The 265,906-nt window shown below is 40.2% G+C and overlaps 1 protein-coding gene, 1 long non-coding RNA gene and 1 pseudogene across 6 annotated transcripts; 2 read left to right on the top strand and 1 right to left on the bottom strand.

The window, feature by feature from the left end:
- Positions 1–48,920: 48,920 nt before the first annotated feature.
- SLC35F5 (solute carrier family 35 member F5) lies at positions 48,921–184,410 on the top strand. 4 transcript variants are annotated; one of them, XM_060016921.1, is made up of 16 exons: positions 48,921–49,426; positions 143,397–143,487; positions 143,644–143,785; positions 152,068–152,211; positions 154,977–155,039; positions 156,888–156,969; positions 157,734–157,924; positions 162,850–162,931; positions 163,680–163,767; positions 165,698–165,762; positions 168,198–168,302; positions 171,486–171,645; positions 176,209–176,299; positions 179,632–179,786; positions 180,305–180,391; positions 183,548–184,410. In XM_060016921.1, exons 1-15 carry the CDS (start codon positions 49,408–49,410, stop codon positions 180,378–180,380), a joined length of 1,554 nt encoding a protein of 517 aa, XP_059872904.1. In that variant the 5' UTR covers positions 48,921–49,407; the 3' UTR covers positions 180,381–180,391; positions 183,548–184,410. The 4 variants fall into 4 exon arrangements, 3 of the variants coding, with proteins under 3 accessions (XP_059872904.1, XP_059872903.1, XP_059872905.1); XM_060016920.1 differs by lacking the exon at positions 48,921–49,426 and adding an exon at positions 142,356–142,607; XM_060016922.1 differs by lacking the exons at positions 48,921–49,426; positions 143,397–143,487; positions 143,644–143,785 and adding an exon at positions 142,356–142,607.
- A 2,818-nt stretch (positions 184,411–187,228) lies between these two features.
- LOC138414128 (uncharacterized) lies at positions 187,229–217,147 on the top strand. 2 transcript variants are annotated; one of them, XR_011246531.1, is made up of 4 exons: positions 187,229–187,540; positions 193,077–193,199; positions 214,464–214,594; positions 217,064–217,147. It is a non-coding gene; the product is annotated as an uncharacterized lncRNA (long non-coding RNA). The 2 variants fall into 2 exon arrangements; XR_011246532.1 differs by lacking the exon at positions 193,077–193,199.
- Positions 200,983–203,310, bottom strand: LOC132427893 (nudC domain-containing protein 1-like; annotated as a pseudogene).
- Positions 217,148–265,906: the final 48,759 nt, after the last annotated feature.

Genomic DNA, 265,906 nt, shown 5'->3' with positions numbered 1-265,906 from the left:
CACCAGAGAAGCCCCACAAATACACCTTTGACGGCTTTGGACGATGACAAAGATTTCCCTCTGGAGTAGTTTAAGATTCTACTGTTCTACTTTTGCAGGATGAAACCAAAGGTTAAGGACCAAAATTTTTAATTAAAAAAAAAAAAAAGCTAAAAACTGGAAAGCCTGGAACAGTGGTTTTCAGACTTCTCAAAGTGTGCATGAGAATTACGTGGAAGGCTTGTTAAAGCACAGAATGCTGGGCCGTGAATTCTCTTGATGATTTGGTGTGGAGGGGGCCCTGGTAATGTGCATTTCTACCGAGTTCCCAGGGGATGGTCTGGGACCCGCCCGCCCCCCAACCTGGGAAAACTATAAAGTGAATAGATTTTTTCTCCACCAGGCTTACCTTCTGATAAACCATGTGGATGTGCTTATATGTGACTGAAATAGAAATATTTTTCCTCAGAAAGGATGTCTAATTACTCCAGAAGTTTAGACCAGCCTGGGGGATGGGGTATAGGTTTTTCATTCATCTGGCAGATGAGGATTGCTCACCCACTCGATTATGACAGGGACTCTGCTGACCCTAAATATTCCGTAGGCATAAAATAGATAAGGTCTCTGTGCTGTAGAGCTTATGGTTTAGTGGGTAAACATACAAATTGTGTTAAGAGCAATAGAAGTCAGAAAGCAGGGGGCTCTGAGAAATGGAGGGGAGTGGGAGAATGGGAGGGAGGTAGCAGGTAGGGGAGGCTTCTCTGACAAAGTGGCATTTAAAAGCTGAGCCCTGGAGGATAGTAGGAAATAGAGGAGAGGGTGAGGAAGAAGGGGAGCCCTCCAGGAAGTGGGAACAGCAGGAGTCAAGGCCCTGAGATGAGAAAGAGCTTGGCTTCTTCCACAAATTGAAAGAAGACGCAAGTGATCAAAGTGAAGTGAGCCGGGGAAGACAGAATGGGAGATGAAACCTGAGAGAGAAGGAAGAATCAAATGATGCAAGGATTTGTGGACTTATCTAAGTGTCTTAAAATTTAGCCTGAAAGCTATTTGGAAGCCATCAAAGAGACTTAAGCAAGGAAGTGTTCTGGCTGCTTTGCAGGGAATGGATCCCACAGAGTAAAGAGTGCAGTGAATGGTCATATATCATACGTGATGCTGGCATTCAGGGATAGAAATGTGTGAGGAGTAGCATCCAGATGGGATTGGATACGTGCAAAGGAGACTTACTAAGGGGCGTCATCATCATTACCATCAACTGGTGCCCAGCACATCCCCAGCTACTCACAGAAAATAAACAAATAATCCTCAGGGGAGGCTTTCCTCAGAGATTGTCTTACAAGAAGACAGACAGAGGTGATTCTTCGTTCAGATGCGTTGTTTTGTTTTTCCCTACATGTAGAAGATGCTATATGAGGATTCATTGCTGCCTTTTCCACCACCAGGTGTTTAAGGTCATTTGGGAGACCAGATGCCTAAAGATTGGCTCTGACAGAGGAGGGAGATGTGGCTTGGTTGCAGTAGAGCAAATGGTTGTTTTCAGCATCACAGATGGTCAGTCAGGACTAAAGGGATCTTACCTAAGGGGTCCCGAGGACAGAGGTTAGGAACTTGAACTCAGGGAAGTTCTCACGCTCAGGGAAACCCATAGTGGTAGATCCTCACAAGGACTGTCCAAATGCTGGCCTTGGGTGGGTTGTCATGGAAGTAGTTACATCAGTGTTCAGAGACTAGAATGCTCCCACAGCCCAGGCAGGCAACATTATAAGTGAAGAGGGCTATGAGGAGGGTATGGCAACGCGGAGAGCCCACAGAAGACAGTAGAAAACTGTTGCTATGCGGGAATGTAGGCCTGGTGTTGCCAAAGCCTCCCTTTATTCAAGAAAAGTCAGAAATCTGTATTTGTATCTGTTGGTAACATTCTTTGAAGGCTGTATCTGACCTGTAGTCTGTCAGTTTTCAACGTTTGATTTGAGAGGCTGTTTAATGTTTACTTGTGTATTACATTCAAATAGGAAGTTCATGTCAGTGCTAGGTGCTGTATCTCATTTCGTAGGCGTGAGGAACCCTGCCACAGTTTCTTTCACGTAGTCAGGACTGTCCTTCGTCTATAAGGCTGTGACTGTTAGAAGCGTTTGGAAGCTTGCAGCACTTATGAGAAGTGTCATTTGTGGAGGTTCCTCATAACGTCTGCCCCAGCGCTTTGCTTGCTCAACACCCCTTCTACTTCCTCCTTCCTACGTGCCACGTTGTCAGCGTCTGTACTTTGGAGGCACATCTGTCCAAAGCATTTCTGACCACCGTGTTTGCATATGCACCCCCTGCTTCCTGCCCATCCTTCTCCAAATACAGAGAAGCAGAATATGTCTGAACTAGAAGCCCTCTTGGAGATGATCTTGTAAGATGTGGAAAGGAAAGCAGTGGTGGATGGGTGGGGTTTGTTTCACTGCCCTAAATCCATTACTCCCTGGTAGCACCCTAATTTCCCTTTTAGTTCAGGTCAACCAGGTGCTTTCTTCTTGTTAGTTTCCAAGCCCAGTTCCCAGCCTTTCAAGCATTTGTGTTTCTTACAGTATCCTTCCAATAAATCCCCTTCTGCCTAAGTTAGCAGCAATCAGTTCCCATTACTTGCATCAAATTTAAGAACCCTAAGTGATACAGAAGACCAGAAAGTTTAAGTGATTTTCCCATTATCTTAGGCAAACTAGGGAACGGAGTCCAGACCAAAACCCAGTTCTGACCCCTTTTCAGGGCGCTTTAGTTATAATGCCACGAGCATTGTTTAATTTTGACTGATACACTGGTTACCAGTTACCATGAGATTTCCTAGGTCATTCCTGTGTCTTAAGGCCAGTTTAGCACATGTGTCTGAATCTTAAAATGTCCAAGAAATTCACATGTCACTCAATCTCCATTATTTTAAAGTGGGAAACATTATTATTTTTTTAAACATTATTATGTTTTTAAACATTATTATCTCAGCTTAGGTACTTGCTGCACGGGTGACTATTTGCAGGTTGGCAGACCAGTCAAATCTACAGAGAGCATTGATTAAAGCAGATAGATAAATGGTCAAGATAGATAAATGGTCAAGATGTCCATGCAGCCTAGTGGTCAGAGGGAATGATGGCTGTGAACTGTGGATTCTCCTTTCTCATGTTGTGTAATCTTAGATAACTTCGTATGTTGAGAGATCACTGAACTTGGAATCAAGAAACTTGAGTATGAGCTTTTTAAATTAATCTGTTTCTTCATCTATAAAAATGGCAGGAATACCTAACCCACAGGGTTGTTGTAAAGCTTAAATTTTTAAAAAAGCATATTACAAATTATAAAATGATTTTATGAACAGATCAAGAGGAATATGGTTGAATTATAAAGTAATGACTCTTTTACTTATTACTTATACAGATCTAAACATCCAAAAGTTGGTCCTCCTTTTCACAGAATTTATCTTGGGGCCTGTGTGCTTACTCTTTTAACGCTATCATCATGCAAAATATTTTTGGAAGGTTTCCTTTGAACTTGCCTTCAGAGCCTGTTGCACATTCCTTTAAATATCTTAATTGGTAACAAATCTTGGCCCTTTGTGGGTAGGTTTTATTTTTACAATTGGCTCAAAATTATTTTTTCAGAGCCAAGTCTAATGCATAAAATGGCCAATCAACTAGGGCTATGGTGGGTTGCTTTTTAAATTAATTGGTTTGTTTATTTGTTTTTATTTTTGGCTGCATTGGGTCTTCGTTGCTGCGCACTGGCTTTCTCTAGTTGCGGCGAGCGAGGGCTACGCTTCGTTGCGGTGTGCGGGCTTCTTATTGCGGTGGCTTCTCTTGCTGTGGAGCACGGGCTCCAGGTCCATGGGCTTCAGTAGTTGTGGCTCGCGGGCTCTAGAGCGCAGGCTCAGTAGTTGTGGTGCACGGGCTCAGTTGCTCCACGGCATGTGGGAACTTCCCAGACTAGGGACTGAACCCGTGTCCCCTGCATTGGCAGGTGGATTCTTTTTTTTTTTTTTCACATCTTTATTGGAGTATAATTGCTTTACAATGGTGTGTTAGTTTCTGCTTTATAACAAAGTATATCAGTTATACATATACATATGTTCCCATATCTCTTCCCTCTTGCGTCTCCCTCACTCCCAGCCTCCCTATCCCAGCCATCCAGGTGATCACAAAGCACCAAGCTGATCTCCCTGTGCTATACGGCTGCTTCCCACTAGCTATCTGTTTTACGTTTGGTAGTGTATATATGTCCATGACACTCTCTCACTTTGTCACAGCTTATCTTTCCCCTCCCCATGTCCTCAAATCCATTCTCTAGTAGGTCTGTGTCTTTATTCCCGTCTTACCCCTAGGTTCTTCATGACATTTTTTTTTCTTATGTTCCATTGATCTATATTTCTGTTTTTGTGCCAGTATCATACTGTCTGGATTACTGTAGCTTTGTAGTATAGTCTGAAGTCAGGGAGCCTGATTCCTCCAGCTCCGGTTTTCTTTCTCAAGATTGCTTTGGCTACTCGGGGTCTTTTGTGTTTCCATACAAATTGTGAAATTTTTTGTTCTAGTTCTGTGAAAAATGCCAGTGGTAGTTTGATAGGGATTGCATTGGATCTGTAGATTGCTTTGGGTAGTAGAGTCATTTTTACAATGTTGATTCTCCCAATCCAAGAACATGGTATATCTCTCCATCTATTTGTATCATCTTTAATTCCTTTCATCAATGTCTTATAATTTTCTCCATACAGGTCTTTTGTCTCCTTAGGTAGGTTTATTCCTAGGTGTTTTATTCTTTTTGTTGCAGTGGTAAATGGGAGTGTTTTCTTGATTTCACTTTCAGGTTTTTCATCATTAGTGTATAGGAATGCCAGAGATTTCTGTGCATTAATTTTGTCTCCTGCTACTTTACCAAATTCATTGATTAGCTCTAGTAGTTTTCTGGTAGCATCTTTAGGATTCTCTATGTATAGTATCATGTCATCTGCAAACAGTGACAGCTTTACTTCTTTTCCAATTTGGATTCTTTTTATTTCCTTTCCTTCTCTGATTGCTGTGGCTAAAACTTCCAAAACTATGTTGAATAAGAGTGGTGAGAGTGGGCAACCTTGTCTTGTTCCTGATCTTAGTGGAAATGCTTTCAGTTTTTCACCATTGAGGATGATGTTGGCTGTGGGTTTGTCATATATGGCCTTTATTATGTTGAGGAAAGTTCCCTCTGTGCCTACTTTCTGCAAGGTTTTTATCATAAATGGGTGTTGAGTTTTGTCAAAAGCTTTCTCTGCATCTATTGAGATGATCATATGGTTTTTCTCCTTCAATTTCTTAATATGGTGTATCACATTGATTGATTTGTGTATATTGAAGAATCCTTGCATTCCAGGAATAAACCCTACTTGATCATGGTTTATGATCCTTTTAATGTGCTGTTGGATTCTGTTTTGTACTATTTTGTTGAGGATTTTTGCATCTGTATTCATCAGTGACATTGGCCTGTAGTTTTCTTTCTTTGTGACATCCTTGTCTCGTTTTGGTATCAGGATGATGGTGTCCTCGTAGAATGAGTTTCAGCGTGTTCCTCCCTCTGCTATACTTTGGAAGAGTTTGAGAAGGATAGGCGTTAGCTCTTCTCTAAATGTTTGATAGAATTCGCCTGTGAAGCCATCTGGTCCTGGGCTTTTGTTTGTTGGAAGATTTTTAATCACAGTTTCAATTTCACTGCTTTTGATTGGTCTGTTCATATTTTCTATTTCTTTCTGATTCAGTCTTGGCATGTTGTGCATTTCTAAGAATTTGTCCATTTCTTCCAGGTTGTCCATTTTATCAGCATACAGTTGCTTGTAGTCATCTCTCATGATCCTTTGTATTTCTGCACTGTCAGTTGTTACTTCTCCGTTTTAATTTCTAATTCTATATATTTCAGTCTTCTCCCTTCTTTTCTCGATGAGTCTGGCTAATGGTTTATCAATTTTGTTTATCTTCTCAAAGGACCAGCTTTTGGTTTTATTGATCTTTGCTATCGTTTCCTTCATTTCTTTTTCATTTATTTCTGATCTGATTTTTATGATTTCTTTCCTTCTGCTATCTTTGGGGTGTTTTTGTTCTTCTTTCTCTAATTGCTTTAGGTGCAAGGTTAGGTTGTTTATTCGAGATGTTTCCTGTTTCTTAAGGTAGGATTGTATTGCTGTAAACTTCCCTCTTAGAACTGCTTTTGCTGCATCCCATAGGCTTAGGGTTGTCATGTCTCCATTGTCATTTGTTTCTAGGTATTTTTTTATTTCCTCTTTGATTTCTTCCGTGATCACTTCGTTATTGAGTAGTGTATTGTTTAGCCTCCATGTGTTTGTATTTTTTACAGATCTTTCTTGTAATTGACATCTAGTCTCATAGTGTTGTGGTCAGAAAAGATACTTGATACGATTTCAATTTTCTTAAATTTACCAAGACTTGATTTGTGACCCAAAATATGATCTATCCTGGAGAATGTTCCATGAGCACTTGAGAAAAATGTGTATTTTGTTGTTTTTCGATGGACTGTCCTATAAATATCAATTAAGTCCATCTTGTTGAATGTATCATTTAAAGCTTGTGTTTCCTTATTTATTTTCATTTTGGATGATCTGTCCATTGGTGAAAGTGGGGTGTTAAAGTCCCCAACTATGAATGTGTTACTATTTCCCATTTTATGGCTGTTAGTATTTGCCTGATGTATTGAGGTGCTCCTACATTGGGTGCATAAATATTTACAATTGTTATATCATCTTCTTGGATCGATCCCTTGATCATTATGTTCTGTCCTTCTTTGTCTCTTCTAATAGTCTTTATTTTAAAGTCTGTTTTGTCTGATATGAGAATTGCTACTCCAGCTTTCTTTTGGTTTCCATTTGCATGGAATATCCTTTTCCATCCCCTTACTTTCAGTCTGTATGTGTCTCGAGGTCTGAAGTGGGTCTCTTGTAGACAGCATATATATGGGTATTGTTTTTGTATCCATTCAGCCAGTCTGTGTCTTTTGGTGGGAGCATTTACTTCTATTGAGATGATCATATGGTTTTTCTCCTTCAATTTGTTAATGTGGTTTATCACATGGATTGATTTGCGTATATTGAAGAATCCTTGCATTCCTGGAATAAACCCCACTTGATCATGCTGCATGATCCTTTTAATGTGCTGTTGGATTCTGTTTGCTACTATTTTGTTGAGGATTTTTGCATCTATGTTCATCAGTGATATTGGCCTGTAGTTTTCTTTCTTTGTGACATCCTTGTCTGGTTTTGATATCATGGTGTTGGTGGCCTCATAGAATGAGTTTGGGAGTGTTCCTCCCTCTGCTATATTTTGGAAGAGTTTGAGAAGGATAGGTGTTAGCTCTTCTCTAAATGTTTGATAGAATTCGCCTGTGAAGCCATCTGGTCCTGGGCTTTTGTTTGTTGGAAGATTTTTTTTTTTTTTTTAACATCTTTATTGGAGTATAATTGCTTTACAATGGTATGTTAGTTTCAGCTTCACAACAAAATGAATCAGTTATATATATACATATGTTCCCATATCTCTTCCCGCTTGCGTCTCCCTCCCTCCCACCCTCCCTATCCCACCCCTCCAGGCGGTCACAAAGCACCGAGCTGATCTCCCTGTGCTATGCGGCTGCTTCCCACTAGCTATCTACCTTACGTTTGGTAGTGTATATATGTCCATGCCTCTTTATCGCTTTGTCACCGTTTACCCTTCCCCCTCCCTATAGCCTCAAGTCCATTCTCTAGTAAGTCTGTGTCTTTATTCCTGTTTCACCCCTAGGTTTTTCATGACATTTTTTTTTTCTTAGATTCCATATATATGTGTTAGCATACGGTATTTGTCTCTCTCTTTCTGACTTACTTCACTCTGTATGACAGACTCTAGGTCTATCCACCTCATTACAAATAGCTCAATTTCGTCTCTTTTTATGGCTGAGTAATATTCCATTGTATATATGTGCCACATCTTCTTTATCCATTCATCCGATGATGGACACTTAGGTTGTTTCCATCTCTGGGCTATTGTAAATAGAGCTGCAATGAACATTTTGGTACATGACTCTTTTTGAATTATGGTTTTCTCAGGGTATATGCCCAGTAGTGGGATTGCTGGGTCATATGGTAGTTCTATTTGTAGCTTTTTAAGGAACCTCCATACTGTTCTCCACAGTGGCTGTATCAATTTACATTCCCACCAACAGTGTAAGAGGGTTCCCTTTTCTCCACACCCTCTCCAGCATTTATTGTTTCTAGATTTTTTGATGATGGCCATTCTGACTGGTGTGAGATGATATCTCATTGTAGTTTTGATTTGCATTTCTCTCATGATTAGTGATGTTGAGCATTCTTTCATGTGTTTGTTGGCACTCTGTATATCTTCTTTGGAGAAATGTCTATGTAGGTCTTCTGCCCATTTTTGGATTGGGTTGTTTGTTTTTTTGTTATTAAGCTGCATGAGCTGCTTATAAATTTTGGAGATCAATCCTTTGTCAGTTGCTTCATTTGCAAATATTTTCTCCCATTCTGAGGGTTGTCTTTTGGTCTTCTTTATGGTTTCCTTTGCTGCGCAAAAGCTTTTAAGTTTCATTAGGTCCCATTTGTTTACTCTTGTTTTTATTTCCATTTCTCTAGGAGGTGGGTCAAAAAGGACCTTGCTGTGATTTATGTCATAGAGTGTTCTGCCTATGTTTTCCTCTAAGAGTTTGATAGTTTCTGGCCTTACATTTAGGTCTTTAATCCATTTTGAGCTTATTTTTGTGTATGGTGTTAGGGAGTGATCTAATTTCATACTTTTAAATGTAGCTGTCCAGTTTTCCCAGCACCACTTATTGAATAGGCTGTCCTTTCTCCACTGTACATTTCTGCCTCCTTTGTCAAAGATAAGGTGAACATATGTGCGTGGGTTTATCTCTGGGCTTTCTATCCTGTTCCATTGATCTATCTTTCTGTTTTTGTGCCAGTACCATACCGTCTTGATAACTGTAGCTTTGTAGTATAGTCTGAAGTCAGGGAGCCTGATTCCTCCAGTTCCTTCTTTCGTTCTCAAGATTGCTTTGGCTACTCGGGGTCTTTTGTGTTTCCATACAAATTGTGAAATTTTTTGTTCTAGTTCTGTGAAAAATGCCAGTGGTAGTTTGATAGGGATTGCATTGAATCTATAGATTGCTTTCGGTAGTAGAGTCATTTTCACAATGTTGATTCTTCCAATCCAAGAACATGGTATATCTCTCCATCTATTTGTATCATCTTTAATTTCTTTCATCAGTGTCTTATAATTTTCTGCATACAGATCTTTTGTCTCCTTAGGTAGGTTTATTCCTAGATATTTTATTCTTTTTGTTGCAATGGTAAATGGGAGTGTTTTCTTGATTTCACTTTCAGATTTTTCATCATTAGTATATAGGAATGCCAGAGATTTCTGTGCATTAATTTTGTATCCTGCCACTTTACCAAATTCATTGATTAGCTCTAGTAGTTTTCTGGTAGCATCTTTAGGGTTCTCTATGTATAGGATCATGTCATCTGCAAACAGTGACAGCTTTACTTCTTCTTTTCCGATTTGGATTCCTTTTATTTCCTTTCCTTCTCTGATTGCTGTGGCTAAAACTTCCAAAACTATGTTGAATAAGAGTGGTGAGAGTGGGCAACCTTGTCTTGTTCCTGATCTTAGTGGAAATGCTTTCAGTTTTTCACCATTGAGGATGATGTTTGCTGTGGGCTTGTCATATATGGCCTTTATTATGTTGAGGAAAGTTCCCTCTGTGCCTACTTTCTGCAGGGTTTTTATCATAAATGGGTGCTGAATTTTGTCAAAAGCTTTCTCTGCATCTATTGAGATGATCATATGGTTTTTCTCCTTCAGTTTGTTAATATGGTTTATCACATTGATAGATTTGCGTATATTGAAGAATCCTTGCATTCCTGGAATAAACCCCACTTGATCATGGTGTATGATCCTTTTAATGTGCTGTTGGATTCTGTTTGCTAGTATTTTGTTGAGGATTTTTGCATCTATGTTCATCAGTGATATTGGCCTGTAGTTTTCTTTCTTTGTGACATCCTTGTCTGGTTTTGGTATCAAGGTGATGGTGGCCTCGTAGAATGAGTTTCAGCGTGTTCCTCCCTCTGCTATACTTTGGAAGAGTTTGAGAAGGATAGGCGTTAGCTCTTCTCTAAATGTTTGATAGAATTCGCCTGTGAAGCCATCTGGTCCTGGGCTTTTGTTTGTTGGAAGATTTTTAATCACAGTTTCAATTTCAGTGCTTTTGATTGGTCTGTTCATATTTTCTATTTCTTCCTGATTCAGTCTTGGCAGGTTGTGCATTTCTAAGAATTTGTCCATTTCTTCCAGATTGTCCATTTTATTGGCATAGAGTTGCTTGTAGTAATCTCTCATGATCTCTTTTATTTCTGCAGTGTCAGTTGTTACCTCTCCTTTTTCATTTCTAATTCTATTGATTTGAGTCTTCTCCCTTTTTTTCTTGATGAGTCTGGCTAGTGGTTTATCTATTTTGTTTATCTTCTCAAAGAACCAGCTTTTAGTTTTATTGATCTTTGCTATTGTTTCCTTCATTTCTTTTTCATTTATTTCTGATCTGATTTTTATGATTTCTTTCCTTCTTCTAGCTTTGGGGTTTTTTTGTTCTTCTTTCTCTAATTGCTTGAGGTGCAAGGTTAGGTTGTTTATTCGAGATGTTTCCTGCTTCTTAAGGTGGGCTTGTATTGCTATAAACTTCCCCCTTAGAAATGCTTTTGCTGCATCCCACAGGTTTTGGGTCGTTGTGTCTCCATTGTCATTTGTCTCTAGGTATTTTTTGATTTCCTCTTTGATTTCTTCAGTGATCACTTCATTATTAAGTAGTGTATTGTTTAGCCTCCATGTGTTTGTATTTTTTACAGATCTTTTACTGTAATTGATATCTAGTCTCATGGCGTTGTGGTCAGAAAAGATACTTGATACGATTTCAATTTTCTTAAATTTACCAAGGCTTGATTTGTGACCCAAAATATGATCTATCCTGGAGAATGTTCCATGAGCACTTGAGAAAAATGTGTATTCTGTTGTTTTTGGATGGACTGTCCTGTAAATATCAATTAAAGCTTGTATCATTTAAAGCTTGTGTTTCCTTATTTATTTTCATTTTGGATGATCTGTCCATTGGTGAAAGTGGGGTGTTAAAGTCCCCAACTATGAATGTGTTACTATTTCCCATTTTATGGCTGTTAGTATTTGCCTGATGTATTGAGGTGCTCCTACATTGGGTGCATAAATATTTACAATTGTTATATCATCTTCTTGGATCAATCCCTTGATCATTATGTTCTGTCCTTCTTTGTCTCTTCTAATAGTCTTTATTTTAAAGTCTGTTTTGTCTGATATGAGAATTGCTACTCCAGCTTTCTTTTGGTTTCCATTTGCATGGAATATCCTTTTCCATCCCCTTACTTTCAGTCTGTGTGGGTCTCTTGTAGACAGCATATATATGGGTCTTATTTTTGTATCCATTCAGCCAATCTGTGTCTTTTGGTGGGAGCATTTAGTCCATTTACATTTAAGGTAATTATTGATATGTATGTTTCCTTTTCCCATTTTCTTAATTGTTTTGGGTTCGTTATTGTAGGTCTTTTCCTTCTCTTGTGTTTCTTGCCTAGAGAAGTTCCTTTAGCATTTGTTGTTAAGCTGGTTTGGTGGTGCTGAACTCTCTCAGCTTTTGCTTTTCTGTAAAGGTTTTAATTTCTCCATCAAATCTGAATGAGATCCTTGCTGGCTAGAGTAATCTTGGTTGCAGGTTTTTCTCCTTCATCACGTTAAATACGTCCTGCCACTCCCTTCTGGCTTGCAGAATTTCTGCTGAAAGATCAGCTGTTAACTTTATGGGGATTCCCTTGTGTGTTATTTGTTGTTTTTCCCTTGCTGCTTTTAATATGTTTTCTTTGTATTTAATTTTTGATAGTTTGATTAATGTGTTTCTCCTTGGATTTATCCTGTATGGGAGTCTCTGTGCTTCCCGGACTTGGTTAACTATTTCCTTTCCCATGTTAGGAAAGTTTTCAACTATAATCTCTTCAAATATGTTCTCAGTCCCTTTCTTTTTCTCTTCTTCTTCTGGAACCCCTATAATTTGAGTGTTGGTGCATTTAATATTGTCCCAGAGGTATCTGACACTGTCCTCAGTTCTTTTCATTCTTTTTTCTTTATTCTGCTCTGCAGTAGTTATTTCCACTATTTTATCTTCCAGGTCACTTTTCCGTTCTTCTGCCTCAGTTATTCTGCTATTGATCCCATCTAGAGTATTTTTCATTTCACTTATTGTGTTGTTCATCGTTGCTTGTTTCATCTTTAGTTCTTCTAGTTCCTTTTTAAATGTTTCTTGCATTTTGTCTATTCTATTTCTAAGATTTTGGATCATCTTTACTATCATTATTCTGAATCCTTTTTCAGGCAGACTGCCTATTTCTTCTTCATTTGTCACGTCTGGTGGGTTTTTATCTTGCTCCTTCATCTGCTGTGTGGTTTTCTGTCTTCTCATTTTGCTTATCGTACTGTGTTTGAGGTCTCCTTTTTGCAGGCTGCTGGTTCGTAGTTCCCGTTGTTTTTGGTGTCTGTCCCCAGTGGCTAAAGTTGGTTCAGTGGGTTGTGTAGGCTTCCTGGTGAAGGGGACTAGTGCCTGTGTTCTGGTGGATGAGGCTGGATCTTGTCTTTCTGGTGGGCAGGTCCATGTCTGGTGGTGTGTTTTGGGGTGTCTGTGGACTTATTATGATTTTAGGCAGCCTCTCTGCTAATGGATGGGGCTGTGTTCCTGACTTGCTAGTTGTTTGGCATAGGGTGTTCAGCACTATAGCTTGCTGGTCGTTGAGTGAAGTTGCGTATTGGTGTTGAGATGGAGATCTCTGGGTGATTTTCGCCGTTTGATATTATGTGCAGCTGGGAGGTCTCTTGTGGACCAGTGTCCTGAAGTTGGCTCTCCCACCTCAAGGGGACAGCACTGACTCCTGGCTGGAGCACCAAGAGCCTTTCATCCACACGGCTCAGAATAAAAGGGAGGAAAAGTAGAAAGAAAGAGAGAGAGAGAGAGAGGGAGGGAGGGAGGGAGGGAAGGGGAGAGAGAGAGAGAGAGACAGAGACAGAGAGACAGAGAGACAGAGAGGGAGAGAGAGAGAAAGAAAAAGAAAGAAAGAAAGAACGAAAGAAAAGAAGGAAGAAAGAAAGGGAGAAAGAAAGGGGATAAAATGAAATAAAGTAAAATAAAGTTATTAAATAAAAAATAATTATTAAGAAAAAGAATGTTTTTAAAGAAGAAAAAAAAAAACGGACAGATAGAACCCTAGGACACATGGTGAAAGCAAAGCTATACAGACAAGATCTCACACAGAAGCATACACATACACACTCACAAAAAAGAGGAAAAGGGGAAAAAATCATAAATCTTGCTCTCAAAGTCTGCCTCCTCAATTTGGGATAATTCATTGTCTATTCAGGTATTCCACAGATGCAGGGTACATCAAGTTGATTGTGGAGCTTTAATCCGCTGCTCCTGAGGCTGCTGGGAGAGATTTCCCTTTCTCTTCTTTGTTCTCACAGCTCCCAGGGGCTCAGCGTTGGATTTGGCCCCGCCTCTGCGTGTAGGTCGCCGGAGGGCGTCTGTTCTTCGCTCAGACAGGACGGGGTTGAAGGAGCAGCTGTCTCGGGGGCTCCGGCTCACTCAGGCCCGGGGGAGGGAGGGGTGCGGAAGCAGGGGGAGCCTGCGGCTGCAGAAGCCGGCGGGACGTTGCACCAGCCTGAGGCGCGCCGTGCATTCTCCGGGGGAAGTTGTCCCTGGATCCCGGAACCCTGGCAGTGGCGGGCTGCCCAGGCTCCCCAGAAGGGGTATGTGGAGAGTGACCTGTGCTCGCACACAGGCTTCTTGGTGGCGGCAGCAGCAGCCTTAGCGTCTCATGCCCGTCTCTGGGATCCGTGCTTTTAGCCGGGGCTCGCGCCCGTCTCTGGAGCTCCTTTAAGCAGCGCTCTTAATGCCCTCTCCTCGTGCACCAGGAAACAAAAGAGGGAAGAAGAAGTCTCTTGTGTCTTCGGCAGCTCCAGTCCATTTCCCGGACTCCCTCCCCGCTAGTCGTGGTGCACTAACCCCCTGCAGGCTGTGTTCACGCCGCCAACCCCAGTCCTCTCCCGGCGCTCTGACCGAAGCCCGAGCTTCAGCTCCCAGCCCCGCCTGCCCTGGCGGGTGAGCAGACTAGCCTCTCGGGCTGGTGAGTGCCGGTCGGCCCTGATCCTCTGTGAGGGAATCTCTCCGCTTTGCCCTCCGCACCCCTGTTGCTGTGCCTTCCTCTGCGGCTCCGAAGCTCCCCACCTCCGCCACCCGCAGTCTCCGCCCGCGAAGGGGCTCCTAGTGTGTGGAAACCTTTCCTCCTTCACAGCTCCCTCCCACTGGTGCAGGTCCCGTCCCTATTCTTTTGTCTTTGTTTATTGTTTTTTCTTTTGCCCTACCCAGGTACGTGGTGGTGGTGGTGGTGGTGGTGGTGGGGGGGGGGGGGGAGGGTTCTTGCCTTTTGGGAGGTCTGAGGTCTTCTGCCAGCGTTCAGTAGGTGCTCTGTAGGAGTTGTTCCACGTGTAGATGTATTTCTGGTGTATCTGTGGGGAGGAAGGTGAGCTCCGCGTCTTACTCTTCTGCCATCTTCCCCCTCCTCGGCAGGTGGATTCTTAACCACTGCGCCACCAGGGAAGCCCAGGGCTATGGTTTTTGATCAAAAGTTTTGTGTGACTATAAAGTATTAAAACTGGGTTTTGAGATGACTTCCTGACCATGTTTCTAAAAAGTAGTTCTAGAAGGATTTTATTGAATGGTCACATCCCTGGGATAAAAATATTATACTCATGGGGACTTCCCTGGTGGTCCAGTGGTTAAGACTCTGTGCTTCCACTGCAGGGGGCATGGGTTGGATCCCTGGTCAGGGAACTAGGACCCCACATGCCTTGCTGCGTGGCCAGAACAAAACAAAAACAAAAAAAATTAGATTCAGTATGTGTTTAATTTCAATTGAATGTATATTTCATATAATGATGATATTCGTACAGTGTTTGAAATGAGGTGAGGGTCTGTGGGATATCACCCTAGTCCCCCCCCACCACCTGAAAATGATGAATAGTTTATTTAAAATATAACTCTCAGTGTGAAAGAAAATAAAAGTTAGACTCCCCACACACATACCCTATTACATATAAAAACAAAGTCCAGATGGACTACAAGTCCTCAGTGTAGAATAAAATGCAAACTCCTCGTTGGCCTGCCAAGCCTGCCAGTACCTGCCTCCCTCTCCAGCATGTCTCCTCAACCTGAGGCATGAGCCACATCAGCCTTCCTGCCCTTCACACATCCCAAGGGCATTCCCACCTGCCTCTTCTCCCTGGACTTCTCCCCAGAGCAATAGTTATTCCTGAGTCAGTTTGAATCCCATCTCCTCAGAGAAGCTTTTCCTGACCACTCATTCTGAAATAGCCCACCTCACTCTACCGTGTCACCATGTTTTAATTCTCTGGTGAAATGCCTCGCTTTTTTATTGGTTCATTGTATTATTGTCTGTCTTTCCTAACTGGAAGGCATCCCCACTAGAATTTGAAGAAGACCTGGCACATAATAAGCGGTCAACAAATAGTTGACTGAATGAGTCGAATAATAAAAACAAAACTATAACAAACAATAAATGCTGGAGAGGGTGTGGAGAAAGGCGAACCCTCATACACTGTTGGTGGGAATGTAAGTTGATACAGCCACTATGGAGAACAGTATGGAGGTTCCTTAAAAAGCTAAAAATAGAACTACCATACGACCCAGCAATCCCACTACTGGGCATATACCCTGAGAAAACCATAATTCAAACAGAGTCATGTACCAAAATGTTCATTGCAGCTCTATTTACAATAGCCCGGAGATGGAAACAACCTAAGTGTCCATCATCGGATGAATGGATAAAGAAGTTGTGGCACATATATACAATGGAATATTACTGAGCAGAAAAAGAAACAAAATTGAGCTATTTGTAATGAGGTGGATGGACCTAGAGTCTGTCATACAGAGTGAAGTAAGTCAGAAAGAGAAAGACAAATACCGTATGCTAACATGTATATATGGACTCTAAAACAAAAAATGGTCATGAAGAACCTAGGGGTAAGACAGGAATAAAGACACAGACCTACTAGAGAATGGACTTGGGGATATGGGGAGGGGGAAGGGTAAACTGTGACAAAGTGAGAGTGACATGGACATATATACACTACCAAACGTAAAATAGATAGCTAGTGGGAAGCAGCGCATAACACAGGGAGATCAGCTCCGTGCTTTGTGACCACCTAAAGGGGTGGGAGAGAGGGAGACGCAAGAGATATGGGAACATATGTATATGTATAACTGATTCACTTTGTTATAAAGCAAAAACTAACACACCATTGTAAAGCAATTATATTCCAATAAAGATGTAAAAAAATAAAATAAAATAAAGGGAATAATTAGATGGCAGAAAAAAAAGATGTGGCACATATATACAATGGAATATTACTCAGCCATAGAAAGAAACAAAATTGAGTTATTTGTAGTGAGGTGGATGGACCTAGAGTCTGTCATACAGAGTGAAGTAAGTCAGAAAGAGAAAAACAAATACCGTATGCTAACACATATATGTGGACTCTAAAACAAAAAATGGTCATGAAGAACCTAGGGGCAAGATGGGAATAAGATGCAGACCTACTACAGAATGGACTTGAGGACACGGGGAGGGGGAAGAGTAAGCTGGGACAAAGTAAGAGAGTGGTAGTGTATATATGGACATATAAACTAGCTATGTAAAATAGATAGCTAGTGGCAAGCAGCCGGAGATCAGCTCAGTGCTTGGTGACCAGATAGAAGGGTGGGATAGAGAGGGTGGGAGGGAGGGAGACACTAGAGGGAAGAGATATGAGGATATTTGTATATGTGTAACTTTGTTATAAAGCAGGAACTAACACAGCATTGTAAAGCAATTAAACTCCAATAAAAATGTTTAAAAAAAAACCCAACACAGCCAAAATAAATAAATTTATTTTTTTAAAAAAACTATAAGTATATTAGAAAATAAGAAAAAAATTCAGGAAAATATTTGTATTAGCTCAAGGTGGGAGAGACTTAAGTAAAAGTAGAAACCCATCGCCATTCATGGAAAGATTTGGTTACATAAACAAATTTCCAATGGCTAGAGATTTTTTTAGAATTTAGAGATTAGAAGAAAATGGTTACATCACATATGACAGAGATTAACATCTCTCATAGTTAAAATGATAAGAAAAAGGCAAACAGTCCAACAGAAACATTGGCAAAGGGTATTAACACAAACTCCCTACAGAAGAAATTTAAGTGGGCAATTAACATAGGAAAAGAGGCTTTTCATTCCTGGTAGTAAGGGAACCACAAATTAAACAATGACAGATATCATTTTTCACCCATGATTCATAACATTTAAAAGGAGAAAAAAATATCCAGCGCTGAGAAGTGTATAGGAAAATGGATATGCGACTGAACGCTGTTCCTGAGAATGAATTGTCACAGCCTCCTACAAAGTTAACCATCAGCATCTATTAAAACTTAAAATTTGTTGACATTAGTCCTAGGAATCCCATTTGGTGAATCCTAAAAAAATAAAAGTACCGATGTTGGAGGGAGAGAAGATTATGATCGTGAAGAAATATTCTAAAATGTGAAGATTTAGAAACATAGCCTTCAGTTCAGGTGCCTCTGTGACCAGGTTAAATCTGAGGTTTCTTTTAAGTCAGAAGAGCCTGGATATTGAGGGCCTTCACAGTCTCTTCCATGTGTCCGTCTTAACCTGCAGGAACGTGGAGCAGAGACTGATATTTGTATCTTCTCCTTAATAACAGTACCTGGATTTTACTCTGGTGCCTGTGTGCCAAAAGACTACATTTCTCCACCTCCTGTGAAGCTAGGTGTGGCTGTATGACAAAGTTATGGCCAATGAGATCTAAGTGGAAGTATCTGAGTGGGAATTCCGGGAAATATCTTTAAAGAAGGGCTGACTTACGAGAGGCTGACCATTTTGTTTTTGCCCTCCACTTTTTTTACTGCCTGAAACACAGATCAAGTGACTAGAGCTCCTTAGCCATTAGGGATGATTAACTGACCTTGAAACTAGAATCCACGTCCCAAGGAAGGTGGAGGAGAAAAATAGGGGGAGCTCAGGTCCCTTGTGACTCCGAAGTACCATGTAAGCTGTGGACCACACACTTCCAGACTTAATTTACATGTGAGAAAAAGAAACCCTTAGGGTTTAAGCCACTGTAATTTGGCATTTTCGGTTATATGCAGCTGAAGTTAATTCTAATTGATAATACCATGACATAATGTTAAATGCAAAAAGTTGCTAAGTAATATCAGGAGGATATAAACTCAAATGCTTATAGATGTTAGGCCAGTAATATCAAAAGGTGGATTAGTGGAGGTATGAATAATAGGGAATGGAAAGGACCATGTTAAATTGGAAGGCCTGTGCAACATCAATAATATTCTTACTGTATAGGTATGTGAGTCCAGGTCATTCATGTTAAATTTCCTTAACGTTTTGCCAACAAAATGTTTTCCCCAACTGTGGGCCGTCGATTTGTGTGACCTTTGATTTGTAGTGTGATCTAGTATTTGGAAAACTATGGGAAAAAAAAGTAGTAGTAAGGGAGGTGGAAAGGATGGAAGGGTGAGCCCTATATACATATATGTTTCTATGTGGTATAAACATAGAAGCTACATGGAAGGTTGCACACGAAGCAATGGAGACCTAAGAGAGATGAGACTGAAGGAAAGAGATTAATTTTTTCATTATAACTTTTGTTGTAACTCTGTATTTTCTGTCTCATTACAATGAATATACATTAATTTTGTAATTAAAAAAAAATCGAATAAGGTAGGAGGAAAATTGCTGAGAAGTTACCCAGATTGGAAATCCAATGCAAATGTCACAACATAGTCATAGAAAACTTTTAGGATGATTCAGTCTGAGCAAATTCAGTGTGTCTTAGGAGCAGGTCATTAAGTATTAACACCTAAAATTAGAAAATACAAATTTGAGAGAGAAAACACAAACACATTGTAGGTAGCAGTGACTTTTGTTAGGTGTCAATGAACAGGAAGTCATGTAAACATATGCGTCAGTTGGAGAAAAAAGTGTTTCAGGAAATGGAACCATGATTATTTTTTAAGTAAAAGATAAAAAGAAATGCATTCTGAGTTCTTTGAAGTTACAGTGTGACCCAGTGTGTAATTACATTTAGTTTAACATATCATGTTGGTTTTTATTAAAACTGGTTTTGGTTTTAAAGCAGCCCAGATTTTTTTTTTTTTTTTTTTTTTTTTGCGGTACGCTGGTCTCTCATTGTTGTGGCCTCTCCCGTTGCAGAGCACAGGCTCCGGACGCGCAGGCTCAGCGGCCATAGCTCACGGGCCCAGCCGCTCCGCGGCATGTGGGATCTTCCTGGACCGGGGCACGAACCCGTGTCCCTTGCATCGGCAGGCGAACTCTCAACCACTGCACCACCAGGGAAGCCCCAGATTTTTAAATAGTCATTACTTTTTCCTACTTCTGTCTCAGGCATTGCCATCTCTTTAAACCACATATCTGACGAATGTTTAGGCTTCTCCTCTCCATCTAAAACTGTGCATTTGTTTCCAATTTGATGAGAAGAAAGTGAATTATGAATACATTTTTTTTTCTGACACATCTGTTTCCATCCTTTGGTAAATCTGACAACCTGTGACAGTTCTCACATTTCTGGAACTTATCTCCCAATTACAGAAGAAGCTAATAATGATAATATGATAAATAATAATGAGTAGGCCAACCCAATAAATTATTTGGCTGTTTGGGGTTTATCCAAAATGAAGTTTATCAAACTTTCTCCTCCTGCTTTTCCACCCTACCCCCTACCCCCAGCCCCTGACACTTACTATATGCCATAACAGCATTTGTGGTTGGGGAATTATGATCCTTAAATAGCAGTCAATTGCTCTAAAGTGTCAGTGTGTTTTCCACAGAATAATAATTCTGAAGAAGGGACTTAGTATTAACTCCCCAGTTTAGCAAATGAGGAAACTGGGGTACAGAGAATTAAATGACTTATTTAAGATGTCACAACAAACTAGTAAATTACTTCTACTTAAGTATATCTCTAGAGATTCATAGAAGAGAAGAGCTTTATTGAAAATTCACACAATTCTTCTGTAATACAACAAATTCAGTGATGCTATAAAATTAGACATAATGTCTTATGGTCAAGACACTTATGGTAGTAAATGAGAGAACGCAAACTCAAATCAGCTTAAGAATAAAAAGGAATTTTTTTCTTTAGAGTGAGTGGAGCTCAAATAAGTATAAATCCCAAGGGGTAAACTGTCTACAGTCCTTTACAGCTGGATGCAAAGGCTCAAAATATCATCAGAAATTGCCTCTCTTTCTCTTTTGGCTTTGCTTCTCACTGTGTTGGCTTCATTCTTGGGCAGCTTTACTCACTCCACGGCAAAAATGGCTGATGTTCTAATACTTTATCAATCCCAGTGCAGAGAGTACATCTTCCCCTGTGGTCCCGACAAAGGAACTGGCACGAACTCTCATTGGCTGCCTTGGATTAGGTGTCTTCCCTGAGCACTTCACCGTGACTCCAGTTGGGCAAGCCTGGGTCACATGCCTCCCTCCCCCGAGCAGTCCCACCGAAAAGAACCACATGGACAGAAAGTGGAGGAGTCACAAAGGGAAAAATAAGTGTATAGTACCCAAAGAGAGGTAATGAATCTAAGCAAAAACAAACCAAGTCCATTAAAAATTCCATTTACATTAAATTATAAACTGATACAACTATGTTAATTTCTTGCTTAGTGGTTGGAGGTTTATGATACATTCATTGAAACAAAAATACTACCAACACTAAAAGAATAAATAGAAATACACTGAAAAATATTTTTCACTTTGCAAAAAAAAAAGATGCATTGCATGTGTGTGTGTATCTTGCCAGCCCATAAATGAACACAAAGGCAAATGAAAAATAAAAACATTGGCCATCTGCCAAACAATACATTAATCTAAATGTTTAATGATTCCCTCAATCCTGCACTGGGAAAGCAATTATATTTTTGCAGTAGCATTTATTTTGGTTTCCATTTCATCTCAAATGCTGAAGAACTTCTGCTAGCTTCACTTAATAGTATTCTGTTGGAAGATATATAATTATTTAGTTCATAAAGAATAATGGTTTATACACAGCCAGTTTCTACCATAGTGTGACTAGAACTCTGTTCATTCATTTATCCATCCATTCATTTATTTATGTTATGTGCCAGTTATGAATCAGGAGCAAGGCTGGGCACTAAGATTAAAGAGATGAGTAATTTGCAGCCCCACCCCTTGAAGAAGTCCAAGTACAGGAAGGGAAACAGACAAGTGAAAATTAAAGTACACTATGAGGGCTTCCCTGGTGGCGCGGTGGTTAAGAATCCACCTGCCAATGCAGGGGATACGGGTTCGATCCCTGGTCGGGGAAGATCCCACAGGCCGCGGAGCAACTAAGCCTGTGTGGCACGACTACTGAGCCTGCGCTCTAGAGCCCACAAGCCACAACTACTGAGCCCACATGCCACAACTACTGAAGCCCACGCACCTAGAGCCCATGCTCTGCAACAAGAGAAGCCACCGCAGTGAGAAGCAAGTGCACACTGCAACGAAGAGTAGCCCCCGCTCGCCACAACTAGAGAAAGCCCACGCACAGCAACGAAGACCCAACGCAGCCAAAAATAAATAAATGTTTATTTAAAAAAACAATAAAGTACACCATGAGCAGTGATTTGCACAGGGCTTTTAAAAGCAGAGGAGGACCCTTAGCTCACTCAGCTGAGAGATCAGGGAAAGCTTTAAAGAAGAAGGCTTAGGGAATGCTTTCCAGGGTAGAAAAGGAGTGAAAAGCAATTCTGGAGAGAACAGCATGTGCAGTGACAGAGGCTTAGGAGAACCCTGAGAGTTTCAGAAGTGGATTACAGCTGTGGCCGTGGTATGGGGTGTGTACCGGGGAAGAGTCAATGTGAATGACTTTGTGTGCTAGGTTTGGACTTCATCTTGCAGTTCCAAAACCCTGGTCCCCCGACTAGAACCAGGCTGACAGTAAAGAGCCATCTGAAAAACTTGTTAAAAATACAGATTGCCCAGGCTGCACTTCCGGAAATTTTGGTTCAAGAGGAATCTGTTGGAAAAAAAGTTCCCTAACGTGATAATGGGGCACATCCAAGTCTGAGAGCCACTGTGTGTGGACAGCAGGGATCTATCAGGAGGTACTGGCAAAGAAAATAGCATGTTTTAGAAAGATAGCTCTTTGCCAGTGGAAAGTTGCAGTAGAGCAGATCAAAACAGGAGATGGAGAGACCCGATGGGAGACCATTGTGAAAGAACGAATTAAGAAATGGCAGGTACCTGCACAACGTAATGGGCAGCACTAGACAGTCTGTTTGATGTGGGACGTGAAGTGGGGGGGAGGGGGAGGGGGAGGGGGCATTAAGTTTGTAAAGGGTGCCCTTGGGAGCGAGAGGTAGGCAGGAGGCGTGGCTGTGTGTACAGCAGTGTGATGTTAGCTCAAGGTGGAGGCCAGGCTGGAGCTTGCCATGGGCAGGAGGCCAAGGCTTGGGACTGGGCTATCCAAGATCCAGAGCCTCAGCTTTGCAAACCTTGAAGTTGAAAACTGGTGGATGACTCCTCGCCTAAGGACACCTCCCTGCTTTGTGCCACCTGTGGTCCCCGGCAAGAGTCACCTCTCATAGCTTCTATAGCAGCCTCTTAGACTCTCTCTCTAGCTTATAAACTTTCTGAAGCTAGGAATTATGTGTATCTACATGTTCTCAGAGCCTAGCCTTGTGCCTGCACACGTTTGATGCCTCCATTTCTGGGTGAATGAATTTTATTAATTATCTAGATTACAGCTACAACAGACTCATTGTATAGACTTTGGGCCTCACGTGTGTGTGTGTGTGTGTGTGTGTGTGTGTGTGTGTGTGATCATATAAACTAGTATTTCTAAAATTGTACATGCTTCCTTTATTGTTTTCCAAAATGCACATTTTTTGATGAATAAGAGTATGCAAAATACACTGCTTTCTTCCAGATATTAATTATTGCAAGGTGCCTGTGTAATCAGTGAACCAGGCATCGCCTATGGATATTAATTTAGATTCCACCAAAAAGAGCTTGGTTAATAAAAACAATATTTTTAAAACTTTCAATCTAATTAATTAAAGACAAGGAACAATTTTCATTTCAGTTATCCAAATAAGCATTTGTGGATCCAGAGAGATTATTTTTAAGTAGAGTAGTATGATCACTTTAAAGTATCTATTTATCTTTTTCTCATATGGTACCATAAATAAGAAAAGCTTTACTCAAGCCCATGAAAGATAAATAATACAGGGACAGAAAACGCAAGACTTAACTTGTTGGTTACATTACTCTTTATGTTTAAGCTTTCATTCTGTTCATTGATTGGATGATTCCTTTTTTGTTTATCCCCCATTATCTTGGCCTTCCTCACTGCAGATAAGTGCCTTCTGAGTGCCTAACAGGAATATCCTACTTATAGAGTTTGAAATCAACAGAAAACTCAAATAGGTGCAACTTTTCTTTATAATTTGCTCTCATGAGAAAGCAATGGCAAGTAGTCAAGCTAATATCAATGATTTCAAAGTGCAGTTTCCAAGCAGATGTAGGAATTAACTTCAGACAACCAGAAAATATAAAATGGCAAAGATATTGACAAAAAGAAAAGTCCGTTTGGAATTCTAGTGTCTACCTTTCAGACTGGTTATTTGGAATGGATTCCTACATACAGATAATGAACTGCAACTCTCTAAGCCTGTTTGACCCCTTGTTACTACCCTGTGTGTGCTGATGTTCTATCCCCGTAATATGGCCTAATTATCATGAAAATCTATGACTGTGTTTCCTCTGATCTCCAGGAGATTATTTTATACGTCTCTACTGATAGTTTATGATGTATTGTGCTATAGTCCCCTCTGTTGGCGCAACTCCTCTTTATGACCCTGTATTCTGTATGCAATATCAGTCATACCTCACTAGCTTTGCCCAATCTCTGGTTTGGGCTTCTCTGACCTGCTTTGACCATTTGCTACCCAAAGCCCAACATAACATACTGCACTAGGGGCTTAATGTGCTGCTCATTTGCCTACTTGCTCTCAAATCCATTCATTCCTTGCCATTCTCTTATTTTGTCTGTCTGGAAGGAAGCTGATTCCTGCCAACTGCATTTCCTAGACTCACTTGACCATGCCAAAAAGGAATTAGGACAATGAAAGATAAAAAGATAAATTAGGAACACTTGCAGAAGAAGAAGAGAAGCCAAGGTTATTTTCCTCCTTTTCTGATTCAGGGGGCTTCTCCCACAGTGACTGCCTCTCTGTGATTCTCATTCTAGGTCCATCTGGGGACGGTGGCTCTAGGCCTCTGTTAATCCAGCCAGTCTGTTGGTCTCTCCAACCCTAGGGATGGAGGGCAGAGGCTTCCTGCTATTGCTTCTCACTGAGGTTCCCTTCCTTCCCCAGTTTGGCTTTCTGGCCTGTCCAACACCTTTGTAACCAGCTCCTCGTGTTAAGTTCCCTCAACCAAACTACCTCACTTGGGCTCTGGTTTCTGCCTGGTCTCCAGAGACAATACTTGGGGAATTGTTAGGCAAAGAACCAAATGATGGTCATCATCACAGAAGAACTCAGGTATTTTGAGGCTCACATCCCAAAATGCACAGCAGAGATACAAAATAGCTAATGAACATGCTGTTGGAAATATATAAATGGAAACAAGGTCATTTAATTTTTTTTAAAGGAACATTCATTTCGTTCTTATCTTCATTAATAATCTCCCATCAATAAAGTAACCATGGGGAATGGAACAGAGTGAACGAAGGACCATGCCCACACTGACTCCAAACTTAATTCCAAGCAAATTTGCCTGCACAAAAGAAAGCAAGATGTAATCAGCACCCAGTATAGGTAACAAAATACATTTAGCACTGTTAATGGCAAATGGCAATGGAGACTTCTGCTGCTCTCCCCGCAGAAACTCTCTCTCATTAATTTAATCTTTCCATGACACAAAAGCAGTCACACTTGTGTGGAAGAAAGAGTCCAGGACAGTTGTCAGTGGCCCAAATGGCCTTGGAGTGACCCATCCTTCAAGGCAGGTTTCAAAATCAGAGTTTTGTGCTTTGGGAAAGGTGGAAGCTGTGGTTTCATGACCTTGGGTAGGATTCAGTTCATTGTGTCTCACTTCTAAGTAAATTCTTTTCTGGTTTTGTTGAAATGGAGCAGAACTAGAAGCTACAGGGGGTGGGGGGAGGGCTAGTTTTATTCTTCAAACAGTGATGGGCTGTATGTTAGCTTCCTGGCACCGCTGTAACAAAGGACCACAAACTAGGGGGCTTAAACAACAGAAATGTCTCACAGTTCTGGTGACCAGAAGTCTGAGATCAAGGTGTTGGCAAGGTTGCTTCCTTCTGAGGGCTCTGAGGGAAGGATCCATTCCAGCCCTCTCTCCTAGTTTCTGGTGACTTGCTGGCAATTTTCAGTGTTCTTGGGCTGGCAGAAGCATCATCCGATCTCTGTTTTTGTTTTTACAGTCAAATCTCTACCATTTGGTGGCATTTAAGGTCACACATATATAAAGAAAGTTAAACATTTCTTGTACGTTTACTTTTGTGGCCTGAAATGTATACGTGCTACTCGGTGGGAACAGGAGATCTGGGTTCAGATCAGGAGTCTCTCTGCAAGCTGTGTGTGCCACTGGACAGTTACTCAGTGTTTGTGAACCTTGGGTTACTCATCATTAAAATGGGGATGTTAACATTAGGTTGAACATATGAAACTGACATTTTTGTAAGTCAAAAATCATTGAGTATTGACAATTTCATATGATTCAACTTAATACCTACTTCACAGACATAAGGAAAAAATTAAATAGAATAATATTCTAGCACTGTCCCTGGTGTTCAGTAAATGCCTAATAAGCACATGATTTATTAAAATATATGTAAATAAAACCCTGTGGCCTAATGGTCATAGTATAATCTGAGCTTGTAATATCTACCCCTTGCCATACAGAACATGAAATGCCTATCAGGAGTTCTCTTTTCTCCCTACATCCCTCCTTCCTTCTTTCTTTTCTCCTCCTTCTTTCTTCTTAAAGTTTAATTCTTATTCTCTTTCTTCGTCTTCAATTTTATTGCTTAATGTTTTAAATAGCTAGTATGTTTTCATGGTTCAAAAACCGAAAGGCATAAAAAGAAAACATCTATAACATCCCTGTCCTCCATCTGTCCAGAACACTATTTTTTATACATCTTCCTGATGTTAAGCACATTTAAATATGTGTTCTTCTGTGTGAGTTCTAAAAATAGCTTTAAAATATCTGTATTTCTATGAATACAAATATATATACGTATATATATGTGTATATATGTATATATATATGTATATATACGTAGATATATATATATACGTATATATATCTGTAGTCCAAGACTATCAGTTTGTGAACAAGAAGCTGAGGCCCACAGAAATCCAGCATGCCCCAGGTCACTCTCACAATCAGTAGAAAGGCTCGGACATTAATTACACTTAGCCAGCACTCTACGAGGCCTCACATTACAAATATCAACTTTAAATGTAAATAACCTATTTTGTTAGGCAAATAGGACCTTATTTATTTATTTGGTTTATGGGCAATGGAAGCCAGGTCAGAGTACCTCATTATTCATGGCTTTGTACTTGTGAATTCTCCTACCTGCTAAAAACTTACCTACAGCCCCAAAATCAATATCCATGGCATTTTCATCGTCATTCCCAGAGATGAGCAGAGGGGCCAAAAATTTGAGTTGCTGATTATACACATTCCCAGGTGAGGTCAGACAAGGTGCCACTTGGCCTTCTTGTTTCAGGTCTCATACTATAAACAAGTGTCCTCTTTGTGGTCTATCTGATGCTATGTTTTTCACATTTTTGTGCTTTTTGTGGAGATTTTGGTATTTAAAATGGCCCCCAAGGAGAGTGCTGCAGTGCTGTCTCCCACTCCTAAGCATAAGACGGCTATGATGTGCCTTACGGAGAAAATAAAGTGTTAGATAAGCTTCTTTCAGGCACGAATTATAGTGTTGTTGGCCGTGAATTCAATGTTAATCAACAATATACATTGAATAATGTGTCTTTAAACAGAAACACACATGGAACAAGATATGGGTTCAGTTGACAAAAACGTTGTGACCAGAGGCTCACAGGAACCTCACCCTGTATTCCCCATAGGAACAGTGATTCAGTATTTGCTAATTCAGTGTTCACAGCAACTTTATAGAATTTAACTACTGCGAATAATGAGAATCGACTGTATTTTAGAGTACAACATATAAAGTCAAGTTTTCCTATCTTACTTTTTAGTTCCTAGTGTCAGTTTGGTTTAAGTGCTTTTTAAATATGATAGCTGTGCTATCATAGCCCACATTCTTGAGTTAAAAAAAATTAAAGCTTTTATTGGCTGCAAAAATGGCGCCTAAGTGCAATTTTGGAAGGGATGGACTTAAAGCCATTGTTGGTTTGAGCGGTTCAAATATCTTGCTAATTTCATAGCCTTTGAACCACTTATGAAATAGCAGTAGCTACCAAGTTTGCGGTTCCTTTAGGAGTGTTTATATTTCTTATTAGCATTAAAGAAGAAATCTACAATAATCTTCACTTGGCAATTATGAGTACGTGTCATTGTATCAACAACGTGGCATTCAACCTTATTTTGCCATTAATAGAAAATGCAGTTTTTATGTGAATTATAATAAAAACCAAGTATTGCTTAGCAAGTTTTTACTCATTATCCCAAGCACTGCTACGATTTATGTTCCAGTATATAACATATATGTTATATGTTGTGTTATAGAGGAATGAGTATAATTCCTTGTGATTTGTTAAAATGTAGATATTTCCAGGAGGGACAACATACTAAACTTTATCGATTTCTTTTTGTTGCTTTATATCATTTTGGACCATTGTACTTTATAGACAAAGACAATTTTGGCCAGTCATGCCTCAGTATAAATGAGATTACCAGATGTTTTCCTGACTACAGATTCTTCCAGAAGGCTTTGGTGGAGAGAAATGGGTCGGTGGGAGTGGAAAAAAGAGTTCAGCAAGAGATAGTGAGCTAATCTGTGTAAGTGGTCTGTTATGGGTTGAATTATGTCCTTTTCAAAAAGATACGTTAGCATCCTAACCCCCCAGTACCTCAGAATGTGACTGTATTTGGAGATAAGGTCTTTACAAAGGTAATTAAACTAAAATGAGACCATCAGGATGGGCACTAATCCAATATGACTGGTGTTCTTATTAAAAGGGGAAGTCTGGGGACTTCCCTGGTGGCCCAGTGGCTAAAACTCTGCACTCCCAATGCAGGGGGCCCAGGTTCAATCCCTAGTCAGGGAACTAGATCCCACATGCCACAACTAAAGATCCTGCATGCTGCAACTAAAAGACCCCACATGCCACAACTAAAGACCCCGCATACCGCAGTTCAAGATCCCACATGCTACAACTAAAAGATCCCACATGTCACAACTAAAGATCCTGCACGTGGCAATGAACATCCCGCAGGCCACAACGAAGATCCTGCATGCTGCAGCTAAGACTTGGTGTAGCTAAATAAATAAATATTTTTTAAAAAATAAAAATAGAGGGCTTCCCTGGTGGCGCAGTGGTTGAGAGTCCGCCTGCCAATGCAGGGGACACGAGTTTGTGCCCCAGTCCGGGAAGATCCCACATGCCACGGAGCGGCTGAACCCGTGAGCCATGGCCGCTGAGCCTGTGCGTCCGGAGCCTGTGCTCCGCAGCGGGAGAGGCCACAACAGTGAGAGGCCCGCGTACATCAAGAAAAATAAATAAAATAAATTAAAAAAATAATGAAAGGGGAAATCTGGATACAGAGACCAGGTGCGCGCGCACACACACACACACACACACACACACACACACACACACACACACACACACACACACACACACACACACACGGAAGATTTTCTTTTCTCACCACTTCCCTAGAATTGTGCCTGGGAGGTGCCTCAGGCCCAGCTGCCCCGGTTCTCCCCAGTCATTCCTTCCTTGCTGGCAGGGGATGGGAACTCTGGAATCTCACTGCTTTTACCTCAGCTTGTGGGGCTCATGTCCCTCTCTGCTCTCTGGCAGGATGTATACCTCACAGACCACTTTCTCTGAAACCCCTAAGTCTACTCACCACTAGCTTCCTCACTGGCTCCCCTGGATCCAGACCCCTGCTAGTCTCAAGAAACAGAAAAGTCTGACTCTGACACACTGTACACAAAGTCTCGAATCCTTTCAAGGCATTGGCTTTGATATTTCAAAAGCTTAATCTTTTGCTTTCAGTAGACTCTTAAACTCTTCCCTACTTATGATTTTGAAGTCTATTTTGAAATGCAAAAATATCAGGAATCAGCTCTCTGTTTCCTTTCATTCTTTTCTTAAGGCAATAAAGGCAAAATAATTAGTAGCCTGAAGGTTGAGGGTGCAGGGAGGGGTAGAGATAACAGGAAAGAACAGATAGGAAAGAGGGGAACATCAGTTAATGTTCAAAATACTGTCCTCCCACAAATATTTGTTGTTCTTTTCTTACCACAGCTTCTCAGGTAGTTCTCAAACTTGAGGATGAAGCAATTATACTCCAATAAAGATGTTAAAAAAAAACACAAAAAACTCAAGCATGTCCAAGAACTATCCAGTAGAGTTGCACAGACCCCATTCTCTTCAAAGAAGACTACTTTGGACCAATGGAAGCAGTTAAGCCATTATATTACTTTTCACCTGTGGGCACATGCAGATTGAAATAGGAACTTGCAATCTTATAAATAAAAGAAAATTTTTTAGGTAAATAAGACTGAAATTTATTTTTCAGCCAAGAGTTGAAGAGCAACCTGGCACTGGCTGAACAGCAAAGCCTCTTGAGACTGCAGCTCTGTGGCCCTATGGCTTTGCCTGTGAAGCAGTTCTTTTAGACACAGCTGGGGTGCTGGGCCCTTATTGAGGCAAGACTCACATAAGACAGAAATCCTTCAAAATGACCTGACAGATCAGAGAGGAGTCAGGCAGCCTGTTCTGCTGTGCTGCATCTAAATTGCAAAGGAGAAGAGAGACAGGGGAAATGGTGTAATTAGAGGCATTTTAAGCTCCCTCGTAGGAGGAACAGCAAAATATTCTATATTTGAAATCGTAGTGGGAACTTGAAGTTCTAAGGTAGTGGGGAGAGGGATAGGGAACAAGGAGAAAGGAAGAATTAAAGGAAGAAGGCGCCATGTGCTCTCAGACTCGGAGAGAAAGTGTTTGATCAGACACTTCGAAGAATCTGAAGGCACAGTTCTGGGAGAAAGGAGTAGTAAAATCCCATTTCTCCAAAGTACAATGAGAGACGTAAGGCTAGAGAAGAAAGAAAAAGAGATTGAGGGGCAGGGGTCGAGGGCGGGGTTGACAGGGCAGAAAGGACTAAAATGAAAGGTTGAATATTTACAAGGCATCAAATAAAAATTGATTTTTTTTAGTAAAATTATTTCACTGTACAGAGTCTCTAGGCATGCCATTAATGTTTAATTTATTGTAGATTATACTGCTTTATCACACTATGTATTTTTTTTCTAAAAATGCTTTACAAAATGCTAACCAATCTTCTTGGCCACAGTTCAGAGTACAATTGTGGAGCCTTATATAGACTTAGAGAGTTTCTCCTCCTGAAGGCTAATATTGATCTCTACCTGATCCTGCCAAGCTGGGGCAATAAGCATGAGTTGTTTCTTCAATGAAGAGCAACTCTCAAAACTGCTCTGGTTCTTAGAGGAGAGGCAAAAACACCAATGTTGCAAGTTTCTCCTGTAAAAGCTTTCTTGGACAAGTAATCCCTCACAGTTGTATAGCACTTTATGCTTTTAAAGCACTTTCAGATGCATTGTCTCATTTGAATTTTAGTGAATTGTATCATAAAGGGCATTTTCTATATCATGTGTTTTTACATACTGCTTTTTCCACCATCAAAACCAATAAAAGGGCTTCCCTGGTGGTGCAGTGCTTGGGAGTCCGCCTGCCGATGTGGGTGACACGGGTTTGTGCCCCGGTCCGGGAGGATCCCACATGCCACGGAGCAGCTGGGCCTGTGAGCCACGGCCGCTGAGCCTGTGCGTCCGGAGCCTGTGCTCCACAACGGGGGAGGCCACAGCAGTGAGAGGCCCACGTACCGCAAAAAAAAAAAAAAAAAAAAATCAATGAAACATTAGACATGGTTAATTAGATTCTTATACCCTAAATACTCAGCCTTTCACTGTTTTCATTTAGTTTTTGTTTTTGTTTTCTCTTTCCTTCTAACTAGAGAGCATTTTATGCTGTGGCCAGTTCTCTCGACGGTCCAAATTTCTAGTCTTTCACTTAGCAAAGTAACACAAGGCCTCTAAGACCTAGAAACTAAAGTCCAGGTTGGGGTGGATCTCTGGGGCTCTGTGTCATAGCCAGCTGCCCAGGTCATTCACTGGTAGTGTGAGAGTCACTGTGTCCTGTTAATGCTGTTGAAGGCCATCAGAGGCTATCGACCAAAGTTTTAGAGCCAGACTAGACCAGGCTTTGAACTCTGGATTTACCACTTAATAGCTGTGTGGCATCCTCTTTCAAGTGGTGATATCCATTTCATGTCATTTGTAAAGTTTCTAAGTATAGTAGAGTTCCTGCCATACAGTAGGCATTGAATGAATGTTCATTCTACCCTTTACTTCAGAGAAGAAAGACTGTTGAAAAGTGGAGTCACCCACAGTTTACGTGACAAGGACTGGGGTTTGATCTTCTTGACAGAAGTAGAGATGGGAAGGCCACCCTCAATCCCCAGGGTAATTTTGTGCATTGCTAAACTCTGACCAGTCCACCAAGCCTGCTGAAAGCAGGGCATCTGCTGACACCCCAGTGGATGCCATAGTCCCCATCAGGCAGGTCATGAGGTATCTACACACCATAATCCCAAAATGGCCCCAATGCATACCGTATTCCCAAAGAAGACTAGGCCAGCCAACCCCATAATTACACAACAGCAGACGCAGATATCACCAGCCAACCAGCATCTCTCAAGACATTTTGCTTTCCTAATATGGGGCAGAAACAGTTTGAGTGATTTTGCTTTAAAAGATCTACTTCCTTTCCCTATTCCTAAACCTCATCCCTGAGGAGCTCCTAGACCTGTTCCTCTGTCTGGGTCAAGTTCCCTGCTTTACCGCTCAGCACGCAGTCTTAAGTCTCCAACAGTTTTGTTTTGTTTTGTTTTGTTTCGTTTTTCCTTTAACAGCATATAGGAAGAACTAGTGTCTTAGCCTCTGGGGAAAAGTCTTGGTCTTTATCCCCCTTCGGAAGAAAGCAAACAGAAGCTCTCCACGAACTTAACTTGATAGATGCTGTTTCTTTGCCTCAAGGAGAGAACCAAGCTGGGAGAACTGGACTGGAAGGTCAGAAGAATTTGCTTCCGCAAGACAAATGATCTCTCTGTGACAGACAGTGGCTCAGGTTCAACAAGCATGCATAGAGTACATACATTGGCCCAACACTGCACTGGACGCCAGGATATAAAGGTGAGTAGAAAACGGTCCTTATCCTGGCCTTCAAAGCCTACTTGAAGAATAAATGAAACCTATGATACAACCTGTCATGATTGTGACTGATGCTAAAAAAGGCTCAAAATGAAAAGTGTTCTGAGTCATAGAGGGGAAGTCATCAGCTCTAATGGGAGGAAAGGGAGCTAAGAGAAGGCTTCACACAAGGAGTAATACTGATGCTAATTGGAATCTCCATGTTGGTTCTAGCCAGCAGTTATTTTGTGAAAATGAAATAAATTATGGAGGTTATTGACATTTCTGGTCCGTACTAATTCTTTTTTTTTTTCTTAACAATCTTTTCAATTTATTCATAAATTTCTATTTCACAAATGTGTATGTGCATATGCGCATACGTGCGTGCATGTCTATGTGTATATATGTATGGACATGAATATATTATAAATACTGTGCTTTCTTTTGTGACTTTTGGTCCTGCCTCTCTTGTGAATTTCAAGCATTAAAATATGCTTGAAGCTGTGCTTCTTCTACACAGATGATTTCTTTTAAATAAGCTGAAACTGGGTTCAGTAGGCATTATATGCATACCTCTTGTGACATTAATCCCCCCAATACCTTCCTTTTTTCCTTTTGAAGGCTTCCATCTTTATTTCTGCTCCATAATTTCTTCACCATGCTTGTCATATAGTTTGCCAGCATCCTGCAGCCTGTAACCCAGCAACGTGCCCCAGGATCCCTTACAAGAAATACCTGGAGAGGCCCAGTATTGTGTGGTCTTATTATGCAGCCCTGGTTGTTCCTTTCAAAGCTCCATGCGGGTCTGCAACTTCCCAACAGGTTTGTACTTTGGAGCTTGTTGCCGTCTTGATTGTGAGGAGATGCTCTATGCCCTGCACTCCTCTCTTGATTGCCCTTAAGAGTATTTTCTGTTAATAGAATATTTGCTGGAGTTTTCCGTTTCAACCTGTCTACAGCTGCCTGTCCTTGAGCTGTCGCTGAGTCACACTGATCCGAGGAGAAGGGATTGTTCCCGCTCACGTTTTCATAGGAAGAGAGCTTGAAGTAATGTAACCTGGTCAAGATTCCTTAACTGAACCCAAAACTCTACTTACTGTGCAGTTCCTGTAAGCGTCCTCCCTAGCTACTGCTACTTCATCATTTTATGTCCATTCTGGGGGAGTAGGGCAGCCTTGGTTGAAGCTCACCTCACATCCCTCTATTATGTAGGCCACAAAAGCACTTTACAAACTATAATGCATTATACAAACATGGAGTCTTATTGTAATTATGCTAGAAACAGCCACCCGTTAAAGAGTAGTCTGTCTGCATAGATCACACCCATCTCTCCGTCCTTCATCACCGTTTACGTGAACTGCTTTGGGACTAAGTTGCTTTACTGTTCCTTGCAGTCAAGAGGCTACCCGTGTGACAGCACAAGAGTCCAAAAGAGACTTCAACTTTTTAGGAATATCCCTGTAATTAAAATATATATATATATATAATGAACATTGATTAATTCTGGGTACCTATATATTTTTAGTATCATCTATGGTTTTTTCTGCATTTGTAAATTTAAAAAATTAAAAATCCTCCCTGAGCAGAACTGTATACCTGCTAAAACATACGTAATTAATGTACAAGAACAGGAACCCAATTCTGCTGAATCGACTGGCTCCTAAAGGTAACTTCTAAATCTTCCACATTTACCTTTTTTCTTTAAAAAAAATGTTCATTTTCTAGTTTTTCTCAGCATCCCCTCCCTGTTTATGCTGAGAATACCCACTGTGCTTGTCAGAGCATATTTATAATAGTAGGCAACTGGAAACAATAGGAAGCAGATGCAGACACAAGTCTAATGACTGATGGTGTGTTGATGAAAACATGTTAATTTTTTTAAATTAATTAATTTATTTATTTATTTTTGGCTGTGTTGGGTCTTCGTTTCTGTGCGAGGGCTTTCTCTAGCTGCGGCGAGCGGAGGCCACTCTTCATCGCGGTGCGCGGGGCGTCTCACTTTCGCGGCCTCTCTTGTTGCGGAGCACAGGCTCCAGACGCGGAGGCTCAGCGGCCATGGCTCACGGGCCTAGTTGCTACGCAGCATGTGGGATCTTCCCAGACCAGGACTCGAACCCGTGTGCCCTGCATTGGCAGGCAGATTCTCAACCACTGCGCCACCAGGGGAGCCCCCATGCTAAATTTTGAAAGTGGCATTTTGAATTGTGTATTATACAACGATTAAAATGAGTTAAGCATTGTATATATACTGTGCATGTATGGGGGGGATAAAATTGGGAAGGAATATGAAGAAACAAAAATTACCATACAGTAGGGAAATTATGGGTGACTTTAAAAAATTGCTTGTAAAAATTTAAAGTCTATTAGCTATAAAGAAAAATGAATGTCCTTCCATTCATGTCTTCATGCCATTGAGCCTTGTACTTTCTTTTGTGACTCTTGCTTCTGCTTTTCTGGCATGTGTTCAAGTGTTTAAGTGTTATTTACGCTCCTTCTGTTATAGTACATTCTAGCTATAAATGGTGATTTTTTTCCATAGAGGCTGAAAATGGGTCAGTGTGCAGATCCCCATTCCTTCCTCCTTAATTTTCATTTCTGTGAAGTGTGAGCTGTACTGTTAAGCACCTTAAGAATCAGCCTTGCCTCACATTCCCTGTTACTCTCCTTCCTACAGCCCTGGGAGTGTAGTGAGGAGACCTGCCAGGAAACGTCCTCTTGAACTTTAGCGCTTCATTTCTTTGCATGGATGGCCCAGTCTTGGTGCAAAATTAAAAATCACCTTCCTGATTCTCGCTTTGGTGTATCCCGTCGTTCCTCTTAAGCCGCCAAGCTATTATTTTTTACCCTTTTATGGTATACTGTGTGCCTTGTGAGTCATGCTCCTGGAACATTTTGCTTGCTTTGCAGTACGAGTTACCCCCAAATCTGAGAATTTCAAAATGCTAGTGTTTCCCAGTTCCCAGCAGTTTTTTGTTTTTAGTTTATTTTATTTATTTATTTTTGGCTGTGTTGGGTCTTCGTTGCTGTGCGGGCTTTCTCTAGTTGCGGCGAGCGGGGGCTACTCTTTGTGGTGCACAGGCGTCTCACTGCGGTGGCTTCTCTTGTTGCAGAGCACGGGCTCTAGGTACGTGGGCTTCAGTAGTTGTGGCGCATGGGCTCAGTAGTTGTGGCTCACGGGCTCTAGAGCGCAGGCTCAGTAGTTGTGCTGCATGGGCTTAGTTGCTCCGCGGCATGTGGGATCTTCCCGGACCAGGGATCGAACCTGTGTCCCCTGCACTGGAAGGTGGTTTCTTAACCACTGTGCCACCAGGGAAGCCCCCCCAGCAGTTTTTTTGCTTTAAAAATGTCATCACTGACATATAATACATGGATATATAATATATATGAATATATGTAAATATGTTTATATTATATGTATAGGGATGCCAATGTATGCATCAAAAATATAAAATCATGTATTAGAATGGTAAACACTGAATTAAGGAGAGATGTTTTGTTGTAATGATAAACACTGACAAAGAGAAATAGAGTCAGTCCTTAGTATACAGGCCCTTAATGGATTGGCAATGCTTTTTTTTAAGGGGAGCAAATATGTTATAATGTTAAGATTTGATAAAACCAAGTGGTGGATGTATATGTGTTCCTATACTAGTCTCTATTACTGTCTGTGTGCACAAACTATTTCACAATTTTTTTTATGTTGTTTGAACTTCTTCTTCTTTTTTTTTTTTTTTTTTTGGCCACTCGGCTTGTGGGATCTTAGTTCCCCAACCAGGGGATTGAACCTGGGCGCATGGCAGTGAAGTCACCAAGTCTTAACCACTGGACCACCAGGGAAGTTACTGCTGAACTCCTTATTCCGTTGTGCTGGTACCTTTGCATTGAAATCTTACAGAAGACAGCAGTGAGAGCGTTTTGGAAGTGGAAGGGGAGGGGACCCTATACAAAGTGGGGAGTTGAGAGATACAGGTCATAGTTAATGGAACAAGAAAGAAAAGGGCATATAGTAAGAAAATTACAAAGAGGAACTAAAGTGCATTACCTAAAATTACAATAGAGGACTTAAAAATAGTGAGACATTCATACTGAGAGGGGGGAGGGTCTAAGTGAACTAAGTACTCATGTATCAGAATGGGAAGGAAGTCCACAGAAAGTCTGTCTGATAAACAAAGAAGTGGCAATATGACTGTATTATTTGAGGGGTAGGGAAGTAACCACCCAAAAGAATTAAAGAACTGTAGCTGTTGAAAAGTTAAACTTGGTGGCTTCCCAAGTTGGGTGGAAGGCAAAGGGTGGGGTAGGGCCGGGATGTCGCAGCGGGGCATCCTTACCTTTTGCAATAAGCTCTTCAGCACCATTGATTTTTTTTTTAATATATAAATGTGCACACATACTGCTTTGATTTAAAAAAAAAAGTTTTAAAGATTAACACAATAGGGACTTCCCTGGTGGGCCAGTGGCTAAGACTCCACGCTCCCAATGCAAGGGGCCTGGGTTTGATCCCTGGTCGGGGAACTACATCCCACATGCCGCACACTAAGAGTTTGCATGCCGCAACTAAAAAGATTCCACATGCTGCAACGAAGATTCGCGTGTGGGCTTCCCTGGTGGCGCAGTGGTTGGGAGTCCGCCTGCCGATGCGGGGGACGTGGGTCTGTGCCCCGGTCCGGGAGGATCCCACATGCCGCGGAGCGGCTGGGCCCATGAGCCATGGCCGCTGAGCCTGCGCGTCCGGAGCCTGTGCTCCGCAACGGGAGAGGCCACAGCAGTGAGAGGCCCGCGTACCGCAAAAAAAAGAAGATTCGCCTGCCACAGCTAAGACCCAACACAGCCAAATTAATAAATAAATAAATATTAGGGGAGAAAAAAAAGATTAACACAATAGTAAGACCATCAGACCCAAGAAAATATCCCCCTCTTCAATAACCTGATCAAGTTACTATTCACATCTTAAGCTATGTTGTCTGCTTGCAAATAAATTGTTTTCCTCCTCAATTTTCAGTTGTTATCCTAGAATTATTCTTTGTTTTTCTTTCTCTGTTTCTTTTCCTTCTTTTAATTTTTACTCTCTGCAAACATTTTAGAAATAATTTCTCTATACAGAAATTTGAAAGCTACTTATCCATTTATGGAAAGTTTGTTTCTGATGGACTATTCAGTGAAACAAGGAGGAAAATTCAACTGACTTAAAACATGCCTTTTGTAAGGATATAGAAATAGAAGGTAGAGCCAGGGGGCTGGAGAGATAGGGAATAGAGTAGATGCTAATGGGATTTTTGGGGGGTGATGAAAGCATTTTAGACCTAGAGAGTGGTGATAGTTGCACATCTTTGGGAATTTACTAAAATGACTGAACTGGGGACGTCCCTGGTGGCGCAGTGGTTAAAAATCCGCCTGCCACTGCAGGGGACATGGGTTCGAGCCCTGGTCCGGGAAGATCCCACATGCTGTGGAGCAACTAAAACCTGTGCACCACAACTACTGAAGCCTATGCACCTAGAGCCCACGAGACACAACTACTGAAGCCTGCGCGCCTAGAGCCCGTGCTCTGCAACAAGAGAAGCCACTGCAATGAGAAGCCCGTGCACCGCAAAGAAGAGTAGCCCCCGCTCACCACAACTAGAGGACAGCCCACGCGCAACAACAAAGACCCAACGCAGCCATAAATAAATAAATAAATAAATAAATTTAAAATGACTGAATCGTACACTTTAAAGTAGTGAATTTTATGTACGTGAAATGTATCTCAGGTTTTTTTTGTTTGTTTTTTGGTTTTTTTTGTGGTACGCGGGCCTCTCACTGTTGTGGCCTCTCCCGTTGCGGAGCACAGGCTCCGGACGCGCAGGCTCAGCGACCATGGCTCACGGGCCCAGCCGCTCTGTGGCATGTGGGATCTTCCCGGACCGGGGCATGAACCTGTGTCCCCTGCATCGGCAGGCGGACTCTCAACCACTGCGCCACCAGGGAAGCCCTATCTCAGTTTTTTTAAAAGTTAATGAAAAATACTACAAGGGAATAAATTAAAATGATAATCATATTATACTTGGGGAGTATTTTTTTCTATCACATACTTCCCTAAAGTTTTGGTAATGTGATACTACTTACATAATTTCAGAAATATTTTAAAGTAACATCATTTTCCTCAGTGTGTGGTACTATCTTCATGTGTCTAATTTTTCCTCCTAATGTCATAACATTTTTAATTTTCTCCTGTACTCAAAAGTGCATAATTATTCACGTCTTGATCAGTTTTATTTATAGTTTTGGGTTTGGTGTTACTCTCATTCTTGTTTGGCTTTTTCTTTTCATCATTTTGATGCTGCCAGATTTGTACTTGTGGTTTGTTCTTTCTTCAGTTTTCCTCACTCACTAGAACACTTACTGCTTTCCTTGAGAGCTTTCCCTGAAACACCTATAAATGCCTTAACTAAATTGTGACTTCGTGAAAAAGGAGCTGGATTTTTCTGCCTTGAATCGTTCCTCAGTCTAATCAAAGCTGGCAGGAAATCTGGAGGAAGGGGAAAAGAAGCACAGGGAGAGTATTAGGAGGAAAAACTGATATTTATTGAGCTCTTTTATGTTCCAGGCTCTGCCCATGCATTTTCTCAATACTCCCTCTAGCCTGAGAGTATTACCTCTTCATTTCAATGTAGTGTCCAGGGCTCAGAGAGGTTAAGCAACTTGCTCCAGGTCACACAGCTGGTAAATAGTAACGGCAAGTATCAGACCCAGTTCTGTCTAACTTCAAAGCCAGTGGTCTCTCCTCTACACCTTCATTTTTAGTTAGCTCAATTCTATTGAGACACATTGCCAAGATGGCCTCCAAAAGTTTATATCAACTTATAACAATAATTAGTGGATTTTCATGTTTATTGGTCATTTATATATTTGCCATTAGTAGATTCTCTTATGTGTATTAGCTATTTATATAATTTCTTCTCTGAATTTCCTGCTTATTCCTTTTTCCTGTTCTCCTACTGTGTTATATGTTGTTTATGATTCTTATTGACTTGCGGCACCCTCTCTATATCATGGCTAATGTTTTTTTTTTCTGTTATGATTTCTTAGATTGCCATTCATTTCCTTTGTTTATTGTACTTTTACATGTAAAACGATTATACTTGTTCACATCTTAATCTGTGTTCTATATGGTTGCGGGGTTACTGTTCCTCTAAGAAATTATTTTACCACCCTGAGGTTATAAAAACATTTCTGTGAATTTTGTTCTTAGTAGTTTTCGCATTTACTTTTTTATTAAAAAACATTCAGGTCTTTGATCTACCTGAAATTGAGCTTAGTATGTAGTATGAGAGGGAATTAACATTATTCTTTCTTTTAACAATAACCAGTTTATCTTTCTCTTAAACAATAACCAGTTGTCCCAAACCAACTCATTTTACTTTATATACTGATTTTGTATGCAACCTTTGTGGAATACTAAATATACACACACACACGTATATATACTAAATTGAGATACACACATATACAAGAACCCGTCTTTACAGATGGCCAACAGGCACGTGAAAAGATGCTCAGCATCGCTGATTATTAGAAAAATGCAAATTAAAACTACAATGAGGGCTTCCCTGGTGGCGCAGTGGTTGAGAGTCCACCTGCTGATGCAGGGGACACAGGTTCGTGCCCCGGTCCGGGAAGATCCCACATGCTGTAGAGCGGCTGGGCCCGTGAGCCATGGCCGCTGAGCCTGCGTGTCCAGAGCCTGTGCTCCGCAACGGGAGAGGCCACAACAGCGAGAGGCCTGCGTACAGCAAAAAAAAAAAAACAAAAAAACCCAAAAAAACTACAATGAGGTATCACCTCACACCAGTTAGAATGGCCATTATCAAAAAGTCTACACATAATAAAACCTGAAGAGGGTATGGAAAAAATGGAACCCTCCTACACTGTTGGTGGGAATGTAAACTGGTGCAGCCACTATGGAGAACAGTATGGAGTTTCCTTTAAAAAACTAAAAATAAATCTACCATACGACCCAGCAGTCCCACTCCTGGGCAGATATCCAGAAAGACAAAAACTCTAATTCAAAATTTATATGCACCCCAATGTTCATAGTAGCACTATTTACAATAGCCAAGACATGGAAACAACCTAAATGTCCATCAACAGATGAATGGATAAAGAAGATGTGGTGCATATATACAATGGAATATTACTGAGCCATAAGAAGGAATGAAATAATGCCATTTTCAGCAACATGGATAGACCTAGGGATTATCATGCTAAGTGAAGTAAGTCAGACAGAGCAAGACAAATATCATATGATATCACTTATGTATGGAATCTGAAGATATGATACAGGGACTTACCTGGTGGTCCAGTGGTTAAGAATCTGCCTTCCCATGCAGGGGAAGCTGGTTCGATCCCTGGTCGGAGAACTAAGATCCCACATGCTGCAGGGCAACTAAACCCACGTGCCGCAACTACTGAGCCGGCGTGCTCTGGAGCCCGTGTGCCACAACTAGAGAGCCCACGTGCCTCAACTACTGAGTCCACGTGCTCTGGAGCCCATACACCACAACTACTGAGCCCACATGCCACAACTAGAGAGAAGCCCACACGCCACAAAGAAAAGCCCATACACCGCAACAAAAGATCCTGCATGCCACAACGAAGATCCCATGTGCCGCAACTAAGGCCCAACGCAGCCAAATAAATATTAAAAAATAAAAATATGATACAAATGAACTTGTTTACAGAACAGAAATAGACTCAGACATAGAAACAAACTTATGGTTACCAAAGGGGAAAGGGGTGGGGAAGGAGGGATAAATGAGTTTGGGATTAATAGATACACACTAATATATTTAAAATAGATTAAAAATAAGGACCTACTCTATAGCACAGGGAACTCTACTCAATATCTTGTAATAACCTATCACAGAAAATAATCTGAAATAAATATATAGATATGAATCACTTTGCTGTGTACCTGAAACTAATACAACATTGTAAATCAATTTAACAAAAAAGAATCTAAATTTTCTAGTCTGTTCCGTTCATTTTTTTGCTTATTCTTAAACGAGTACTACACTGTTAATTTTGATATTTGATAGGACAAATCTCATCTTCTTGCAATATCTATTAAATAAACAAATGTCACAAATAAATAAATAAATTTTCTACCCAACGATGCTAAAGGACTTGCTCAAATTCATGTATAATTTAGAGATAGAATCCAGAGAATAATCTCACTATCTTGAGTTTGGGTCATGTATTCATTTTCTTTAACAGACTTTTATTGAGTGCCTACTGTATGCCAGAAGCTGTTGTAGCTTCTGAGAATCCAGCAGTGAAGGAAACAAAAAAATTATGCCCTCGTGGGGGTAATACATATTATTTTTATAGATAATATATATATAGGTAATATTATAGGTAATACAAATAGGTATGTTCTCTATATACCTCTGCTAAATTTCCTAATTTTTGAGAAATCTTAGTTATTCCTTCAGCATAATTGGAAGAGCTGGAATCGTGCACTTTATATTTCACGGAGCACAGGCTCCAGATGCACAGGCTCAGCGGCCATGGCTCACGGGCCCAGCCGCTCCGCAGCATGTGGGATCTTCCTGGACCGGGGCGCGAACCCGTGTCCCCTGCGTCGGCAAGTGGACTCTCAACCATGCGCCACCAGGGAAGTCCCATTTCTCTTTTTTTAATGCAAAGTAGTTTCTCTTCTATATCCAAGTTTGGTTTCTAAAAACCTCTTTGTAGAGAATTCATTGTTGAGGAGCTTAAAACTTTGTGAGGAAAATAAAGGTCACAGTTAAACTAGAAAAATACATATTTTCCTTAAACAGTGCTGTAATTAAAATAAAATAATACATCTAGCACACATAATGCATCTGAAATTAGTAATTTTCCTTCACCATGCCTTGCTCAGGGGGAATTTTTCAGAACTTCTCTTCAATGAAGTTTCCAAAGTTTCAGAAGATGCATGATTATATTATTTAAGAGCACATAATATTCATGATGAGTCTTTTTTCCTCCATAAGTTCTGATCATTACATTTCAAATTTTATGACTTGGAATAATTGAATCCCAATATCTAGTATCAACATGACCCCAAAGAAAGTGACTTGACAGGAGTTAAATGTAATTATATGTTTGGGCTCTGAAGTTGTACCAATCTGGATTCAGAACCAGCTTTGCCACAGAATCACTGTGTGACCTTGGGCAGGTGAGGTCGCCTCTCTAAATTAGGATCTCCACCTATAATTTGGTAAGAATAATAATAGTGCTTCATAGATTGTTGAGAACATTAAATAAGCAAGAACATGTAAAGTTAACAGCTTAGTGCTTGTTACGTGATATATGTTAAATAAATGTTAGCCAGTACTATTGTTACTGAGGTGTTTGGCAATATCCTTTCACTACAAAGAACAATCGTTCGTTTGGGTGGTGGAAGTAGGGGTACTGTGAGGATATTTGGGGAAGTAAAGCCTTTAAGAATCTTTCTGGAATTCAGGAAAAATGATGGCGTCAGTCCTCGTGGACACTGGCAGTCATTCAGCAACTAGAGGCATCCAGTGAAGAGTTGCCAATCTGAGTCACCTTTTTGCCTTGGCAAGTTCAGGGATCCCGTAATTGCAGTGACTCAGCCTCCCTCCACCTGCCCTGCCACTATTCCTATTTCTACCCACCAATTTCTCAACTCTCCTATGAATACCTTGTGATTTTAGTTTGTCTTTTCTGATAACTTAAAGCTTCAACTTATTCACAACTTGTCAGTTCAGTGTCAAATTTCTAGGAGATAGTGGTGTCTGCTTGACCGAAAATATCCCTATTTGGACAGAGGTTCTATGCCAAACCTCCTCATAGGCCATAAACCCATAAAATTGGTTGCTTTGGGATTACGTGCTCCTTCCTGGTTCCAGTCAGCTGAGGTAGGAGAACTGAGAACTAAGGGATTAGGGAAGGGTGGGAGAGGTCACATGGTGTGGAACATGACTCTTCTCTCAGTAGGAGCCACAGGTTTTGTGTTTTCTCCAAACAGGGCCATGTGATGACTGGCTTGCCCATAACCTATACCTTGGATAAATTATGTCTAATCTATTCAACATAGCAAAAAAAGAAATGTATCACTTCTTCCCTCCATTCATAGTTATTTTATTATTTTGGTTGGTTTCAAACTTGGCACAAAATGGGGAAATTATTGGCTCAGAGGCTACAGGAAAAATGAAAGTGTAGATGGCCAAACCCAGTCTTTCTTCCCATATTACTTTGCTTCTTGTTTTAAAATTATACCCTATTTCTTTGCTCTCTGATCCCCATAAACTGTGACTCTAACCTTGAGTGATCTAATGCTCTCTCAGTGACCTGTTTCCAGTTTATAAAACACTTGGCCCATATATATGTTTTATTTTTAGCTCCCCTAGCCTTCCTCTGAACTCCTTTTACTTCCTTAAAGTCTTAATGTTTTAATTCCTTTACTCTCAGGACTCATGTTACTTCCTTCTCCTAAAATAGTTCGGTACCTGCCATGATGCTTCTCATTTACTTTGTGCTTTACCTCCATGTTTTCCCTGGAAGTCTTTCCTCTCACTTTTTCCTTGCCTCTTTGTCATTGAGCTCATGAAGCTGCTAGAGTAAGTAATCTTGGTACTGTTTCCTCAACAAAGGTTTATTTTGGCAATCGTCCACTTTTTCTTTTTTGGCCCACACTGCATGGTAGGTGGGATCTTAGTTCCCCAACCAGGAATCACTCCGGTACCCCCTGCATTGGAATCGTGGAGCCTTAATCACTGGACCACCAGGGAAGTCCCCATTTTTATTCATTTTTTTAAAATAAATTTATTTTTTCATTTATTTATTTTTGGCTGTGTTGGGTCTTTGTTGCTGCGTGCGGGCTTTCTCTAGTTGCAGCGAGCAGGGGCTACTCTTCGTTGCGGTGCTCGGGCTTCTCATTGCAGTGGCTTCTCTTGTTGCAGAGCACGGGCTCTAGGCACACAGGCTTCAGTAGCTGTGGCACACAGGCTCAGTAGTTGTGGCTTGCGCGCTCTAGAGCTCAGGCTCAGTAGTTGTGGCGCACGGGCTTAGTTGCTCTGCGGCATGTGGGATCTTCTCGGACCAGGGATCGAACCCGTGTCCCCTGCATGGGCAGGCAGATTCTTAACCACTGTGCCACCAGGGAAGTCCCATTATTCATTTATTTTTATCTTCACCATTTCCTGAAATTGAAATTGATGAAAGTGAAATTCATCTTCTTGTTTTTATTCTATTGCCCCCTTTATCTCATTCTTCTCTTACAGAATCAATTAATTCTTCTGCATTCAAATGGCAAATAATACCAGATACTGCCTGTGTTAATTTGCTAGGGCTACTATGACAAAGTACCATGACTGAGTGGCTTAAACAACAGAAATTAATCTTCTCACAATTCTGGAGGTTGGAAGTTTGAGATCAGGATATTAGCAGGACAGGTTTCTTCTGAGACCTCTCTTTGGCTTGTAGATGGCCATCTTCTCTCTGTTGCCTCACGTGGTCTTCCCTCTCTGTGTGTTTGTCCTAATTTGCTCTTCTTATGGGGACACCAGTTGTATTAGATTAGGGCTCATAAGTAGTAGGGAGAGCGACAGGAATCTGTGATTCCCAGGCACTTTCAGGTTTGGAATTCACTAGCCCTGAGAATCTTGATCAACTTGAATGTTTACTAGTTGTCCCTAAAGCTGCTTAACAACAGACTTGGGGCTTTGAGGTATCAGGCCGTAAAAAATTTCATCTAGTCCTCTTGATAGGAACAAATTTATTTTTACAGGTAGGCCACTGAATGAACCCAAGTGCTGCCACTTTTATCTTTTTCCTGCATTGAGCTGTGATGTGATAAAGTTATTCTGTTTGCATTAAAAACAGTTTAAAAGACTATTGCTTTTAAAACAGTTTGAAAACAGTTGAGTGGTAGTGGAAGAAAGAGGGTCAGTCTTTGAAGACATACAGGCCAGGATTCGGAACCCCAGTATTACCGCTTATCTCACGGCAACCTTGGGTGAGTTGCTTAATCTCTCGGAGTCTTGCTTTCTTTATCAGTATATGGTGGAAAGGACACCAGGCTAGGAGGTGACTGCAAATTCTTTGAGGTCATTGTTGTATTCCTAGTCCTTGGCATTTAGTTGCTCACAGAACATTTGCTGAATGAGCTAATAATTTATATGTAAACTATCTAGCATAGCACCTGCTTAATAAGAGGGAGTTAGTGTTACTATTACTGCAAGCTTTTTCTCCTTTCTTTTTTTTTTTTTCATCATGCTCAAATACCACATGTGCTTGCACTTCAAATTTCAGAAAAGGATCATTTGAGGAGGTGTAGGGATTTGGGCAGGATTCAGTTGAGAGATAGCCAAAAGGGACTTTATTTTGACCTGTAACTTTTAAAATTTTACAAGGAAAGTATATTCATGTATTATTTGTTCTATTAGAGAAAAAAATAGAAAAATTTAAAAAGTAAATTAAAAACTTCTTTTACATCACCCATGAATGGTCTACCAGCCAGCTTAGGAGTTTTTCTTGGATTTTTCGTTTATAATTCTGCACACACACACATACACACACACACACACACACACACCAGACACAACTTTCCATCTAATATATTTTCTTTTCCATTAAACAAGCTGCCTTGAACTGCCTTTTCTGATGGAGAAATATGTAGATCTCTTCTTAGTCAGCAGCTGCCTCACCCTCTGTCATCTAAACCGCTTATTTTATCATGTTCAGAACAAGTCCACTTAATTTACTTAAGGTTTTTATCTTATCTCGTGAAGGACTCTGGTTACCATATCTCTTTTTCTCCATGGTGAACACACAGAGTGTGGTGCTGTGTGCAGCCTGGGCAGAGAGTGGCCTCTTAACCCTTGAATCCTAAGTGACAGCCATCTGTCCAACATTCTCAGCCTGGCTGGCAGGACCCTCCAGCTTGGGCCTCACTTACCTTAATGTTCTTTTCCAGCCACGTGTCAGTAGACTTCTCAGCATCTCTAGTGTATGGTAAAGCCCTTGGGTGTGGAACCGAAGCCTTCAAGCTGTTTATGTCCCTTCAGCCCAATGGCGCCTTTCTCATGAAGGAAATGTTCCTGTTGGATGACTGAAACTGGAATTTTGATCTTATATTTAAAAAAAAAAAATTGGTTGTCACTACTTTTTATCTGTAATAAATAGAAGTTGTGGCCAAGAAGCAACTACCCATTTTTGTAACAAGTAATTTCCAGTTGTCTACTGTTTTTCAAGGTTTCAGCTTCCCTTAGTCATGTACTTATCCTGAGCTCTACATTGAATGTCCTGTGTTTTTCCCCATCTATTAATTGGCTAAAGACATGTTTAACTTCTGCTCCTGCAGAATATGCTGATTTTTAGAATTTATTTTCAGTGACAACCACGTCACTGGATGAGAATATTTTACTGGAGAAATTTCAGCATCTCATTTTCTCACCCAGAGTGTTGGTTGGTTTGTTCGTTGTTGGTATTGCTTAGTAAAGACCACTGGCTTTTGGAAGCCCTGGGTTTGAATCCTGGATCTGCCGTTTAGTAGTATGTGGCTCTGGACTACTTATTTCACTTTTCTAAGGCTTATTTTATTTTTTTATAGTATTAAAACCAAAAACTGGCCGTATGTAATGATTGTGAAGATTAAATGAGAGAATGATGTTAAGGACTTAGCTCAGTGGCCAGTCCACAGATAATGCTTAATCAACAGTATCTATGATTATGATCAAGGTGGATATTATAAACTTTATTCATTCATTTATCCATCCATTCATCCAGTTATTATATCAAAGCCCTATATATTTAACTATGCAAACCATGGTGATATAAGTTATAAGCACTGGCAGTATCCATGGGTTTTTTTTATGTTAATCACTTAACCAACAAGCCTTTATTAAATATCCTTAATACTTGATACTCTGAGGAACTCAGGAGTACTATACACTCAGTAGTCCTTACAAGAGGTTTCTATGGAGATATAGCTACATATATAACAAAGAAGGACTGTATATAATTGAGAAATTGCAGACTACAGAACAGTGGTTCTCAGCCTGCTCTCAGCCGGCACGCATCCCAGCAACTGTGATTCACAGGGACACACCTTCAGTTAATCATGGTTGTGCCAGCACCTGCTCTGCCCCCATTACTCAGCAGATTGCAAGAGTAAGTGTAGTGTAAAAACAGGGATAGCTCTGAGCTCGGTATTTTTGTTTTGTTTTAAGTTGATTATTAGTGAATTTCAGCGCTTTCACTATCAGATAAAAATGATTTGGCTGAGATTGAGAAACAGTCAGAAAAGGGTCATAAAGTAAAATGCCTGCAGGGAGTGAGGTGAGCTGAATCTGAAAACCTACAGGAAGCCAACAGGGAAAAAAACCTCAATGTGCGGGGATCCACTTGCCTTTTAAATGGGTCTGTGCCCACATCGCCCGAGGGAATCAAAGGACCCGTATTGCCAGCAACTCTGGTTTCTCAAACAACCCAGATGTCTGGGATTTTATGTGAAATCTCTGGATTTTGATGTTGATTCAAACAATTTTAAAACGGTATGAGACACATCAAACACATCTGCTTTATCTCAAACCTACAGACCAAACTTTTAAGTTTTATACCCTAGTCAATGAAAATATGTTGAACATGCAATTCAGAATATAATTTATAAATTATATACATGTACTCAAAATGTATGAATTGAATGTTAATAATGCCTTCTTTCTTTTAGGAAAAAAGTATATCTAAACGGATGTTCTCACATTTTCCTTCTTCACCCTAGAGCACCACCTTGGTGTGCTGTCTGGACCCTGGGTGCTGGAGGAGTTAAAGGTCATGGGTAAGTGAAAAGACCTTCTCTCTTGTTCTCTCACCGCTGACACCCAAGATCCCAGTTCCCTTCCTCAAAGCAGCCACTATAAATAGTTGGGGGGGGGGGTTCTCCTGTATTTTTCATTGTATATTAATTTATTCAAAGGAGATGTATTAATAGCTACTATGGACCAGGCGCTGTTTTGAGTACTCGAGGTCTTTCCTCCTGGGACTGTACCTGCTGCTAGGGGAGAGAGCTAATAAACAACTAAACATTCAATACACAATTAAATGTCAGGGGGTGATCAGTGCTATGAAGACAAGTAAGTCAGGGTGAGGTGAGAGACAAGGACAGGTAGGTGATGACAGGGGAGGGAGAGTACAGAGACAGGGACCAGGAAAGGTCCCTCTGAGGAGCTGACATCTGAGCAGAGATCTGGGTGACAGGCCAGCCTCAGCATCTGTGAAAAGCACTCTAGGCAGAGGGACCATGAGTTGTAGTAAGAATGAGCTAGAACAGGACGAGCATGAGGTCAGAACAGGATCACAGGAAGTTGTGGAGACCTGGTGAGGAGTCTGGTTTTATTTGACCTGATGAAGAAAACTTTAAAGGTTTTGAACGGGGCGGGGAGGGTGAGGGGGATGATGTCATTTAATTTCTCTTTTAACCGGATGCCTTGGGCTGCTGTGTGGTGACTAGACCGAAGCAACGAGAAGGCTGCTGACCTAGTGTAGGCAAGAGGTGATGGCTTTCCTAGGATTAGAGCAACAGAGGGGTGAGATACGGATGGAATCAGGATTTTTTTTTTTTTTTTTTTTTTTTTTGCCCCTCTGCCCACAGGATCTCAGTTCCCCGACAAGGGATTGAACCCGCACCCGCTGCAGCATGGAGTCCTAACCGCTGGACCACCAGGGAATTCCCAGAATGGGGATTTATTTTGAAGGTAAACTCAACAGAGCTTTCTGATGAATTATTCTGTGCAGATACAAGCCTATATTTATATTTGCCGCTCCCTCCATTTTTAAAATGCAAATAATAGCTTAGTATACAAACTATTCTGCATTTTGCTTTTTGTCACTTGATGTTAGACAGAGATTATTGTGTATCAGTCTGGATTAAATACACCGATCACTTTCTTCTCTGCCTTTTTTCTTTCGGTTGTGACTTGTACTTAAGTTAACATGCACATAATTTTAAAGACAAATATTTCTCTGTGGCCTTTTGTGAAACACAGCAGGTCCCCGTCCCCTCACATACCATTTACTCCTTCCCAGAGGCACCAGTTTCACCTCTTTCACCTGATTATTTTGGTATTTGCCTCCATTTTGCTAGATAACATTTTTGCACTGCTACTTCTTGACTTTCTAGTTTTAGATAAGATATCTTGATTTTCCATTCAGGAAGAGGATTGGAAGAGTAGGACTCAGCTCTCTTTTATCCTTCCTGCCCCACTACCTGTCCTCACTTTTTGTACTCTTTTTTCTCATAATTCGGTCAAATTGTAATTTTCATTAGTTCAATATTCAGTGTTAACTGGCTGATTTACGACTAATTAAACACTAATGACCACTAAATCTGTTGTAAATTATGGTTAGTTTTATTTGCTAACAACATTGTTATCCTCAGAGTTAATAATGGCCTATTTTTTTTCCTTTGCTTAGTTATCTTTATATTTGTCATGAAGTCAACACCAAAATCTTTAACAATTGTCTAAATCTTCTCTCAACATGTTCAGACACATCAGTGACATTTTACAAATTTCATTTTCTTAAAGAATTTTCTCCTAGAAACTTCTGCTAAGCTCTGTGGTAGATTGCTATCAGAAATGTCCAACAATTCCCTTTCTTGTAGCCATGTTCCTTTGCTCTGCAACTTTAAGTATACTCTCCACTTTAATTCTGAACTTGACCATGTGATTTGCTTTGGCCAATGAAATGTTAACAAGCACGGCACAGTAGTTGGAAAAATCCTTGTGCTTTGGGCTCTTGGAGTCTTGCTGCCACGTGAAGAGTAAGGTTTACCTGCTGGATAAGGAGAGAAATATAGCCCAGTCACCACAGTGGCTCCAACCACCACCACCACTTGTCAGACATGTGAGTGTGGCCATCTGGAACCAGTCAACCTCAGCTAACCTGCCAACAGACCACAGATGCATGAATGACCCTAGCTAGGATCAGCCAGAAGAAATGCCAGGAATGTGTGAGCTTAATGGTTTGTTTTAAGCCACTGCATTTTGGATTGATTTGTTATGCAGCACTAGGTAGCTGTTACAAGCTGCAACATTGGTTGGTTTGTTGTGGGGTATAAATACTATCCTGGGACTCTCTTGACCACTGTCCTTGGACTGTCTTTTGCTTTTTTCCTATATTGGATCTCCTGTTTACCGTAACCCACATCTTCCTCTTGCTTGGTTTCATCCAGTGACTTCCCAAGAAAGGGTATATGATAAGTAAATTTTTTAAGACCTTGCATGTCTAAAAATGTATTTTTAAAGAAATTTTCATACGTAAATGATAGTTTGGTTGTGTATAGACTCTAAGCTGTTAACTATTTTCCTTCAGAATTTTGAAAGCCTTTCTCCATTGCTTTGTAGCTTCCAGTGCTCCTGTTCAGAAATTAAAATTCTATGTCAAATGTTGATAAGACCACCACTCAATATCTGAAATAAAAGAACAAAGCTGAATTTAGTGCTTGCTATAGTAAAGGAGAGCTGTGCTGCTCAGGCACAGTCTCTCCAAGCAAGGCAGACTGTTAAGCTTGTCTGGGGCTTTGGGGAAGCACAGAGTTCAGGGACTGGTGGACTCTCACAGGCTTCAGTGGGTTGCCATCTGCAGAATCACAGTTCCTTGGGTGTTTTTATTGGAGCGAGTCCATCCCTAATGGGCCAGTGGTCAGAAGTGAGCAACTCATGCTGATTGGTTGGTTTGCAAAGGCATGTTCATCTGTGGGTGTTGCTTTTGATTGAGTAAGTGAGTTTAAAACCGTTTAAATGGCCATTTGTTAACAGAAATGTGACCATAGAACAATCGCCTTTACCACGTTTGGGGGAACATTTTTGTTCTCACTAATTACTGATCCTATGTGTACGATCTGGATTTTTTTTTTCCTCTTTACAATCTTGCAGGATCTTCTCCTTGCCCTAAATGTTTGAAATTTCACAATGTTGTACCATTGTGAATCTGTTTTCACTTGGTAAATCTTTTGGTCTGGAAATTCAGATTATTAAGTATCTCCTCCTCTCCATCTTCTCTATCTTTTCCTCTTTTTTAATGCTAATTTTCCATGATCAGTTTCCTAATTTTTTTATCTCCTATTTTCCGTCTTCTTTTCTTTTTGCTGATAAAATTCCTCCACTTTATATTTTCACCTTTCTATAAAGATTTTTATTTCTGCTATTGTATTTAATTTTCAAGACCTTCTTTATGTTTTTGGAACATTCCATTTATTTACTTGTTTGTTCATTTATTTGGGGGTAGAATTCTGTTCTTATTTCATAGTTACAGTCACTTCTCTGTGTGATGTTTTTGACATTTATTTGATCTTTATCTCTTCAACATTACTTTTTTCTCTTTATTTTATTTTCTATCTTCCAGGTTAGCTTTCCGCAGATACCTCATACATTGTCTTCATATTTGACAACACTTAAGAGTGTGATACTAAAATACTGACTGGAAGCTCTGAGGATGTGAGAGATGGGCTGGTCTGATGTGAATTTTCCTATATGAGCATCAGACTGGGCCGTTTAATGGGGAGATTTCTGATGTCAGTATTTTTCTAATGTCATGTCTTTCTTCATGGGCTAGTCATATATCCCAGAGAAGACTCTTTCAGTCTCCTGCCAGGAGGGCGAAGGTCTAGCTTTCAGTGTCCTGGACTCAGAACTGAGAAAGATGGATTTGGCATGTTATGTCTCCAAAGCAAAGACACATACATTCATTTATTCCCCTGTTGTTAGCACAGCTCCCTCGCCTTCAACTGCACTGGTATTCTTCCATGCAGACCATCTATTTTACTTCATTATGAAAATAAACCATCATTCTTTGCCAGTGAAGGAAAGGTCAGTTTCTGGGATGCTGCTTGGATCTGGGAATCCAATTCCTTCTAAAACAGACTTCCCAACATTGCTCCTTATTAAATCTATACCTCTTTTATTTTCACTTCCACGAAGACCTGCTGCCATTAGTTTCTAAGTCTTTGGTTTTCTGTAAATCAGATTAATTCCTAGTTTTCTCTACTGCTTGATTGAATTCAACTTTCTCAGCGCTGCTTATTCTATCACTATGTATTCATCTGCTTTCCAGCTTCCAAAACGATCCCTTCTGCAGCTCTCTCCATGTTTTGGGTTTAAGCCTGAAAACATCCCTTCACTTGTTGTGTTAGTGGGGTCTCAGGAAGGTGAGAAGGTAGAAGTACATGTTAAATCTCCTATCTTCACACAGAACCTGCTTTTTATTTTCTGTTTATGTGAAGTGTGTTAATGGCTTCATAATTGAATCTAGCTTATAATTTATGTGAGATCAATCTAAAACTGGTTTATGAAAGATGGCTTCAATTACAATAAGCATAAAGCAATGCTTTCCTCCTTAACACTACAGACAAGAAAAAATAATTTGGCACTAACCCAGTGAAGGGGGACCCATAATTATAAATCAAGATTAATATGCCTGGGAATATTCTTTACATTCATTTGTATGCCCTTGCTAAAATGCATATTGTATAACAAGCTTAATAAGAAAATTCCTAAGCCTGTGCAGACTTGTGGGAGAGGTGTGGTCATGCATAATCTCACACGAAAATCTGCCGAGGCAGTGCATCCTACAGAATTCATAATTTCCATTTTCATTCCACACAGTAGCTCAAAGCCGGAAACATACGTGTTCATGAACCTTTGCCGTGTTAATCACTTTTTCCTGTTGCACCACAAGTTTAATACAGGCTTCTCGGCAACCTGTCACTAGAGTAATGTGTTTACGAATCTTATGATAAATCACACACAAGGTAAGTTAAGATTGCTCTGTTAATTGCAGTCATTTTTTCCAGAGTTCTGCTCTTCTGCAGCCTTTTGGGGATGACTGGCTTCCTTCCCTAAAACCAAGCCAGACAACAACACACTGAAACACTGGAAAACAAAAATAAACAGAATGTACATGTAGGCAGTTGTTCGGTTATTCCGTCTCCCCCTGAAGTAACTCCTTATTCTCTCCTGAAACCACTATCCACTCTCTCTTCCTAAAGGCAACCTTCTCTTGATCCTGCCGCCTCTCGTAGGTTGCCTTGGACCTTCCAGTGGTCTTTTCGCACTTCCATCCTCTTTCATCCCTAAGCAGTGTTTACTGAGATCATTCACACCCTATTTATTGAAAGATAAATTCCAGAACAACTCAAACATAATGAGCCTCAGTAGGAAATCTTGATTTCCCACCTCAAACCCAAACCCTCACCTCTTTAACCATATGCTAGTTGGTAATAATAAAAGTTTATATAGAAGAGTTATTTAGCTATGGTGCTAAGTACTCTACATATATTAACTCTTTTCATTGTCACAATAACCCTATGAAATACAATCGATTATTATACCCATTTTTATAAAGCAGAAAACTGAGGCCAGAGAATTTGTGTAATTTGCTCAAGGAAAAATCCCTGGTCAGTGGTCGTCCATATATGTGAACCGTACCCCCATTCATCCAGTTACCCAAGCCAGAAACCTAGGAATCAGCATTAATTTCTCTCTTTCCTTTTTTCTCTACATTCTTACCATCTTAGGCGAGGCTACTGTCATTTCTCACCTGAACCAGTGTACCAGCCTTCCAACTATTTCCATTCATGTTCCTTATAGACTATTTTTCATATAGCCGGCCCCTGAATTTGATAAATCCATAAACATAATGAGAGATTTTTAACAAACTTCTTTCAAAAACTGACTTCATGTCATCAACATAGTATGGATAAAGATGTATCTTTATTGTGTGGACAACACGACTAACGAACAAAGTCTGATGGACATTTGTGGGACACTGCCCACACACAAGATAAGAGAATACACATTCTTTTCAACAACGCTTGGAACATTTACAAAACCTGACTATGTCCTAGGCCATAAGATGAGTTTCAGTAAATACCAAGTAAGGATTATCAAATAGACTACAATCTTTGATCACAATGTAATAAACTTCAAATTAGTAACAAAAAGATAATCAACTTCTCTGCACTGTTTTCCCCTGTGCTCTAGGGAACTACAATTCCCAGGCTCCCTTGGGCTCTGACAATGGGAGACACTGGCAGCACTGACCTTAGGTTAGGAGGCAGAAAGGGGAAAGGCAGGATGTTTCCTGCTTCCTATGGATTGCCTCTCTTGGCTCCCAGCTTCTGTTGGGCAGTCCCCACTTTGGCTCTGACTCACTTCAGATGAAGTGAGTTTAAGCTTGGGTAAAGCCACCTCCTTCTGTTGTCCCTGCAGACCTAGAAGTGGTAATGACTTTCTGCTGTTGATAATCTCTGGATTGCGTCGGTGTCCCCGGTTGGCTTCTCAATCCATGGCCACCACAAAATCAATTCTCTGTATTAAATTCCTCTCCAGTCAAATCTATATATCTATATCTGTATCCACCCCTCTATCTGTCATGACCAATATAACCCCATATATTTAGAAATCACATCTAAATAATTCATGAGTTAATATTTAGAAATGAGCAATTACACAGGGACTTCCCTGGTGGCGCAATGATTAAGAATCCACCTGCCAATGCAGGGGACACGGGTTCAATCCCCGGCCTGGGAAGATCCCACATGCTGCGGAGCAACTAAGCCCACGCGCCAGAACTACTGAAACCCGTGCGCCCTAGAGCCTGCGTGCTGCAACTACTGAGCCCACGCACCACAACTACTGAAGCCCGCCTGCTCTAGGGCCCGCGTGCTGCAACTACTGAAGCCTGCCCGCCTAGAGCCCATGCTCCGGCAACAAGAGAAGCCACCACAATGAGAAGCCCATGCACCACAACAAAGAGCAGCCCCCCGCCCCAACGCTCGCCGCAATTAGAGAGAGGCTGCGTGCAGCAACGAAGACCCAACACAGCCAAAAATAATAAATAAATTTTTTTTAAAAAGTGAGCAATTAAACTACATACCAACATTTTGGGATGTCGGTAAAGTATTACTTACAGGGAAATTTATATCTCAAAAAGCAAGATCTGATGTTGACCCTTCTGCAAGTTTGGCTGACTTGTTTGTGCTATATTCACCACTCTATTTGTTTTAACACTTTTCCTTTCTTTTACCAATTCTGTATAATTCTTTGATTATTGAAGCATCCATAGCTCTGTTAAAAACTTCCACTGATACTGTCCTACTGGCCTTGGAAACAATACTTTCATCATCCATGCCTGCCCCAGGCATTAACTCTATGCTGGTTTCTGTATCCTAAAATTTGTATCTCTTGCCTTGGCTTCTCTTCTGAACACCATTCCCACGTTTACAGTTGTGTATTGGACACACTACACGTTTTTCAGAACACCAAATTTGACACGGCTAAACCTAAATTCGTCATCCTGCTCCCCAGCCTCTAGAATCTGCTGTTCTTCATCCTCTGTGTGACCCTGTCACCTTCCCAAATACCCATCCTAGACACCTACAAGGCAGAGACCGCATCTCTTTCATAGTAATGGCTTTTGTTCCAAGCACAGAGCCTGACGTGTAACGAGTATGCAATCAATACATTTTGAATCATCAAAAGACTCCACCCTCTCTCTAATTCCATATCCCTATTTTCTATAGCTCTGTAATGCCCTCTCAAATGCATACTCTGCTTTCTATTTTCATGTGACTAGTCTTCTTGACTGCTTACCTAGAGAAACTCTGAGAGTTAAATTATAGCTAATCTCATAACGGTGTTCAACAAACACCACCTTAAAAACAAAATGCTTCTTAGCTAGAAAAGCAGGACCTGACTGCGGGGTTCTTAATGAGGTTAACGTAATTGAGAAAGAATGTGTTGACCCAATGGGGAGTTGGTATGCGGAAAAGACTGCAAAGGCTAATTATGCCAGCAGAGCCTAGTCAAGCTCTGCTCAGGATATCTTTCTGTCCCAGGACGCAGCTCCCTCTGGGGATGCACAAAGCCCAGTTGTTTCAACTTTTTGTTGTTGTTGGATTTAACTTCTCTAGAACCAAACCTAACCAACCCCTATATTTCTGGCAGTCCCACAGCTATTCCTTCAATTAGGCAGGCTCAGAATATAAAAATTATCTCTGATTCCCCTCTAGTCCTCACATCTATTAATACTGGACTGATGCTTTTTCATTCTTACTCTTTTTCTTTGTCTTATTTTACTCCTCTCTCCTCTCTGCCACCCATAATTTATAAGGCACTCATTAAAACATACCCAGACCAGTCCTTCAATTAGATCTCTTTGCCTCTTTCCACCCCTCCTGAGGGTCCTGCCCACAGCACCAGATTCCTCATCCTCTTGATGCCTTTTACTGCATAATGACTTAACGACTGAGGAACAAAGATTCCCAGCATCCTTTCCATCCTGGTTTTTCAAATAGGCACTGCCTTCCTCAGCGAACCCCGTGGTTCCCCTCTGGGCAGCATCACTGTGGGTTTCGGGCAGGTGGCTTTCTCCACCCTCTCCTGAACAGACTGTGCTCACACTGGCCCCCCTGCTGTTACACTCGGGGTGCCCAGTCACAGCCACACTTCAAAGTCCCATTTCCTCCTAAAAACCCCTCTTGATATCCCTGGTGACACTGAATCCTTCCTGAAGCTCTGGCCTTCTTTAGGTCCAAGGACATTTAGGTGAGATGGATTTTCCATGAAGCTAATGAGGCTTACACTTGAAGGCCCCCTTCCTTGGACAGCCCCCTCCAAGACTGTATACCTAATTTTTATTTATACTTTAGTATTTTTTCCTGAAAGAAGATCTTCCAAGTTGGAAAAGCCTGAGGTCCTACATAATCTGGATCTGTCCCTGAATTTAGGCAGTTAATTCTATTCTTTCCTTGAAGTATTTTCTGATTGGTTAGTGTACGACAAACTTGTTTTCCCAGCTTGGTATGAGCTTCTTGCTACATAATGTTGTATAGTGTATAATGTGGTAGTTAAAAGGGTCAAAAGGGTCATCAGTGGAGTCCCCCAGACCTATATCCAAAATTACCTCTGCCATTTCCTAGCTCTGCGGCATGTTTTATTTCTCAACTTGATTGAGCCTCAGTTTCTTTATCTGTTAAGTGGGAATGATTATAGCGAGGGCTGCAGTATAAAGACTAATAATATCCAGGGAAGATTATATTCCTTTATTTTCCCTTCTGATTCTAAAAGAAACTAAAACATTTTCATGGACCTCTAAAAGTATTGTGGACCCTAGGCATAGTACCTAGTGAGCATAATGGATAAGTTGGTCCTGACTGCAGTCTCCACACAGTAGAAGTCTGGTAAATAATAAAAGAGACAATGCATGTAAAGCATTTAATAAAGTGCCTGACACACATTAGGTGCTCAATAGATACTAGCCATTATTATTTTTGTTATTGTTACATTCCTCTTTTGTATCCTTCACAACGAACAAAAGAAAATAAAAGTTTACTAAATTAATTTACTAGAGCATATTTTACACTAAGCTATTTGTAGTGTTAAAAGATAAACTGAGACACACTAAAAATTTAAAAAGTTTATTTGAGCAAAAATCCACTGGAATCGGGCAGCACCAAACCGGAAGTGGTTAAGAACCACTTCACACACAGGAGCTAAGGGAAAGACGTTTATAGAGAAAAGGCGGAAAGAAAGCAAGGAAACAATTTGACTGGCTATAGCTTTAAGCAGTTGCCTTGTTTGGGAAAGCCTAGTTGGCTTTTTTTTTTTTTTTTTTTTTTTACGGTAAGCGGGCCTGTCACTGCTGTGGCCTCTCATGCTGCGGAGCACAGGCTCCGGACGCGCAGGCTCAGCGGCCATGGCTCACGGGCCCAGCCGCTCCGCGGCATGTGGGATCTTCCCGGACCGGGGCGCGAACCCGCGTCCCCTGCATTGGCAGGCGGACTCTCAACCACTGTGCCACCTGGGAAGCCCCTAGTTGGCTATTTGTGATAGGTTGTCCTTAGGTTTTGATTTATTCACCTGGATGCATTTCAGGCTTAGGTTTTGGTTTGCTTACATAGGCTACTAAGGTATTAAAGCCACATCAGTCTAATGGCCTTCTTGTTTAATTAATTTAACAGTAGCAATAGGCGTTGGGAAACAGAAATATCACTTTATTGTGTATCGTACTATACAATATCAATTAAAGCAGGGTATTATGTGTTTGCTTAAGTTTCCAGATTTGATGCACACCCTGTATTTGCAAGAAGTGACTGCCTGCCGAGAAGGCGCTCAGGTACCTTCAACTTGAATTTCCCAGCAGAGACTCTTAAATATTAGATTCTCAGCCTCCACTCAGGAGATTCTAGCTCTGTGGCTCTGGAGTGGGATCTGAAATCATGGCAGTTTTGAAGAGCAGCTAGCTTTGTTGGAAATCGTCATCATAGGCAGAGCAGCAGAGGACAGTGGTGGCTGAAAGGATGGCATGTGAGGCTATAGCTAACCCCTTCCCAAACTCTGTAACACCCACCTCCCAAGAAAATGAAAATAGTGTGCCTGCTATGAAAATTCAGGTTCAGGTCAAGTTCCCTAGGCACTCTCTTCCTGACCAGGTTGCATCTTTAAGCCTTCTTAGTAAAGTAGGTCTGGAGTCACCAGCAGAAGAGATATAATCTTGATGACAAATTGAAATTATAGTGGATTAACCACAGTTCAGGCATACAAAAATGGAGTCAGGAGGCCATCGAGGATCTGGTCTCAGACACATCTCTGCACCAATGAGAACTTGAACTTTCTTTGAACTGTACCAGACCCAAAGACACTACCAGCTGTATTCAGAACGACACTTGCCAGCTGCAACCTTATGGTCTCAAGGTCTCCCCTTGTAATTACGCAACTCTTTCAGACCCCAACCAGCCCTTCCTTAACAAGCACCCTTACTTCTTGCCAGCTCCAATTATAATTCTTGATAAACAATTCATGTAACTAGTAGTAACCTTCAGTTTTTACCTTTGTAAGCCTCCTGCATTTTGTAGTCTGGCAGAACACAATTCAAGTGCTTCTTGAACCTGTGTCTCCCAGGTTGCAGTCCTAACGAACGCCAAATTAGCACCTTTTTATTTCAATCGGGTCTCCGCTTCGGAAATTTTGGTTAACAACCCCTATTGTAGCTTTTAAGGAACTTCCAGGATAGATGTACACACAACACTAGGATGGCACATTTTCAGGACCGATTAAGTACTGCAAGCATTGAGCATTCATTCAAAGGAGGAAGTAATCACTGCAGGCTGAGTTGTTGGGAGAGGCCTCACAGTGAAGAGTGACTTGAGCTGAATCATGGAAGAAGGTAGACCTAGGATGTGTCATGGTCGGGAAGAAAGCACACTGGACTGGGGATCAGGTGGTCTAGGGATAAACCTGGCTTTGCCATTCACTAGGTGGGTGTCTTTGACAATAAAGATATAGAAAAATATAAACCTGTCAACATCTCCTCTAAACAAAAGAAATCTGATATAAGAATATTAATATTTGTGAAAATATCATTTAATTCAAAAAGCATTATTGAGAACAAAGAAGGATACACATTATGGTAAGGAATCGTCCACCAGGAAGATAGAATCATCATGAACTTGCATGTACCCCCTCCCCCACAAAAAAAACAGCCTTGAAATATGTTAATCTCCAAACTGGGAGAATTAAACACATATCTATCAGATAATGATAGGTCACGTATTTAAAACATTAATAAGCATAATGAATAATGGATTTGAACAAAAAGAAAGAGAAACTGAAGCACAGAGCTGTGAAATAACTTGCCCAAGATCATATAGCTAGTAAGTGACAGAGCCTAGACTCAAACCCAGGAAGTCTTCTACTGCCAGCCTGCAGCTAGTGGCATTATGAAAATGTATTTACATAAAAATATTCAAAATAAGTCAATTAAGCATTCAATATTCAACTCAACAAGTTAGAAAATAAAGAACAAATCCCCCAAAGAACAAACAAAAATTATCAACACCAAAAGCTGGTTCTTTGAAAAGCCTTATAAAATAGATTTCTTAAAATATTGACAGAGAAACTCACAGAGAATAAAAATGTAAGAGAGAGACAGATGTGAGCAAAGAAGGGGACATAATTAGAGAAATAGCAGAGATTTTTTAAAATTATAAATGAATAGTATAAAGAACTTTTTGCCAATTAATTGAAAACTAAAAGAAAGTGTATTTTTCTAGAAAACAAAACTTAACAAAATTGCCAAAAAGAATGAATGAAACAATACCCAACAAAGAAATGGAAAGTAGTCAGGACTCTCCCAGTACTCCTCTCTCCATTTACAAAAAGAGAAGGTGCAGACAACTTTATGGTGTATTTTAACAACCCTTTAAAGAAATGATAATCCAAAGTTTTTAGCGATTTACAAGGAGAAAGCGGAAGAGAAAGAAAGCCATGAACTTTATTTTATGAAGATATAATTACCTTGACACCAAGATGTGGCAAGGACAATACAAGAAAAGGAAATTAAAGATTAAAATTTTCTAAGTAAAATATTACCAAAGAGGCCTTTAGTCTGAGTCACAGTGGAATCTATTTGCCATGTGGAAGTAGAAAGAAGGCAGAGGGAGTCTTAACTCAGTGAAACTGCTGTGTTCTCCTCACTGACCAGTTTCCCAGATTATGAAGAGTGGGGCATCCCCCAACATGCAAAGACAATTTTTTAAATTGGATCCTTCTATGACCTGAAGAAATGTGTTCTTATTTTCCAGTGCCATTACCACTGATACTTTGCTATTCTTCTTGATCTTGGGTAGGGTGGAACATGCCCAAGTTACTGTTCACCATTATAACCTCACCAGGATACCGTACAGTCTATACTAGATTACCTGAAGCCTCAAGAATTTTGCTGGAACCAATGACTCCAAGCTCCTTCTACAGCAGATTGCACAACAGGACTGCTTTTGGTTTGAGCTGCTTTTGTTCCTCCTCTTTGGTCACATGCCTTATTATTTCTATTTTTATAGTCAACGCTTGGCTAAGTAGCAAGTTCACAAAAGGTTCTTGCAGGCTGTCATTTGTCAAAAATCTGTTTTAGTTTTAATTAATTAGTTAATTTAGTCTTCTTTATGCTGTGGATAAAAAGGCTCCCTGTATCAGAGATAGTACTTAATATGTTTTAGCTTTTCCTGCTTTTCAACAATAATCCAGTTGATAAGAGTTTTAAGAGCCATTTTATTTTATAGAATATATATAATTATATAATTTTCTATTTGCATATGGAAGACAGTATTGAATATCCATTAGGAATAAGGGCTTTGGAGTCAGAAAAGGTGGGATTTAAATCTTGGTTCTTATAGAAAATGGTCTGTTTTTTTTTGTTTTTCGCCACCCTATGCGCCATACAGGATCTCAGTTTCCCAACCAGGGTTCAAACCCGTGCCCCCTTGCATTGGGAGCATGGAGCCCTAACCACTGGACCGCCAGGGAAGTCCCCCCAATTGTTAATAGAGGTTACCTCTGGCATGGGGCAGGCACTCCACTTTTACTTTACCCACCCCCTCTGGATTATTTTAATGAGCATGTATAACTTTTGTAACTTGAAAAGAAGAGAAGGGAAGGAAAGGAATAGGAAGAGAGCTAATTTCTGTGACCTGAGGCAAACCATTCTGCCTCTCTGTACCGCAGGTTACTCATGCATTCTGTGGAGAATAGTGAAGGGTTATTATGAGGAATACAGGAGATAATGCATATAAAGCATTTTGCACTTCACTCGGCACAAATTCACCATCTAGTAAATGTTAGCTCTTACCCCTAGGCAAAGTGCTTAACTCAATATCTGGCATGTAGTAAGGGCTCCAAAAATGGTAAGTAGTCGAACAAACAAGCAAAACATGACAGGTAGTCTTTCTTTTTTCTTCCAGTTTTACTGAGATGTGATTGACATACAGTAATGTATAAGTTTAAGGTGTACAGCATAATGATTTGAACTTCCACAGTAAATTTAGTGACCATCCATCATCTCCTATAGATACAAAATTAAAGAATAGAAAAACATTGTTTCCTTGTGATGAGAACTCTTAGGGTTAATTCTCTTAACTTTCACATACATAGCATACAGCAGTGTTAGTTGTGATTACATCCCTAGTACTGATTTATCTTCGAACTGGAAGTTTGTACCTTTTGACTGCCTTCATCCAGTTCCCCCTTCCAGCGCCCCCCCCCCCACCTCTGGTAACCACAATCTGATTTCTTTTTCTATGAGTTTGTTTGTTTTTGAAGTAAAATTGACCTACAACACTATGTTAGTGCACAGCGTAGGGATTCAGTATTTCTTAAATTTCAAACTGATCACCACAATGAGCCTAATTACCATCTGTCACATACAAAGATATTACATAATTACTGACTATATTCCCTACACTGTGCATTTCATATCCATGACTCACTTATTTTGTAACTGGAAGTTTGTACCTCAATCTCCCTCACCTATTTCTCTCCTCCTCCCACCCCCACTCCAAATGGTAGGTATTCTTACTAACTGTATTTTTAAATTTTATTTTGCTCCTTCTTTTTTATGGCTAGAAGGTTTTCCTTGTATTTTGCTTTGAGCTGTTTGCAGTTGGTTCTTTGTTTTAAAGAAAAGGTACGCCCAAATTGAAGGACAGTCTTCGAAGTAACTGGCCTAGACTCTTCAAAAGTGTTAATGTCGTGAAAATAAAGGAAGATTGAGAAGCTATTAATGCTAGTTATTTCTGATATTGATCATTGAATATTCATTAATATCTGAAATTATATTAAAATAATTAGTTACTAAATAAATGTAGATAATGTAGAAACACTGTGATCCATCGCTAATAGGATGTAAATTGATATGACTTCCCTGAAGGATACTTTGGCCAAACCTTTCAAAAACAGAAATGCACACACCTCTTGACCCAGAAATTCCACTTCTAAGAAATTATCCTGCAAAGGTGCTTCTATTGGAGTAAAATGAAATGATACAAATAAAACGGTATATTAATTGTATGAGCAAAGTTTAGAAACTCACTGGACCATCAGTAATGGGATGCTTAAATAAATTATGATAGACTCATACAGTAGAGTAAAATAGACTTAATAGACTGCTTTAAATATACTTTTCTGGAAGGAATTCCAAGAGAAGGGAAGTTAAGAGAATAAGGCAAAGTATAGAACATTGGGCAGAATGTGCCCCCATTTGTGTGTGGGGAAAATGTATGTATGTATGCAAGTATATACATTGATTTTATATGCAACTATTTGTATTTTAAATGTACGTATACATATATTTGTATGCTTACATATGTCTATATACATACTTTTTTTTTTTTTTTTTTTTTTTTTTGCGGTACGCGGGCCTCTCACTGCTGTGGCCTCTCCCGTTGCGGAGCACAGGCTCCAGACGCGCAGGCTCAGCGGCCATGGCTCACGGGCCCAGCCGCTCCGCGGCATGTGGGATCTTCCTGGAACGGGGCACGAACCCGTGTCCCCTGCATTGGCAGGCGGACTCTCAACCACTGCGCCACCAGGGAAGCCCTATATACATACTTTTTAATACATTCATATATGTATGTATTTGTAAATGCATAGAATTGAGAAAACTGTGAGCTCCAGAGAGGAGACTGAGTTACCAGGAGATGGAGGGTGGGTGAGACTTATTTACCTTGGTATGTTACCATTTTGTGTTTTTTGTGTTTGGGGCAGTATACAGGTATTACCTATGAAAAAAAACCCCAAAACTAAAGAATATAGAGACAATGCAGAATGTTGGAGAGCCAATCTGAAATCAGTTGGAAGGAGTGAACATTTGTCAACAGCGTGAGTGCAAGCAGATGGAAAGAGAACTGTACTGAACAATTCTCCAAATATAGAAACAGTCTACTGGAGAAAGTCAGACAAACATGGCGTGTCCAAAAATCTGTTTCCAGTTTAAAGCTTATCTTTTTATGGAGTGAGGATTTTCACATGACCCATTTCTTCTTTTTTTTGCAAAACGAAGGTAAAGGGGTTGATTTTATTGTATGTGAATTAAACTTCAATTAAAAATATACTAAATTTTTAAGAAGTTAATGATGATGACACAGTCATACCATGGAATACTGCTCAGCAAGAGAAAGTAAGGAATTACTGATACACACACAAGTTGGATGAATCATCAAGGCATTGTGCTAACTGAAAAAAGCTTGTCTCAAGAGGTTCCATGCTGTAAGATTCCATTTATATGGCTTTCTCAGAGACAAAACTGTAAAAAGGAAGACAGATCAGTGGTTTTCAGGGACTAGGAGTGAGTGACTGTAAAGGGATGGTAAGAGAGAGTCTTTTTTAGAGGGTGGGTGACGGGATTGTTCTGTATCTTGCTTATGGAGGGTAGCTGCATGAATCTATACATGTGGTAACATTCATAGCACTTTACCTCAAAAGAAAAAATCAAAATAACTATATGATAATTTATAAAATAAAAATGTTTTAGGTTAAAACACACACACACCCCAAAATGTGGGGATTCTTGCAAGAGCATAGCTCCAAGGTAGAGTTCATAATTTTAGCATTTAAATTTTGATTCTGTACCAAGAGTCAACAAGGTTTTGCTGGTGATTTGAAATTGTAGTCACATTGTCCTTTTCAACATGGCAACCTTAACCCTCTCCATGATTCTCTCAGAAAAAGTCAGGAAGTAATTCCAGAATCTCATCATTACAGAACACAGTGGCTACACACAGTACTTTCCCTCCCATGTGAATGTGCCAGCCTAGTAGACATTGGTGGATGGTCACGACATACCCGGTAACACTGTTTTACAGTTCATTGTTACAACACACCCCAGGTGCTGGCATGAAGATAACTCAACAGAAGTGAAGAGCCACAGATTCTAGGGCAGTGTCAGATCTAGAAAAGCAATCACAGCACCAGTTCCTTTTCCCACAGTGGCTTAGCAGCTTCACGACTCTCCAAGGTAGAGAGGAGAATCAAGTCAAACGGGCCTTGAAGACAAGGCATGAAATACCAGAGGTCATCTTTGTTCCTGGTTGTGACACTAAACAAGTATTTGCTGATATAAGCTATTACACATTCTCCCCACTTCTTACCTAAGCAGTCAAAAGTTAGCTCTTCTTGGAGCTGTAGATAGGGCAAAAATCCTACGTAGCATTCTTTTTCTTTTTTAATTCTATGTATTTATTTTTTAATTGAAGCATGGTTGATTTACAATATTGTGTTAGTTTCAGGTGACAGCAAAGTGATTCAGTTACGTGTATATGATTTTTTTCAGATTATTTTCCATTATAGATTATTACAAGATATTGGATATAGTTCCTATGTTACACAGTAAATCCTCGTTGCTTATCTATTTTATACATAGTAATGTGTATCTGTTAATCCCATACTCCTAATTTATCCCTCCCCCTTTCCTCTCCCCTTTGGTAACCATAAATTTCTTTTCTATGTCTGTGACTCTGTTTCTGTTTTGTATATAGATTCATCTGTATTATTATTTAGATTCCATGTAGAAGTGGTATCATATGATATTTGTCTTTCTCTGTCTGACTTACTTCACTTAGTATGATACTCTCTAGGTCCATCCATGTTTCTGCAAATGTCATTATTTCATTCTTTTCTTTTTTTTTTTTTTTTTGCGGTACGCGGGCCTCTCACTGTTGTGGCCTCTCCCGTTGCGGAGCACAGGCTCCAGACGCGCAGGCTCAGCGGCCATGGCTCACGGGCCCAGCCGCTCCACGGCATGTGGGATCTTCCCGGACCGGGGCACAAACCCGTGTCCCCTGCATCGGCAGGCGGACTCTCAACCACTGCGCCACCAGGGAAGCCCCGATTCTTTTTTTATTTAAGATGCCTTTCCTTTTATTTTTTTAAATTTTTAATATTTATTTATTTGTTTATTTATTTACTTATTATTAATTTATTTATTTTGGCTGCGCCGGGTCTTAGTTGCAGCATGTGGGATCTTTAGTTTCAGTATGTGGGCTCTTAGTTGCAGCATGCGGGCTCTTATTTGCAGCATGCGGGATCTAGTTCCCTGAACAGGAATCAAACCCGGGCCTCCTGCATTGGGAGCATGGAATCTTAACCACTGGCCCACGAGGGAAGTCTCTATTTCATTCCTATTTATGGCTGAGTAATATTCCATTGCATATATGTACCACATCTTCTTTATCCATTCATCTGTTGATGGACACTTAGGTTGCTTCCATGTCTTGGCTATTGTAAATAGTACTGCAATGACTATTGGCATGCATTTATCTTTCTGAATTAGAGTTTTCTCTGGATATCTGCCCAGGAGTGGGATTGCTGGATCATATGGTAACTCTATTTTTAGTTTTTAAAGGAATCTCCATAGTGGCTGTATCAACTTACATTCTCACCAACAGTGTGGGAGGGTTCCCCTTTCTCCACACCCTCTCCAGCATATATTATTTGTAGATTTCTATTCTTTCATAACCTACTTATTTTACACATCTGTCCTAGACTTCATCCCAGATAACCCTAGAAAAAGCCACTTGTTATGGAGCAAAATGGGCCGATGGATTGAATTATCCCTCCACTGAGGAAGAAACTATCCTGAGAAGGCTGCATAAAGTACTTCCTGGTTGAAAGGGCTCTGGCGTCAGCGTCTTGAATTTGAATCCCAACTCTGAAATGTATCAGTTGTGCGACCTTAAGTAAGTAACTAAACTTCTCTGGCCTCAGTTTTCTTAATTATAGTTGCTAAAGGGACTTACTGAACTGGGCAATAAGATTAAATGACATAATGCCTATAATGTGTCTAGTACGAGGTTTAATGCATATTCAGGACATGTGCACCATTTTCACATGTGAGGTCATTAATGTGACCAGGAAGGGGTGGGAGGTTCCAGGAAGGTGTTTAAATCCCTTTTGCCTCCCAGTTCCTCTACTGTGTTTAGGGTGACCTACCACATTCCCAGTACAACTTGACCTGCTTCCCTGCTAGGCTGGTTCCCATCCCCTTATGTCCTTTGCTGAGCTGCCAATCAATCTGGGAAACTAATCATCACAGAGATGTTAGTGACTTTATTTGACTTCTCCACTTAGAGAGTGGTGGCTTAAGAAGTGTACTTTAGGCAGGGGGCAGCTGGGGCCAATCAGCAGCCTTCAGGTAATACCTCTTTCCATACAGGTCAGCCCCGCAGCCTGGGCTGTGAGTTGGCCACCCACCTTACACGACCGGCTGGTTGGGTAGGTGGGTGAGGCCACCCTTCTCATGCTCCAGGATCCTTGTGCACATTGATGACACCCATCTTTCTGCTTCCCTTCTTTCCTTTCCTTTCCGTCCCAGATCAGAGTGCAGTAGGGCTCATTAAAGCTTTATAGGGATAGTGCCAATAAAGAACTTCAGGAACTGGGCTTGGTCTGGAGAAGACGTATTAGTTAAGATCAACTGTGTACGCTCTGGGAGTCTTTGGGTGGCCACTCCTTCCATTGGTGTTTAATATTTATTGCTTCCTCATAATCTTGGAGCTGCTATCTTGCCAGTTTTAGGAAGACTGGGGAAAAAGTCCTCTAAATATTTGTTTTCTACCACATAATATATTTACTCTTTGGCTTGAAATTTTGAGTTTTGTGTTTCTTATATAAATTATGAATAAAAAAATAAATAAAAATCAGTACTGCTTTCCGGCCAAATATAGATTATTGTGCAACAGTATACTATGTATAAGAATATCAGAGGAAATTGGAAGGGTTATTCCTAGATGAATTTGACACAACACAATGATAACACAGTAGTAATAATGGAACTATGAATGAAAAAAGAATCCGTAAGTCCCCAGAGCCTGTGAACACGATGGTACACAGCAAGGGGGAATTAAGGCTGCAGATGGAATAAAGGTTGCCAAGGGGTAAGAAGTGGATTTATGTAGACATATGTTGCCACGTCCCTTTCCTATTCAATTGTTCCCTAAAAAAACATATTTCTCTCCTTCACCTGCACATGTACTTTCTATTCTCAGTCCTTTCAAATATGCCATATTCTCTCCCAACCTCAGGGCCTTTGATCATTCTCTCATCTACTGGTTAAGTCCTGTTGTTCCTGAGATCACAATTTCAGGTTGATTCTTTCAGGAAGTCTTCCCTCATTTCCTCCACGATAAGACTACCATAGCAGTACTTCCCTGGTGGCACACTGCTTAAGAATCCTCCTGCCAGGTGGGAGGGAGGGAGATGCAAGCGGGAAGAGATATGGGAACATCTGTATATATATAACTGATTCATTTTGTTGTGAAGCTGAAACTAACATACCATGGTAAAGCAATTATACTCCAATAAAGATGTTAAAATGAAAAAAAAAATATATATATATATATCAAACTGAAAAAAAAAAAAAGAATCCTCCTGCCAATGCAGGGGTCACGGGTTCAAGCCCTGGTCCGGGAAGATCCCACATGCCGCGGAGCAACGAAGCCCGTGCGCCACAGCTACTGAGCCAGCATGCCACAACTACTGAAGCCCACATGCCTAGAGCCTGTGCTCCACATCAAGAGAAGGCACCGCAATGAGAAGCCCGCGCACTGCAATGAAGAGTAGCCGCAGCTCGCCACAACTAGGGAAAGCCCGCGCATAGCAACGAAGACCCAACGCAGCCAAAAAAAAAAAACAGATTACCACAGCAACCTGTGTGTCTTCATCTTGGTATTTCTCACACTGAGTCGTAGGCTGTTTACCTGCTAGGTTCACCTCCCTCCTCCAAGACTGAGAGCTCTATTAGGTAGGGGATATTTCAGTATTTTTCATTATTGTGTCATCAGCACCTAGCACTACCTGGCACAGAGTAGGAACAATACATATCTGTCGAGAAAAGATCTCTCCATCCTATGGCAAAAGCAATAAATATGTAAACTTGGCTGGCTATTGACTCTTTTCCAAATGCCTGAAATCTGAGAGCTCAAAGCAGTTTTTATATCTGAATGCCACATAGCAAAGAAAGGGCTCTCTTTGAAGTTAGTGGGCCCAGAGAGGGTCTGTTATCTATAGACCTACCTCCTACCTGCTGCTGGAGGAATTTGTCACAATTCTGAAGAGTATCGAAGAAGGTACAGTTCCCGGAAAAATCAAACCAGTGATCTTTCCAGAGCCCCTCCTTTTAGGAACCCAGTACAATCCGTCTATTCATCTTTCTGGTAATGATTTTTTTTTTTTCCTCCTCAAAGCACTCAATTCATTTTCCATCACTGGCATGTAATCCAGAAATAATAGAGGTCAGCCTAGTATAACTCATATCCAAAAAGGGAAAGTACCGACACCCTGAAAGAAAAGCTCTGAATTAAGTATTCCCGAAAATAAATCGGGGGATATGAAAAGGCCTATTCAGTAGATGATGCCTCTTTTTGTTGTTTATTATAAACATGGTTCCCCAATAGAAAGAGTTACATTTGAAAACACTGCTCTGGGAGTCTTTGTGATTATATCCCAGGATTCAAATGTGAACATTTCTTCTTATTCTATTTTCTAATAAAACTTTACTCAGAGGTGCTAAAATTTGAACCTTTTTTTTTTTTTTTTTTTTTTTGCAGTATGCGGGCTTCTCACTGTTGTGGCCTCTCCCGTTGCGGAGCACAGGCTCCGGACGTGCAGGCTCAGCGGCCATGGCTCACGGGCCCAGCCGCTCTGCGGCATGTGGGATCTTCCCGGACCAGGGCACGAACCCGTGTCCCCTGCATCGGCAGGCGGACTCTCAACCACTGCGCCACCAGGGAAGCCCTGAACCCATTTTTAAAAACCCTAAACTTCCACTGTGTGGTGTGTGTAGTCAAAGCCAATGACCAGGGTCCCGGTGAACATGTAACGTGAGCGAGAAATAAACCTTTTTTTGTTGTTTTAGCCACTGGGATTGGGGGGCTCTTTGTTTCTGTAAAAGGAGTGATAATTTCCTGTCAGCCCTTTGAGTTCAAACCTTGTTGAGAAGTGGACACAAGAATCAGACAGTTGGAGAACAAAATACTCAAAGGGCCAGTTTGGAGAATGGAGCGTAGATATTAACCAAAATCGGGTTCCCTAACGGCTTTCCCTCTAGATTGACCCTACCCATCCCAAACTTCAAGGCTCCCCATTCCAAGGCCAGATCCTGACATAGAAAGCTTACCTCATGGAGAAATAGAATGAGAGATTCTTGAGGAGAGGTAGGGCAGAGAAGTAACAATGAAGCACAGGGGCTAAGGTGAGCATGCCCAGTGCCTGCTTCCCATCACCAGTCAGGAAGGCACCTGTCCAGGGGAAGAGTTCCCATCCTTCCCCTTCCTGAGGTGGAAAAACCCACAGTTGAAATAATGGAATGTTGATCCAGTTAATAAACATAAGGGCAAAAGCTAAAGAAACTCACAGGGCCGCCTTTCACCTAGTTTTGAAAATGACCAGTATTGTAGACACTAAATTCATGCACTGTGGGCTCTGTCCTGGGAGATAGTGTGCAAGACCATCTATCTTCAGGGAAAGCAGGACCCTGCAGTGTTTCCGGGATTGTGGGAAGCTGGGTCCAAAAAACCCTATCTGGATGATGGTAGGTTGATTTGAGCTCTAAGACCACCTCTGAAGGAGAAAAAGTACCAAAGGACAGCCTGGATAGAGAAATGTGAAATAAAAAGAGACAGTCCTATTATTTTGGCTTAGTATAAAGAAAGGGCTCTGGGCCTGATTAGAGGCATATCAGCCTCAGGCATTGTAGAAGCTTTACCCCATTTGCCTTCCTCAACTGCTGCTTCCCTCATTTACCAAGTGAACGGTGTTTTATAGCTATGTATTTAAATCTGGGATTTCATTGTGGGTTTGGTTATAGAAGAAGTATGGAATTTAGCTTTAAGTTCATGGCAAGGAGGTGAATTGCTGAGGAGATGGGACACCAGTTTTAAGCAGGGGGAGACGCATGATGTAATGACACCTTGGAAAAAACAACCAGCTCATCCTATGATTGTCATGTGGGATTTATCAGTTGAGTAACAAACACGTGTTTGACTTCCAAACCAACAAAATGCCTTTGGCCTCTACCAAGTTGTAAAACACACACACATAAAGACACACACACACTCTTAGAGAAAGTCAGGATAATTGAGATTAATGATAGATGATAGATAGATAGGTAATAGGGAGGAAGGAAGGAAGAAGGAATGTTTCTTTTAACAGTTTATAAACTATATAACAAATTGAGTCATTTTTGGTCAAATGCCTTTTTTATGTGTAACAGCTAAGAAACCACGAGGTCATCATGTGAAAAGGAAGAGTCTGGCATCACATCTTAAATAGTCATTATCTTCCTTGCATGAATGTAGGGGAAAAGGTTTTCGTATTAGTTTATTTTTGTAAAGCAATCTGCCTCAGCTGATCCTAAGACATCACTTGGATGAACTACACAGAAGCTAAGGAACTGCCAGGGTAGGCCTATATCATTACTCTTGCTATTGCAACTCACTCTTTCTTTTGCATAAAGCTTTTCTACTATTTGTTCATTTCCTTCACAATTTTTTGTTTACTGTGTAGGAGCCTGAATAAGATTCCTGGAAAAGTATACTTAGGACCTATTTTCAGATGGCTGTTCTTTTTTTTTCCTCTGAGGTTCCCCAAACTCAAAACATTAATGTTTCTCATTGCATTGCATATGTTTCTCATGTTTTCTTAACTGTTAGTAGCTGATTATGAATGAATGTTATTTCTTCCCTGGAGAATATAAGTAGTTTAGTTTAGATGAATTAAATGATAATCCTTATTTTGATTGGTTAGATTTCAGTTTAGGTGTAGTTTATAAATTTTATTAAATGGATGTTTCAGAGAGCTATGGTTAGCATCTATGACATTTTTAGCCAGAGAAGCACATACATGCTTGAAAGCCTTCTTCATTAATGAACACCTTTTATCAGTAGTTTTAATTTCAGGTTAGAATTTATGATTTATTTGGGTTCTGCTTGTTGGCAACCATTCTATTTATCGTATAAATTTTGCTGTGACATACCAGCATGGCTCTAATATGTGAATGAGACAGAATCCCACCAGTGAGATGTGTTTTCTGATGGCTTTAAATCTGAATTATGGTTTGCTGTCTTGGATTATTTCTAAACTCTAGTCATTCTTCCAAGGTCCGTAAGAGCAGCAATGAGCCCTAAGACGCCAGGGGAAAAGATGCGAGTCCATTTTCTGTAGTAAAAAAGATATTGTAATAATTTCTGCCCACTGTAGTTTTTTTTTTTTTTTTTTTTTTTTTTGCGGTACGCGGGCCTCTCACTGTTGTGGTCTCTCCCGTTGCGGAGCACAGGCTCCGGACGCGCAGGCTCAGCGGCCATGGCTCACGGGCCCAGCCGCTCCGTGGCATGTGGGATCTTCCCAGACCAGGGCACGAACCCACGTCCCCTGCATCGGCAGGCAGACTCTCAACCACTGCACCACCAGGGAAGCCCCACTGTAGCTTTTTGATTACAAGAATAAATACAGATAGCTGCTCACTATAGGCCATTTACTCTCTCTGTTCATCCTAGAATATTTAAACATCCCAATATTCCTGGCACCGAGGGGGTTACTGGGACGTGGGACTTTCAGTGTTAAAACTGGTAAAGTTCTGGGTATACCAGGAGAAGTTGATCACCCTAGGTAATTCCAAATTCAGAAAGATCGCAGTCCCTGGTTTGGAGAATTCAGAGGTCTAACTACCATAATGGAAATACAGTGGATATGGAAATACAATTCACTGGCTCCAGGTTTGCCTTAAAAGGACACAGGGTGATTCCCTGGTGGCGCAGTGGTTGGGGGTCCGCCTGCTGATGCAGGGGACGCGGGTTCGTGCCCCGGTCTGGGAAGATCCCACGTGCCGCGGAGCGGCTGGGCCCGTTAGCCATGGCCGCTGGGCCTGCGCGTCTGGAGCCTGCTGCTCCGCGGCGGGGGAGGCCGCGGCAGTGAGAGGCCCGCATAACGCCAAAAAAAAAAAAAACAAAAAAAAAAAAAACAAAAAAAAAAGGACACAGGGCGACTGTATCTGTTCATGGCCCATAGAGGGTCAGGGCCTCCTCTCAAAAGTGCAACTTTCTTAACTGCTACCATACTTCTAAGGCTTCCTTCTTGGTGTATACTCTGGCCCTACAGACCATATGGGTTGTCTTTACCTCCTTAAGTCTTTAATGGGTTTGCTGAAGATAAAAAATAACATTCTCAGCTATTGACTATTTAAATAAGTGCTTTCTCCTTTTTTATTTTTTAACAGGTTTATTGAAACATAATTCACATACCATACAATTCACTCATTTAAAGAGCACAAATCAGTGGTTTTTAATGTATTCAGAGAATTTTGCAACCATCTCCAGAATCTAAGATCAGAAAATTTTCATCATTCCCAAAGGAAAGATTATACCTATCGGCAGTCACTTCAGATCCCTCTCTCCCTCCAGCCCTTGACAACAACTAATCTGTTTTCTATCTCTATCAATTTGCCTCTTCTGGACCTTTCACATAAAGGGACTCATACAATATGTGCTCTTTTGAGCCTGACTTCTTTCAATGGGCATAGGTCTTCAGTGGTCATTTGTATATTAGTATTTCATTCCTATTTATAGCTGAACAATACTCGACTACATGCATACACCACATATTTTTATCCATTCATTCATTGGTGAATATTTTGGTCGTATCCACCTTGGGGCTATTATGAATAATGGTGTTAATGAACATTCATGTAAAAATTTTTGTGTGGACTTATGTTTTTAATTCTTTTGAGTACACAGTAATGAGAAGAATTTCTAGGTCATATCATAACTCTATATTTAAACTTTTGAGGAACTTTCAGACTAATTTCCAAAGTGGTTGCCCCACTTTAAATTCCTACCAGCAGTGTATGAGGGTTCTAATTTCTCCATATCTTCACCAAGAGGATGTTATTTTCTCTATTTTTTATTTTAGGAATCCTAGTGAATGTAAAGTGGTACCTATTATGGTTTTCTTTTTTTTAATTATTTATTTATTTTTTGGCTGCATTGGGTCTTCGTTGCTGTGCGCGAGCTTTCTCTAGTTGTGGAGAGCGGGGACTACTCCTCGTTGCGGTGCGTGGGCTTCTCATGGTGGCTTCTCTTGTTGCGGAGCACGGGCTCTAGGCACACAGGCTTCAGTAGTTGTGGCACGTGGGTTCAGTAGTTGTGGCTTGCAGGCTTGAGAGCGCAGGCTCAGTAGTTGTGGCGCACAGGCTTAGTTGCTCCGCGGCATGTGGGATCTTCCTGGACCAGGGCTTGAACCCGTGTCTCCTGCATTGGCAGGTGGATTCTTAACCACTGCACCGCCAGGGCAGTCCCCCTATTATGGTTTTGATTTGCATCTCCCTGATGACTAATGAGTTTGAGAATCCTTTCACATGCTTATTGGTCATTTGTATATCTTCTTTGGAAAAATGTCAATTCAAGCTGTCTTCTATTTAGCTAAATCAAATCAAACAAAAACAAAACAAAACAAAAAAATAGTACACATAAGGTGAACTGAGTTTTCAGCTGCAGAGTAGATAGACTTTTAGGTCTCCTGAGCATGCACTTTTCTGTCACTTCTCAGAAAAATTAATCTTCTGACAGCAGCATACTTGCCACGAGACTTACCTCTGGCCCAGGTGCTCTACAGTGAGGTGATAAACGCGCAAAATCCTTCACCCAGCAACTCCACTCAACTTTTGTGATAGGTTAGATTTAGAGTTCCTGGAGAACTGGTAGGATGCCAGGCGAGCTGGTCCTTAACCCCTCCCTCATTTGTCAGTCCAAGTGTGCAATTGTTCTTCCAATGGCAAGTCAGCAGAAACGGTTGGTGAGTTCAGCTATGGGATGGACATTAGAAGACAGGAGAGACTTATTATCCATCATTGCGACGTTACCTGGTTGCATTTGGTGTCGGCAGGAATACGGACAACTGTGTTACCTGAGAGAAGCGATACTTGGACATTCTTGACCATCAGTTCCTATGATTTCGTTCTTCAGCTTAGTTAGAAAGCATTACATAATATCAAGCAAAATAGTCTGGATGTGTAGTAAGAAAGTTTAAAAGTCCTAGAATATTGAGTGGTGGATGAGCCCTATTGGGGAAAACTTTAGGGTGCCTTGAGGTGGCATAAAAGTACTGGGGCACATTTCAAAGGAAAGAGAGGATGCAGGGAATTGTGTCCACTGTTGATTCTGTCACACACCCAGACTGCAGACCAATAGAGATCTTGTCAGATGATCCTTACCATTCCTGTCTAGCTCAGAAAAAGGTAGATTAGAAAGAACTGCTTCTAGAGGGCAGGGAAATTGTGTAATCGATTCATCAATAGTAGACAAAGGCTTCATTTGGGGCCCATCAATCCAGGAATCCCTCAGTTTGTAGCAGTCTGAAGGTTAGCAGATAATAGTCTTCTAAGAATTTCCCCTGGAGCTGGAAAAAGACAGCCTGAGCCTTGGGGCAGCTAATCAACCTCCTGGAAGAGATGGCTGGCTTTTCAATTCATCAGTATTTGTTTTCTTGCTCTTACATACAGAATTCAAGAGTGTCACCTGAATATGTAAAACTTTTTAACTGTAACAACAAAGGTAACACTTGGTTGAAAGGTTAAAAGATTCCAAATGTCTCTTGTCTTCCTAGGAATTCTTATCTACTTTGCTTTCCATTTCTCTGTTGATTTTTTTGAAACCCTTAAAGAAAAGTCACCTGCATACCCAACAGTAGGATATTATTTTTATCCCATAGGGTGAATTAATGACAAATAGAACACCAGAACCTAAAATATGGGGTCTCATCCCTTTTTGAATGTCAATTCACAGTGTTTCTCCTTGTTTGCTGCCCCAAACAAAATTTTATCTCTTCTGTTTTCTCTTTTTTCCAGTTTGGACAATGTTTACTCTGTTAGCTATAATTCTATGATTTGAAAAAGAAATAAAGTTGTGGGCAATAAAAATATCTGAGTTATATGATACTGTAATCTTCTGTAATGATTCTTTTAGCATTATTACATAATACTTTAGATTAATGATCTATAATAAAATTTTTAAATGAAGAGGACTTTTATTCCAAAAATCTATCAATTGTATTAATTTAAAATTAATGGATGCTCATTAAATTATTTTTTTAAATTTACTGAGCACCTAATGTGTGCCAGATATTTTTCTAACTGCTGGAGATAAAACAGTAAAAACAAAGGCCAACAATCTGAATAGGACCATATCTATTAAAGAAATTGAATCAATAATTAATAATTTTCAAATCAAAAAGCACCAGGCCCAGATGGGCTCACTGCAAATTCTACCGAATATTTAAGGAAAAAAATCATACAGTTCTCTACAATCTCTTTCAGAAAATTGAGGCAGAGGAAACACTTTCAAACTCACTCTATGAGGCCAGCATTACCCTAATACCAAAACCAGACAAAGACATTACAAGAAAACTACTGTTAAATGGAATATGTATATACGGAATGGAATATTTATAAATGGAATATTTCCTGCCATATCAATAAACAAATGATGTCACAGTCATCAATGATTGCAGCCCTCCAACGTGAGGCGGTGAGCCCTGAGGGAACTCAGGGCTGAAAAGAATACCTGCCATCTAGCAGCCATCAGACTGCAGCCATTCCCTGCGGTGAGCCCTGAGGAAATTCAGGATGTGAAAGTACAGGCCCCAGATAGCTGAGGTGCATAGCAAAGGAATGATTTCAGTGAGCCCAGACTCTTGCATCTTCCCATACACAGAAAAGTGCTAAATTCTTTAACTTGAGATATCTGGTTTTCTTTATTTAACAATAATCTTTTGATATTACCTGCTCTCTGTTGCAGAACTCCTATATATCCTGGCTCCTCCCCTCGCCTCTTCGGAGCAGTTTCTCAGAGTTATCTGAAATACTGTCTCCCGGGCTGCAGTCCTCATTTTGCCCCAAGTAAAACTTAATTTGAAACTCTCACGTTGTGCATTTTTTTAAGTCAACACTACAGACCTATATCTCTCATGATCATAAAAGCAAAAATCTACAAAAATATTTGAAAATCCCGTCCAACAAGGTATAAAAAAATAATGCAACACAATCAAGTGGGATTCATTCTAAATAAGCAAGGCTGATTCAACATTCAAAAATCAATGACATGCTGAGGAAGGTGTGGAGAAAAGGGAACCCTCCTACACTGTTGGTGGGAATGCAAATTAGTGCAGGCTCTATGAAAAACAATACGCAAATTCCTTAAAAAAAATAAAAATAGCATATGATCCAGCAGTCCCAACTTCTGGGCATATATCTGGAGGATGAAAACTCTAATTTGAAAAGATACATGCACCCCAGTGTTCATAGCACCACTATTTACAATAGCCAAGACATGGAAGCAACCAAAGTGACCATCAGCAGATGACTGGCTTAAGATGTGGTGCCACAACTAAGAGTCCGCATGCTGAAACTAAGAGTCCGCATGCTGCAACTAATAGTCTTCATGCCACAGCTAAGAGTCCGCATGCTGCAACGAAGATCCTGCCTGCCGCAACTAAGACCCAGCACAGCCAAAATAAATAAATAAATGAATATTAAAAAAAAAAAAAACTCTCAACAGTTCAGGAATAGAGGAGAAGTTCCTCAACTTGATAAAGAACATGGGCAAAAACCCTACAGCTGGGACTTCCCTGGTGGTTCAGTGGTTAAGAATCTGCCTTCCAATGCAGGGGATGTGGGTTCAATCCCTGGTCGGGGAGCTAAGATCCCACATGCCATGGAGCAACTAAGTCCACACGCTGTAGAGCCTGCACACCACAACTAGAGAGCCCACGTGCTGCAACTACTGAGCCCGCGCGCTCTGGAGCCCATGCACCACAACTAAGACCCAATGCGGCCAAATAAATATTTTTTTAAAAAGCAACCTACAACTAACATCATACTTAATAGTGAGAAACTAGACATTTTCTCTCTAAGATCATAAATGAGACAAAGGTGGCCCTGCTCATCAATGCTTGCATGTTACTGAAAGTCCTAACTAAAGCAATAAGACAAGAAAACAAAAGAAAAAGCATAAGAATGGGAGAGAGAAATAAAACTGTCCTTGTTCACAAATTACATCATCATCTACGTAGAAAATCTGAAAGGATCAACAAAAAACCTTCTGGAACTAATGAGCAATTATAGCAAGGTCACAGGACACAAGGTTAATATATGATATACAAAGTCAATCACTTTCCTATATACCAGCAATGAACAAGAATTTAAAATTAAAAATATATTATTATTTACATTAGCACCACTCAAACTGAAGTACTTAGATATAAATCCAACAAAATATGTCCAAGAGCTAAATGAAGAAAACTGAAAAACTCTGATGAATAAAATCAAGGAAGGACTAAATAAATGGAGCAATGTTCTATGTTCATGGATAGGAAGACTCAATATTGTCAAGATGTTAGTTCTTCCCAACTTGACCTATAGATTTGATGCCAAAAGCTTGGCCTCTCTGCACCAGTGCTGAATCGAATCTCAGAGATAGAGTTCCGGGTGAAGTAGAAAAGAATGGCTCCTTCCCTCCTGTTTCAGACTCACAAAAATCTAGTCAACTGATCTTTGACAAACAAGCAAAAGCAATGTGATGGGGAAAAGGTAGTATTTTCAATAAATGGACATGCACATCCAAAAACATAAATCTAGACACAGACTTTACACCTTTTAGAAAAATTAACTAAAAAGAGATTACATATCTAAATGTAAAATACAAAACTATAAACCTCTAGAAGATAACATAGGAGAAAAATCTAGATGGCCCTGGGGATAACAATGACTTTTAGATACAACACCAAAGGTATGAGCCATGAAAGAAATCACTGATAAGCTGGACTTCTTTACAGTTAAAAATTCTTCTCTGTGAAAGACACTGTCAAGAGAATTAGAAAGGCAAGCCACAAACTGGGAGAGAATATTTGTAAGAGTCACATCTGATAAAGGACAAAATATACAGACTGTCATACAGAGTGAAATAAGTGAGAAAGAGAAAAACAAATGTTGTATATTAACACATGTATGTGAAATCTAGAAAAATGGTAAAGATGATCTTATGTGCAAAGCAGAAATAGAGACACAGACTTAGAGAACAAACGTATGGATACCAAGGGGAAAAGGGGGATGGGATGAATGGGAGATTGGGATTGATATATATACACTACTCTGTATGTATAAAATAGGTAGCTAATGAGAACCTAAAAAAAAAAACAAAAATGTACAAAGAATTCTTTAAAACTCAACAATAAGAAAACAACCTAATTGAAAAATGGGCCAAAGACCTTAACAGACACGTCACTGAAGAAGATGGAAAGTATGCATGTGAAAAGATGCACCACATCATGTCATCAAGGAGATGGAAATTAAAACCATAATGAGATATCACTATGCACCTATTAAGATGGTCAAAATCTGGAATGCTGACAACACCACATGTTGATGAGGATGTGGAGCAACAGGAACTCTCATTCCCGCTGGTTGGAATGTAAAATGGTACAGTCACTTTTGAAGGCAGTTCAGTGGTTTCTTATAAAATTATACATTTACCATTTGACCTAGTAATTGTGCTCTTTGGTATTTACTCAAAAAGAGCTGAAAATTTATGTCTACACAAAAACCTGCACTCAGATATTTATAGCAGCTTTATTCATAATTGCCAAAACTTGGAACAACCAAGATGATCCTTCAGTGAAGGTGAATGAGTAAATAACTGTGATACATCCAGACAATAGAATATAATTCAGTGCTGAAAAGAAATGACAATGAAGTCATGGAAAGACATGGAGGAACCTTAAATATATATTACTAAGTGAAAGAAGCCAATCTGAAAAGGTTACATACTATATGATTCCAATGATAGTCTGGAAAAGGCAAAACTATGGTGACAGTAAAAAGATTTCTTGTTGCCAGGGCTACAAGGGATGAATAGGCAGGGCATAGAGGAACTTAGGGCAGTGAAACTACTCGGTATGATTCCATAGTGGTGGATACCTGTCATTATCAATTTGCTCGAATACATAGAATGTACACCAGGAGTGAACCCTCAGGTAAACTATGGATTCTGGGTGATGTGTACCACGGATGGGGGGGTGTTGATAATGGGCGAGGCTACACGTGTGTGGAGGCTCAATTTTGCTATGAACATAAAACTGCTCTAAAAAGTAAAGTCTATTAAAAACAAAAGCCAAAGCCTTGCCTTTGTGAAGCTGTCAGGAACTCAGCTGAGCTGGGAGAGAAAGCAAGCTGTCCTAGTAGCTGTTTAAAACAAGCTGAAAATCAGAGTTAAACCTTTAATCACTTCTTGTGATGGAATAAGCAAGAGTCTAAAACTGGAGAAAGCGCAGACTCCTTCCTCTTTTATTTCTCCCACGAAATGGTATGCCAGTGGGGGTCAGGTGGATCAGTGTAGATGTGGAGGTCTCCTGCAGTCTTATGGAAAAGTGGGGAGGATGGTGAAGTGAGGTAGGGGGCGCTGGGGTTAAGAGTGGAAAAGTAGCTGGTACCGAGTCTGAGCGAAGAAAGAGTATTCAAGGTTTTCCCCTCTTCCCCATAAGGAGGTCACAGCAGAGGTGCCTGCATATCTCTGCCCAAGGCCTTAGATAGAGAAATCTAGGAATGAAGACCCCAGGGCTAGAAGTGAAAGAGCATGACTTACCGGGGGCTCTGCGTCCTTGAGACTGTGTGGGGAAGGGTAGCTTCCTCCACTCCCTCCCCCAACCCCGTGAGGCCTCCTGGCTTAAAGCATTTGTAATTACCTATGGTCAAGCCTGAAAAGTCACACATAGGTTTTTAATCAGGAGCTGGACTCCTCGCTAACATTGTAGACCATAAATAGAATAAACAAGTAAAATATATGGCTATATTAGATAGTGATAAGTGCTGACCAAAAAATTAAATAAATAAAGCAGGGAGGCAGGTAGGGAGTAAATGAGAATTTGCAGGTAAGTGTGTGATAGCAATTTCATTTACTTTTTTAAATTAATTTTTATTGGAGTATAGTTGATTTACCATGTTGTGTTAGTTTCTGCTGTACAGCAAAGTGAATGTTGTACGTATACATATATCTACTCTTTTTTAGACTCTCTTCCCATATAGGTCATTACAGAGTATTGAGTAGGGTTCCCTGTGCTATAGAGCAGGTTCATATTAGTTATCTATTTTATATATAGTAGTGTGTGTATGTCAATCCCAATCTCCCAATTTATCCCTCCCCCCCCCAAATAGCAATTTTAGACAAAGGAAGATAAACGAGGCCTCCCTGAAAAGATGGCATTTGGTGAAAGACTTTAGGAATTGAATCTTGCAGGTACCTGGGAGAAGAGTGGGTCTTGCAGAGGGACCAGGAAGTACAAATTGCTTGAGGTGGCAGCTTGTGTGTTGTGTTGGAGGATGCCCACTTGTCTGGAGGGAGAGCAGTAGGAGATGGGGTCATGGTACCTAGAACTAATGAGGGGTCCAGTCCTGCAGGGCCTGGTAGCCTCTGTAAGGATTTGGATTTTTTTTCTCTGAGTGGAACGAGAAGCCACTGGGGATTTTGAACAGAGGAATGACATGATCTGACCCTCTTGAGGATAGATTCAGGAGGAGAGGAGGGGACATTAAGGGCAGAAGTAGGGAAACCCATTAGGAGGCTACTATAATAATTTAGGAAGGAGATGGCGTTCACTTGGACCAGGATGGTGAACTGGAAAAAAGGAGAAATGGTTGGATTTTGTATTTATTTTTAACACAATGCTCCACTTTATCAATTCTAAACACACCATTTTTCCTTCACACTTTGACATATCTGAAATCAGAATGCAGCTTCTATTGGGGTGGCATATTATGACTGCTATCAGCCGCGTGGCAGTCATGATGTCATTGTTAGCTAAAAACCCTCCAGTGATACCACCTGGTAATTGCCAAAATCAATGCACAGATACGGGTGTGTTGTGACAAATTCTGATTTTAAGTAAGGAAATTTTGAAGTTTAATATATTTGCTCAGAAACACATCATAAACGTGGCTTCTCTACATAACAATACCTTTGTGGTCCTCATCCATTTGCACCTGGACATTAATTGTGTCCACATTTCTCCAGGCTTCCAGTCTGTGGCCTCCAATAAGCATAGCTGGCTGGTGCCAGAGTTAACTTCCTAAAAATCAAAGTTAACCATGTTGCTCGGTGCATATAAGTTTCTGATGCTGTGGTGGCTACAGAATCCATTCCAAACTCTTCAGCTTCACACAAGACCCTCATAATCTGCTTCTCACCTAGTTTTTCCAGGCTTATATCTCACACTCCCTAACTGGTACTTTCTACTTAAGCTATGCTAAACTCTCAGTTTTCAGTGTGGTCAGAACGTTGTCCTAGCTGCACCCCTTTACTCCTGTTTCCTCTGCCTTTCTTCTAACAGCTGCTCATCCTACAAACTCATATGTCACCTCCTTTTCAAAACCTTTTTGACCCTCCAAGCAAACTTAATTATTCATCTTCTCACAAAACATGCTGCATTAAAATTCAGGTCATCTGTTTACTCGTTTATCTCCTTCAGGAGGCTACGAGTTGAGCACCTCATTCATTTTTACCACACAAAATCCCCTGAACATAGTAATATACTTGGCGTGGAACAGGTATGCAATATTTGTTTGAGTCTATTTTTATTACGTTGGATTTGATGAACCAAGGTTCCCTTTTCTGCGTAATGTAGATAGTACTAGAACCTACCGCATAAAGGTGTTTTAGGAGTTTTGACGTTTATGTAAGATAATACATAGAGTACAAAGAGCAGTGCTTGGTACGTAAGTCCTCAATAAATGCTTGCTCTTTTAAAATTTTGTACTGCAGGGACTTCCCTGGCAGTCCAGTGGTTAAGACTCCATGCTTCCACTGCAGGGGACACGGGTTCCATCCCTGGTGGGGGAACTAAAGTACTGCATGCCGCACGGTGTAGCCAAAAAGAAAAAATTGTATTGCAATGTGAATAATGTTACTATTACACTTTAAATCATCATAATGTATTTTTAATCTCACCTGAAAATTGTAACATCTATTTTTAAGTCTGAGAATGGGATCTGTCGCATCACAGAAACTTCTGGTGTGTTCAACAAGAAAGAAAAGCAGTGAAAAGAGGAGGTAACCCCATTCTATTTCTCTCTTGGTGACCAAGTGCTGGGATCTACGATTATTTAAAGATTCTAAATATAGAGTGCTGATGACCCAAAAGCTCTTCTCAAATTTCATTTTTTCTAATAGCTTCTGAAAAAATACTCCCAGGAGTATCAAGACTTAGTGTCAAGTTAGGTAGTTTATGCAATTTACAGTAGAGTATTACATTTTATCACGTTGACTTTATCTCACAGGAGTCTATTCATGTCCAGTCTGCTTTGGTCATGTGAAATGCATTATCCAATTACTTATTTAGTCTCTTTGCTAATTTAATTCATTTGGTTAAATCACTAGAACTGACGTCGTTGGGTCTCTGTTAATTCTGACTAAAATGCATGACCCTGATCAGTACTTTCATGTGTACTTCCTTCTATGACTTAGGGATTTTCCTGTTGCTGAATTGACACTGTTGAATTTTAATACAAGTTTATGAAATTCCCCTAAGGCTTTTAAATAAAACTCCTCAATAAATTCATCTTGACTGGTGCTCTATTGTTCTTGATGCTTACAGAGGCTTCCCCTTCACTCTTTTTTTTTAATATTTATTTATTTTTATTACTTATTTTGGCCGCGCCGGGTATTAGTCGTGGCACGCAGGCTCTTAGTTGTGGCGTGCATGCTGGGATCTAGTTCCCTGACCAGGGATCAAACCCAGGCCCCCTGAGTTGGGAGCACATAGTCTTACCCACTGGACCACCAAGAAAGTCCCTCCCCCTTTGCTGTTTTTCTTGTTTGGGATCCTGAGAAACTGCAGAGTTTATTGGGTGTGTGAGAGTCTATAACATGTATAATTTTCCAATTAACATGATCAACATGAGATGTAAAGTATACTTGGGGAACCTGTGTCTAATCTCCCCCTTCCTCCTTCTCCTTACTGATGGCTTTGATTCATGCTTCATGAGAAATAGAAGTGAATAGGCAGTCTCTCATCTTCCTTCCACTGTGTCTCTGCAGCCTCTTGAATCAGGACCCACTGTCTTTCATCTGCTACTGTGGGAAGAAACAGCCCTGCTCCTAGCTAAGGCCAACCCTTCCCTTGTGCTGTGGACCTCTTGCCCTTTTACCTCCTCAAAGACTTTGCTCCTACAAATAGACCCCCCTTTCCAGCATCTTCAATTTCCCTCTCTCTGGGGGGCTGTTTGCATCAGCCAGCAAACCTGCTCTTGACCTCCCATTCCTGTCTTCTAGCTGCTGCCCCATTTTCCTGCTGTCTCCCAGCAAAACTTCTCAAATAAATGGCTTTCCCACCACATTACGTATTTTCTTTCCTCAATCCATTTCAGTTAGACCTTTGTCCTCCCCACTACATGGGAAACTTCTCCTAAAAGATTCATCAGTGACCTCCATGTTACCAAATGCCATGGTCACTTTTTGCCTTTATCTTTCATAACAGCTCAGTGGTATTTCTCCCAAGTGACCACACTCTGCTTGAAACTATTTTCTTGGCTTCTGTGATAGCCCACTCCCCTGATTTTCTTCTTATACCACTGCCTAGTGACTATAGACTTGTAACTCTGAAGTGTATATATCCAGATCTAACCTTCCGCAGCATCCCAACCTGTGTATCTAAATACAATTTGACATCGACACTAGGAGGTCTAATGAGCATCTCATACCTGTTTATTATGATCACATTTCCATGTAAATAAATATACATTTAGAATCCTTCTGCTGTTCGCTCTGCCCCGTACTCTCTTCCCTCATCCTTTCCCTCTATTTCCTGCCCCTTCTCCTAAACCAGCCCTTAGTAGTTTAGATCCCTTGGTGATTCCATAGCACCCAGTAGTTTTCCTTTGTAGTAATTAGCACACTTATACTCAGTTAGTCAAAAGTATGATTATCTGTTTAATGTCAACCTTGCCCCTTTAGCCTTTAAGATTTCTGAGGCCAGAGATTTTCTGTGTTGTTCACTATCTCCTTAGGGCTCAACTCAGTGTCTTGCATATATTAGGACCACAATAAATATACTTATTTCTTATCTTTGTACATCTAGGTTGTTTCCTGTTTTTCACCATTACAAGCAATTCTACAATAAACTTTCGTGTAGCTAAATCTTTGACACGTCTTTACTCATGTGCTTAGAAAAATCCCCAGAAATAGAATCACTGGTTTTATAATGAGATGCACATTTTCAAGGCTTTTGTTAAGTGTGATAGTCTGCAAAATGACCATCATTAACGTCTCCCCTCCCTGTACAAGCAAGCCACTCATCCATCAAAAAGTGACATCTTTAAAGAACAGATTTGTGTTGACAAGGGAGAGGGGGGGTGGGGGAGGGATGAAGTGGGAAGTTGGGGTTAGCAGATGCAAACTATTACATATAGAATGGATAAACAACAAGGTCCTACTGTATCGCATAGGGAGCTATAGTCAATATCCTGTGATAAACCATAATGGAATAGAATATAAAAAAGAATGTATGTATATGTATAACTGAATCACTTTGCTGTATAGCAGAAATTAATGCAACATTGTAGATCAACTGTACTTCAAAAAAAAATTTTTTTTTTAAAGTGATGTCTCCTTTCCTTATCCTTGAATGACTTGCTTTGTCCTTCAGAATGTGGTGAAAGTAGGATTGCCAGATAAAATACAAGATGCCCAGTAAAATCAGAATGTCAAATAAACAGAAAAATGGGACATACTTATGCTGAAAAAATATTTGTGATTTATCTGACATTCAAATTTAACTGGGCAACCTATACTTTTATTGACATATAGCTGATTTACAATATTATATTAGTTTCAGGTGTGTAGCATAGTGATTCAGTATTTTTGCAGTTTATACTCAATTATAAGGTATTACAAAATAACGGCTATAATTCCCTGTGCTATACAATATATTCTTGTTGCTTATCTATTTTATACATAGTAGTTTATATATGCTAATCCCATATCCCTTATTTGTCCCTCTCCTTCTCCCTCTCCCCTTTGGTAACCACAAGTTTGTTTTCTATATTTATGAGTCTGTTTCTGTTTTTCCCATGCATTAATTTGTATTAGTTTTTAGATTCCACACATAAGTGATATCCTATAGTATTTGTCTTTCTCTGTCTGATTTATTCCACATTGCTGCAAATGGCAGAATTTCATTCTTTTTATGGCTAATATTCATATATATATGTGTGTGTGTGTGTGTGTGTGTATATATATATATATATATATATATATGATGTGGTATATATACCACATCTTCTTAATCCATTTTTCTGTTGATGGACACTTGGGTTGCATCCATATCTTAGTTATTATAAATAGTGTTGCTATGAACATTGGGGTGCACGTATATGTTTGAATTAACATTTTCATTTTTTCCAGATACATACTCAAGAGTAGAATTGCTGGATTATGTGGTAGTTCTATTTTTAGCTTTTTGAGGAACCTCCATACTGTGTTCCACAGTGGCGGCACCAATTTACATTCCCACCCACAGTGTACAGGGGTTCCATCTCTCCACATCCTCACCAATATGTTATTTGTAGACTTTTTTTTTTTTTTTTTTTTCCGTACGCAGGCCTCTCACTGTTGTGGCCTCTCCCATTGCGGAGCACAGGCTCCGGAGGCGCAGGCTCAGCGGCCATGGCTCACGGGCCCAGCCGCTCCACGGCATGTGGGATCTTCCCGGACCAGGGCCCGAACCCGTGTCCCCTGCATCGGCAGGCGGATTCCCAACCACTGCGCCACCAGGGAAGCCCATTTGTAGACTTTTTGATGATAGCCATTCCGACAGGTATGAGGGGATATCCCATTATGATTTGCATTTCTCTAATAATTAGCGATGTTGAACATCTTTTCATGGGGCATTCTGAATTTTTATTTGCTAAATCTGGCAACACTAGGTATGATGACACTATTTCAGTTCCAGGACTAGCCTTTAAGAGATGTAGCAGTTTCTACTTTTGCTCTCTGGAAACCAGCTAACATGCTGTAAAGAACTTTGGGCTAGACTCCCGAATGAAGAGAGGTCAACTAGAGAAGCCAGGGGGATGAGAAGTCACTTGGGATGTTTCAGCCCTAGCTGGGCTCCCAGGCCCGGGAGTAGAGGATTTCACAACTTATGTCCAGGTAGATTTCAGAATTGCTGTAGACCTGTTCTCTGTGTTGTTGAATGGGAGCATCTATTGTGGCTTTCCTGTCCCTTTCTCACCATTGTATGCCTGGTAGGGATGGAAGAGTTGGGGGAAATTGGGACAGAAGGCAGTTCACAGCTCTCTAGGTCCAGAGGAGCTGCAGCCACATCTGGACATGATGCAGATTATGAAATACTGAACTTTGAGGCTGATGCTTTCATGGGAGGAAACTTTGAGGTACCTTGGGAGGAGCTCTGTTTTGTTTTGCCTCAGAAAAGAATATAAATAATTTGTGGCCAGAGGGAAGAATGTGATGGATTAAATATCACCACAAATTCTTTGCCACTCCTCAGATCAAGAGGTGGAGTTTGTTTCTCCTCCCACAGGGACTCTGGGCTGACCTTGAGATTTGCTTGAATAAACAGAATGTGATGGATAGGAAGCTGTGTGACTTTCAGGAAATAGTGTTCTGGAAATTCAGCTCTTTGAAAAAAAATTACAAGCCCTGATTTATAGCATCTAACAATTTCTGTGGTATAAATACACCCAACATGACTGATTTCAGGCTACCAATGCGATATCACCAAGCATGGAGTAGGAAAGAGATACGCATAAATGGCCGTCATAAACTTGTACAAATGGGTTCCCGCATACCATCACTTCCAGACTTACTCCTTGAGGGATCTGTCAGCTTCCTTTTTTGCTTTCTTGGAATCCACCTGACACGAAGGATGCTTGGGCTAGGCTCCTGAATGATCAGAGGCCAAATGGAAAGAAAAGTAATGTGGAGAAGAAAGGAAGCCTTGGGCATTCCATCCCTGGCTGGGCTCCCAGCATGCGTGAGTGGCCCCAGCCAACGTCCATGACACATAAGACCACATAGCCAACTCACAGAAATGTGAGACATAATACATGGCTGTGGATTTAAGCCACTACATTTTGGAATGTTTTAATTAGTCAGCAATAGGTAGCTGAACACATATACTACCTAGTTGTCATAAAAAAGTTTCAAATTTTACTCCTGACAACAATGTATGAAAGTGCCCTGTTCTTTGCACATCAGCCTGCACTTTGCATTATCATTGCCAGGCTGATAAGTTAAAAAAAAAAAGTATGTTGCAGTTTAATTTGTATTCTTTGAAAATGAGTTTGAACATTTTTTCAGATGTTTATTGGCCATAAAGTGACTCTGCTCTCTGCCCATTTTTCTATTGATTTGTAAGGGCTCTTTATATTTTAATAATAGTAACAGGAAATGGGCAATATTGTGCAATGTATGTGGCTACCCAGTTTGCATGTGTGCTCTTTGCAGTAAAAAGCTTAAACTATTTATATGAAAAAATGATGCCTAAGGCAGTTTTCTGCAAGTTTCTTATAACATGATTATATTCAGTTTTCGGCTTGTTTGTTTCTAGTATTCCTTAAAGTATTCTAATATCTTCCCTGGATTTTCTTATTAGTGGTATTCTTCAGATGAAATCTTCAGCTGAAACCCAGTACAAAATACACTCTCTCCATTCCCCTCCTCATACCAGTTTGAACAACACTGGCTTAGGCCACTGCATTAGGTTAATTCTTCAGCCATCCTTGCCTTAAACCCTATTGAAAGTGTTTGGATAAACAGCAGTTATGGTTCATACCAATTTCAATTTCACAAATTTGAAACAGTGTGACTTTAAAATGTTATCAGTTTGCACAAATTTTGAATAATGTGAAGCCTTCCAAAATTAAAAAGTATTTCAGGGCTTCCCTGGTGGCACAGTGGTTGAGAGTCCGCCTGCCGATGCAGGGGATATGGGTTTGTGCCCCGGTCCGGGAGGATCCCACATGCCGCGGAGCGGCTGGGCCCGTGAGCCATACCGCTGAGCCTGTGCGTCCGGAACCTGGGAACCTGTGCTCCGCAATGGGAGAGGCCACGACAGTGAGAGGCCCGCGTACCGCAAAAAAAAAAAAAAAAAAAAAAAAGTATTTCAAATTGGATTGGATTCTGGAGCAAAAAAAAAAAGGAGCATTAATGGGAAAATTAACAAAAACTGAGTAAAATCTTGAGTTCAGTGAATAGTACCCAAGTTAGTTTCTTAGTTTTGGCAAATGTGCCTTAGTAATGTTAGGTATTAATGATAGGGGAAACCGGGTGAGGGGTATATGGAAACTCTCTATAGTATCTTTGCAAAACTTTTCTATAAATCTAAATTATTTACAAAGGAAAAGTTTATTTTTGAAAAAAAGCGCTAAAAACTTAGTCTAAGAAATACTCTGTAATTTACAGGCTTATGTATTCTGAAACTGCTATTTCTTACATTATATTGATTCCTCTGGGGTAATAATCTGTTTAGAATTATTCAAGTTTTGAATTATGTTAGCTTTTTAAGATCTTATCCCATATGAATTATATATTTACATCCCGTTTTGAAAACTGAAATAGGAAAAACTGAAGATTTAAGCCTGAATCATAAGCTAAAAGAAATTCCTCCTCCCAATAAAAACCAAAAACAAAACTAAAACACTCTGTATTCCAGTTTCTGACATCAGAATTGTGGCAGTGAAGCCTTATCACTCTATGTGATCTTTGGACAAGTATGTGATTAAAGGCTTGGCTTTAAGTGTGGAATCTGGAAACTAGGTCACCAGGGAGGGCTTTGTCTGTCTCTGTAAGGCAGAAATGTAAGCATGGGAATCCGAACCTTGTAGGCACACTAATAAATTTTTATTAGAAATTTGGCTTTTGCCCATGCAGTTGGTAGGATTTCCCACCTTCTCCCTCCCACATTTTTGAGTTCTCTTCCATCACAGCAAGTGTCTTGGGAGTGGGGTGTTTTAGTTAGTCATCATTTCACATTCCTCTGTAGGTTTCTTTGCAGATAAAAATTATCTTTTTATAGCCTTCACAGGTATAAAAGAAATTCCAATAATTTAAATTCTAGATGTTTCCTACTGTTTTCCTCTATATTTAGAATAGATACCTTAAAATTCTATGATACAACCCCTGTGCCTCATTTCTTTTTTTTTTTAATTAATTTATTTAATTTATTTATTTTTGGCTGCATTGGGTCTTCGTGCGGGCTTTCTCTAGTCGTGGCAAGCGGGGGCTACTCTCTTCGTTGCAAGTGGGGTGCGTGGGCTTCTCATTGTGGTGGCTTCTGTTGTTGCGAAGCACAGGCTCTAGGTGCACGGGCTTCAGTAGTTGTAGCACACGGGCTCAGTAGTTGTGACGCACGGGCTTAGTTTCTCTGCGGCATGTGGGATCTTCCTGGACCAGGGCTCAAACCCGTGTCCCCTGCATTGGCAGGCAGATTCTTAACCACTGCACCACCAGGGAAGCCCTGCCTCGTTTCTTATAATAGCCTCTCTCTGATATTGAGTGGCCTTTGGATAAACAGTGCAGTTATATTTCACAGTAATTTGAATTAGCAAATTTGAAACAGTGAGCAATGAAATTTTTTTTTTTGCTGTACGCGGGCCTCTCACTGTTGTGGCCTCTCCCATTGCAGAGCACAGGCTCCGGATGCGCAGGCTCAGCGGCCATGGCTCACGGGCCCAGCCGCTTCGCGGTGGGATCTTCCCAGACCGGGGCACGAACCCGTGTCCCCTGCATCGGCAGGCGGACTCTCAACCACTCTGCCACCAGGGAAGCCCTAAAAATATCATTAAAGTCTTACTTTATGCACACACATTGAAATAATGTGAATTCCCCTCACTAAAAACTATTGATTGTGCATTAAACAGTAAGTTGGATATAAGAAATGCATTACATTGGCCGAAGTTTATGTGCACTGAGACTGTTATTTCTCACATTACATTTATTCTTAAGGGAAAAATCTATGTGGATGTCTTATGCGTGTTTTGAGTTATGTGAGGTTTTCAGGAGCCATTCCCAGAGCAGCTCTCCAGTGACTTAGATGATGTAACTCCCCTGCTCAGTATCTGATGTGATTGCTAATGATAAAAGTTATTGATTGCTTAATCCTGTACTAGGTACTGTGTTGAGTACTGGTGTACTCAACAACGTGTATTACTCCATTATCTATGAGGTAGAAATCATTATATCATCTCCATTTTGTAAATGAAAAACTTCATGTTTGGCAAATTTAAGTAACGTGTTCAAGGGAATATCTTTGGATTCCCAAGGGCTGGAATAAAGATTTCTTTCTCTGTCTGTGCCAAGATATTTGCTAACCAATTCAATATAAAATATTTCACAGACCCCTCCGTTGTTTCAGCCCTGTAGGTAAGTTTTGTTTCTGTGACCATAGTCTTCCAACTTTAAGTTTTGATATGCTTCTTGGTTCCCAGAGCACTTGTCTGCCTTTTAGGAAGGCAGGCCCACTCCACTGAGGTGATTGACAAATAGAGTAAACCACTTTACCTCTAATTATTCAAGACTGAAGAAGCTGTTTAAACTTTTTTGTTTGTTCATTTCTTTTTGCTTATTTCATGTTTGAATTTTCCAAATTAGTTGAAATTTCTCAAAATCTTTTTCTAAGAGGTGTTACTTACCACTTCTTTAAACAACAGTGTCTCTAAACATGATTTTCCCTTTTCCTAGAAGTAGTTGATGTTGTTGATTGTAAAATGACAATGAATAGCTTTTTTCTCCTTTTACGATTAAAAACAAAAAAACTACTCACCTTGAACAGAGGCTCCAGGTCATCTGAGGCATTCCATGATCTGTGATGTAATTTCCTTCCCTAAATCTTTCAATTCAAGGAGGCAGTGTAACCCCATAGCAGGGAAGAAACTAAATCTTTTTAATGTTTTGTAATCTGTGGGTATGGTGAAACACCTGGAATGCAGGAAGGTGAGTTGAGCTGGAAATAGGACTTTCACACTCCATGCAGTTTTATACTTTTTATTTAGAAAAGTGTTATCACTTTCATAAATTTCTGTTCACCAAAGAACCAAAGTCATGCTTCCATTACTACAATAATCTTCATAGAACCTTCATTATTAATTCATTTTCTGTCACTCAGCTGAAACTGAGCTTCATGATGGCAGGGAGTTTGTCGTAGAAGACTGTGTGACACGTAGTAGGAAATAAGTTCACTTTCAATGAGTGAATTATGGTTTAATAACTGAGATCTTGGGGATTCCCTGGCAGTCCAGTGGTTGGGGCTTGAGCTTTCACTGATGAGGGCTTGGGTTCCCACCTTGGTCAGGGAGCTAGGATCCTGCAAGACGCATGGTGTGGCCAAAAGACTCAACATAGTAAAGATGCTAATGCTCCCACAACTGAGATCTAATTAAAGAAGCTGCAGATGAATTTGAGGAAAGCTGTAAAGAACAGCAAAATAGAAGGAGCGCTAGAAGAGTTAGGAGGGCTGGGTTCTACTTTCAGTTTTGCTCTCAGTTGATGAAGGGTGTAACTTTGCGCGAGTCCCTAAACCACTCTGAAAGGCTTTCTCCCTCTAATTAAACCTTTTCTATGGTGACTCATGCTTTGCTTTACTTTCTAAATATTAGTTCTGATTCAAGGTTCTTACAGATTTAGTTGTTGGAATACTAAGGTATAATGCACTTAAATAGTCTATATTTGATGTCATAGATTATATATTAGCATACTTAACTAACATATTAAGGATTGTGACATACTACAGACTTAGTATCTATTGAATTTAAAAATTAGTGTTGTATCAAATGTCACTTGTTAAATTAAATCCAATATCTTAAAAAAAATTTCCATAGAGCCTTCAATATTTATGATTGTATCTACATATTTACTTTATTTTATTTTTTTAACATCTTTATTGGAGTATAGTTGCTTTACAATGTTGTGTTAATTTCTGCTGTATAACAAAGTGAATCAGCTATACATATACATATATCCTCATATCCCCTTCCTCTTGCGTCTCCCTCCCACCCTCCCTATCTCACCCCTCTAGGTGGACACAAAGCACCAAGCTGATCTCCCTGTGCTATATGGCTGCTTCCTACTAGCTGTCTATTTTACATTTGGTAGTATATACGAGTCCGTGCCACTCTCTCACTTCATCCCAGCTTACCCTTCCCCCTCCCCATGTCCTCAAGTCCATTCTCCATGTCTGCATCTTTATTCCTGTCCTGTCCTAAGGTTCTTCAGGACCTTTTTTTTTTAGATTCCAGATATATGTGTTAGCATCCTGTATTTGTTTTTCTCTTTCTGACTTACTTCACTCTGTATGACAGACTCTAGGTCCATCCACCTCATTACAAATAACTCAATTTTATTTCTTTTTCTGGCTGAATAATATTCCATTGTATATATGTGCCACATCTTCTTTATCCATTCATCTGTTGATGGACACTTAGGTTGCTTCCATGTCCGGGCTATTGTAAATAGGGCTGCAATGAACATTGTGGTACATGACCCTTTGAATTATGGTTTTCTCTCGGTATATGCCCAGTAGTGGGATTGCTGGGTCATATGGTAGTTCTATTTGTAGTTTTTTAAGGAACCTCCATACTGTTCTCCACAGTGGCTGTATCAATTTACATTCCCACCAACAGTGCAAGAGGGTTCCCTTTTCTCCACAGCCTCTCCAGCATTTATTGTTTCTAGATTTTTTGATGATGGCCATTTTGACTGGTATGAGGTGATACCTCATTGTAGTTTTGATTTGCATTTCTCTAATGATTAGTGGTGTTGAGCATTCTTTCATCTGTTTGTTGGCCATCTGTATATCTTCTTTGGAGAAATGTCTATTTAGGTCTTCTGCCCATTTTTGGATTGGGCTGTTTTTGTGATATTGAGGTACATGAGCTGCTTGTAAATTTTGGAGATTAATCCTTTGTCAGTTGCTTCATTTGCAAATATATTCTCCCATTCTGAGGGTTGTCTTTCCGTCTTGTTTATGGTTTCCTTTGCTGTGCAAAAGCTTTGAAGTTTCATTGCATCCCATTTGTTTATTTTTGTTTTTATTTCCATTTCTCTAGGAGGTGGGTCAAAAAGGATCTTGCTGTGATTTATGTCATGGATTGTCCTGCCTATGTTTTCCTCTAAGAGTTTTATAGTGTCTGGCCTTACATTTAGGTCTTTATTCCATTTTGAGTTTATATTTGTGTATGGTGTTAGGGAGTGTTCTAATTTCATTCTTTTACATGTAGCTGTCCAGTTTCCCAGTACCACTTATTGAAGAGGCTGTCTTTTCTCCACTGTATATTCTCGCCTCCTTTATCAAAGATAAGGTGACCATATGTGCGTGGGTTTATCTCTGGGCTATCTGTCCTGTTCGTTGATCTATATTTCTGTTTTTGTGCCAGTACCAAACTGTAGCTTTGTAGTATAGTCTGAAGTCAGGGAGCCTGATTCCTCCAGCTCTGTTTTGTCTTAAGATTGCTTTGGCTATTCGGGGTCTTTTGTGTTTCCATACGAATTGTGAAATTTTTTGTTCTAGTTCTGTGAAAAATGCCATTGGTAGTTTGATAGGGATTGCATTGAATCTGTAGATTGCTTTGGGTAGTAGAGTCATTTTCACAATGTTGATTCTTCCAATCCAAGAACATGGTATATCTCTCCACCTGTTTGTATCACCTTTTTTTTTTTTTTTTTTTTTTTAACCTGTACGCAGGCCTCTCACTGTTGTGGCCTCTCCCATTGCGGAGCACAGGGTCCGGATGCACAGGCTCAGCAGCCATGGCTCATGGGCCCAGCCACTCCGCAGCATGTGGGATCATCCCGGACTGGGGCACGAACCCGTGTCCCCTGCAACGGCAGGCGGACTCTCAACCACTGCGCCACCAGGGAAGCCCCTGTTTGTATCATCTTTAATTTCTTTCATCAGTGTCTTATAGTGTTCTGCATACAGGTCTTTTGTCTCCTTAGGTGAGTTTATTCCTAGGTATTTTATTCTTTTTGTTGCAATGGTAAATGGGAGTGTTTCCTTAATTTCACTTTCAGATTTTTCATCATTAGTGTATAGGAATGCAAGAGATTTCTGTGCATTAATTTTGTATCCTGCTACTTTACCAAATTCATTGATTAGCTCTAGTAGTTTTCTGGTAGCATCTTTAGGATTCTCTATGTATAGTATCATGTCATCTGCAAACAGTGACAGTTTTACTTCTTTTCTGATTTGGATTCCTTTTTTTTCTTTTTCTTCTCTGATTGCTGTGGCTACATATTTACTCTAAATGGTTTCACCTTGTTCCTTAACTAATCTAAGGGCTGCTCCTTTCAGGAAAGGTTTATTGTTGTTGGAAGGCTATGTCCAGTAGGAGAAGATTTATTAGATTAACCCTACAAACCAAAGAAGCTAAGTGTGTGATTCAGACTGCCTACCTAGAATTGGAATTACATTTGTCAAGCAGCCAGAGAGACAATGTCCCTACTGGAATTCAACATTTTCTTATCTTCATGATCACCTGAAAATGCCAAAGGCAAAGGACAAGTTGGATCCTTATGCTCAAGAGATACAAACGTGTTTATTCGGCTCTAAACTTAGAAGATGAAGTAACTTGGACTCTTGATATCTGTAATTCCAGCTGCCCTTATCCAACAAGTGCATTCCTAACAAAGGCAAAACATCTAAAGGCAAAGAGAAAGCAATCTTTGATAGTTTATTTTTCATTTATTACCTATTTTGAGGGAGATGCTGTCTTCCAGAACAGTGTTTTCCAAGCTTATTTGTAAGTTTACAAACTGTAAAATGTAAGAAATATACTTTCAATTTCAACCTAGTACACCTACGTATACACATGCAGGCATGCGCATGCACACACACAACTGAAACTATGTTTCCTCAAAATAATGTCTATCCTAACCACAGTTGAGCCATCTGATATTTTTCTATACTATTTCATTTTTTGAAAAGTAGTTGTTTCGTTTTTTAAAAAGCACTGTGTTACTGCCATAACCTTCTAGATTGGAAGAAAACAATCTAAATGCTTTTAGGAGATTCAAAAATAAATTAAGGCCCTTGACCAATAGAGAAGCGTATAGTCCCGCAAATAATCAACAGAAAGCCAAACATAATAAATGCTGTCCTGGGTGCTGGGACCAATGGATATCCTCATGCAGAAGAATAAAGTTGGACCACTGCTTACACCATATTTAAAAATTATTTCAAAATGGATCAAAGACCTAAATGTAAGAGGTAAAATTATTAAACTCAGAAGAAAACATAGAAGTAATCTTTATGACGTTGGATTGGGCAGTGGTTTCTCAGGAAAAACTAAAAACACAAGAAACAAGAAAAACAAAGAGACAAATTAGACTTCAAATTTGTTAAAAAACTTTTGTGCTTCAAAGGATGCCATAAAGAAAATAAAAAGACAACCCACAGAACAGGAGTAAAATATGTATCAGATAAAGGACATATATCTAGAATATATAAAGAACTTTACAACTCAATAATAAAATGACAGCTCAACTTAACAATGGGCAAAGAGGGCTTCCCTGATGGCACAGTGGTTGAGAGTCCGCCTGCTGATGCAGGGGACATGGGTTCGTGCCCCGGTCCGGGAAGATCCCACATGCCGCAGAGCGGCTGGGCCCACGAACCATGGCCGCTGAGCCTGCACGTCCGGAGCCTGTGCTCCACAACAGGAGAGGCCACAACAGTAAGAGGCCCGCATACCGCAAAAAAAAAAAAAAAAAAAAAGGCAAAATATCTGAATAACCACTTTTATAAAAAAAAAGATATACATATGGTCAATATGGACATGAAGGTATTCTCAACCTCAGAAAAATACAAATCAAAGCCACAATGAAATACCACTTCATTCCCACCAGGGTGGCTCTAATAAAAAAAAAGACAGATGATAACAAGTGTTGTTGAGGATGTGGAAAAATTGGAACTTTGATACACTGCTGGAGAGAGTGTAGAATGGTGCCATTTTTTGGGAAAACAGTCTGGACATTCTCAAAAGGTTAAAAAGATTTACCGTTTAACCCAACAATTCCACTCCTAGGCTAGGGAAATGAAAACATGTGTCCGTGTAAAAACTTGTATGTAAATGTTCAATAGCAGCATTATTCATATCATCCAAGAGGTGGAAACAACCCACATCAACTGATGTGATGGATGGATAAATAAATGTGATATATCAACACAATGGAATATTATTTGGTAATAAAAATGAATGAAGTACTGATTTGTGCTATAACATGGATGATAATGCTATGTGAAAGAAGCCAGGCACAAAAATTTACATATTGTATGATTCCATTCATATGAAATGTACTGAATAGGCAAATTCATAGAGAAAGTAGATTTGTAGTGGTTACCAAGGTTACCAAGGCAGGCTTAGGACAAACTGGAGAGTAAATTCTAGTTTGTTTCTTTTAGAGTGGATTGTCATCACATTCTTTTTTTATATAAATTTATTTATTTTTGGCTGTGTTGGGTCTTCGTTTCTGTGCGAGGGCTTTCTCCAGTTGCGGCGAGCGGGGGCCACTCTTCATCGCGGTGCGCGGGCCTCTCACTGTCGCACCCTCTCCTGTTGTGGAGCACAGGCCCCAGACGCGCAGGCTCAGTAGTTGTGGCTCATGGGCCTAGCTGCTCCGCGGCATGTGGGGTCTTTCCAGACCAGGGCACGAACCCATGTCCCCTGCATTGGCAGGCGGATTCTTAACCACTGTGCCACCAGGTAAGCCCTGTCATCACGTTCCTGATAGTGTCCTTTTAAGGATAAAAGTTTTAAATTCTGATGAATTACAAGTTACCTATATTTTCTTGGGTTGCTTGTGCTTTAGGACCAGTGACTAAATGAAGGTCCTGAAGATTTAAGCCTATGTTTCTTATGAGTTTAGTAGTTTTGCTTTTCACTTTTTAGGTCTTCAACACACTTTGAATTAAATTTTGCATATGATGTTATATAGGCATCCAGCTTAATTCTTTTATATATGGATATCCAGTTGTCCCATCACCATTTGTGTTAAAGACTGATTTTCCTTCTTTGAATTGTCTGGGAACCTTTGTCAAAAATCAATTGACCATGGACATAGGACTGTAAAGTGTGAGGGTTTGTTTCTGTACTCTCAGTCCTATTTCATTGATTTATATGTCTGTATTTATGCCAGTACCATACTGTCTTGATTATTGTATCTTTGTAGTAAAGTTTGATATTGGGAAGTATTAGTACTCCAATTTTGTTATTGTTTTTCAAGATTATTTTGGCTATTCTGTATCACTTGAATTTCCGTATGAATTTTGGGATTAGCTTATCAATTTCTGCAAAAAAAGAAAAAGTGGGAGTTTTGATAAAGATTGTGTGAAATATGTACATGAATTTATTACTTTCCCTTTACTTAGGTGTTCCTTAATTTCTTTCAACAGTATTATAGCATTCGGTGTGTAAGTTGTGCACTTCCCTTGTTAAATTTATTCTTAAGAACTTTATTCTTTCTGATACTTTTTTTTTGTTTCTTTTTCTTTTTGCAGTACACGGGCCTCTCACTGTTGTGGCCTCTCCCATTGCGGAGCACAGGCTCCAGATGCGCAGGCTCAGCGGCCATGGCTCACGGGCCCAGCTGCTCCGCGGCATGTGGGATCTTCCCAGACCGGGGCATGAACCCGTGTCCCCTGCATTGGCAGGCGGACTCTCAACCACTGCGCCACCAGGGAAGCCCCACAACTAATTTTTATATATTGATTCTGTGTCCTGTAACCTTGCTGAACTTGTTTATTAGCTCTAATAGTTTTTCTGTGGATTCCTTAGGAATTTCTATAGATAAGATCATCTGCAAACAGAGATAATTTTCCTTCTTTCTTTCCATTCTGAATGCTTTTTATTTCATTTTCTTGCCTAATTGTCCTGGCTAGAATCTCTAGTACAAGGTTGAATAGAAGTGGCAAGAGAGGACATCCTTATCTAGTTCCTGACCTATGGGGAATGCTTTCAGTTTTTCACCACTAGCTTTCATAGTAGCCATGTTTTTTCAAAATGCCCTTTTCCAAGTTGAGGATATCCCCTGTATTTTCCAGTGTCTGTTGAGTGTTTTCATCATGAAAGGGTGTTGGATTTTGTCAAATAACGTTTCCACATTGATTGAGATGGTCGTATGGTTTTTGTTCTTTACTCTATTTATGAAGTGTATTACATTGATTGATATTCTTATATTGAACCAACCTTGCATTGCTGGGATAAATTGCACTCAATCATGGTGTATAATCCTTTTTATATGTTGCTGGATTCAGTTTGCCAGTAATTTGTTAAGGATTTTTGTGTTTATAGTCTTAAGGCATATTGGTCTGTAGCATTATTTTTTCTTGTGATTTCTTTGTCTGGTCTTGGTATCAGGTAATGCTAACTCCATAGATTGAATTGGTCAGTGGCTCTTTCTATTCTTTCTTTGGAAAAATTAGTGAGGAATTGGAATTAATTCTTCCTGAAATGTTTGGTAGAATCCACCAGTGAAGTTGTCTGGGTCTGGGCTTTCCTCTGTTGGTAGATTTTTGATTACTCACTGAAATTTTTACTTGTTATAGGTCTATTTCAATTCTCTATTTGTTCTTGAATAAGTATCAGTAGTTTGTGTCTTTCTAGGAATTTGTCCATTTCATCTAGGTTTTCTACTTTATTCGCACACAATTATTCACAGTATTTCATCTATTTCTGTAATGTCAGTGATAATGTCCTCTCTTTTATTCTGGATTCTAGTAATTTGAGTCTTCTATCTTTCTTTCTTGGTCTATCTAGATAAAGGTTTATCCATTTTCTTTAGTTTTACAACTAACCAACTTTTTCTTTTTGTTGACTTTTTCTGCTGCCTTTATAGTCTCTATTTCATTTTTTCCTACAGTAATTCTTTTTATTTCCTAACTTCTGTTTGCTTTGGATTTAGTTTGATATACCCTCTACCTGGCCGTTTCTTAAGGTGGAAGGTTGAGTTTTATTTGAGATCTTTCTTGTTTTTTAACGTAAACATCTACAACTATAAATTTCCCTCTGAGCATTGCTTTTGCTACATCCCATGCATTTTGGTATGTTGTGTTTTTATTGTTATTCTTCTCAAAGTATTTTCTAATTTCCCTTGTGAGTTGTTCTTCGACTAATTGGCCATTTAAGTGTGCATTTTAGTTTTCATATATTTGTGAATTTTCAAAATTTCCTTATGTTATGTATTTCTAATTTCACTCCATTGTATTGGAAAATATGCTTTGTATAGTTTCAATCCTTTTAAATTTATGGGCACATCTAATGGCTTATATATGTTTCATGTGCACTTAGAATAATATGTATTCTGTTGTTGTTGTGTGAGGTGTTCTATAAATGTCTGTTAAGTCTAGTTGGTTTATAGTGTTGTTCAAGTCTTCTGTTTCTTTCTTTCTTACATCATAATATCCAAATCTTTATTGTTTACATTCAGAACTGCTGAGAGTTTGGAAGACTATTAGAATCTAGATAAACATGTCAAATACATTTTCTTTCTTTCTTTAATATTTATTTATTTATTTATTTATTTATTGTGTGTGTGTGCTGTGTCGGGTCTTAGTTGCAGCACGTGGGGTCTTCATCGTGGCATGTGGGATCTTTCATTGCGGCATGGGCTGCTTGTTGCCGCACGGGCTGTTTGATGCAGGGTGCAGGCTTCTCTCTAGTTGTGGTGTGTGGGCTTTCTCTCTCTAGTTGTGGCTGGCGGGGTCCAGAGCACATGGGCTCTGTAGTTTGCAGCACACAGGCTCTCTCGTTGAGGCGCACAAGCTCAGTAGTTGTGGTGCACAGGCTTAGTTGCCCCATGGCATGTTCCCCGACTAGGGATTGAACCTGTGTCCCCTGCTTTGGAAGGTGGATTCTTCACCACTGAACCACCAGGGAAGTCCCTCAAATACATTTTCAAAAACATTTTTCACATTTTTCTTCGTTTAATCGGAAGTCTTCTATTTCTTTGTCAATCTGTTATTTTATCCATTATGGATAGTGGAGTATTGAAGTATCCAACCATTATTTTTATTTATTTTTATTTTGTTTTATTTATTTATTTTTTTGCCACATGGCACAGCTTGTGGGATCTTAGTTCCCCAACCAGGGATTGAACCTGGGCCCCAGGCAATGAAAGCGCCGAAGTCATAACCACTGGGCCATCGGGGAATTCCCCAACCATTATTTTTAATTGTGTATTTCTCCTTTCATTTCTGTCATTTTTGCTTCATATATGTTGGGGCTGTGTCTCTAGGTGCATGTTTAGTCTTCTTGGGAACCATGAGACTGGTCAAATAATGACAGTTCTCTGAGAGTAAGCTTTAGAAGGAGCTCCAACCCCCCAGTTGTTTCCTGGATACTGGTTTTCACCTCAGATACAGGCTCTTAATTTTCAACGTTGCTTCAGAGGTGAGAGTAGAGAATGGGACTACAACAAGTTAAAACCCCACAAACTAATGTTCTTACCAAAATTCAACCACTTTTCTTGTGTGAATGCTGGATTTCTACAAGACTTTGATTAATTTCCAGAGTTCTTAACAAGTTGATTCCAACAATTTTTCCAGTTTTTTTCATTATTTTTATGGAGGAGAAAATTTTCAGAAATCAATGCTTCACCATTTTTATTAATGGCATTTCATATTGTTTCTTTATTGTTTGTGTAACAGATTCTTAATGTTCTTTAATGTTGTGGTACTACTAAAAATTTTTTTTGTTGTTTTATTTTTAATTAATTAATTTATTTATTTTAGTTTTGGCTGTGTTGGGTCTTCGTTTCTGCACGAGGGCTTTCTCCAGTTGCGGCGAGCGGGAGCCACTCTTCAGCGCGGTGCGCGGGCCTCTCACCATCACGGCCTCTCTTGTTGCGGAGCACAGGCTCCAAATGCACAGGCTCAGTAGTTGTGGCTCACGGGCCCAGCCGCTCCACGGCATGTGGGATCCTCCCAGACCAGGGCTCGAACCCGTGTCCCCTGCATTGGCAGGCGGATTCTCAACCACTGGCTCCACCAGGGAAGCCCTAAAAAAATAATTTTGAAGTTACTAAGGTTGTGCCTTGGGAACATAATTTAATTTCTTATGCAAATATTTTTCATAAACTATTTTCCCAATAGATTTTCTTCAAAGTTTCTTCAGAATATAATAGAAAACCCAGGGAATACATTAGAAAATGCTTTGCTGTCGAATTTTTGGTATTACTGCTGTTTGTATTAATCTAATTTGAGCACCTTACATAAAATTGCAGCTCTCTCTAGAACACTCTATTTTCCCCGCTTTATATTTTTCCACAGCACATATCACCATTTAATAATATATTTCACTTGTTTATTGTCTGTCTTCCCCACTCCTATGCAAGTACCATGTACGGATTTTCATCTGTTTTTGTTTGTTTATTTTCCACTGCTTTAGTTTCAAGACTTAGAACTTTGCCTATTTCATAATAGGTACTCAGTAAATGAATAAATGAGCTAATTATACCCTTATTTGGGGTACACGCTGAAGACTTTTTACAGCTCAAGTGCTAACTGTCCCTCAGACCCACAAACATTTCCTGAAGACTTGTCTGCTAGGTCCTGATATACAAAGATACAATTCCTGACCTCCACATGCAAGCCAAGGATTGCAATACAAAATTAGTAAGGCCCTAACATAGGTCTTTACAGAAACAGAAGTAGCTGGAGGAAGGGAAGAGAAGGAGGAAGTAGATAGTGCCTGAGGTCTTAATGGAGAAGGAAGGACTGAGATTTCCCTAGTTTGGGCTGAGAGTACAGGGCTGGGATAGCAGAAGACCTAAAATAATTAGCATTCATGTTTAGTGGCATTAGGTCACTGGGAGGGTAGCTGTTTGGATGTGGTAACAAACGAGGTTAGGGAATTCCCTGGCAGTCCAGTGGTTAGGACTCAGTACTTTCACTGCTGGGGGCCCCGGGTTCAATCCTTGGTCGGGGAACTAAGATCCCACAAGCCAGTTGGTGCGGCCAAAAAGCAGAAAGAAAGAAATGAGGTTATAGGGTAAACAAAGGTAAAATGTTGAAAGGATTTGTCTGCCATTTTAAAGAGTTTGACCTTTATATCAAGAGCCACAAACACACCCCTTCTTATTTAATCCCGGGAGAGTGATGTTTGTATTCTTTTATGAGATGATCAGTCAGGTGTGGCCATAAGAGGAGATAGAAGAGAGGCTCAGAAAAAAACCCAGCAAAGTTTATTTTACTCACCAGTTCTAGGCACAGGAGACACAGCAGACCATGCAGGGCCACATGGAAAAGCCACCAAGATGGTCAGGTGGCAGAAGTCAGGAGTGAGGGGAAGGTTTAGGCCATGACCTGTATTGGGGTTTCCATGGGAAAGGCAAGCTAGGGCAGCGTAAACACTTAGGAGTGGCTAATTTGAATAATTTTGATGGTCTCTAAGCTATAGGAATTGTCCCTAGTTGTCTGGCACCAGGCCCTGGGATGGTTAAGGCAGAGGAATATTACTCCCTGGGGTACACAAACCAGATAGAGGAGGTATGGCTCTGGATTGGTTAGTTTTTGTATCAAAGATGTGGTCCCAGCTGGGCCCTTTGCTATCTCTAAGAGGTGACTAGCCCAGGGAAGGGCAGGCTCTTCCCAGCCAGAAGGGTTTTTCAAGATGTCAAAGCGTCACAATATACAGGAAATACGAAATATTTACAATACAGTTTGGTTCGGGTTATGTGGAGAATGAGCTGCTCCAGATACATCTCTGGGGGTTGGTTGATGATTATTTCTACCCTTTCACTTGAAATTTTTTAAATTATTGTTTTCTAACCCCAAAAGGAGCTTTGTGCTCCCAAGTTCTTGAAGATCATTGTAAGTAGCAGTTATATACATATAAAGTATAAGATACGTAAAATGTCAGCTGACCTGTTCTGGTTTTGTGGAAAGAGGCAACCACAAATCACTGCTACTGTTCAAAATTATTTTGCAAGTTTTGTATTTCAAAATGAAACCTATTTTTATTGTGCCTTCAGGTAAGAGTTATATTAAGGAAGGAGCAAAATTTTGGTTAGGAAGAACTATCATTCTCATGCAGAAAAATTGGGTACCTGTATCTTTTCCTGTGGTTCAAAATGAGTTGAAGATCTTCAGAAAGGGTAGGTAACTAAGTGGGTGTTTGTAGCACCTGCTACACCCAAGAATTATGGTGTCTGTTCTCATGAACGTCACTGTCATCAGGATCAGGTGACTAGATGCCTGTTGGTCAGGTCACCGTCCCCAACACAGCACTTTATGGGCTCAGGAATTATTCCTGATCTATATTGCTATTCCTTCTGATGTTGCTCCAGCCTTTCCAGCTCTGTTCTTTCTTCCCTTTTTTTAAATTTTATCTTTTCTTTTCTTTTTCTTTTCTTTTTTGGCTGTGCCATGCGGCACATGGGATCTTAGTTCCCTGACCAGGGATAGAACCCACGCATCCTGCATTGGAAGTGTGGAGTCTTAACCACTGGACCGCCAGGGAAGTCCCTATCTTTTATTTTTTTTATTGAAGTATAGTTGATTTACAATGTTCTGTTAATTTCTGCTGTATAGCAAAGTGATTCAGTTATATATATACATACTTTTTAAAATATTCTTTTCCATTATGGTTTATCTCAGGATATTGAATATACAATATGCTATACAGTATGCTATACAGTAGGACCTTGTTGTTTATCCATCCTATATATAATAGCTTATATCTGCTAACCCCAACTTCCCAGTCCATCCCTCCTCCAAACCCCCACACTGTTGGCAACCACAAGTCTGTTCTCTATGTCTGTGAGTCTGTTTCTGTTTCATAGATAGGTTCATTTGTGTCATATTTTAGATTCCACATATAAGTGATACCATATGGTATTCGTCTTTCTCCTTCAGATGTACTTCACTTAGTATGATCATCTCTAGGTCCATCCATGTTGCTGCAAATGGCATTTTTTCGTTCTTTTTTATGACTGAGTAATATTCCATTGTATATATGTACCACATCTTCTTTATCCATTCGTCTGTTGATGGACATTTAGGTTGTTTCCATGTCCTGGCTATTGTGAATAGTGCTGCTATTAATATAGAAGTGTATGTTCTTTTTGAATTATAGTTTTGTCCGGATATATGTCCAGGAGTGTGATTCCTTGTTATATGGTAATTCTGTTTTTTTGAGGAACCTCCATACTGTTCTCCATAGTGGCTGTACCAATTTACATTCCCACCAACAGTGCAAGAGGGTTCCCTTTTCTCCACAACCTCTCCAGCATTTGTCATTTGTAAACGTTTTAATGATCACCGTTCTGACCGGTGTGAGGTTGTACCTCATTGTAGTTTTGCTATGCATTTCTCTAATAATTAGCGATGTTGAGCATCTTTTCATGTGCCTATTGGCTATCTGTATGTCTTCTTTGGAGAAGTGTCTATTTAGGTCTTCTGCCCATTTTTCGATTGGGTTGTTTGCTTTCTTTTTTTTTTGTTTTTTGTTTGCTCAGCAGCCATGGCTCACGGGCCCAGCCGCTCCACGGCATGTGGGATCTTCCCGGACCAGGGCACGAACCCGTGTCCCCTGCATCAGCAGGCGGACTCTCAACCACTGCTCCACCAGGGAAGCCCGGGTTGTTTGTTTTCTGTTGTTGTTGTCCAGCACTGTTCTTTCTGTACTCAAATCCCAGGAACAAGAATACTGGCTTCAGAATTAGCCACTTATTAGCAATAAAAATAATAATAAAATCTCAGCTAACAATTACCAAGTTTTCCCCTGTGCAAACCTCCTTAATAAGCCTTATCTCATGCAGCCCTCATAACTCATGAAGTAGGTGCTATTATAACCCTCACGTTTTAGGAAACTGAAGCATAGACCTTGAACTTTGGTGAAATTTTTTTTCTTTTGTAAAATGGAGAAACTTTTTTTCTTTTGTAAAATGGAGAACTTTGGTGAAATTTTTTTCTTTTGTAAAATGGAGATTATATCTATTGTCCGCTTGCTTCACGTAAGTGAAGAAATGTGTGTACAATTCTCAGCACATGCTTTATGAAACATAATTGCATTGGGTAGATAGCCTTTCGGTGTAACCTTGATATGCATGATGGAATTACTTTTCAGATGGATAAAAGCAGTTTCCTTTCTACGCTCCCAAGAATTTCTTTATCTTCTCATTGCTTTCTTAATTCATTATCCACCCCAATTGCTTCCTGAAGTGCTTCCCTGCCATATTTTTACTTTCTTCTCACTGAAAGGAAAAATGTTGTCAAGAAGAGCTCAGAGGACCTCTCCAGAATGAAATTACACCTAAAAACACAAGTTATTTGACAGGAAACAAAGGAAACCCATTGCTACCAGGACCTCTGAATCCCTAAATACCATTCTTTTCTTCCCAGGGGAGTCACACAGATGACATTTACACATGAGAACTCTAGAATGGTTTTAAAAAGTGGTGGCTAGAAGTGGATAAGGATCAGAGGAGAGTAGACAAGCACTTCAGTGACACTGAACCCCAATGAAAGGCGGAAGCCCAGAGGACAGCTCCCTAGGGTAAGAGTGGCTCTGGGTTTTAGTCTCCAGTCCCACAATGGCAGATGTGGGTGGAAGGGACTCCATGGTTGACTCAAAGGCATGTTAACCAAGCCCCCTTCAATGAAAACGTGAGTGGCTGTCCACATGGGTCCCTGCCCACATTTGTGTATTACAAACCAGGCATCCTGAATGATTCACTTTCCTGAAGTTTACCAGGAAGGAAACTCCTCTTTCCCAGGTTTGCTCTTGACAGATCCTCCTGAAGGACTTTGATTATGGGCGTGTAATCGATAGACATGGGTCGTTGTCATTTTTCTCACTAATAAAGAGTCAGGAAGACCAGAGGTGAATTAAACTAGAAATACTATTAATAAATAAACAATATTAACAGCTATACAAAGGAAGAAAGAAAAAAGAAAGAAAGGAAAAAGGAAGGAAGATAACGAAAGAGGGAGGAAGGAAGGAAGAGAAAAAGAAAGAACAAGAAAAAGATCTCTAGACTCAGATACGACTCTCTCAGGGTCCTCGTCTGGGAGCCAGGTATTTTTTAGGTCAGGAAACAGAGGCACAGGGAGAAGATCCTTGAGTGAGTTTCAAGATCAGTCTCTTATGGTAATTCATTACCACAGAATCTCAGTATGTTGGAGTAGAAGAGGACCATGGTCCGGTTATTTCACTGAAGAAGGGAAAGGACAAGTCCCAAGATGTGCAGTAAATTTCTCAAGATCACTTGTCCAATTTGAAAGAAGCTAGGCTTGGGACTTCCCTGGTGGTCCAGTGCTTAAGACTCCAGGCTCCCAATGCAGGGGGCCCAGGTTCAATCCCTGCTCAAGGAACTAGATCCCACATGCTGCAACTAAGAGCCCGCATACTCCAACTCAAGATCCTGTGTGCCGCCCGGCACAGCCAAATAAATAAATCAATAAATATTAAAAAAGAAAAGAAAAGAAAAGAAGCTAGGCTTAGAAGTGTTCAAATCTTAAATGTCAGGACAGTTTTGGACTTTTGGTGGTTAAATACTGTTATAAAACAAGAGAAAATATAGAGAATAGAAGGTCAAAGAAGCAGGAAGTAGAGGGATGCTAAAAACACAAAGTGTACATTTGCCATGATGACAAATTGTCCCTTGGACAGGCATGGGTTTTGCAGTGTTGTAAAACAGGGATTAGGATGGGAATAGCATGTGTGGATGTGAGGCCAGAATCACTGCATGAGTGCCATGGGGATTCGTTAATTTAAAAAAATTGTAGTATAAAATACTCAGTATTCATTTAGTGCCCTCTGCAGTTCTCTTCAGAATCAGCTTAATATCGAATGGTTTCTATCTGGTGTACCCTTCCTCATCGTCATTTCCTCAATAAGCCACTTCTTCCCTACATTGCTCTACCACCACCAGAAACCTGCCATCCTCATTTTCTATTCTGGGAGAAAGCCTATTCTGCAAGAATAGGCTTACCAATAAGATTACCGGGCTTCCCTGGTGGCGCAGTGGTTGGGAGTCTGCCTGGCAATGCACGGGACATGGGTTCGTGCCCTGGTCCGGGAGAATCCCACGTGCCGCGGAGCGGCTGGGCCCGTGAGCCACGGCCGCTGGGCCTGCTGCTCCGGAGCCTGTGCTCCGCAGCGGGAGAGGCCACAGCAGTGAGAGGCCCGCGTACCTCAAAAAAAAAAAAAAAGATTACCATGCCTCCTTCCCTCCAATTTTATACATATATGTAACATATATATATATACACACACACATGTGTATATATGTGTGTTTATACACAACTTATGACAAAAATATGTGTATTCATTGAAAAAAATTTAGGAAATACAGAAATAAAAACAACATTTTAAAATCACATTTATGTAGAGATGTGGATGGACCTAGAGACTGTCATACAGAGTGAACTAAGTGAGAAGGAGAAAAACAAATATGGTATATTAATGCGTCTATGTGGAATCTGAAAAAATTGGTATAGAAAATCTTATTTATAAGGCAGAAATAGAGACACAGACGTAGAGAACAAACATGTGGATACCAAAGTAGAAAGGGAGGGGTGGGATGAACTGGCAGATTGGGATTGACATATATACACTATTGATACTATGTATAAAATAGATAATAATGAGAACCTACTGTACAGCACAGGGAGCTCTACTCAGTGCTCTGTGGTGACCTAAATGGGAAAGAAATCCAAAAAAGAGGGGATATATGTATACATATAGCTGATTCACTTTGCTGTACGGTAGAAACTAACACAATATTGTAAAGCAACTATACTCCAATAAAAAAATGTTTTTTAAATGTAAAACAACCCACAACGATTTACCACTTCGTACCCACTTTGGTGGCTGTAATAAAAGTCAGATAATAATAAGTATTGATGAGTCAGTGAATAATTGGAACCTTCACACACTGCAAAGGGTATGTAAAATGGTGCAGCTGCTTTGGAAAAATTCAGTATTTCCTTAAAATGTTAAATGTAGATTTACCATATGACCCATAAATTCTACTCCTAAATATATACCCAAGAGAAAACTTGTACAGGAATGATCATAATATTATTCATGATAGTCCCAAATGGAAGTAACACAAATGTCCATCAACTGATAAATGAATAAACAAAATGTGGTATGTCCATACAGTGAAATATTACTTGGCCATAAAAAGAACAAAGTTCTTATACATGCTACAGAATGGACGAACCTGGAAAGCATTACGCTAAATGAATGAATCCAAACACAAAAGGCTACATATTATATGGTTCTATTTATATAAAATGTCTAGAGTAGGCAGAACCACAGAGACAAAAAGTAGACTAGTGGTTGTCAGGGACTGCAGTTTGGGAGGATAAATAGTGACTGCTAATGACAATGGGGCCTTGCAGGGGTGGGGAGTGTTGATGACAATATTCTGGAATTATATAACATTAACTGACATAAAGCTTTGTGAATATACTAAAAGCTACTGATTATACACTTACAAAGGGTGAACTGTAGATTTCTGACATATATCTCAATAAAACTATTATAAATTAAAAAACAATAATATCACATTTAGTCCCACTACCTTGATATAAATACTGGCTATATTTTACTGTATTTCTTTTCTGTTTTGGGGGGATTTTTTTGGATATACACACACAAAGATACACATTAAAAATAATAATTAGAACCAAGCTATATACGTTATATTATCACTTGCTGTTTTCACTTAGCAGTGTACTATTACCACTATCCTATGTCATGATTTTTTTTCATTTAATTTAATCTTTATTTTATATTGGGGTATAGTTGATTTACAATGTTGTGTCAGTTTCAGGTGTACAGCAAAGTGATTCAGTTATACATATATCCATTCTTTTTCAGATTCTTTTCCCATATAGCTTATTACAGAATATTGAGTAGAGTTCCCTGTGCTATACAGTAGGTCCTTGTTGATTATCTATTTTATATATAGTTGTGTGTTATCTGTTAATCCCAAACTCCTAATTTATCCCTCCCCCCCCATCTTTTCCCTTTGGTAATCATGAGTTTGTTTTCTAAGTTTGTGAGTCTGTTTCTGTTTTGTGAGTAAGTTCATTTGTATCATATTTTTAGATTCCACATATAAGTGATATCATATGATATTTGTCTGAGTTACTTCACTTAGTATGATAATCTCTAGGTAATTTTCTATAATATTATTTTAATTGTCTAAAATATTCCATTGTCTAAAGTACCACAATTGATTTAAATCATTCATTAGCATGGATATTTTTGTGGCCTACAATATTTTGCTAATATAAAAAAAATACCACACAATATCATTGGAGCTAAATCTTTGCACACTATTTACTCAGTACAAATTCCTTGAAATAGGTCAAGGTAATCACATAATTAAACATGAATAGGTAGTACATAATTAAGGGTTTTGATAAATGCCATCAAATTGTATTCCAGAAAGGTTGTGGAATTTTATATTCCCATTAGCAATATAAAAAAGAAATGAGGCTTCCCTGGTGGCGCAGTGGTTGAGAGTCCGCCTGCCGATGCAGGGGACACGGGTTTGTGCCCCGGTCCGGGAAGATCCCACATGCCGCAGAGCGGCTGGGCCCGTGAGCCATGGCCACTGAGCCTGCGCGTCCGGAGCCTGTGCTCCGCAACGGGAGAGGCCACAACAGTGAGCGGCCCACGTACCGCAAAAAAAAAAAAAAAAGAAAGAAATGAAAATTGTGTATGTGTATTTGTATATATTTTGGTTTGTGTGTATATAATGTGTGTGTATATGTGTATGTGTTTCTTCTAGTAAGGTGGAATATTACTTATCTTAGGTAACTATATTGAAATAACTAGCTGCTATAATAAATAAAACCTAAAATTGTAATGGCTTAACATAATAAAAATTTATTTTTTGCCGATATAGCTGTTCAATGAAGGGTTCCTGGTTGAGGATGGCTTTCCTCCATGGGGTGATTTAGGGATTTGGACTCTTCCATCTTGTGTCTGGGAATTTTCTTGTGCTTCACCATTGTTATACCCATCTGGTGGGGACATAGGGAAAAGAGAAAGCATGATGGAGGTATAACTTCACAGTCCATTGAACTCAGTCACATGGTCTACAAGGGAATCTTCACAGTGTAGTCAAGGATTGCTGCCACAGTGGCGAAAAAGGATAACCTTTTTCGGTAGAACAATAGAGCAGGCTCATAAAATATAAGAAATGCTGACTACATCAACAGAAGAGACCAATTGCAGTCATTAACAATGGCATTCCCAGGTACACACTGAAGCTGAAATCTTTAATTTTAATTAGGGCAATTTAAGTTCTCTAAAGGCTTTCCACCTGCATATTTGCAAATATATGACAGCTTTTTTTAATGCCAATTTTATACTTAAGAAGGCCTTCCCACTCAATACCATACTGTCAGATTTTCAATATAGTACATTTATGTGATCATGAAAAGATGTTAACTGCCTAGTTAAAATAATTAATCATGCACACAGAAGACTTTTCATCTGACAACATTCAGTTTATTGATCTGCTGTACTGCTTAGAATAATCCTCAGGTAGGTGAATTTGCAGGTCCACTGAACAACCATGAAGGCTGTCCTTAGATTTCATAGATGTGCTTCCTTTTGTCTTCTTCAAGAAGACAACCCATTCCTTCACAATGATATATTTAGGTCATCTTGCAGTAAAATGAATGGGTTTATATTTTTCTTCCTTTCACATTAAGTGAAAGTGAAGCAGTCTGCCCAGAAGATCATTAAATAATCCCAAAAACGTCCTTGTAGGAGATCCAGTGAGATTTTCATAGAACTTGCAATACCATACCTTCTTTCTCTAGGTATTATCTTCACCATATTCTGTTTACATAGGAAGACTTGTAGGAGTACAATTTCAAGAGACAAACATTGATAAGTGTGTCAAAGGGAAGGAGCTACGTAAGTTCAAAGCATGATTCCGAGTTATTTTACAGCAAGTAGTAATATATACGCGTTAAAGAGCATGCTATTCATTGAGTGCTTTGTTCACCATTTTTACATTTATTGTTTTTTGAGCAAAAACAGTGTTTTATAGAAGGTGTGAAACAGACAGTGAAATAGGCATTCGTACTTGCTTCATTGAAAGCAAAGGGAGCTCTGATAAGAAAATATTCAATAGGGTTACTTCCCAAACATTAAACAGGAGATAAAGACAAGAGTTGAGCCCATTTGGAAAACGTGGAGCTGGTATTAAAATATTACTAATGGAGCAAGCGTCAAATCATTGCTTTCAGATCTTCAACAAATATGCTGAGCAGCCATGGACCAACAAACTCAGTAAACATAAATAGGCAGTGGTCAGAATAAGGGAGATAAAGAAAGGTAAGTGGAAATGAGGTGAGATAGAATACACTGAACTATTTTAATGCATTTTAAGATAAATACATAGATTAGAAAATTAAAAAGCCCTATCCCAGAGTATGTGCCAAGATGTTAAAAAAAAAACCCAAAAACCTCTTTTCAACTTCTTGCCCTGGTTGCCAGCCTCTGATTCTTTCCCCTTCAAAAAATGTTTTATTTCTGGCACTTTAAATAAAAGAAGCTCATGATACACATAACTGACCCCTTCACATGCATTCCAGAAAATAGCCACCTCTACTCAAATCCTTGTCTGTTGTTAGTTCAGTGTTAAGCTCTGATAGGTATCAGACAAAATGCTTTTACAAAGATTGTGTTTTGGCTGCCCACAGGATTCCTGAAAGCACGAACTTCTATCTGGACTTATCTTAAATGTTCCTTGAGATGGGATAACCTTTTCGATTTTAAATGCTTAAAATCTTTCAATGATTATTAATAAGTAATTACACACAGGAGAAATGTGTAACAAGAGCACATTAACACTATAAAATCCTTTGGCTTTGTATCGAGCTCTTTGATTTCTTTTTTCTTTTTTTTTGGCTGTGTTGGGTCTTCATTGCTGCGCGCAGGCTTTCTCTAGTTGTGGTGAGCAGGGGCTACTCTTCATTGCTGTGCGCGGGCTGCTCATCGCAATGGCTTCTCTTGTTGCAGAGCACAGGCTCTAGGGGCGCGGGCTTCAGTAGTTGCAGCACGTGGGCTCAGTAGTTGCGGCACTTGGTCTCTAAGGTGCACGGGCTTCAGTAGTTGTGGCTCACGGGCCCTAGAGCACAGGCTCAGTAGTTGTGGCGCACAGGCTTAGTTGCACCGCGGCATGTGGGATCTTCCCGGACCAGGGATTGAACCTGTGTCCCCTGCATTGGCAGGCGGATTCTTAACCACTGTGCCACGGGGGAAGTCCAAACTCTTTGATTTCTTAAATTAGTTTTATGATTTGTTTAGAATCATGTTTCATGCTTTGTGATTTTGAAAGATGCCGTGAAGCTCCTTGGCTTGGCATTTGTGGTGTTCCCTCATAGATTCAACCTTTCCTATCTTTTCAGTCCTTCCTTGTTCTCCTACAAACTATAATTTTGCATCCCTCTCTTTGATTTAATTGCCTGGACCAGAGCTGGAAGATACCACCCCCAAAACTATCTGTTATTTTTGTCTTCAAGGTACGCGTTGAGTCTCATATCCTCAGCCTGACTGCATGATTTCATCATGACCCTTTGCTGACCTTTAATTTCCTTCCTCCCTTCAAGAAATATTTACTGAATGCCTACCGTGGGACAGACACTGTTCTCAACCTTGGAGATACAGCAGTGAACAAAACAAATCCCTGTTCTCAGGGAGCCTACATTTGAGCATGGGGGTACAGACAGTAAACAAATAAACATATAATATGTCAGGTGGTTATAAAGACCAGTGAAGGAAAATAAAGCAGAGAAATGGGGACCAAGCATGATGTCATAGTGGGGGGAGGGTGCTGTTTTTACATAGGCGGTCAGAGCAGGCCTTCTTACAAGGAGATATTAGAGCAGTATTAAGGGAGTATAGAAGACATGTAGGAATTTTGAGATCAAGTTTTCTGAGGAAGGCATGTCAAGGGCCTGTACTATCTATCTATTGCTGCAAAACAAGTTATCCCAAAACTTAGCAGCTTAAAATAACAATAGATATTGATTATCTCATAGTTTCTGTGTGCCAAATTTGGAAGTGACTTAACTGGGTGGCTCTGGCTTAGAATCTCTTAAGAGGTTGCAGTCAAGATGTTAAACAGGCCTATAGTCTCTGAAGGCTTGACAGGGGCTGGAGGACTCAGTTCCAAAATGGTTTAACCCCTTGATGCTGATCGTTGGCAGGAAGCCTCAGTATCTACCCACGTGGACCTCTCCATGGGCTGCTTGAGTGTCCTCATGACACAGTGGCTGGCTGGCTGCTCCCAGAGCAGAGAGTCCAAAATGGGGCAAGGTAGAAACCACATGTCTTATAGACACGGCTCAGAAGTTACACATCATCATCTCTGCAAAATCCGATTGTTTCACAGGTCACTCCCATCCAGCATAGAAGGGGACTCTGTAAGGACATGAATACCATCAGATGGAGATCATTGGGGATCATCCTGGAGGCTGGCTGCCACAAGGCTCTGATGAGAGGGGTCGGCAAGTTCAAGGAGCGTAAATAAGCACAGTGTGACTACAGTGGAATTATGAGCGGGTGCAAGGGAAGAGCCGGCGTCCAAGGGGGAGCAGGAGATCAAGTCGTATTGGACTTATAGGCCACAGTAGGGACTTCCAGTTGTTTGCTCAGTGAGAGGGAAAGCCATTGGAAGGTAGCAGGATAATTTCCTGAATCACTAAATTCTGTTTGTTCTTCCAGCATTTTCTCTTCCCCCTCATTTTCATCAGGTTTTGCCATTCTCTGCCTCAGGGCTCATGACTGGGCTGAAAGCAGGAATAGCCTAAGGCCAAGGGATCTTGTGGGGTTAGAAGAAACCTAACTCCTAGGGCTGAGGAGCTCTGAAGGGCTTCTGCTAGGTTTCCTTGAAGAGAAAGGGAGAGGCATTTCTTTGAGATGTCCTAAGGCGGGGAGAAAATGTTCCCTGAGGCACTGAAACCTATTTGCAACCCTGAGCTGTGGGTACCCTGGCCTTGCTCCCTTGCAGTGGCACTGGGAGAGCACAGGAATGGTTTTGTGAGTACTTGGGTAGGAAGGATTGACGCAGAAGAGCCACAGGACATGAGTGTGGTTTGTGAGATGGGTGAAGCAACAGTAACTAGTATTTTGCTATGTCAGCCCCAGGACCTTTGCACAACTCTCCTTGGAAGATAAGTCCCGAAGGTCATTGAAGTTGCATTCTTACCAGGCTGGTAGACTAAAGGTTCATAGTGACAAGTAAGTTTGTTTAAAGAAATGTGATATTTCTTAGACACCTCATTTTGTGCCCTGATATTCATTCACAACACAAAGTCAATGTGTTTTACTTAATTCCATCACTGTTAAGGTTTGCTGGTTAGGGCTGAGATGAAGTTCTTGACTTACCTTTAAATATATCACATTGGCACAGACATTTTGAATGCAGCCGGATTTCCATAATAGTAGCTTGTCCACATGGTCATAATGAGTGGCCAGTCTGCCACTCTTAGGTTGTAGCAGCTGAGTCTCTCAAGCTTGAGCTTTTGCTTCAAGTATTACAGACATCTCCGTGAAGATGACAACCTAAAACAGCCTGAAACAAAACGCAGGCTTCTGACTCACATAAAGCCATCTTTGCCAAGACATCTTGTCTGATGGCCACATCCACTCTAGAAGGGCATCCTTGTATCCGTGGACTGGAGCATTGGTTTCTATGCCCTGCTGCAGTTATACCTTCACTGTCTCTATCTGGCCAGTGATACTACAGGCTCAATGTACCCTGGCAAAGGCAGCTGAGAAGGTTGTGGCTGCGGTTATGAGCCATTGCCTGTCCCTGGAGATATTTCCCATGGCTGTACTGGTGGACATTATTGAGGTTGAGCTGGCTGGACTCATTAGTGCTGATGACTGACTTGCATTTGGGAAGAGGAGCTTGACAGCTGTTAACTTAAGCCTGGTAGGAACTTTCAGAGATGTTGGTAGAAGGGTGACAGAAACAAGCCTTGGCCTAAGAACCAACGTGTCCTTTGTTTTAGGTTGTGTTCCCAGAGAAACAGACATCCATTGTTAATCTGAGATTTGCATGTAGGACGTTTATGGTGGGGGAGAGGAGAGTGCTCTTAGTATTAATACCTATGGTGGAGTGAAGAAGCAGAAGGAGAAGACGAATCGTTGTCCAGTCCCAACAAAGGACTCAACTGATAGCTTGTGGAGCTCTGGACCTATAAATTGTCCCGATGGAAGCAAGGGTGCCTTCACTCTCATCCCCCTCCCACTGCATCTTTAGATGAGGGCTGCTTCCAGGGCAGTGACCTTGAGTGAGGCAGTTCTCCAGTGATTCAGCTGAGAGATGTCAGCCTTCAATACTCCTGTAATTAGAGAAGTGAAGGCTGTATTCCTGAAAAGATGGTGTCAGGGGAGGGGAGAGATCCATCTTGCAGCAGACGACCACATCCCACAATCTGTTTCATGTTGGAAGGAACAAACATGTCTCAGATAAGAGACGTTTGAAATAAGTTTACAAAATTATGCAACACAGGCAACAAAGGAGACCTCTGGGCAGTTGCATGTACTGACCCCATCCATGCAGAACTGTCCTTCAGCATTCAGCAGTAACTGTGTTGCCCAGTGAGCTCGTGGCCACCTCGGAAGCAGGCGCACTGCCCCTGCTCTTTCTTGCCACTCCAGTATGATTGCAATTTAGCTTTTCTTTCTGAATGTCTCGCTCGGCTTGGCCTCCTTTTCTACTGTTCTCTCTTTCCACTCCTTCCAAGTGCTCTTTCTTTTGCATTCATATCTTCCTAAGAGAGGATCTATTTGGGTTCATTAGTCACCCTCCAATATAGATTGTCCTAGTTGAATTGATTTTGAGGCAAGGCCTCCTCAACCTACATAAACTGGTTGCCTTTGGTCAGCGAACCAATTTTTGTTTCGTTTCAGCTGTGGTCACATGACAAAAGCAACTCAAGATATATTCAAGGAACCACCAAGAAGTCCCTCTGCTCAGAAGGAACCAGGATCCTGGCAGGTATTCAGAGTGTTTGAACTCTTGTTACACAATGGCTTCCAACTTCTCTTCAATTTAATAGCTACACATGCCTTTTTAAAAATGGTTAGCAGAAGTAGCAAAGGCTTAAAGGTTTAGAATAGTATAGAGGACTTCCCTGGTGGCGCAGTGGTTAAGAATCCGCCTGCCAAATAGAGACGCGGATGTAGAGAACAAATGTACGGACACACCAAGCGGGGAAAGTGGCGGTGTGGGGGAGGTGGTGGTGGGATGAATTGGGAGATTGGGATTGACATGTACACACTGATGTGTATAAAATAGGTAACTAATAAGAACCTGATGTATAAAAAATTAAATTAAATTAAAAAAAAAAAGAATCCGCCTGCCAATGCAGGGGACACAGGTTCAATCCCTGGTCTGGCAGATCCCACATGCCACGGAGCAACTAAGCCCGTGCACCACAACTACTTAGCCTGCGCTCTAGAGCCCGCGAGCCACAACTACTAAGCCCATGTGCCACAACTAATGAGCCCACATGCCACAACTACTGAAACCTGAGTACCTAGAGCCTGTGCTCTGCAATGAGAGAAGCCACCGCAATGAGAAGCCCGTGCACCGCAACAAAGAGTAGCCCCCACTTGCAGCAACTGGAGAACGCCCGCACACAGCAACGAAGACCCAAGGCAGCCAAAAATAAATAAATAATATAAATAAATTTAACAACAACAACAAAATAATTAGAACAGTGTAGAAATGATCTGTTCCTTAAGAAAAACAATAGGACTCTGCCTCTACCTCAGCACTCTTCATTCCATGCTTGTAATCTTTTAGCTGTTTCTTTTGTTTGTTACAGTTCATACTACTGTTTCTTCATTTATCAGTTTTAGACATTATCACATTTTTATTATGGTATATGGTGATTGAGTTATCTTAGTCTTTCTTTTGTTTGGGGAAGTGTATTAAATTCAACTGCCCTTAAAGAAGTTCGAACATTGAATTACTATAAGCTATTAACACTTTAATACGAAAGAGCCCTTCAGGTTTTTCCACGTTTGATGGCTGGCTGAGAGCACTTTGGAGAAAGTTTGGTGTTTACACAGAAAAATAAACCTAGCAGAGAGACACATGGTGAAGAGAGATGAGGGGTGATTTCTACTCTTTTAATTGGTGGTTTTCATGTTTGCCTCCAAATCTCTAAATAATCTGTCACAGTGTTTGGCATAGTCACAATATCATAACTAGCTGTAATATGGGACAGGAAATACAATCTTTTAGCTGGGCACTTTGTCACTGTGAATAAAGTCTTGGTTCTATTGGAATGGAAAAAGGAGAGAGGTGACCAGTGGTCACTTCCATGTCCATGTGATTTAAATATTTTTCCTATTTTTAAAAATGATGGCATCTGGGGCTTCCCTGGTGGCGCAGTGGTTGAGAGTCCACCTGCCGATGCAGGGGACACGGGTTCGTGCCCCGGTCCGGGAAGATCCCACATGCTGCGGAGTGACTAGGCCTGTAAGCCATGGCCGCTGAGCCTGCGCGTCCGGAGCCTGTGTTCTGCAACGAGAGAGGCCACAACAGTGAGAGGCCCGCAAACAGAGAAAAAAAAAAAAAAAAAAAAAAAATGATGGCATCTGATTCTCTAAAGGAAGAAAAATGGTGGAGAATACTAAAAGGATTGGAAACGAAAATTTCTTTTTGAATAAAATAACTCTAGATTTCCTTAATTTTTTTTTTTCATGTATGTAGAATAGTAGTAATTCTCTCGCAGAGAGCTATAAGGTTCCAAAGTTGTTTCAGAGAACATTGTAGAAGTTGATGGTCCTAATAGTTCTGCGTGGTAGATGGGACAGAAATTGTAATCTTTATCATATAGATGATGAAACCGAGGCACGGAAAGAATGTGTCTTCCCCAGGGTTCCATGACTATGAGTTCTAATTCATTCTTTAGTTTTCCTACTTCAGGATTATGTGGGAGCATTGCAGAAGGGAGAATCTTCCACGAAGGCCCTTCGTAGTTTTGGGATGGAGAGGGAAAGTCATTGATGCAAACATGGTACAAATGTCAAACCCATTTGCCTTTTCCTCAAGCATTACTTCTTCAGAATCACTGCATATTTGTCAAATGAGGCTGAACTTCCAGCCTTAATTGAGGTAGTGTCGCAATCAATCTTGGCATCAAGTCTTATTGTACAGGTACTGTGTGGATTTGGGATCCTCCGTAAGGCACAGTTAACAACTTGGTAGTTATAGAGTTTTGGCCATATAGTTAGTAATGTAAATGTTAGTGGCCTTCCCTCTATGTTTTTATATATAAAGAGGGATCAGGAGGAATCTGATTATTAAGGGTTGCAGATTGTTCAATAATAGACCTAGTAAATACGAAAATAAGTAATGCAGAGTTTGGGAAATGGAAAATCCTAGGTACCTTTTACATGTTCAGATGTCATGCACTTCTTGTTTTCCTTTAGTTATTCATTGAGTTGTGCTGGCGTTCGAGAGTTTTTAAGCGACAGATCTAAATGGAAGGAAAAAATTCAGTCACAGTATTATGCCTAAAGGGAAAAGGTAGTTACTAAAGCATGGTAATTTTTAACTGAAAAGTAGTTGACCGTTTTCCTGGAAGGATTTTGCCACTATAACTATTTAAAAGTAAACTTTTAAAACCACGTAATCCAGCAGCCAGCTGAGTTTGTGCTGTACTAGGTATTGAAAGCTCTTTACAGACCGCTAAAATTATTGACAGTATTTCAAATATAAGACATCTGTAAATTCACATCATACATACAATTGTACAACAGTAATCTAAGGAAATAAAACTTTCTCCTTCAAATTCCAAATACCTGAGTTCCTAGCCATAATAGTAATTTATATAGGTTTTCTCAATATTTAATATCAGTAAAGATACACCAAATGCAAGGTACAGAGGTGTTTCCAGTGATCTTTTATTTTATTATTACATAGCTTTCAGATAAAGGAAAACTTAAACTTTTAAAAATAACTTTCTTTTGGGAATTCCCTGGTGGTCCAGTGGTTAGGACTCCACGCTTTCACTGCTGAGGGCCTGGGTTCAATCCCTGGTCAGGGAGCTAAGATCCCACAAGCTGGGCAGCACGGCCAAAAAAAAAAAAATACTGTTTGAAAAAAATAAGATACCTTTCTTTTTATGGACAATTTCAAACATATATGAAGATAGAATAATACAGTGAACCCCACATAGCTGTCATGCAGCTCCAATAATTATATATTCATGGCTTATCCTATTTCATCAATACCCTTATCCTCTCCTCACCCCAATTATTTTGAAGTAAATCCCAGACAGCGTACCTTTCATCTATAAATCCTTTGGTATATATGTCTAAAAATAAGGCATCTCCTTTTAAAAACATAATTGCTGTGGTAGACTATAGATGGTCCCACATTTTTTAACCACTCCATCCACTGAGAGGTGGAATCTAAGTCCCTGCACCTTGAATCTCAGCCATAGTGATTAGCTTGACCAGTAAAATGTGGCAGAAGTGTCAGTCTGGCATTTCCAAGGTTAGGCCTTAAGAAGCTTTGAAGCTTCTGTCTGGGTCTCTTGGGACCTGAGCTGCTAGGTAAAGTGACAACTTTGAAACCTCTACAATGAACAGCCAGTGAACACACAGGTGCGCTGGTCAAAAGTCTCAAGAATCCAACCTTTCGTTCTTCGTCTTCAAGCACCAGATATAGGAATACAATCACTTTGGACCCTCTAGATTTGCCCATCTGCCAACTGAATACCAGTGAGTGACCTCAGATGGTGCCACATGGAACAGACAACTCACACAGCTGAGCCCTGCTCAGATTCCTGACCCACAAAGTTGAAAGATTTAATAGAATGGTTGCCCTTTTAAGCCACTAAGTTTGCTGCAATAGATAAAATGGAATAACCACAAAACCATGATCACTCCTGAAATAACTAGCAATCATTTGCTGAAATATCAAATATCCAGCATTCAAATAATAAATCATCTTTATTGTCTCATAATTTCTTAAGCTTTTGTTTTAACCAGGATCTAAATAAGGTTTATACAGGGCAATGGATTTTTATGTCTCTAAATCTCATTCAATCTATTGATTTCCTTCCTTCCTTTTTTTTTCCCCCTTTCAAATTACTTGTTTAAGAAACTGGATTTTTGTCAGCACTTTCCCACAATCTGGACTTTAGTATTGTTTAATATGTCCTCCCATCACTTGTGTTTTCTGTAAATTGGTCGTTGGATCTAGAGGTCTGATCAGTTTCAGCTTTGATTTGTGGCAAGGCTGTTTCATGGGTGGCATTGTATACTTTTATCAGGAGGCACATCATATCCGGTTGTCTCTTGTCTTAACATTGGCAGTCACTGCCTAGACCCATTAATTAACCCATTTTGGGTTGAAAAATGGATACTGTATCAGTTAGCTATTGATATTACTGTATGAGAAAGGATCAAACAATCTCTGTAGCACATGATAATAAGTATTTATTTAGCTTATTTACCACCACTTTCACCTCATCTTGTTCACCACAGCGAGTCATATGCCCCAAGTCCCAAGTCAAGAGGTAATAGTCCTGCCTCCAGTGGGTCGTGAAGAGCCAGGCTGCAGCCAAAATTCTATGTATGACGTTTCAGGCCTGACCATAGGCCACTACAAGGCTTTGCCTGGCAGACCTCAGGGGGAGAAGATGCCCTCCTCACGCCAGACTTGGTACAAAGTCCACGACAATCTCTGGAGGTACAGTTGAGGATCCAGGCCCCCCTTCCCGCACCAGTCATGTTCTTACACATGGTGACATTCCTGACCCAAGTACCTCCATTCAGAGTTCTTTTTATTGAGGACCTCAGCGAGGCTCTTCCCAGGTGTATCCTCCAAGACCCCCTAATTGGGGCCTTGCCTGAGGCATTTGTCTCCACTTTGACTTAGGACTTTTGCCCTCTGAGCCCTTCTTTCTCTCTTTCCTTCCAGTCCCTGGATCCACAAAAAAAGGCCAGAAGTTCAGGGATTCTCAGAAGTGAGATGGTCCTCCATCTCTGCAAGGCATTCAACTGACCCTAGTCCAGTGTCATTCCACGGGGAAAACTAGAACACTGGGGAGTTGGCTCCTTTCTCTTTTGCCTCTTACCTACATTTCTGCAGTACAGTTAAGTCCCCTACATACGAACCTTCAAGATGTGAACTTTCAAAGAACCAACGTGCATTCCCATGTCTAATCACGTAAGTGAGTTCATGTTTCTGGCATACACTGTCACATGCGTGCATCCTCTACAAGTGGTTGTGCTTTTGTGTACTTTACTGTATAGAGTATAGAGTACAGCACTGTATAGAGTACAGCAGTGCAGTTTCTTTATTTCAAGCCCAGGATGTCCGGAAGCAATTGTAAAAGCAGCAGTGATATAGCTGTACTGTACTGTACTTTTCATGGTACTGTACTGTAAGATTAGAAATGTTTTCTTTATTTCTTGTGTTTGTTTTTTATGTATTAATTGTGTGAAAAGTATTATAAACCTATTACTGTACAGTACTATATAGCTGATTGTGTTTGTTGGGAACCTAAGCTAACTTTGTCAGACTTAATGAACAAATTGGACTTACGAACCGAGCTCTCAGAATGGAACTCATTCGTATGTAGGGGACTTACTATGAATGAAAAAGGCTTAATTGTTGTCTTCCGTTTGGCTGTTGTCCTAATCTATCAACTTGACACCTGGTAGCTCAACAGGAGGGCATTGCAAAGTTACATAGAAAAGGGTGTGGTTTCTAGAAGGAGTGAATAATTGGGTCAATAATACAATCTATCAGGGTGATATTCCATTATTATTCTTCCTTTATTAATTAGCCAGAATATTTCTGTAAAAAGAAATGTACCAGTTTTTCAAATAAATTAGTTGACACTTGGCATTTTTTTTAATTAATTTTTTTTACTGGAGTACAGTGGATTTACAATATTGTGTTAGTTTCTGCTGTATAGCAAAGTGAGTCAGTTATACCTAAACATATATCTGCTCTTTTTTAGATTCTGTTCCCATATAGGTCATTACAAAGTATTGAGTAGAGTTCCCTGTGCTATACAGTAGGTCCTTATTAGTTACCTCTTTTATTGATATATATAGTAGCATGTATATGACAGTCCCAATCTCCCAGTTTTTCCCGCACCCCTCCCCATCTCCCCCTTGGTAACCATAAGTTTGTTTCCACATCTGACACTTGGCATTTTCATAAGGTAACAAATGAACTTTATAAGATTTTAAAAAACTAAGTTATGGATTTCAAACACATTTGGTAAATCAAAATTTCTGCAATTACTATTCTGATTTTGCTGAAATTATCCCATCTTTTGCTAGTAGGAACTTTGTGAAGTTGCTCTTGACTCTTTTTGATATGACCAAGTAATCTTTTTTTTTTTTTTTTTTTTGTGGTACGCGGGCCTCCCACTGCTGCGGCCTCTCCTGTTGCGGAGCACAGGCTCAGGACGCGCAGGCTCAGCGGCCATGGCTCACGGGCCCAGCCACTCCGCGGCAGGTGGGATCTTCCCAGACCGGGGCACGAACCCGTGTTCCCTGCATTGGCAGGTGGACTCTCAACCACTGCGCCACCAGGGAAGCCCTGACCAAGTGATCTTTAATAGCTTTCTTCTGGTGGGATGGGATGCTCCAGAGCTGAAATGAGGCATTCAACATTTAATTTCATGATGGATAGACAGTTCCAGTGATGGAAGGTCAACTTAATTTTTAATATATCTGGAGTTTGTTTTTAGTTGAAAGATTAAATAATTTTGTTACAATAACAATTTTAAATAATTTTGTTACAATAACAAATAACAAAATTTTGTTAATTTTGTTTTGTAAAAAACATGCTTTAAAGGTTCAAATTATTTAATATGGTGGTGAGATTTTTTTTCCCCTGTATTTCAGAAAAGGAAGCCAAGCAGCATTTGGTGAGGGCTGACTTCAGGGGAATGAGGGAGGAAGGGCACCATCATGTCTTATGAGCCTTCATATGCCCTTCAGTCTTGAAACAGGGATCTAGGATGGGACATCTTGTTATTAATGCTAAGACCTGGAATTCGTCTTTGACTTTATCCAAACCATTTAGAGAGCAGTTACATTTCTCCTGTGGTAAATGTATTTAACTCATACGCTATGCAATTCAGCAAGTACTAATTGAGCTCTAGCATTGTGTAAAAGCAACCATCTGGGCTCTGTGTGAAATTTAGAAGACATACAGGAGAAAAATAAAATATGTTCCCTGATTATACAATCAAACTGGAGAAACAAGATAAATGCAGGAAGAATTAGATTGTGATCCAGGACAATATGTAATTATGTGTTCAAACAAGTGGTACTGGGCTTCCCTGGTGGCGCAGTGGTTGAGAGTCCGCCTGCCGATGCAGGGAACATGGGTTTGAGGCCTGGTCCGGGAGGATCCCACATGCCGCGGAGCGGCTGGTCCCATGAGCCATGGCCGCTGAGCCTGCGCGTCCGGAGCCTGTGCACCGCAACAAGAGAGGCCGTGACAGTGAGAGGCCCGCGCACCGCGATGAAAAGTGGCCCCCGCTCGCCACAACTAGAGAAAGCCCTCACACAGAAACGAAGACCCAACACAGCCATAAATAAATAAATAAATAAATAAAAACTTAAAAAACAACAACAACAAAAAAAAAACCAAGTGGTACTAATACTTATTGCTATAGGATTTCAGAGGAAAGCGAGACTAATTAGCTTAGCATGGTCTGAGATGTTCTTTGATCCAAACCCTGAAGAATGAACGTTACTTCCATGGGCTGAAGGAAGCAGAGGGTGGAGGAACACATAAGCAGTTATAAAGGTGAGAGTAAAAATGACACAGAGGACAGTGGGGAGGCTAGCCACCTCGCAATGAGGGGCTCAGGGTGGGAAGGCAGGCAGGTACCTTTGGAACACGTGGGCCAGAATCAGTCCCTTGGCAAGTTTGAGCGGTAGGCTGAAGTGATTAGGTTTCAGAAAAGCATCTGTGCCCTTCATCTCAGATGCCAAGGTCTTTGCTGTTAACCAGTAGCTAGCGTATTTATTTCTGGAAAAAATCCAGGGGTATAATTAAAGTTAGAAAGGAACTATCAGAGTTTGAAGTGGTAAAGGAAAGACATGCAGAATAGGGACAAGTGCATGGCAAGGAAAATGAGGCAGTAAACTCAAGGAGTCTGTTCATTTATTCGATATTTACTGAATATATACACGTGCAAGTCATGTGCTAGGCATGGAGGATAGAGAAGAACATCTTTTATTAAGAATTTGTTAATGGTCTGAATAATAGAAGAAGAATCAACACCTTGATGTTGATGACTTGATAATTTAATCCTTAAGAGTAGAATTTCAGGGTATGTAATAGTCTAGTAGAGAAGGTATTTTTTGTCACAGTGGCCTTTCCTATCAGTACGTGGGCACCTACTCTACTACCAATGTGTAATGCCAAACCTGAAAAGTGAATGGATCTTTTCCACACTGTTACTGTCTTTTTCTACCTTCTCCTATTCCTGGCTTTTTTTTGTGTGTGTGTGTGTGTGTTACGCGGGCCTCTCACTGTTGTGGCCTCTCCCGTTGCAGAGCACAGGCTCCGGACGCGCAGGGTTAACGGCCATGGCTCACGGGCCCAGCCGCTCCATGGCATGTGGGATCTTCCCGGACTGGGGCACAAACCCATGTTCCCTGCATCGGCAGGCGGACTCTCAATCACTGCGCCACCAGGGAAGCCCCTATTCCTGGCCTTTAAGAGCTCCAAGGATTGTAAATCTACTATACTCCAATAAAATTTTTAAAAAAAGAGCTCCCAGGAGGACAAGGGAAGAGTTAACAGCAAGAATTCTGAGGACAGTGGTTCCAACAACATTAACTGTAGGCTAGCTACTCTGGAACAGGGAGCTTTGTCTCGAAAATTGGTCAGAGAGCATTAGTTATGCATTCATTCCATCAAGAAATATTGATTTAGCTCCTTCTCTGCTTTAGACCCTTATCTAGAGGCTGGGGATGCAGTGGTGAACAAGACACAAAAAGTTCCTGCACTCATGGAGCTGATATTCTGATGGAAGACAAACAAATGCATAAATATATACTGTATTTTCAGTTCATGGTAAGTGCTATGAAAAAAAGTATATACTAAGGTAGAAGAATGAAAAGTGATGGTGGGGTGGCGTGGGGGAATAATTTTAGATTGCGTGGATTGGGGAAAATCTCTGAGGAGGTGACTTGGAACACTTCAGGAATAGTGTTCCAGGGGAAAGAAATGGCAAATACAAAGGCCTGAAGGCAGGAAGGGCTAGGGATGATGGAAGAACAGCTAAAAGGTAGTGTGGCTGGAATCTTGTGAGCTAGGTGGTAAATGGTAGGAGAGGTAGGAAGGGGTCAGAGTACTTAGGGCCTTGTAGGCCCCAATAAGAACTTTGAATTATTCAGTGTGATGGGAACGGTGGGATGGTTTTGAAAATGGAAGCGATATGATTTGATTTCTATTTTGAGAAGTTCATTCAAAAGGCATTTTGAAGAATAGACTGCCTGGGGTTAAGAGTGGAAGCAGCTCCATAAGATGGCAATTTTGGTTGTCAAGGTGAGGGGTGCTGGTGGTTAGGCTGAGGGTGTGAGGAGTGGCTGGACTCAAGACGTATTTTGAATGTGGAGCTGGCAGAACTTGCGGATGTCCTTGCGGATATAAAAAAGAGGTGGGGCTTCCCTGGTGGCGCAGTGGTTGAGAGTCCGCCTGCCGATGCAGGGGACACGGGTTCGTGCCCCGGTCCGGGAGGATCCCACATGCCGCGGAGCGGCTGGGCCCGTGAGCCATGGCCGCTGAGCCTGCGCGTCTGGAGCCTGTGCTCCGCAACGGGAGAGGCCACAACAGTGAGAGACCGCGTACCGCAAAAAAAAAAAAAAATGGTGAACAAGGTTAACACTGCTCCAGGCCCCAGGGGCAATGGTAGGTCCATTTCCTGAGATGGTGAGAGGCTGGGAGAGGAGGAGGTTTGGTACTACTCATTAAATATTTGTTGAATGATCCAAGAAACCAAACAATCAAGGATGTTCCAAACTTGGGGCAATGGGGCTGATAAGTTGTTTACTTCTTCACTGTTAGCAGATGATAAGAGTATATAATAGTCTGGAATCACTCTAGATCCTGATGGAGTTTCTAGAGTTTCAGGTGTTGGGGGTGTAGAAACCTTTGGAGAAATACAGGGTATTTAGGAGCGCCAGAGCAGAAAAAAATTAAACTAGTAGTCTAAAAGAATTAGCACTGGACTGGAGTCAGAATATTTCCAGTAGTTGAAGTGAGGGATGGAAAAAAAGAGAATTAGGCCTCTGACCTTTTCCTTCACCATGTTCTTCCATTGATCTACCATGTTAGAGGTTCAAGGGGAATGGAAAAATGAATTTTTTCTTGACAGTGTAGGAATAAGCATTTGGACATTGTCCCTTCAGCTGGAATAGGGAGCTAGAGAATCTCTCCATCCAAGTTTTACAGGCTTTCATCCAACTGTAGCTTTGGCATATGTTGCCTAATCAGAAAAGCATGCCACGTCTTTTAACTGGCTTAATTCCATCTCACAATTGAACCTTGCTCTTTCCACTGTAGCCAGATGGCAAAGGTGTAACTTCCAGGAAAGTATCTTTCACTCTTACAGCAGATGGCAAAGGTGTAACTTCCAAGAAAGTATCTTTCACTGTTCTTTGATGTATGCATTCAAGCAACTGCCCAGCCTAAATTAATATTCATCACAGTATTTTTTATATATATGTAAATTGTAAATTCTTTATTTTGAAAAATTTATAGAAAAAATGCTGAAAACAATACAGTGAACACACTCTTCCTCCAGTGTCTAGTTTTAGCACTCTACCATATTTGCTTTGTCACCATCTGTTTATATCTGTATATACATGTAAGTACACATACACATACATTAGTATTACTATTATTTGTGTTGTTGAACCGTTTAAGTTGCAGATATCTTAACCCTTTACCCTTTCCTGATGTATCTCCAATGAACAAGGACACTCTCTTACATAAACACAGAACAATGACCAAATTTGGTAAATTTAACTTTCATACCATAATACCGTCTAATGTACAGTCCATATTCAAATTGCACCAGTTGTCCCAGTAATAGTCTTTATAGCGTTTTTCCTGTCTGATCCACTGCATTGTGCTTAGTTGTCATCTTATGACACATTTGATACCCCTCTCTCTTCCTATCTCTACATTTGAAGCTTTTATGAGTCTTTCCTTCCTTTGTTTAAGTCACTAAGAACCAATTATTTAGCACCTGTTAAATGGTTAGCATTACATTAGGCCAAGGAGGACAAAAAGAAGTAGAGATGAAATTTCACATTGTGTCATCTCTTGGGAAGACAATATTTCCATTCATAAAATGATCAGACTATAGCTTCAAAGCTATGCATAGTAAAGTGTGAAATAGAGTTATCTAAATGCTCGAGGAATTTAGAGAAGAAACAAAGGAAGGAAGGAAAGAAGGCAGAGAAGAAAAGAAAGAAAGAAAAGAAAGGAAGGAAGGAAGGAAGGAAGGAAGGAGGAAGGAAGGAGGAAGGAAGGAAAGAAAGAAAGAAAGAGAGAAAGGAAGGAAGGAAGGAAGAAAGAAAGGAAGAAAGAAAGAAAGAGAAAGAAAGAAAAGAAAGGGAAAAGAAGAGCACTGTAGGGTCTGGGCTAGCCCCAACTCTCTGTTGGGCTCTACATTTCTCTACTGGATACCTAAATGCTCAAGGAATTTAGAGAAGAAGGAAAGGAAGGAAGGAAAGAAGGCAGAGAAGGAAGGAAGGAAAGAAAGAAAGAAAGAAAGAAAGAAAGAAGGAAGGAAGGAAGGAAGGAAAGAAAGAAAGGAACGAAGGAAGGAAGGAAGAAAGAAAGAAAGAGAAAGAAAGAAAAGAAAGGGAAAAGAAGAGCACTGTAGGGTCTGGGCTAGCCCCAACTCTCTGTTGGGCTCCACATTTCTCTACTGGATACCTAGTAGAAGTACAAACTGGTCACCAAAAGTTTTTAAGACTCTATGTGGAATTCTACATTGGCCCTTAGATTGAGAATCATTGCACTGGAATCTGAAAACATCACAGTGAGCAAAACCATCTGTGCATCCTTGTGCCTTCTTCTGATGTTGGCTGGACCTATTTCTCTTTGCAGGTTTGAGATGTCTATATCAATCCCAAACAAACTGCTCAGTAAATCTGTAACATGTTTCCATTCATAAAACTAAAGTATCTCAACCTCAGCACTATTGACTTTTTGGGCTGTGGCTATTTGGGGAGCTATTGACACTCTTTGTTATGGAGCTGTCCTGTGTATTAAAGGTGTTTAGCAGCCTCCCTTGCCTCTACCTGCTAGAGGTCAGTAGCGCCTTTCCTATTGTAACAACCAAAAAATGTCTCCAGATGTTGCCAAATGTTCTTTGCAGGGGGATAAAATCAGCCCATTGAGAACAACCACATTAGACAGAGCTCCTCAAGAATAGGGACCACTGCTGATTTATTTACTGTTGTGTGGCAAACACCACATCTGGCCCAAAGTACAATAAGTATGTGATAAAGAGCAAACTAATGAATCAAAGCACTGGATTTCTGCTAATTTGTTTAATTATCCCTACTATTACATGTTTGTACTGAATTGTCTCCACTACGGTTTTTCCCAGGAGCTGCATGAGAAAGGGTTGGGTTGACTCCATGTAATCTTTATGATGAAACTACATTTCAGTCAAAGTTCAAAGCCCTAGTTGACCAATGACAAGACACAGACAGATAAATCCAGTGTGATACGCAATTAGTTTCAGAAGATTTATTCTTTTCATTTACTTGAGGGAAAATGATCATGGACAGTTTAAGTCTGGCAGGGAAGGTGGTGGAATGAAGGCAGCTGACACATCGCACCAACAACAGGAAAGCCTGTGTGAAATAGCAGAGGAGCTGCTTTTGGTGCCCGTGGGGCAGTGATCGACTTGGTCTTCGAGGAAAATTGAAGGGTAATCATGCTGAACTATCAGAAACTTATCTTAGCTGCCACAAACGTACATTGTGCAAAACAGTCTTTTAACTTGTTTGTCTTTGTCAGACAAGAGAGTCATGAAAAACTGTGTACATGTAACATCAGCACATTTAACATACTGTCTTAATCTGAGAGGCATTGGTGGGGGGGGAAGTTGGGTGGGAGGGATACAGGGAAATTCTCTGTACTTTCCCCTTAATTTTGTTGTGAACCTAAAACTGCTCTAAAAAAATAAAAATTAACCTTTGCTAAGATGTGAATGCTAAGTTTAGTGGGCTCTAACCACATTTTTCAGATTTTCCTTGTTCATGTGTCCCTCTCATACTTAATGACCTCGAAAGGCTTAACTGTTTCAGTGATAACAGCTGCTCCAAGGAGACATTGATAGGCAAACTCCTAGCAGGAGGAGAAGCTGAAGTTAAGGTCATTCTAAGATGAGGATTTTCTGAGAGTTTTGGCTGCCTGGTCTTCTCACCACCCACAAATTTCTAATTTTGAAATTACCTATTTTGGGATTTCCCTTGTGGTCCAGTGGTTAAGATTCCATGCTTCCATTGCAGGGGGCACATGTTCGATCCCTGGTCAGAGAACTGAGATCCCACATGTCGCATGGTGCGGCCATAAGAATTTTTTAAAAAAGAAAGAAATTACCTATTTTATATCTTAATTCTTAAATGAACTGCAGTTCAAAACCCTGGAAAGCACAATACTGAGGACCTGGGAAGGTGAAACAAGACTCTGGGTATTTTATTTTATTTATTTATTAATTTTTTATTTATTTATTTGTTTGTTTGTTTGGCTGCACCGGGTCATAGTTGCAGTACGCAGAATCTTTAGTTGCAGCATGCGAGGTCTTTAGTTACGGCACGCGAACTCAGTTGTGACATGTGGGATCTAGTTCCCTCCTGCGTTGGCAGAGTGGAGTCTTAGCCACTGGACCACCAGGGAAGTTGGGTATTTTAAATTTCGCAAGGTTTAGCTTTCAAAATCTAGCCTAACAATATCCATATATGCAAATAGCTCACTGCTTCAAAAGATTTCGACCTAGAGTTTTAAATGTATCTTTTAAAAGGCAAATTAAGGATATTTTCAACAGGATGTACACTCCCTACCTCCTGCAAGGCAGTTTTTTGGTTGCTATACCCTGTCATCAGTTGGTTCTTGACTCACCCCATTTTCCAGCTGAGACAATTCTCCGCTCCACTTTGTCACTTATTAATCCTATTCTGCCTCACCTGCCCCCAACCTGGGATAGCTGACCACTAGTTTTATCTTTGATGTTCACTAGTGGCTCTTAAAGATAACACACAAAGTAGGATTTGATAACACTGTTCTGTATTTCTTGTTTGGTTCCTACATTTCTACATGTTCAGCAAGTTTTATTGATTCAACAAATACATGTATGTTCAAGGTAATCTTATAGGCACTAAAGACACAGTCTTCACTGTCAAGAGGATATTTAGTGCTCTTCATGTCAATACCACATCCAATTGATCAGGAAGTTCTATTTCTAAAATCTGTCTCAAATCTGCCCATGTCTCTACATTTTCCTGACTCCTTATCAAATCCAAGACACTGTCATCTCCCTCAGGACTTCCAAAAATAACCTTTTAATTTCTCCGTTTTCCCTGTATCCACCCTCCTATTCATTCTTCATATGGCAGCCAGAGTAATTTTTTAAAATATGTCACCCAGAATTTTGTCACTCCCTTGCTTAAAACTGATCAGTGGCTTCCCATTACACTAAGAAGGAAATTCAAACTTTTCCCACGAGCCTCAGGACTCTGTGTGTTGGCTGGTGTTTACCTCTTCAGTCCCATCTTATACCTCTTCTTGCACACCAAGGCCTCAGCCACACCTGGTCTTCCTTCTTTTGCGGTACGCAGGCCTCTCACTGTTGTGGCCTCTCCCGTTGCGGAGCACAGGCTCCGGACACGCAAGCTCAGCGGCCACGGCTCATGGGCCCAGCCGCTCCGCAGCATGTGGGATCTTCCCAGACCGGGACACGAACCCACGTCCCCTGCATCGGCAGGCGGACTCTCAACCACTGCGCCACCAGGGAAGCCCAGGTCTTCCTTCTTAAACCACCTATTGTTTCCTCCATTGGGTTGCTCACCCCACGGCTATTCACATTACTGCTTCAATCTCAGCGTTCCGAACAAAAGTCACCTCCTTAGAGAGACCTTCCTTAAGAGATCCATTGGAAACTGGTCTCTCCTAATTACTATCACATTTCCATCTTTATTTCCTTCAGAGCACTTATCACAATCTGTATTTACTTATTTTTGGTTTTGTTTGCTTATTTATTGTCTACCTCCCACCTCTGGAAAATAAGCTCCAAAGTATAAGGGCTTTATTTATTTTGTTTATTGCTATATCTCCAGTGCCTTGAAGTTAAGGTCATTCTAAGACAGGCCAGTGTCTTGAATAGGGGATGGGGCATAGCAGGCACTTAAGAAATATCTGTGGAGTCAATGAATATATTCCCCACGTTGTCTAGCAATGGTCCTATACGAGAGCATCAATGAATAATTTTTGATCAATTGCCATTTGAGGGCCTATGATATGAAGCAATACCTTTTCAGACTTATAATATGATTTGAGTTATAATTCTAGAATATTTTGTTCCTCAGAATGACTAAGAATTATAGTGTTACGAACCTATGGTGTAAAATATGTAGTATAGTAAATAATATATATACGTACATCTGTACAAACCTGTATCGCACACTTTCTAAAGGTCGTCCTGCGCATACAAAGGCCCTTTTAAATATTTTTAAATTATTACATTGTGAATAAACTTTGCTTACGTCTTTTGTGAGCTCCAGAAGAAAAACGAGGCCCTTGAAGTCTTGCCTGAAGCTAAGGTCCCAGAGTCATCTTAGGGTTTCTCAGGGAAATCCTAACTGTGGCCACGGAAGCAAGGCCCCTTCCATAGAATCACTTCCCAGGAAGCACTCTCTAGCTTGGTTTGGAATACGGTAAAGAGGTGAGATGTTTGTTCCTGTAGCCACTGAGCACTCTTGGGAATAAACCAGGCAAATTAAAGTGGTGAGCAGGCTAGCAGAGAGTTGCTAGCTATTGAGGAAAAGGCTCAGTTATTTTAGGTCACCACGCATAAAAATCTCCTTTTCTTCTTAGGGTTCCGAGCACCAGTAGGCTGGATCTTTTCATGAATGAGTTAATTTCACCAAAGGAGAGAGGGGCTCTTTCCTGGCTCCAAAACATATAATCCTGCCTCCGCCTGACAAAGGGCTCTCACAAGTCAGATAGGGACTGGACAAGTTGAGCTTCCATGACGTGAACTACTAAGCGTGGACAACTCATGTTAAGCACGTTATTCTTGGCGCCTACTGTTATAAACTTGAGTTTGCCCAGGCTTTCAAGTGGGTCCAAGTTCATAGTAGCAGCTCTACTTCTAGTTTCACTGGCTTGTACTCCCACCCATGCACACACGTAATTGCTGGGTCTCATGCCCTAAAAGATCTCCTATGCCCCCTCCAAAGACTTCTGGAGTCTCTAGATGCTTCATACCTGTGCTCACATACAAGCCTTCTCTCTCTTTTCATCAATTTTTTTTAATTAAGGCAAAATTCACATAACATAAAATGAACCATTTTAACGGGAACAGTTCCGTGGCACAATGCTGTGCAGTCACCACGCCCATCTAGTTCCCAAACATTTTCATCATCCCAAAAGGAAGCCCTCTACCCATTGATCAGTTGCTCCCAATTCACTCCTTCCTGAGCCCCTGAAACCACCGATTTCTGTTCTGTCTCGAGGGATCTACCTATTCTGCATATTTCAGGTAAATGAAATCATACAATATGTGACCTTTTGTCTGACTTCTTTGACTTAGCATAATGTTTTCAAGGTACATTTATGTTGTAGCGTGAATCAGCACTTAATTCCTTCAATCAGCTGAGTATTGTTCTGTTATATATATAAATATATATACCAAATTTGTTTATGCATTCATTTGTTGATGGACACTTGAGATGTGCTATAGTCTGAATGTTTGTGTCCACCCAAAATTCATATGTTGAAATCCTAAAGCCCAATGTGATGGTATTAGTAGGTGGGGCCTTTGGGAAGTTCTTTAAATCATGAGGGTGGAACCATCATGAATGGGATTAGTGTCTAATAAAGGGGGCTCCAGTGAGATCCCTTGGTCCTTCCACCATGTGAGAACACAGTGAGAGAAGGTGACAGCTATGAACCAGAAAAAGGGCTCCTGCTAAAACGTGACCGTGCTGGTGCTTGATCTTGTACTTCCCAGCCCCCAGAACTGAGAAATGTCTGTTGTTTATAAGCTGCCCAGTCTGTGATATTTTGTTATAGCTGCCCAAACGTACTAAGACAGTTTGCTTCCATTGCCCATTGTGAATAGTGTTGCTAGGAATATGCATCTACATGTATATTAGCCTTCTCTTGCTCGGGCACCACAGAGGGCTTCCACCTCTCAGCATTATTGTTGTCCCGCAGTGAGGCTGAGATGCTAGAAATGAGACTAATACCATGTTTTACTTAGAATTGCTCCTCCTTTCTGAGGGCCAAGACTTTCTTTCAGGGCCACAGGATTGCTCTCTGATTATTTCTTTCTTAGGATCAGTCCTTTTCCTGAAAAACCTCAGTTTTTTTTTTTTACCACCAGCTTTTTTTTTTTGTACCACCAGCTTTCAGTTTGCCACCGGTTCCCAGATAATTCTAAATGACTCTAAGACTCAAGCTAGCGCTCCTGTCACATAAAGATAAAAAGAGTGAGTTCAATAAATTACCTTCAATAAATTCGCAAATGGCTACATCCTGATTGGAGATAACTTGACTACAGCAAATACATATGTATTTATTCATTTAGATGTGTTTATTGGTTGTGGTGGTTTTAAAATACGTCCACAAGTTTGACACTTCCCCCTACAAAAGGCGGAGCCTCATCCCTCTGCCCCACCCCATGTGTGTGGGGTAGATTCAGTGACTTGCTTCAAATGAGTATAGTGAAGATGATGGTGTGTCATTGTGGCTTCTTCCTTACTCTCCCTCTCACACTGCTTAATCTGGGTAAGCCTGCCATCTGCCATGTCATGAGGACACCCAGTATGTGAAGAGGCCCACCTGGGGAAAAGTTGAGACCAGAAGCTAGCAAGAAAAACTGAGACCAACAACTAGCAGGGAACCGAGGCCTCCTGACAACAGCCATGTGAGTGCGCCACCTTGGAAGCAGATTCCCCAGCCCCAGTCAAGCCTTCAGATGATGGCAGCCCAGCCAACATCTTGACTGCAACTTCATGAAGAGACCTTGAGTCAGAACCACAGAGCTAAACCACTCCCAAATCCCTGAGCCACAGAAACTGTGAAATAATTTTTAAGATGTTAAGTTTTAGAGTGATTGGTTACACAGCAATGCATAGTTAGGATATTTGTTTATTGAATGACTGAGGGATACACACATAAAATGACATTATGCTTTCTCACCTTTTCCCCTATAAAGTTGATTTTTCTCTCTGTTCTTTGCTGCCCCAGGATGAAATAGTAGGCATGTTGCTTAGCTTTTCTGGATACATTTAGATGTTTAAAAGTTAATTTTAGTCTAATAATCATATAATTCCTAACTCTCATTCAATTTAAGCTTCACCCTTCTGCCAGCCCAGGGCTATTTCAGGCCTGAAAGCCTGCAGCTGGGAGGGAAGCTTGGCTAGTTTCTTTATTCCCTACCTTATTTTACTTCCTTTCTGCCACTCACCAGGCTGTGTCTGATACCTCTGTGGATAGGGGATACGGCAGAGGAAGGATGCCAGGGAAGGGACAGAAAAGGTCTTACCTGACTGGTTTGGCTGTAATATGACATCTCTGCCGTCTGGGAATGGTACAGTGGCCTATGCTAAGTTTGCCTGTACCAACCCTCAAGAGCTAATTGTTCAATTATCAGGAATTTTGTGCGGTTGTTAAATCCAGACATCATTAAAAATTAAATCATATATAAATTTACCAGTAAATAAATGTTTTAAAATCAAAGATAACAAATACTCATTATCTTCTAACTACTTAACTACATTTTACTGTTTTCTATGTTCTTGTCTTGAGTTTACTTATGTCTACTGTATATGCACGGTGGAAGCACTTTACAGTGGTGTCTTGTGCATCTTTTCCATGTTTAGTGATGTCACGTTGGTACCCCGAAGTTGGCTGCAGCAGAAGCCAAGGAATCTTACCTTGGATGTCAGAAATGCTACAAATCTGAACTCTTTTCCTGGAGGTCTGGTTGTTAAACCTTTACTAGAACACCACCGGCATGGTGTATACCAAATGCAGATCTTCATTCTCATGGAATGCTTCTGCTGGGACATATGTTTCCTGTAGTTTCCTTGGCAAGGGCCTGTCTCATCTCTTTGACCACTTACAATTTTCCCCCGAGTAGTTCTCTGTTAGAGATATCGCATCCCTCGAGGCAGCCCTTGTTGGTAGAGTCACTCTTAAGAAACCCAATATGGCTCCTTCCTATGTGGTCCACTTCTAGCCCGTGAGAAATTCATCTTCATTTTTCTTCCTGTAAATATAGGCCATTCCTATCAGAATTCTCTTTCCTTATCATGCAGACAGAGCAGCAAGGCTCCAGTAAGCCCTAGTTGCATCTTCTTGCCCCCAGACTCAGGCACCAGCCCTTGTGTTCCTTAAACTCAAGAGAACATGCGCTAAGACCTTTGAATACTCTCTAGAAGTGCCTACTTCCTCCCTTGCTGGTCCTGAGGTGGGGAGAAGCACACATCCCGAATCCCTAGGGGGATGCTGATGGGAATATTCAGATAATGTGACAACGCTCTTCTAACAAGTGCATAGTTTCCCATTTTTAGACTCTTCTCATGGATTCTTAGTCTACATATACAGCCTGGATATGAGTGGTGTGCTGACAGTAAAACTGGGTTAGGACACTCCCTTTATAGTCTAATCCCTTACCTTAGAACATGACTGTCTTCGCTACTTATTGTTTATTCTGTTTCGGGGCCTCTGCTCAAAGCAGAATATAACACAAAGAGTCACATCTAACAACCTGTTACATATATCATAGCCTCAGTTTTGCTTTTTTCAAATTTTCTCATTTGGGAGTTGAGGCAACCTGGGCTGTTCATGGGCCACATGGGCTGTAGAAGTGTTCCAGGGACTGTGAGACTCAGGCTGGGTTGTTCATTTACTGCCTCGCAGCAGATGGGAATGCAGGTGTTGGTGCAAATGATAAGAGAGGAAAGGGCCAAGGTTGTACTGGGCGCGTGGTGTCAGGTATCAGGTATCAGGAGCAGAGCACAAGACCAAGATGGGAGATGAGAGAACAAGGGAGAAGCCGAGGAGGTCAAGAGCACGTTGGGAAGTGGATGTGGCTGTCAATGAGCTCCCGTTGCCGTGCTGTGACCTGCTGGCACGGGCCCCTCAGCTGGCAGGAGGCCGATGGGCTGGCTGAAAGCACAGGGTGGGCACGGGTGGCGCCACTCTTAAATTCCTCAGCGTCAATTAAATGGGGCTCTTATTTTCTTATCTTGTTCCTCACCAATTATGCCTTCACCAGTAAGATATAAAAGGAAGTAACACTCCAGCGAGACCATTTTCAAAAAGAGCATCGATTTGGCGTCCAGCGTGGTACATAGTGCTAAAAGGATACTAGCCAAGTACGTTTAGATTCAGTACTTTCTAGCTTAGCAAATGCCTGCTTTAATTAGATAATCAGTTTTGTCCATAACATGGTTTTCTTGAGGGCCATGTCTTCCATAGTGCCCCAACAATACTACCATACTGGTAGCCATCAAGTGGACACTTAATTATTTCTGCCTTACTAAAAGTGTTTCTCTCTTATTTAAAAGCTCTTCGCTTCTCCTCACATACAAATTATAAGTCCAAACTCCCTGAACTAGCTCCCACAACACGCTGCAACCTCCCCAGAATTCACCTGATCTGTCTTAATTCCCATTCCTTCCCTCCATATATGCTGTGTTCTGTCAAGTGTTTTACCAGTTGTCTCTGGACACACCTTTCTTTCTTGCTCATGTCAGAGACCAGAATGTGCCACCCCCCAAAACTGTCACTTTGGCATAAGGATTATTTTGAGCTGGAGGCAAATGAGATCAACAGATGCAGAAAGAAGCTTTGCTGACTAAAAGCGGAAACTTCTGAAAAATTAAGGACTGCCATACTTAAATCCCCTCTCCTTGGGAAGTTTTACGGCCACGAAGAAGACAGAAAGCCAAGGTGGACCTGCACAGACCAACCTTATTCCATTAGCTGCCCCTACGTATTTACCTTCTCATGGGTTGCTGCACCTGAAACTCTGAAACTCTTTTCCTTTGTCACATCTCTAGAAATTATTGTTTTGTTAAGATGCTACATTAGCCCAAGCTCTAACCGCCCATTTGAGTTACTTTTCCTTGAGATTTTTCCCTAACGATATGCCCTGTATGTGTTGGTAAACCGTTTGTCGTTCCCTTGTTAATCTGTCTTTTGTCAGTCTAATTTTATAGGACCCCAGCTGGAGAACCTAGGAGGATGAAAGGAAAAAAGAATTTTTCCTTCCCCACACTCATACTCTTTTACTCTCTTAGAAAAAAAATCATTCCTCTACCCTGCCCCCATCAAAGTTCTACCCATCATTCAAATGAAGCTCAGATCCATCTGTTTTCTAAAGCCTTCTTTATATTTACCTAAAGAGATCATGCCTGCGGAACTCTGGCCAATACCCTCAAGGGCATGGCAATGAGTGGCCAGCAGTCAAGCACTGTCCTGGGATGCCTATTCTATATATGTTTGGAACTTTTATTCAGATCTCTTGCTATTTTGCTACTCCAACCTGCCTGTAAACCCTTTAAAGTCTAGGACTTGAGTGTACACAATAAACCCATAGGACTTTACATATCCCAGACTCTCCCAAGGTAATGACTTCCATTACAACATATTATTTATCCCGTAAAATGCAGTAATTCAAATTCAAAAGCAGTCTCTTGTGTACAATAAAAAAAAAAATTGTGAACCTCCATCCAGTAGGCCATGTGTTAGATACAAATCAAATCAATTATTTATTGAGCTTGGTAGGTACATTCTGGTAGGTACTAAAGAGAATATGATGATAACATACAAGCTACAAGAGTAGACTGTTGGCCAGGACTTGATCAGTAACTGCCAGCTTCCTAAGTTTTTGCCCTGTTTCCAACTTAGGACCAACCAGAGAAAGGCAGATACGCACCCCTGACCAACCACATAGGATGCCTTGCTTCTGGTTAGGCTTTCTCGTTTCCCCATGCCAACAATCAAGGCATCCTGAAGCAGTTCCCATTTTCTACTGTAAAGTTTTTACACTTCCCTGCCTGTCTTTGAGTCTCTGCCAAATACAAGTGATGGGAGCTGCCTGCCTTCCTATCACAAGCTCTGAATAAATGTCATTTGCTTGTTCTCCTTTGACTGTTATTTATTTCCGCACTTGGAATTCACAGAACTATTATAAGTGGTTTCAACTATTAACTGGGGGCTCCAAAGGCTCATGCCATAGCCATTTGTAATTTTACTGAGGCTTGAATTTAAAATGTAATCTTTGATACTGGTGTACAGGAGTTAGTTAACTAGTGAGTGCCCTGTACACTCACATACAACTTTGCTTTCATATTCATATTGTAACATAGGTACTTACTGAAGAAATTATATTCTCTATATTTCGGGGGATTTTTTTTTTTTAAGACTTAACTGATGAATCTTAAGGGTCTACTACTGAGAGATTTCAAAAGGACTTGAAGAGTGATCGACTTTGAAGAGTAAAAAGGAAATTAATAAAAATGAAAGATCAATCTTTTTAAGCCTGTGAGACTACAAAAATAGTACTACCAACAGAAATGAATATATGAGGAAGAAAATTGGCTTCAAAAGGTCAAGAGACAGCAGGATGTTCAAGCTCATTCAACAAATATTGACTGCAGTTCTGTGTTAGGCACTATTCTAGGTGCTGAGGAGATAGTGGAGGACCATATAGGCAAAAATCCTTGCTCTTGTGTAATTTATATTTGAAAATGTAGACAGCTGGGATTTGGTAGGAAGGGAAATGTAAAGATACCTGCTTTTAAGACTTAATCACACAGAGATGGGTTAAACATATCAGAAAGCAGCTTTCTAAGACTTTGAAGTTTCTGAGGACTTGGCCTTAGACAAGACATATGGGGACAAAAGAAAGAAATGCCTGAGGTCAGGATGCCACAGCACAGAAACCACACCAGGGCCTGTTGACTCAGAGTAGTCCAGTGGAATTTCCCTCAGAGTGTGCTGGGAAAAAAATGTTAAGGGAAGATTAACCTAGGATTAGAGGCACCGTCCTTTAGCAGATGCTCTGGAAATAAGTGGTAATAATGTTAATTTATATACATTTACAAAGTACTTACATTTGCATTATTTATTTAAGAAACAGGTAAGAGTATCAGCATATTTATAGATGGAGAACTGAGGTAGAGAAAATAATAGTCCTCAAGATTACACAATAAATTGTGGTCAGATTAAGAATTAGAACCTAATTTTCCTCACTCTTAGATCCTGGGAGGTATTCATAATGCTACTGTTTTTTTCAGTCTGTGTATCAGAAATGTAGCTTAAAACTTCTTAAGCATATTATGAGCCTGACACCCTAAAGAAAGGATAAATAAAGCAGGTACTGAAATAATTTGATTAATGTCTGCAAACAAATTTCCCCTAAGTAGTAATTTTAAGTAAATGGTTAAGGTTTTTCTATTCTGCATGGTACGTTTCTGAATAATTTATTAGAGGAGCTTGATGCTGATAGTTTATTAGAAATTGACTAGATTAACACAAAAAATGTCCATTGGTATTGTTTTATTAGTCAACTGAAAAAATTCAATACATTCAATTTTAATAAAACGAGAGATTAAAAAGGTAAGAAATGCACTACATTTGACTATAGAAGAAAATTTCATTTCTTCACACCATCTCATAAAGATGTTACAAATGTGCTGGTGGTAGACAACTCCATACAGAACCTCGTAGTATTGTTTTTGTTTTCTAAATGCAAACCAGCACAATGGCAAGCCATTTTTCTTATGGGATACTGAAGATGATTAAGAAAAAGTCTGTACAATGTAATAATTATTAACATTTGTGTTCTACCTGCCATGAATTATCTAAGCCCTTCACATTTGTACGCTCATGTAATCCTGGCATATGTACAAACTAACAGATGAGGCTGGTACTATTATTATGCCCAGTTTTCAGATGAGGAAACTGAGGGTCAGGGAGGTGAAGTAGCTTGCCCTAGGGACACAGCTTCTAATTCCCAGAGCTGGGATCTACTTTACATACAAAAAGTTTCCAGAAAGCAAAAGTTCTCCCAAGCCATTTTGCTTTTCCGGCCTCTTCTCGAGAAAGGAATATCGAGAGTTGCCTGGAGTTGTTTAGTGCGGGGCCATCTGGAGGCTCGGCCACCTCCCTTGACCTTCGCTCCAACCCAGCCACCCACGCCCGCTTCCCTCTTCTCCTTCCACCGCGCCCCACTTCCCTTCTTCCCACCTCCGCTCCTCCCTGCCGCCCCAGCCGCACCTCCTCCGCGCTCGGTGCCCAGCGCCGCCAAACCACCCTAGAGGCGGACCCTCCCGCGGCCGCCTTTGCGCTTCCGTGACGTAACCCGCGCGCCACCGCCCTCAGGCCGTGGGGCAGGGCCGCAGGCCAGGCTGGCTGGCCGGGCCCGGGGGCGGGGCCGGGGGCGGGCCCAGGGCGGGGCCTGGATCCAGCTCCAGGCCTCCGCGGCCATCGCTGCCTGCGCGGTTCCTCACTCTCACCCGCTCCCCGCCCTCCCGGGCCGAGTGGAGCCGGGTGGCGTCGGCAGCCTAGCTCCGAGGGGCACCGCGGCTTCAGGGGCTGGGCCTCCAGCGCAGCGCAATGTTAGGCGCCGCGACAGCCCTGTGAGTCCGAGGCCGCGGCCGTGGCCCTGGGCGGCGGCGGGTCCGGGCCGGGTCCGCTCATGGTGCCGCCACGACACCATCGCGGGGCAAGAAGGCCAGGTAGGTAGGCACGGGAGGCCCGCGAAATCACCCGGCACCGAAGCCGGGATTGAGGGTCCACCAACAGCCCCACCTCCAGCCTTTGGTAGCAGCCGACGTGCTTTGACCGAAACGGCAACGGTGTCTGGGGAAGCTGCCTGGGCGCCGCCGCTTCAGGGCTTTACTCGCCTTCCCAGGGGAGGCGTCACCGGCTTAACTTTTTTTTTTTTCCTCCGAAAAAGGAAGATTCCCTTTAACAGCTGTTTTCCCCACCCATCTCGTGAATGACTATTTAGAGCTAAAATAAGTGGACAGGGATGGGTGGGGAAGCCTGGAGGATCCTTTCCCTTTACCACGTGAGGTGCTTGGAAACGTGCCGTCGAGACTCACAACAAATCCCTTCCTCTCACATCACCCAACTCCGCTCGAGATCGGGGACGGAAAAGACACTTAGGAACAGGCGCGTGTCTAGACGCTGTCCCGGGAGTGGGTACCTCCGGAGAGAGGCACGGGAGGCGAATGCAGTTCTGTATTTATGAAACTCGGAGAAGCTATTTTTCAGTAGCTAACTATTCTTAAATATGCCGTTTGTTGAATACTGCTTTTTTTTTTTTTTTCCTGTACCGTGTTCTTTTCTGAGTATAATTAGAAATACACAACGGATAACATGAAAGTCTAGAGGAAAGTGTCAGTTATATTTCACACACTTCGATATTCTTTCATTTGGAAGGTGAAGAGTGAAAAAGAGCTTAGGAATCTTATGTTGAGTGGTTGATGTTTTCATAAGCATTGTTTTGTGGTGGTTTTTAGGTGCGCTGAGTTTTTCACCTCCGTTTAGGCTCAGATCTGACCAGTTTTCAGGCGCTGCTCTTGAAGACCTCAGAAAGGCCTTTAAAATAAGGTAAATTGCACGCCTTTTTTTTTTTAACCTGTATGACTTTCAACCTGAACGTTAGCTTAACAAATGTAAGATATTTCTGTTATACTAATTTTCTCATTTTTTTATGGTTATTTAAAAAATACCTCCTCTAATGTGATCTGTATTTTCACGAAACAGACTGCAAATGGTGTGTGTATTTATCATGAACCGAATGAATTCCCAGAGCAGTGGTTTCACTCAGCGCAGGCGAATGGCTCTTGGGATTGTTATTCTCCTACTTGTTGACGTGATATGGGTCGCATCCTCAGAACTTACTTCGGTATGTAATTCTTGTCTAGGAATGATGTTGCGTTATAGAAATATTATTATTGTTATAGTATCTCTCGTCATTACTATCTCTCATCTTAAAGCAGTATTTTGAAGATTGTTGAATTATTTATCTTTTCTTTGATAATGAATTAGTATTAATTCAAGTTGAAACTGAAAGGATACTCTTTTTGTTGCTTCATACAGTTTTCTTATATCTTTTAGGGAGGTTATTTAGAAAATGAGGTACATGCATATTTTCTTAATATTTGTGGGTGTTTTTGTTGTTTTTTTTCCTAAATTAATTTCTTTCTTTAGAAATACTATCTTCTAGTGGAACAGCCATCTAGGATGCGAATCCATTTGTCACCATTTAGTAGAAAGTGAGAATGCTTTAGGACAGATGAGTGAAAGTGATCTGAGTTTTCATGTACAGGGCACTATCGTACACATACATGCGTGCATGGACATTTATATGTTTGCCGATTCAAACATTATTATGAAGTATATGTATACAGTGATTGCCTTTAGTTAAATTTTATGTTGTTTTTATTGATGACCTGTCGGTAGTAATGTGGTATTTTGAGTTCACAAGCTAGTTTTTCTTTCAACTTGTACAGCTTGTACAGGTACTTTATTCTGTTTGGCTAATGATCTCTGTAAAAACCTATTTTCAGAAGTTACTGCATTTCAACTTACATGTTGCTATCTTAAGGCAAAAGGAAGACTAGCATTTATGCAATGAGCTTAAATCTCAAAAGAAGCAGTGTGATACTGCTGGTCATCTCACATGGTAGCTAAGTAAATAGTTGACATTGACATTGTATCTGATGAATGAATAAATGTTTAGCCTTGTAGGACTTAGACTCTGGAATACAATAGGCCATTTATTTTTCACTTTTCTACAGCCTTTTTAGTTTTTAGATTAACACTCTGTAGTTTAACTACAAAGAACCCTCTTTAATGATGACAGGGAAATAAGCCTATCTTTAAATTTTTATTTTAATTTTAAATAAATAATTTGGTTTTTATTTATCACATAATAAAATTTAGGACAAAAGAGCACCTGATTAAATTATAATTTAACAATCCATATCTAAGCAAAGGAAAAAGGAAAAACAAAAAACCCAACAACAAACTTGTCCCTATTTTTGAAAAAAGTAAAACCTGTTGATAAGAGGATATTTTATAATTTGGTTATCCAGGAGCATATGTAATGTGTCTAATTCCTCAGCCACATATGCTCTTCAAACTTAAGATAGACTGTGTATTTCAAAATTGAAAATCAGTCTTCTTATTGTGGAAATTTTCTGACATATACAAAGTAGAGAGAATGGTGTAATGGATCTTCACGTACCCATCACTTACCTTTAACAGTTATCAAATTTTGCCAACAGTTTTTTTAATAGATTTATTTATTCTATTTATTTATTTTTGGCTGTGTTGGGTCTTTGTTGCTGCACGCGGGCTTTTCTCTAGTTGCTGCGAGCGGGGGCTACTCTTCGATGCGGTGCGCGGGCTTCTTATTGCGGTGGCTTCTCTTGTTGCGGAGCACGGGCTCTAGGCGCGCAGGATTTAGTAGTTGTGGCTCGCGGGCTCAGTAGTTGTGGCTTGTGGGCTCAGTAGTTGTGGCTCGTGGGCTCTGGAGCACAGGCTCAGTAGTTGTGGTGCACAGGCTTAGCTGCTCCGCGGCATGTGGGATCTTCCCAGACCAGGGCTCGAACTCTTGTGCCCTGCCTTGGCAGGCGGATTCTTAACCACTATGCCACCAGGGAAGCCCCAAATTTTGCCAATCTTATCAACCCCTTCCCAAACATTTTTTCTTCCAGTGTTTAAAGCAAATTCTAGCTACCTGACATTTCACCTATAAATTCTTTCATATTCATCTCAAAAGGACTTCTAATTTTGTAAATATAATTACCATGCCATTAATATATCTCACAAAATCAATTATAATTCATTAAAATCATTTGATATTCAAATTTCCCTGGTTGTCAAGGACGTCTTTTTAGGTTAGGATCTAGTCAAAGATCACACATTATACTTGTTGGAACTTTTAAGTCACTTTTAGTCCTTAACCGTATTCCCTCCCTTTCTTTTTTTTTTTTGATTTGTTGGAGAAATTGGATCATTCTTCCTGTAGAATATACCACACTGTCGTAGTCCATTTGGGCTGCTACCGTAACAGACAACCGTAGACCGGGTGGTTCAAACAACATTTCTTACAGTTCTGGAGAGTGAAAAACCCAAGATCAAGGCGCCAGCAGTTTTGATGTCTGTTGTGAACCGCTTCCTGGTTCTTAGATGGCAGTCTTCTCACTGTGTCCTCACAAAGCATAAGGGGCAGGAGAGCTCTCGGGAGTCTCTTTTATGTGGAACTAATCTCATTCATGACTTAGCCTCCTGACCTAATCACATCCCACAGGCTCCTGCTTCCTCATACCATCACATTGGGGGTTAAGATTTTCACCTAAGGGGATACAAACATTCAGTCCACAGCACACATGTTCTGGATTTGGCTAATTACTTCCTTGAGATTTCATTTAGCTTGCTCCTTTGTCTCTCTTATTTCCTGTAAAATGGTAGATGTAAAGTCTTGATTTGATTTAGGTTCAGTTTTTAGGAAAAAATGCCTTGGTGGTATTGGGTACTTCCTTGGACATCACAACATGAGGCCCATAATGTCTGCAAGTCTTACTTTGGATGATGCCAATTTGAGCACTGTAAGTTCCTCATCAATCTTTAGGTAATGGTTGAATATCCATATAATTATTGCCCAGATAGAGTATTTCACTAGGGTTGTAAAATGGTGATTTTTCTAAGGGTCGTTCCTTCTGCGTTTATTAGCTAGAATTCTTTAAGGAGAACTTTTCCACAACTACTCTTTGGTTATCCTGATACACGGGTCATGTAGGAAAGGTTGGATAAATCTTGATTCTTTCCCTTTATTCATTTTTTTCCCCTTTATTCATTTTAAACTAATGTTGCCTAGCAACTTCCGGAAGTAACCATTGAGGATTTTTTGCATATCATTATACATTTATGGACTTTTGTATATTTGATGTGTTTTAAGCAATTGTGGTTATTATCCCTTTTTTTTTTTTTTTGCGGTACACAGGCCTCTCACTGTTGTGGCCTCTCCCGTTGCGGAGCACAGGCTCCAGACGCGCAGGCTCAGCGGCCATGGCTCACGGGCCCAGCCGCTCCGCGGCATGTGGGATCTTCCTGGACCGGGGCACGAACCCATGTCCCCTGCCTCGGCAGGCGGACTCTCAACCACTGCGCCACCAGGGAAGCCCAGTTATTATCCCTTTTGATGCTTAAACTGCCCTATCTGAGGCCGGTGGGAGCCCTTTTAAATTCTCTCCAGTGTCCTTTCAATATTACCCCATTAATCTTTAACATCCTGTTTGCCTTCTGGCACAAGATGCCCCAGACTCATCTCATACATTCCTGTCCCATACTTGGATTTAACCCTTTCTTCAAGGTCCTGTGTTTTTTTTTTGTGTGCAAGATGGTACAGATCATCATCTGGATTCTAGAGGTGTTCATTGCTTCTGGGTTATCTTTTTTTTTTAATTGAATTTTATTTATTTTTTTATACAGCACGTTCTTATTAGTTATCTATTTTATACACATCAGTGTATACATGTCAATCCCAATCTCCCAATTCATCACACCACCACCACCACCACCCCGCCACTTTCCCCACTTGGTGTCCATACATTTGTTCTCTACATCTGTGTCTCTATTTCTGCCCTGCAAACCGGTTCATCTGTACCATTTTTCTAGGTTCCACATACATGTGTTAGCATAGGGTATTTGTTTTTCTCTTTCTGACTTACTTCACTCTGTATGACATTCTCTAGATCCATCCACCTCTCTACCAATGACCCAATTTCGTTTCTTTTTATGGCTGAGTAATATTCCATCGTATATGTGTGCCACATCTTTATCCATTCATATGTCGATGGACACTTAGGTTGCTTCCATGTCCTGGCTATTGTAAATAGAGCTGCAGTGAACATTGTGATACATGACTCTTATTGAATTATGGTTTTCTCTGGGTATATGCCCAGCAGTGGGATTGCTGGGACGTATGGTAGTTCTATTTTTAGTTTTTTAAGGAACCTCCGTACTGTTCTCCATAGTGTCTGTATCAATTTACATTCCCACCAACAATGCAAGAGGGTTCCCTTTTCTCCACACCCTCTCCAGCATTTATTGTTTGTAGATTTTTTGATGATGGCCATTCTGACTGGTGTGAGGTGATACCTCATTGTAGTTTTGATTTGCATTTCTCTAATGATTAGTGATGTTGAGCATTCTTTCATGTGTTTGTTGGCAGTCTGTATATCTTCTTTGGAGAAATGTCTGTTTAGGTCTTCTGCTAATTTTTGCATTGGGTTGTTTGTTTTTTCATATTGAGCTGCATGAGCTGCTTGTAAATTTTGGAGATTAATCCTTAGTCAGTTGCTTCATTTGCACATATTTTCTCCCATTTGCAAATATTTTCTCCCATTCTGATTGCTGTCTTTTCATCTTGTTTATGGTTCCCTTTGCTGTGCAAAAGCTTTTAAGTTTCATTAGGTCTCATTTGTTTATTTTTGTTTTTATTTCCATTTCTCTAGGAGGTGTGTCAAAAAGGATCTTGCTGTGATTTATGTCATGGAGTGTCCTGCCTATGTTTTCCTCTAAGAGTTTTATAGTGTCTGGCCTTACATTTAGGTCTTTAATCCATTTTGAGTTTATTTTTGTGTATAGTGTTAGGGAGTGTTCTAATTTCATTCTTTTACATGTAGCTGTCCAGTTTTCCCAGCACCACTTATTGAAGAGGCTGTCTTTTCTTCATTGTATATTCTTGCATCCTTATCAAAAATAAGGTGACCATATGTGCATGGGTTCATCTCTGGGCTTTCTATCCTGTTCCATTGATCTATATTTCCGTTTTTGTGCCAGTACCATACTGTCTCAATTACTGTAGCTTTGTAATATAGTCTAAAGTCAGGGAGTCTGAGTCCTCCAGCTCCATTTTTCTTTCTCAGGTTTGCTTTGGCTATCCGGGGTCTTTTGTGTTTCTGTACAAACTGTGAAATTTTTTGTTCTATGTCTGTGAAAAATGCCATTGGTAGTTTGATAGGGATTGCATTGAATCTGTAGATTGCGTTAGGTAGTATAGTCATTTTCACAATGTTGATTCTTCCAATCCAAGAACATGGTATATCTCTCCACCTGCTTGTATCATCTTTAATTTCTTTCATCAGTGTCTTATTCCATTCTGCATACAGGTCTTTTGTCTCCTTAGGTAGGTTTATTCCTAGGTATTTTATTCTTTTTGTTGCAGTGGTAAATGGGAGTGTTTCCTTAATTTCTCTTTCAGATTTTTCATCATTAGTGTATAGGAATGCAAGAGATTTCTGTGCATTAATTTTGTATCCTGCTACTTTACCAAATTCATTGATTAGCTCTAGTAGTTTTTTGGTAGAGTCTTTAGTATTCTCTATGTACAGTATCATGTCATCTGCAAACAGTGACAGCTTTACTTCTTTTCCAATTTGGATTCCTTTTATTTCTTTTTTTTCACTGATTGCTGTCTGGATTCTGTTTGCTAGTATTTTGTTGAGGATTTTTGCATCTATATTCATCAGTGATATTGGTCTGTAATTTTCTTTTTCTGTGGTATCTTTGTTTTCTGGTAGTATCTGGTTTTGGATCAGGGTGATGGTGACCTCGTAGAATGAGTTTGGGAGTGTTCCTTCCTCTGCAATTTTTTGGAAGAGTTTGAGAAGTATGGGTGTTAGCTCTTCTTTAAATGTTTGATAGAATTCACCTGTGAAGCCATCTGGTCCTGGGCTTTTGTTCGTTAGAAGATTATTATTATTATTATTATTATTTTTGCGGTACGCGGGCCTCTCACTGTGGTGGCCTCTCCCGTTGCGGAGCACAGGCTCCGGACGCGCAGGCTCAGCGGCCATGGCTCACGGGCCCAGCCGCTCTGCGGCACGTGGGATCTTCCCGGACCGGGGCATGAACCCATGTCCCCTGCATTGGCAGGCGGACTCTCAACCACTGCGCCACTAGGGAAGCCCAATTTCCTCTTTTATAGCTGTTAGCAGTTCCCTTATGTATTGTGTTGCTCCTTTGGTGGGTACATATGTATCTATAATTGTTATATCTTTTTCTTGGATCGATCCCTTGATCATTATGTACTTCCTTCCTTATCTCTTGTAACATTCTTTATTTTAAAGTCTATTTTATCTGATATGAGTATTGCTACTCCAGCTTTCTTTTGATTTCCATTTACATGGAATATCTTTTTCCATCCCCTCACTTTCAGTATGTATGTGTCCCTAGGTCTGAAGTGGGTCTCTTGTAGACAGCATATATATGGGTCTTGTTTTTTTTTTTTTTTTTTTTTTTTTTTTTTTTGGGTCTTGTTTTTGTATCCATTCAGCAAGCCTGTGTCTTTTGGTTGGAGCATTTAATCCATTCACATTTAAGGTAATTATCGATATGTATGTTCCTATGACCATTTTCTTAATTGTTTTGGGTTTGTTTTTGTAGGTCCTTTTCTTCTTTTGTGTTTCCCACTTAGAGAAGTTCCTTTAGCACTTGTTGTAGAGCTGGTTTCGTGGTGCTGAATTCTCTTAGCTTTTGCTTGTCTGTAAAGCTTTTGATCTCTCCATCAAATCTGAATGAGATCCTTGCCAGGTGGAGTAATCTTGGTTGTAGGTTCTTCCCTTTCATCAGTTTAAGTGTATCATGCCACTCCCTTCTGGCTTCTATTTCCTTTCCCATGTTAGGGAAGTTTTCGACTATAATCTCTTTAAATATTTTCTCGGGTCCTTTCTCTCTCTCTTCTCCTTCTGGGACCCCTATAATGCGAATGTTGTTGTGTTTAATGTTGTCCCAGAGGTCTCTTAAGGCTGTCTTCATTTCTTTTTATTCTTTTTTCTTTATTCTGTTCCACAGCAGTGAATTCCATCATTCTGTCTTCCAGGTCACTTATCCGTTCTTCTACCTCATTTATTCTGCTATCGATTCCTTCTAGTGCAGTTTTCATTTCAGTTATTGTATTGTTCATCTCTGTTTGTTCTTTAATTCTCTTAGGTCTTTGTTAAACATTTCTTGCATCTTCTCTATCTTTGCCTCCATTCTTTTTCCGAGGTCCTGGATCATCTCCACTGTCATTATTCTGAATTCTTTTTCTGGAAGGTTGCCTATCTCCACGTCATTTAGTTGTTTTTGTGGGGTTTTATCTTGCTCCTTCATCTGGTACAAAGTTCTCTGCCTTTCCATTTTGTCTGTCTTTCTGTGAATGTAGTTTTCCTTCCACAGGCTGCAGAATTATAGTTCTTCTTCCTTCTGCTGTCTGCCCTCTCTGGGTTATCATTTTTTTCTAGGCCTTTTCAATGCACATAACTAGGTTTTTTTGGAAACAAAAATTATGAGTTCATTCTGATATTTTCAATTTAAATGAGGATTACAAGGATCTACTATATAGCACAGGGAACTATATTCAATATTTTGTAATAACTTATAATGGAAAAGAATCTGAAAAAGAATATATATATATATATATATATATATATATATACACACACATAAAAAACTGAATCACTTGGCTGTACACCTGAAAGTAACACAACACTGTAAATCAACTATAGTTCAATTTTTAAAAATCAAACAGGAAAAAACAATGATTACAGGTTGTTGTATAACTTCCTAATAACATTAAACTTCATGCAGTTTTCTTCATACCCCATACTGTTTCATTGCCTCCCTTTATGCTATTTCCTCTGTTTGGGCCTTCAGGTACAGATCAAGAATAGCTTCTTTTGGGAAACTTCTGTAACGTTCAAAATGCTCTGTCTTTCTTTGGTACTCCCATGGTACCCTGTATCCCCCTATCATGGTATTAGCACATTACACTGTGTATTCTTCATATCTATATTTATGTCTATTAATCTGTATCTGTATCTATAGATCTCCTCTCAGGAAATCCTGTCTTATTTTTCCTTAGCTGCTAGTATAGATACTGTTGCATAGTAGGTTTTCAGTGAATATTGAACAAAAGTTGTTTTGCAAGTTGTTGCTGCTTTGTTTTGGAAATATTATCCTTTGTATGCAAGGCAAATACAATATTCAGAAATGAATTCAAGTTATTTTTATAATCCCTTTTGATCTTTCCCTTCCAAATGAACTTCTAGAGTTAAAAATCATGTAATAACTGTATTTTATTGGAAATGAGTAATAAGGTTTGTCTCATAGTTTCTGTAACTTTTTCCTCCACAGTATGTTTTTACTCAGTACAACAAACCATTCTTCAGCACCTTTGCAAAAACATCTATGTTTGTTCTGTACCTTTTGGGCTTTATAATTTGGAAGCCGTGGAGACAACAGTGTACAAGAGGATTTCGAGGAAAGCATGCTGCTTTTGTAAGTTTAAAATTTTAAGTGTTTGTTGGAGTGGGGGTAAATTTTTTTGAACTATTAGTTTCTTGAAAAACAGATTTTAACTTGTTCTTTAAATGAGTGAAGATAGCATGATATAAGAAAAACTTGCTTTTGTCCATACTTTTAAATTTACTCTTCTAATCAGCTTGACATCAGAATGTTTTGTGAGAAGTCAGAGGAACATAATCACTTTCTTTCCCTTACCTCATGACACGCTCTGAGTTGTTAAGACTTACTTAACTAGTCCAAATCAATTAATGTGGAGAAGTTGATGGAAGATAAAGGATAAGAAGAATATCTAGAGTCTATGGTCATTTGCAGATCAAATAAATATCATCTAATTAGTTGTAAAGTTGATTGTAGAAGCAAACTAATTCAAAGTTTATATGTTAAAATGAAAATAACATATTTCAGGGCATATTTCAGATGTTTGGCTAATCAAATTATATTCCATCATTAATGTCACATAAAATGCTTGTTTTTAAGTGTTGAAAGAAATGGCAGTTTATGTAGTAATGTATCTTCCGTGTAGTAGAAACTGAATTTTTGATAATAAAGAATATAAAACTCTTTTTTTTTTAATTTTTTACACATTTATTTATTTTTGCCTGCATTGGGTCTTCGTTGCTGTGCGCGGGCTTTCTCTAGTTGCGGTGAGCGGGGGCTCCTCTTTGTTGCAGTGCGCGGGCTTCTCGTTGCGGTGGCTTCTCTTGTTCTTGTTGAGGAGCATGGGCTCTAGGCACACGGGCTTCAGTAGTTGTGGTATGCGGGCTCAGTAGTTGTGGCTTGCAGGCTCTAGAACGCAGGCTTAGTAGTTGTGGCGCATGGGCTTAGTTGCTCTGCAGCATGTGGGATCTTCCCAGATCAGGGCTCTAACCTGTGTCCCCTGCATTGGCAGGTGGATTCCTAACCACTGTGCTACCACCAGGGAAGCCCATAAAACTCTTTTTTACATTAATCCTTTTCCTTTTTTTTTTTCTTTTTTAATTCTCTATCCTTCTCTCTCTTTTTAAAATTGTGGTAAAATACACATAACATCAAATTTACCATTTTAACCATTTTTTTCTTTTCCCCAATTATTTTTTAAATAAATTTATTTATTTTTATTTTTGGCTGCGTTGGGTCTTTGTTGCTGCACGCAGGCTTTCTCTAGTTGCAGCGAGCGGGGTCTACTCTTCATTGCAGTGCACGGGCTTCTCATTGCGGTGGCTTCTCTTGTTGTGGAGCACAGGCTCTAGGTACGTGGGCTTCAGTAGTTGTGGCATACAGGCTCAGTAGTTGTGACTTACGGGCTCTAGAGCACACGCTCAGTAGTTGTGGCGCACGGGCTTCGTTGCTCCACGGCATGTGGGATCTTCCCGGACCAGGGCTTGAACCCGTGTCCCCTGCATTGGCAGGCGGATTCTTAACCACTACGCCACCAGGGAAGTCCCTTCACTTTCTCTTTTGTTGTAATTCAATAGGAATGTCTTTGTACACATCTGTAGTTATTTACTTAGGATAAATTCCTAAAAGTATAATTGCTGGATAAAACAGTAATGTCATTATATAGCTTTTGATTCCTTTTGCTAAATTCTCATCTACAGTAATTGCACCTGATTCATGTCTGTTAGCAGTGCATGAGATTGAACTGTTAGCAAAACCCTAATGCTTTGCCAATATGATAGGTAGACAGTGGTATCTTGTTTAATCTGTGTGGTTTTGGTTAGTTTTTCATATATTTGTTGCACAGTAGAATTCTCTTGTGAGTTGTCCATATCTTGTCCATTTTTCTACATTGACTCTTTCTTACTGATTTATAAGGGTTTTTTAAGGGCATGGGCTTCTGGTGTTTGAATCTTGTTCTGTCACTTGCTGATTGTGTGATCTTTAGCAAGTTATTTAACCTCTTCAAACTTTAAGCAGGGATAAATGATAGGGTAGTTGTGGGTGTGAATAAAAGCATACTTTTACAGCACTAGCACAGTGGTGCTCAAAGTGGTCCAGTGTCTGAATCCATTTAGGGGATTATTGAGGTTAACACTGTTATCATGATAATGCTAAGATGTTATTTGTCTTCTTCACTAACCCACCCATCCTCTCCCTGGTGATCTGAAATGTTATTATAATATTGTGAAAAGGGCTTAAGTTCAGAGTTAGACTAAACTGGGCTTTAATCCTAGTTCTGTTACTTAGATGAAATTTCTTATCCTCAATTTCTTCATCAATAAAATAAAGATGATAATACTCACCTTACATGGTTGAGTACTTGGCATTAGCTGCTGTTATTATTAATAATGATTATAGGGCTTCCCTGGTGGCGCAGTGGTTGAGAGTCTGCCTGCTAGTGCAGGGGTCGTGGGTTCAAGCCCTGGTCTGGGAGGATCCCACATGCCGCGGAGCGGCTGGGCCCGTGAGCCACAACTACTGAGCGTGTGTGTCTGGAGCCTGTGCTCTGCAACAAGAGAGGCTGCGATAGTGAGGGGCCTGCGCACCACGATGAAGAGTGGCCCCTGCTTGCCACAACTAGAGAAAGCCCTCGCACAGAAACGAAGACCCAACACAGCCCAAAATAAATAAATTAATTAATTGATTTTTAAAAAAAGTAACAAATGTTCAAGTACAATTGGTGTCTTTAAAAAAAAAATAATGATTATACCCTTATAGCTCTGCTCTGGATTTTTGGTTTTGTTCCTTTGAGCTGTGACTCACATTAGTTCTACTTTATTTCATGAGGTTAATTGAATTTCATGTCTCATTATTTGTAGTTTGCAGATGCTGAAGGTTACTTTGCTGCTTGTACAACAGATACAACTATGAATAGTTCTTTGGTAAGTGTTTCTTTTCTCCTCATGAAGAGAGCGGGTGGAGTTGACCATGGCGGGAAGGACTGAAATAGCGTTGATAGCACCACAGCTATATTAAAATAAAAATATATCTCAATGTTGGCTGCTCTCCATGAGAGTTGTAATTTGGTACTTTCTTAGAGATACCTGAGACCTAAAAGTAAGCAATTCAGCCACCTCTGGGGAGAGAAGGGAATAGGAAATTAGTTAAGGACTGAAAATAGTAAAGGAAGTCCTTTGTCCTTTGTTTCTTACCAACTTTGTCACTTCATGTTTGTTATTATATTATTACCACTTAGAAACAAATACATTTACTTGACACTGAGACTCTATAAGCAGTTTGCTTATTCATTTCACAAATTTTTAAGAGCACTTAATGTATGTTAAACACTTGTTCTAGACTCTCAAAATACAGCTTATGTTCTAGTGTGTGAGAGTGTGTGTTCGGGGAAGGGAGGGAGATAGATAATAAGCAAGCATATGAAGGAATTATCAGTCGCTCTATTTAAGCATTTATTATCTTGTTGGAGAGAGAATATGTGAAAATCTATTCTTACACCATTACTAAGGCGTCTCTTTAAAATATATTATTCCAAATGTGGCATTCTATCTGGGAAAAATTTTAAAGTCAACTCTAAAATTTAATAACCAATTTATGAAGCACTAGCTTGGTGACCTTACTGACAGTACAGTTTTTTGTTTCTCTGACTTTTAGAACTACAGTTGCTTGCAAGGTAGCTTACCGGGTGCTGTGAATGGTTTGTGAAGCCTAGAAAAAATTTCATTTCTTTTCTCTGGGATCCTAAGGATCAACAAGACTAATTCCCTGGTGGTTCAGTGGTTAGGACTCTGCGCTTTCACTACAGAGAGCGCGGGTTTGATCCCTGGTTGGGGGACTAAGATCCTGCAAGCCTCGCTGTGTGGCCAAAAAAACAAACAAACAAAAAACAGAAAAAAACAAAAACAAGACTAATATCAGTTGTCTCTAACAGTGTAGAAGACAGAGTTGAGATGGCAGCCTACTCTTCTACTATTTTTTTCTATTATCTGTAAAATGGACATGTCAAATTATTCTAGGCCAAATGCTATGATGAAAAGTTCAATGCAACAATGAGACTCCCTCTATTTCCAAATCCTATTGTCTCTTCATTTACTGAATATTTTTCATTGGCAGAGTCTGTATCAGGAGTTAAAGATAAATTAAAGAAATAAAAAATACTTTATGTTAATTTAAGAAACAGCCTTGTTTCTTAAATTAACAGAATTATGCCTTAAATACAGATCATCTGAAGAACATTTACAAAAACATTTGGGGGATTTAGAACCACTTAAAAATGTAGACTTTTAGAGCATGGTTAGACAAACCTGGCTTTAATTCTGTTGTCTACCACTAGATTATTTTATATCACTGAGGACAGAGACTTTGTCTCTATTCGCTCTTATATCCCTAGGACCTAGAACAGCACCTGACATAGTAGGAGCTCAATATGTGTATGTTAAAAGAATGAATGAAAAGGAATGGCAGATAATCTGTTAGCTGAGAGAGGTCTGTTTTTATGACATTTAAAAATTAAATATCATAATGTGCCAGTGCTGTGTGATTACATTTCTAAGCTTTAAATTGATTCTTTCTGTCATTGTACCTGGGTGGATCATTTGAGTTTCCTATATAAGTCTTGAAAACGCATTTTGGGAAAATTATGCTGTATAAACATGGTGGTGAACAGTCCTGTTTTGGGTGGTATCTGTGTCTATATACCATCCACTTAAATTTAGCCAGTATATCAGCTATTATACTTGTTTATATTTGTTCCTGTTTTTGCTGCATTCCAGAGTGAACCTCTTTATGTTCCTGTGAAATTTCATGATCTTCCGAGTGAAAAACCTGAGAACACAAACACTGATACTGAAAAATGTAAGCAAAACTTAGAAGTGGGTGGAAGTTTTAGCTTCATTTAAGCCATCCCAAAACTTAGTGGTTCTGTGGGCTGCCTTGGATCACCTGGCTGTTCTTCTGTTCCAGTGGTGTTGGCTCAGCCTGTAGTTGTCCAGTTGACTGGACGTTTTTATTAATTCAATGGAAATAACTTCCAAATACCAGAAATCTCTATGGTGTTATTATGTATATATAGATATATTTATTAATGAACAGTATCCTCTTCAACCAGGCCATCAAAGACCTTGATAGCAAATTACAGGAGTTTTGCTGGTTCTTTGAACATGGTAAAGAATGCCAGCTTCAGTGTAACGCACAGTATTCATCCATGATATTCTCTTTCAAGGAATGGAACTACAGAAGAATGTTCTGTGTGCTTGACCAGGAAAATAATTCTCATAAATTGGATATCTATGAGGAAAAATCCAAATAAACTTTTACTGTAAATGCTAAAATAATAATCATACTATAATCCTGAACCAGGCAGTTGTTTGAAACTTTGTTGAATATTGGTCTCATTTTAAAACCTTCAAAATTTTTTATAGATGGAAACATTTTTCCCACCAACTCTTTTGAATGAGCAGAGCTGTCCCATGTAATAATTTAACTGTTTTTTTTGACTGTTCAAATATGATTATAGATGGGTTAAATAATATGCATTTATAAGTAAATTAAAACTTGTGACATTTTTTGGATGCGAGGGGAAACATTTAATGATTTTATACTTTACTTTTCCTTTCAAGCTCCCAAAAAGTCTCGTGTAAGGTTTAGTAATATCATGGAGATTCGACAGCTTCCATCAAGCCATGCATTGGAAGCTAAGTTGTCTCGCATGTCATATCCTACCGTGAAAGAACAAGAATCCTTACTCAAAACTGTGGGGAAACTAACTGCAACTCAAGTAGCAAAAATTAGCTTTTTTTTTTGCTTTGTGGTAAGTCTTCTCTTTATTATATGTTTGGAATTTGACTTTTAAGACAGTAGACATACCAACAATATAGTATTAAAGTTTAAGACTATTAGGTTGCTTTAGTCATGACTTTAAACTCTGTTATCTGCTATCATAGGGAAATTAGAGTGTTAAAAGTAATAAATACTAGGCATACGTAAAAGAATTCAATAAATACTATACACTACAACCACTCATGTATATTTAGAATTTGACATTGCCTTATGGTCAGAATAAGGAATAGAGTTATTTCACACTATGATATATACAAGCACTAGTAAATGTCCAGATAAGAGTTTGCATTGATTGCATTAATTTCTTCAAGTAAGTCCTTTTGAGGTTTTATTTTAAATTCATATAAATGTGGTCAAATATTTTATAAGTACTCATAGTAAACATTTTTTCATTGTTTCTTATAATTTTGTTTATGGCTTCTTAATTATTTTAATATAGAAACAAAAATATGCTTAATGTTTCAATAAAATATTCATATAGCAAATAAAATATTATTTTGGGCTAATCTGGGATTAGATAACTTGTCTGAGTTAGTAAACTCTGATTTACAATTAAAAAAATGAATTTCAGTGCTCTTTTCTATATGTATCATTGGAAGTAGACTATTCCAAGGTGGTTTAGTATGGGCCTTTAAGGTTCAAATTTATACTGAGCATTTTAAACCACTAGGTGATACAATGCTAATGTCAATATTATTAGCCTGATTATAAGATTTTTTTACTTTACAGTTTTGCCTCTCATATTTACTGCATAGCCAATTTTTCACCATCCTCTAACTGAATAACCTCTGTTTTAGTGATACCTTGATTAATATATTCAGGAGTACAAATAAAAGAATCTTTGGGAGTTGTAATATGATAATTACATATGTAATAAAGTTAATTTAAAGGCTCATATATTTGGATTATGCTATTGTGATTTCAGTTTGCTTGTTTTAAATAAGGCAAGACTAAGATTTATTAGTTATATCTCCTAATTTTTAAAGGAGACTTGAGGGGAAACACGATAAAAGGATCTATAAAGTAAAAGTTTAAAAAGGAACGGTGGATAAGAGCCAGACTAAACAGATAATGTCTGTGTAGGGTGCAAACTGGCTGTGGAATGGGTTGATTATATCAGGAACTTCCATTGAAAGAAAGAAAGAAAGCACACAATTCATCTCTAGACAAATGGGCAAAAGGAAAAAAGGAAAACTTCCTGAGTTACACAGTTTGTCATCTATTGATAAAATAAACTTTTCCTAACTCAAAACTGAGAGAATATATTTCATAGGTTCTTATGTAGAAAGGCACTATTCCGTATAGCAGATTTACAGGTAGATACGTACAGATAACAGCCTTTTAGAAAAATTGTGGTAAAATATACCTACCATAAAACTTACTGTTTTGACTCTTTTTAAGTGTACAGTTCATTGGCATTAAATACATTCACACTGTTTTGCAACCATCACCACTGTCTATCAGAACTTTTTCATCTTGCAAAACTAAAACTATACCCATTAAATGACAACTTCTCTTTCCCACCTCCCTAGCTCTTGACAGCCACCGTTCTACTTTCTGTCTCTGTGAATTTGACTGCTCTGTGCACCTCATATGAATGGAATTATACAGTATTTTTCCTTTGGTGACTGGCTTATTTCACTTAGCACAGTGTCTTTAAGGTTCATCTTTGTAGCATGTGTCAGAATATTTTTCCTTTTTAAGGCTATGTAATATTCCACTGTGTGTATATACCACATTTTGTTTATCCATTCATCCATTGATGTACACTTACGTTGCTTCCACCTTTAATAGTCTTTTTTGAAAAATCAACCTTAAGTAAGTTATAAGAGCAGGGAGCTGTGTTAATCTTAAGTAAAGGCATTTCTGTAGAAAGTCAGAGTAATATAGTCCAGGTCTTTTTGGAAACCTGACTTAATAGAGTGATAAGCTTGGATGAGCTCTAGAGCAATGCTGTTCAATAGAAATATAATGTGCAAATGCAGGTCACATAGGTATTTTTAAATTTTCTAGTAGCCACATTAAAAAAAAGAGAGAGAAACAAGTTACTTTTAATACTATATATATATATTTTTTTTTTTTGATTAATTTATTTGGTTGTGTTGGGTCTTCGTTGCTACGCGCGGGCTTTCTCTAGTTGCGGCGAGTGGGGCTTACTCTTCGTTGCAGTGCGGAGCTTCTCATTGTGGTGGCTTCTCCTGTTGCGGAGCACGGGCTCTAGGCACGTGGGCTTCAGTAGTTGTGGCATGCAGGCTCAGTAGTTGTGTCTCGCGGGCTCTAGAGCGCCGACTCAGTAGTTGTGGCACACGGGTTAGTTGATCCGGGGCATGTGGGATCTTCCCAGACCAGGGCTAGAACCCATGTCCCCTGTATTAGCAGGCAGATTCTTAACTACTGCGCCACCAGGGAAGTCCCTTAATACTATATTTTTATTTAACCCACTATATGTAAAACACTTCAAAATATTATCATTATAAAAATTATTGATGAGATAGTTTACATTCTTTGTACTAAAATCTTCTAAACATTTCAATTTTTAAGCATTTCAATTTCTATTTCATTTCAATTTCTTTTTGTGTTTCATTTCAATTTCAGTTTTTATTTCAATTTCTAAACATTTCAATTCAATGTAGCCATATTTCATTTGCTTAGTAGTCACATGTGGCTAGTGGCTAATGTATAGTACATTGTAGGTCAAAAGGAGTTAATGATTACTGTATTTGCCAGTCCTTTAATTCTTGTCTCGTTAGGACTTATGGTGTTTTAATTTTTTCTGTAAGATGTAATTTAGGTCATACAGGCTTTTATGCTAATTTTAAAATGAATTATCACTCATGAAATAATGAAATACTATATAAATTATTTGTGACAGCTTAATTATTAGTAAGTGGTTGTCCTCAACTCTGGAATAATGAAAGGAAACATTGTAAACATAATTTTTACCAGAGGGCAGTTGAGATGGTCTTCTTTTGTGATGAGGCTGCCTTGGGTTTGAAAGCCAAAGAATGGAGTTTGGGGAGAGCTGGAGAATGGGAAGATCTTTCTGGAAAGAGTTCATAGCTAGTGATGAGTAGTTATACTCTTTGAATTCCTGCAATCTAAGTTGTCTGTTTTTATTTCTTTATCTCACATTAGCAGAGACCAGTAAGATTGTTTGGAAAATGAGCACAGTATTTAAGTATTAAAGTGGTAAGGAAAGTGGGTCAAGAAAGCTAATTATCACCCCACAAGCATGGCCTATTCTTGTAGAGAATCTCCAAAAGATAATTAAGGGCAGAATCTTCTGCTGCTTTTTTTTTTTCGGTACGCGGGCCCGTCACTGTTGTGGCCTCTCCCGTTGCGGAGCACAGGCTCCGGATGCACAGGCCCAGCGGCCATGGCTCACGGGCCCAGCCGCTCCGCGGCATGTGGGATCTTCCCGGACCGGGGCACGAACCCGTGTCCCCTGCATCGGCAGATGGACTCTCAACCACTGCGCCACCAGGGAACCCCTCTGCTTCTCTTTTAGCACTTCAACTGCAAGCAGATTGTGGCCCCTATTGTCATATATATTTTATATTGCCCATCTTACCAGTTGCTAACCTCATTTTCTTATTTAGATAGTCAAGTGAAATTAGGAAGTCAAAGGACTACAGATGGAATCAGAGTCTGGCTTTAGCTTTGAGTACAGTGTATACTGAATGAAGACTTCTAGACACTCAGCCATCTGCTGCCTCCTAGCAGTAAGATCTAGCTCTAAGATCATGTGTCTCTACTGCTTCTTTGAAATATAAATGCTAATAACTGTACTTCTCACTTAACTACAAGTTCTGAGAGATATCAAGAGATGTCCCTCCCTTAATAGAGACAAGTCATTCTCCAGTAGAATATGATTATCCAGTCAGTCTGTTTAAGTAACAGAAAACAGTTAGACAAGCAGTTAATTTACTTTGACCCAGCAATCTGCTTCTTAGTATATACTACATTAGGGGCACTCATGCACATATGCCCCAGGCGGCATATGCTAGAATATTCTTGGTAACATTGTTTGAAATAGTCAAAAAGTGTTCATCAACAGAAAAATGGATGAGTTGTGGTAAACTGTATTAGATTATCTGATAGCAGTAAAAATAAATGAACTTTGGATGCATGCACGCGCGCACACACACACACACACACACACACACCAGGCTACATCAAAAGAGGTCCTATTTCTTATTCTGTAAATCAAAGTAGGCACAGGGTTGGGAATATAAGAATAACCTAGCCTAGACAAGCAAAAGGGAAAAAAGAAAAAAAAAATCCTCATAGCTGGAAAACTTCCTTCATTATATTCAAAGTTATGAGACCTCTTTATATTATGTCTCAAAACTGAGAATCAGAGAAACAATCACAGTTAGCCAGTAAATTCACAATTTCTTGGACATTTAAAAATTTCCAAAGTGAGTATAACCTTTTGTCTATCGATCTGGCTAGTTCCATCCATCCCCTTAGGCATCACCTTGTTCAATCGATTTCTCATCATGTTATATTCATCTGTACGTATTTTAATGTTTGAGAATTCCCCCCAACCTAAATTTGATTTAGATAAACTTAATAGAGTACTATCAGTGCTTGGATAAAGCAAATTTCAATGTTGATTTGATATTAAATTTACCCTAATTTTTAAAAAAGCCTGACCAGTGCTAATTTTTAACCAACTGTTGTTAATTTCTTAAGGGAAATTGGATAGCAAAGATATTAGGTCTGATATAAATGTTTGTCTTCTTTTTGGGCCTGTGACTTTTCAGTACAAAGCAGATTTTAAAACTTATGATAGCAGTATTTAGAGGGAGAAAAAAAGGAGGGGACTATAAATTATAATGACAAATATAAAAAGTCATTTATTAGGTTTCACTTTATTTTCTATTTCTTTAGTGGTTTTTGGCAAATTTGTCATATCAAGAAGCACTTTCAGACACAAAAGTTGCTATAGTTAATATTTTGTCCTCAACTTCTGGTAAGAAATTTGTCTTCAAAATCTGTATTATAACTCAAGACCTATTTCTGATATATATGTGTACATATACATATATTTTTATCTTGTTTTAAATTATTTCATTCTTTCTAATGTATATTGGTATAACTACTATTTAATCTTTAAATTTTGTGCCGTAGCCTTGTGCTATTTATATTCCTTCCAATACTTTACAGTATTTTTTATACAACAATATATTAAAGTTTTATAGGCTGACTCTGTATTGTAGCTATCTTTCCTTTCACGTATTCTTTCTAAAGATCTTTTTTTCAACCCTTTGGCTAAATGTAATTGCTTATTTCATAACTATAATTTGCCCTATGAAAGGTGTTTTATTTTTAAAATTGAATCACCTTCCAAATCTGGAAGATAAAAAAGTATTTTTGAAGCTGTAAAAATAACTTTAGTTCACATGCTTGATTATGATGAGGTCAGAATGTTACTCTGAATGCTCAGTTTAACTCTCTTATTAGTTTTAAAATAAATAGGACTGTACTTGATCTGTACTGTTGAAATAAACATGGTTTCATTTGGAGGCTGTTTTTATGTGTGATATCTGAACATTTCAGCCTAGGTAACTGCAGTCTTCTTCTTAGTCATTTAAAAATGACAAAAATTAGTTTAAAAGTTAGGTGTCTAATTAACTTATTTAAACAGTCAAGTTGGTAATAAATAATTTTGACAGTATTTAAGCTAATGTATCTTTTTTTTTATCCTTTTCTCTCCATAGGACTTTTTACCTTAATCCTTGCTGCAATGTTTCCAAGTAACAGTGGAGATAGATTTACTCTTTCTAAACTATTAGCTGTAATTTTAAGGTAAGAATATAGTGTAATAGCTAGTTTATTCGGCTTAAAAATGCAATGTTTAAAGCATTTCTGGTAATGATAGACGATAGTTTATATTATAATATACTGTATAGGCAAAGATAGATGAGGATAAAAGGTTTTAAGGGGACATTATGCTACTCAGCTCTGCATCACATCCTTGGCTAGTTTTTGAAACCTTCCTGGGGAGGGTAACTGGAGGGAGGACCCCAGAGCAGCTTTGGTTCCCGTTCATGCGACTGTGGACTGCTAAGTATTGTACTGACATTCACGTTTAACTGCATGTTAATCCTCATAAGCTCCCAAGTTTCTGTTTCCTTTTCCTAAAACAAGTTCCCCTTTTTGTTTAGTTTTTAGTTTTCACTTCTCCCACTTCTAGAAATCTAACCTGCAGTCTTCTCTGATTGTCTCAGCCTCAATCTTTCAATTATTTCTGTATAAATTATCTGGCAATTTTGTATTACTGTTTGTAACACAATACATAAGTATCATTAATGACTAACTTAAATCTTTTACTTTATTTAACTTTGTATCCCTACGAGATTATAAACCCTTGAAGGTCAGAACCTTGTTTTCTACTTCTGTGTGTCATCAAAGGCCTAGCATAAAGCTTTGCTCACAGTCAATACTCAAAAAAGACATGTTGGTTTGATGCAGCTGTTGTTTTTGTGAGAGAAAATTAGAAATCAGAGAAGGTAGCAGAATAATTTACCAGAAAGATTAGTGTTTCTGAACTGTCAGAGCTGGGTTTGAATCAGAGCTCTGCTTTTTGCCCCTCGGCACTTGCCCTAAACTCTCTGAGAGGATTTCCTAGATGACAAAATGATGATAATATCATCTACTACTTTGCAGTCTTGTTTTAAAGTTTGGAGGGATGTATATAGAAAGTGATTATCGTAGAGACTGGCACTCGGCAGTCACATAAGTGGTGTTTCTCTCTTTTAGATATAAGGGTAACTTGACCATGGTAGTTTCCATGGGCAATCTGGTTGAACCAACTAATTTACCATTTAGACTATGGACGCTAGGAATTTATTCTTTTTGCATGATTGGCCCATGTTTTAGCCAAACATATTTTTGCATTAGGGAAATACAGTATATTTGTCGTAGGGAAGTGATGAGGTTTATCCAACTTTGTTCAAAATTCATGCCTATTTCTAACTTTTCATTGTCTTAATAAAAGTAGAAAGATACTTAGAAATAGAAAGACAGTATAAGGCTGCATGAGGACAGGAACCACATCTCTCTTGTTCATTGCTTAACCTGAAGTTTAGCTCAATAAGCAACAGTTGAATGAAGGAATAACCTCTTGATTTCTCTACATCCTTAATTTGGTCTTATTTTTACATTAAAATAATGGGATTAATTTAATTATTTAAATATTTAAGGATAGTTTTACCATTAATTTTGTTTTTACCAGTGAGAGTTAGTGCCATTGCTAGGTTTATATGGGTTTTGATATTTGTACATTGCCGAAAAAGATTGGAAGAGGAATGACAAGTTGGTTAATTTTTTCCTAATTGAAAGGCAGAAGATAGCATAGCAGGTAAGAACACTGAACTCTGGAAGTAGACTGCCTGCGTTTCAATCCCAGCTGTGTGATTTTGGTCAAGTTACTTCATTTCTTTGTGCGTTATGTATAATTTTCTCATGTGTACAATGGGAATGATAATAATAATAATCCCTTCCTTATAAGGTAATATTGGGCATTTTATGTGGATTAAATGAGTTAATATAAGTATAGCACTTATACTATACTGATAATATTGTTAGATATTATTAACTAAATCATTAATTCTTTGATAGTTTTACCCAAAGTTGAGATTAGTCTTTATTACTTGTAAATAATTTTGATCTTTGAGGTTAGTCTTTTGAAGGAATTTATTATTTTACTTGTCAGTAATGACTGTTATTCTCATAGCATCGGAGGTGTTGTGCTGGTAAACCTGTCAGAGTCTGAAAAATCTGCTGGAAGAGACCCAATAGGTAAGTATCTGATTCTGCATTCTTTCTGTTAGAGTATACAAGAAAAGTTCTGTGCATGTCATCATGCATGTGCATGTCCACACACATGCGTGCACACACACACACACACACACACACACACACACACAGGGTGAGCACTAACAAGGCCTTTTTTTCTTTAACTTTTCCTTTGGAAATAATGTAAAAAAATTAAAAAATATTTCACAGAACTCTCATATAGCACTCCCCCCGATTCTCTTAACTATTTACAATGTACATAACTACAGTACAGGTTTAAAAATCAGGAATTAACAGTGATTACAATAATTTTTATTTAGTCTGTAGATCCTTTTCAGATTTCACCATTTTTTCCACTAATGTTCTTTTCCTGGTCCAACATCATTTGTTGCATTTAGTTGTCATGTTTCCTTAGTTTTCTTTACTCTGGAACTATCCCTCAGTCTTTTCTTGTCTTTCATAACTTTAATATTTTTGGAGGATACTGTCCACTTGTTTCGTAGAATGTCCTTCAATCTGAGTTTGTCTGATATTTTCTTATGGTTAAATTTATGTTGTGCATTTTTGGCAAGAATACCATGGAAGTGATATTGTGTCCTGATAAGTATATCATATCAGAAGGCATATGATGTTGATTTGTCCCATTACTGGTGACATTAATTTTAAAGTGGTGTGTCAGGTTGCTCCAGTGTGGTTACTGATTTTTCCCTTTGTAAGTAATAATCATCTTGTAAGAGATACTGAGGCTATACATATATCCTATCCATCATGCTTGTACCTGCCTGCTAATTTTGTCATTCACTTTTGATTCTTGCCTGAAACAGTTACTACTACAGTAAACACGTCGGTTTTAATCCATTGTTTAGATTTAACAAAAGAAGGGTAATCAAAATCTAGCTTAACTGGTTTCCTTCTGGATACTTTCTTTATTTTTTATTTATTTTTAAAAATATTCATTTATTTATTTACTTGGCTGCGCTGGCTATTAGTTGAAGCATGCAGGATCTTAGTTGCGGCATGTGGAATCTTTAGTTGTGGCTTGTGGGATCTTTAGTTGCAGCATGCAGGATCTAGCTCCCTGACCAGGTATTGAACCTGGGCCCCCTGCATTGGGAGCGTGGAGTCTTAACTGCTGGACCACCAGGGAAGTCCCTCCTTCTGGATACTTTCTTTAGACATTTAAAGTTTATTAAATACAACAGTGCTTTCTAAACTATTCCTGGTTACTGCCCAGGGAGCTGTGTCTTGAACTGCCTTACCTCTTTCTCACCCAGAGCAGATCTGTATGTGTAAAACAATATATATATTTGTTGTGTGTGTGTGAGAGATTTTGTTGACAGGCTTTCCCTTTGCTTTTTAAAAATAGTTTAGTAGTAATAGTAATAATAAATAGATTTAATGAAACACTGGACTTTTGGATAATTGATTAAAGTATTGAATATGGTCACCTGGCAGATAGCACCTTTAACAGCTGTTTTTATTGTTTGTTTGTTTTGTTTTTTTGCGGTACGCGGGCCTCTCACTGCTGTGGCCTCTCCCGTTGCGGAGCACAGGCTCCGGACACGCAGGCTCAGCGGCCATGGCTCATGGGCCCAGCCGCTCCGCGGCATGTGGGATCTTCCCGGACCGGGGCACGAACCCGTGTCCCCTGCCTCGGCAGGCAGACTCTCAACCACTGCGCCACCAGGGAAACCTTATATAGCTGTTTTTAAAGGCTTACTTAAATGTTCTTGCGAGTTAATATATTAAAGAGAATCCATATTTATTATGCAGGTACTGTGAGCCCTACATTATGTTAGATATTTTAGAACATTAAAAAGTATACATTATGTGTTTGCAGTTGTCAAGGAGTTTTTGATTTTAATCAATAATATATGATTAACAAAATGAAGCCCCTAGAGAATAAAATAACACTATATTTAACTATAGTAAGTATTACATTATCTAAAATAGAAGACAAGGATGGAAATTCAGTGGAGTAGAAAGAGGATGCTCGGTGGCAGTGGTGGGACTTTAATAGGGTCTTGAAAATGGTGGTAGAATGTATATTAAAAGTTATACATAGTGGGGAGAACAATATAAACAACAGCTTAGAGAGGGAAGGAAGCATTGTTAAGTTGGCTGTGTCAGGTGTCATAATTGCTTATGTAGGGGACAATATGAAGTATGCATTTCAAAATTAAATACCAAAAAGTTGGTAATATAACATGTATAACATTGGTTAGATCATTGAGGTGAATGTTTTTGCATTTATTTGTTTATACTTTAAACTCCTGCCTATATTCCTGGAGGCCATGGATAAGGTGGGTTATACTGTATCTTTTCATATTTGAATACTAATTTCTTGAAATAGGAGCTGACTGTGTCAGATTTTAAATAAGTGTGTGATGAATGAGTTAATGAACAGATGCTTTAAATTATTATCTTGATTTTTACAGGTTCCATTTGGTCTCTTGTTGGAGCCATGCTCTATGCTGTCTATATTGTTATGATCAAGAGAAAAGTAGACAGAGAAGATAAATTGGATATTCCAATGTTCTTTGGTAAGACTATGTTTAACTTGTGAGGCTATTTACTCTGAATGATGAACTTAGGGTTTTCATTTTTGTTTTTTGGAGGGAATAGGGAAGTCTTCCTCCCCACTCCCCCATATGATTCTTTAAAACCATTAGATTTTAAAGATTATGAAGTCCGATCTCAATGTTTTTCTCTTACCTTGTTCTGCATAGTTGTGCACCTGTGAGGAAACGCTCGTTCCCTCAGTGTGAGGTAAAGAAATTCCTTCTAACACCTTTTTCAAATTAATGTCTTCAGCCTGTGAATCAGATATTTTCCTCACTGATATGACAGGTTATGCTGTTATAAGTATGTGAGTGTATACCTGTTGTATTATACATTTTGCCTTTTTTGAAGTGTAAGATTGGGGAAACTGCCCCAAAATGATACGTATAATACTGTTTCAGTCTATGTACTTGTTTTTACTAAAAATTGTAGGTCTTTTGAAGGTTTTCCATTTACACTTTAAGACTCAGATTCTTTTATGACATAGATTTTCAAATTATCCAGTTATAGTTTCTGGCATCAATTCTTAATTTTGGTAAATGCCTAATATGATTTATAAATTCTCCTTTGCCTGAAATCAGCTCAGTAAAGGACTTGTGATATCTAGGATTGCAAAAGAAGAACACATTGACAAGATATCTTACAAAAGATATCTGAATATCAATAGATAAAGAAGCATGGTGATGAGAATTCAAAGTGCAGCTTACAGGGAACCAGGAGACATGGACTCTAGCTGTTATAACTTCATTTATCTCATACTCATCTGAAAATGAGAAGATTGGACTAGGTTAGTAGCTGATTTACGGAGGATCCTGGGAAGGTTGGAAGGAGGTGGCGTTGCATGTGTGAGTCTGGTTCTCAGACTCCTTTGCTGCTTCTGCTGGAGCAATTCTGCTTTGTTGGTTTTTTAGCATTATAATTTAATTTGTAGAAATGATTTTTCTGCTAAAAATAGTTTGTATATCTTCACCTAAAAATGAACAAAAATGAAACCTTTGAAAAGCCGCTAGACTGGGTGATCACTCAAGTTCCTTTCAAGTAGAGAATTCAATAAGTATACTTTAAATATGAAGATAATTTTAATGATGTCTTATTTTAAAGTCATAGAAAATTCCATCTGGAATGCATTAAAATGTTAATGTTTTACAGTGTTCTTTTTTAAGATTGGCAGCTTTCAAGAAAAATTGCTTATTTACTCTTATTGGAGAGTAGTAACAGACATATAACTTGGTTAATCTTCATATGTGCCATGATATGGAAAGCAATATGAATTTGACATGGGCTTTAGAATAGATAGGTTTGGAGAAGTAGTCGTTAGGGTTGGGACGTGGAGGGTTCTTTCGGCACTGGGATGTGAGCAGAGCATAGCAGGGAACAGTGAGTAGATCCATTGTGCTGGAGTGTTCACTTTAGGGAAGAGCAGAAGTGCATGTGGCTGCCTTCTGGAGGGTCTAGAGAATAGGTGAAGTGATTTGGATCTTTTATCTCTAGATCCAAAAGTTGTTACTAAATATGGGTTTTCATAGGTTTCATAGTTCAGGGAACAGAAAAGAGATTTGGTTCTTGATAATGCCAAATTTTGCTGTTTTAATTAGAACAGCTTTTTAATACTATACAAGCCTTCTGTACGTGTGTTGTTTTGTTCCTTTTTATTTTTATCACTAGGTGTCTTAAGTTGGGTTTCCTAGAAGCAGGGTATGAGATGGGGATTTGGTGCGGGAGATCCATTGAAGGGGTGCTCTGCAGGAAAGACTGGCAAGGGCGTGAGAGGAGCAGAATAGAGAAGGGGAGAGACCCACGCGATCTCTGGTACAGTTGAGGCGTGGCCCAGCTCATTGCAGGTCCCTGGGCAGGGAGCACAGTGGGAGCAGGTAATGTGTCTACGCACTCCTCAGAGCTGTCCTGGCCTAGAGCCATTAGGATTTGGCTGCGCAGGGTGTGGAGTGGGGAGGGGTGGGAACTTCTGGGGAAAGGCAGACCTGGTCGCTGTCCAAGACAGTCCTTCAGAGAAGGCAGGTCTTGTGAGTCTTCAGCAGCAGATAAGAGTAGGTGCTCCAGCCCTATTAAGATTTAACTAGGCATCCTAAATACTAGTTTATTATTTAGCAGCAGATATAAAATACATACCTACTGTAATTTAATTTTCTTTTAGGAAAGCTCTATAGTTACCTCTGGATCTCATAGTGGAATTGTGGTGTTAAACTATATACAAAGTCCAATAAAAACTACTATAAGATTATAATATTTTTTTCTTTACATTCACATGTTGTAGTCTTATATAAGCTTACGTTTCTATAATAATAATAGCTAGCCTTTATTAACTGTTTACTCCATGCCATGTACTGTGTTGTATTTTATGTTTGTCTAATCTTCCTAGTAACCTAATTAAATATTGTTTTACACTTATAGATTGGAAAACTGAGGTTTATAAGAGGTTGAGCATCTTGCCTAAAGTTTGCCTAAAGATTACAGTACTAGTGAATGGTAGAGCTGGGATTGGAACCCAGGGCAATCAGACGGCAGAGCACACACTTAACCACTAAATATTATAGCCTTCCTTTACACATAGTCCATGCTTAGTTCATACTTGAATAGCTATTGGCGTATGTGTGTAATCTCACAGACTAGCTTATGAGCTCTTGGGAAGGCAGGAAGCAAAAATTTTATCTTTTTAGGGGACCCTCCTCCATTATTCCTAGCATAGCACGGGTGCTTTAAACATAAATATGATTCGAATCAGAGAGTAAACCGTCTAGTTCCTCTTAATAATTTAGGCTGAATACACACACACATACACGCACCAGTTATTCCTTTAAGTTCTAGGACACTACATTATTATAATCTAAGATTAGCAACCCTTCTTTCTGAATTGTTCTAAGTGGTTTGTTCTGCAGTAGTTGCTCCATGCAGTGGGATAGTTGAACCTTGAAGACTCAGTGATCACCAGTTGCCTGATAAAGTTTTTTCTTGTGTTGATCTCTCCATAAGACTTACTTAAAAACAAAAGTAACAGGAAAAAAAAAAAAAGTAACAGAAATTTCAGTTAAGGAAACCTGTTGAAGCCCTTTGTGCAAAATCTAACGTTTTCTTATTGTAGAGTTATAAGTTTGGAAAATTGAAATAAATCACAGTTACTAACTTTTCTCTCTTCTATACATGTTTAGGTTTTGTAGGTCTCTTTAATCTGCTGCTCTTATGGCCAGGTTTCTTTTTACTTCATTATACTGGATTTGAGGACTTTGAGTTTCCCAATAAAGTAGTATTAATGTGCATTATCATTAATGGCCTTATTGGAACAGTGCTCTCAGAGTTCCTGTGGTTGTGGTATGTACTGTTTATTACCCTATGGTTTATTAGTTATGAGTTTACTGACTTTTGGCTAGTTTAAGCATTTCTATTTCTTCTGTCTTCTGATGGCCCCTCCTGTGCACCTTCCCACCCCACACACTTATAGCTTGATACAGTAACCCCATTAGAGCAGGAACTGTGTTTTGTTTTTTTAATTTCTGTGTACCCATTGCATAGAGTAGTGGCTTGCACATAGAAGGAGCTCGTGAATTTTGCTGAACGAATAAATGAATATGAATGATCTGAATTTATAGAATGTTTTAGAAAGTAGAGTGTTATGCTAATTAAAGGCATCATTATCTAATGGACAGTCACACTTAGGAGATGTGTATCCCAGGTATGAATACATGAATTCTAAGTGAGAATCTGGAGACTTTGCTTATTCAGGAGACTTTGGAATGTCTGTTTGGTTGCTCATAGACTTTTTTGTTTTGTTTATTCTCAGGACTTTTCATATGAGTGAGGCAGATATATAAACCCTAAGCTCCGATTAACTTGAGATTTTAACGTAGTTTGATATGTTGTAATATCAACTATGTTGATATATGATGATAATCTTAAAATAGTTTGACAGCAGTATCATATATGGAGTTTAAGAAAACTTCAAATAGAGAGCTTAATACTTACTCCTGTTTCCATCTAATACGAACTTAAAAAGAAACACAAATTGTACCTAAACTCCTAAATGTATTTTATTATATACCATTTAAGACTACTGACTAGTTTTCCCTTGCAAAAGACTGCAACAAAAATAGCCTTTTCCATCAAGTCTTCCTTAATGCTCTGCCTACATTTCTCTCCCCTCTCCAATTAAGGAAATATCTCTATTTTCTTGATATCCTCTGTACTCATTCCCTTTCGTGTAGTACTTAAAGATTTACTTTGTATGTAGTAATTTGTGTAATTAAATTCCTTTGCTGATCTAAAACTCTTTGATATCAAAATCTTCTCATTTTGTACAAATTATTTGAGGTGCTCGTTTTTTTTTAACCAAAAAGAATTATATATTTTATTTTATATATTAATATATACCATATGTCTCATTCTTTTGTTCTATCATTTCTCTTGCCTCTTTCCACTCTTGGTTCTGGGCAGATGAAACTGCTTACTGGTAGTGTTTTGATTGAACTTAGTTGCACCATAAGGAATTGTTGATCTTAAACCATTTTTGATGGCAGTTTCATAGGGTTCAACCCGGTGAACCATATGCTTTAAACAATTATGCACTCACTGTATTTTAACAGAAGTTTGTATTCCCTACTTTTCTAAGTTTAGCTTAGATTAGAAAATTTCAAAGCAAGGAGTTTTTACATATTTGAAAGAAGTAATTTTTAAAAATTTTTGGATATTAGACAAGAGAAAGGTTTAGTATGGTTCGTATTACATTGAGACTCATAATGAACATGGACTATACCACAAATTTACAAATACTAAAATTCTCATTCTTTATCGAGAGAGTTATTTTTAATAAATATATACACTAGAGTTTCATTATGTCAGCAGATTTTAATGTAGGCTTTGGGGTTGAATGAATATGAGTTGTGTCATATGTAATCTCTCTGTTATGTGAGCTTTCCTGAGTTTGCTCCCTTGGAAAATTTTATAGTTAAATAATAAATAACATGTTTTGAAATATTTTTATTCTTTTTGTATTTAACTTTTTTTAAATTACGAGAGTAATCCATACAAAAGTGTACAAAATGGATTACAATGAAAAGGTAATCTCCCTTCTGCCCCACATTTTCATTTCTTTTCCCCAGAGGCAACCACTATTAACTTCTAAGCCTTCTGCAAAATTGTCTGTATATACAGAAGTGTGTTATCAGTCTCTTAATCCTCCCCACTCCAATTTGTTTTATTTTTAACATGCAAACTATGGATATCATTCTATACACAAATTACTGTCTTGTAAATCTTTACATATCAGCCACTAGATTCATTTTTTTAAAGCCTATGTAGTACTCTAATCTGTTATGCTCCAATCTATTATGTAACGTAATGCATAGAACATAATGTGTTTTACCAGTTCCTTCTTGAGAGATCTTTTAGTTTGTAGTCTTCTGCTTTGTAAATAATATGGCATTGAACATCCTCATATATGTTTTTGCATATACATGTAAGTATTCTATAGGATAAATACTGAAAAGACTGAATCAAACGTGTAGACTTTTTTTTTTTTGCGGTACGCAGGCCTTTCACTGTTGTGGGTTCTCCCGCTGCGCAGCACAGGCTCCGGACACGCAGGCCCAGCGGCCATGGCTCACAGGCCCAGCCGCTCCGCGGCACGTGGGATCCTCCCGGACCGGGGCACGAACCCGTGTCCCCTGCATCGGCAGGCAGACTCTCAACCACTGCGCCACCAGGAAAGCCCCAAACGTGTAGACTTCTGATTTTGAGAGAATTGCAAAGTTATTCTCTACAGAAGGAACACAATGTATATTTCCAACTGTGTATATGAGTGTTTATTGTTGACTAAACTGGACACTCAAGATCATATATTATGATCAAAGCTATGTTTATCCTTACCTGGGGTGGATTTTGCAGGACCTCAAAAGTTTATTTTTCAGATATACTTCTACACTCAAGCATTTAAGAGTACTTATGGTTACAATTCAAAAGCAGTAAGTTAATCATTAATGAAACAAACTTCATATCCCTTCAATTCTAGGTGTTGTTGGTAATTCAAAACAGTTATAAGGAGCATATCTATGTATTTTGTACCTTTTTAGATCATTAAAAATAGTTAAATCAGAAGTCATAATCTTTGCGTGTATGATGATTTCTTTCTAGGAAGGCAAGATTATTGTATGTTTAACTATAAATAGACAACAAACTTCAGCATATATAATCAGGTGCTGAGTAGTATACTAAAGATTTAGAAGTGCAGTTGTGAATTTTTTGGAAATTAAAGATGTGTACTTGTCACTCATTGTTCATTGGAAAAAAAATTTTTTAAGTGCACTGTTAACTCCATATATTGTACTGCTAGTATAGATGTGAGATTATCCACCTAGTCCTCTGTCTTAGCATTTCCTGGAGCATGTTGAATGAATAATAGATCAAATGGGGAATTCCCTGGTGGTCTGGTGGTTAGGACTCTGCGCTTCCACTGCAGGGGGCACAGGTTCGATCCCTGGTTATGGAACTAAGATCCTGCGTGCCGCGTGCCTCGGCCAAAAGATAAATAAGTAAATTAATTAATTAAAAAAAATAAATCAGATGTATTCAGCCATCAGCTAAATTGGGAAAAGCTGGTATAAGTCAAACAGGGTTTTTAATACTTCATCTCAGACTCAGTGTGATTCTACTTTGCATTATAAATCTCTAAGAACATATACTGCATTAAAAAAAAAAACAAGAGAATTCCCTGGTGGTCCAGTGGTTAGGACTCAGCGCTTTCCCTGTGGGGGCCCCGGTTTGATTCCTGGTCCTGGAACTAAGATCCCGCCTGCAAGTCTTGCAGTGTGGCCAATAAATAAATAAATTAATTAATTTAAAATTTTTTTAATTTAAAAAAATGATATTTGATCCCTGAACCCTCTTTTCACAGATCAGCTCATGAATAGTGGACTAGCGCTTGAGTTTTCTTTACCACATCAATAAGAACTAATTGTCCAGCCTCTGGTGAATACTTCAAGTGACACTTTATCAAGAGATAGCCTCTTTTATTGTAGGACAGCATTGTTAATCTTAACATATACTGAGCTAGAATTTACTTACCTATAATTTCCATGGGTCTGTAGTCCTAATTATATACATTATGGTTTTATCTTGGCCTATAATTCATTTTCTTCTTATATACCCAAATATCTATTCAATATAATGCTTTCCTTCACTTTTTTCCTTCAACTATATAAAATTATATGCAATTGATCTGTCAAAATTTGATACCAACATTGATAGTTCAAGGTGAAAATAAAATGAAGAGCTTAGGTTTTGTTAGGACAATTGTTAGAAAAATGAAAAACAACAAGGAAATATCCCTGAAAAATACTCAAGTTCTTTTTTTCCGATATTAAGCCAAATCAAAAGAGCAGCACACATCTAAAGACTACTTTAGTTTTTAATGAGGGTGAGATATTTTTGCTTTAATGACAGACCCACCTGTTGGCTTATCACTTTGTTAAAGTCTGTGTTATGAGGTATTGTCCTGAAATTTTAATATAGCTGTTTCCTTTGTTAGCTGAGTATCATTATCACAAAACTATAACAACTCTTTTGACAGTTTTATTAAAAATGTTAATAAAATATAAGCTATACATCAAAAGTTGAATAACGTCTGTAAGCAGATCTAGAAAATAGCATAAAGTCTTTTGAAATTTGTATACTTATATATTGGATTTTTAATATTTGAAGATAAACTGTAAGAATGATCTTAGTAACTTTATTTTTCATTATGTCTTAGTCCATCCTGAGCTTTTATTTTTGCTCCTGATCTCTCTTGCCTATGTTGTAAGATAGATAGTTTCTGATCATTGTTTTTCTTCGGTTCTTTTACTTTTTTGATATGGAAATGTATATTTTCTTTTTTCTTTTTAGGGGCTGCTTTCTTACCTCATCACTGATAGGCACACTTGCACTAAGCCTTACAATACCTCTGTCCATAATAGCTGACATGTGTATGCAAAAGGTAAGGCAAACTATTTATTAGATATTTTAAGTGTATTATTAAAACAGAGCTAATGAAAGGTAAGGAATGTGACTAAATTATAAAGACGACCATGAATAATACTTGATGCCTTCTCTTCCAAGCTGTTTTACTACAAAGAGATATAAAAAGTACCAAAGAAATGGGTAATGTGTTGCATTTTTTAACCTTTCAATATTTTTCCTTAATTTCTAAATTAAGGGCAGTGTCTTTATATATAGTTCTCCAGTTTTGGAGCTGATTATGTTCCAGATGTTCTTTGGTGAGTCAGTGGTATGGAATAGGGGATATAGTTTAATCATATAAATAGTAGTGTTTTGATTTCTAACATAGACTCCAAAGGTTTCTTAACACTATGTTAATACTCCCATAGATGTGAGCGGCACAGGAATAACGTCGTTTCTCAGTGATTGCTCATTTCTGTCTGGACTCACCAAGGCGGGTACTCCTTTCCTCGTCTGTGAAGTCCTGGTCTGAATGTGAAGGTTCTTTTGATAAATGCTGGCCGTGATAACATTGCAGAAAAGAGAATTGAGGTGGAGAGTCCCTCCCAGCAGCCCAAAGGGAGAAGTTTCTTTAGTGCTTCTAGGGGTACTAGGGAGAAAAAGATGTGCCACTGGCTCACACTAAAAGATGTGGAGCCTTTTATCACTCAGTTTAATATTTGTAAGCTTTTAATGACAATATTAAGTAAAAAAACAATGTGTGTGTGTGGTTTGGTTTAATATAGTTCGAAGAAGAAATACTTGAAAGCCCAAAGACTTATAATGCGTAGAAGTTAAAATCAGATTTTTATTTTTCTTTAGATCTTCATGCAGTTTTTAGGATAAAGGCAAAATACTCTCAGTGATATGTATCCTCTTTATTTAAAAAAACAATTCTGTGGTATTTAATTTTGTTTTATGGTTCAATAAATTCTAATTTATCTGTCATGGTTAAGAATGGAAATTTTTGTAATTGAGAATTACTTATCTTACATATACCATGCATTTTCAAAAAATGTGAATATTATAAAATATATGTAACACTAAAGTTATGCATCATTAAATCATTAAATAATATCCAGGTCTTTCCATATCTCAGGGTCATAATCTTGAATATCAACCAAAATTATTCTAGTGAAACTAGGGAAGTGCTGCTTATTAGAGGATTTTGGTAGATTGCTGTGTAAATGAACTTTACCATACTGATACTTTGAAAACATCGACTTTTTTGCAGATTTGAAAAATAAAAATTGAAGGTTAATTTTACTTTTGAATTTTTTAAAAAGAACTGTAACAGCGGATTTAATTTGATTAAATGATTATGTCATTTGTTCAAATATTTTAAGATGAAGGCAAAACACAAGGGAAAAATGTATGTATATATAATAGATTAGAAAAACATACCAACAGTCATTTCTTGATTGTCTTTGCATCAAGATTAGGGAATCAGTTAAATGAGTAGGCTGGGCCTTTGGTGGGAATTGAGGGCAGGAAGATACCTTCTGGTAAAAGTAGCAGGGTATGCCCCAGACCTGTAATAGAAACATGGTAGGAGAAACCTACTTTCCTGGGTTTTTTTTTTGTTCTAATATCCAAGCATATTTATATATAATTTCTGAAATTTTAGCATTTATCAACTTTATTTATTGAGCTTAAAATGTATATTTTTTTAACCTATTGGTATTTGGTATAATAGGAAGCATCCCTGATTGTTTTCAGGTTTATATTCAGATATATTCAGGAGTTAGACTCTTTTTGTTTACTTAGGCAGTTTTCATTGTTAATAAATGTCTTCATTAAAAAAAATTGTCTTCATAGCTTGTTGGAAATCAAATTAAAAGTTTTTTTCAATTATTCAGCAGCATATAAATAGCTGCATTGTTAAAAGTGAACTTTGCCTTTAAAAGTCATCTAGAGTTTTACTTACCTTTATAAAGTTTGCTTTTTTCAGTTCTAAAATAGGGTTTTTAGTTGAATATTCATGAAATCATTCTATCAACTATATCTGCATTTTTAACTCTCATTAGTCAGAAGTTCTTTATACTGTTTCCTTTCTTCGGTCATTTAAGTTCATCATGGTTTTTCTAGATTATTAAATATTCTGGCAAATATTCCAAGAATATGTTATACCAATACTTTGATAACAGTGTGAAGGCTTTTTAGTACTTACTGCTGGGTGTTCTTATCCTGACTCAGCCTGTTTGTGTGTACCACACAAGCAGGACGTGCATGTTAAAAGTTGTCCGTGGTTTTTCTTGTGTTACGCATTATGAGTCCCTCATAAAAGAAACCATTATTCTCACAAAACCCCTTTACTCTGAGTAATGGGTGGTATGAAATGGAATAGTATATGTTTTCCACAAGAGGGAGTCTTGCCTTTGATTCTCAGCCTCATTTTTTTAATGCTTAGAGAGGGCAAGCAATTTTTCTTCCCTATTTTGAAGATAGGAGTTACTGTTTTTGTCATTATTTTGAAAGCAAACCACCAGTGTGTTGCAGCTGAGTCTCAATAGTTAATCAGTGCAGGCTCTTTTTAGCAATTGTTTTTGATCCTTAGTTGAATCTAGATGGTAAAGGAAAGAATGATTTTTTTTTTTGTTTTGGTAACTTTATGGTGTCTCATTTTTAATTTTCTTGACGACCCTGATAAAATGATGGATTGGAGGGTCAGGCTTAGCAATCTGAGGGCTCCTCACCCCTGAAAGTATTTCTCTTTGTAATCTTTATTTTACTTAGTTATGATTTCCTTTTGAAAATTTCTGTTTCATTTGTTACTAGATAATCAAGCTATATTTCATCAATAAAATGTTTGCAAAAGTTTTACTTGAGTTTCATCTGTTTTTAGTACTGTCTTAAGAACCATAACATAACACAACATATCATAGCAATAGCATAACCTAGTTTTTCAAAAGTGGGAGTTTTTAAAAATGACTTCAGGAACTAAAGGGGAAGAATCAACTTGAGAACAGGCAGTAATCAGTAAAGAAAATATGGGCAATGTGATGTGTAAGGCAAATGCTTAAAATTTCATAATTCTGTTTCTTATGTACTATGCCTGTACTTATTAGTGAAAAGCATGCTTTCCTTTAGGCTATTTTCCAAGCAAGAAGTATTTTTGTTGGTAATTTAAGCAAGTGGTTAATATGTTGAAGTCCTGAATCCTTATATTTAATAATAACATACTTAAAATGTTGTCAAAGATTAGTATTATTTTCTTGGTGTTTTACTTTATTCCTGCAAGTTATCATAAGTGGAAAACTTACGTTAAAGGGAAAATTGTCTTAATGGTAATTGTGGGTGTTTTGTTTTTCTTCTGTCTCTTATTTTTAGGTGCAGTTTTCTTGGTTATTTTTTGCAGGCGCTATCCCTGTATTTTTTTCATTTTTTATTGTAACTCTCCTGTGCCATTATAATAATTGGGATCCTGTGATGGTGGGAATCAGAAGAATTTTTGCCTTTATATGCAGAAAACATCGAATTCAGAGGTAGGTTAAGTTCTAATACAGATTTTTTAAAAATAATGTTTACTAAGTAAATTAGGAATCATATCATGCTGGCCTAGCTTTTTAGAGATTCTGTGAAGAATTTTTAAAAGATTATAATTTTATATGTACAGTGCCAGATAAAAGAATTTTTCAGACCCTTCAGGTGATAAGATAGTTTCTTCCCAACTGCTTTTTTAAAAAAAAAAAAAATGTTTTGATTCACAGGTACAACCAAAGTGCTTACTGCTTTGCTAAAACAAATTTAAATGTAGCAAACATTTGTTTGTTTGAAAAAAATTCATAATAAAATATGATAACATTGCCTCCATTTTTTTTCAATTTCTTTCTTTTTAAGAGAGAGAAACCTTTATACATTCTACTCTAAAAAGAATTTGGGACAATTTGTTGGGGAATCTTGACCTTGTCTTAGGTCTGACCTCAAGCCTCAGCCAGTGGAGTAGATCATTTTTAAGGGTTCCTTAGGTCTAAAGCTTTCCTAACTATTGTCTTTTTTTAAGGGTTCCAGAAGACAGCGAACAGTGTGAGAGTCTCATTCCTATGCATGGTGTTTCTCAGGAGGATGGAGCTAGTTAGCTGTAGTCCAGGTTTGTATGTTAGCTGACAGTAGTATTGAATAAGGTTCTTATTCTTGTATTGCTCAAATACAGAATCGATTTTCCATTATTAGTTGTTTGAGAGGCAATACAGCTTAGAGGCTAAGGGAGTCCAATTCTGGAGTCAAACTTCATGGGTTCCAATTCCAGCTTCTCTATGTACTAGCTCTGTGACTTTATGCAACGTTCTTAACCTCACTGTGCCTCAGCTTTCTTATCTGTAAAATGGGGTTGCAGTAGAACCTCCCTCACAAAGTTGTTAGAAGAATTAAATACTTGGTAAGTTTAAAACACATACAATACAGTACCTGAGTCAAATTAAGTGATTCCCAAGTTTGGTTGGTTTGTTTGCTTTTTGAAAAGGAAGAAGTAAAATTGTATTCAGTTGTAGATTGCATGATTATATTTAGAAATTCTAAGGAATTAGCAAAAAAAGTTACTAGAATAATTGAGTTTAGCAAGATCACATATACAGTGTCAATATAAAAAAATCTTCCTATTATTTCTATATGTAGCAATGAACAATAATTAAATGAAGTTAAGAAAAATTCCATAAACAATGAACTTTTAAAAATACCTACAAGTACATTTAACAAACATTGTACAAGACTTGTAGATGGAAAACTAAAAAATAATTCAGAGAAAAATTAGAGATATGAGTAAATGGAGAGATATAATAATGTGTTCATGGGTTGAATGACTCAACCCATTAAGATGTACTATTAAAAAGCCAGTTATCCCTAAACTGATCTATAGATTGAGTGCAATCCCAGTCAATATTCTAACGAGCTTTCTTGTGGAAATTGCCAAGATGGTCCTAAAATAAGGCAATTAAAAATTTTTTATCTATTTTTTAAAATTAAATTATACTTGAACTACAACGCTGTTAGATCCAGGTACAAAACATTGTGATTTGCTATTTCTATATTCTACAAAATAATCACAAGTGATTCCAAGTTTTTTTGGGTTTTTTTTGCGGTACGCGGGCCTCTCACTGCTGTGGCCTCTCCTGTCGCGGAGCACAGGCTCCGGATGCGCAGGCCCAGTGGCCACGGCTCACGGGCCCAGCCGCTCCATGGCATGTGGGATCTTCCCGGACTGGGGCACGAACCCGCGTCCCCTGCATCAGCAGACGGACTCTCAACCACTGCGCCATCAGGGAAGCCTGTGATTCCAAGTTTTAACTATTACTTATATTCATGCTAATGGTCATCATTTTACTTAATGATACACTTTAGAAAAATATTTTTTTCTGAGTATAAAATTAAGAAAAAATGTAATACTTCAGCGTATATCCAGTCTCTTCTCCATGTATGTGTGTGTGTTTACCACAACTCGCACAATATATATCCTGATTCTCTGACTATGCTTTTCACTTAACAATGTTTTGAGAACATTTCCACATTTTTTTTTAATTTTAAGAAATAGTATCTTGTATATTTCTTACATGACAGAAAGAGTACGTGATAGTTTATGTTTCTCTTAATGAGTCCTTGAAATATATCCACCGTATATCTTTGGTAGGTAGGAAAGCAATTATTTATTTAGAGCAAGAGATCACAATAAATTACTGAAATTCTGGAAATTCTTGTCCCTTTCTTCTGAGATAACTTTAGACGATTTATATTGAAATGTTTCTTGATTACACCTGGGCTTCCCCTCTTCACCTAGAACATTGAACAACTCCTGTCAACTCCTTGCACTCACATTGGCCATGAAGCTTAAGTTTATCTTCATGGTAAATTCACCTCTAACCCAAGGCTATTTGTCTTGGTTTTATGTTTTTCTTTGATTGGTCTTTTTTTATTCTAGTTTTTCCTCTTAGGATGGTTATATATGCACATAGTTTGAAGAATTAGAATTCTACAATTCTTATTGTACAATGCAGCTATCCCCTGCCCTGCACTGCCTATCCTGCTTTCATTCTTTTCCCACCCTGAGGAGTCTCTTTAAACTCTTCATTGATTTGTTTCGTATTTTCCTCTCCATCTAAGTACCATGCTTATACTTCTATTTCTTGATTTCTCAGTTTCAGGCCTCTTCAGCTGGTTTTCCCACTATGGCACATGAGGACAGGTTACTTTCAGTTTCCCCCTCCTCTGCTCCCACCGCACTTGCCTGCCTTCCAGCCCTGTATCATTCCTACCTCCTCATCATCCCAGGATATTTATCCTGTGATTTTGAATAGATGTGTAATCAGTGTTTACATTGTTATGCCTATATAAATGTTACTTTTACCTGAGCCATGTAGGATTGTGCCTGGCATTTCCCCAGTCCAGAGACCCTCTGTTACTACTCTTTTTGGAGAATAAACCTCAGATCTTCTCCTGGGATAGAGAAGAGGCACTTGACCAGCTGTGAAACGTGAGGGGCAGGCATCTGAGTGTCTGACTGCTTTTTCTATAAACTTTGTACCAATCTGCCTACTTTTAGTTGTTTCTTCACCCCTCCTTACAGAGGCATCTGGTTGTATTTCTTCATTGCTAGCTAAGAGTTGGCTGCTCTTTTCTTGTCTCTGTTCTTCTCTATGTCCATGTGGTTTATACTTTTTTAAAAAAATCCCTTTATTATCTTTTTACTGAGGTTTTGGGGACAGAGTAGAACTATATATATTTTGCTCTTTTAAAATTGTTTTAATTTTTAAAATTAAAAAAATGCAAATAGTTATTCTTTAAAGCTTTTTAATGCTATAATTTATACATTTTCCCTCCCTAGTATGCTGTGCATTATTCCCATACTCACACTCATACCCACCCTCACCCAGATATTTTTGGAAGTGAGAGCTGGATAAAGAGGAGATAGTGAAGACTGAAGAAGATGGACTACAATAGAGTAGAATAAAGTAGGGCAGGTTGGGCAGCAGTCTTTGTCTTGACAGGGGTAATGGTGGAATGTACCTTGAATAAAACTGTTATTATGTGATCTTAAAGTAGTATTGGATGTCAGCCTTTGACATTGCTGTAGAACTCACTTTCATGAGTTCTTAGAACTCACCTCAAGTTCTGGTATCCAGTTATTAAGTATATAGGCTGTGTTTGATATATATTCCAATGGTAAAATAATTTTCTTTTTAAAATATAAACTATAGAAATTAAAGCTATGACAGTTGTAACCTAATGATGATCCCGTGTTTGTTTTTATTTTTAGCTTGATAATGGAACAATATACGGTGAAGAGACAATCTCTGGCAAGTTTTTGTAGAAAAATGTTTCAGTGCCTAGTCTGAAAAATAACAGTTTCAGTTCTTTGGAACTCTAAAACATATTTTCCTCTTGTCCGTTTTCTTCATTTTCATAATGAAGTACTTTGCTATGTAGCTGTGTACATATCACTACAGTTATAGGAAGTTTCAGTCTACAGTCCATCTAAAGGACCAACCTGCCTTACACATCTCAAGGAATTCAGCTGATGAAATAATTTGGACTAATCAAGGGATAAAATTTTAATGTTCTGGAGACTTTATTTTCACATATTATTTGTTAAATGCTGGACTATATTATGAAAATGTTTTCAAGAAATCATTTTAAGTATATAGATTGGTGTTTCTTACAGGTAAAATGCTAAAATAAGCTGCCTATAATAGGTACGGATTATATTTTTGAGTTTTGTAGAATATTACAAAGTAACAACACGAAAAATGTTTAATTTATGCAGCAAATATATTCACACAAATTTGGTAGGACTTTAGAAAGAATCGATATTTGAGAAAAGATCTGGTTCACTTACACTACATATACTGTATTATCCTTTCATAGCATTAGGTGCCTTCTACTTTAAATCTGTGACAAACCATGACAAATTTTTAAAGGAGAAGTATTATTGTAAAATGAAGAATCATGTACTTCTAAAGACTGTATTGCTGTAAGTTTAATTGATAAAGCTCTGCTTATTTAGAGTTTTGAAGAAATATCCTCTCTTCAATTAAACATTTTCATAATGGAATGATGTAAATTGAAGTGATAAAGAGTATTATTAAAATAAAATGTTTATATATATGTGTGTGTATTATAGATCTATCAATTGGTTTCTGATTTTTTCCACATATAAATGTGCCAAATTATCCTAGAACTGGATGCCTCTTCTTTAAATAATTTTAGTTTTCCTAAATAAATTTTTATGGTTAAAAACCAAAGAAGGAAGTCAAGAAGAAATTCTACTTTAAAAATTACATTTGGAGATTTCCTTTACCAAGTTTAAATTAAATATAAATACTTCTGATTTTAACTTTTAAACTTAGGTCTTATATGTCCTTATTGTGCAGCAGCTCCTGGACTCTACTCACTGTAGCCCTCAGAGGATGAATGTATGTCTCAGGATTCATCCAGGCTTTTGATTAATCAGAACGTATTTCCTTCTCAAGTTTTGTGAGATTAGTTCCTTTCTCTTCAAAATTTCTTAACACATCTGTTTTTTAAAAATTCCCTTTGCAATATTTAGCTTCAGTTCGTCTTATTCACGTTCTTAAAATTTGCTTCGATGTTACCGTAAGTCTAAAATGAAGTTTAGCCATCTTTCTGCTTGTCCTGAGATTTTATATTATATTAATTTAAAAGATTGTTGATAACATTAGATTTTAAAAATAGATGTTATCCTATTTGGTGCCACCAATAAATCTTAAACCGAAAAGAATCCTGATTTTGTGAGCTTGGCACAGGTTAAAGGCATGTAAAGAATGTGGACCTCGAAGAAATTTTCTCTTGAAAAGAACTAATGAAGTACATTTCAGTTACTCAAAGACTAAGTTTGGTTGACGTTCCCTATCTGTATACCCCTCTACTTCATGTTTTTGCTGTTTTGACAGTTCGCCAGTACCTTTCCGCAGTTTACGGGATGAAATAGTTGAAACAGTGTCAGTGAAATTCAAGCTTTAAATTTTTCTGTAAATATGGTAGGAAAAGAGGTTGAACTTAGAATTTTTTGATTGTCCATGTGCTCTATGTTCACATGTCATACAGATCATGTGTTGTCACTCAGGATTCCAGAAGTAGTCAGCCTTGTTAACATACTGGATAAATCTTGAGGAGGTCTTCCACTAGGCTATGCTTTTTGTCAAAGAACCTCTTTAGAAGGAAGCAAAATTACATTGGTTAGCTGAAAGTAGGGATTACTGCTGCTTTGCCAACTTACATATTGTTTTTTCTCCCAGGTTATATTTATCTAAATGATTTTGGTATTTGAATACTGTAGCCACGGCAAGTGAGCAGTTGAAGACTTCTTTTCTGCACCTTGTAGTTAAGGGTTCACCTTCTCAGAAAATTAAGTTATGGTAGATTACTTTCATTCTGTGATTACCTAGAAGTCTAAGTATCAGGGCCCTAGGGTCACAGCAACCACACTGCAGGCCTTTGGAAATGTTGGGAGAGGTTACACTCAAGTAACTGCTAATGTCCTTCATCTCTGTTGGAACAGTGTTGGCCTGTGATTATATTTTTCTGAATCTAAAGACCCAAATAGGGATTTCTAAAACCTTGTTTCAGTCTTCTACTTTTCTTCCCATACATAATTTAAATTCCATTATTGTATAACGTTTCAAATTATGACCTTGATGAAAGGGAGTCTGCTGTTTTGTCAGAAACACTTTCAGTTAGATGAACATCAGAATCTCTACTAAAACAAAACTGAAAAATGAGGCAGCCTTAAAAGTGCTTAGATGAATGCTTTTTGAAGCTCAGAAAAGCCATTAGATATACGTAAGACATTCCGTTAAATAAATTTTGATTTTTAAAAAGTTGATATATTGACTTCTGTCAGCCTGACTTAATTAATTCCTTAAATTAAACTGATTTTCCCACTGGCAGCCAGCGAATAAAATTAATTGTTTCTATAGAAGTGAGCTCACAAGGTTAAATGAATGTTCTCAAAGGTATACAGTCTTATTTCTGGAAGAATGCTCATGCCCGCTTCACAATGAATCATGCAGAACCAATTTGGGGTTGCAAGGTGTGACTTCTCTGGAAGCCAAGGGTTTTCATAAGGCAGTTTGGTAAGATCTGTAGCACTAATCCTCAGTGTGCTGGTTGAAGAAACAAAATATCTCTAAAGAAAGATAAAGTAGGAAGTAATTTTAAAATATATTTCCCAGAATCATATCAGCAAATAAATGAAATGTCATTTTTATTTTAAGCAATTCTAGTTGTTAGAATCCTGCCTCATTTCTCCCTACTTTCCTTTTGAAATATTCTCTATTACTAAATAATATTATAGGAAGAATTCAAAGAATTAAGAGATGACTGTTACCTCTGACATCTGCAAATTTAACTTATACAGCTAACATAATTGTGTGCTGATTTTGTTTCTTCGATGGTGACAGGGCATATATGAGATTCTCAGTCTATAGAGTTTGAAGGTAGGGTTCTATTTTATTACATCATGTACCAAAAATTCCATTTGGCTAAATTGAGGTACATTTTTTTACATAGACTTGCAATTTTTAGATGCTCCACATTTGCTTTTTTATACTATCAGCCTCATCCATCTGTAGAAAAACTAATAGTACAGTATTTCATAGTCTGTCCTGTATATGTACATAGGAAACTTCCCTTTAAATATTAAGAGCCTTTTAAAAACTGGGGACAGAAAAGGAGTTCATTATAAATCCAAAGCAAATAATGACCATTGGGAATTTATTGTTATAGTAACATGAAGCTTTTTTGTTTTGCCATTAGGCGTCAAGAGGACATGATAATTGAAATCTTTATTTTAACTTTAACTCTTATTATAATGATTACCTTATTTTCATTCTGATTTTTTGATTTTCTAAAAAAAATTGTGTTTTATATATCTTAGGAACTAAGCATCATTTTTAATGTCATTGCATTTAAAAAACAAGACTTTCCTATAAAACTTCCTATATGATAACTATACATACTAGAATGGCAACTAATGAAATCATTGACAAAAATTTAAGGAAAAATTACATATGAAAAGGAATTAGTATTCTCCGGTTAGGCATACTTGCCGAAATGCTAAAGTGAAACAGCAAAATATCCAATGAGAACATTTTGAATTTTTGGTAACATGAATTATTTTATTTTTCATTTGGGGGTTTGGAGTGGAGAAGCACTCAGATGAAGACAGCATTTCCTTCTTGATATTTTAAAGTTGGAAAAGAAAACCTTCCAAATGGAAACTTTTAACAAGGTACTTCATTAAATTCTTAGTTTTTAGTTTAATTTTACATGTGGTTTCTTTCTTAAGAGCTACTTTTATTAACTTTAACTTAGATCCTTGTATGCTAAACATTCAGTATATCCCTACTTAGTTTTCCTATACCTAGTTTTAATTATGGCAAGTAATACTAAAGTCAGTCAGGCAAGGGTATTTGTCAATTTCAGTGGATCTCTATAAGGCAGGCAGAAGATTTTTGTTTCAAGTCTTATTTATTTGGGACATAAGATGAAAACAGTTCTTCAGAATCTTACTGGCAATATTTGTTTATTCAGAATAGCTCTCACTTTTTTTTTTCTTATGAAAAAATTCAATGTCAAGCAGTTAGACCGTAACATCAAAAGCAAAATTTTGTTGAAGGCCATCCCTGTCATAATATTCAGGGATAAGGGGTAATACACTAAGTTCTTCTGACCTCTGCAGTAGCTCAGTGTAGAATTATATGTATTTTAATACGTACGCTCCAGGTAAGGCTTCCAAGAGGCAACATGCTAAAGAGCAGTGGCTCTCAAACTTGAGGGCCCACCAGCATCATTTGGAGGGCTTGCTGGGCCCACCCCAGAGTTTCTCATTCAGAAGGGCTGGGCAACGCCTGCGAATCTGCATTCCTAACAAGTTTCCAGGTAATGCCCCTGCTGCTGGTCCTAGGACTGCGCTTTGTGAATCATTACCCTCAGGAAGAGCAGTGACTTCGAAGTTGGAATTTCCCTGTTCTCCATTAGTGGATTTACTGGGGGGCAGGAGGGGGGGCAGGTATTTAATCCAGGTAGGCCTACATTTCCTTAGCTGTAAAATGGAGGTTAATGCTACCTACCTGGGACTGTGAGAATTGAGGTAGTAAAGTTGGAAGTGCCCAGTCCTACATGCCTGGGGGCCTTGATAAATGCTGATTCCCTTGTTCCATCCTCCCCTTCCTATTCTCAAATGGAAAGGGAGGAACTAAACGCCTTCTAAGTTCCTGTCACCTCTCAAATTCTGTGATTCTAAAAGTTCTCTAGTTCAAGAGACAATGCCAAACACTGTATGTGTGTTTGGTGCTTTACAGAGAGTGGTGTGGTGGTAACAGTGAGATTGCATAGACCATAGTTTCGCTTCTGCTTTCATTACAGCTTAGCATCCAGACTCTGTAAAGAAGTTTTCAGTGAGATTTTAAAGCAGCATTGAAGAAATTATATTTGAATTCATGACGGTTTCTGGAGGCTGAGTGTATCAGATAAATCGGCATGCTTTTCTCAACGACTGGCCTTATTAGAGTCTCCACTATGTTGCCTCCTATAATGCATGCTCAAATGTGTAGTTTTCATTACCTGCGTGATTTTCAGACAGCATTAAATAAGCTGCAAAACAAATCCAAGCTAAAACTGTGAGCATATAATTTTTTTAAATTTTATTTATTTATTTATTTATTGGCTGCGTTGGGTCTTTGTTGCTGCGTGCGGGCTTTCTCTAGTTGCGGCGAGCAGGGGCTGCTCTTCGTTGTGGTGCACGGGCTTCTCTTGTTGCAGAGCATGGGCTCTAGGCACACGGGCTTCAGTAGTTGTGGCACACGGGCTCAGTAGTTGTGGCTCGCAGGTTCTAGAGCGCAGGCTCAGTAGTTGTGGCGCACGGTCTTAGTTGCTCCATGGCATGTGGGATCTTCCCAGACCAGGGCTCAAACCCGTGTCCCCTGCACTGGCAGGCGGATTCTTAACCACTGTGCCATCAGGGAAGCCTGTGACCATATAATTTTTATAGCATGAAGTTATTCAGTGTTTTATTTAAAAACAGTCACTAGTGTATTCACTCTTGTGAATTTATAATCTAAAAAATTGGGGATGCTAAAACTAGTGGGCTAAAATACTATTAGATTTTTTTCGTTTAACTTCATCTTGTTAAAGAAAATAATCACAACCAGGGTCCTCTTTCTTTACCCCGCCATCTAAATCTATACAGTATGTATGCTAACGCACATATATGGAATCTAAGAAAACGGTACTGAAGAACCTAGTGGCAGGGCAGGAATCAAGACGCAGACGTAGAGAACAGAGACTTGAGGACGCTGGTGGGGAGGGGGAAGGTGGGACAAAGTGAGAGAGTGGCATGGACATATATACATATATACACTCCCAAATGTAAAATAGATAGCTAGTGGGAAGCAGCCGCATAGCACAGGGAGATCAGCTCGGTGCTTTGTGACCACCTAGAGGGGTGTAATAGGGAGGGTGGGAGGGAGACACAAGAGGGAGGGGATATGGGGATATATATATACATATAGCTGATTCACTTTGTTATACAGCAGAAACTAACACACCATTGTAAAGCAATTATACTCCAATAAAGATATTTAAAAAAATAAATCTATACAGTAAATTTGAGGATGAGTATGTACAACAAAAAGCACATGCAGCTAAGTGATTGGGGGTTTGGCGACATATGTGGAACTTGAATAAAGCATTTGCAGCCATCCAGGATGATCTCCTTAAACTACTGACTGCTGGGGGCCTGCAGGATGTGCACTGGAAACATGGGTGGGAGAGCTTTTCCCACACGCTGGAGGCTCTGACTGCATTTGAAATACCTATTTTTAAAAACCTGAGCAGAAGGAGGCTAGAAAGAATGCAGACAGGACATTGAAAATGCTAATTCCCTTTGTTAGTAGAACATGAAATACCTGATAGCGGCCAAAAAAAAAAAAAAAGTCAATGCCAGGATACAATGTAGGGTAAAGTTCAACTAGTATAATCTGAAGTGGGTCTTAATATTCAGATTCATGTTAGAGGTTAGGCAGCAATATTTTTGTGGAACCAGGTATATATATTTATTTTGCCTTTCTTTATAGTCATACTGGTAAATTCTTGGGAAGGTTTGTTTTGCATCCAAGATATTTTCTATACGGTTGACCCTTGAGCAACACGGGGGGTTAATCTGGGTATAATTTATAGTCGACCCTCCATCTCCCATGGTTCCTCCATATCCGTATATTCAACCACAGACCTTTATAGTCCTGTAATATTTACTGTTGAACAATATCTGCATATTAGTGGACCTGTGCAGTTCAATCTGAACAGCTGTTCAAGGGTCAACTGTACTAAAATTTTATAGTATATTCTTAATCCCCTTTGGCTAGTAAATTAAAGCTGAAATTATCAAGTGTCAACATACTGTGATTTGTATTTTAACATAAGACAAGAGTGCATCATTTTGATCAAGTTGCAACATTTTAATTTTATCTGATGGGTCTATATTGAGTAATCAGTAGCTAAGTGCAAATACTCCCATCCCTGTAGTAGAGATCATTTTATATAAAAGTCACCTTAATTACTAGACTCAGAAGGCCAGAGGTGATGAAAGAGTACTTTAGAAAGATGAAATGTTAAATAAATAAACAAATTAAGGAAACAATCTGAGATAGATTTGCCTAAGTGTAATTTAATGCAGATATTTACCTCAGATTTGTTTTTAAACTTGATAATTTTATTCTTCCATGTGTTTAATAAAATGAATGTTTTCCGATTTTCAGAACCTGGCATATTTAAATTTTAAACACAATTATAAAATTAATTCTAATTACTACTTATGGTACAAATTCTATTCTAATTTGGGGCCAGAACTATCCCAGTTTTGGAGGCAATTTGAAAATGCTTTTTTTTTTTTTTTTTTTTTTTTTTTTGCTGTATGCGCGCCTCTCACTGTTGTGGCCTCTCCTGTTGCGGAGCACAGGCTCCAGACGCGCAGGCACAGCGGCCATGGCTCACGGGCCTAGCTGCTCTGCGGCATGTGGGATCCTCCCAGACTGGGCACGAACCCGTGTCCCCCGCATCGGCAGGCGGACTCTCAACCACTGCACCACCAGGGAAGCCAGGGAAACTGCTTATTTTTATACTATATGATTTGGGAAAGATTATTTTATAGACTATGAATAACCTAATGTAAAGTATGTATGATTTATTTTAATGCATTTGTGTAAAACCATATGTATATTCTACTTACAGTATGTACTTCTATTTCAGTAAAATTACATGAAAAATTCAGATCTGTCCTTGTGCAAACAAGTATTTGGTGGTTCTTTTTTTTCCGGCCACACCGCGCAGCATGCGGGATCTTAGTTCCCTGACCAGGGGTCAGACCCACGCCCCCTGTGATGGAAGTGCTGAGTCTTAACCACTGGACCGCCAGGGAAGTCCCAACAAGTATTTGATTTCTAAAGTTTCCTTTTATTCAAACATTTGCACTCATTCTTTCATGCCTGAGTCTCCAGGATGTATCTCAGGTATTTGATAAAGCAGATCTTCCTGTAGAACAACAAGAAGAGCAGAGCCACGCACACGATGCAGCCGGAGACGAGGACGACAAAGAAGGGCCCTGCTTTTCCTTTTCTTCCTGCCGTTGACTCCCATTGCAGGGCGTAACCGGGAGCTTGGGACTTGGAGCCTCCGGATGTCAACTCTTCCGAGCTAGAGAGCAGAGGTCAAGCAGGCCCAGAGCTGGCATAGGCACTGGCTTGCGTTTGGAGGCCCGATTGTGTGGAAAACATGTTATCTTTAAACAGCAGAATCACAGTACGTGAAGATGTCACAGTACAAGAAATACTCTGGGGCTTCCCTGGTGGGGCAGTGGTTGAGGGTCCGCCTGCCGATGCGGGGGACACGGGTTCGTGCCCCAGTCCGGGAAGATCCCACATGCCGCGGAGCGGGTGGGCCCGTGAGCCATGGCCGCTGAGCCAGCACGTCCGGAGCCTGTGCTCCGCAACGGGAGAGGCCACAGCAGTGAGAGGCCCGCGTACGGCCAAAAAAAAAAAAAAAAAAGAAAGAAATACTCTGAAGCCAGGATTGGTTTTGTCCATCTCAGGTCCACTCCAGAAAGAGGATTTGGGGGGAAATGCCTGCCCTGGACTTCTGTTATCATTCCCAGCCCTCCTCCTCTACTTCCCACCACCATCCTTTCCCTTTTCCTCTGCTCCTCAAAAATGTGGCTGCTTTAAAGCCAAACATAAAAATAGAACATGAAAAATATTTTTTAGTGACTGAGAGCTAAAGCATTCAGGATAGTGTATTCACGGAATTGTTGAAAAGGAGGAACTAAGAACAATAGTTTCTTAATATCTTGGAAGACTCATGAAAGACTGAAAATAGAATCTTAAGGAGATAGTGTTCTCAAAACTTTGCTCTAATTATTTAAAACTCTTCATCTTAATTATTTTGAAAAGTCATTAAGCATTTGTCAATTCTAACCATTAGAGATAAAATTTTAAACTGGTTCATTAACCATAGGTTCATCATTTTACAGTTGGAAGGGTCTCTAGAGAGTTTCTAGTGACAGAATTAGGATGGCCATGTGTCCCAGTTTGTGGAGGACAGTCCCAGTTTACATCTTGTTGTCCTGGTATAATCATTAATAGTGCTCCAATAAAGAATGTAATTTATATTCATTCAATTATATGGCCACCCTAACGTACTCCAAGTTTCCTGACAACTAGGCTGCTGACAAATTTCACATTCTTTGATTCCCAATCTAGTGTTTTTTACTCTAGACCTGTGTGCTTGCATAAAGGAAGCCATATGAGCCAACAATCTTGGGTCTTTTGATCAGGATGTTAACTCCTACCTTGAATCAATTTTCCTCCTGGAGTAGAATGCTAGGATACTTCACAGAGGTAAGTGAAGAGCCAGATTATCCGGTTTGCTCTGTTGGCCCAAATTTTCCTTCCTGGGGCCATAAACCAGTTATTATTATCAAGAAACAAATTAACAAGCAAATTTTTATTTTTCAGGTTTATTGAGGTATAATTGACAAAATAAGTTGTAATATGTAATATGATGATTTGATACACGTATACATTATGAAAGGATTTCCACTATAAATTTAATTAACACATCCATCACCTCACATACTTACTTTATTTATTTTTTGGTCAAAAAGCTTAAGATCTACTCTCAGCAAATTTCAGTTATACCATAAAGTATTCTCAACGATAGTCACCATGCTATACATTAGATCCTTAGAACTTTGCTCACTTTATACCTGAAAGTTTGTGCCCTTTTACCAACCACTCCTCATCTCCCCCAACCCCCAGCCCATGGCAACTTCGGTTCTACTCTCTGTTTCTAGAAGTTTGACTTTTTCCTTTTTAGATTCCACATGTAAGTGGTACCATGCAGTACGTCTTATTTCACTTAGCATAATGCCTTCCAAGTTCATCCATGTTGCAAAGGGCAGGATTTCCTTCTTCTTAAAGTCTGAATAATATTATATATTATAAATGTATATTATATATTATATATATCATATATATATATGATCTTCTTTATCCATTTGTATGTCAACAGACTTTTAGGTTTACCTTGGCTATTGTGAATAATACTGCAATGAACATGGGAGTACAGGTATCGATTTGAGATAGTGATTTTGTTTTCTTAGGATATATAGCCAGAAGTGGGATTGTTGGACTATATGGTAGCTTTGTTTTTTAATTTATTGGGGAACCTGTTTACTATTTTCCATAGTGGCTGCTATACCATTTTACATTCCTGCTAACAGTGTACAAGGGTTTCCTTTTTTCCACATATTTACCAGCTTTTGTTATCTCTTGTCTTTTTTATAAAGTCATCAGGCTGTGAGGTGATACTGCAGTTTTGATCTGTATTTCCCTGATGATTAGGGATGCTGAATTTCTTTTCATATACCAATTGGACACTTGTATGTCTTCTTTGGAGAAATGTCTATTCAGGTCCTTTGCCCATTTTTAAATTAGATTATTTGGTTTCTTTTGCTATTGAGTTGTATGAGTTCCTTATATATTTTGGATATTAACTTCTTATTGATATGTGGTTTGCAAATATTTTCTCCCATTCTATAGGTTACCTTTACATTTTGTTGATGTTTTCCTTTGCTGTGCAAGACCTTTTAGTTTGATTTGGTCCCAGTTGTTTATTTTTGCTTTTGTTGCTTTTGCTTTTGGTGTCAAATCCAAAAATTTCATTCTTTTGCATATGGATATCCAATTTCCCCAACACCATTTATTGAAGAGACTAGCCTTTCCTCATTTTGTATTCTTGGTGCCTTTGTCAAAAATTAATTGACTAGGGCTTCCCTGGTGGCGCAGTGGTTGAGAGTCCACCTGCCAATGCAGGGGACACAGGTTCGTGCCCTGGTCTGGGAAGATCCCACATGCCGCGGAGCGGCTGGGCCCATGAGCCATGGCTGCTGAGCCTGCGCGTCCAGAGCCTGTGCTCCACAATGGGAGAGGCCACAACAGTGAGAGGCCCGCGTACTGCAAAAAAAAAAAAAAAAAAAAAATTAATTGACTGGATATGTATGGGTTTGTTTCTCTTCTGGGCACTCTATTCTGTTTCATTGATCTATGTGTCTGTTTTTATGCCAGTGACGTACTGTTTTGATTACTGTTGCTTTGTAATATAGTTTGAAATCAAGAAATACGATGCCTCCAGCTTTGATCTTTTTGTTCAAGATTGCTTTAGTTATTCAGGGTCTTTTGTGGTTCCAGATGAATTTAGCATTGATTTTTCTGTTTCTGTGAAAAATGACATTGGAATTTTGGTAGAGATTGCATTGCATCCATAGATGGATAAGTATGGACAATTAATTTTTCCAATCCATGAATATGGGCTATCTTTTCAATTATTTGTATCTTCAATTTCTTTCATCAGTCTTTTATAGTTTTCAGCATATAGATCATTCACCTTCTTGGTTAAATTTATTCCTAAGTATTTTTACCATATTTGATGTTATTGTAAATGGGATTTTTTTCCTTAGTTTCTCTCTCTGATGGTTCATTGTTACTGAGTAGAAATACAACTGATTTTTATATATTGATTTTTATGTATTAATTTTTGTACTCAGCGACTTTACTGAATGCATTTATCAGTTCTAACAGTTTTTTGATGGAATCTTTAGGTTTTTTTTTTTATATATATGAGATCATGTCGTCTACAAACATAGACAGTTTTACTTCTTCCTTTCTGATTTGGATGTCATTTTATTTCTTTTTCTTCCTTGATTTATCTGACTAGGACTTCTGGGACTATGTTAAATAGAAGTGCTAAGAGTAGGCATCCTTGTCTTGTTCCTGATCTTAGAAGAAAAGCCTTTAGCTTTTCATTGTTGAGTATGGAGTTAGCTGTGGGGTTGTCATGTGGGGTACATTCCTTCTATACCTAATTTGTTGAGAGTTTTTAATCATGAATGGGTGTTGGATTTTGTCAAATGCTTTTTCTGCATCTATTTAGACAATCATATAATTTTTATCCTTCATTCTGTTAATGTGGTGTATCATATTTATTGATTGGCATATGTTGTACCATCCTTGCATCTCAGAGATAAATCCCACTTGATCGTGGTGTTTGATTCTTTTAATGTGCTGTTGAATTTAGTTTGCTAATATTTTGTTGAGGATTTTTGCATCTTTGTTTATCAAAGATATTGGCCAAGGAAATTTTCTTGTAGTGGCCTTTTCTGGCTTTGGTGTCAGGGTAATGCTGGCCTCTTAAAATGAGTTTAGAAGTGTTCCCTTCTCTTCTATCTTTTGGAAGAGTTTGAGAAGGATAAGTATTATTTCTTTTTAACTCTTTGGCAGAATTCACCAGCAAAGCCTTCTGGTCCTGCACTTTTCTTTATTGGGAGGTTTTGATTACTGATTCAGTCTTCTTATTAGTAATTGGCCTGTTCAGATTTTCTGTTTCTTCATGAATCAGTCTTAGGAGGAATGGATCCATTTCTTCTAGACTGTCCAGTTTGTTGGCAAGTAATTGTTCATAGAAGTCTCTTTTGATCCTTAGTAGTTCTGTGGTATCAGTTGTAATGTCTCCTCTTGTTTCTGATTTTAATCATTTGAGTCTTCTCTCTTTTTTTTTAGTCCGGCTAAAGGTTTGTCAATTTTGTTTGTCTTAGTTTCATTGATCTTTTCTGTTATGTTTCTAATCTATTTATTTTGGCTCTGAACTTTGTTATTTCCTTCCTTCTACTAACTTTGGGTTTAGTTTGTTCTTTATTTAGTTTCCTTCAGGTGTAAAATTAACTTGTTTATTTAAGATCTTTCTTTTTTCTTAATGTAGGCATTTAATGCTATAAAATTCATGTTTAGAACTGCTTTTGCATCCCATAAGTTTTGGTATGTTGTGTTTTTGTTTAAAGATATTTTTTGATTGCCCTTTTGATTTCTTCCTTGATCCATTCAGGAGCATGTTTCTTAATCTTCACATATTTGTGAATTTTTCAATTTTCCTCTTGTCATTGATTTCTAGTTTTAAACCACTGTGGTCACAAAAGATGCTTGCTAAAATTTCAGTGTACTTAAATTTGTTAACACTTGTTTTATGGCCTAACATATGACCAATCCTGGAGAATATTCTGTGTGTGCTTGAGAAGAGTATGTATTCTTCTGCTTTTGGATGAAATGTTCTGTATATGTCTGTTATGTTCATCTTTAACATGTAGTTCAAGTCCAGTTTGTTTACTGACTTTCTGTTTGAATGATCTCTCCATTGTCAAAAGGGGGATATTGAAGTCCCCTGCAACTACTGTGTTGTTATCTATTCAATTGGATGTTGGGCACATTAATATTTATAATTGTTATATCCTTCTTGATGAATTGGTCACCTAATCATTATATAATGACCTTCTTTGCCTCTTTTTACAGCTTTTCACTTAAAGTCTATTTTGTCTGATGTAAATATAGCTACCCTGCTCTCTTTTGGTTCCCATCTGCATGGAATAGCTTTTTTCCCATCCATTCACTTTCAGTCTATGTGTATCTTTAAAACTGAAGTGAGTCTCTTTTCAGCATTTATGTGGGTCTTATCATTATTATAATTTTAAAATCCATTCACCCACTCTATATCTTTTGACTGGAGAATTTAGTTTACTTACATTTACTTTTTGATATGTATGGACTTACTATTGCTATGTTGTTAATTGTTTTCTGGCTTTTTTTGTAGTTCCTTTGTTCCTTTCTTGCTCTCTTCTTTCATGATTTGATGATTTTCTGTAATTGTATGCTTTGCTTCCTTTCTTCTTATCTTTTTTTGTATCTACTGTAGGTTTTCACTTTGTGGTTATCATAATAACTTCATATGCATACAAAGGCTCTACATATGCTTACTCTCCCTCCCACATTTTATGTTTTTGATGTTACAAATTGCATCTCTTTAAATTATGTATCTATTAACAAATTATTATAGCTGTAGTTATTTTTAATGCTTTTTTCTCTTATCCTTTATACTAGAGTTATAAGTGATTTATGCATCCTCATTGCAACATGAGAGTATTCTGAATTCACGTATACATTTACCTCTACCAGTGAGTTTTATGCTTTCATATATTTTCATGTTACTAATTAGCATCCTTTTGTTTCAGCTTGAAGAACTCCCTTAAACATTTCTTATAAGGCCATTCTAGTGGTAATGGACTCCTTCAGCTTGTGTTTGTCTGGGAAATCTTTATCTCTTCTTTAATTCTGAAGGATAAGTTGGCTAGAATATTCTTGGTTGGCAGTTTTTTTCTTTTAGCATCTTAACTATGTCATCCGACTCTCTTCTGGTCTACAAGGTTTCTGCTGAAAAATCCAATGATAGTCTTATGGAGGTTCTTCAGCTCCCTGATGCAGGCTAACTGGAAGCCTGACCTTCAGGCAGCAGCTGGGAAAGTCAGGACGTTAGCTATGTGGTCTAGCCCCTATCGGGGAGAAACCAAGAGCTGGGTGTTTTTGCTTACTCTGTGCCAAGCCAAAGGGGAAAGTCACTGGTAGTGCTTGTGCATCTATATAGAATGGCCTGTTTTCTTTGTTGGTTTTTTGTTTTGTTTTTTGCTGCGTTGGGTCTTTATTGCTGTGTGCAGGCTTTCTCTAGTTGCAGTGAGCGGGTGCTACTCTGTTGTGGTGCACTTCTGTGGAGGGGAAGTCAGGAGCCTCTTATCTAGCCTTCTCGGTGATGTCCCCCATGTGACATTCTTAAGGGGCCTTTGGGCTGCTCACACCTTCCTCTTGTTTGAGCATCTCCACTTGAATCTTGCCACACACATTTAGTTTTAAATTGGCATTGAGGAGAAACATCTGGAATCAAATCTAGCCACATAGACCCAAATCACCCCAAGAGCTAAGGGAATATAAAATATACAACAGGTACTGCTTTCATAAAGATTAAGAAAAAACCTTAACAGGTAAGTAACTATACCTTCAAACCAAGAAATAGCAGGTAATCATGCTTTAGTTAAATGATCAACTACTACATCATCTCTAAGTGTCTGTACTATTCCAGAATGACTTGGACCCTAATCAAGATGATGAGTCCTTTAAAAAAATATGACTTTGGTGGGTGCATTTAAAAATTGCTTTAATGAGAGAGCAGTTATCACTTCCTGCTTCAGGAAACATTTCTGGTATATACCCCAAAAGAATGCAAATAGTTAAGCCTAATGCAGAATGATATACTCCATGAGCCTATGTAGGCAAAGAGCCTTACAAGTAATTTATTTGGTGAGCAGTGTGGAGAATGTGATCAGGTGCTTTAAAGAACATCAATTATGAAACTTCTATAAATATAATGGAGAGAAAAAGAAGCCTGGCCTTGACCATCAGCATTCGTCTGAGCTGCACTAAACCCAATCTGAAAAAATAATCCCAGAAGTTCAACCAAGAATGCATTGAAGTATTTCAACCATCAAATTAAGGACATAACTATGCAACCTTTTCTTTTGGGTGGTAATTCAGGACTATTAACCCTATTTTCTTGGACAGTGTTGAGAAACCACTCAATCTTGGATGTACTTGTGTAAACCTGAATTTTCAACTCAGATCTTTTTCTTTCCTGACACTTATTTTAGACGGATTACTTAAGCATACCTGCATGAAACTATTTCTTAATTCAAGTCCTGCTGAATACCAGTGTCCCATGAGATTAACTCAATGGGCGTTCCGAAACAAAACAAAACATAAAACCAAAAGCTGATTCCATGGTTGAATAAATTGGGAAACATGCTTACATGTTCCTGCTTTCACTGCAGGATCACGTGAAAGATTTAATATCCTTTGTAAATAATGACTTCCTAGAAAGGTTGGGGTCCAATTTGCAGTCTTCTTCAAACTTATCTGATCAAGGATCCCCCCTGTAAACTCTTGCTTTTTTTTTTTTTAAATAAATTTATTTATTTATTTTTGGCTGCATTGGGTCTTTGTTGCTGCGCGCGGGCTTTCTTTAGTTGCGGTGAGTGGGGGCTACTCTTCCTTGGGGTGCGCAGGCTTCTCATTGCGGTGGCTTCTCTTGTTGCAGAACACAGACTCTTGGCGCACGGGCTTTAGTAGTTGTGGTGCGCGGGCTCAGTAGTTGTGGCTTGCGGGCTCAGTAACTGTGGCTCGCGGGCCCTAGAGCGCAGGTTCAGTAGTGTAGCGCATGGGCTTAGTTGCTCCGTGGCACGTGGGATCTTCCCGGACCAGAGCTCGAACCCGTGTCCCCTGCATCGGCAGGCGGATTCTTAACCACTAACCACCCAACCCTTGCTTTTTGGGCTAAACATTTATCCGTGCGTGTAGAGATGTTTCTGTTCCATGGAATATGGTTTAGAAATTGCTGCTATTGAAGATAGCAAATGACTGAAAAGAGGTCAGGAATCTTTACGCATTTTTGTGTCGTTTGAGTTTTTGGTAGAAGAAATGTTTCCCCTCCTGTGATAATGAAGGGGCTGAATACATGGCGTATTTTCCTAGCACAGGTGGCCAATTTGAGGTGCTCTGGCAAACAACGTGGTGTCCCTAATAAGTACAAAGTATTTTTACCTTCCGCTTAGAGTAAAACCTCATACAGCATGAAATAGAAAAGCAGTTCAAAAATAATGTCTCCTATACTCTTTTTTTTACACCATAAATATTTTTGTTTATTTTTTAATTTTATTTATTATTGTTTTAATTTATTTTATTTTTTGGCGGTACGTGGGCCTCTCACTGTTGTGGCCTCTCCCGTTGCGGAGCACAGGCTCTGGACACGCAGGCTTAGCGGCCATGGCTCACGGGCCCAGCCGCTCCGCGGCACGTGGGATCTTCCCGGACCGGGGCACGAACCCGTGTCCCCTGCATCGGCAGGCAGACTCTCAACCACTGCGCCACCAGGGAAGCCCCAATATTTTTATTTTTAAACAATGAATTGTACATCTTTCATATAAAAGATGAGATTCTAGCCTCTGTTTTTAAAAAATTATACTTGCTATCTTTACATTTTTTACAGAAGCTAATTTTCTCTAAATTTGCAGCTTCATTCCATAGCTTTTATAGACTCATAGTCTCGAATATAATTTCCCATATCCTTTAAAAAATAAATTCATACAAGATAATTTTAACACAATAAAACTTAACAGGTTACAGCACAACTGCCTAGCCTTCCAGCTACCACTGAATACTTTTCCAGTACAGAGAAGCCAACATGTTGGAGTAATTAATTCTCTGTATTTACCTTTATTAAAAAGAGCTTTTTGGTAGTGAGAACAAATAATCTCTCATTTGTTGCTTGAAAGCCTAAAATAGGATCACTGGTTTCTAGGCTTGCTACTTGCTGCTTAGCAACCTGCCCTACTTGCCTGCCTTCCTTCCTATTATTGTAAAGTACAGTGGACATGGGTGTGGGCTGACGACAGATGAAAACTCGTTGAAGGCACTCGCAAAGGGCTGCATAAGAATAATTTGGAGCACAGGCAAAAAAATTTTTGCGTCTCTTTCATACTTGGACGTAGCCTAAAGCATTGAAAATTGCGATATGCTCCCACGTATCGTCTTGGTTGCTGGAGTGTGGTTGCCAGTGTAGAGCATCAACATCATGGTGCAGACAGAAGCAGGGCATTTCTTTAGGATCCACTATGACAGAGAAAAGGTACTGGTTGCTTCCAAGATTCACCCACTTATATGGCAGTCCTTTCTTCTCCCCATGTTCAGATGAACCAGCTCTCCTATCCAATCTCTCCTTGGTGGTACCTGTTTTTCCTTGGATTTTCAAGCTAGTTGATTGCCCTGTAACCTCAGATCTCAAATGAGTAGTTTTTAAATGTACTGCCATCAAATCTGCATGAACTGGAGCTCTCTTCAAAGAAAATACCACATTATTCTCACCAACTCTTGAGCATTACAAGGAGGTCTATCTGGATTTGGCTTCAGTTCATCAGAGGTCAAATGCATCAGACGTTCAGCTATTGCAGCACATTGAGCTGAGTCTCTTACAAATTCCCCGTTTATCACCGACCACTAGTTCTGGCCATGTCAGTCCTTCATTCTTCTTAATCAAGGAAATCTCCAAGCTATTGTTCTCTTTAATTATCCATATAGTGCTTTCTTCATGATCCATAGATGAATAGAGATTTCCTTCCAGAAACCTCTGACCCTTCAGCACAACGTTGACATGATCAGGCAAAAACTGTATTTGAATGTCTTCCTTAGTACAGTCTTCTGGAAGCAGTATTGTTACTGTCAAATCATCTTCAGTCTGTTGCCAGTAGTACAGAGGTTCTTTGATTATCTCTGACATGTCTTCATCCTTACTTTCTTCAAGCTCTTGACCAACTTGAACAAATGTAAAGGATTTGTAGGAGACAATCATTAGACCATTCCCATCGGGCTCAAAAGCGACATAATGGGGCACTGACTTTCCACAGAGAATATTATGCTTAGTAATTTCATATTCTTTATTATCTTTATTTTTCTTATTAATAGTGACCCACTCCAAGGAAACATAGAAACCACTTCCTTCCATATCCAATTCCTCTTTCTGTGTTCGAAGAAGCAGCATAGTTATCGAATGTTCTTCAGCTTTCAGCAATGAGATACTGTGAATTATGATAAAAGGACTGCCAAGCTCTTCATTAAACATAATCTCCCATTTTTCAGAAGCACTATTTCCACGTTCACCTGTTCCAATGAGACACAATCTTCCAGTTCCATCTGACAAGGTAACCCAAGTAGAAGATGTGAAATGGATGGATGTGCAAAGGCGGTTATCATATGCTGTCAAATCTGTAGGAAGTCGAAAACACCTCTCGTGGTTTTCCTAAGGCAGTGTCCAGCATCACTGTTTTTTGGGTTTTGTTTTATTTATTTATTTATTTAGCTGTGTTGGGTCTTCGTTTCTGTGCGAGGGCTTTCTCCAGTTGCGGCTAGCGGGGACCACTCTTCCTCGCGGTGCGCGGGCCTCTCACTGTCGTGGCCTCTCTTGTTGCGGAGCACAGGCTCCAGATGCGCAGGCCCAGTAGTTGTGGCTCACAGGCTTAGTTGCTCTGCAGCATGTGGGATCTTCCCAGACCAGGGCTCGAACCCGTGTCCCCTACATTGGCAGGCAGATTCTTAACCACTGCGCCACCAGGGAAGCCCAAGCATCACTGTTAAATTCATAATTCTTCCAACGTTATGAACGTAGTAGACACTGTCTTGATACCATGAATCACAATGTAGGTAATTATACATTCCAAAAGCATGCATGTGTTCCAGTGTATACTGATCATCTTGAAGTTTTATTTCTGCCACAGACAAGGCTAGGAGCTGTCACTGTTCCCACTAGGCAGACCAGAGAAAACTCCTAATTCATAGGCAGAGTACACAGAAAAGTCTTATCTCAGTGGTGAGGAATAATCAGACATAGACTGAGCATCGCTCCAGACAAGCCTGCGTCAAGCTCCAGCTGGTAACAGGGCAGCGGCTCGAGGGACAGCTTATAACCCTCGAAGTGGGGATCCAGCAGAGGTCTCTTCACCCACAGGGAGCAATTAGCGGCCACCTCCATCGCCTTCCAGGGTCCTAACATGAGAATTAATAAAGTTCGTGTTGAAAGGTCCGCACTTCACGCGTATCACCGTGGCTGGGAGGCGGCATGGTTCCCATCACTGTCTCCTGTACTTTTAAAATTAGATTCAAAAAACGAAATTAGATTCAGAAAAACCTGAAGAACCATTGCAATTACTGCCAAAATGTTTCAGAGGGCATTAGGTTAATGCCTCCTCTTCTAGGAGAGGAGTGGAAAGGAAGATAGATGCTCATCACCAGAGATAGGACTCTATTTGTTACGAGGATTTGTAGAGGCAGCACTTTGTTATTGGGTATTTGTTTTGAAATTGGAATTATATTTGTTGAATTTTAATCATAAGCAGGGAAATACATCTTCCTGAATGTAAGAAAATACATTAGCTAATTTGGGCCATAAATGTAAAAATTGCCCTTAGCATGTAATCATAGGAATACTAACTTTATGATACATTGTTTTTCTTTGATAAAGTTTTAGTTTAAAACCTGTTGGATTTAGCAAGGGATGAAGGTCAAGACCTGGTCATTTTTGCAGATAACACACATACACACACACACACACACACACACACACATATGCACACAAGTTCATTAAACTTTGACCTATATTTCATTCAGCAGTAATGTTTGCTATTAGAAATAATTCTACTTGCATCTTAATTTTGCTTACTCAATGAGTATGTTAAGTGTTTCATACAGTCTACCTTTAAAAACATCATAAATATACTAAACAGCAGTTCTTTAGTTGAAAGTGCTAATTTAATTAAACAAATACTTGTGTGGATTCCTACTATTTGCAAAGCTTCATTGAACACATTATGAATAAGATAATCTTTAAGGAACTTATGGTGTTTTGAGGGGACATGATAAGAAAAGTGTCAAAAAAAAACCAAAAAAAATAAACAAGTTATAATAGTTGCCATTATATAGGGTTGAAAGGAGGCCCATCAAGGAATGAGGAAAGGCTTTACACAGAAAGTGGCAATTGAGATGGACTTTGAAGATTGAAGTCAGATTTTGAGAGGTAGGTTCGTAGGCAGGAGATAACAAATGGCTGCATAGAATTGGAGTAATTTGTGAATGAGGAAAAGCAAGTCATCCAGTTTGGCTGGAGTTTAGATGGAATAAGTATGAGAGTAATGGGAAATAGAGTTAGGAAAGCAGCCTGTAAAGTATTCGTATCAGTCAGCTTAGGCAAAGCAGCAGTAACAAAGGACTCCAAATCACAGCAATGCAATAAGCTTATTTTTCACTTATATCAGGTTTCCATTATGCGTTGCCTGTAGCTCTGCTCCTTGCATCTTTGTTCTGGGCCCCGGCTGAAGAAGCAGCCCCTATGTGGAGGGTATCAGTTCTCGCTGAGGGAACTCTGCAATAGTTCTCCCAGTGACTGCTGGAAAGAGGCATGTGTTACTTCTCACATTGATTGGCCAAAGCACCTCATATGGCCAAACCTGTCATCACTAGGGTAGGGATATATAATCCACTTACAGGAAGGGACAGGAAGTAGATATTTTGAACAATTTACCAAAAGGCTTGAAAGCCAAGAATGGGTCATTTGCAATTAATTCTTTAAATGGTTAGGGGGTGTGGCAAGTTTCTGGATAAGAGTGTATGGTTTGGTTAAAAAAAAAAAAAGATGGTTTTTATATTGCGTGTGCGTGTGTGTGTGTGAACACATAAGAATTCACTGGGGTACTTGCTTGTTATAAATGTAGGCCTCAGGATTCTAGAAGGTTGGATTCAGGGGCCCATGAATCTGCATTTTAAGCAAGCAGTCTGGGAATAGTATGTAGATGGTCCACAGACCTCCTTGTAAGAAACCCTGGATTGAGGAATGAGTGGGGAGTGGCCAGGTGCAGATAAGGTGGGGCAGTGAGTGAGGGGATGGCAGGTTGTTGGTGGGTGCGAGGCCGCCGTGCCCTGGGGGCACATGGTATGTGGCCAGTACAGAGGCAGACAGACACACTGAAACAGGAGAACAGGTAGAACTAGAACTACCCAAGAGGAAACAGCCAGGAAAGAGTAGTGAAAGGAGCAAATCTCTTTAGGAGGTGAGATTTCAAGGGATCTTGCTCTTCACTGAGAGGTAGGAGGCAAGCCTATCTGATGCAAGAAAGAGTTGAGAGCTAGAGGAGAGCAGAGTTAATAATCAGCAAGTCGCAGGAGACGCCCTGTTTTTAGAGCAGCTATTGAAGAAAACTGTTGACTAAAACCCACCACGTAAATTTGTTTTTGCATCGGGCCAGCAGGGGGCGCTATGGTAGCACATATGCTGATAATTAGGCTCAGCTTCCTAGGCCCAGCAATACCAGCTCTTACTGAATAGGATTCTTAACCCGACCTACAGTGCAGTATTTTGGGAGCTTCATTTATTACTTTTATAGCTGTGAACCTTCATAAAAAGAACTTTTAAGGTTTCTCTTTAATTATTAAGGCATCTAGTGTTTGGGTTTTTTTTTTTTTTTGAGCTGCCAATTCCTACAGTCAAAAAGAAATTAATTCTGTAGAGTTTAAGGGCATTATTACCCATTTATTGACTTCACTTGAGGCATAGAATGGAGATTAGAAGAGGAGAAAAGACAAAGGAAAAAGAAAAGTGCATTCGTAGCATCACTCCTAGAAGGGGAATCTCTGGATCGCAGGATATGGGCTTTGTACTTTTTGTTAGATGCTATCTGATTGCCTTCCAGGGACTGTGGCAATTTATTTTTTCACCAATAATGCAAGGATCTTATTACTCTCTGTGAAAACCCACTGTATGCGTAAGCTTTTTAGTATTTGCCACTCTGACAGAGGACCTATGGGTAGTTTTAACTTGCATTTTTCTCCTGTGGGAGGAGAGACACTTTTTCACATCTAAATCTTATTTTTACATTTTTTTAATGCACTGTGTTTTCATGTCCTTTCCCCAGTATATTACTGGCCTTCCACTTATTGACTTGTAGAAGCTCTTTATGAGGTCAGTCAAAAGATTTAGTTGACAATAGAATAAATAAATTGTGCTCTTCCATAGATGAATGATGAATGGCTTTCAAAGCATTCCCTGCCCCTATCTGCTCACGTGATTCAGTAATCACATAACTTGTTGACCCGTCTCTGAAACTACTGTGGGTTTTTTTTTTTGTTTTTTTAAACTTCTGGCCACGTTGTGCAGCCAGGCCCTCGGCAGTGAAAGCATGGAGTACTAACCACTGGACTGCCAGGGAATTCCCTAAAACTACTGTTTTAAAGCACCTTTGGGTAGTCTGTAGAATTATTTTCCTAAAAAGTGCCCCATTTATTTCATTTTATAGTTCATTTCAATATGGAGAAAAGCCAAGAGTTAAATGATGACGAATCAGGTGAAAGTGGTGGTTAGCACATTTTTACTGGTTGAAAATTACCAAATGTCAGGTGGTGCTCTCAGCTCCCAGTGCTTCAAATGGAGCATTTGCAGGGAATGTCCTGGATGTGCTGGACCGGTGATGACTGTCAAGATCAATAGGCTCAAGTGAGGATAATCATGAAAACCTGACCTTTGATATCCCACCACTATCAGGTAACCAGATTCCTTAGTAATTAGATGACGTTTGTTTGGTAGCAGCTTGAGATATAATTCATATACCACCCAATTCACCCATTTGAAGTACGCAATTCAATGGTTTTTATTTAATTCACAGAGTTGTGCAACCAGCACCACAGTCAATTTCAGAATTTTTCATCCACCTCTTTGCTGTTACTTCCCACTCCCCCGACCACCCCAGCCCTAAGCAATCACTAATCTACTTTTTATCTCTATATGTTTGCCTATTCAGGACATTTCATATAAATGGAATCATATAATATGTGGTAGTTTGTGACTGGCTTCTTTCACTTCATACAATGTTTTCAAGATTCATCCATGTTCCAGTGTGTATCTGTACTTCTTTCCTTTCTATGGCCAAATGACATTCCATTGTATAGATACACTACATTGTGTTTATCCATTCAGCAGTTGATGGACATTTGGGTTGTTTCCACCTTTTGGTTATTATGGATAATACTACTATGAATATTTGCACATAAGTTTTTGTGTGGACATATGTTTTCATTTCTCTCGGGTATAGGCTTGGAAGTAGAATTGTTGGGTCAAATGGTAACTTGAGGACTGTTTTCTAGAGTGGCTGCACCATTTTACATTTTGACCAGCAATGTACAAGTGTTCCAATTTCTCCACATTCTCAATACCACGTGTTTTTCTTTCTTTTTATTTTCCATTATAGCCATACTGGTAGTTTGAACTGGTATCTCATTGTGTGTGTGTTTTTTTTTTTTGTTTGCTTGTTTGTTTTGTTTTTAGGGTCTATGTTTTGATTTTTTTTAATTGTGGCAAAATATGTATAACATAAAATTTACCATTGGAACCATTTTCAGTGTACAGTTCATGAGCATAAAGTATATTCAATTATTGTGCATTACTGTGGCTTTGATTTGCATTTCCCTGATGACTGATGACGTTGAGCATCTTTCCCTGTGCTTGTTTGGCCATTTGTATATCTTCTTTAGAGAAAGGTCTATGCAAGTTCTTTACTTATTTTTTAATTGTGTTATTTGTGTTGTTGAATTGTAACTATTCTTTATATAGTCTGGATAATGGATCTTTATCAGATAAGTGGTTGGCAAATATTGTCTCCCATTCGGTAGGTTTTCTTTTCACTTTTTGGGTAGTTTTCTCTGAGGCAGAGAAGTTTTAAATTTTGATGAAGTTCGGTTTATCTATTTTTTCTTTTGTGGCTTGTGTTTCTGGTATCATATCTAGGAATCCACTGTCAAATATAACAGCATGAAGATTTACCCATGTGTTCTTCTAAGAGTTCTATAGTTCGGCTCTTACATTCAGGTCTTTGTTCCATTTTGAGTTAATTTTTTTTTTATAGCGTGAGGTAAGGTCACATCCTTTTTTAAAATTCCATGTTATATGTTAAAGAAATAAGGCAATTCCTATGAAAAACAATTGGTAAAATATCTATTACAAATGTATATCCCTCCCAGTTCTACTTCTAGGACTTTATCCTACAGAAACACCCTAAGGATGGATGTATAAGGTTATTCATTGACCCTTTTTTAAAAAATGCAAAGCACTGTGAATAGCCCAAATGTCTACCAATTGAGACTTGAATAAATTGTGGAACAAACGGAATACTACAAGGCCATGAAAAAGAATGAAGGAAGCTCTTTATGTGCCAATGTGGAAGGCTCTCCAAAAAATATTATGCATTGAGAAAAAACAAGGTTTAGAACAGAATATTTTTTGTGTGTGAAAAATTGGAATAAATATCTATGTGCATATTCCTAACATACATAGAAAGAAGCTCTAAGTTTTCATAAAAATCAAGAACAGTAGATTCCTGCAGTGAAGGTGGACATTGGATGCATAGGCAAGTGAGGGAGACTTATTCCTGCCTATGCTGAATGAGGTTAAAGTTGTGGTCTGTGGCAGTGAAACAGAGCAGCAGATTGGTCCCCAGGATGCTGAACTAATGACCTTGACCTCATTCACACAGTAATGAGCCAACATCACACGGAAGGATTCCAAAGGGAAAAGCTGTTTAGATCTGTCACTGAAAGAACACAAACGTGTATGAATACACAGCATCATTGTTTTACAAGTAAGGACCTTATGCTAAACTCCGTTCTCTAGGCAATGGGTGGTAGGTGCCCTTGAAAAGCATAACCCTCCCTACCACAATCATATCTGTCCTTTAGCCTGGAGAAATCAAACAGAGATGAAAACCTCACCATTGGTGTTCCACCCAGGTTGACTCTAATGACAATTTTGGAGAGCTTGCTCTTGTCTTGAAGCATTTCTAAAATTGTCTCTTGGTGTTTCTTTCTCAACTCGTTGAAGAACATTTGCGGTCATATTCTGTTTTTGCTGAAAGAGTGCTCTCCTCTTCGATGTGAAGTTCTCCATTGAAAATACATTTCCCCTTTCTAACTCTGTGGTTAGTACCGCAACAGGGGCAAAACTGGTCTCAGACACACGAACTTGAGGCAGGAAACCCCAAAACACACCATGGTGCCCATGTGCCTTTTAACTCTTTTGATGTGTAGTAGACCAGATGACCTGTGCTCTCATGTGATTGTGAGGGATTCTGTAAACTGGATTGGCATTCCGGGAACTAATGTCACACATGGCAAAAGAAGACGTGAGCCAAATTCCTTCTGCTTTTATTCTCCTTTGAGTATGAACCAAAAATATCAACTTCTTAAGTGGGAAACCATGAAATCCAGTCCTCAGAGAAGTGGTTGGGGAAGAGGGGGCATATCAGTATAATAAAATCAAACTTGAGAAAGCAAAATCTCTTTATTATAATAAATATAATAAAATACGATGCAGTCCTTTTCTAACTCTGGATAAAGATACATCTTCAAAGAGACAAACTCCAGAATAAATCTGAGCCGTCAGAGAAGCTCTCAGCAAATGAATGGCTTCTTTAAAAGACCTAGGATGAGTGAGCCCACTTGTAACCAGCAGCTAAGAGGAAAGCTGTCTAGCTAAGCAGGAAGATACCCACATTTTCATGATGGAAGTTCTGGATACTCTCCATCCCCGCTCAGGTAGCAATGAGGTGAAAGGAGTAGTAGGAGACTTTGAAGTCTTGGATTGCTGCTGCCCAGAATCCCTTTTCGCCTCTAATAGTGCAGGAGCTGTGAAGGAAAAGGGAGCCTCTGTGAGCCAGTTGGCAGTTGGAAGCTCCATTCTGAAAATCGGGAGTGAGCTCTGGATGGAAGTGAGGCATGTAACCCCACCGTGTTGCTCCCATCTTGTGGTTGATGTAAGACACCGTAGGCATCCTTTCTACTTCAAGTGGAAGTAGAATCAGACTTCCTACTTTATTGTTTAAAAAAGGGCCAATCATTACACTTTCACATTGGGGTCAGTTTTACCAACTGCATTTTACCCTCTGTGTTTGAAAACTTGAAGGCAATTGAAAATATTTCTTCACCCCTCATCTCCATAAATCACTAAAATGTAGCCAGTTTTTTCTTGGTGGAGTTAAGCTTTTCTTTGCATTTTTACAGAGGACTTAAAAGGAAGATGGAAGGACTCTTGTTTAACCTTCTACTCATTGCTGGCTTTCTCTTATCTTTAATGAGTAAGCCACCAGCCTCTTCTGAAAAATCTTCAGGGATATGAGCTCACCTCTGCCAAAGAGAAGTCTGATTCATTGTTGGATAGCTCTCTGGTTTAACACGTTTCCTTGCATTTCACTGATGTTTGCTTCCTTGGTGTTGCCCCGCTGAACAAGGCCGATTCCTTTTTCTCATGATGGCCCTTCAGATAGGAAAGATGGTTCTCATCTTATGAACACTCTGTGAGCTATTTGCAGTCTGGGCAAGTGGTGCCTTTCCCTGGGATTGTGGCCCCATCTGCCATACTGGTCTTCAAGCTGTCAATCTCACCTGCAATTAGTCTTGTACCTTGTTGCTAGATTTATCCAAAAGCAGCTTTACCTTTATCAATCACTCGTTGAAAATCAGCACAAGGTCCCTGTTTTCTTAAGACCAATTTCAAGCCAAGGTTTTTTTCCCAGCCAGCCTCACGGGTCTATTAAACCTCGTGTCTCTATTTCCCAACAAAGCCATTCTGCTCTGGTGAGGCCAACATGAGCAATGGTTCCCCAATCTACTTTGCCCATCTATGCTTCTGACCTGAGGCTTTCTGGTGGTTCGTTATCCAGCAAGCTTTAAGTTGGCTTCTCCCAAATTGTAATTCTGTATGGACTTAAGGGTTTGCCTTTTCCGTAAAGCCTATCCTAGACAACGCTGGTTTACAACGATGTGACATGTATTTTGAATTCTTTCTCATAGGTGAACGTCTCAGGTCAGGTCCTCTAGGAAACAAACGTTGAAATGGAGATTTGTGTACAGAAAGTTTACAGGAGATGTTCTCAGGCATAACATCTGGGAGGAAATAAAGAAAGCAAGATTGGATAAAGGGAAACTTTGAACTGTGATGCAGTTTGAACAGAGGCTTTAGTCAAATCGTGGGGCACCCTGGAGCTGGGGTGGGCCTTCAGAATCATCCCCCACTGAGGCACGGGCCAGCCTTTTTATTCTGTCCACACCAGTCACTGAATGTGAGCTGCCCCAGGAAGAAGCATAAACCAAGCGGGCAGCTTCATTCTACCGAGAACAATTTCTAGGAAGGGACTCTCCTGAGTCCTGAAGAAGTAACCCTCCCTGGAGCTGGGAGATGAGTGCCCCAGCCCTGAGGCAGAATCTAGGTGGCAATCCATAGCATCTCGGCAATGTACAATTAATAACAACCTAGCTCACACTCACCTAGATGCACGTGAGTTTAAGGTGATTGCAAAGTACCACCTGGTAAGAACCACTGTTCTAGCTTTTGGGGGGCGGCTCTATGGGCCGAGGATTGGGATGTTCTTTACTACTTAACACAGTGCCTACAGAGAGGGGACAGGCGGATATGGGTCATAATAGCTAAAGAGGGTTAAAAATGGAAATGCCATTAATATTGTATGCAGTCTGGATGTAGGTTTTGCCTTAAATATTAGGAAATTCCTACCATTTGATTGTAAGAAAAAAACGTCTGAATATAATCCAATTGATTCCAGGCTTTGGAAAGTTGATTCATTTCATTTTATTGGTAGTATTACTGTGTATAGTATATGTATTGGCATGCTATATACAGAAAAATACACGGATCCTAAGGGCACAGCTGGATAAACTTCAGTGAATACACTTCTCTAACCAGTACCCAAATCAAGAAAGACTAGTTTACCATTGCGCAGAAGTCCCCATGTGCCCCCCCTGCAGTCCCCATCCCCTGAGAAGATTAACCTCATCCTGACCTAATCATGGTTAGTAAACTTGCTCTTGATGTTGTTATAAATGAGTTGCACCGTGTGTAATCTTCTGTGGCTGGCTTCTTTTTCTCTATGTTATGTTTGTGAAAGTCATCCATGTTGTTATGTGTAGTTGGAAGCCATTCATTCTCACTATTGTATAGTATTCCATTATAGATATACTACAATTCACCTGTTACCAAACAGGGTTTTTTTTTTTTTTTTTTTTTAATCATTTCATATGCTTCTTGGCCATCTTTCTTTTTTGAGGGGGCTGCATTGAGTCTTCCTTGCTGCATGCGGGCTTTCTCTAGTTGCGGCGAGCAGGGGCTACTCTTCATTGCAGTGCACTTGCTTCCCATTGCGGCGGCCTCTCTTGTTGTGGAGCAGGGGCTCTAGGTGCACGGGCTTCAGTAGTTGCGGCGCATGGGCTTAGTAGTTGTGGTGAACGGGCTTCGTTGCTCCACGGCATGTGGGATCTTCCCGGACCAAGGCTCGAACCCATGTCCCCTGCGTTGGCAGGCGGATTCTTAACCACTGCACTACCAGGGAAGTCCCCCAACCACGGTTCTTGGACTCTTTAATTAGTAGAAATTGATAAAAGAGGCCAGACAAGAAATTCAGGCAAGGCTTTATTGAGACTGGTGCTGAAGCAGGAGGGAGCATAGAGAAGTAACAGTTTCCCTTGCTCACTCCCTGACTGTGTGTGGGGGGTGCAAACTAGTTCCTTATATGGGGTGAGGGTAGAGGTGTGTCCAGAGGTCGGGCTGAAGGGGTGGCTTAGGGGGTCTGCCCATCCCTTTGGTGGTGCTGTGTGCAGGGATCATGTGAAGTTCCCTGCCTTTGCTCCTGGCTCCTCAGAAGTGGCAGGTGGATTTGGTCTTTTTGTATCTCGTTGTTCATAATTTGCCCCAACTGGGCATGAGCACAGTTATTTTGGTCCCTTATAGTTTCTTTGTATTCTGTTGCTTGAGGAGATGTTTGTCCAGGGGCAAGCACTGCAGCAAAGGGTCCCAGGTCCCAGCCTGTCTCACATCTGTTCTACAATACCTGGACATTTGGTTGTTTCCAGTTTGGGGCTATCATAAATAGTGAGGCTATGCACATTCTTGTACCTATGTTTCAGTGAAGACGTATATGCACGTCTGTTCTCTCTTTACCTAAGACTAGAAATGCTGAACTCTACGTATACGTATGATTAGTTTTCGGAGATATTGCCAAACAGTTTTCCAAAGTGGTTGTACCAATTTACAACCGACCAGCACTGTGTGACGGTTCTAATTGCTTCACATGCTTGCCACCATGTGCTTTTATCTGTCTCTTTCACTTTAGCTATTCTGGTGGGTGACTGTGGTTTTAATTTGAATTTTCCTGATGACTAGAGCATTATTTTAGTGTTTATTGGGCATTGCCCCCAAAGACCGCTAAAGTCTTCTGCCCATTTTTCTATTGGGTTGTCTGGGCAAAGGATTCTTTGTGGTGTGACATCACGAATATATATTTATTAACATGTAAAGATGCCCATGATAGAGTAAGAGGAAAACAAAGATTATAATGGTTATAATGCAGCTAGTTTACTATAACCATATTTTTATTTATAATTATATAAACTTGAAGGATAATACACTAAATTATGAACCATAGCTCTCTCTGGTTGGGAAGATTATAGATAATTTTTTTTTAAATGCATTATTTATTTATTTATTTTTAGCTGTGTTGGGTCTTCGTTGCTGTGTGCGGGCTTTCTCTAGTTGTGGCAAGTGGGGGCTACTCTTCGTTGCCGTGCACGGGCTGCCCACTGTGGTGGCTTCTCTTGTTGTGGAGCACGGGCTCTAGGCGCGAGGGCTTCAGTAGTTGTGGCTCGCAGGCTCTAGAGTTCAGACTCAGTAGTTGTGGTGCACGTGCTTAGCTTCCAGCACCAGGGATCGAACCCCTGTCCCCTGCATTGGCAGGCGGATTCTTAATCACTGTGCCACCAGGGAAGTCCCTATAGATAATTTTAACTCTCTACTTTATAACTACCCTTATTTATTTATTTATTTATTTTGCGGTATACGGGCCTCTCACTGCTGCGGCCTCTCCCGTAGCGGAACACAGGCTCCGGACGCGCAGGCCCAGCGGCCATGGCCCACGGGCCCAGCCGCTCCGCGGCATGCGGGATCCTCCCGGACCGGGGCGCGAACCCGCGTCCCCTGCATAGGCAGGCGGCCCCCCAACCACTGCGCAACCAGGGAAGCCCCAACTACCCTTCTTTGTTATTGTCTAAATTTGTTTTAATAACAAGCATGGATCACTTTTACAGTCTGGAAAAACAACGGAGCTGTTTTCATTGGGAAGCAAACAAACCCGAAGAGGAAACAGCAGCTTGTCAGCATGTGCTGGTTTGGTTCAGCCATCAGCTTCTTTCCATCTGGGACACTGAGAGGCACTGAGGTAAAGTGTCCTCTCTGAGCATGCTTTGAAAGTTTGGGTTAGAAGAAGCGAGTGTGAAAATGAAGGATTGTTTTCCTCCCCCCAACAGCTATGTGCTCCCTGGACCCCGCTGAGCCCAGGAGATGATCCTGCCGTAAGACTGGCTAATTACTTAAATTGCCTTTCTTTGTGGGAGCGAACCTCCCCAGCGACAGAGACTAAACTTATTTGGTCTGATTGCGGGAGCCCCTGCTGTTAGCTGGGATGAGGAAAGCACATTATTACACTGTTTAAGGGTAATGTCTTTGTTTACATTTTGCAAGGCAAACAGGGTTACTTCCAGTCTTTCAACCCGGAGGTCTGCAAAAACCAGGACGGGGAAACAGGCGACCCAGCCACCCTCCTTCCATACCTCCCTCGCCGGTTTCGTTCTGTTTGGTCCTACTAACCCATAAACCAAAAACATAACGTCAAACCAACCTACCCGCTAACATACAGCTTTAAAATTTTTTGGAAACGATTTCAAATTTATAAAAAAGTTGCGAGTATAGTACAAAGAACATTTTTTCCCCGAACCACTTGAGGGTAAGTAGCCCACATGATTCCCCATCACTCCAAATATTTTAGTGACTACAAAGGAGGGCATCCTCCTTCATAACCGCAATACAATCATTAAGATTGGGAAATTAACATCGACATATTACCACCATCCAGATTCAGGTTTTTTCAATTGTTCCAATAATGTCCTTTATAGCCAAAAGCTGTGGTTACAGGCGTACGTATTGCATTTATCACTGGGTTTTTGATGATTATATTGAGGACCTGCACCTCTTTAAGATCCGAGGAGCTATTGGCCCGGCTGCCCTCCTCCCCCTCCCCCACCCGCCCCGCCCCACGAGGGGAGGGAGGCCACAGGCAGAGCGGTGGGTGCTTGCTCCGGAGGGGTGCAGATGCACGAAGAGGGCTGTGTCGCTGTCCTAGCAAACAAGGTCAGGCTCTGGACGGGAAGCAGGGTGGAGACAGGGATGAGGGCCAGAGAATCCTCTTGGGGCAGGGACAGCACCCAGAGAATGTCAGCTTAGCCCCACATAAAACTCCCCATCTCCCCCTTTTTCTCTTCTCCATGTACAGTAATCCCCCCTTACCCATGGGTGATACGTTCCAAGGTCCCCAGTGGATTCCTGAAACCCCGGAGAGGGGTGAACCCTACATATGCTGTGTTTTTCCTGTACTAACGGGCAGGTAGCGTTTACGCCCTGTAGACGGCTGGACAAAGGGGTGATTCTCAAACACTAGGACATAGCAGGACTGCAAGAGATTTCATCAGGCTACTCAGAACAGCTCGCAATTTGAAACTTCTGTTTCTGGAATTTTCTATGTCACTGAAACTGCAGAAAGCAAAAACGCAGCTGAGGAGGGACCACCTTTGTCTCTCCTTCCCCTGACTGTTGCCAAATCTGGCTCCCTGTGCATTGATGCCGAATAAAAATACGGAGACAGAGAATTGGAAGATAAGAAATGGAGAGGCTTTTTATTTTCTTTGCCAGGCAAAGGGAAGACACTAGGCTAACGCCTCAAGAACTGTGCCCCCCTCCTTGGGGAATCAAAGAAGATTTTATACGTGGGGCTCACAGTCTGGGGTATATGATAAGGATCAAAAGTAGTGAAGGTCTTGCATTTCTTTTCTTCTGCAAATTCATGGCCAAAGCTGGCATCAGGTGGCTCAGCACCTGTGTCTGGTGTCCCTGAAGATGTCGGCCCGTGACCTTCTTTCTGAAATGAAGAGTGCTACAAGGGAGTGTAGGGGGAGAAGGAATGCCAGGTGCAAAGGGTAATTTGTATGGAGTCAGAGAGTAATCAGCTTTGGGAAGGACAAGTCTAGCTACAAGCGCTTGTTGGTAGTAACAGCTAAAGAATAAGGTAGTAACAGCTAAAGAATAACCAAGTTTGCTTAACTCTTTCAGGCCTGTTTATGTTGTTTCCCCAGCCTGTTCATTGTTTCCTTATTTTTCCTGGTTATCATGAAAAAAACCCCTCATTTCTATTTTTGTTGGCAACATGACCCTTTGTTCACCCCCCTCTTTTTAAAAAAAATTTTATTTATTTATTTATGGCTGCATTGGGTCTTCGTTGCGGCGAGCAGGGGCTACTCTTTGTCGCAGTGCACGGCCTTCTCGTTGCAGTGGCTTCTCTTGTTGCGGAGCACGGGCTCTAGGCGCATGGGCTTCAGTAGTTGTGTCACACGGGCTCAGTAGTTGTGGTTTGTGGGCTCTAGAATGCAGGCTCAGTAGCTGTGGCGCACGGGCTTAGTTGCTCCGCGGCATGTGGGATCTTCCTGGATCAGGTCTTGAACCCATATCCCCTGCATTGGCAGGTGGATTCTTAACCACTGTGCCACCAGGGAACTCCCATCCTACCTCTTACTAAATCTATTTTAAGGAGTGAGGCAAAAACAGCAAAATGTATCATGTTTCTATCTTTATTTTCTAGAAATACTACAGTCTTGGTGGATTTGTTGCCTCCTTCCTGCCTGTGTTTCTTTGTGAGTTGGCCACCACTGCGACTTTCTGGCAGGTGAGTCTCATGAAGGCATAGGCGGTATTTCTTTCTTTAAATTCCTTCTAACTCTTCCTTCTCAGGCTCCTTGGGGATGTGTATTCTACAAGGTTCTGTCCTGTCCCACTTGCTCTTAATTTTCTCATGATCTCATTCAGTCCCATGATTTCAGCCCTGTGCATGATTTCCAAATCTGCAATCTTCAAACTGACATCTGTCTGAGCTCCAGGGTTGCATTTCCAATTGCCTGTCAAACTCAACTAGACTTCCTAGTGATATTTTACACCCCGAGAGCAGCTCAGCCTACCAACTTCTGATGTGAAAACTCGTGGTACTTTTGATTCCTTTCTCTCCTTCACCCGCCCCTTCCAAGCTTTAGCAAATTGTCATTATTCCTTTAAAATGTTTTTTTTAATCTTTCTGTGCCCATTCCCACATCACTTGTTTCTGCAGCATTTAATACACATATGTTAACTTTTCTATTTCTTTTCTAATATTTTTTACTTTTAATTAGTTTTAAGGCTTTCTTGAGATTTAGTGTTCATGCAAAAAAATTCACCCAAGGTAAGTATACTGTTCAATTATTTTTGCAAATGGGGAGAGTCACGCAACCATCCAGTTTTAAGACATTTCCATCAACTCAGAACGTTCCTTTATGTCCCTTTACAGTTACTTCTCATTCTAACCTCAGGCTAAGGCAACCAGTGATCTGCTTTTTAGTTCTGTAGATGTGCCTTTCCTAGAAATTTCATATAAATGGAACTGTGCAATATGTTGTCTTTTGTGTCTGGCTTCTTTCATTTAGCATAATGACTTTGAAGTTTATCCATGTTGTAGTATTAGTAGATTGTTCCTTTTCAGTACCAAATAACATTCCATTGTATAGGTATACCACATTTAGTTTATCTGTATACCAGTTGATTGACATTTGGGTTATTTCCAGTTTTTTCTTATTATGAGTAATGCTACTTTGTATATTCACGTGTAAGTCTTTTTGTAGACATATGCCTTCATTCCTTTTCAGTAGGTACTTAGGAGTAGAATTGCTATATCATTTGTGAAGTATACGTTCCACTTTTTAAGAAACTTTCCAACTATTTTCCTAAATGTTACACCATTTTAGAATCTTGCCACCACTTGGTATTGTCAGTTTCTTAACTGTAGCCCTTATAGTGGGTGGACAGTGAATTGTATCTTATTGTGATTTAATTTGCATTTCCCTAATGAGTAACGATGTTGAGCCATTCATATTTTTTCTCGGGTGATATGTCTACTAAAGTTGTTTGCATATTTTTTAATTGCCTTCTCATTATCGAGCTGTAAGAATTCTTGATCAGGATACAAATCCTTTATCAAATACATGATTTGCTAATAATCTCTCCATGTGTATGGTTTATCTTTTTTTTTCTTAATGGTATCTTTTGAAGAGCAAAAGTTCTAAATTTTGTTGAAGTGCAATTTATCAATATTTTCTTTTATGGATCTTGCTTTTCATGTCAAATCTAAGAGCTCTATGCCTAACCCAAGGCCACGAAGATTTTCTCCTGTGCTTTTTTAGACATTTTATAGTTTTAGATCTACACTGAAGTCTATGCTCCATTTAAGTTAATATCTGTGTACAGTGTGAGGTAAGGACTAAATTTTTTTTATTTGCATATTCATATTCAATTGTATTAGCACTATTTGTTGAAAAAACTATCTTTTCTACAGCATATTGTCTTGACATCTTTGTTGAAAATAGAAATAAATTGTCCATTAAGGTAGGGGTATATTTCTGTACTCTCTATTCTGTTCCATTGATTAATATATCTATCTTTATACCAATACCACACTTTCTTGATTACTGTATTTTATAGTAAATTTTGATATGAGGTAATGTGAATCCTTTAATTTTGCTTTTCTTATTCAAACTTATATTGGCTAGTTTAGGTCTTTTGCATTTTCTTATACAGTTTAGCATCAACTTGCTAGTTTCTATAAAAACAATCCTGCTGGGTTTTGATAGGGATTGCATTTGAATCTACAGATCAATTTGGGCAGAGCTGCCATCTTCACAATATTGAGTTTTCCAACCTGTAAACATGATATGTCTCTCCATTTCTTTAAATCTTTTGAAGTTCTCAGTGTATGGCTCTTACCCTTATTTTGTTAGTATTTCTCTAAGTGTTTTATTCTTTTTATGACTATTGCAACTGGAATTTTTTCTTAATTTCATTTGTAGATTGTTTGTTGCTTGTATTCTGCAATGTTGATAAACTTATTACTTTTAGTAGGTTTATTGTACATTCCATCAGATTTTTGATATTCATATTTTGTGAATAAGGACAATTTTACTCCTTCCTTTCCCAATCTGGTTGCCTTTTTATTCATTTTTTTTATTTGGTTGTGCTGGCTCCTTAGTTGCAGCTCGTGGGCTCCTTAGTTGCTGCTCATGGGCTCCTTAGTTGCAGCATGCAGTCTCCTTAGTTGTGGCATGCAAACTCTTAGTTGTGGCATACATGTGGGATCTAGTTCCCTGGCCAAGGGTCAAAGCCGGGCCCCCTACATTGGGAGCTCAGAGTCTCAACCACTGAGCCACCAGGGAAGTCCCCTGGTTGTTTTTTATTTCTTGCTCTAGCGTATTCCTGGGTAAAGGCTTCAGTAACTTTTTCAATAGAAGTGGTAAGAACAGACATCCTTGTCTTGTTCCTGATCTTAGGAAGGAAGCTTTCACTCTTTCACCCGTAAGTATAACACAGCTGTAGGACTTTTTAGAAGCTCTTTAACAGGTTGAGGAAGTTCTAGTTTTTGTCTAGAACTTTGTGGAGAGTGTTTTTGTTTGCTTGTTTTTTAATCATGAATAGGTATTGAATTTTGTCAAATGCTATTCCTATAGCTGCTGAGATGATCATGTGATTTTTTTTGTCCATTCTATTAATATGATATATAATATTAATTTATTTTTAGATGTTAAATCAACCTTACTTTCCTGAAGTAATTCCCACTTGGTCATCATGTGTAATCAAAATATATGTATTTATATATTTAGTTTGCTAATATTATTTTCATAAATTTTGTATCAGTTTTCATGAGGGATGTTGGTCTTTAGTTTTCTCTACTTCTGATATATCTGTCTTTGATATCTGGGTGATAATCCTGGCCTCATAGAATGAGTTGCAAAGTATTTGTTCCTTATCCATTGTTGTAGGTTGAATTGTGTCCCTTCCTCAAATTCATGTGTTAAAGTACTAACCATTAATACCTCAGATTGTGACCTAATTTGGAGATAGGATCTTCACAGAGGTAATCAACTTAAAATGAGATCATTAGGATGGGCCCTAATCTAATATGACTGGTGTCCTTATAAGAAGGAGAAATTTGCACAGAGACACAGACAGAGGGAAGACAAGGTGAAGACATAGGGAGAAAACAGGCCATCTACAAGCCAAGGAGAGAGGCCTGAACATACCCTTCCCTCACAGCCTCAAAAGGAACCAGCCCTGCTCACACCTTGATCTCAGACGTCTAGTCTCCAGACTGTGAGACAATACATCTCTGTTGTTTAAGCCATTCAGTTTGGGATACTTCTTTATGGCAGCCCTAGCAAACTAATAAATATATTTTCTGAAAGAGTTTGTGTAGGATTGGTATATCTTCTTCCTTAAAGATGTGAGAAAATTTACCAGTAAAGTCATCTGGGCCTGGGCTTTTCTTTGTGGGAAAATTTTTAATTACTAATTCAATTTTTAATTTGTTATTGATCTTTCCATTTCATCTACATTGTGTAATTAGCTGGCCTAAAGTAGTTTATAATACTCTCATAATTCTTTCAATTTCTGTCAGATCAGTAATTATATCCCCTTTTCATTCCTGATTTTAGTAATTTATATTTTATCTCTTTTTTCTTTGTCAGTCTAGTGACAGTTTTATCAATTTTATTCTTTTCAAAGAATCCACTTGATTTTGTTGATTTCTTTCTCTATTTTTATTTTATTGATTTCCACTCTGATCTTTATTGTTTCCTTCCATGTAATTACTTTAGGTTTGATATGCTCTTCTTTTTCTACCTTGGATTATTGATTATAGATCTTCTAATTTTCTCATTTAAGCATTCAATCCTGTAAGTTTTCTTCTAAGCATTGCATTACCTGCACTCATACATTTTAGTATGTTTGGGTTTTTAAAAAATATTTTCTAATTAACCTTGTGATTTCTTCTTTGACTCATGTGTTACTTAGAAGTATATTTTTCAAAATTTTGAAGGTTGCCCCAATTTTTCTGTATCTGATTTCCAATTTAGTTCTATCATGGTTGAAGAATATATTTTGTATGGTTTTAATCCTTTTAAATTTACTGAGATTAGTTTTATAATTTAACATATGATCTACCTGGAAAATATTCCATGTGGATTGAAACCATTGTGTAATCTTCTATATATGTTATCAATAATTGGGTACAGTTGGTTGGTTGTTGTTTATGTCTTCTATATCATTATTAATTTTATTTTTAGTTTAACTGCTGAGAAAAGGAACTTGAAATCTCCAATTATAATTACTAAATTGTTTATTTCCATTCTGTCAGTGTTTGCTTCATGTATTCAGTACTCTGTTATTAGTTCCTTGTATATTTATAATTCTTATAGATTCCTGATGTTTTAGTCCTTTTATCATTACTTGATGTCCCTCTTTAGTAATATGTTTTTGTCTTAAATTCTATTTTTTTCTGATATTAATGTAGGTATTTATAATTGTTTGCGTGACATGTCTTTCTCCCATTATTTTTCTTTCCATCTATTTGTGTTTTTGAATCTAAAGTATTTTTCTTAAAGGTAGCATATAGTTGGAACTTGCTTTTCTAAACCAGGCTGATAATGATTGTCTTTTGATTAAAGAGTTTAATTCATTCACACTTAATATAATAATAGATATGGTCAGACTTACATCTGCCATTTTGCTGTTTGCTTTCTGTTTGTCTCATGTTTTTTTTGTCCCTCTGTTCCTCTTTTGCTGGTTTCTTTTGTGTTAAATATTTTTAGCATGCCATTTAAATTCCTATGTTGTTTTATTAACTATTCTTTAAAATTAATTTTCTAGTGGTGCTCTAGGTTACAATATATATGTAAACTTACTACAACGTGCTTCAGTTTAATAATGACCATTCTGGTAAAATACAGCAACTTGGTTCCAATATAGCTCTAATTCTTCCTCTCTCTTTTGTGCTATCATTATTATTATTTTTTTTTTTTTTTGCGGTACGTGGGCCTCTCACTGTTGTGGCCTCTCCTGTTGTGGAGCACAGGCTCTGGACGCGCAGGTTCAGTGGCCATGGCTCACGGGCCCAGCCGCTCCGCGGCATGTGGGATCCTCCTGGACCGGGGCACGAACCCGTGTCCCCTTCATCTGCAGGCGGACTCTCAACCACTGCGCCACCAGGGAAGCCCTGGACTATTATTGCCATATATATTGTATCTATATACAACACAAATCCAACAGTACAGAATTATAATTATTGCTTTATGCAATCACTTTTTAAAAGAAATTAAGGGAGAAAAGAGAACAATACCTGTTTATAGAGTCTTTTATGTTTACCCAATATTTATAATTTCCAATGCTCTTCATTTCTTTTTGTGAATTCAAGTTATCTGATATCATCTTCTTTTAGCCTGAAAGTCTTCCTTTACTATTTCTTAGGAGGCAGTTCTGATGGCTACAAATTCCCTATTTTTGTTTATCTTTGAATGACTTTATTTTGCCTTCATTTTTGATAGATAGTTTTGCTATATATATTAGTTAAGACTCTTTCTTTCATTCTGCTGCCTTGCGGCCTCCATTTTTCCTGATGGAAAGTTAGCTGATGTACATGTTGTTGTTCTCCTGTACATGACAGTCGTTTTTCTCTTACTGAACTCAAGATTTTCTCATTGTCTTTGGCTTTCAGCAGTTCGACTATGATGTGTGAATCTCTGTGTTTATCTTACTTAGGTTTGTTGGATTCCTTGAACCTGCCACTAAATGTTTTTCAGCACCTTTAGGAAGTTTTCAAGAATTATTACTTTAAATTTTTTTCTACCTCTTTTTCTCTTTCCTCTCCTTCAGGACTCCTAATTCATGTGTGTTGGAATTCTTTCTGTTGTCCTAAGGGTCTCTGTGGGTCTGCTCATTTTCCTTCAATCTTTCTTCTCTGTGTTCTTCTGAAAGGATAATTTTGATTACTCTATCTTCAAATTTATGAATTTTTTCCTTCTGGTATCTCACATCTACTCTCAAGCTCATTTTTCATTTTGTTTGTTATACTTTTCAACTCTAATTTTCATTTGGTTCCTTTTATAGTTGATATTTCTCTATTAAGATTCACTATTGTCAATTGTTGTTATAATATTTTCCTTTAATTCTTTTAACAAAGTTTCCTTTAATTCTTTATGCATAGTTATAGTAACTGCTTTGATGTCTTTGTCTGCTACTTTTAACATCTGAGCACAGTTAGAATGGATTTGTATTGACTGCTTTTATGCCTGAACATGATCACGCTTTTCTATTACTTTGTATGTTTCATAATTTTTGTTGAAAACTGACTTTTTAGGTAGTATATTGATTTTTACCCCTGAGGTTTCTGACTGTCACCCATGAGGTTCTCTTTTGTTTCTTTTACTTTTGTACCTTTCCTGTAAATGGTAGAGTCTGTTGCCTTTGTGGTATGTGGCCACTGATGTCTTTGCTCAATTTTTTAAAATTCATTTTTATTTTTTTGGCCTGACTTCCTAGGGGTCACCTCTATGTCTGCATAGCTTAGTGATCAACCAATGATTTAGGCAGAAGTTGTGCTCATGTATCTTGAGTCTATAAAAGTTCTACCCTCTGCTAATCAATCTGTTTGTGGATTGAGGAGTGCATTCAAAGTTAAGCCAGTTCTCAAGTCTGCCTTGACTTTCACTTTATATTAAGCTCTCTCAAGTCTCCTCTGCACATGTGTAGTTCGCCAGTCAGCCAAAGATGTGTGGAGAGTGTATCTAGCCCTTCTAAAGCTTTCTCATTTCTAGGATCTTCCTATAAACTGGTTGGTCTGCCACAGCTAACCACAGCCTCAGGCTAGCAGACCTACAGGTTTTCCCCATTCTATTTTTTTTTCTAGTTTTGCTACTTTAACTAACAACACTACCAGTGAGAGTTTTTGCTCTCTGCCCCAAATAAAGTCTGCACCCAGGCAGCAAAGGGTAGATTTTCTCACCCAGCACTGCCCTAGTAGTAAAACCTACTGTCATTGCCAGCTGAGCTAGGTGGGGGATCAGAGCTCCTCAGGCAAGAAGCCTCAGATTCCTGCTGTTATTAGCTATAATTTGAGCAGGTTTTCATGAATAAACACTTTTCAGTTACTTGTTTCTTGGGGAGAGGTTCTTCCAACCTTTTCCGGTCACCATAGCTAGATGGATCATCTGTAGTATGTTTATAGTTTTTTGGGGGTTTTTTTTGGCTTAAATCTTTAATCCTCCTGGAACTTTAATTTTGTTTATAGTTTGAGATAAGCGTCTAAGTTCACTTTTTTCCCAAATGAGTAGACAAATTTCCAAGCAACTTTTGGCTGATTAAACCCAGACCCAGGCTCAGTTGGTTTGTATATAATTTTTGAACGAGACTAATGTTGTTTGGGTATGTGTATGTGTATGTTGGTGCAGTTGTAGAAGAAAATGGCATGTAGGTCCTCCAAATAAACTGAATCAACTCAATACGTCAAGATAAGATATAAGAATCTGTATGTGATAGATGAAATTAACCTGCAGAAAACTTCCCAGAAATTACTAATGTTTAGACTGTATTTAGAGCTGTGTCATGTCTGAGTTTGGTCCATTTATGACTCTAATGACTTGGCTTTTACATCCTGTCTACATCTTTTCCTGTATATAACCTCAGCCAACATTTTGGTTTTAGCTTTTCTACTATCTGGGTGTATAGTTTTGACCACAATGCAGGGCCCTTATCATGAGTGAATCCAGCAGCTCCGTCTCAGCTAATTAGCTGTGAGTTATTGGCTCAAGAAGAGGAATGAGATGGAACCTATTCTTTTTAAAAAATTTACTGACATAGGGCTTTGCTGGTGGTGCAGTGGTTGAGAGTCCGCCTGCCGATGCAGGGGACACGGGTTCATGCCCCGGTCCGGGAGGATCCCACATGCCGTGGAGCGGCTGGGCCCGTGAGCCATGGCCGCTGAGCCTGCGCGTCCGGAGCCTGTGCTCCGCAACGGGAGACGCCACAACAGTGAGAGGCCTGCGTACCGCAAAAAAAAAAAAAAAAAAAAAAAAAAAATTTACTGAAGTATAGTTGATTTGAAATGTTGTGTTAATTTCTACTGTACAGCAAAGTGATTCAGTTATACATGTATATACATTTTTTTCATGTTATTTTCCATCACGGTTTATCACAGGATATTGACTATAGTTCCCTGGGCTATACAGTAGGACCTTGTTGTTTCCATTCTATTGGGTTGGCCAAACAGTTCTATCAATATATGTAATAGTTTACATCTGCTAATCCCAAACTCCCAATCCATCCCTCCCCCACTCCCCCATCCCCATTAGCAATCACAAGCCTGTTCTCTATGTCTGTGAGTCTGTTTATGTTTTGTAGATAAGTGCATTTGTTCATATTTTAGATCCTACATATAAGTGATATCATACGGTATTTGTCTTTTTCTTTCTGACTTACTTCACTTAATATGATAATCTCTGTGTCCATCTATGTTGCTGCAGATGGCATTATTTCATTCTTTTTATGGCTGAGTAGTATTCCATTGTGTATATGTACCACATCTTCTTTATACATTCATCTGTCGATGGACATTTACGTTGTTTCCATGTCTTGGATATTGTAAATAGTGTTGCAATGAACATTGGGGTGCATGTATCTTTTTTATTTTTATTTATTTATTTTTATTTTTTTAAAGGTGTAATACTCTTTTTTAAATTTATTTATTTATTTTTGGCTGTGTTGGGTCTTCGTTTCTGTGCGAGGGCTTTCTCTAGTTGTGGCAAGCGGGGGCCACTCTTCATCGTGGTGCGCGGGCCTCTCACTGTCATGGCCTCTCCCGTTTGTGGAGCACAGGCTCCAGACGCACAGGCTCAGTAGTTGTGGCTCACGGGCTTAGTTGCTGCACGGCATGTGGGATCTTCCCAGACCAGGGCTCGAACCCATGTCCCCTGCATTGGCAGGCAGATTCCCAACCACTGCGCCACCAGGGAAGCCCGCATGTATCTTTTTGAATTATAGTTTTCTCTGGATATATGCCCAGGAGTGGGATTGCAGGATCATATGGTATTTCTTTATTTTTTTAATTAATTAATTAATTAATTTATTTATTTTTGGCTGCACTGGGTCTTTGTTGCTGCACGCAGGCTTTCTCAATTTTAGCGAGCAGGGGCTACTCTTTGTTGCAGTGTGAGGGCTTCTCATTGCCGTGGCTTGTCTTTGTTGCGGAGCACGGGCTCTAGGCACACGGGCTTCAGTAGTTGTGGCTCGCGGGCTCTAGAGTGTAGGCTCTGTAGTTGTGGCACACGGGCTTAGTTGCTCCGAGGCATGTGGGATCTTCCAGGACCAGGCTCAAACCCGTGTCCCCTGCATTGGCAGGCGGATTCTTAACCATTGCACCACCAGGGAAGTCCCTATATGGTACTTCTATTTTTAGTTTTTTGAGGAACCTCCATACTGTTTTCCATAGTGGCTGCACCAATTCACAATCCCACCAACAGTGTAGGAGGGTGATAGAACCTACTCTTGACGTTTATACTGCATTGGACCTTCTCTTTGATCATCATGTTAAATGCCTCCATGTATATAGGAAATGTCTACATGGACCCAGAGCCAGTACTTGGAAATATTTTTTTTCTCTAGAGGGTATAGGAGGATGGACTTACACTGGAGACTTCACTCTTCTTTATTTAGCCATCTTTTAGGACCAGTGGCTTCTACTTGATATGTCCTAGTTCAGTCCTATGGTCGTGATCTTACGTAACAGAGCCATCAGAAGAGACCAAAGGCTGCAAAAGAGTGGGTGGCTTTTGAGGCACTTCCCAAATAAGTTCGTGTTTCTAATGTTTTTTTTTTTTTTGCGGTACGCGGGCCTCTCACTGCCGTGGCCCCTCCCGTCGTGGAGCACAGGCTTCGGATGCGCAGGCCCAGCGGCCACGGCCCACGGGCCCAGCCGCTCCGCGGCACGTGAGATCCTCCCGGACCGGGGCACGAACCCGCGTCCCCTGCATTGGCAGGCGGCCTCTCAACCACTGCGCCACCAGGGAAGCCCTCTAATCTTTTGAATGAGGTTGGTCTTGGTTGCTGTTGTGAAGAAAAATGAGATGTTTGTGCCACTGTGTAGTAAGATGGGATATATCTCCCTTGGCCTAACACACTGCTTCATTCCAAAAATAGGAGGACAAAAAAATTGTCAAAATCAAGTAGCAATAGAAGAGATTGCCTAACTGCTTACGTCTTCCAAGGAGTAACATGTGTTACGATGAGATTTGTAAAAATGTTATTACATGATGACACAGACAAATTTCTCAAAATCTTATCACATTGTTGCCTTAGGCATCATAGCATACCTTTTTTTTTTTTTTTAAATATTATTTATTTATTTATTTTATTTTTGGCTGTGTTGGGTCTTTGTTTCTGTGCGAGGGCTTTCTGTAGTTGTGGCAAGCGGGGGCCACTCTTCATCGCGGTGCGCGGTCCTCTCACTATTGCAGCCTCTCTTGTTGCGGAGCACAGGCTCCAGACGCGCAGGCTCAGTAGTTGTGGCTCACGGGCCTAGTTGCTCCGCGGCATGTGGGATCTTCCCAGACCAGGGCTCGAACCCGTGTCCCCTGCATTAGCAGGCAGATTCTCAACCACTGCGCCACCAGGGAAGCCCAGCATACCTTTTTGTCATAACTATTAAGGAGCACAAAAAAATAGACTTAGTCAATATTTGAGTACTGATTATCATATTACCAGTTCTGATTTTAGACTAACCCTGTCAAATACTTATAACTTATGTAAGGAAAATCGACTTTTGGCAATGATCCTTCACTAGCGGATATTGAGTAGATCACTGCAGAATGAGGTAAGACCCTCACCTCCTTCTGTGACAATTCTTTGTTCATATTCTTTGGGATACCCTTAAGCACCACGATTCAACATAAGGATGTGTCCTGAGTGGAAAATGGGGTTTGTCTCTTAGGCATATAGGTGTATGTCTATAATAACTAGAGATAATGGACATGAAGCATATCATATGTAACATATACTCAATAAATGATAGTTATCGATATTATCATAATAATAATTATCTGCTTATTATTTTGTGATATTGCTAATGTGAATGTGTCTTAAGGACACAAGCCACCCCTGCATGAAATGATAGGGTCAGGTTTTTGACTTTGACAAGCTAAGCTTCAGGCAGACCCTAATGCAAGGTCGCTTCATGCAGCACCACTGCACTGCAGAGTGCTTGGCCCTACCTGGCAGCCCCAGATGACTTGACTAGTTGCACTGTTATTGGAGTCAAGTACCTAATGCTTGGGGGGTGTTCTGTGGGATACAGTAGGTCTTTCACGGGGAGATTTGGATCCATCACCATGATTTCCTAGCTTTGTGAACTTAGCAATTTGCTTCATCTCTCAGAGAAGCAAGCCTCTCATCTGTAAAACAGGGATGATGATACCTTGCAGGATTTTTGTTCAAATTGGAGAAAATATATAGGAAGTACTCGGTTTACTGTAAGTGCTACGTACTGGCATTATTTAAACACTTTAGTGTTTAGTTTAATGACCCCTATCTTGGAGGTTTTATGGGAGGATTTAAAGAAAAAAGTATAGTAAAATACCCAGTCCATATAAGGCCCTTAACAATCTGTAGACGCTTATGTAAATTTCAAGAACTACAATTACTTAATGGGCTCCTTTAAGTGTAACTCAATTTGGAGTTAAGGGACTTATTTTAGTCTTGGCTCTAGGGCTCATTAGCTGTGTGCTCTCGAGCAAAACACTCTGGGCCTCAGTTTCCTCACTCAAAAATTAGATATTTGGGTAAATGAGAAACTAAAATGTCCCTTTTTATACTAAAAAGGATACTTTCTAATGCCTTATAAGGAAGGAGTTTGGGGATACTAGGGAAAGTTCCAGAAGCCCACATAACACTAACAAGTTAGGGTCATTAACTTTGCAAAATGAATGAACTTGTTACAAATGAAAGTGGAAGCAAAATCGTTTACGCTCAGCCGAGTTAGTTCATTGAGATCTATTTTCTGTGCTCCTGAGTCCTGGAAAAAAATCGCACTGGGCTCTTCTGAGCTCCTCCAAAAGAGATTTTTGATGGAGTCTTACATGTTTTGCTTCCTTCTCACATCAAAACATTCAGAATACTTTAAATTTAGAAGCAGCCTTTCCTCCTGGTGTTAAGAAAGCAGTGAACACATCACCTCAACCTTCTTTCTGACTGTGAGAGAGCAGTCTGCACCTGGCTGCTGTTTTCAGTTCTTTAAAAATGTTTATGGAAAACACTGTTTGGCTGGTCAGAAGATCGAGTTTGCCTCGAAAGAACCTTTCCTCTTAATTAAAAAGCGGATAATGACATGCTCTTCAAAGCATTTCTTTGAATTAAATATCAGTTGGGGTGGGGTGATGGGGAATGAGAAAGCTTCTGTGCTTTGGGGATTTTGGAACAAATGGTATTAATGGATTACTTAGATGTCTTAGCTGACAGATACATTCTTTATAATTCACTTATTCGTTTTGGTATGCTCAGTGCCTGGCACATAGTACAGTAGCTGTTGAAATGTTTGATGACCAAATAAATGAATAAAATAAATAACCTTTTCATGGTCTCCAGTGAGAATAGCATAAACTGTCCTGAGTGTGTTAATAATGGTAGATTGTGTTTTTGATAGAAATTAACTAGGCAGGGCACCTGGGCTTTGGGAAATTGGATTTGGGAGTAGTTAGGGAGGGGAGAGACTGACTTTACCTCTGCCCAGGCCTCTTCCTTCAGATGGAGGACAGGATGGTGTAGTGTGGAGAAGAGCTTATCAACCCATTGCTGTGTGCTTTAGCATTCAGTCTCCAGTCCAAATAAGGCCTGTTGGCCTCCTCTTTCAGTGGTTTGGTACTAGATGGGTGTGCCTGTGTTGTGGAAGCTGGTAGGAATGGCTGAGCCCTGCCTGAGCTATTAGAAAGAAGCAGAGGTCACCAAAGAAAAAATCTGAGACTAAAAATGCTGCTATATGTGGGATGGAGCAAGTGAATGATCCTTGACCTCTCATTCAGAATTTGATGCTGCTCTCTGTACTGGTGACTTTCCATATTACAGATGCCCCTTTGTTACTGAGTCCAAGCTCATACTGCTTGCCACATGACAGACCAATCAATCCAGAGACAAGATGTTGGGGCAAGGAAGAGTGACTTTCTTCAGAAAGCCAGCAGACGTAGAAGGTGGTGGACTAGTGTCCCAAAGAACCATCTTACTCAAGTTAGAATTCAGGCTTCTTTTATACTAAATGGGGAGGGGGTGTGGCTCATTGTTACAAACTTCTGGGTGCCGGAATCCTTTGTTCTTGCAGCTGTCTGTGTAGGTCAGGTCACAATGTTCCTATAAACCTCCATCAAGACAAATGTTCATCTCTGTTCTGCAACTTTTTAATCTCTTTATGAATGGAAAAGTTTTATACCTTTGAAGGTCAAAGCCTTGGGAATGGGCTATCCTGTATATTTCAGGCTCTAGGCAACATTGTTTTACAAAAGGTTCAGAGCCAGCATGACTATGCACAGGCAACAGAGCGCAAGGATTAAAGCTAAAGGAATAGATACAATATGGAGTCAGGTTTGTTCTCCTGTTACACCTTCCCTTCTAGAAGACCAAGAACTTCACTTTATCCTTAGCAGTGTGTAGTGCTCATGGCAGCAGAGGGAACCAGGGTCCAGGTGGTATGAAGCAGAAGGAAGAGTATTAAACTAGAAGTCATGGCTCAGGTGGGGAGCTGTGTGGCTTTGGGCAAATTGTTTAACCTCTCTGGGTCTCTGTGACAACATCTGTAAGGTGAGCAGTTTGAAGTAGGTGATCTTTTTTTTTTTTTTTTTTGCGGTACGCGGGCCTCTCACTGTTGTGGCCTCTCCCGTTGCGGAGCACAGGCTCCGGACGCGCAGGCTCAGCGGCCATGGCTCACGGGCCTAGCCGCTCCGCATGTGGGATCCTCCCGGACCAGGGCACGAACCCGTGTCCCCTGCATCGGCAGGCGGACTCTCAACCACTGCGGCACCAGGGAAGCCCCTAGGTGATCTTTTTTATTCATCAACATACACCGTTCTGGGTGCCAGGCGCTAGACCAGCAGTGGGATCCCGAGTTGGGTCACACACATTCCTGGTTCTCATTCTTGCTGCTAAGGGCTGTAAGAAGAGTTAATAAAAAATGCCAAAGATAAAGAGAAGGAAATGACTAATTCTGTTTGCTAAGGCTTGGGAGCTGACATTTGAAGAACAGAAATTCACAGGACACTTATTAATTCTGTCATCATTGATTCATTCCAGAAATATTGGCTGGGTGCCTACAGTGTTCAGGGAGTAGGGAAACAGCCACGAGGAAAAGAGATAAGCTCGTTAACCTCGTTCAGTTTAATCTAAGCTGGGGTCGTAGGGGAAGTTGGGAAGAGGACCAATTATATATAATGTTTAGTGAACATTTAGTATTGTCTCATTTCACTCTCCTGGTATACCCACAGCACAGCTTGTATCCCCACCATACAATGAGAAAACTGAGGCCCACAGGAATGAAACCATTTGCCAAGCTCACACTAATAAGGACTGAAAGCCACCTCCATCTGTCTTCAGGGTTCCAGCATTTAACTGTGATGCAAGTTCTGAGGGAGGGGAGGCTTTGCAGACCACCGAGCGGTCGCTTGTGTTGCCTGCTCAGCATTACTTCTTTGAGTAAGAGCTTACCTCTTTTCCTTAGCAAATCTAACCTCACTCACTCTCAGCTCACACGTTTACAGTGCAATCCGCATCCCTCCCCCCACAGGCTGCAGGGGCGAGGACCTGACTCAGGCCTGGCTTATCAGAGCACACGTCCTGGGGACTTCCCTGCTGGTCCAGTGGTTAATACTTCACCTTCCAGTGCAGGGGGTGCAGTTGATCCCAGGTCGGGGAGCTAATATCCCACATGCCTCCCGGCCAAAAAACCAAAACATAAAGCAGAAGCAATATTGTAACAAATTCAATAAAGACTTAAAAATGGTCCACATCAGAGCACATGTCCTTCTGGGCACAGTGATTGGCTCAGGGACTGGCACATGACCAAGCTGTACCAATTGGAATCAACGCCCAGGTTCTTGCTGGAAATGTTTTTTTAAAAAAAGAAGTCTTGCTCTTTTCCCTGGGATCCTGAGACTGCAGATTATAAGCCCAGAGCAGCTGATGGCCCTCTTCCCCACCAAGGGGAGAGGGTGCCTGCCTGAGAACGAAGCGGACAGACAGGGAAGCAGGGCAAAGCAACATTTCCAGACGACATCATTTGAACCCTTGGACCTCATTTTGCTTGAAATGGGAACTATTCCGGTACTTTTCAGTTCTTTGAACTAGGAAGTTACCTTCCTCCTCTTCAGACCGTCTGGGTTACCGTTACTTGCAACCAAAAGTCTTAAAGAATACAGCCACCCAGAGTGTGTGGAGAACATTTCTTTCTTTCTCCCTTGTATGTTCTCTATCAAACTCACCTAAACTTCTGTTCCTGGGGATGAACAAGATGTGGTCTTTTGAGTGTGTCCTTTACACTCTGCTATGTCTCAGAACTCTGTTCCCAGGATCGTATATTTCTACACACTGAGTGACGCCAGGCTTCACACACCTGGGGATGGGTTGGGCAGCCTCCCTGTTGAGTGTCACCCAACATCTCTCCCTCTGTCCACTCGAGGGCCTCTACCACCTGGCTCTGGTTCTCTTTCTCACCATGCTGGGACCCTGGGTACAGCTCCTCCTGACTTCGGGGGTGTCACATTGAGGGTTTCTATAATCTCGGTGTTGGTAGCCGTGTGGATGGAGGTTGAAGATGACCGGGAGGAATAGCTTCTTCCCTGGTCTTAGTTTCCAGGCTCTAAATCCTAGAAGCCCACCCCTAGATAGCCCACCTAAAGCAGCCCTGGTCCTTAGAGCCTGAAGGTCAAAGAAGGAGTCCTTCCTACCTTCACCAGCACAGCTTGAACAGGAGTCTCAGCTATTAACGATAAATTATTCTGGGGCTTCCCTGGTGGTGCAGTGGTTGAGAGTCCACCTGCCGATGCAGGGGACATGGGTTCGTGCCCTGGTCCGGGAGGATCCCACATGCCGCAGAGTGGCTGAGCCCGTGAGCCATGGCTGCTGGGCCTGTGCGTCCGGAGCCTGTGCTCCACAACGGGAGAGGCCACAACAGTGAGAGGCCCACGTACCGGAAAAAAAAAAAAAAAAAAAAAAAAAAAAAATATATATATATATATATATATATATATAAAAATTATTCTGACACTTGTTAAGATGGTAATATTCAAGATGACTGCAGTGGAGTTCAACTCTGTTGCAATGGAAGAGAAAGATTGAGCTCAACTCCAGACACAACAAGGACAAGTGGGGTTTATAGTCAACAAGCAGAATGAGAGTTTCAGTGGATGGAAAATTACTAAGAGGAGACATCAAAAGTAGGGGGATTCTTACTAAACTGACCTAACAGAATTCTTGCTAAAGACAGGCCAAGGATTTAGGCATCAAAGGTAGATGATGAGGAACTTGATCAAATATTAAGGGTGATCCGATACCAAGGATGGAGGGATGATTTAGCAAGAGTCTTTGCCAAGACTGGCTTAGGTGGACCAAGGACAGGACCCAATAATGAGCCTTTGTGGAGGAGAGGGCTTAGAGAAGCATAACTGGAATTCGGTCAGAGAGAGTGTTTGTCACAGCCATGCCCTTAGATGGTTTGGTATCCTTCTTGCCATCGGAAGGGCTCTCGCTCTTGCAGGAGAATCAGGGTTGAAGACTGTAGCAAGTGCTTCATAATGGGACGCTCAGAATGATGTGCTGGAGGCTCCTGTGTCTAGAGCTTTCTGTAACAGAGTCACCAGGTTCATTATTTAAGCAGAGACTTTGACCTCTACCTCTGGAAAGTGTTGGACATCTGAATTACACAGCCCTGTGATTCTCAACACTCAACAAACGCCTCTGGAGACTTCAGGCATTCACTCCCCATCAACAAAGCACCATTTAACTTGAGGCTGGTAGCGAGCCCACACACTGAACCTCTAAAACACTCTGTCCACCAGCCACCTCTTTCTCCCTTGGTCCCCACCTCCCTTGCGGTATCTAGTGTGGTACTCCAGCCAGGGATGAAATCCTCCGTTTTTATGGGAGGATGCCCTGAGACCAGTCTCAGCTTTTGGTATGAAGGAGCTTCACAAAGCATCCTTGGTAACCCCTCCAATGCCTGCCTGAGGACGTGGGTCTGAGCTCTGGCGGGGGATCCTTGGTAGCATTTGGTCTGGACCAAGGCCTCCAGTAAAGTCACTCTGGAAGCCTGACATCCCTTTCTAGGAATGAAGCCATCCTTTTCAGAAATGTTCTGTAGATGCCAGCTCGTAGCAACATCCATTGATGTCTAAGAGAAAGGGCTGATGGAAGCTCAGGTTTAGGGAGGGTGGGTGGGTCCTGGGAGGAAGGAACACAGCGTGGCAAACGCTGTTCCAAGGATAGCACCCTGATAGCCACCCTGAAACTAACTATGGGGGGAGGGCTGCATGTGCCATGACCATCCCATCATGTTGAACCCCAGACCCCCACAATGTTTAGGGTCCTCTGCACCCTTCCTAAGTGATTTAGAAAAGGTACAGTCACTAGAATGGGGTTTCCTTCCCAACAGGCCCTGTTGAACTCTTCTAGTGACACGGATCTGCACCCTCAGCGGGGCCAGAGGTCAAGGACAGTGTGGGTGGCAGTGGCCCTGTGGGGACTACAGAGTATGGATTCCTCAGGGACACAGGCTCATGGTGACCAGACTTGCTCGTGGCACGTGTAAGACACACCCTGGGGATTTCTAGGAATGTGTTAAAGCAGGGGACAAAAACTCTGCAAGAATTGAAGTTCTTGACTGTGCAACTTTGGCTTAAAGCTTAGGGAGACTCAGCGCTAGTTAGTGTTAATTTGATCCCATCCGGCTCACCCTGGGGAAGCTGCTGAGCCTCGGTCACACGGTGGGTAGGGAGGGTGTCCTGAGGAATTTGTTCATTCTCGGCACAGTGAGTCTAAGATGCAGACTCTTTCCCTCTCTGCCCTTCTCCTTTGCACGTTCTCTGTGCCCCAGATCTCTGAAGGGATGGTACAGGGGTTGCAAGAGGACGGGCTGAGCTGTGGAACTCTTGGGAGGGGTGGGTGGGGTCAGGATGCGGAGCTGCCTCAGGACCTTTAGGAGGGAGGGATTCAGTGCGCCAGGTGTGCCTGCAGGGGGCGCCACACAAAATGGTGGCGGAAAGTGCTCGGAACCGCAGGTGACAAATGTCTTTTCCTGGCAACGTTTGGGAGCAGAACACTAACGGGACCGGTAAGGAAGAGGACCCTGTAGTACATGTCAGGGGTGTCCTGATTTATCTTCCTCACTGGCCTCTCAGGAAACCCCGATTATTATTAACTTCTCCATTGAGGCCTAAAAGACCTCTATTAAAATGCAAATGAGATTTGCTGAGGCCTTCCCACTGAGCCCTTACCAACAATTAACACCTTGGCCCACTCCTTCTGTCTGAGGAGGGATTAGCCCTTGCAGAAGGAGAACGGAAGGCAGCTAAATTTTGATGGGAGTGGGTGAGAAAATGGTCTCTGCCTGGGCGAACCTGGGCACGTAGATGCATCAGGGAAGCCAAAAGGAAAGGGCATGACTTTTCAGGGACACAGAAGAGAGATGAAGAGAGAACTCAGATCAATTTCACCAGTTTTCAGTTTCACCTGGGACTGAAACTCTCCGTATTACTTAGCACCAGCCTCTCTTAAGGCATGTCTGATGCACTCTGGAGTCCGTTTCCTTTCAGAGATACAGATTTTCCAGAGCCTCAGGAGTCCAAGTTACACCTCCCCTGCCTCCGAAACAGCTGTCCTCTTGGCCCCTTCAGGTGAACAAACTTTGTTTAGATGCGTCCAGAGGTGTTCCTGGCTGACGCAGCCAACCTCCCTAACTGCATGATTGTGGCTTTGAACGGAAGGTCTTCTGAAGGCCCCTCACGTGGAAACTTTGGCTTCCTAGCCAACTGCAGCAGGCCATGTGTTGTAGATTAACCTTCCTTTATAAACAATATGCAAAGTGTTGGTATTTCCACCTGCAATTATTTTCAGACTCAAATTATGTTCATAAATGTAGACTTCCTTTTGAGTTTTCTGAGCCCCATCGTTTTCCATGAAGGTGCCTGTCAGCTAGTGGTGAGAGCGGTAGAACCACAGGGTATGTTTCTCAAAGCGCTGCTGAGTCATTGGTGTGATTTTGCATCTCTGCTGCTGGACAGTTTATTGAAGAAAAGTAAGGTATGTTTCAGACATTCCAAATTGACATTTTTTTCCTCATTTGAGGACATCTAAATTGATCCTCCAACTGATTCTTAATTCCGCAAAGACAAATCAAATGCTTAAAGCTGGCATATTAATTTTATATCAGATTTACAAAAGAGTTGTTATACTCTATATAACATTTTATAGAACACTGGGGCCCTTTGGATAGTCAATATATTAGGTTCATTTGTGATAGGTTTATAAGGACAGAAGCTTAATTTCGATCTTTTAATATTGTAGACATTTATGGTTATTTCATTGTATATCGCTGGTCATACTCAAAATTTACTTGACATCAATTTCTTGGCCAGCGTGCTGCCCTCCAACTCCCTCTCCTGCACGTCAGACTCTCCTGCACCTGGCTGAATTCTGCTTTCTAGTGTTAGAGTGAAATCAGGGACTTCCTAGATATTCAGTACAAATTGGGATCCCTTGAGATAATGTGAGTAATAGTGCATTTTGAACAAGGGAAACCAAGAAGCTAATGTTGTTGAGACATTCTTAATACTGTAGCACATGAGCAAATTCTTAAAATCCAACTCAGCCCTCAGCCTTTGAAATTCATCCCCTCTGCCCAGAGCCTCAGGCAGGGAGAAAGCGGTGGCTCATCCGGAGTGCCACCCCTGGGCATCTGCTGCCTTGCTGGCCCTAGGCTTCTTCGGATTTTTTTTGTTTGTTTTTCGTTTTTTTTTCCTTGGCTTCATCTATTCTTTTTCAGAATAGCTGGTTGGTGTGTGCTTTCAAGAAGGAACAAACAAGCAGGCTTGCCCAAAACCTCTAAACTGAAATGAACCCAGCCCTGCATGTGGGCCATTTTCTGTGTAGTCACCTCTGAGCTTTGCTTCCGTTTTATTTTCTCATCCTTTCACCTCGACAGGGATCCATTTCCATAAGATGAGGGCAGTTGGAATCCTTTGTTGATCCCAGAGTCAGGATGGGCCTCAAAGATCCCTGGAAACGTGGATGTCATCACTTCACATGTTAGTCCTGGGGTCTCATGGCAGCTGAGGACAGATCTGAAATGGTGGAGCCCTCTGGAGGCTAAATTAGGGGTTGATATTTACCAGTGCAGAAAATTGCCAAAACAGGTTCTTTTTTTTTCCCCTTGAAGATTGGTTTGATGTGGGGAGATTTTTATGGGACCGGAAACCCCATGCTAGGCTGTAATTGAGCATAATTATTGCCCTGCGTGCAGCAAAGTGCTGGACTCGAGGCATCCTGCAGAGTCCCATTAATTTCTTGATTGAGCTCTAAAAAACAGTGCCCCCAACAGGGCCAGAAAGAGCTGTGTTTAATCTGCCTGGTCTTTAAATGAAGAAGTCACTGGCCGTCCAGTTGGTTGATGTTGTTTCCTTGTAACTCTGGGGCCTTGGCCTGTGATCCAAGGCTCCATTGCCAACACACTTTATTAAAATTCTGTGGTGGTATCTACTGTGCCCTAGAATAGCTCCACACAAGGAAACTGAAGTGGACAATGAACGAATTCATAAGAACGAGCCAAACAAACACCCAAATGCCCCCAGAATACAAAACAAGCCTTTTGTAATTATCTGGTTGTTTCAGGTGAGAGATTTGCAAAAGCCTAAATTATTTGGGCAATTACTTTTACCTTCTTATTCAACATGTGGAATGGCCCAAACTTCAGAAACAACACCCAAAGGGCTCTCATGCATTCAGGACTCTGCTTCTCCCCTGGCATCATGTGGGAGACTGTGTGGGAACATGACCATTCACTCCTAAGTATCACCCTCAAAGGTTAGGTGTATTTTCCAAAGATAACTTAAACACGTTACATTGTTCCAATTGTTAGTGTTAAAAAAGCTTTCCAAAATGTTTGTGTCTGTTGTCCTACTTGCATAAATACAAACCGTGGAGTAGAAGTTAGTTTTTGCTGATTAAATTTGTCCAGACTTCCAGGGTCATTGCCTTGATCATTAAATCTCACAATTCAGGCTGTCATTGTGAATAAGGGTGAAAACTGGGATGAATGCATACTGTCCCCAGGACTTTTCCTGGAATAGGTGCATTTTAGACAATCAAGCTCAGATATTAGATTTTATTTTGTATTAGATCTATCTCTTTCCTCTTAATGGAAACAATGCCAAATCTCAGGCTAACTGAGGGTCCCTGTCAGGTGCATTCCAGTGAATTGAAATGTTGCTGAATTTCAGGTGGTCAAATGGCTGTGTAGCTCCAATGTCCCCTCCTGTTACCGAACCAAACTTGGGTCTGCTGGCTCATGCGGGTAGTAAAGCCAGTCTACTGACACCGCGTTGTGGTGAAGGGAAGTGCACAGTTTATTGCAGGGTGCCAAGCAAGGAGTCCAGGCAGCTAATCCTCAAAAGACCCAACCTCCTTGCTTGCTCTTGCAATGAATGCTACATGTGTCAGTAGCGTGAGCGAGCAGACCCAGATTTGGTTCTGTGATGCTTCTGCTGCAGGGAATTTATTTCTGTCACTTCAGCACCTCACTTCTTACCACCTCTGGTAGAAGTTGGGGAGACTTTCCTTCTTGTCCACTTGCAGATGGAGTGTCTGCTATGCTATAGATTCAGTAGGACATCTAATCACTATTTTTATGGGAAAATACATTTGAAGTCCCAGCTCTGAACTTGAGATACTGGGAGTCCATCTCTGACCCAGCTTCTCAGTCAGGATGGCACGAAAAGATTCCAGTGTATTCTACCTCATCCATGCCCCCACCCTGCCCTTCATCTTGCCTACTGCAGGGCAGTACATATACAGGTTTGTCACGTCATGATGAAGACTGTGGGTCTGTCTACTCAGAGGCCAAGTCCATACCCTCTGTGATTAAATATGTGTGCTGGAAATATTTGCTTCTAGCATGGTGTTGGTGTTTAACACTCTTCATGATGACTTTTATAATGTAGCAGTTTAAAATATTATGAAATCTTTTCAAAATTCTCCTTTATAGATTTTGGGTTCCATGTTTTCTTTAGGAGAGATTACTTCAAACTAAGATAATTAAAAGACTAGAAGGGGTTACAAATAATTTGTTTCTGTATGGATTCGTTTTCTTTTGATGGGTAACAAATTACCATCAACATAGCAGATTTAAAGAACATAGATTTATAGATACAGCGAACAACAAGTGGTTACCAGTCGGGAGAGCATAGGGGGGAGGGGCAGGATGCAGGAAGGGAATTAAGAGGTACAAACTACTGTATATAAAATAAAGAAGCTACAGCACAGGGAATACAGCCAACATTTTATTATAACTGTACACAGAGTATAACGTTTAAAAATTGAATCACTGTGTTGTACACCTGAAACTTATATAATATTGTACATCAACTATACCTCAATAAAAAATAATAAAGAAAATAGATTTATTATTCAGTTTCCCTAGATCAGGAGTCCAAGCATGGCTTAGCTGGGCCCTCGGATCAGGGTATCACAGGATTGCAGTCCAGGTGTCAGCTGGGACTGGGGTCTCATTTGAGGTTCTGCATCCTCTTCCTTGCTCCCATGGCAGAAGTCACTGTCTTGCAGCTGTGGAACTCATGGTGGCGTGCTTCTTCAGAGACAGTAGGATAATCTCTGAGGCTTCAAGTCTCTGACCTCTAGATTCTCTTCTTGAGGCACACCTGATTAGGTCAGGCCCCTCCAGGATCAATTCCATTTTGATGAACTCAAAGTCACTGATTAGTGTCCTTACCTATATCTGCAAAATCTCTTTACCTTTGCCACTTCATATAACCTCATCATAGGAGTGGCATTCATCCTATTCACAGATCCCACCCACACTCAAAGGGAGGACGTTATACAGGGTTTGTACACCTGCAGCAAGAATCTTTTTTTTTAATCTACATAATTTTATTAGTCAATTAACCTCCATAAAGCTGGGGAAATTTTTTTTTTAACTTTTTAAAGTATCTAACACATAAAGAGTCTTCATTAAACACTTTAGAAATAAATGAATGATACACACATATAAATTCTCACCTTGCAAAAGAAACACTCCTCCCCAGAAGTAGGTGATGGGCCATATCCATCGTAAGAACTAACAGATAAGAATTTCCTTTTCTTAGCAATAAGACACTTATTCTTTCAAAATTCTCTCACGGGAATCTAACTTGTCTTGCATTTGGAAACAATTTCAAATGACTAGCATTTTTTTTTCTTTATCCATGTAAATCAAACTGCAGTAGCAAATCCAGGTATGCCCTAAAATATATTATTCATTTCATCACAGCATAGCTCTTTTGCAAAAGAACAGAAAGAGTAGTTTGTAACTGTCTGCCTTCCCTCAACAGCTGCTATTTAAATTGCAAGGTATCATTCTGTTGTAAACTATATCTTACCTAAGGAAATTACACAAGCTTTGCAAACACCAAGCAAATCTAGACAAATTAAATACAAAATTAATAATACTATGAGCCAGCACACACAAACCATCTAATGAAAAATGAGGCAGATTCCTTCAAAGACTAAAGAGTACTTAGGGGTGGTGGGGGAGGACTAAAGGACAGAGGTAAAACACTGAAGTAGCAGCTTTGGGCAAGGCCAGGAACAAGGTATGTGACCACCCCATCGTCTCTTCTAGAGCTACAGTGACTCGTGTTGACGCCTCCACTAAGTCCAAGCAAAGTCTGAACTACAGAAAGTCATAGCAATATGGAGGTCACCAGAATCAAACATGGTTGCATTGGAATAATAAAGATGAAATTAAAAACAACTCTCAAAAGACCTGTGGTTGCCAAGGAGGGGGATGAGGGAGGGATGGAGTGGGAGTTTGGGGTTAGCAGACGCAAACTAGTATATATAGAATGGATAAACAACAAGGTCCTACTATATTCAGTATCCACAGGGAACTATATTCAATATTCTGTGATAACCCATAATGGAAAAGGATATAAAAAAGGATGTATATATATGTATAACTGAATCACCCTGCCATACAGCAGAAACCGACACATTGTGAATCAACCACACTTCGATTAAAATATATACTTTAAAATTTTTCAACTAAGATATATATATACATTATACGTATACACACACACACATATATATATACGTATATGTATATGTATAAAAAATCCAACTCTTAGCATTTCAAGGAAAAAGGGAAGGAAAGAAGGGAAATTTAACTGTATCTTACCACCTGTATCTCTGATTCCTTATAATATAGGGAATGGGATGGCGGTTAGGAAGAAAACAACCCTTAGTGATCCTACCTTGAGCCAGTGACTGTGCTAGTTCCTTTACACAAATTATTTTTCAAGGAAGCCCAGGATGTCTGTATCACCATCACTTTACAGTGTGTACATTGAGACAGAGTTGGATTAAGTAACCCCTCAAAGTCACCTTCCTAGTAAGTGGCAGAGGCAGGGTCTAAATCTCAATGAGTCAGACTCCGTTACACCCAGTGCAGGAGAAAAGAAGCCCCCAGCAAGCCAACCAAGAATTGAATGTCGACACTGTGGTTCCAGGAGAGAAGTAAGCCCTAAGGCCTAAGGAATTCACCGTAGATAACAAAACAGCTTCCCTCCTACCATGTAATAGAATGCACTGGTTACGTGCCGTCCTTTGGAGAACTGAGAAGAGTCCCTCAAATTATTGTCCATGCTCTGTGGTAAATGAGGAATCCTGGCGAGCAGGGCCAGCATGGAGCATCTGCTGTTTCCCAGCAATGCCACTCCTAGGGAAATACCCTAGCAGGAATATGCCATGGGCCTTTGGTCATCTAGTGAAGCCCATGGACCCTTTCTGAGAAGAATGTTTTATTACCTACATTCGTAATTGAAGGCAATAAACTAATAAAAAATAGTGAAACTCATAAAAAAAGGTGAGTGAAAATAAGGATGTAATTTTTTTCCATCCAACTTCATGGACCCAGGCAACAATGAGACATGTATATTTAGTTTAGGGATACATACATACAGACATCATAAATGATAAAACTAAAGAAAGGGATAGGTTAACACAAAAGCCAGGACAGTAGTTATCTTTGTAGGGAAAGAAAGGGCAGGAGATGAATTAGGGGCACACAGTGTGCTTCCAAAGTACTTGCAGGTTCTAGTTTTAAGCTGGCCGATCAGCACTCGTGTTGCTCTTGTTTCAACAGTACTATTATTGGGGAGTTTCTTTTCCACTTCCATCTCTTCTTTCTGGTGATGGGAACTTGAGCAGTCAAACTATGGCATTTCTCATCCCTTTGCTTCCGCCATCTAGGGAAATGAAGGGGCTTACCTGATTACCTGAATGCTGCCTATGACTGGGTAAAGACTTCTACCTGAAGAATCTTAAGGGTTATCTTAGAATTCTGTCTACTACCCTGTATTTTTTTAGCTTTTGAAAGAATGTTTAGAGTTTAAATCATTTGTATAGGGTAGCAGGTAGGAACAAGAATTTCTGTTACGGCACAAAATTTTCCTAAAAGCCCTCATATTCTGCAAAATCGTATGCTAAAAATAACAGGGCTCATGGAAAAAAATAAAGTCAAGGGGAGACCACTCAAACCTATGCTACTTTTTAACCAGAGCACTAAAAAGGCAATACGAATCCTAGTAAAGCTACTAACCTAGTTTAAAAGGCAGTTTAAATGCCCAGTAAATAGTGATATATTACAGCAAATATAAATCTATCTAACAAAGGAAACAATGAGCATAGCCTAATAGAGGAGGAAGAGACGATGGAGGCTGCGAAGTACAGCAGTCACAGAAAGTGTGCAGAGATTGGGGGAACCTCACAATAGACATGTTACCAAACTAAGCCAAGAGGAAAATGTGGGCTGAACTCTGTGTATAGAATTGTCTTCCTTTGCATTGAGGTGTTTTAGCCTGTGTTGAGGTGGGCTGCCATTCCTGGGTTGCAAAAACTTGAACTTGCTGGGAAACAGTGACAGTAAAAATGGCTTCCACATTATACAAACATGATTTCTTTATTGACCAATAGTGTTTGAGCTAATTGGTGTTGTAGAAACCTTTGCTGTAGCAGAAGAGCCTGTAAATAATTGAAATTTCTCCTCTATTGTCAGGACACTCTTTACTGAATAGTCTCTCATTTCTCCTCTAGTAATTTTTAAAATTTTGGTTTTTATTGTATCAAAGTATATGTGCATATCGTCAAATAGTTCTTCAAGCCTTATTGCAGAAAATAGCCATCCCTTGTGTATCTGCCACCATTGCCTGCTACTTGAGACAACCATTTCAACTATTTTTGTTGATTCTTTTGGTATCTACTGGTATAACTGTAAATAACATGCTTATATTGCTGTTTCTTCATTTTTTTTTTTCAGTTTTAGCCATTATCGACTTCCTATTAGGGAAGATAAAGATTTAGCTTATGTTCACTCTTCTGCCTTGTCCCAGTCACACGAAACCCACACCACCCATTCTTTCATCCTCCCAATATAATCCTATTGTCATTTTTGTTTGATATACATACAGGACTTTTATTGGTACAACTGTGTAAATGTTAATCATAAACAATCCATGTAGTGGCTGGTGAGTATTTTTCCTCTTTGCCTAATGTCTTGTATTGCCTAGAATTAATAGCTGACTTAAAAAATGGGTATAATTTTTATGTACAATCCTAAACTTTCCCCCAGAGAAAGAGATTTGTAAATCTCTTTCAAAACATTCAAATGGGGCTTCCTTGGTGGCGCAGTGGTTGAGAGTCTGCCTGCCGATGCAGGGGACACGGGTTCGTGCCCCGGTCCGGGAAGATCCCACATGCCGCGGAACGGCTGAGCCCGTGAGCCATGGCCACTGAGCCTGCGTGTCCGGAGCCTGTGCTCCGCAACGGGAGAGGCCACAACAGTGAGAGGCCCGCGTACCGCAAAAAAAAAACAACAACATTCAAATGCATTAGACAGTCTGTTAAGTTAATCTTTAAGAATCTGCTTTGGATCCCTCTGACCTGCTTTATTTTGAATTGGCGACTTTCTAGCTTTGGCCGCTGTCTCTCCATCTGTCCTGCAGAAACTTCACTTCATCATCATCTTTGCTGTGTACATCTGAAAATGTCTTATTTTACCCACTTGATTGAGAATTTGTTTATAGAAAGTTAAGTTGGAAATAGTTTTTTCTTTGAATTGTGAAAGCTTTGACCCATTATCTTCTTGCTTTCTGCAATGCTGTTGAGAAATCCAATGCCATTCTGAATCTTGTATCCAAATCATTTATATGAAACTAGTTTTCACAGTTTTCTTTCTGAAAGCTTACAGGATCTTCTCTTTGTCCCTGGTGTTCCAGAATTTTGTGATGCTGGTGCCTTTCTGTGGTTCCATTTTCAATCTTTACGCTTGGCATTTGGTAAGTTCCTTTGATATAGAAATACATGTCTTTCAGTTCTTAGAAATCTTCTGGAATTATTTCTTAGATAATTTCCTTCTCTACATTTTCTTTGTTCTTTCATTCTGGGAACTCCTGTTATTCAAATGTTGGGCCTGCTAGACTGGTCTTTTCATTGTCTCTTTGCTCTCTTTTGGGATACTACTTTTCTCTTGGAGCTTCTGTTTATTTCTCTGTAACTGGTAATGTAGTATATATTGGGCTTTTCTCTTCAAAACTCATTTCCCCTTCCCTCATAGGTGTAGTAGCACAGATTGACTGCTGTGGTAGTTATTGGTGCAGTTTCCAAATGTTTCTGGTTCTTTTTTCCGGGCACACAGTCTCCTGTGGTTGAGCAGGCAGTATGGTCAGTCCTGGGGAATATGCTGTGAATGGAAATGGTGTGTCCAGGCTGGAGAGTTGAATTGCCACTGCTTGCACTCTCTTCCTCTACTACAGTGATCAGCAGTGCTCCAGAGAGTGGTTGCTTCTTCAACTCGGGTCCCACAGTATGAGCGATGTTGAGCAGAGCCCCTGTGGACCATAATGGACAAGAGCAAAGCATGGATATGTCAGGACTGTTTCTTACCGGAGCAAACCTGACACATCTCGAAACCACTGCGGTTCCAAGGGAGAGGCCTGGAATTTCCATCCCTCTTGCCAGTGACTTGTTCAGGAACGTGAGCCTAAGACAATCATCTGTTTTTCTAAATTGGCTCCTTTAGACTAAAGGAACAGAATTTGTCCGACGGGTGGGGAAGAAGGACTCCTATCTCTCTGTCTCTTCCTCTCTCTCTCTACTTCATCTATTGAGAACACAGATTCTATGATGAGGGGAATCACCCTTAAAATTAAAAATTCAGCCTATATTTTAGAAGACAGAGCTAAGAATCCTTGGGATCCTTGAGGAGTCTGTAGAGCACCTGGATCTACCACCCCAGGGGTCTGCCTGGTGTTTCACCTTCCAGTTGTGAAGGGAGCTGTGTCTTTTTTTTTTTAAGTTTTTTTTTTAAATTAATTAATCTATTTATTTTTGGCTGCATTGGGTCTTCGTTGCTGCTCCCAGGCTTTCTCTAGTTGCGGCGAGCGGGGGCTACTCTTCGCTGCGGTGCGCGGGCTTCTCACTGCAGTGGCTTATCTTGTTATGGAGCATGGGCTCTAGGTGTGCAGGCTTCAGTAGTTGCGGCACGGGGCCTCAGTAGTTGTGGCTCACGGGCTTAGTTGCTCTGCGGCATGTGGGATCTTCCCAGACCAGGGCTCGGACCTGTGTCCCCTGCATTGGCAGGCGGATTCGTAACCACTGTGCCACCAGGGAAGTCCGGGAGCTGTGTCTTTATTGCTTGAGTCACTTGGAGGTTGGTCTTCTGTTACTTACAGTCCAAAACATTCTAATGGATAAATGGAATAATAATACCACCCTCAAAAGTTGGAGGGAGAGCTAATTAAGACAAGATGCGCATAGTAAGCATTCAGTGAGTTATTTCTTTATCCTCCGCTTTGTGTGTTTAAAATAAGCCTTGTCCATTAAAGTCATTAAAGGAGAGAAGTTGTAGATTAAAGTTAGCAAATGATGTCACCCTTTTCACATCTAATTCCTGTGAATGCTTAGGTGTTATTTTGTACTGTTCTCTTATGTCTATTTAATTACACTCACCCTGTTCCAAAAAGGATCTGAGGTAGCTTGCTCTTTGATTCTCACAGCCTTAGAGTTTGGAAGGATTCATCTAAAGTAAAACCAAAGAGAAGTCACTGGAACAGTGACTAGAGTAAATATTAAAATTCCCAGCGTGCTGGGAAGTTGACTTAAGGCCACCCTTCCGCTTCCCAGTTTCCCTTCTTGTGTTTGCTTTTAAACCCATTTCAAAGATGCATCTGCAACAGAGAGAGGAGAAATTCTTGCCCAAGGTCACAAGTTAGATGAGAGTGCGGTGCAATGATTAAACGCAAGGATCAGCAAACTCTAGCTCATGGGCCAAATCCAGTTGCTCACCTGGTTTGGTACTGCCAAAGAACTAAGAATGGTTTCCACATTTTTAAAGAATTGCAAAGGTAAAAAAACAAACAAACAAAAAATAAAGACACAGGTTATATGTGACCACAAAACCAAAAATAGTTACTTTTTGGCCATTTATAAAAAAATGTTTGCCAGAAAAGATGAAAACTCTAATTTGAAAAGATACATGCACCCCCGTGTTTACAGCAGCAGTATGTGCAATAGCTAAGACATGGAAGCAACCTAAATGTCCCTCAACAGATGAATGGATAAAGAAGATGTGTATATACAATGGAATATTACTCAGCCATAAAAAAGAATGAAATAATGCCATTTGCAGCAACATGGGTGGACCTAGAGATTGTCATACTGAGTGAAGTAAGTCAGACAGAGAAAGACAAATATCATATGATATCACTTACTTATATGTGGACTCTAAAATATAATGCAAATGAACTTATTTACAAAACAGAAACAGGCACACAGACATAAAAAACAAACTTATGGTTACTGAAGGGGCAAGGCAGGGAGGGATAAATTAGGAGTTGGGCTTAACAGATACACACTACTATGTATAAAATAGATAAACAAGAAGGACTTACTGTATAGCACAGGGAACTGTATTCAGTATCTTGTAATAACCTATAAGGGAAAAGAATCTGAAAAAGAATATATGTATAAAACTGAATCACTTTGCTGTACACCAGAAACTAATACAATATTATAAATCAACTACAATTTTTAAAAAAAGATGCAGTGGGGCTTCCCTGGTGGTGCAGTGGTTGAGAGTCCACCTGCCGATGCAGGGAACGCGGGTTCGTGCCCCGGTCCGGGAGGATCCCACATGCTGCGGAGCGGCTGGGCCCGTGAGCCATGGCCGCTGAGCCTGCACGTCTGGAGCCTGTGCTCCGCAACGGGAGAGGCCACAGCAGTGAGAGGCCGCGTACCGCAAAAAAAAAAAAAAAAAAAAAAAAGATGCAGTGAATACCACCATATACAAAAACAAAGTTTGCCAACTATTAGTTAAGAGCCAAAGCTCTGGAACCAGACAGAGTTTGAATCCTAGTGAGACCCCTGTCAAGTTACTTAACATCTCTGAGCCGCAGTTTCCTCATCTGTAAAATGAAGATAATGCTTCCAACTTTTTCAGGCTTGATGTGAGACTCGAATGAAACTGGGTTTGCAGAGCCCTTCTCACCCAGCCAATATGAAAGCTTACTTATTTCTGTGATCTTTATTTGAGCAAAGCCTCCTGGCACCTCCCAGAGCAGGCTGCTCCCATCCAAGCTGGAGCTGCACAGGCATCATTATCCCCCGTGTGTTGATGGCCCCATGGCCTGTCTCCCTACTCTGCTCTCAGCTATAATCAGGCAATCACTTTTGCCCTCGCACCTGATCAAACAATTTTGCCATTTCACATTCCGACACTCCATACTTTTCAGACTGTTCTGTGAAACCCATATATTTTCATTAAGAGTTGATAATAAACTCTTACGCTGAAAGTTTTTTCCCAGTTCATGATTGATGACAGTGCGGTAGGGAGCTGAGTGGCTCTGGTTGCCAGCTGGGGTGAGAATCTGCTTGGGGCAATCGCGGGGCCTCTCTCAGCAGCACCTTCCAACACCCATCAACTTCACCGCCAGCCCAGAGCCATCTGGAGATCACCCCTTCTCCAGCGACAGCTGCAGAGGAAACAGCCTGGGTTTTGGGGATCGCTCTCCCTCTCCCTCTCCCTCTCCCCCTCCCTCTCCCTCTCCCTCTCCCCCCTCCCTCTCCCCTCCCCCTCTCCCCCTCCCCCTCTCCCCCGCCCCTCCCCCTCTCCCCCGCCCCCTCCCCCTCCCTCGCCCCTCCCCCTCCCTCCCTCCCCTCCCCTCCCCCTCCCTCCCTCCCCTCCCCTCCCCTCCCTCCCTCCCCCTCCCCCCTCCTCCTCCCCTCCCCTCCCTCCCTCCCCCTCCCCCTCCCCCTCCCCTCCCCCTCCCCTCCCCCTCCCCCTCCCCCTCCCCTCCCCCTCCCCCTCCCCCTCCCCCCTCCCCTTCTCTCTCTCTCTCTCTCTCTCTCTCTCTCTCTCTCTCTCTCTCCCCGCCTCTCTCTCCCCTTTCAGTGCCACTCTGGAGGCAGAAGATCCAGGCAAAAGGCAAGTTGTGATCATAATGCATAGGGTCTAGAAATTTGGTCCCCTTATTTTTGTACAGTTCAGTGGTAGCACAGGATGAAAAAATCTATGGGTTCCATTTTCCTTTCTTTTTTCTTTGTTCCTTTTTAAAAATTTGGTTCACACTCTGGAGTCTGAATATCTTGCATCCTTGAACACAGGGCAGGGAGTACCCCTCTGGAGGTCTGGTCCAGGAGCTGAGATGTGGTGGGAGCTGGGAGAAGCTGGAGGGGCCAGGATCCCACCTCTGGGCAAGGAAGTCTTGTGGGGCTGGGAACCTGTTGCCCTGTCACAGTGGCACCGCAGCCTAGTGGAAGTAGGATATGGCGTTGCCTGTGAACTCCAGCTCCAGCCCACCTCTCTGTAAGAAGTCAACGCCTTACATTAGATCCTGCACTGTTCTGGGGAATGCAGAGGTAGGAAAGACCTGGGAACTCTTTGGGGAACTCTTCCCATTCCCTAGTGGGAGACAATCATTTTAACAGGAAGTGGGAGGCAAGAGGAAGTGGGTGGCACAGAGAATGTCACGGCCACACACATTTGATCCAGCATCAGGAACGGTGAAGGTGGCGATTGCCAATTTCTGCTCGTATGTGCGCAGTAAAGGCTCAGAGAAGCTTTGAGAGGTGAAGAGCTTGGTGACCTCGAGCAGAGGAGACCGTAGTCTGTGAGTGTGGGTGCTTTCCAGCTCTGATTTAGGAGGGGATTGTTTTACTGGGGGAGGAGTGCTTGTTCCCGTGACACCCCGTTGGTGGGGCTCGTGTCATGGAGCTCCACCCCTCCTAAAATGTAAGGTGGGGTTCCTTGCATCACCCTTACCTCCATCTGAAGGTGAAAAGGACCCTTGAGGGGCCCAGCCTGTTCAGCCCAGCCGAGGGAACGTATGTCTGGCATTGACCTTTGCTAATTGATGACAGCTCTGTGCACAGGCAGCCCAAGGGCATTTAGATGTGGCATGGAGTGATGGAAAGAGGCTGGAATTTGGGGTCAGTCAGATGCGTCCTCTGTTATCCTTAAACTGAGGTTATTTTTCAAAGAGGCATTTCAGACGCACTGTTTTCCTGTTTCCTGTTAGTTTTCCATTCATTTGTATGCCAAGTCACGTGGCCGTAGGTGGCTACCGAACAGCCATCTACCCTTGCCTTTGCTTTCCACGTGTTCAAAAAGCGCGGGGAGGATTTACTTTCCGGTCTCCATAGCAAAGTGCCTGGCGCTGCTCCCGGGAAGGACGGCAGTGAACAGAATGAGAATGGGAGCCTCTTACTGTTCTACCCAGAAAGAGCATCGAGGACAACAGATCCAGGGGATGGTCCAGAGAGCAGGCAGCAAAGCCCAAACCCAGAGCTGTCCGTCAGAGAGAGCTGCCATTTTGCTGTGGGGAACGCTGATTGGGTTTCCTTCCCTCAGAGGTTCTAAGACCGTAAGGTAGACCCCACCTTTGTTTTACTTGCCCATTAGGCCCCCCTGGGTCACCCTTCCAACGTCCCCTCTACGGCGGGATGGAAGGTTGATGCCAGACAGAAGGGAAGGAGTTAAAAAAGTGAATTTCCTCAACTTCACAATCAAACAATCCCTTCCAGTTCTCACGTCCTTTCCTTTCCTCTCCCATCCACATTCGTTTCTTCCATAGCCCCCTAGAAACATAGCATTCTTTTTCTTGTTCATATACTCACTGAGATTTTTAAGTGTCTCTACCATCAGGGAGAAGGGATGGGATGTCTAATGCCCCCTAAAATGTAAGTGACTGATAGTCCTGCTTTTGAAGCCTTGAACGGAGAGACAGATGTTTGGAACTGTACTCCCAGGGTGTTGATATTCCTGGAGCTGCTCCTGTTGTGTGCGGTAGCAATATTGGAATTAATTGAGAGAGTTGCAAAGGGGAATATTTGCTGGACTCCCTTGCTCCCAGCCAGCCTTATCAATTCCTCCTGTGAAATGTAATAGCGTTTGACTTTTTTTTTTTTTTTTTTTTGCGGTATGCGGGCCTCTCACTGTTGTGGCCTCTCCCGTTGCGGAGCACAGGCTCCGGACACGCAGGCTCAGCGGCCATGGCTCACGGGCCCAGCCGCTCCGCGGCATGTGGGATCTTCCCGGACCGGGGCACGAACCCGCGTCCCCTGCATCAGCAGGCGGACTCTCAACCACTGCGCCACCAGGGAAGCCCGCGTTTGACTTTTTGATGCAGAATTAGATTATGCTAAAACATAGAGCGTCACAAACCACAGATGCTTTTATAGAAGGAATGGTGTGGATCACAGTTCTTAACACTCTTTTCTTACGGTTCTCAAATGCATTAAAGTGGACCTCAAATCATCCTCAGGGCTAGTTAAAAGAAAGATTGCCTGGGCCTGAGGATTTGCATTTCCAGCAAATTGCCAGGTCTTGCTGATTCCGGGATTCATGGATCACACTTTGAGAAGCAGAGCATTACAAAGATTGTAACTTTATCTCAATTTCTTTCCTCAACAAAACCCATCGAGTGTTTTGTTCTCTTAAGGGCTTCTGAAAATATTCCCTGAGGGCATATCTTTTCCTTTCATTAACGTAAGAAATAATACTAATACCAAATTAAACAACTGCATGGCCTATTTCACAGCTGCTGGCCAACATGTGGCCGCCCTGAGCCTGCCTGGTTTGGGGACATGGCTGGCAAATAGACCCCACTCGCAGGATGACTTCTAGAAGCCTAAGGAAGAGGTGGTGGGCTTGTTCCCTTCTCAGCCATTGCTAGGATGTCCTGAGAATCCTGACATTTTCTCCTTACTACACCCAAAGCATCTTCTTAGTCTGGCACGAGTTCTAGGGAAGCTGCGGTCAGTACGAGAGGAATGAGGATTCAGTTTCTGCCCCAAAGGTTTTGGTGTGGAACTTTCCTATTACAACCAGTTGTTTTCAGGCTACGTTCTGTAAAGCTCAGACTGCCTTAACCAATAAAGGAAAATACGTCAGCTCGGGTAACTGGAAAGACCAGAGGGAGACTCCCAACCTCTTTTCAGATGAAATCTCTATCCATCTCTCAGCTCGACTCTGAGAGCACCCACACCTGGAGTGCCCACCGTGAGCAAAGAATTGTTGTGGGCACTGGGAAAGGGGTCCCATTGCCATTCCACAAGAAACCAGAGAGAAAAAGGAAAGATAATGCTTTGCCTTGTTTATGTTTATCCCTTCACTGAAAATGTTTTTCCCTCCTAACTCCTAACAAAGCCTGTACGTCATTCATTGCCCATAGCCCATGAAGACTTCCTGGACTCCCCTGGCAAGAAGTAAGGACATTTTCTCGGAATGCCACCAGCGCCTTTCTACAGGAGGCAGTGTCGTTATGTTAAATACCTGGGCTCTGCTGGGCACTGCCTGGGCCCTGTGTCACCCTTGAGCAAGTTACTTCAGCGATCTGTACCTTAGTTTTCTCATCATGAAATGTGCATAATGTGTCCACCTCCTGCAGTTGTGAGAGGAATATAACTAAGAATATTAAAAGTGCTAGGATGGTGTCTGGCACAGAGGAAGCCCTCAGCAAAGGTTTCCTTTAGGAATTTACTTTCCTTCTGCATCACTGCCCATTTTCTACTTTGTATTACTATTTCTGGTAGGAGAACCACCGCATTCTTCTTTCTACAGGCTTGGCCCCCTTGGCTACAGAAAACGTCCTGACCCACAAATTGTAGATTTTGTTGATGTCATGGTGTCTGATGACTCAGACTTGGTTAGAGAAGCATTTATTGATGGACACCACCAATTTGTATCTCCTCCAGTCTCCTCCAACCCCTTAATCTCCTTCCGTAACGACTGCCAGCTCACGATGAGCGGCTAGACTTTTTAAAAAAGAGACAGGTTGGCCTTTTCAGGGTTCATCTTTCCATCCCAAGACTGCTCGATATGTCACTCTATTTACTGCCAACAATTAAGATTTTAAAATCCTCGAGGAGTCCAAGCATTCTTGTCTTCTTGGTACCTTTTTTTAGGTGCTTCCAACTTCCTATATCCATATGTCAAAAATGTGAATTTTTCTCTTACATCTCACATTTGATTAAAGGAAAGCCCAATGCCTCCTCAAGAATTCATACGCAATGTGGAGAGACTGGACCCATTGTGCACTCTTGGTGGAAGTTTAGATGGTACGGATGCTATGGAAAACAGTATGGCAATTCCTTGCAAAAAATTAAACCTAGATTTACCACATGGTGCTGCAACTTCACTTCTGGATATATACCCCAAAGAATTGAAAGCAAGATCTCCAAAAGGTATTGGTACACTCATGTTCACAGCAGCATTATTCTCAATAGTCAAAAGGTGGAAGCGACCCCAGTGTCCATCGACAAATGAATGGATAAAAAATGGGGTATAGACATACAATGAGATATTATTCAGCCTTAGAAAGGAAAGAAACTGTAACACATGCTACAACATGGATGAACCTTGAGGGTCTTATGTCAAAAAAGGACAAATACTGTATGATACCACTTGTATAAGATACCTAGAGTAGTAGTTGCCAGGGGCTGGGAGGAGGGAGCAATGGAGGGTTGTTTAACGAGTATAGAGTTTCAGCTTTGCAAGATGAAAAAGTTCTGGAAATTAGTTGCACAACAGTGTGCATATACTGAACACTACTGAAGTGTATACACTTAATAATGGTTAAGATGGTAACCTTTAGGTGTGTATATTTTACTACAATTAAAATTTAAAAAATCATCCTTTCATCCTGGTTTGAGAAACACTGTCTTAAAAATGAGCCTCTGGGCTTCCCTGGTGGTGCAGTGGTTGAGAGTCTGCCTGCCAATGCAGGGGACACGTGTTCGTGCCCCAGTCTGGGAAGATCCCACATGCCGCGGAGCAGCTAAGCCCGTGAGCCATGGCCGCTGAGCCTGTGTGTCCGGAGCCTGTGCTCCGCAACAGGAGAGGCCACAGCAGTGAGAGGCCCGGGTACCGCAAAAAAAAAAAAAAAAAAAAAAAAAAGAGCCTCTTACTCTATGGAAAGCCTTCACTTACTGAATATTGCTGTTAAAGGGAAGTTGCTTACTATAACTGGCAAAGGAAAAATTTTAAAGATTATCATTGAAATGAGAACACAGAATAGTTCTCTACCAAGAGGGTTCTCTACACACGGTCACTGAGAGAAAATGCAGATTGCGGTGGAGAGAATTCCAAAGCATTTACTGGGGAAAGCAAGGCAGGCAATCGTGGTATGAAAGGGGTAGCTGCCGGCTGTTAGCACTGGAGATGATAACGGGCTCAACCTGAAAGTCCTTTTTTGGGACTCAGAAAAAAGCAAAGGGGCAGAATCAGGAACCTTCTTCCATGAGCACCATTCACTCCAAGCTTGGGTGGTACTGGATTTCCATATGGTGGATTTTAAGCCTCTGTGACATGAGCACGTTACTAAGCTTGTACTGCCCGCTGCACAACAGGTCAATAATCGAGAGACGACTTGTTGGGGCCAGGGATAACAGCTTTATTCAGAAAGCTAGCTCACCAAGAAGATGATGGGCTCGTGCCCCAAAGAACCATCTTGCCTGAGTTAGAATTCAGGCTCCTTTTACACTGAAAGGGGAGGAGGTGAAGTCAAACGCTTCCTGCTTCCCATCAGCCTCCGGAGGGGATGTGTTAATTTCTTCCTGCCTGCAGTCATTCACAGGTGGGCCTGGTCTGGATGTTTCCTGTGAGGTAACAAAGGTATTATTATTATTTTTAATAATAAATGACATTTATTGAGCTCTTAGTTTATACCAAAGACTGTTGTAGACATTTCACATGGATTAATTCATTTACTCTTCACAACAATTCTATGAGTTAGGTCCTCTTACTCTCATGAGCCTTTTCAAATTAGCAACGAGGGTATGGAAGTAGAACAAGATTAAGCAATCTGGGCTTCCCTGGTGGTGCAGTGGTTGAGAGTCCGTCTGCCGATGCAGGAGACACGGGTTCGTGCCCCGGTCCGGGAAGATCCCACATGCCGCGAAGCGGCTGGGCCCGTGAGCCATGGCCGCTGAGCCTGCGCGTCCGGATCCTGTGCTCCGCAACGGGAGAGGCCACAGCAGTAAGAGGCCCGCGTACCGCAAAAAAAAAAAAAAGATTAAGCAATCTTCCACAGTTTGTGGGCCTGTTCTGTGGTCTGACTGTAGATCTATCCCATTTGGTTGGTCTGACATAGAACACAGTTAGTTACACATTATCAAATGACTTTCAATTCAGTTCCACATTTAATAATCGGCAATTCCTATTATCTATGGCCAGAATAGTAACCCATGGAATATGACACACAATGAGAGTAACATAGGTAGAATTTCCCGCTAACATTCTGTAATAAAGACAGTGCTTTCTGTAGACATGGTTTACTGCAGATTCCCCTATGGAAATGCCTTTAAAATATAGTGTGCAAGTATGTTAAATTGGTACTGCATTATGGTATTAGTGTTTCTTATCTGTGTATTTAATTATATAAATAGATTTCCTGAAAGTACAGATTTGATTTTTAAACACAATGGTAAATTAAAGCATTCTACAAATTTTCTTGCGTTTCAGAAGACTTTTTTTTTTCTTTTGCTAAAATGAGATTTCAGGACATTAAACAAAGCATTAAACATTTTAGCTTAATGCTTATTACCTGGGAAGCAGGGTTCCCAGAGATGGGCCATTATGTATAATTTAAACTTCTAAGCACTATCCCTTTAGTGATTAACTTGTAATAGAATACAAAACATTCCTCCCTATTACAAACATGCATTATTTTCGTACATTTCCTATTTTCCCAACTAGACGATATTCTTGATGGCTGGATCCACATCTGATTTAAAACAAACAGGGCTCTTCCTTTTATTCTGTTTAGGGGATAAATTGTGATTTTGAAGCTATGTCAGCATTACCTATTGTCAAAGATTCTTTTCAGAATCTATGTATCGGAGAGAACCTCGGGAGCAAAGACAGGAGATGGAAAAGGGAGATGTGTGTGAAGGACTTGGCAAAGGGAGTGGCATTAGTGCTGGAGGCTGCTTTGAGGAACCATATCTAGGAACAAGGAAGAATGTATTTATTTGGCGACGTAAGTAGTATGAACATGCTTTTCCAGAGGCAGTCCAGAGTATTTTTCACCCTAAATTTGTGAAAAGACTAGACTTTCCTTAAAACGCAGGCAACAGAGAGGATTGCCAACGTGGAATCTGTCGTGTCCTGTCTTTCATCTTGGCCAGCAGGACTCAGTGTTTGTCAGGCACCCAGGTGTGTCACGAACCTGGGGGCCCATAATGTAGTCTGGCTTCTGTACCTGTTCTGAGGTGCCTCTGACACTGCTGTCATCAGTGTCCCAGTAAACTTCTAGTAACAAAATCCTATGGACATCTTAATACCTTAGCCCAGGGATTGGCAAACTTCTTCCATAACGGGCCAGAGAGTAAATAGTCCAGGCTTGTGTGCCGTGTGGTTTCTGTTGCACGTATGCAATTCTGCCATTATAGTGTGAAAGCCCCCATAGATGATACGTAAGCAAATGAGCGTGGCTGTGTTCCAATAAAACTTGATTTATGGACACTGACTTTCATATAATTTTCACATGTTAAAAAATATTCTTTCTCTTTTCATTTTTTCAAAGCATTTACAAATATGAAAGCCTTTCTTAGCTTGTGGGCCATATAGAAACAGGTGGTGGGCTGGATTTGGCCTGCAGGCCACAGTTTTAAAGCTCCCCAGCTCATTCTGTGTGCAGCCAATGTTGAGAACCCCTAGCCTATACTTTGAGTTTCTTGAACCGTCGACCTCATTCATCATTGTATCCCCATACGGTACGCAGGTGCTTGATGAAGGTTGAATGAGTTTGTCTTTGTGGGTCTCCTGTATCTCCTTGCTGATGGGTATTTACTGAAATGGTTAATGAACTAAGATATCTAGGGAGCAGGCCAGGTTATGACTGATTAAAGATGAGGGTAAGAGCCACAACAGGTCCTGCTGGGATTCAGGGCATGCAGGGGACCTGCGGGGGCTGTGATGGCCATGGAGGTGCGCCTGCCATTCCAACCTCTGTTCAAGAGAACCTTCTGCGGGGAGGGTAGCTGGTAGATAGTCATCAGCTGCTGTACTTTCAGATTCGTGCTGAGGCCATGTTTGCCCCAGGCTACTCCTGTCGACTGAAAAACAAAAAAGCACAACCTAAAAGTTGAGAGTTATGTTTTCTTTGGAAGAAAAACTGAGGACTTAAACCCAGGGCAACCATCTTGGAGAACAGTGAGTGACCACTCCAAAGAGGCAAGGGGGGAGCCAGGATATAGGAGTTTTTGCAACAAAACATCGGGTAGTTGGAACATCAAAAGATTACTGTTAATCAAAGAAAACCAGACATCTCAAGTTAATGAACTGAGCGCTTTTCTATGTATGGGAAGATGCGAAATCTGGGCTCACTGAAATCATCCCTTTGATGTGCACCTCAGCTCTTGGGGACCAGTATCCTGTGTTTCTCATCCTGAGTCTCCCCAGGGTGCACCATCGGGGGTGGCTGCAGCAGTTGACCACTAGATGGCGGGCATCCTGTTTCCATCCTGCGTTTCCTCAAGGCTCAACGTTGGGGTGGCTGTAATGTGGTGGCTTGATGGCTGCAACATCCTTTGTTTACTGATATGGCAGGGGGCATTTTAGTCCTCACTTCCAGCCACGGCACTTGAGCATGACAGGGGCCCCAGAGCTGGGCCGCTCCTGCCCAGTACAGGACCCTTCTGGTGGCAGTCTGCCCCAGGGCTCTGCACCAGCCTGGCTGAGGTTTTCTCAGAACTGCACCAAAGTGCAATGATCCTTCCACCCTGTCCTACCTTCCCTCTTGCTGTTTACAGGTGTCAGACCTGCATCATGGTCTGAAGGCATCTCCAACTATACCTGCCCCCTCTCTCCTTTATCCTTCATAAGCTTTTCCTTCAATAAATCTCTTCCCAGAGGACCCGAACTGATGTCAGGGAGGAGACTGTGAGAAGTAGATATGTCTCATTTTATTTCAAGTTTGGGATTTCTTTCCTTCTTTCTTTCTTTCTTTTCTTTCTTTCTTTCTTTCTTTCTTTCTTTCTTTCTCTCTTTCTCTCTTTCTCTCTTTCTCTCTTTCTTTCTCTCTCTCTTTCTTTCTTTCTTTCTCTCTTTCTTTCTCTCTTTCTTTCTTTCTTTCTTTCTTTCTTTCTTCTTTTTCTATCCTCTCCTTATTTCTCTGAGGATAGAATCAACAGGGTTGGCAAATGGCTCTGATGATTTTAATGGAATTGATGAGAGAATTGCAGTCAAGTGTGACATTTCTTCCTGAGCTGGCGGGTATTCTTGGCTAGAGGCTGGTAATTCCTTAGGGAACTTTTATGTTGAACTCATAGCTTCAAATCAGAATTAATCCTTGTTCCATTCATTTGTGCTGAAAGGCCATATCCTTGAGACAGATGGGAAATCATCGGGTGGGAGGCCTGGGAGCTGTGCGAGTGTGGCCATCTCAAGTACCGCAGCCAGGATTGGGACCAGGGAACGAGAAGCAGGATGGGCTGGGCAGAGTGAGACGGCCCCAGCTTTTGTCTGTCTTCCTTGTCATTCTGTAGAACCTACTGGAGAATAGATACTAGATTTAAAGTTCATCTCTGGGGAAAAATGATGGGCAGCAACCAGACAAAAGCATCAGAACTCTGCCAAGCACCTGAGGTCTGGTGCTAGACTTCCATCCCCAGGGAGCACTAGTGGGGGCACACTGGGATGGAGGGAATTCAGTAGAAGGGCCAGTGGGAACAAGTAGCCTCGTACAGGATGGAGATGAGAGAGGCCACAGCCCCAGTGGGGTGCGGGCTCCTAGGATGGCTCTTAGGAGCCCTCAGTTAAGGTTCTGGGCTGGTGGAGCTTGCAGACGCCATTGTGTGTGTGTGTGTGTGTGTGTGTGTGTGTGTGTGTGTTTAACAATTTTTTAAAAAATTGAAGTATAGTTGATTTACAATGTCTGTGTGAATTTCTGCTGTATAGCAAAGTGATTCAGTTATACTACATATGTATACATTCTTCTTTTATAATCTTTTCCATTGTGGTTTATCATAGGATACTGAATATAGTTCCCTGTGTTATACAGTAGGACCTTGTTGTTTATCCATTCCATACATATTAGCTTACACCTGCTAATCCCAACCTCTCACTCCACCCCTCCCCCAACCCCCTCCCCCTTGCCAATCGTAAGTCTGTTCTCTATGTCAGTGAGTCTGTTTCTGTCTCGTAGAGGAGTCCATTTGTGTGCGTCCGCCACTGTTAAGCATTGTGGTGAGTCGGTCCAGGGTGAAAGGAGCTGGCTGTGTCTGGCACGTGACCATTGGATTGGCAGAGCTGAATGGGCCAGGGGCCGTCCTCAGCTCCTGGCTTATGTGACATGCACCCCCTAGGAACCCCAGGAGATGAGAGCCTCTTCTCTGACAGTTTCAGTCCAAGGTCGAGGAAGGGTGAATCCTGTGCTCACAACTGTGTCAGAGAGACCCTGGGTGGAAGGGGCTCTTTAGCAAGGTAGTGGGAGTAAGGTTTCCAGAAGGGAGAGAGGAAACAAAGCTACCACTCTGCTCTCCAGGTAAAAGGCAGCAGGTCAAAGGCCGAGCCTTCAGATGAGATCAGAGCACACACAGATTTGGGAGGTAGGTGTCCAAAGTTCAGGTAAACAGTCAGGAATGAAAAAGCCTGTGGGAAGAAGGCAGGAGAGTAGCTCACATCGAAGTCACACGTACTGAGTGCTGTGTCAGGCGGGACCCTTTCACTTACAAATAACAAGAAAAATCTTACTCAACAAGTTTAAACAATAGAAAGGCTGAAGGTAGAAAGGCCAGGCTGCTTCAGCCGGCAGCTTGCTGGAGTCTTCCAGGACCAGGGTCTGTCCGCCTACCACTTTGCTATCTGGGCCTTTCTCTGTGCCCAGGCGGGACCCCTCCTGGTTGCAGAGTGGCTGCAGTGGCTGTGTCACTACTGGCTTCCCCTTGAGTCCCTCCTCTTTTGAAAGTGGTGGTAAAATGCACATAACGTAGAACTTACCATCTGAACTTTTTTTTTTCTTTTTCGTTGTCTTTTGTTTGTTTTTAGATTTTTTAAATTTGAAGTATGGTTGATTTGCAATGTCATGTTAGTTTCAGATGGGCAGCACAGTGATTCAGTGTATGTGTGTGTGTGTATATATATATTCTTTTTCAGATTCTTTTCCCTTATAGGTTATTACAAAAATTGAGTAGAGTTCCCTGTGCTGTACAGTAGGTCCTTGGTTATCTATTTTATATATAGTAGTGTGTTTATGAACCATTTTTAAGTGCACAGTTCAGTGGTATGAAGTACATTCACAGTGCTGTACAACCGTCACCACCATCCATCTCCAGAACTCTTTTCATCTTGTAAATCTGAAAATCTGTTCCCCATTAAACAATAATGCTCACTCCCCTCCCTCCCCCAGTCCCTGGCACCCACCATTCTACTTTCCGTCTCAGTGATTTTAACTACCCTTGGTGCTCGTATTAAGTGGAATAATACGGTGTTTGTCTTTTTGTTCTATTGGTTTTTTTTTAAATTTATTTATTTTATTTCTTTATTTTTGGCTGTACTGGATCTTCGTTGCTGCACGCGGGCTTTCTCTAGTTGCGGCGAGCGGGGGCTACTCTTTGTTGCGGTGCGCGGGCTTCTCATCGCAGTGGCTTCTCTTGTTGCAGAGCACAGGCTCCAGGCGAACGGACTTCAGTAGTTGTGGCACACGGGCTTCAGTAGTTGTGGCTCACGGGCTCTAGAGCGCAGGCTCAGTAGTTGTGGCGCACAGGCATAGTTGCTCCGCGGCATGTGGGATCTTCCCGGACCAGGGCTCAAACCCGTGTCCCCTGCATTGACAGGCGGATTCTCAACCACTGCGCCACCACCGAAGCCCTGTTCTATCTGTTTTTGTATGACCCATGAGTTAAAAATGCTTTTTACATTTGTAAATGGTTGCATTTTAAATGGTTATATGAGCACCTACACCATATCCTCAATTTTGCCTTTTGGCTTGCAAAGCCTAAAATATTTACTATCTACTCTTACGGGCCAATCCCTGGGCTAGTTCTATGGTTTGCCAACTATTTTCTGGTGCCAGCTTATCTCTGGTAGAGATGGAAGGGGGAAGGGAGGGTGGTGAGGGCCCAGAGGGGTTCATCTGCTTTGCATAATGGGGTCCACATCAGCTTCACTGGGAGACAGTGGTCCCAGCCAGAACCTTGGAAAACCTCTGAGCTAGATGTTTATAAAGTTTCTCACAGATCTAACCTCCCAAAGTCCTCCCTTTCCAGAAAATTCAACTCTGAGAATAAGAATCAAAGTTCATTTGAAGACTCTTCAGTAATATGATGTTAAAAGAAATTGAAGTAATATACAAAATGGAGCCAATATTAATTCTGTAAAAAGAGGAAGAAAAATCTTTTTAAGGTGAAAAGGATTGGAACATGCCACCCCCAAAGTATTTCTCAAAAGAATTATTTTGAGCTGAAGGCGTTTGAGTTCCTAAAATCCCTTATCTGCCTAAAAGCAGAACTTCCCAAAAGAACTCAATTGTCATAAATTCCCCCCCAGGAAGCAAGTCTAATCTCTTCTCAGAACTGGCCACCACACTGGGACAAATACTGTCACAACACTATGAAATCTCCCACCTATTCTCCTAAGGGCCCATTTATCTTTCAAAAAAACCCCACAGAAACAGCCATTTGTGTTTCCATAAGTGCCCTTTCTCCTTACCCCTTCTTAGAAGTCATTTGTTCTCCCAGAAGTACCCCTCTGTCCCTCCCATTTCCTTTTTAGATGACTTTGTAGGGGAGGAAAATATCTTTTTCCTCTACCCTCCTAAATTCTCAGCCGGAGCCCCTGTAACAAAAACAGATTGACAAGGGAAAAGCCTCCAAAGTTATTTCATATAAGTTTTACATGACGTGGGACACTTCATAAGGAAATGGGACTGGAGGGAGTGGTTAAACTCGAGCATTTCTGGATTTGTTGAAGAGTAGAAAGTTGTGGAAAATGTGATAGGACCATAAAGGGTATGAGCTAAGTGTAGTAAACTGGGGGAAATGGCAGACCCTGTTGGTTCAGATTCCTCTCCTGGGTCTTAGAGATGAGGATGTTCATTGTCTCTGTATGGGGAGGACAGCTCTCAACGTACAGCTTTTATGACCTGCTTTAGGGGAAGGTCAGAAAGTCTTCCCACACATACCTTTTCTCAAAGTCCTTCAGCTTAAAATATTCAATGTGCCAAGGTGCCGTATTTGGGGGTAGCGTGCCTGAACCCCATCAGTATATAAACTCAAATCTCATTGCTCATTTGGGTATTCACTTCCTTCTGTGATGCCCCTGTGTATGTAAAATTCAAAATTAATAAATTCATATGCCTTTTCTGGTGTCTGGTGTTCTGGTGTCTGAATTTCTTTGTCTGGTGTCAGTTTAATTCACAGGCCCCCAGGAACAGAACTTAAGAGGGTAGGGGGAAAACTTTCTGTTCCTTACAAAAGCAAAGTGTATGCTAAAATATCCTCCTTGGATATTTTACCTTCAAAATATACCTTAGAGGTATTTTGAAAAATTTCTTACTGCAAAAATCATGTTTTGAGGAAAATCTTGAAAATTGCCAAGTATCTTTAGAGAGAATTGGACTATAGGGTAAAGTCGTGGTGTAGACCCTCATGCGACGCCCCACCACGGTGGCTGGGCTCTGCGTCTCTGGGCTCTGGGAAGGGCTGGCAGAGTCCAGGAAATGGGGATAAGGTTCGGAGTGATTAACCTCCTCCCCGCTAAGAGGTGAAAAAAGTTCACTTTTGAAAAGAAAATGGATTTTCAGGTCCCATGGATTTTTTTTTCCCCTTAAGAGCAAAACTTTCCCCTTAGAATCTCTCTCATGTGATTTGTTCATTGACCTTCCTGAAATTCCTGACTCCTTTAGCAGGCTGCCAAGCCCACCACCATTCATATTCAACTTCTCTGCATGATGGTCTCACCTACAGTGGATGAACACACCCGGGGAGCTGTCTCGGGCTTTCCTCTTGACTTCTGTCTGCAGTGGAGCCCGTTTGTGAGCTGCCAGGTAGTGGAAGGGCTGGAGGGAGTCCTCCCGACTGTAAAACCCAGGCTTTCAAACACTTGAATGGCAGCAGCTGGACTCTCTTATCGGAGCAGCGGCCTTATCCCAGGAGCTCCTCGCAATAAGCTTTTGTACCAAATTAATTAAAGAAAGGCTTGGTAATTGCATTCCAAGGCAATTCCAAAGAAAGTAATTTCAGATACATAATGCACAATGGACTTCTCCACTTAACTTCCAAATGAAACACTCAGGATATTTAGTACCATTCACATTAATCAGCCAAACCATCAGATACTCAGGCAGAAGAGGCCAACTTTGCCAGGAGGGTGGGGTAGAAGGTCTGTGTGCAGCATGGTGGTCATTAGACTATTCAAATCAGAGATGAGAAGCTACAGGGCCGCTCACCAACCTTCTGGAAAAAGGAGCACTTTTAGAAAAGAATATGGTGAGAGCCGCTGTGAAAGAAAAATGATTCACTGGACACTTAACTAAAATGGTGAAAAAGATTTTATTCATTATGAGTCAGCTCTGTTGCAATAGGGGAGAAAGATGGGGCTCAACTCTGCACACAGCAAAGAGAGCCAGGGGTTTGTAGCCAGCGAGCAGAATCCTGAGAGCATCAGTGAATGGAAGATTACTAAGTGGGGACATCAAGGGTAGGGGACTTCCATGCTAAATTGACTTAACAGGATTCTTGCTGAACAAGGCCAAGAACATAGGCATCAAGAGTGGAGATGAAGGGCTTCCCTGGTGGCCCAGTGGTTGAGAGTCCGCCTGCCGATGCAGGGGACACCGGTTCGTGCCCCGGTCTGGGAAGATCCCACATGCCACGGGGCAGCTGGGTCCGTGAGCCATGGCCGCTGAGCCTGCGCGTCCGGAGCCTGTGCTCCGCAACCGGAGAGGCCACAACGGTGAGAGGCCCGCGTACCGCAAAAAAAAAAAAAAAAAAAAAGAGTGGAGATGAAGAAGTTGATCAGACATCAAGTGTTGGGAGATGACTTAGCAAGATTCTTGCTAAAACTAGACTCTCCAAGGCAGGACACAGAGCCAGGGTGGAGGCCTCGCGGAGAAGAGGGCTCGGCGGAGCCTAAGTAAGTTTGTTCAAGAAGAGTTTTGTCATGAGACAATATGGAAGCATGATGCTAAGTGAATGACATCACAGACAGAAGACTAAATACTGTAGGATTCTATTTGTATTATATTCTAGAAGAGGCAAAACTGCTGGGATAGAAAACAAAATCAGTGGTTGCCTGGGGATGGGGCTTAAGGGTGTGATTGACCCCAAAGGGGAATAAAGGAACATTATGGAAAAAAAAAAAAAAGGTGAGTCTTTGTCATGGCTCTTCAGCTACTTTGTGATGGGTAATAGAAAGTGGACTCGTGAAGAAATTGGAAGTTAAACATTAGGTCGTGGGAAGAATTTTCAGTAAAGGTCATCGTGTGTGAGAAGAAGGGAAGCGGTAAGACCACAGAAGCTTCACCTCCTGGGCGGCCTATCGGACTTGAGAGCCTCCTCTGCCTGTGTGGGCTGGTGTGGCCTTGCCCACAGACGTCTGAGCTCTCACATCCCAACAGATCTGGGCTCAGGGCTTCCGGTCGCTTGTTATAAGTCATGGTCTGCAGTAAGCCGTGCCTCCAGTTACTTTGTTCATCACAGGGGGTGGCTGGCTGAGCTGCCCTTGGTTGCCATGCAAGCCAGAAGCATCTAAAAGCTACAGGGAAAGGCAGGGGCCTGACCCCAGGTTTTCCTCACACTAGCTTTTCACAGCAGTGCTTCCCCTTGTCTGGCTCCGTCCTCTCTCTTTAATTGTGCAAATCTCTTCTGCCCTGTTTCTCTGCCATTTATCCAACTACCTAGTTCTTTCTTCCTGAGTCTAGCTTATTCAATTTATCTTGGCTGGTCCAGTATCAGACTGCCAATACTTTTGTAAATATGTGTCTGCAGCCCCATAAGCTCTAAAACTCGGATGTGTTCCCTCTCAGAAGCCCACGGATGCCCTCTGTCCTATTCTTACAATTCCCTCATCAGTAAGGCACAGAAAGGGCGTTAAGTGATGAATGTGCCCTGCTGAGATTCGATTCTGACCTGGAGAGATGCCACAGGGGCCAGGTCACATCAAGTTAAGTGGAGGGCAAGTGAGGTCACCTCTTTAACCTGGCTCTGAGAACCTGGGACCCAGAGCTTTGGGGTCGGGACCTCTGCTGTCATGGGAGGCTGTTGTGATGTGTTATTAATGCGCTAAGGGTCGGACTACAAACCTACATGGGAAGTGGGCCTGATTTGCTTCTCACAGCCATTGGTGTAGCCTCCGGCAGCAGTGGTGGAGAAGTGAGAGCAACAGATGTTCCAGCATCTCCAGAGCGGCGTTTGGCTCCCTAAATCCACCAGGGGAGACCCACGCACGGCTCTGGAGCAACACTTAACAGCCCTGCCCATTTTCCTTCCAGTAGTCCTGCCTTTGGCTCCCCTGTCTGGTTCCGACCCCTGGCCTGATCCTGACCTCCCGGAAGATGTGCTCCAAACCACACAAGTGGTTTTAAGCTTCCGATTCCCGTGGGTCGCTGTTCTCTCCCTTGGTTTTCAGGTTCCTCTGTGCCCATCGTGTATCTCATTATTTCATGATTATTCATAGCTCTCTAAACCCCTGGCTTGGAATCTTCCTGATAAAGATGAATTCCCCTTTCTGTTTAGGGATTTCATTATTCAACACTCTAGGCTTCTTCCTCGCTCCCCCTCTCACCCTGAA

This window comes from Delphinus delphis, chromosome 7 (genome assembly GCF_949987515.2).
Source record: "Delphinus delphis chromosome 7, mDelDel1.2, whole genome shotgun sequence".
NCBI classification, from domain to species: domain Eukaryota; kingdom Metazoa; phylum Chordata; class Mammalia; order Artiodactyla; family Delphinidae; genus Delphinus; species Delphinus delphis.
This window is presented reverse-complemented; position numbering and strand designations above follow the sequence as displayed.

Bases quoted from the DNA above. Each gene is read 5' to 3' on its own strand.
- SLC35F5 (XM_060016920.1), top strand. From the start codon at position 142,568: ATGGTGCCGCCACGACACCATCGCGGGGCAAGAAGGCCAG. The intron at 142,608-143,396 runs GTAGGTAGGCAC...GGTGGTTTTTAG, and splicing joins TCGCGGGGCAAGAAGGCCAG to GTGCGCTGAGTTTTTCACCT. The intron at 163,768-165,697 runs GTAAGAATATAG...TTATTCTCATAG, and splicing joins CTATTAGCTGTAATTTTAAG to CATCGGAGGTGTTGTGCTGG.